Source organism: Ctenopharyngodon idella, chromosome 19 (genome assembly GCF_019924925.1).
Source record: "Ctenopharyngodon idella isolate HZGC_01 chromosome 19, HZGC01, whole genome shotgun sequence".
Taxonomy (NCBI): Eukaryota; Metazoa; Chordata; class Actinopteri; order Cypriniformes; family Xenocyprididae; genus Ctenopharyngodon; species Ctenopharyngodon idella.
Window position 1 is genome coordinate 23,321,947 of NC_067238.1, and position 288,358 is coordinate 23,610,304.

Genomic DNA, 288,358 nt, shown 5'->3' on the forward strand with positions numbered 1-288,358 from the left:
TTATCTGTTAAATATTAGTTATGCTTATGCTATATAAGCAATTTTTTCTCATACAGACTGGATATTTAAAGCAGTTAAGTCAAATGTTGTTGTATATGCTTATTTTAACAGACATTTTGGTGGAAAATGATCCTCAGACTTCACAGTCCTGAAAGAATTCCAGGACTTGCTGATAATCTAGATGATTTTAGGTAAACGCACAGACAGATAGACACCAAAACCCCTCACCCCAATCTTCCGTCCCACCCTTTAGACCCCCATAACCCCTTCGATCCATTCCACACTCACTCTTTGGCAGCTTATGCAACTCATTTCTTAGAAAAAGTGTCCGTGGGATCAGATAGCCCGAGTCCAAAATATCGTACCCCCGTTTTCATGAGCCCAGAACTAGTTGGCTGGCCTCAGATTTATTGTACCTTGTCGTTTTGGAGGAAGATCGTATGCATGTGGTCAGTAGCGAGGAGCCTGCGACCCAACCTCCCTCTCATGTTACGCCCTATATATAACATCCATTCCTCCAGCACCTCCGTTCAACCCCCCCTCCCTCGTTCCCTCGCTCCAACACCACTTCTCCAGAAGCACTGTATCCACTCGGGCCCAGACGGCTCTGTCTTTCCCTCTCCCTTTCTTTCTCTCTCTCTCCCATCTGTCACCCGAGCTTCCTCTCGCAGGCTGTGTGTGTTTACCCTCTTTTTCGGCCTGGCAACGGGGCTGCATGCTCAGGATTACCGGAGGCCTTGCCTTTCATCGCTGCCCGCTCCCTCTTCCTTTTGCCGTTGACTCCTGGACTACGGTGGCCACGGGTGCGAGGCTGTGTGTTTTTGGGGCTTTTCGGAGTTAAGTGGAAGTGTCGACACTAAGAGAACATGGATCACTCTCTGTTCGGATGCCTTCGGAGCCCACACGCCCCGTCCCAAGCCCTGCACCCGGCGTTCACCCAGTCCTCCCTGGCCCTGCACGGTCGCTCCGACCACGTCTCCTACCCTGACCTTCCAGGACCCTCGCCGCCCTGCAGCTACGCGGGGGAGGAGGGCAGCTTCGGAGGACCTCATCACAGAGTTCACCACACTCCGCAGCATCCACACCACTCGCAGCATCAGTCCTGGCACGTGCCGCAAATGCCGTCGATCGACGGCGAGCGCCACAACCTCTGCCTGCCGCACCCTGACTCTGCTGCTCCAGAACTGTGTGGTGCAGGAGGAGCGGGTTCACAGGGCCTGTGCGCGGGTAACCCAACGCTCGCTGGTAGTGACCACTCCGGGGTGTCATGTGTGCCTGGAGAATACGGGAGACAGAACATGTCACCTGTTGAGCCGGAGCGACGGAATAGCAAAGGAAAGAGTGACAGTTCAGGTACGTTTTCTTCCGTGTTCTTATGCATCCAGTAGAAAAATCGTTGAATTTTAATTCTGATTAATACTTTTTTCTTTATCTTGACTTTTTTTGAATAGTTAAATTAGAAAATATCAAATTGGATTATTACAACATGAATAATTCAAGTGCTTGTCATGACAGAAGAACTGAAGATTGTCTGTTTTATTACTCATCAGATTTTTTCAGAATAGTTTAAGTTAAAGATTTAAACTACAGGATTTCATCATATTTTATAATATATATATTTATATATTTGTATTGTCTGTTTTCTGTAAATCTGGCCTTGGAATAGAGAATTGGAATTTTTTATAAATATTAAGGGAAAATGCATCCATATACCAAATTCTAAGTTTAATATAACTTAAGAAAATCTTGTTTATTTTACAATATTTAGTGAGAATTAAAAAATTAAAAAAATGAATGTATCTTTATATTCTGTTATAAAATTATTTAAAATAGGGGGGGAAAAGACATTTAGGTAACACTTTATTGTACAGTCCCTGTACAGACTATGTACTTATTATATCTGGGTAATAACTAAGCACTAACCCTGAACCTACCCCTAAACCTAACCTTAACCCATGTAGTTACGTTATATTACTCAGTACTTTCTTAGGTAAATACACTGTAAAAGTTATTTTCATGATTTATCACAACATTTTTTCTTTTGTCAGATCAACTTTGATAATTAATGTTGTTCAGATAACATAATATTTTGAGTTTCTGTTGATTAAACCAATTGTCTTCATTGTATTAACTCAAATTTTTAATTTCAATGAACTCCAACCAGGTAACTTGCTTTTTTAAGTTAAAGCAACAATTCTTTTTTACAGTGTACACATACTGTAAAATAAAGTGAAACTGACATTTCTTTTAGAATTAAAATTTTCAAATACGATTTTTTTTTTTAATTTATACAAATTGGTCCATATCAAGACAGTGTACACAAAAGGGTGCTATATGTAGAGAATGGATTTTATTTTATTTCTGCTGTATTTAGCATGAGATAATTCAATACAACTGTCCTGTGTTAGAAAATCAAACTGAAGAGAATATCAGACTAGTACTAGAGAAAAGTCTATGTGATAATCAAACTCACAGTAGTTTTAGATAATCAAACTCACAGTATAGTTTAAGAAAAAATCAAACTTTTTACACATTTGACATTCGGATCAGATTCACACGCATAAACCGTTCTATTCCATCCACGAACCATATAGAGGAGCGTACAAGCTTTACAAATAAATCATAATGAGCAGCTGTATAAATATGGTCAAAAGCAGTTTAACATGTCAAGAGATGAGTCTAGTATTTTAGAGAGAATGCTTCTTGAAATGAGAATGATTTTGAGATAATTAAACAAAAGGGAACAGAATCCAGACCGGGATGGACACGGCACAGTAGTGTTTTAATGGAAGGGCCTGGTGCTGTGAGGCGGCCCTGTTTCTTTCTCTCATCAGTCTCAGAGGTGTAAGTCACTCTGGCATTTACCCTCAGGTCTTTAATAGACCACAGGTGAAAGCCGCTGTTAAATGCTCACACTGCCCGCAGCTGTGCTTTTGATACCCCCCAAATGCATACGCACCGTTTACGGCTGGGGAAAACCGTTAGAGCTGCAGCTGGACAGTTTTTATAAAATGTGACCCTTAAATTTCAAGAACAATAGAAAATGTCACACCTGGTGATCTAAGTGGTTTGACACTGACATATAGACTTTAAAAACAGAGGTGCAGAAAAAATTGTTGTTTTTCACGAACAGTGAGATCTTGTCGTACAGTATAAAGTGGTGACAATGTCACTGTGGTGTTTAAAATGATAGTTTAAAGATGAAAGTTTCTGAGAGTTTTTGTCACCTTTACAGGTAGTTGAACTGAATTACTCCATCTTATACTGTGCATCCAAGATTTTTTTTTGTCATGTCATGATGGGTGCCTAAATGCTGTAGCTTTTCATCCAGGTGCCTGTAATTTATGGCTTGATGGCATACTGATGGATAGGCCCAATGGTGGTAGAAATTTCCAGAAGGCTCCTGTTGGCACTTGCTGTGCCTTTATACCAAATCTAATTTCCTCCAGTCTGTTGGCAGTTATCAAAGGCAGTGTGGTTTCCATTTAAAGCCGTGTCACATGTCGAGATGTTGCAACGATAGGCTGAACAGATTATAGATTATTCGGAAAAGTGATGTTGGATATGAAATATGATTTTCAAAGCTCATAATCTTGTGTATACTGTAAAAACCTTGGATTTCTAGAGCAGTTGTATTTCTCTGACGCTTTCAAAGGAGCCAAAAATTCGACATCTAAATCATACCCGTCTTTGAATGGCAAGCTGAAAGATATTCATTGGAAACATACTGTCCTTATAAAGATTTTCTTTTTTTTTTCTTTTTTAAAAATTGATTTGTATTGGACTCTCCCAGTCTATTAACTCAGATGATTGTGTTGTGCTTTACTCTGTTAGTCACATTATTAAAAAAAAGTTTAAAAGATTTGAAGGATTTGAAAATTAGTAGAGTTTTAGATCATAAATATTTCAAAGAAAATGTACATACAATTATAAGGAATTGAATAATAATGAGAATCATATTAGATGCTTTTCACATACACTGTGGTGACTCTCTATTGTTACCTTTTAAAAGCTATTTCTACTTTATCGATCCCCTAATAATTTTTTTTTTTGAGCAATCTAATGTATTTACACTGTATTTATCACATTTTTTCTTTTGTCAAATCAACTTTAATAATTAATGTGGTTCAGATAAAATATTTTGAGTTTCTGTTGATTAAACCAATCGTCTTCATTGTATCAACTCAAATTTTTAATTTCAATGAACTCAAAATTTTAAGGCAACCAGGTAACTTTCTTTTTTTTTTTTTTAAGTTAAACCAACAATTCTTTTTTACAATGTAGGTTGATTCAGTGAGGTTAAGTAATATTTTTGATTTGAGTAAACTTAAATAATTTAGATGTTTACCACATAAAGTACTTTTTTAAGTTTAATTTTAAACAACAATTGCAGCTAATAGTTATTCTAATATAGCAAATGTAATTTTCTATTTTGCGCCGTTTGTTTTTAATTATTTTAAAATGAAACTAATAAATGAAGGGATCCAACTCTGTGATTCCAAACCCTCCTGTATATGTTCCTATTTTTTTTTTTTTTACCTCAACAATTAAGACTTTTTATAATATTATAACTATAAAATATTGTATAACAAGCTTCAATTAACACATAGACAGTTACAGTTAAATTTGCTCATTTTTGGACCAGTCAGAAATGTTTCTTGGGAAAGATTCATGTATTCTGTTAAAAGAGAAGCGTGTGGAAAATGAAGAGTAAATTGATCTGATTGTTGGAGAGTGTGAACGAAGCCCTGTTGATTCAGGCCAGATTTGAGAGCATGTGCTCCGTTCTCTTACCCTTCTCCGCCTGCTAAAAACACCAGAGCCATATCGCCATAATAAATGGTGATTGGCAGGCCAAATTGTTCCGCTTTCATTTTTATTTTTGTTCGTTTATTTTATTTCAGAGCCCTGCAGTTTATCACACCATCTTATTATTTCACCCTTTTTGCTTTCTCTTATGTTTTTTTCTTTTTCTGTGCATTTACAGCGGCTGGAAAGTGATCTGTTTTTCATTTCAGATTCCCAGGATGGGAGCTATAAGTCAGACGTGAGCAGTAAACCTAGGAAGGAGCGCACAGCGTTCACCAAGGAACAGATTCGAGAACTGGAATCAGAATTCGCTCACCACAACTATCTGACACGGCTTAGACGTTACGAAATCGCTGTCAACCTTGACCTCACAGAGAGACAAGTACGTTCAATGCTGAGCCTGTTTTCACATGTTACCAGGAGACATAACACTGGCACTTCCATTGGCTTTGAAAAAAATTCTTAGATTGATGGGTAAAAAAAACCCTTTGCATGAAGGTTGACTCCATTTAAAGTGATTAAGTCGTATAAATTGATGAATGCAATGCTAAATGTTAGTAATTCTTAACAATTAAATAGTATGCCCTCATTTACTGATATAATTCTCAAAATATTTTAGTATGAGCTCTCTAAAAAAGTTTTACGTTAGAAATTAAATGAGCAGCGTGTTTTCCAAAGGGCCCTGTGTCGAAAGGGTCCAGTTCGCTGTGATATAGCCTACTTGTTTGGCTTGAGGAAAGGATTCCCACATTTCTTTTTTTTTTTTTAAATGTGCATCGAATTCTGTGAATAACCCTAACAGTGAAGTCTGATAAACTGTCAAATGTAGCTATGATGTTAAACCTCAAGTTTCAAACTACATTGGATTTTTTATGCTTGAATGCAAGAACATATTTTTTCTAATGGCTTTTATTAGATAAGATAGAAGAGAAGCAACAGGGGTGGGACATGATCCATGCTGAACTCGAACCAGGGGACATTTTTATTGCAAAATTAATTCTAAAGCATCCAAATTTCCTATCTGCTAATTACATGCAGTGAAATAAACATTTCAAAACAGTGATATATAACTGATTAATCAAATCGATCAATCGCATCTAACATAAAAGTTTGTGTATATAAAACATAAACGTTTGTAAATATATAGTATACACACATACTATATATTTACAAACGTTTATGTTTTATATATATATATACATAGTTCTGTTATGAAACTCTAGATGGCACAGGCTGATGAGTCTTAACGCAAGCTGATGATAATTACAGCGTTAACTACTTGGCACAAGCTGATTAGTCCTTGTCACATCTGCAGCCAATGAGCTTGTTGCTCACACATTTAACTGGCTGGTTACATTCACTATAGCAGTTTGCAGCGTGCTTCAGAGTTCCTCTAAAACCCCCCACCTTCCCCAGCTCCACCTGTATAGATCTGCTATGGTTTATTGATATATGCTATTTGTGCAGCAGCACTATGCCTTTCTCGCAGCAGCGTATCGGAGTATGTATTGGCAGCAGAAACTTGTACTTGCTCTGCAGCAGCAGCAATAATCTACAACAACAGCAATTCAGCAGCAGCGTAGCAGATCTATTCCGCCAAGACCAAATACATTAACATTGTCATATCCATTACCATGCTAACAATCTTCAGTTGTCATGATATATAATAAAACATATATTTTAGTTGAGTCAAAAATATACCAACTTTGAGAAATATTCACTGGAGTAAAAACTAGCTCCGGTCTTAATCTTTAAATGTATTTAAAATTAGACAGTGGTGAAGTTCACTGTACAAATGCTTTCTTTAAAATGGTGCCACACATCCCACACACACACTCCAGAGTTTAGGATCATTCCAGCTGCGGTCTTGACCTAAAAAGAAGCCCTATGAGCAACTCACCTAGGATTTGCCTTTTTGTTTCATTCCCATTTCCCCTTCCTACTCCTCCACACAGTTGCTTCCTATCCAGTGACTCTCAGCACAGATCCAAGAAATCTGTGGACGTGGGTTGATCTCAGATCTTCAACAACAAAGTCTGAAAATCAGCCCTTTCTGTGCACTTTCGAATTCTATTGATTTATATTAACAATTTATGTGTCACATACACACACAAAAAATGCATATGTATAAAAATGCATAATAATATAAATGAAATGTGAAATATGGGAGTGCAGTTCTATAACACCTGTAGTTCAAAGAATTGTAAAAGAGTTCTCAGTTCTCAGACTTCTACTAAACGTTTTTGTCATGTAAGGAAATCTGCCGACTCATTTAAGAGCTCACTCTAAAATACCTGCGCTGCGCTTCCTAAAATAACCTTCTCAGCCTGAAATAGTCCCCTGTAAAGCCTGAGGTGGGGGGTGAGGCGCCACAACTCGGTCCAGATCTGATCGACCCGTTTTAGGCAGCAGCTTGATCATCACAGTGGAGACCCAAATACAGAGCAAAGTGTCAAGTCAGGACCTGGAACATGGGTCAACAGGCAACCAGGAGTTTTGCATCAGCACATAACTGACCAGGTGGAAATAGCCTATAGAGAGCCAATGCTAGTCCTCCAGAGAGCCAATCATATCGCTGCTCCACCAAACTTCCCAGAAGTCTGCTCCAAAAGAAAAACACAAGAGCAGATCCTCTGTGACTTTGAGGAAGCATAAAGATTAAAAGCAGATATGAAGGACCCTTCAAATCTATCCGCAAAGCACTTGAAATGAGGTGTTTTACTTGGTTTATGTATGTGGTCTATACGTGTGGGATCTGAGTGCTGTGTTGGCAGAAGTCTTTTAGAGAAAGCTTTAAATCTGTCGCTCATCCAATCTGATACACGCGCACAGTATGAAGGGGGTTCTGATACAGAGAGCATGATGGTGGTTTTAGAGTGGGAGTCTACATGCCAAAACATCTCTTTCTGGAAAGTGCCATAACACACACCCTAACACACGTTCCCACAAAGTGGCGTTGAGTTTCCCTGATGCAGATCTTGGACGCCTGCGTTTCTAAGAGACCAATAAAGCCCTATAAACATTGTGTGTAATTGACTACTGTATAATAGCTTTGCCAAAAATGTTTCCTAATTAGCAAACAACATTAATTTATTCATTTGTCTCCCTTAAAGGGTTAGTTCACCCAAAAATGAAAATTCTGTCATTAATTACTCACCCTCATGTTGTTGTAGCTACAGCTACACTACTACTATTTTGATGCTTCAAAAAGTTCATAAAGAGATCGTAAAACTAATCCGTATGAATTGAGTGGTTTAGTCCAAATTTTCTGAAGAGACTCGATCGCTTTATATGATGAACAGATTTAATTTAGGCTATTATTCACATATAAACATTGATCAGCGAACATAAACAGAAGCTCAACCGAAACTGAATGACACATGAGAACAAACTTCTTGCAGAAGCTCAAACGTGCTGCGTAACACGAGAATGAATCTCACTGGTTCTTCCGGAAGCTCAAACGTGCCGCGTAACACACAAGAATGAACCTCATTGGTTCTCCCATGTCAAGCAAACATGCTTGAGCTTCCGTTTACCACAACTGATGTGTGAGTTGATTTATTTAGTTTATTTGTGAATAAAAGTCTAAATTCAATCTATTCATCGTATAAAGCGATCATGTCTGTTCAGAAAATTTGGATTAAACATATGGATTAGTTTTACGATCTCTTTATAAACTTTTTGAAGCATCAAAGTGGTAGTTGCATAGCTGTCAATGGAGGGACAGAAATCACTCAAATTTTATTAAAAATATCTTCATTTGTGTGCTGAAGATAAATGAAAGTCTTCCGGGTTTGAAACAACATAAGGAGAAGTAAATAATGACAGAATTTTCATTTTTGGGTGAACTATCCCTTTAAATTATATTGTATACCATTTTTATCTGTTCTTAATTGTTCTTACAAGTATACTTACTATATTACAGGGTTGGTAAAATTTCGGAGTATAAAAACTTGCTCCATTGTGGTTACATCTTTCAGTGGAGTGTGAATTGGCCACAGAACGTTTTACAGAAACTTTACTGAAGTGCAATTCAAAGAAATTCACACAAATGTTTTTGCAATAAAACAAAATGACATCATTCATTTTGCCTCCTCTAAAATATGCAGAATACATTTTTTACCTAGATGTATTTCTGTAATTTTACTGCTAAAATCAAAACAGATTTTTAATTTTGTCATGCTGCATCTCATTATGTCCATCACATTGTTTTCAGATCATTTAAAATAAACAAAACAGATGTTTAATAGTATATACAAATAAATACTGACACAAAATGAACTACATAAAATTATATTAATATTATATGATTATTAAATTGTGTAACACATTGAATTAGAGCATGTGTGGATATGAAGTTCTTCCCCCACAGTCCATAAATGGATAATTTATTGAATATATTGAAATATTTATAGATTAAATACAAATTTATATAGGTATAGCATTTCAAATATTTATTCTCATAAAAATATAAAAAATGTAAACTTATTTTATTTCAGCTAGTTGCCAAAGCAACATTACTCATCAAAACTTAATAAAAAAAAAAACTATTTAGACACACACACACACACATATATATAATATATGAAAACAGAAAATGGGCAATTCATATGGAGAAATGAAATGTACTATTAAAAATTACACTAACAGCTGTTGTATGTATTTCTTTGAATTTTCATTCTAACTACTTGAATTAAAATTCTGCATGTTTGTTTTCTATATACTTAATATGACAGCATTTCTCTTTCATACAGGTAAAGGTGTGGTTCCAGAACAGAAGGATGAAATGGAAGCGGGTGAAGGGAGGTCAGCAAGGGGCCGCTGCGCGTGAGAAAGAACTGGTGAACGTAAAGAAAGGAACTCTCTTGCCCTCCGAGTTTTCCCCAATGGTCGGACTACACCATCCCATCGGTTCTCCTAGCAATGAGGACGACAGTCACGACAGTGACCAGAGCTCCGAGCACGCACATTTATGATGCCCGGACTCCACCCAGTCACAACCTGGCAATTTCCTCAGGAATCAACTATGTTGGTACTCCGAAGGCTGTTAATAACTAGTACTGGGCCATGCTTTGTTATTTCATTCTGAGCGGTTAGGGTTTGTTCTTGGTCTGTGAAACAGATGCTCACAGGGTTGCAAACCAGAGCTCAGCCCCCAATGGCACCAAACTTTGAAGATTAGTCTAAATAAACGTCTAAGGGGTTTAAAGGTGGCCACACTTTTCAAGAGACTATGCGTTCATCCACGTTTGACTCTTAAGATTGACATTGTAAATAAATGTATAAGTTTGAATGTTGTAAACATTCCACAAGAGTGCCTTGGAGAGGATTTTTGCACTGTTTTAAGTTTTGGCCTAACTGATTGCTACTGTATTTTAACAGATTTTGATAAAAAATATCATTGATTGCAAAATAGATCTACATAATCTGTGACAGCACAGAATAAGTATTATCTTAGTCCATTTGTAACAAAAGATGCCATTAATGACAAATTGCGGACTATTTGTTGATTAATTGATGAATTAGAATGAAACACAGAGTCGTTTTTAGACTGACAAATCTCCATGTTTTTTTTCCCTCACAATATGGGTACTTTTGGGTAATCAAATGGATTGAAAATGACATATGCTGCAAATTGATAAACATTTAATTTAGAAGGATAATTAAAGGATCATTTTCACTTGCCTTTCCTAAGGCTTGTGTACTTAAGGACTGCAAATAATTTTCCATGATCACTAAAAAGAGTCATTACAAAAAATACACTAGGCTACAGTTCAAAAGTTTGGGTTGGTAAGATTTTTTAAATGTTTTTGAAAGAAGTCTCTTAAGGCCTGTTCACACCAAGAAAGATAACTATAAAGATAACGATAAAGATATAGTTCTAAATATAAAAGAATATCAGAGTTTACACCACAGCTATAACGATAACGATATAGACAAACGTTGTCGTTGGGATCGCTTTCAGAATGATTTTTTTTCCAGTTGTTGAACGATGAAACACTGACAGCCAATCAGAATCCATTCTAATTTAAGGGCTCGCGCATTTAAAATGGCAGACGACATTGCGGAAAAGTTAATCGCCGAGGTCCAGAAAAAGTCACCACTTTTTGACAAGTCAAATGCCCCTTTCAAGGATACTTTAAAGAAAACGGATATATGGAGAACAATTGGTCATACCCTCGGAATAAATGGTGAGAAGTAATGAGATCATCATGCTAGGCTAGCAAACAGTGTAACATAAAAATTACCTCAGATATCCAGCGCTAGTTTCGACAACATTGTCTAGCTTCCTTTGAAGCTGCAGTGAAAAAGACTAGGCGTTGTTTTTATTCCACTATTGACTTCGTCAGCTAAATTCACTGTTAGATTACATCGATTGTTCTAGCTATTCACTCGCAACACAGCATACTGAGGACATCTGCTGGTTAAAGCCGTGTAAATGCAACAAGAACAACAAAAACATGGTGTACACACTTTGAAACTTAGAACAAACAGACCGCTATCGTTCGTTGGTGTAGACGTAAATATAGTTATCGTTATAGTTATCTATATAATTATCGTTCATGGTGGGAACGGGCCTTTATGCTCACCAAGACTGCATTTATTTGATAAAAAAATACAGTAATATTGTGAAATATTATTACAATTCAAAATAACTGTTTTCTATATTTTAAAATGTAATTTATTCCTGTGATGGCAAAGCTGTATTTTTTCAGCAGCCATTACTCCAGTCTTCAGTGTCAAGAAGCATGTGCTGCTTAATATTTTTGTGGAAACCGATAGACCCTTTTTTCTTCAGGATTCTTGGAATAGAAAGTTCAAAAGAACAGCATTTATTTGAAATAGAAATCTTTTGTAACATTATAAAAGTCTTTACTGTCATTTTTGTGATCAATTTAATAAATCACTGCATTTCTTTCAAAAAAAAAAAAAAAATTAAATGGTATGTGTTCATATTTATGAATGCAACATTACAAATGGAATTCTTTTTTTTTTTTTTTTAGGTTTACAATATAGTTCATATCTTTTATTTACCTTGTAAATACACAAATGTTAGGTATTTCAATTTCAACTTTTTTCATGAAAAACTTGCTCAATAAATTTCACAAAAAAAAAAAAAAAAAAAAAAAAAAAATTGAAAGGCATTTTCAAGGAAATCTTACCAAACGTTGAAGAGGATTATGTGATGTAAATCTTATGAAAAGCCATGTTGAAGAACTAATATTATGGTTTGGCGTTTCTGTGCAGACCACGTGAGTGAGCATTCTAATTTCTGGACTGGCACTTTATCGAGCCGGCCAACTTCTTGAACGTCGTTGCTCATATATGAGAGCAGCTGGTGATTCGATAGCTGCAGAAGTTTGGACTCGTTTGATTTGTGGCTTTGCCGTTCCCCCGACACAGGCAAAACCCAGGCTAAGTGGATTTGTTTTCAGTTGTGGTCAAAGCCAGCCATGCATTTTCTCTCTGTGGAAGACGTTTTTGATTAGCCGTCCGATTTAGATGTTTGTGTATGATATACTGTGATCAAAGTGAGACGAAGAACGATCCCCTTGGGGAAACAATTCGTGGCTTTACGAAATGAATGGGAAATATATTTATGACCCCTCAAACCCTGCCAAGCACCCAGCTGCACTGATCACAGCCGTGTCTAAACAACACATGATGAATATGGCCCGTCAGAAGCAGTCCCAAACAGACAAATCAATAAAAACACGAGCAAATAAACACAAATCAAGACAAACATGACTTAGGTATGAAAAATACACCACGGATCACAAACAAAGTTGAGCACAAACAAACGTTGGTAAACATGCAAGACTTTTTTAGGATCGTCTTTCCAAACAAACCTAACTTTTGTTGATTTGCTGTTGGTGTGATGTTTCTCTGCAAGTGCTTTAAATACTGTGTAAAGAAGTAGGATCTTAAAAGGGATAGTCCACCTAAAAATAATTACCCTCATGTTGTTCCAAACCTGTATGTCTGCTGAACACAAAAGAAGATATTTTGAAGAATGTTGGTAACCAAACAGTTTCCCATTGACTTCCATTATATTTTTTAGCATACAATGGAAGTCAATGGGAATGGAAACTGTTTTGTTATGAGTAATCTTCAAAATATCTTCTTTTGTGTTCAGAAGGACATGAGGGTGAGTAAATTGACAGAATTGTCATTTTTGGGTGGACTATCCCTTTATATTTTAATTCAGCCCAAAATATTTACTTACCCATGTGCTGTAACAAACCTGTATGTCTTTCTTTATGTGGAACACAAAAGATATTTTGAATGTTTCAGCTATTTTTTTCTCCTCATGCAATGAAAGTCAAAGGAGTCCAAAACAAACAACATCAGACAAAAAAACGAAAGAAAGAAGTTAAGGTTTGAAATGACATGAGGGTGAGTTTATTTTTGGGTGAACTATCTCTTTAATTCAGAGAGTTTAGTTTTTGTTGTTACTGACAAATGTAACCCAGGGCAATTATCTTGAAGCAATAAGCTTCAGGCACAGTTTTATTTGCACAGAGTGCAAGATAACCCCATTTCAAGTAATTATGTAGGTTTATATTGTTCTCCTGAGCATCTAGAAACTTCCCAGCCAGCATTGCATGATTTTTTTTTATAATGCAGTTGTTTTGGAATACCTCTGGCCCATGTTACTTTTTGATCCTGAGTGAACCTTCTACCTTGACCCCACAGGGAACAACTTTCCTTTAGCAGGAAGGGTAATGTTGTCATTTCTCCATGCCATGCCAAGAACAACATGGCCAACTGAAGAGTTTTCCACACAGGGTCTGAGTGTCTGCTCAGCCTCCTTCCAAAAAGTGATTTAGGATAATTTCAGTGCAACTGTAGGTGTTGATGGATGATGTTCACTGAGGTACAATACCCCATATACCATGTGACTGTTGATATTTTCCTTCTGATGGCTGAACGTACCCAATCTTTTCTTTGTCTTTCATCAAGGAACAAAAGAAACGGTTATGCAGGTAATGAAACGTTGGCATTTTTATAGAGACTGCAGCTCTCTGCGTCAGTGAAAGACATGTCTAGAGAGTAAAATGACTACGGATATGCCTGCTCTGAATTTGTCAGTTTCTACAAACCGTTTAGGTCAAGGCCAGGTCATGATGCATCTGGGACACATTAAAAAAGGACATCTGTGAAAAATCTACAACTGTTACATGTTTATTTAAGTAATTAGAAACAACTTGGAATTAAAATCACATCATGTCTTCTGTATTTGCCATTTTGAAAATATCTAGATTGCAATCGTTTAAAAACTATTCTACCCTCTTAAAAATAAAGATTCTTCACTGGTTCCAAGAAGAACATCCATGGAAGCTTTTCATTTCACAAAAAGGTTCTTTATAGTGGAAAATGTTCTTTAGATTATTCAAATGTTTTTACACTATAAGAAAAAATGGTTCTTTTGAAAACTGATCACTGAAAGGTTCTTTGGTGAACTCAGAATGGTTCACTGTGAAAACCCCCTTTTGAAACCTTTATTTTTAATAGTGTATGAACACCTTTTCTTTTACATTCTTTTATTCCATGGTATGTTTTGAACCTGTTTGAATTATGAGGATTATGCAGTGAGACAGATTTAATAATAGCAGTTCAGACCAATCCAGTGATGTGGTTTAATCATAATATCACATATTCTGTATTCGGCTGGGGCTCAGGAAACTCTTCTGAATCTTAAGAATATGGCCGGAGAGTACAGGATGACGAAATGCAGGAAACCACAAACCCTCCAATAAACTGGCAGGGGACCATGACTGACGGCTGTTTTAGCCATTTAGAATCGTATTTATTGGCACAACAGTCCCTTTTACTACAGAAGATCTGGGCCAGGAACTGAAACTATCAGTGTAAAATGTGACTTCACACCTGGAGCATTAAAACTACAAGTCACGAATATAATCCTCAGAACAGACAGGAGAAGAACTCCAATTATTGTGGAATTATGAATAAAAGAAAGAAAATATTATAATAGAAAAGTTATAGCCTTTTTTACTCTGTAACATATTACACATTAAATGACAACTAGCATTTAGGTCAAAATACTTGCATGGCTTTTTTTGATGGCAGTGTGGGGTAAAATTAAATTAACTCAAGACCAAACCACATATATTGAATTAATTTTTAATTAATTAAAATTAAGTTAAATATAACAACATTTTTGAAAAATTGATAACTAGTTAAAATGATAACTACAAGCAACATTCTTGCATGCAAAACATTAAGGCTGCATCCGAAATCTCGCACTTCCCTACTACATAGTAGGCGAAAAACAGTTAGTGACAAAAGAATGTGTCACATACTGCTCTGACAGACAGGTTGAGGATCCAAACACAGCTTTTATTGCATGGGGCAATCCAGAATCGAAATCCATAAAACAGGCGATAGGTCAAAACATAGGTCAGATAATCCAAAAAGACAACAGGGCAGAAAAACACAGGCAAACAGGGAAAACCACCAGTGTTGCCACTTGCTTTCAGCTGAAAGTAACTGGTCGCTAAATGTCGCTAGATGACGTCATACTGGCGAGTCCACTGATCTATATTAATTAAATATAGATCAGTGGGCGAGTCACGGAATCTAGGTTTGTCCAAGAAGTTGCTAGATTTGTTGCTAGGCTTTTGAAAAAAGTCTCAAAAGGGGCGGGGAAGTCGCTAAATCTACCGACAAAATCACTAAATTGGCAGCACTGAAAAACACAAAACCAGCCAGACAGAACACCCCCCAAAAAAATGAAAATAAAAAAAAAGACATGGAAAACCAGAGCGAGTGCTCAAAAATGCAGTGTGACACTTACAAGATTTCGCAAAGAATGAATAAACACACAGGGTATAAATAGGCAAACTTAAACAAGATAATGGTGGCAGTAATCAGAACATAATAAATCTAGGCAATGGGTTATGGGAAATGTAGTTCATGATGGGAAAGCAAAGGAGACATGAGGAGAGCCCTCTGGTGGAGATCATGGGCACTCCAGCTGGCGGATGTAAAGGCTGATTTATACTTCTGCGTTGGACCTACGCCGGAGCCTCTGCGCCGTAGGCTATGCGTCTGTTTTCATTTATACTTCTGTGTCGTTGTCCGCGTCGACGTGCATGCAGACCACTAGTAGGTAGCTTAGCAGACACTCGACGCAGAAGTATAAATCAGCCTTAACAGTGTGCATAAAAACAGTGTGCTTTACTATCCCATGAGGCCATGGGAGAGGATTTGTGAATGATGATGAAGCAACGCAACTAACTTTAATCATGCCAAATGTAGCATGTCTAGATTACATTCATAGTACACGCATTCATACTATATAGAACATACTTTTTTTTGCAAGTAATTAGCCTAAGTAATTCGTTCAAAATAAGTACCTACTCAAGAAAGTATGTGATTTCGGACGTAGCCTAAATGTGAGATGATGACTGAGTATTAGAAACTGCTGATCCAATGGGGTTTTCACACACAACCATATCTAGGGTTTAGAGAGAATTGTCCGGCAGTTCTGAGACTACAATTCGCACAGGCTCACCAAAATTGGACAATAGAAGATAGGAAAACTGTTCCCTGGTCTGATGAGTCTCGAATTCTGCTGCGATATAGGGTCAAAATTTGGCGTAAAAAAACATTAAAGCATGGATCATGTATCAGCGGTTCAGTCTGGTGGTGGTGGTTTAATGGTGTGGGGGATATTTGCTTGACAGACTTTGGGCCCCTTAGTACCAATTAAGCATTGTTTAAATGCCACAGCCTACCTGAGTATTGTTGCTATTTCCAGCAAGATAACATGGCATGTCACAAAGCTCAAATCTGTAGCAATTGCATGCATGATGCTTTCATGTCAATATGGGCCACAATCTCTGAGGAATGTTTCCAGCACGCCACGAAGAATTAATGCAGTTCTGAAGGCAAAAGGAGGTTCAACTCTATACTAGCAAGGTGCTAGTAGCCTAATTAAAGGATTAGGGTTAATAAAGGCCTTCTGAAGCGAAGCGATGCGTTTGTGTAAGAAAAATATCCATATTTAACAAGTTATAAAGTAAAATATTTAACTTCCCTATACCGCCTTCCGTATTCAACTTAAATGTTTTAAAATAAAGTTAATTTGCAAAGAAATATAAATTATATTTTTGATGGATGACAAATCAATAATAATAATGATAAAATGTTTTTTCTGAGGGCAGTTCAAAAATGTGCTGCTTACACAACATGCACCATACAAGAAGGGTGACTTCAACCCAAAAAAAAATTCTAAGTAATCTCTTCATTATAAATCATTTAACTTAAATGCTATCGTGTGCTTGCAAAGAAAATGGGTTTGGTACCCATAGGCGGTCACGCAATACAGTTAACACTTATTTTTCTGCTTGTAAGAGAGAACTCCTCCAAATGTAGTTTGGCATTAAAGAGCCATACTCTCTAATTTAATTAGTAACGCATTTTAGACAAAACAGAGGGGGGAATGTTGATTTAATTTAATATTTTTCACACTCAAAAAACAATTCTCACATCAAGCACAAAGTTGGCAGAAAGTTCCCTTTGACTGAAAACACAAACATATGCACCACGAATGTGATTTTCCATTCAGGACCACAATCCAAGACTTGCAAGTGAGAAGTGATAGCGCATTAGTTTAACAGTTTGGCACCAGCTGAGTGTTTAATGTTTGGGATTCAAGAGGACAGCTTATCATAATTTTATTGATTTATCTTGAGAGGACTACATCATGTATTTGTGGCAAAGCACACTCATTAATCTTTAGAAGTGGAGAAAGCAACCTCCAGAAATGTTCCTTGGCAGCAGGTTTGCAGTAGAACACTGAGCGGAGGGAAATGATTGTTATCAAGTTTGTCCAAATGGTGGCGATACACAGACTCAGGCGGATTATTTCCAGAACCTTCCACTGCCTGTTCTCACTGATTAAGCCTTAGAGCAGAATGCAAAGTGCAGCTGTTGGTTTACTGTCGGGGACTTGGTTTCCCAATTAACTGTCTGATCCAATCTCTCCTTGTATCCCAGCCCACCTGTATACACACTCCATGACATTCCAGTCATTCCAGGGCACTCCCACTCCCAAACACTCCCTGCCTCCACTGGAGGACCACCTGCACTACTCCACACTCTAGAGTCAAGCTTGGCATTCATTTAGGAATTCATTCATTTTCTACTTCATAAAAACAGATAGATACACTCAATAAATAGGCCTATTTGTTTTTAATGACCCTACAAGTTTGATTAAATCATCAAAATATATAATAATATTTATAATATTTTATATTTTTAAAATGTTTTCAATATGAGGTGTACAGACCCGATAAAATTAGACCCGAGTCTGACCCGACTGGACCCGAACATAAATGGCATTGATGTGTACACAGCCTGCAGCCCTGCAGTCAGTCAGGAAAAATCCCTGTTTCCTGCTGACTGATTTGTTAACCAGCTTGTTAGCTTGAGAATACTTGCCCTCAAAGTTGTCAACCGATTTAGAGCCCTTCTCCTTCTTACTAGAGGGTGTGAGAGATGCCACTTTGATTGAGATTGTTCACCATAATCCGCTGTGTTGGGGGAAACGCATTACAAGTTATGTAATCAGATTACTTTTTCAAGTAACTAGTAAAGTAATGCATTACTTTTACATTTACTACAAAATATCTAAGTTACTTTTTCAAATAAGTTACCCAAGTTACTTTGTTTTCCTATTTATTGACTGACAGCTCTCCTGTCCCCATGTTGAGAGAAATCGGGAGTGCAGAGGCGTTGTGTGCACTGTGTAAACATGACGGCTATTCTAGATTAGTTCTAGGCTAAATGTGAGCATACATTTACTCATTTACTTCTTCTCCTCCTATTCTTCTGTATTCCAGAATGGCAGCACAGCTAAAAGGCTTTTTTGTTTGAACTGTGCCCTCTACTGTACAGGCGTGAATTTTCATTTCCTTCAGCTTGAGGCTTATTCATTTCACTTTTGGTGTGAAAGGGCCTTTACATTTGCCAAAAATAGAACTTTTTTGTTGTTATAAAAACAAACAAACAAACAGCCCAGCCCAGATGAGAAAAAGTAACACAAAAGTAACGTAACACATTACTTTACATAAAAAGTAACCAAGTAATGCAATTAGTTACTGTTTTAGGGAGTAATGCAATATTGTAATGCATTACTTTTAAAACTTTCCACAAAGCAGCGAGTCTAAAATCAATGCTGATGACGCTCGTTGAAACAGTAGGCAAAAATGAGCAACTGAGTCTAAATGCGAAAGCAACCGTGCGTAGAGTCCATTGCACGTAGAAGTGCAGATTCAGAGAGAAGTAAGAAAAAGTGAGATAATAACCTTTTGTTTTAATTAATAACATTTTGTTGCCCGACATAGTTTAAAATAATTTGGGTCTTCTCGGGTCCATTCGGAAAAAGCACATTTATTTTAAATTACCCGAGACCGAGGCCATTAATACAGTATATATACCGAACCTGACCCGTTTCGAGGCACTTTTTGTCAAATTTTTGGACCTCAACACGCTCGGGTCTCGGGTCGGACCTCGGGTTTTCAGATTCAAGTGGACCCATGAAGACCTCTACTTGAGAGTTTCTTGTAGAGTGATGGAGCCTCCATCATCGAAGTTGGTGAATAGTTGGGACGCTGTTAACCATTTCGTTTTGTATTATTAAATTTCGTTTGTTTCATTTAGTTTCATATTTGCTTGTACCATCGTCATTCCACATGCTGATCCTGTTCAACACTGTTTAAATAAAAAGTTTGCATCGAAACGCATCATGGATTTAATATACTTGGCCTCTCAGCGGATAGGCTACTTGTGCTGCTACATGAGGGAAGGTATTTATCTGACAAAATTATTTGGCAAAAAAGGCAAACTCCAGCTACAGGATTTATTTTACTAAGCAAACTCAGGAAAAAGCATGCATTGACATACAACATAATCAGTTTTTTTGTTGGTTCTCTCGTTTTTGCATGTTTTCATAATTTCTTTGTATGCCTGTCCGCACAATTTGGCATGTTTTATTGTGTTATCACAAATAAAAAAAATGCACATGCTATCAGAAATTTCCTACTTCCCACTTCTGAAGTAGTGATTACGAGCTTATAGCATTCAAGTGCTTTGTTGTCAGAAAGAACAGGAATCATGGAGGACACAAGGTTTATTTTTTGCCTATTTATTGGGAAAATCTTATTAAAGCCAAAGTGATATTCAGCATCCCAATAAAGAATACCGGTCACAGCAGCATGTAAATTACATTAAATGATTAACTTTTTACTTATAGTATTGCAAATTAAAATGGCTTAAATGTCCTGTGAAGGACATAACTAAATTTACATGGTCACACATAACTCACAACTTCATTTTATATAGATATCCTAATCACCTATCTACATAAATATTATACATTTTATAATGTTCTATAATACTATTTATTAATCTATAAATAGTTCATGAATTAATCCCCTGGAAAAGACTGTGGCAGTCAAAACATGTTCAAAATATGACAATCTGTTTGAAACCAGTCATACTGATTATTTTGCTATTTTGTATGGTGCAGAAATTACACAACCTTAAAATGTCGAATTCCCTAAGCATTTTTCCACCACAAGTTGTAGCCTATCATCATCATTGGTGTGGAATATCATTTATAGGTGTGGAAAAATTGAATCAGCCATTTTTTTTTTTTTATCACTATCATTTTACAATTATTAAAAATAACATTTTATGTTTGACACTATGTTTCACCATTGATATGCTATAAGCATCAAACTGTTGGCAGATCTCAGTTGATTGCTTTGATTTATGATGGAGCAAAAGGTTATTTAAGGTCAATATTCAGAGTTTGGATCAGAGTGTTGAATCAGTCATCGTGTGGCAGAGATCCCACGCACAGTGATGATAGGTCGGTCCACCCTGCGTTTCCTCGCATCAAACCGGCACAGGGGAACCTGATACATCTTCACTTATTCTGAACCCTGTTCATTTAACCTGCCGTCCGTGTCCAAGTCAAACAGCTGTGGCTACTGTGAACACTACAGCAAAGATAAGTTACCACGCAATGAGAAAAAACAACAGGCCCAACTCCCATCGCTCCGCAGGCAAGGAAATTTGTGTGGATAGGGAAGATCTGGTTTAAGTTGTGCGTGGACAGTCATCAATCCAAAACACTCCCCCCTCTCCCAAAAGACAAAAACATCCACATGCTGGATGCACCGATGCAGTAATAAGACCCATGGCTGCAAATTTTCCAAATTGGAGATCAACTGGGCAATGACACTCCTTCTTGGTCCAAGAGTTAAAGGAGTGCCCAGATATTTCTATGGACCTGAATCAAGGAACATCACAGCTTATCCCATCTACTGTAGGTCTTTGTCCGGAAGGATCCATGGGTAAATACTTGGGTTCTGGGCTTTGTGCCGAGAGGAACACCTGCAGTGGAGAATTGGGAGAAATCTCGAGACTCTGGGAGAGAGCAGAGCTGTGATGTGCTGCTTAATAAGACTTTCGTGTAAGATCCATTTCCCTCCATCCTTACAAGCATCTGGCTCCAACAGTAAGAGCGAGATATATATCCTCTTTGATCTATTGTAGAGTGCGGGTCAGATATGCTCAACTGTGAGAATAAAGCACACGTACCAGACCACAGTTTTTGTGTGTGATGCATCATCCCTGCTGTGTTACAATGGAATTTAAGGCAACCTGTAAATGACCTAATATGACAGCTATGGGTGTCCTTTTTTGGACCTTGTAGACACTAGTGTCCTCTAATGACGTTCTGCAGCAGTATCTGGGAGAAACAAAGATGTTTTACTGAATAAATACACTTTTACAGGATTAGGTCGGCTAAATATGAAAATTCTGTCATCATTTACTGACCCTAATTGTTCAAAACCTGAGATTTTTTCATCTGTGGAACACAAATACATTTTGAACAGTGTACTGGATGATCTTTTCCATGCAACTACAATGAAGAGTGACTAAAAATGAACACAAAAGCAACATAAAAGTTTCACTGCAATCTAAATAAAAAGTAAATGTGTAAGTAATGATTACAAGAATGGTCATTTGTTTTAATTCTGTAAAGTTTCACTCTTAGAAGAAAAAGTTCTATATAGAATCTTAAAGGGTTCTTTCAGGAGCTTCATGCTGGATATATAACCTTCCTGGGGTTTCCATCATGTGATCATTTTATGGATTTAGTTTTAATTCATTTTTTATTTTGATTAAATTTTATGAATTAAACAGCTCATAAACACATTTTATCACTAGCAATGACTCGTTAAACTTGGGAGTATTATGCAATCATTTAAGACATTTCTCCTTATATTGAACCTTAAAACGTTCTTTAAAATTTAATCAAGAAACCTAGGGTTCTGTAAATAACTTGTTTGATTCGCAAGAACTCAAAATAAAATAAAAAATGAATTAACTTGTATGTTAATTGCTATCAAAATGTATGAGTTAACTAACTCAGTACTTCAAATTAGGAGCAATTATCATGCATGAGTACTACAAACTCAAAATTTGATAGTTCTGCTTACTTAAAATTGGGAACATCATAACTCAAAAATTTTGATGTAACTGATTACCTCAAATTTTTTCAATTAGCCCAACTTATTTGGGTTTACAGTGTATATAGAATCCCACTGAACCTTTATGTAAGAGTGATATGAGTAAAGTGATGGACACTTGAAATATTGAACATATTTATCAATATCATTGATTAAATACAATAAAATAAACCTATTATTTTACACATAGTACATTTGAACCGTGCATTTTAGATGCTGTCAGTAATGTTCATTTCACTGTCTATGAAAACATAGTCCTAACCAGATGCGATGCGATAAGATTCCAGCGACAATCAATTTGACTGCCCACACTAGACGCAACGCGACAATGAGAAGCGATAAAATCAATCAAAAACCACAGCCAATCAGAAGAGAGTGTGGGCAGGCTCTCTGCACAGCAGACACAATGAAATGGGAAAGTAGTAAAATTCATAAATATTACACCATTTAAACATTATTTAATGTACATACGGAGTGACTGAAACAATCTTTGTCATAGAATACACTTGTTTATTCGCATTGAGTTGACAGTTTGAAAGTTGTGCCCATTTATTTATTTTTAAGGTGAATTAGTCAGAATTAGTCAGTGTTGAAAAAAACAGCATATGCTGGTAAGGTAGGTTTTGAAGCTGGTATACTTGTCCTATGCTTGTCCTATGCTGGTCCATGCTGACCAGCTTAGGACCAGCATAGGACCAGCTTAGGACCAGCATAGGACCAGCACTTGACCAGCATAAACCAGCTCAAACCAGCATACCAGCTTCAAAACCTACCTTAACCAGCATATGCTGGTTTTTTAATGCTGGGAACACAGAATGATATTCAAACTCACATAATTTTAACATTAAATAAAGCACATAAACAGTACCTGATATTATCATTACCATACTTGGTGTTGCTGTTCCAGCCGCGATGTCGTGGAGAAATAGAAACCGTTTCTAAAATAGAATCGTCACCGTCGCAGCTAGTTAGGACAAAAACTAACATGGAAAAGGTACCTATCGCGTGCCGCGGCGTCGCGTCGCGTGTAGACACGGTGTAATGTATGTGTGCTAGAATTGCACTTTATGTACAAATATATGATTATTAATGATATCAACAATGAATCAGTTGTCATGTCGCTTCAGAATTGTATGGCTTGAAATATAGCACATGAATCAAATGCACAACTTTCATGGTGCTTTTTGTAATTTTGTCCTCATTCAATTTATTGTATTGATTAGAGCTGCCATGATATTCTTCTTTTATATTCCACTGAATTAAGAAGGTCTGTGGTTGTAACAACAACGACTGAGTAAATAATGAGAGAACCTACATTTTTTGGTTGAACTATCACTTTAAGTGTTGTTCAGAGACAGCACAGAAATTCCAGAGAAAGCATCTGCACAGTAAGCTACCACTTTTGAAAAAGTTTCTTAGTGTGCTCAGTATTTTATACAGTAAAACTCTATGCCAAAAGAAACACTATAGACTTCTATTAGTTTCTTGGGGGCTACAGTTTTGGACATACAGTAGAGGCCAATTTGGCTGCAAAACCCAATTTTTTCTCTCCCAAAAAAACTGAAGACATACTTCTTACAGCATGGATGAAGATAAGTTACAATAATACTCAAAGAACTGAAGTGAACTCCAAGTTATGTTTCTTCATGTTTATACAGTCTACCTTAGACCGGTCTTATTGTCAATTTGATAAGAGGACCATTACTCCTTCTTAGATTCAATTACAGTTCAATTTATTCTGCAGTGTAGAGTGATACAACTTTACCACCATCAGGGTTGTGCATCATTGCTTAGTACAAATGTAAGTCCTTTTACCTTGAGAGTGAACAAATGCTTAACAGCAGTCTAAATACAATAATGCACACAAACAGTGTACAATCAGCTGGTCATTATCGCAAAATAAACTATGATCATTATTTTTACGATAATGACCAACTTAAGGTGCGATCACATTAACGTTGCTCTGCAAAATTTTGGGGGTGAAATCCAGACATTTCAATAGGAATCAGTGCGACCAGAAGTTTAACGCCCTGTCCACATGAACACGGGTATTTTCAAAACCACAGCTTTTTCTATTTGGCTTGGCCGTTCGTCCACACACAAATGCAGTATCCGAACAGTTTTGAAAACTCCTGCCAGGGTGAAGAATTTTAGAAACTCCGGTTACAGTGTTGTCGTGTAGACAGCGAAATCTGAGATTTTAGCTTGTGACCTTTTTTTAAGGCTTCTGATTGGCTAACATGGCTTTACGGTTAGGGTTATATCGCCCCCTGTTGATTTGGCATGCTCTTGACAGCGCTTCATAGCATGTTCTTGCGTTTTCATGTGGACACGAAGGAGGAAAAACTCTGGTTATAAAAATACCCGTGTACGGTACGTGTGGATTAGGCCTAAGTTCCCCACACAGATTTCACTCACATTCATTCAAACGAGAGCTTCGTGCATAAACTACTGAAATTTGGCCTTTTTTTGTCCCTGAATTTTACTGAAATTTTGTGACCACACATTATCCATCTATTACTGTAATGTTCAGTTTGGTTTCTGTTTCTTTTTATTGGACTTCTGCTAATAATTGTTTCCTGCGTTTCCTTTTTGTTTCCATGGTTTCTAGTAAACTCATTTGTTGTCATAGCGATTCACTGTTTGATTGATTTGATCCAACTTATCTTTGTTTTGTTCATTGAGTTTGCTTGGTATATATTGCCCTCAGTTGTGTCTGTTTTTTGTCTGTTGTTGTTTGTATTAGCGCACACTGTTACGAGAGTTTGCCTTCATTGTATCTTTGTTTTGTTTAGTATATTAAAGTTGATAGTGCTGCATTAGATCCTTTGTGCCTCACCTCATCTTCTTCCTCATGTCATGACCCTGGTTCCCTCAACCAAAACCCAATAGGATTTTCTCCATTGGCTTTTGGATTACTGCAGAAAATAAGCTCTGTGTCCAACAAAAGTTTATGATTCTTACATGTTTATTCATCACGATAATCTTCACAAATGAACAACTTTTATGAATTTTGAAGCTTAAAGGATTAGTTCACTTTTAAATAAACTTTTGCTGATAATTTACTCACCCCCATGTCATCCAAGATGTCCATGTCTTTCTTTCTTCAGTCGAAAAAAAATTAAGGTTTTTGATGAAAACAATCCAGGATTTTTCTCCATATAATGGACTTAAATGGACACCAAACGGTTCGAGGTCCAAATGACAGTTTCAGTGCAGCTTCAAAGGGCTTTAAACGATACCAGACGGTGAATAAGGGTCTTATCTAGCGAAACGATCGGTCATTTTCGAAAAAAATACAACTGTATATGCTTTATATAAACAAACGTTCGCCTTCTAAGTGCCTCCGCCAAAACCGCATTTCTGTATTCTCCAAAAAGCTTACGCTGTATGTCCTACGCCTTCCCTATTCAACTTACAGAACGAACGCAGCGCCAGTTTCATTTTTTTCCTTAAGTTGAATAGGGAAGGTGTAGGACATACAGCGTAAGCTTGTTGGAGAATACAGAAATGCGGTTTTGGCGGAGGCACTTAGAAGGCGAACGTTTGTTTATATAAAGCATATACAGTTGTATTTTTTTCGAAAATGACCGATCGTTTCGCTAGATAAGACCCTTATTCATCGTCTGGTATCGTTTAAAGCCCTTTGAAGCTGCACTAAAACTGTAATTTTGACCTTCAACCGTTTGGAGACCATTGAAGTCCACTATAAGGAGAATAATCCTGGAATGTTTTCATCAAAAACCTTAATTTCTTTTCGATTGAAGAAAGAAAGACATGAACATCTTGGATGACATGGAGGTGAGTAAATTATTAGGAAAAGTTTATTTGAAAGTGGACTAATCCTTTAAATACAATTGCCAGAAGTAAAAAGCTAAATGTAGGCTATATAAGATCAACCCCACTAGGACACCAACTATGAAATTAATGCAGCATTAAATTTACTGGATATTTGATCTATAAGTCTCAGATTTTCTCTTTGAAAGCCTTCAGAAAATATGTTTGAAAAATAGACTTCAGTCTCTCTTGTGTTTAATGTGAAATGTCTTCATTTTTTTGATAAAAGGGCTTTGAGCTAAAATGATTTGCACCAAATTCTGACATAAAGTGTCATGAAAACATATCTAAATCAAATTCATGGATCCTCCAGGTTATTGCTCTCTCTTTGGCAGTCTTTGTTTCTCTTTCCAGCTCAGCTTTTCAGTCATCAATACATTATGCCCTGTTCATTTCCTTCATGCTGACTGACATTGTGTCCTTGGCCATCTGGCTTTTTCCAAGCTTTGGACTTTGACTGTACGTCAGTAAAGGTCACAAGGGCCTTTTTGTACCAGCAAATAGGAAAAGGTAACGGCTGCTCCTTGTTCTCAGGTTTCCTTTTAATAATAGTCTTTATTTAGGAATTGTGGAAATTAGGTGATTCGCCACAATCCTTCACTTACAATTTCCTCAACAGACTGAAAGCATGTACACACAAATATTACTTCAAGTACTTACTTTAAGTTACTACTACTCCAAGAAATAGATACTAGTAACGGTAATGAGACTTTTCAGGAGGTTCAGCTGAGAAATTACCAAACTCAACAATTTGGAAACAGACATTTAAACTGAAGTGGACTGATGGAAGAGTACTAGAAAGCTGGGAGGGGAAAATGGCTGACCGCAGGTGTGGTCACAAATACAATAAACAGAGGATTAGAGCAGTGGTTCTTGATCCAGATTTTAATTTGGGCTTAAGCGGTGACCCAGTACAGTAACAAAATTGTTTACTGTACAAAATTTAATTTCAATGGTTTCATGCTCTCAGTAGCCAATAATTCACCCCTCAAAACACATTGTGGTCAGCACAAACCATGTTTATCCTCAGTGCAAATTAACCCATATTTAATGCAGTCTGAGGCGTATTTTGTTTTACTTGTGTAGTTTTGTTGATGGGTTTTGAGGATGAGGGCATGTCACGCGAACTAGTTTAACTCCTGGTTGTGACCCACCAGAACTACACTCTCAGAAAAAAAAGGTACAAAAGCTGTCACTGGGGTGGTACCCTTTCAAAAGTTACTACCTTTAAGGTAGGCCTATTAATATATGCACCCTTTAGGGGTAAATAATGTACAGAGGTGTAGCATTTGAAAGGGTACTGCCCCAGTAACAGCTTTTGTACCTTTTTTCTGAGAGTGTAGGAAACTACAGTGAATTGAAGCTATAAAAAAGTCCATGGGAGATATAAAATAAGTGACCACCTCTTTCATCATGCTGTTTCACCTGCATCTCCTAATTGCCCACCAGAGAGAAAGAACGGCTGTTGGACCTCCACATTTGTCATCCATTGTGAGAAGAGCCCTTAAGGTGAAGACAATCCAGTCCTCCAGTCCAGTGTGTGTTTAAAAAGGAAAAAAAGCACTTCAACTATATATCAGTTTAATGCATTTTGTTCAGTGGATTGTGTTATTAAACTGTGTTGAGACACAAATGACCTGTAGAAAACAAGCAAACCCATGCTAGCCTCTGTCCTCTATAGAGTTCACACAAAGGTGTCTCACTTTTCCTCTCCACTGAGAACACTTGACACTTTGTCCTAGCAAAAGTGGCGATAAAGCAAGCACAAGGGAGTTTTGGCCCCATAAGTGTAAGGTCAGGCAGTGTCTCATACAGTGCTCTCATTCACTCTTGTAATAATCCTGTAACACGTCTTCCTGTGTGAAAGGACAAGTGACCCTTAACCCCATGACCTGAGGTTTGTGGAAACAAATCATACCGTCATCCGAAAAACCCTCCAAAGCATCTCAGCGTGGGCCCTCACACCTGGGCCTCCTTCAGTGTTGATCCTTTTCACTATAAATTATCACACCAATGAATACAGCTCATCCACCTTTAATGCCCGCAAAGGTGTCCACTCGCGTTATTAGATTCATGCAAAAGCTACATGTGCTAATGGCAGTTCCTCACACGCGTTTTGACCGGTCTTTCATCACCCTCGCTTCCCCCACACGTTTCTGCTGAGGTCTGGCATGTGTTAAACTGTCCGGAACGTAAGAGAAAGAAAGTGGGAGAAGGAAACTAAAGACGGGCCAGGAAGAGTGGGAGGTGAGAAGAGGGTCTGAGTGAGAAATAAGGAAACCAGCTTTACTTGCATCATCCATAACTTGAAATTGATTGGAAACAGTGTTGGGAAGTAACTAACGTTGTACATGAATCAATAAAAAAGATTACTGCTATGTACTGCATTTTAGACCTTCTTAATTAAATACATTTGAAAAAAAAAAAGGCTATTAATTTATTAATCAATCGTATATGAAAATTTGATATTTAAGAAATGAAGATCATTAAAAGACATTAAATTACAGCGAATAGACATAACAGTTAAGGGGTTTTCCCGTGACTGACAGCGCTAGTCAAAGCATTCGTCAGTTGCGTCTTGTTCTGTGTTCACAACAATTCAGTCTTTTCAATGTAAAAGTCTTCACTACTGACTGACATACTCATAAAGACAGTCTTTGCTGCCATCTAAAGGTGTAATAATGTAACTTCTGTTGCTGTTCACGGTCAGGGACAATTTTTTCCAGTGGAAGGAAGACTTTTAGTGAAAGTTTTCTTCATGAAAGTTGCATTGATACATATTTTTGGCTTTAATATTTGTATTGTGTGGTAACCATTTATTAAAGCAATAAGGTACTCGAGGCTAGTGCTGTATCGTGAATAAGTCACGGCTGAAGGGGTTGCTGGCACTCCGCTTCGTGCCGTGCCTAACAACTCCCTTCAGCCATCGATTATATCGATTAATTGCGATAAATTGCATCTAACATAAAAGTTTGTTTATATAATATATCTGTGAGTGTGTGTGTGTGTATATATATATATATATATATAATGTATATATATATATATATATATAATTACTAACCTATAGTATACAGCCCACCACAATCAGTAATAGTTATTTTTATATGTCTGCTAAGTATATGTCTGCTCTTCATTGTATTGTTTAGCTACTTTCTGTTACTAATTTTTTGTGTAACGAACAACTTTTCAAACGAGTAGCTTGATAACAGATTATCAATCTATTCATCCATCTTAAACATGCTTTTTCCTCTGTAGGGTCATAGGGTAATTGCAGTTCAAGTAGTTTAAAATATGGGAAGTTTTGGCAAGCTGCAGGTTTAAAGTAGCTTTCCCATAATTTATTGAAAAATAACAAGCGTTATCTCACCAAAGTCACATCATTCTCTATTATATGACATATTGTATAATAGATGTCTAAAAGATATTTAAGGTCCTTTCTGTCTTTTTTTATAACATGCAAAGTAATTGTCTTAAAGTTGTCTTAAAGGTGCATTCAGTAATTTTACTCTACACTTAAAGAATTAATCATTTGATTACTAGTAAATCATTTCACATGAGATGAAGACTTCAGGCATATCAGTATATTAATCACACTGTTTTATTTTACATGGAGCCCTTCAAGAGAGGTTATGTATTGATATCACATGACCAGCTGAATACTACTCATTTTATCTTAGTTACAGCCATCATTGGATACATTTACACACAGAATAAACTAATCATGGCATCAGTAACTGAAAACTTTTCTGTGATGCTGCATCCACACCACTAGGTGTCATAAGTTGAAGACATATTAGTCGTTGCAACATTACATTTATGCTTTTAACATATACGTTTATCTACAGTGACTTCCTGTGCATTCACACAATACATTTTAGGAGTTTGTGCATTCCTGGGAATCGTACCCATGACATTGGCATTGCTTGTGCCATGCTCTACTGAGCTATAGGCTGTTTAACTTCACTTTTAGACATACACTCGCAAACTTCCCTAAGCACTTCCCCTCAGGAGAATCCCAGCCACCATTTTGAAGTGCATTCAACTTCGTCAAGTGGATGAGGGAATTTTTTTTGGACAGACCCTCAACCCCTCATTTTCGACCGAGGGAGTGAATCTACTCACATGTACACTTCAGGCAGATCCATAGACCATAATGCAACACCATTGTGATGTCACAACTCCCATAGCACATTCCAAATAATCAAGGGTTTACGGCGTTCCATTTAAACGTATTGCAAGGGTATATATATATATAAACTTAAAATGTATGGTTTCTATAGATAGAATCAACAACTTTAAATGAATAGTTTTATAATTCTCCATATTTAATTTGATTATGTAATTCGCAATGCTTCATGGGGATTGTAGTTCTTTCCCTCACTAAAGCTGTTAAGTACACAGTCTTTGTCTTTTTGTCAGATTTTCAAATAGTTTTTTGATTCAAATAAAAGTTTGTAATGTTATACTTCACCTTGTAGCTGGCTGGCTTGGTTCATGACTTATATCACTTTAACAAATACTTTTTAAAATTCCAATGGGAAAAATTTATGGGAAAAATACTTCTGGATTCTGCAGAAAAAGTGGATGGGTACAAATGTACTCATTGGCTTATTTTAATCACAGTAGTCAGTCAAAAAAGAAAAAAAGACAATTGAAAAACCATTATTTGTGGTCAAGTTTACAATTATCTCAGAACATACAAGAATTTTTACTTGCCTTTTTATTTAAAATTAGATGGCAAAGATCATCCCACTTACAATAAAAATATGCAAAATAGTGAAGGTAAGAAAGAAAGAGGGAAAAGGGAAAGTGCACTGGTTTTCCCGCGCAGTTGGATGTTATTGTTTGAAGAACAAGCCTGTTGCTGCTGTAGTGGGGTGAGTCCCCAGTAGAGAAGGGCCTCATAAATCTGGACCTTGACTGGAAGTCCCTAGCTGTGCAGGTTGGATGGAGGACAAAAGTAGCCGAGTGCTCAGGATGTGGAGAGACTGCTCTACAGTCAAGCCTGAGGGGCCGTGAAATAACATCAACAGTGACCCAGACCCTGTGCACGGCATAGGATCATAGGGGTCAGCCGACGTTTGTGTATGTGTTTGTATGTGTTATAATATTTTACTGGATTTACATGGTAGAACACATTAAATCCCTATTCCAACTAAACGCATGAGTTCAGGGCGAGATCAACTGTTGAAAACAGTTACTAGTTTAGTATCACTTCTGCTGTAAAAGGACTTTCTGGAATAGTGTCACTCCATATAAAAGATTTATTATTTTAATCATAATCCTTTCATCTGATCCAGTTAAACATTTTAATGGTAGATTTGGAAAGTTCTTCAAGCTGATTAAGACAGTAGTTTAATTATTTAGATATGCCTTTATCGATTCTACAGTTTTTAAAGAAATAAAACTTTATTTAAAGACATAAAACTGCTCTGCTTGTAATAACAGATTGCAGGCTCTGGATTTGGCAAGGTGCGCTAGTTATTCTTCATGTAGTGCCTCAGTCTAACGCTCTTCCAGATCACTTATCAAAATCTCATCACTGTGGATCTGTGGGTCTCTACTGGATTTGATTCAGGACCTACATTTTACATTAGACATCAGTGGCGACCCAACACAACCAAAATGGCTTATCGTACAAAAGAAAAAGAAAAAATGTTGTTACAGTCAAACATTGACATTGAACTGCACAGGTTCAACAATATGCAAAATTATTAACAATACATAAGATAAAGGATAAAAAAAAACTGACCATTTTGTAAAAGTATAAACAACAACAGAAGTGTGATTTACAGTCTTTGGCATAAATAACAAAAATGTGGGAAGCATCCTTTTTAAAAGTTGATGAGCACATGTGATCCTGGACCACAAAACCATTCATAAGTGGCACGGGTATATTTAGCAATAGCCAACAATATGGGTCAAAATTATCGATTTTTCTTTTATGCAAAAAATCAATTGGATATTACGTAAAGATCATGTTCCATGAAGATATTTTGTAAATTTCCTACCGTAAATATATATATATAAAAAATATATTTTTGTGAGTGGATATGCATTGCTAAGGACTTAATTTGGACAACTTCAAAGGCGATTTTCTCAATATTTAGATTTTTTTGCACCCTCAGATTCCAGATTTTCAAATAGTTGTATCTCGGCCAAATATTGTCATATCAAACCATACATCAATGGAAAGCTTATTTATTGAACTTTCAGATTACGTATAAATTTCAATTTCAAAAAATTGACCCTTGTTTTGTGGTCCAGGGTCACATAGTTTGCAGTAATAACTATGCAAAATGACAGGGTTAGTTGCATTTATTATTTGATATGCATATATTATTTTTAGTATTTTTCCCTATGTACAATCTGAACAGAACTGAATCTGAACAATTTCTGGGTCACAACTTTACTGTATCAGTCCACTTGTCTGTGTTTGCTCATTATAGTCCATTTGTGCATTTCAGTATTTCAGTAACTCTTTCTGCAGGTTACATTGTTCAGTGTTACTTTAGTATTATTTATAAATAGTATTTACTAATATTTTGAAATAGTTTTTATTTTTATATTTTCAGTTTTGTTTGTTTTTGTTATTTAGCTTAAGTTTTTTTTTTTTAAGTTTTTCATCTAATATTCATGTTTTTTATTTCAGCAATTTTTGTTGGTTTTAGTTACAACACTGACAAGCGTTACCTATAGTAGGTGGAGATATATGTGTTTATGAATCATTGTGAGTCATTGTATCATTCATTTATTCATTCATTCGTTCAAAAACACTTGCTGAGTTCCACATACTAGCAATTTACTCTTGCTATTTCTGCCATAGAAAGACATAAAGGTAGTACGAGTAGTATACTAGTATGGGGTTCCGAATTCGGGAACGAAATGAGTCTTCATGAGTGAGTCAGTGAATCATTCCTTCAGGAATGATGCGCCAGTAATGTATGACACGGTGACGCAGCGTTGAATTCTGCCATGCCATGGCTCTTTGGATTTCATTCGCAGATCATAATAGGTAAGGAAACCGACAATATTTTGTCTAAAACGTACGTTACGTAATATTTACTTCTTGTTTATGTTAAAAACATTATCACATTCGCAAACATGCTTTTGGTTGTACGAAACAATAGCGTTAATTGTTAACTCCGCCGTGCTTTCGTTTGCTCTCGCTAAAACATGAATTGCTTCCTTATATCCGAATGCTGGCCTTTGTTTATTTTCAAATCTCTATATTATGAGCATCAATGTTATACGTATTAATAAAGCAAATCTCCCCTGCAACATTGTGATACAAAACACGGTTCTAAAGTGCCTTTCTAACATTCATACTTCCCTAGAAAATGCTCATTCTGAAGTTTTGGCAGTGAAGTAGTGGAGACAGCGTGAAGTATTGCGATGACAGAGAATGGTTTGTCCTGCGTCGTGGGGCTTAAACTGCTGTTTAAGTTGGCACCTAGCGTGAGGAGGCTTATGTGCCAAATACCAAAAGCCTTTACACCCCATTGATAACCTGAATGACAGGGCGTCCTGTTACTCAGCAGATTGCAAATCAATGCCTCATTTCACACCACTGGTGACTACACAGGGACTACTTTCTTTACATGCTTCAGTACTCCACCATTTCCCCTTTTTTTGGCCTGCAGTGTTGATTCAAGACACTTCTTTACGGTATTATTAGTAATTACTGATAAAACCCACTTCTTTTGACCTCTGCATTGTTTATTGTGGCCTTTGCCCAGCATCCCCGACTGGGTAATATAGATCTGCAGGCCTCAGCATACCGCATTCGGTGGGATGGTTTCTGCTGCGTTCCCCAAGATCCCTCCATGACTGCAGGCAGGAACGCTGGCCGCCAGACTATGCAGCTGCCTGCTGCGCTGGAGAGCAGGGACACGCGGTACACTGAAGCCCGGCCACTCCTACTTCCCTCCAGTGACATCTCGCATCAATCTTCCACCACATCCCCTTGCAGAGAGGAGGGGGAACGCAGTAGAGCATCAACAATAGGCTCAGCTGTCTGCCATGGATGTTTGCAGCTCAGACGCCGTGTTATTTATAAGTGCTGGCTAACTTAGGGAACTGTTTGAAAACACTGATTTCTGAGGCCCAGATGATGGATTGAGACCTTCCATGATGCCCCAATTACTAAAAAAGCGCAATAGATCAATGAGGGAATATAATAACAGCGCCTGGAGTTTTGGCCTCTGGCACTTTTCGTGCCTGCCAGCAGATGTAAACACATTGGGGGGTTGTTTATCTCTCACAACATTGATCCTTTTCATGAAATCTTCTGATATTCTTGTTTTTCCTTTCAGGTTTTTGCGAGTATGTTATTTGGCTTATGTTTTGGGGCTGGCAAAAATGATGAAATATTCTGTTTCAGAACTTAAATTACTGTTATATCCATGACATAAGCTATATATTTTATTTTGCAGAGTTTTAAGCAATGCTAAGCCTATTTAGATCACCAAAAGCAGCTGTCCATGAGCACATTTGCTTGTTTTTTTATTAAGATTACCGAGTATGGTAGTGGATGAAATTGTAGACCTGCTTCGTGGTGGCCGGTGTAGGTCAGTAGGCCACAGCTATAGGCTTAAGAAGATGGGTGGTCCTCTATTAGGTCTGCAGACCGCTGAACCTAACAGGCATGTAATTAGTCCCAAGAACATAATGAGATGCCAAGGTAATGCATCTTTCACAGCATGTGATGAGAGAGGAAGTTAGCCTCGTGCCATGGACTGTCTGTGGCCCAGCTGTAGGTGTAACGCTCGCTCTACAATAATCCCATTATTCTAAAAGGCCATAAAACTCAGTCCAAATAAGAAACAGTCTATAAAACCAGCCACTTTATACAAGCATAGCTCCACCTTCACTAGACTGTGCAAATATACATATGTTACTCACTCCTCAGCACAGCTAATGAGATGGAATAACTCAATATTGCACAAGGAGATTATGCAGAAAAAGTGGGTTGATGATAGAGAATTCAAAATAATACAGAATTCATATTTGATGTATAATAGTAGGCTAATATTAAATATGTTAAACAGGGCCTCAAAATGTTTTGTAAAAGTACATACAAAAACATTTTTAATCAGTATCTTTGTCCTGTTTTAACAGTATAATATATTGCATCATATAAATATAAAATATCTAAACACCCTATTAGGATATTAAGATTTGCTTGTTTTGAAGGTGAATGTTTTTTTCATTTTTCCCCCACCCATCAGTTTAACCAGTGGTGTGAGTTTGGGGCGGGACTATCTATTGGTTGACCAATGGCAGATGGGGGTGTGTTCAGGAATCCTATCTGGAAAAAAGTCGAGAGGTGAGTCTCATTTCACATACATCTGCACTATTCTGTGTAGTAGTGCGAGAAGTATGTTCACACTGAAAAACGCAACAAAGTAACCGGATGATGATCAAATGTGGAATGTTAGGGTTAATGTGCAACACATTAAGTGTGTTTGAAACAATATTTTCTTTAAAGTAAAAGAATAGTAAGTTTCCCATCTGAGACTATATTGCTCTAACTCATAGACTCTATGGCACAGTAATGAGCATAATGCAAATGCACAGTGTACAATATGTGCGAAGTAGACCTGCTTTGTGGTGGCCGGTGTAGGTCAGTGGGCCACAGCTATAGGCTTAAGAAGATGGGTGGTCCTCTATTAGGTCTGCAGACCGCTGAACCTAACAGGCATGTATTATTAAGGCATTATAACAGGCATGTATTATTAAAGTTTGCTTTTTCGGAAAATGTAGTGTGTTATACAGCTGATTTGAATGTAAAAGGTCTGTAAAGTTTTAAAGATCAAGGTGCCCGATAAATGGAGTTATTGTCTCCCAAAACAAAGAACCGATTTTGAACTGCCTGAAATGAATTGTCAATAATTCCAATTACTTCCTACACAAACCTAAGTAGGTTTGTAAAAAATTTGCATAATGCCAGCCTATGGTCCTCCTTGTCTGCTCTACTTTGATTCGCCCTCAAACACTGTTGTAGCTGAGGCCGGGAAGAGTTCAGTTCGTGTTGTCGACATGTAAAGTAGGCACTGTTTCCTGTGCTGCGAGAGCAAATCCACTTTGCACGCACTTCCAAAGGATGAGGACTCTGGCTTGAATTGATACGGTAAAACTGCCGCCATCGTTACTGTTCATATACATCACTGTGTATTAGAGATGCACGGATCAGCTCTAAGTTTACCCGAATCCGCTGTTAAAAATAAATCGTCCACACAACCTGCACTTGATCGTCACATGACAATTATTCTTCTCAGTGTTAAGCATGATAATATGGTAACTGAAGTAGACTGCTTTTAAATGAACATTTATTTAAAGTAACAGTTCTTCTTTGGCAAAATTATATTTCCTTAATAGCCTAAACAGAGGCTTTACTTCCTTCAAACTTAAATTGAGACTGTTTCCGTCATGGCACCATCCCGAACACACATACAAGAAATTAAAGGGGTCATATAATGCCACTTTTACAAGATGTAAAATAAGTCTCTGATGTCCCCAGAGTGCGTATGTTAAGTTTTAGCTCAAAATACCCCACAGATCATTTTTTATAGCATGTTGAATTTCACTTTTTGAGGGTGAGAAAAACATGCTGTTTTGTGTGTGTCCCTTTAAATGCAAATAAGCTGCTGCTCCCACAAGGATGGCGGAGTTTCGAGGGCTTGTTAGTAGCTCCCATTACCTCACGCAGACTTACTGACAATGTCAGAAATTGTTCAGCCTTTTATGTTCAAACCGGAGTCGGACACTGATGGAGAGACTCAAGAAGAAGTGACAACATGTAGAATGCAACAGGATGTTTCTGAATGGTTAGTTGATGAATTTATGTAGCTGATGTGGAGATAACTATCTTAAAGTCATTGATTAGCATATTCTGTCATGATAATCTATAAATCGCTCATGTGGGAACTGTTGTAAAATGCCTACAGAGCCAGAGAATATATGCTGCATGAAGATAGAACAGGTATAGTTTAGTTTAATTACGGTTATAACTTATATTGTCATCTTGCTTTCATGACATGCTATTGCATTTGTGTTATACCGTATTGCAATAACATGGCCTCACCCCTTTGTTGCATGTTCTCGGGGCGGGGTTTATGTAAATTTTAGGGTTACTGATGTCACTAACCTGGGAAGAAGCTCGTTGTAGTCTCTACCAGCCGTTTGTTGTAGTCCTTAAAAAGCGATTTCTTTAAAAGAAAATTTCTCCCTTTGCATTTAACTTTGTAGGTGTTATGTTTATGCTTAAACAAGTAGATCCCACAACCGCGTAGCATATTATCCGTAGTGTCCGCGGAGATAACTGCGATCCGCGCATCATTACTGTGTATACAAGTGCCGAGGAAGCCTCCAGAGATTAAATTCAGAACCAGTTACAACAGACTGGGCCATCTGGCCAATCAGAGCAGAGTATGATCTTGGGAAGGAGGGGTTTAGAGAGGCCAAACTTGATCGAACAGTTTCAGACACTATGAGATAAGAGGTGATGCTGAAATGCAAGTTTTTTTTTACCTTGGACTCAAGTAAACTTATTGTAGAAGACCTCCAAAGCAATATTAGGAATCTTTATCATAGCATAATGGGCACTTTAATAGTTGTAAAGACTTATATTTTCACATATGTTAGCTTTCAGTGTTCTGTTAGCCTTCAATGTTCAGTGTGAATGCATTAAAAGCAAAAACTTTACGTTATTTTTTATTTTTTTTTACAGCCATTTTTATAGTGCAGGTGTCCGTCAGCTTTGTCAGAGTGAATGCTTACACCTCTCAAACACAAAAGAATGATCTTTTTGCACCCAAATATAAAAAAAGCAAGACCCAGATGATTTGTAGTGTCAAGCGATATATTTAGAAGAGAATTATTGCTTTGGGTTGAAAATCCCTTCCAAGCCATTATAAAGCGCCTGATGTCCAGCAGACATTCTGCCCTGAGCAAGACAGGACTTAAATTTCGTAGAGAGAAGCTGAGATCCCTATTATGAGCTCTGAAGGAGTCTTAATGACCACAGGGATACAGTCAGACCTGTGTCTGCTCTTCAGACCCAGACAATAAGCCTTTATTGTTACTGGGGGTTGCATAAGTGTACTCTTTCAGTTAAAGTGGGTGTGTGTGTGTTCTAAGTGTCTGCTTTTGCCGTTTACTTCGGGGCCCAGGGAATGAGTTAAAATTTACAGCCTCAGAGTTTATCTCACAGAATATTTTTCATCAAAATAATCATAACTGCTGGAGCCAAGCAGGTTTGTTACATTTAATATATGACTTCTCGTTGGTTTGGAAGTCGAGCTGTTTAGTTGTAATGTTATCAATAAGTGTAGACCGTCCCTCTAGTTCTATGGTTTAACTGATCTCTTGAGTCTGAAGAAGTCGAACTTTTCTCACTAATATTTTAATTTGATTTTTTGCAACATTTCGCGCAGGCAACTTTTTGGAATGCCCGCAAATTAGAAATCTAAATGAAACTCTTTGGGTTTGGGTTTGAAATTCCTAATTATGGGTCATTTTGGAGCCCTTCTGTGGCTATTTTTGGTGCACTGTTGAAGTCTTGTAACAGTATGGCCCCATTGCTTTTATGCTGGATTGATGTTTTGTCCTTTAAGTTTCCTTTGTGTGGTTTCTAAGAAAAGCCACATCTTTTGTATTTTGTCATGTTGTTGATATTGCAGTGCAAGTATTACTTCTTTTCTCTTGCATCTTTTTTCTCTCTCTAAGGATTCTCTAGGTGCCTCTTGGGAGTTTAAGTTGGTGGTCTGTGGAAAATATTTGTGCGGTAGCATTGCCTATTTCCTGTCTGATTTAGAAATTCATCAATCATCGGGGCTTTCCAGTCAGAATGGATCTAGGTTTAGGATGCATGACTATTGCATATGCTTAGAGGGGTTTATGGCTTTTTGGTGGTCTTGGACATAAATTATACATTCCTAAAGTTTTGTGGCAGCATGCTATGAAAAGATACATATGTAAAGTAATTGCACCTATATTATTTACGTGACATCATAGCAGCAGTTCTCCGCTGTCACAGTATTAAGGTAATTGAAAAAGAGGCACAGCCTTCTTGAAAGAGCTGAAGTGATTTTCCAGTCTAATCCTCTTCAAATGAAACGGTCTCATATTTGGCATTGAATGATGTTTGAGCTCATTTCAACTGTCACATTTATTTTGACTAAACTTAACGAGGGATCGTTTTATTGGTCACAAACATGGCCGACAGGTATGTATTTCCTTATCCCAACACAGACATTTGTCACTAATGAAAATGGATTTGAAATGAAATGGAGAACGCGTTTGGTATGCCTAGGCCTATATGGCTGGTAGGATCCAGTGGGGGAGTACGGCAAAGCCATTTTATGTATATGTATCTGTTTTAATAATAAAATTATATTTCTGTATATGGATTCAGAGAATGGCTTAAACCAGAAGTGTATTAAATGAAAAGACCATTTACATGTAATTCTATTTCATTTATAGTATTCATAAGCAAATATGACTTGTATAATTCATAAAATGTTTTCTTTTTTTATTACAACTTTTACACTACCGTTCAAAAGTTTGCTGTCTGTAAGATTTTTTTTTCTGTAAGATGTTTTTAAAAAAAGTCTCACCAAGGCTGCATTTATTTTATACAAAATATAGTAAAATCAGTAATTTTCTACTTAAATATATTTTAAAATGCAATTTATTCCTGTGATGACAAAGCTTAATTTTCACCATCATTACTCCAGTCTTCAGTGTCACATGATTTATCAGAAACACAATTTATATATATATATATATATATAAATCTTACTGACCCCAAACTTTTGAACATTATCATATGTAAAATAACATTTGTTTCCTCAGTTTTTGTTCATGTTCTAAAACACAGATTCGTTCAATACCTCTACTGCGTACAATGTGCTTGAGACACAGAAACATGTAATATGTGGAAAGATTTAAAACATTAACATAGACATCCCGAGATGTAAAAAAAAAAAAAAAGCATCTTTGTGTAATGGTAATCCTGACAAGTTTGGATTTCTGATCCAATGTAATCTTGAAATCACCACCATGCATTTACACCCAAGTGAATATACACAAAATGCTGTGTTAAAAACAACCCAAGTTGGGTTGAAAATGGACAAACCCAGCGGTTGGGTTAAATGTTTGCCCAATGTGCTGGATAGTTTTATTTAACCCAACTATTGTTTAAAAATTACTATATGGCTGGCTTAAAATGAACCAAAATTAAAATGAACAAGCAATACAGTCATTCGTAAACAATAGTTGAGTTAAATAAGACTACCCAGCAGGTTGGGCAAATATTTAACCCAACCGCTGAGCTAAAACAACCCAATTGCTGTCCATTTTCAGCCCAACTTGGGTTGTTTTTAATCCAGCACTTTTTAGAGTGTATGTTCTATTATTCAGTAGAATTTATTATTAATTTTGAAGTTATTATTCATGCTTTTCCAAATAAGGCATTCAAGTTTAGCTACATCCCTATTAAGCAGTATTTCTTACCAGAGATAAAAGCAGAACATAGAGAAAAAAAAAAATGATAATGCAAAAGAGGGAATACTTGTGAGAGCTGTCAGCTATAGATTACTGTTTTCCATACCATTTGAGATGTCCTGCAAACTGCAAATAGCTCAGTGCATCTCGACTGAAGTCTTTAGAGGTATGAAAATGAGAGCACTCTTTCCAGACAGTAATTGGTTCTCTTGAGTCTGTGCTGACTTTTCAAAGGAGTGTGGTGTGACTTGCCTTGTGGCAAAACTAAAGAATAGAACCGCGGCAAGACAAGACACTCCTTCTCAGGGACAAAGAGGTATTTAATTTGAGGTAAATTGTGTCTTTAGTGAACCTTTTGCGCATTCATATGATGCCTCTCTGTAAAATCCACCCGAGTTTCACATGTTCCCTGCATGTGAAGTTTCCCTTCAGCTGAAGGGCCCAATTGACCATAAAATTGCAGTCCGTCACTGAGGATGTGTGGCAGCGGCGGACTAGGCGGCGAATTGCAGGCGACCCCTCATTACTCGACTTCCTCTTCTGTCAACCTGCATCTGGAATCAATTAGACATGTCTGGCGCTAACGAGAGAGAGTGTGCTGATGTGATTCACACGTGAGTCTGTGATGCGTCTTTTATTGTTATGGCCCATCTGTTGCTCGCTATGACTGAGGTGGTAAATCCCACTGGGGACTTCCTTCCTTGAGAGTTTGTGTGACAGCGATGCCCATATTTTCATTAGACTATCTTTCATTTAGACCATCAGCACAAATAAAAGTTGATAACACATTTAAGGCTAAATTTTCAGTCATTTCCTCTTGAAATTAGCTTCAGTTTGAAATAATGACTGCATAATATGTATCAATTATTCCAATCTAAGTCCCATGCACGCATATGTAAAATGCAATGGTGGCCAATATACACAAGTCCTGTATTCAGGTATAGATGAAAAGTAGGTATAAGTCAAAAAGTATTTACTTTTGAATGTACTTAATTATCAAAAGTAAAAGTTCTGATCTATAAGGAGAATATTGTTCATTATTTATTTTATTTTTTTCCCTCTTGCAGCGTGACATCCTACTGCTCAAAATACCTATTTAAGGAGAAGGGTCTAATATACACAGATACAACTGAGCTTTCACCAACTGGATCAGTCCAGTATGTGAATGAATCATTCAGTGCCATTTGTGAACAGGTTAATTAAAAAGAATCAGCTCAAAAGAATGATTGATAATGGACCAGACATCACTTCAGCAGAATTAATTATTCAAATGAATCATTCAGATTCATTCAGTTCAACAGATTCTTTGACTCATTACAAATCAGATATCACTTTATCAAAATGAATTATTCAAAGGAATCGTTCAATGTGATTTATCAACAAGTTCAACAGGTTTGTTGAAAAGCATCAAGAATGATCCATCATGAATTGGACATTACTTTAGAATGAATCATTCTATGCAATTTCAGAATGAGTTTAACAGGGTTATTGAAAAGAATCAGCTAAAAAAGTTATTCATCACATATCAAGACATTGTTATTCCTCAGACCTGATTTTGCGTTCTTCACTTGGAAAAAACAAGGAACAAAATGCTTTTATGAAACATAGTGGAGCAAAAAGAAAGATATTAATTTAAATGTATACTGTAAACCCGAATAAGTTGGCAAAAAATATGAGGCAATCAGTTGCCTCAATTTTTAAGTTAAGAAATTCAAAGTTTAAGCAGAACTGGCATTTTGTATTCATACATTTTAATTGTTAAAAGTCTAAATTAAAATTAAATTAAAAGAATTAAGTTAATAAAACTCAAAACAATGAAACAGTTCAATTTGCTTAAAATATATCAGTTCTGTGAACCTGAAAGAAAAAGAAAGTGCTAAATACTAAAAAAGTTAATCTGACTGAACTAATTTGTTTAATTTAAGTTTGTCATTCTCAAACCAATTAATTATTTTGCGCGTTAGGGTTTACAGTGGCGAAGTAAAAGTTTCCAATAATGAAAAATACTGTTCGTTACTGTCCACCACTGGTAAAACATGAAAACTTACTGTATCCAGATGGCTTTGGTATTTATTAGACATTATCCATGAGCTTCTATGAGGTAATGTTTTTATTAGTATGACTTTGTCTTTCACTGTATAGAATCTACTGCACAAAGTCGGTACATGTTACATGGACGGTCCATATGGTGTTTCTATAGTTGGGTTTAGGAAACATCATTTATGATCTCCTTCAATCTTAGAACCTAATGAGTACTTTGCCTGTTAGGTACGTCAGTGGCTTGTCTCGAACGCACCTCCTCCATGGCAGTAATGATTTTTAGTCGACAGCAGTGGGAACCCATTATTTAGACTGAAATAATATGTTAACAATATAATAGTAGGTCTCTTGATGTGAATGGCCAAGGCTCGACTCTCAAGGATTCTGTTTTGAAGTCGTGCCAGTCGATTAACTGTGGCTAAGACCAAGGACTCGGAGTGCCGGAGTGGGACAGCATTTAATTGCACTGGTTTTGAAGGAGTGTAAGTTAAAGAGTGTATGGAAATGGCAGTGTGTTAAAGCCAGACCTGTGTGATATATGACTGTGGTGTCACTATAGACAGGCTGGGGAGTTTTTTTCTTTCTAAAATACCACCAAGCCTGGACCATAAACTTATAGGTGACGGTCATCTGCTCTTTTACCTTAACATGAGCATGAGAGAGGGGGAATGCATGTCTGGATGTGTGTGTGTGTGTGTGTGTGTGTGTGTGTGTGTGTGTGTGTGTGTGTGTGTGTGTGTGTGTGTGTGTGTTTGCGCTCTAATGATGTAACACTTGGCCCTGGCTGGGTGGTTTTGAAGGCAGTTCATGGTATTTCCCTCAGTAATTACCTATTCTGCATTAGCACTGATGGAGGTTGGCCCTGACCCACCAGTGAAGTCATTTAAAGCCTTTTCAGACAAAAGCCAATAAAAACCCACCTGCCTGGCAGTCCGCAGTCTGACTGGGATACTGAACTGCTTCATAATTGTGAGGAAACTGGTTCTGATTTTCAAACCCGCCCTCTCTGGCTACAGCAGTCTGCTCTATTCACGGCAGCACAGTTTTGATCAGAGGTTGTAATTTAACTCGCTAAAACTTGAAATGGCCTCTGAGCCTGTTTGAAGATGAAGAAGTACACTTTGACAGAACTACATGTATGAAAAAAATGCTACTTTAATCATTAAGTAGGGTTTTACATTTAAATGGGTGTTTGATATGCTGATGTTTGATATGCTGTGGATAAAATGTCTGTTCTTTTTAACTAAATTTTTTTTTTTTTTTTTTTTAAAAACATTTATTTAAATTAAGCTGAAATAAAATAAAATATACATTTTAGATGATAAACCTAAACATCTTACAAATGCCTTGACAGATAACTGAAATAAATACTCATATTACTGAAACTAAGCTGCAATAGAAAAATAAAGCTAAATAAAAAATTAAACTAAAATGAAATTGAAAACTCAAAATGTAAAAATAAAAACTAAATCAAAATATTAATAAATACTATAATAGAATGTAAATAATAAACCTGAGGTGCTAAGATATATTGATCAGTGTCTTATAAGAGGGTCAGTGACAAATAGGAGGGTCCATGATAAAGAAAAAGACAAATTTAAAAAATCTAGTTTAAAATATGTGCCAAGTTCTTAAAAATGCACGCTTTGTATTTATGTTGGTTTCAGAACCTAACTGTAAAAGTGTCATGTAAACCAATTAAAAAGAAGTAACATATTATCAATGTGTTTTGGGGGAGTTACACCATGTGACATATGATACTTTAAGAGACCTTTTGACCACAAAACATGACGGTCTGCAGGGGTCCTCTCTATGATATAATGTCTTGCTTTGTTAAAAATTTTAAATTTCTAAAAATAAATAAATAAATAAAATAAGTTTATATAAAACTATTTAAGTTTTCTTTTCAAGAATTGCACTTTTAATGAAATTTGTCTTCATTATGATATCAGGACAGTTTTATTTTTAATTCAGACATCTTGACTGTATGCCCTCAGAAAATATCAAAATGAATTTTAAATTCAGAAATTAAAAACATTTATTTTTTATAGTAGAGATGTAGTCAGGAATTGCATTGTTTTCAATAAATCAGCCAATTTACACAAACAAAATATAATGTCATTGTAGATTATTAACACTTTGAACATGCACTGATCTCATTCTAAAGGCGCAGATTTGCAGTAAGTCTGTTACAGTATGCTACATTTTTAGATTTTTAGTTCATCTTAGACTATCACAATAATTTAAGGCAGGTTATGGATGTCAACAGACCTTGACATTAAAGTCACATCCCAGTGGCAATCACTAAGTTAAGTGGTCTAAATGTATTTATATATATTTATATTGTCTTTGGAAGGTGTAGGACCATAAAATGTTCATAAAATGTTCAAAATCATATCCCTCAGAAGAGATGGAAACCTGTGATGTTATGCTCACAGCGGTTCGTGACTCGTGGCTGAATTTATGCGGTTCAATGGCAACACTATCAACTCTGAAATTAATCTGCAGCAGTCAGCTGATTCAGGTCAGTGTCTTTAAGTTGTTTACGTTCATTATCATTGTAATGTTATGCATTTTAAGACATGAGGTAGTTTAACACCGTCTCTCGTGACACTTTTGTTTGCTCCCTGCTGTACGCTTTCATGTGTTTTGGAGGAGGTGTGGCTCTGAAGTGTGGGTGGGATTGTATGCTTTCAAAGCTAGCTCGCTATTGCTAGCCTCTCCGAAAATGACCTACCCTATCTTTAACATTTTTGCTCACCAGCCACTGTGGCTAGTGGTTTTCCAAAGTTACTAGTCCTTAAATTAAAGTCATGTAACACCAACAATATTCATCCGGAGCAAATGAAACGAGTAAGTAAGGGGAGGCGGGTTTGTGTGTCAACTCTCTGTTTGAAAGATGAGAGAGCGAGAAAGCGCAGCTATTGTGTATCTATTCTGTAGAAAATAAGTATTGGAAGTGTTTCAGATATTTCAGTATTGATATGTCTATATTTTTTTTGACAACACTACATTGCACTTAGCTTATTATTTCAGATATCTTTGTAAAAGACTACAATTGAAAAATGTATATATATTATATATAAAATTCAACCTGCCAAAGTGGCTAGTAGGAGTGACTGCGTTACACGTCACTGCTGAAATCCACCCGCATTTGGCGGGTTGGCGGTTGTTAATGTCAAGCCCTGGATGTCACTCACTTGACCTAACTGCCTGGAGAGTTTATTTTCCAGTTATCAAGGGCTCTTGGGTCTCAATGTGAGGGCAGTTCACCTGAGAGGATTCATGGACAGCCGAGTGTGTCCACCTCTTTAGAAGAGGTCAGAGAGTGAACAGATGATACTTCCTGTTTTGGGTCTTTCAGGTGTGAATAAAAAGTGTTTTCCACAGCCAGAATATTGTGAGCTAACAGGCCAGCCTGGATGAGCTCATGAGACACGGCATTGTCTCCTCCTGTGGATTCCCGTGAGCACGACTCAGGAGAGCATTGAGGTCTCAGAAAGTCAGGAAATGTTTATAACAGTTCGGCTTCTGATAAATTCAAACTGACATTTACTTAGAGTAGCGCTTCCGAGTCGCCGCACAGGACGTAGCAAACAAAAACAGACAGGCTGAGATTTCACAAAATGTTGGAGAGCTGACAGACAAACAGATGTAGGAGAACTTGATTGGGTTAAGCCGCGAACAGTGAGTGTGGGAAGAATGAAATGTCTGAACACGGCCGCTGAAGTGACATGTTTGATGCAGATGGGAGGATTTAGTGCAAGGGTGAGGCCTGAAGGCTTGCAAATTATGGAGTTACCTGGACTTGAATTCAGATGTTGTTTGCGTTGTAAAGCCTTAATGCTCCTTAATGAACATCTGATTTTTAAACTAAAGGTGAAAGTCTTACATTAAACAGTCAACACAATAAGAGACAGTGGATTAGTGTGTTTGTTTGGCATGTGTGTAAGTGTGAGTGTCTGTGTACCAGATGTAGTGCTCTGAGAGTCCCCGGCTCTGTAGGCGGTGGGTGTTTCTGATTGTGTCGGCAGCCATATGGAGAAAGGAGGTTTGGAAACATCCCATTACAAGTCGTACATCAGAGGCCTGACAGCCTCGTTCAGTCCTGTTTTCATTTCAGTCACGAGTGCAGCTGCTCCAAGCCTCCGGATCCCAGCCGCCTCCTTAACCCCTCACACACACACACACACACACACACATCAGAGAGCGGTGTGCCACCTTAAACACTTCATCTGATCGTTATAACGCACAGAAATGTCTGCTGTCTGCCATCTTAGAGTGTGATGAAAGCTGTTTTTTTGCTACTCCTCCTACAGAGTTGGTTCAATCTTCACCAAATTTTGCCCAGGCGATCTTCAGACTCTGCTGCACATAACCATCTGGATTTTTGATTTTCAAAACTCACTTATTAATGCGCATACATAATTGGCCATGAGGACTTGCAGTATCATGGCAATGCTTTGGAATATTGAAATCAAACTTAGTTTGTGTCATTATCAAACTGATCTGAGACTGTACATGTAGAGTTTGGTGACAGCGCCACCTATTGGTATAAAAATCCTACTAAGATGTATCAAATCCCCAATTCATTTTTTAATTGTAACAGATACAGATCTTTTTTAAACGTTTTTTTTTTTTATATTGCTGTTGTTGTGTATGTTTGACTGGATTTTGTGTGGCTAAAGATCTGGGCTGGTAAGGAAGGTTGTTGGTTTGATCATGTCAAATGTGCATCATGTCCTCTGTACATTTTTTGGGTCATGCTTAATGTGATGCGCATGCTGCCATTTCAGTGCTTGGCCACATTTTTGCTGTTGGTCTCAATACTTTCTAAACAATTTGTTCCCTTTAAATGTGTTTATTCAATGCAGAAGGTCTACGGCATTCTAAAAATATATAATTTAAAAATATTTCTAATCTTTAAATTGTCAATCTGCTGCTTTGGCATGTGCAAGTCATAGCGTGATCCAGCAGTTTGACACAAAAATATTTTTTTGAGAATGTTTATAATATAATGTTTTTATTTATTTATTAGTTTTTATTTATAACAAATAGATAAAGGGACAGTTCACCCAAAAATGAAAATTCTGTCATTAATTATTCACCCTCATGTCGTTCCAAACCGCTAAGACCTTCGTTCACCTTCGCAACACAAATTAAGATCTTTTTGATGAAATCTGAGAGATTTCTGTCTCTTCATTGACAGCTACGCTAATACCAATTTGATGCTTCAGAAAGTTCATAAAGAGATTGTAAAACTAATCCATATGAATTGAGAGGTTTAGTCCAAATTTTCTGAAGAGACACGATCACTTTATATGATGAACAGACTGATTTTAGGCTTTTATTCACATATAAACATTCATCAACTCACACATCAGTGATGGTAAACGGAAGTATGTTCGCTGATCAATGTTTATATGTGAATAAAAGCCTAAATTAAATCTGTTCATCATATAAAGTGATCAAGTCTTTTTAGAAAATTTGCATTAAACACTCAATTCATACTGAATTGTTTAATGATCTCTTTATGAACTTTTTGAAGCGTCAAATTTTAGTTGCTTAGGCTGTCTATGGAGGGACAGAAATCACTCAGATTTCATCAAAAAGATCTTCATTAGTGTTCTGAAGATGAACGAAAGTCTTACGGGTTCAGAACAACATGAGGGTGAGTAATTAAAGACAGAATTTTCATTTTTGGGTGAACTGTCCCTTTAATATCTGCTAGCACTTTATTTTAATGGTCCCCCAACAGACATTCTACTGACTATAACTTCTCAACTACATGTCAACTTATTCTACTAAGCCGAACCCTAACACCTAACCCTAATCTAACAGTCTACTATAGTTTATTAATACTCTAATAATTTTTTTTTTTTTTTTTTTTTTTTTTCAGTTACTTCCCTACACTTTATTCTGAATCACCTTACGTAGCTTAAAGGGATAGTTCACCCAAAAATGAAAATTCTGTCATCATTTACTCACCCTCAAATTGTTCCAAACCTGTATAAATTTCTTTGTTTTGCTGTACACAAAGATATTTGGAAGAATGTTTGTAACCAAGCAGATCTTGCCCCCATTGACTGCCATTGTATTTTTTTTCCCTATGAACTCTATGAACATGAGAGATAAAGTTAATTCAGCCAACCACACGGTGGTCTAATTTTTACAGTCCCTCAATTCTCCTAGAAGTAAAACAAACAATCCAGTGAAGATGACTAAAACGGTTCCTTCTCTCTATCAGCAGGGGCAGTGAGGTGAAATTCAGAAACATACTATGCATCATAAAATACGTCAAATTATTCCAAAGCTGGACACTCAGGATGAAGCTTATCTCACTTAAGGGAGCACTTGATTCTGAGCGTGACAGAGCAATCTGAACATCTGTTTCTTCAAACATACAAGATAAAAACACGTTCAGTTCTCAAAGACATCATTGCCCCACATTTGTTAATGATGAAAATGATTGTAATGCCAGAAATGGTTCTTGCTGTTCTCAAGACAAGCACAGCATCCAGAAACCTTCTCCCGTCTCTGAGCCAAATTTCCACTAGAAATCAAAAGTTGGAAGGACTTATATGTTCGGATCTTCCAGTAAATCAGGTTGATCAAATGAGTTAATGTCTGACTGGCAAGCATCATCTGTCACGCAACTCATGTTAGGACTGTGCCAAGATCCACACTCACACTGGCGACACCACTCTCTGATTGTTTACCCACAAAGAACGACAGGACTGCTTTTTTTTTAACCGGATGACCTCTTTGGAATCATGTTTCTCATTTGACTATAAAGCACTGACACATCTTCTGTCATAATGGGACAAATCACTTCAAAAACTTTATGATCACTGTATTTAAATGTACCGTGTGCATTTTAAGTGACAGTGCTTGGAAAGTTCACTGATAAAAGCCAGAGAGGAAAACTGCTCTGCCTGGGAGAGAACGGACCATGACTTCACTGACTGGTTCTCCTCAAAAGCACCTCTTTCTCTCTGTCTCTCTTTCACCCTGTCATTGATTTGTCTCTGCATTACAGAGTAGCCTGACAATGTCATGATTTGCGAGTGCACTGACAGCAATGCTTTGAGCCATGCCAAATTTTTATAAAAATTATGTTGTGATCAATCATTCAGACATTTTTAGGTGACTTTTTTCTAGACAATTTTGTTCTGAGAAAGAAAAGCACAAACCAATAATTCTATATATATATGTGTTTGTGTGTGTGTGTGTGTATACAGTCAAACCAAAATTTATTCAGACACCTTGAACATTTCATTCATTAATACAGTTTATTCACAATAGTTTTTTTTTTAAAAAAGGTAATAAAATATGACAAGATCTGTGTCAGAAAAAATTTATCTTAATTATGTCAGATAACACTTAAGCAAAACATGGTCAGGTCAAAGTGTCTGAATAATTTTTGGTCCCAAATTGTTATCAATTTTACTGGTAGTCCACTGTATGAAGAAATGTTGGGTATAATATGTCAGAGTTTATTTTATTTTGCTATTCCCACTTACATAAATGAACTATAGTGTCCTGCACCCACTAGTAAAAATATATCAAAAATGTCTGAATCATTTTTTGTTTTGACTAATATATATATTAGTTCATGCAATAATACAATTACTTCATTTTTAATGAGGGTTAAAATATTTATAAATATTATAATATAAGAGTGCGCATAACTAACTGCAAGTTTTTTATTTGTTTAATATTTTTTTTAAATTTTTTTTTTGCAATTTATTTGTTTCTTTTTCATAGTACCCATATTTATACTATTGGTTGAATTTTTTTTTTTTTTTTTTTTTTTTTTTTTGTATAAACAGTTGCCCAGGCTATGTATTTCACCTCTGGTTGGATTGTATGTTGTAGTCACGAGCTCTGTGAGTTTAGAGAGCATGAATGCGAACTTCTGAGGTTTGACTTGAATTACTAACAAAAGCTGACAGCGCCCTCATGTGGTCATGTTTGGAATATGAATAGTATATTGGGATATGCAAAGTATAAAATTATGTAAATTGTTTTCCATCACATACCTGTGGGATCATCTCATTTAACTGTAATGGCCTGATCATTTTACACAATGTTATTACTGTGGCAAACTGTTTGTCATTACAACTGACGTGCCACTAGGTGGAGATGTTGTAGTCTAAACCGTGACAGGCAAAATATAATATTCCAGTGGTTGGAAAATTAAAAAATAGACAGCTGATTCTGTATATTTCAGCTACTAAATAATTTGTCATCTCCCTATTAGGTTTCCTGCGCTGCTGTTTTCAGTAAGGTACTTTAAAAAATGTTCTGCTTTAGGCTTTTGTCTGTTCCTTTTACAAATAATTCCTCTATACAGCCCACTGTATTCACTGAATTACGCAATCAGATGTCTCTTTATTCAACTGTATAAAGCACACATGGTAATGACAAAAAAAGATGTTGATTTTGGACCTGAGAATCATGGGAAGTTAAGTGCTCTGAGTGCTGTGAGTCAGGGCTGAGAGGAAAAATAAAACAAACAGAGCCCTTTAGGTTTAAACCTGCTTCGCTGGACATGTATATCACAGCACTAAAACTGACAAAAATGTATCATCTTAGTCTCTGCAAGCCTATTATCTGACGCTACAGTACAATGAACTAGGATGAAATGGAGTTATCACCTAAGGGCTGATATGTGTGGGAGAGAAAGCAAGAGCTTTCTGGAAGGAAGGCGGGGAGGAGATGCCCTGGAAATCAGTTTGGGAACACTGGTTGCTGGAGGAGGAGGCAGTGAGTTATATTAAAGTAGAGCATACACAGATATTCTGTGCTCTATGTTAGAGGTCAAAGTTTTAAATGGATGTATTCTGTTGGATTTCCAGAGATCTGTGTGGATTTAGATACAGTTTGGAGTAAAGCTCTACAGAAGCAGTGGATTCATGAATTTAGTCATGAACTGAGTAAATAATTCAACTGTTTGGAGCACTACAGTATTGATATTTCAGGGGTTTTTTTTAAGTATCTGTTTAAACATCATGTTGAGATGATTGAGATGGATTTAGAAAATGTAAAAAAAAAAAAAAATAATTAAATCATTTTAAAAAATGTTATAGAGTAGTGAATCATGTATAGTTTAATTTAATACAGGCAGATTTATACTGAATGTTATATCAATTACCCAATATCTGAGGTCACTGTTCTTCTATTGTTTTTCCTCTCTGCAGCCTCTCTGTTCTCTCCTCTCCTACTTGAGCCACTTTGACTTATCTGGAGCATGTATGAAGGATCCCAGCAGGATGCCAGGTTTGTGTGGTAGAATGGAGGAGGTTGGGATGACATAGATATATTACGGGGAACTGGTACAAGAAGCATGAATGAGATGAGGTTACCAGGCACTTTCTATGAATAGGGTACAGTAGGGTAAGTATAATACAGCATATACATAATAGTTTATCCCCCTGTCTCTATTCCCCTGCTTAACTGTATCTAACAATTAAAATCATGCAGCATCATCATTTTGATACCATTTGTTGATATTCATGTAATAGTAGTAGCACACAAATTTTTTTTTAATTATTTAATTTTAATTATGTGATTATAGTTCACATTCATATATAACCACTGATCAATCAACCCGATTTCACGGCAATTCGTACGTATTTTACGAGGTGGCTAATTCGTATGAATTCGTACAACCTCACTCGTACGAATTTGTACCTTTTTTGCTAAATCATACGTATTTTACCACTTGCCAAATTCATATGAATTCGTATGAATGGCCTACCCCTAACCCCGCTCCCTAAACCTACCCGTCACTGGGGTTTAGACAAATCGTATGAATTCACACGAGTGACGTACGAATTCGTATGAATTAGCCACCTCGTAAAATACATACAAATTGGTCGTGAGATAGCGTTGGATCAATGCATGCACATAGAGTACATCAAATATGGTAAACGCAAGTTCAAACGTGCATGCTTGACGAGCCAGTGAACTAATAGAGTGGTGGAACTATGACGTCACTTTGTTGGCCAGTCGGCAGTCACGCTGGTTCCCCTCGACAAAAAACCAATAGGAATTTCCCATAGGCTTAGGATTATCACAAAAAATAAGCTCTGTGATCAATAAAAGTTTATGATATTTACACCTTTTGTCCATCAAGCTAATTTTCACAGATGAACACAACTTTTATGAATTTTGAAGCCTAAATGCAGTCGCCAGAAGCAAACAGCTATAAGCGAATTACACCACGGTCGCACAATTTCAGCTTCACCAACACTAGCTTAAACTCTTTCGATCTTTATCAAAAAATACTTTCCCTGAAAGTTTGAATTAGAATAGTTTGTAAGAGTGCAGTTATAAGCATAACTAGGTGCTAAAAGTAGACAGAGCTTACCTGTTCGCCATGATTACATTTAATGTCACCGACAGCCTCTGTAGTCCGATTTAGCCACTTGATTTTAAAAAGAAAAATCACAGGTAGGTTAATACCCGTGATGTATTTTATGTTGTAGAATAAAACGTAAAAGCTTGTGTTAACCATGGACCTTATTTCAGCCATTTAACGAAAAACCCATTAAAAAAACCCACTGACTTTGGGACAATGGAACCGGAAGTGCTAAAATGCTAACTTGCTTCTGGGTTTTGGCCTACAAAAATGCGTCATAGTTCCACCAATCTATGAGGTTTGTTCTCACGTGTCATGCAAGTGTGCGCACCGCTGGATTTTTGTAACCGCGTGTACTTGTAAGCACAGGTCACACATGCGCATTAATTTTTTTTGCAGTAATTAGTTTATCCACAAGGTGGCAACCATGCCCTGGGGGCGTCGATTCACATGGTAGTTAAAGAAAAACTGCATAAACAGAACAGCTACGATGGAGGACTACATAGACGAGAGATTGTGCGAAGAGGTTAGAAAGTACCCTCATTTGTACAACTCTAACATGAAAGAATACAAAGATGTTTACATTGGTTGTAACTCAACGTGTACACGGTGCTCATGTAAGACGGGATACTCGGAGGAAGAGATTGCACAGATGACTGCGAAAGCACCGCTGAAATAATCTCAGTTGACCTCAACAGTTACTTTGCCTCAACAGAAGATGTGATTGGTTAACTGGACTAACCAGTGGATCAATTTCATTGCACAACATCTCAAATGTTGATTTGGTCATTGTGAAATGCCTGAACCAAAGTCTGTCTTCAAAATGGTTGGGTATAATTACCTCCCAGAACGGTCTCACACTTACTCTGCAGTAAGAGCTGTGTATCTGTGTACATCCAGACCAAAGTGGAAAAAAATTATAGTCACGTGTGAAGTAAAAGAGATTAAGAATATTTTCCCATTATTTTTCAGCAGGAAACAGGCAGTTTTGATGTTTTCCAAAACAATATGTGTCATAAAGGCAGGAAATATCATATACGCTTCATGAAATACTCAAGAGTGTTAGAGCAGTGAAGAAGAAAACAGCGATGCAGTGAGAACAGAATAAATTCAGAGCACATCACCCCATCATGGGATCCTTCCAAGCTTCATATAGAGTCTCCAGGGCTCTCCTCATCTTCAGAGTTGAAGGAAATCCTGTGTTAAAGCTCCTCTGCACTGTGTGAATGGGACCAAACAGATAAACATCTACCCCATGCTTATGTTTTCCATTTTTGCTCCCAGTAGAAAAGAAAAACTACAACATTCCCAAAAAAGAAACACAAAACCTACACACAGCACCCAAACAAACACAGACACACCCACATCTGTCACCAAAACAGCAGCTTTGAGACATGTGGTGAAGACTCCGATGGGGGAAAAAGGCCTCTTCTTGTTTTCTACACGTCTAATCTCTGTAAGCCTCATCGCTTCCAGAGCATTTTGATGTTCAGATAAGGGCACATCTGCACCCCTGGAAACCTTAAACCCGGTTCCTCCGCAAACACACCAGGGATTGTCAGTAGCTTGCACTGAAGATTATAGAAAGATTACTGAGGGTCAGAGGTCAGATAAATGTTTCACTGCAGCTGATTGTGTTGAAAATACATTCTGACACCTTCAAAGGGGGTTAACCTTATGACTGTAAATATGCCAGGTATCTGCTGCTGTATAAACATGCAGCCATAAAACACTTTAAATGAGCTGTTTGTGTCCGAGACCGATAAATTGCAGTACGTCCTTTTCTTCTTAGAAAAAATGTTAGTGTACAAAATGTTATGCTTTATAGATCCCTTAAGAGAAAATCTCTGGAATGTCCAGAGGAATAACATCCATTTCCTATTTGTACAGCTTGTACTGTCTGAAATGTATTGCTTTTAAAGTTGAAAGCACCTTCACAGTGAGTGGGAATGTTTTTGGAATCAACTGTGATACGTCTGTTCCATTTTATTAATAAGATTTGCTTATGCTTTATTCTTTTTATATGTTACTAAAAAGCAAAAGCTGTTGTATAATAAGCGTTCCTGATGTAGAAGAAACTGTAAAGTATTTTAATAAAGTAGCTGTTGCTGAGGAATCACGATGATGTTGAGGAATAGGCTATATTTATACACAGTAAAAACAGTAAATCCATAAAGTAGGGTGAATTCAGGTTGATTGGGACAATTTTTCCCAGTCGTCATAATGGCAAAAAGTGTCCCAATCACCCTGAATTCGCCCTATATCCATTCATCCAAAAAAAAGAAAGAAATTAATATATCTATTCAGCAAGGATACATTAAATTGATCAAATATGAATTTCTGAACGATCATGTGACGCTCAGGACTGGAGTGAAAATTCAGCGTTGCCATCACAGGAATAAACATTTTATTCTGGTGTGACATTTGGCATGTCTTTGCATGCATTTATCTACAAACATGTCAGTACAAATGCATTGACTCAGATATTTCCATGGTTTTGTGTACATCTAAATGTGAATGTGACTCACATCAGTGATTCATCATGTGTTGGTGCCCAGGATGTTTTGGATGTGTATGTACCTTAAGTTTTGTGTGATAGGGGAGGTGAGTACCTCAATGTTTCCATATCAAATCTTTTATACGCTGATCACGGGCAGGGATACTGTGGGCAAATATGAGATTGTAGACTATGCAAAGCACTTCTGAACTTTGTAATGACTGTTTTGTCTCAGATTGGCACACAGATACTCATTAGACCGCTCAGATCAGACCCAGTGACTGTGGCATGTCTGTTCTTCTCTGCACTAAATCATCCAACTGTACTTGGCACTCTAATTGAAACTGACTTTATTTAATCAGGTACTGTGGAGCTGAAAGATTCATGTACAGATCAGCCCTTTAGTGGATCCCCATGAGATATCCTCTTATACTGTGAACATGCAACTAATGGAAAATGTTGTATGAGGTATGTGAAACAAAGGCCAACATGGTCTTATAAAAGAGGATGAAAACCAAAAACCACCAGGATTGATTGTAAGTAGGGATGCAACGATACCATTTTTTTAAGGACCGAGTACGAGTACCGATACTTTTTTTTCTAGTAGGCTACACGCCAATACCAATGCCTATACATTTATTAATTTATTAAATTTATTAATCTCTCTCTCTCTTTTTTTTTTTTTTTTTGGTGATGTTGCAGTTTTCCAAGTACAACACAGTGAGACTAATGACAGCTTCTTCATTATTACTCTAATGAAAAAAGTAATAATTTTTATGTGCTTGTCACAAACTTGAACAAAAATTTCACAGTGTCCAATAACCTTCAAAGGGCATAATTACCAATATATATAATTGTTATATAAAAAGAAATTTACAAACAATACAACAAATACTATAGAGATACAAATGAAATAAAAAATAAATTGTTTTTCAGATACGGTAGGTTTATATTCCATGTATACATTTATTTAACATATTTTGCTGTTTTCTTAACATTAATGACAAATATAGACTACGGTCCCTTTAAGACCGAATCCATGGATACTGACAAATATCCTGTTTTCACCCAAATGTTTATGTCCACTTAAGCCTTAACCGACTGTATTTACGTGAGATACTCCACACGATGGACATTTTGACAACTATGTGTCCATCTGGCCATTCAGGCGCGAGGAGAACTGATCGCGCGCTGTCTGAAAACTGGGATCGCGCGCAAAAAATAGAGAGAGCGCGTGCGAGAGAGAGAGCGCTTCTGGTCTGTGTCATTCAGCGCGATTCCGCCTATCCCGCCTTCACTAATCGATAACGAATTGTGATTGAAAGCATGCAGTTCGCAATGTGTGTGTTGTCATCATTAATTTGAAGTATTTCCACACCTCTGAGGCTGACATTGTTTCTGCTGCTGCCATCGGTGTCTCTGTGCACGGAAAATTCTGTCAGTTACGTCACGTGAGGTATCGGTCTTTGGTATCGGGGGTGTTTTTACGAGTACGAGCTACCGATACATCCCTAATTGTGTTTTTTGCAAGGTTTGGCTAGTTAGCATGACTATGCTAGCCCCTGCTGATACAGTATATGACATAACTAGGGTTAAAAAAAAACATTTCTTGCATATGAAAAATTTCATAAGTTGAATACGGAATGCGTAGGATGTAGCGTATGCGTTTTGAACTGCGAGAGGTGTTACACTTTCTTCGTAAGTTGAATACGGAATGCGATCTGGCGGAAGCTAGATATTTTACTTTAGAATTTGTTAAATATGGATATTTTTCTTACACAAATGCATCGCTTCGCTTCAGAAGGCCTTTATTAACCCCCCGGAGCCGTGTGAAGTATGTTAATGATGGATGGATGCACTTTCTTGAGCTTCAAACTCATTGGTTCAGCTCACTGTCATTATAAAGCTTGGATGCATCAGGATATTTATTAATATAACTCTGATTGTATTCATCAGAAAGAAGAAAGTCATATACACCTAGGATGGCTTGAGGGTGAGTAAATCTTGGGGTAATTTTCATTTGAAAAAAATTATGATCTTATTAAGAAAATATTTGATAATTTTTCAAGATTCCACAAAAAAAAAATATATACTTCAAGTGTCATTGAGTGGAAAAGGGAACAGACAGCTTTCTCCATGTATGGTAGACGTCACTGATCTAGCAATATCTGTGTGCTTGAACTTTGTACAGACAGTTTTCAGCCCATCCATGCAGTACACAAAGTTGCGAAACTGAAAGTGCTGTAATCTGTGTTTATCTAAAACACAACAGCCTGTGCTGGTAGCAAGAATCCAGCAGTTTTGTCTGACTCAAGCGTTACGTGTTGGTTCCCAGCAGATCGTGACTGCTCTTACAGTGCTGGAAATGAGACAGGGAAGCCGCAGCCAGTGTGGGTGGCCTGGCAAACAGAATATCAGCAGGCTCTTTACTTTACGCATGCTGGTGAGAGCCTGTGGTCGGGACAGAGAGCTTTTATATACGCAAAGGTGGGAAGAGGAGAGACACGTGGCTTTCATATTTTACAAGGCTATTTCTTGTGTCCTTGCTTTTAAGCAGCTGGCAATCTGTATACACTTTCAAAATGTTTTGCAGTATTTGACATTTTTGATTATGAAAGGTGCCAATGTGACAATCCAATCCAAGTGCCCTTTTGAAGTTGAAGAGATTTAACCAAAAAACTCTAATAGCCATTCACTATAACCTTGTTGAAGATTATTAGCAGATCATGATGTAATTAAAGTGGATTTTGGGTGTTAAGTGGCCTATACAAACCACAGCTTCATTACGTGAATAAGATTTGGGCCGAATTTACTACTGCAGTTTAAACTTTAGATTGCGTGTGAGAGGATTTTAAACTAACAGGGCATAAACATTACAGTCGCACATTAACATTTAACAGTGATTGTAAACAATTCTTATCATTTACAGCTGTAGGGCTCTAGAAAGACCCTGAACTGTAGCACTTTTAGCGCTAACTGTAGTTAAACTAGTGTCCTGCAGGCCAGGAATGATGGTGAATTTTTAGGTAAGAGCCAAGGTCATTCTATTCAAACCAGATATGGAATGCAAAACAGCCCAGTATCTATTTTATCCATAGGGAATTTTTGGATCTGGAGCAGTGATGGTTTCATATAAGAACAGGGCCCTGAATATGTTTTTGGTTGATTGTGGAGGTTAACTCCTTCTGAAACACTGGCGCAACTTTGATTTGATTTGATATCGACTGGACTTTACAAGTTCGACTATGAACAAAATTTTCAACCTAGGCTTATTGTAAAACTGTTCTTCACTGCCGTTTCCAGCTGAATTGAACACTAGTGGCAGTAAACACCAACAACTTGTATTCCTTTTCACACAAATTATGATTATTTTGGCAAAATATTGATTAATAATGCCTTATTTTCAAGATTTGTAAACTAATACATTTTGACATTAGTATCACATAACCAGCTCCATATATTTGGTTTTTCTGATGTAGTAAACTTGCTTAGTACAGCTTTGCACTTGTGATGAGGAGCGCTTGAGTCTCGTGAAACATGAGTCACGATAAAAGAGCTCAAAGACTTGTAGAAGCCTCTAAAATGGCATGTTTGCTTCAGAAAATGTGTTTTTATCTCACGTTTGCTTTACAAATGCTTTACAAATTTGGCACACAGATAGAGGACAGTCTGAACTGTCATCATAGCAAATTTGGAATCTCCAACTCAAACCCTCTAGCACCACCAACTGTCCAAATTTTCACTTATGTTTATGCTAATATGCTAATAATGTTTATGCAATTTTGAACCGTAAGGGCAAGAAACAAAATGTCTCTGATCCTTGGCTCAAAACGTCACTTTGCACATTGTTGCAGCTTGTCTGACACTCCCAGCCATGTTGGCATGACTTATCGTATTCTTTGTACTTGGCCCTGATAATTGCTGCTTGCATCTATATTTTTATTTTTTTTATTTTTTTAAGTATTACATTTTTATGGTTTAATTATTATCTTTTCATCAATTCACAAACCCCCCGCAGTTCCCTCATGAACCCCACTTTGGGAAACCCTGACCATCCTTTGACGGACGGTTTGGCTCAAATAGACTCAGATACAAAGAAAATGGATATTAAATCAATTGAAATTCAATCAAAAAACTTTTCAAAAAGACATTTTACTCATTTTACTCAACAGCGATTTGCCTTTGTAGTGCAGAATAAGACCAAGTAAGTGTACTTAATACAGTAAATTGATTTCATGTGGATTTTAAACTGAACATGTAGATGATCATAGTTACAGAGTGGAAATATGTCCAACCACTACAGAAATGTCAGACTCATGTGGCGATGCCTGCCTGTCTGTCTGTCGGTTTCCTGTTTGTAACAGTACATCCTAAAAAACTGAGACGCTCAGATGAAGGTTCATCAACCCCGAGTGTCCCTCCTGGTGCACAAAAAATAACAACTCTCTGGCAGAGGATCAGACACTGCCTCAAGCAAGGACTGAACTATTTCAATAAAACAAGGGCATGCTTTTACTTTGATCTCGCAAGATCTTACTGTGTGTGTATTCATTTTTTTTTTGTCTTTGCTTTGATTTGGTCTTCAGCTTCTGTCCTTGTGTTATTTATAGTCATTGGAGATTACTTTCAGTATTCCAGTTACTTTTCCTCAAATGCTTATCTTTTTTCTCTTTTACTTTCCCTTATTCTTTTGTTCATTACAGAGAGACACATTTGGTTGCTGTTGACCAGAGGTGTAAAGAGTACCTGAAAACCATACTTGAGTAAAAGTACAGTGAAAATGACTCTATTACAAGTTCCAATACGATTTGAGTAAAATAATCTTAAGTAAAATTAAATAATAGTCAAAGTCTACTTGCACTGGACGTGCTGGTTTTGGCCTCATCACTGGCTGCAGCCACATCCTCATCTCATATATGTAACACCTGCGATTCACAACTACCTGCTAATGCACTCGCATTCAGGTAAAGTATAGCCTTGTTGACAAATTTGGGTGAGTAAGGGCAAAACAAGCAAAACACACAAGACAATGCCCTGTAGATGGCGATATCACTTCTTTGTAGCAGAAATAAACTGCTGCAGAAAAAGTTAGGAGCCATGCAAAATGTAACGAGCAATTGAATTACTCATCACAAATGTATTGGAGTAAAGAGTACATATTCTTAATCAAACATGTAGTCAAGTAGAGAGTAAAAGTTGCTAATATCTACCTTGGTTCCAAATGCGGTAACTTGATTTTCACCACAAAATTTGATCCAGATACAGCGCACTTATAGAGGAACATCACTAAAAAAGAATGATCCCGCTACTTTATTTCCTTCATGAGATATTCCATTTAAAATTAGAAAGATATTTAAATTTTCCCTATTTTGCACTTTTTTTTTTTCTTTTTTTTTGCTGTTTATTTGCAGTTTCTCGGCATGAGAATGTCCAAATTTAATTTTTTTAATTAAAAAATATAAAAAGTTTCTTTTCAAATGATACCAACCTTTTGACTCTCCTTGCTATAGTTTTGGAGTTTCAAGTCTTTACTTTTTTGTGTCACTCAGAAAAAAAAAAAACTCTGAAAATACCCTCAGGAAGCAAGATGTTTATCATCATAATTAAAATATAATACAAATTTGAAAAGGAGGATCTCAGAATGGTTGTGATGGTATCTAAAACAATTTATCCTAACCAGCTGAACATGTAAAACAAGCGTCAAAGTTGGCCTATTAGACAACAGTTAGTTCTGGTCATTGAATCTGATTGGTTGATTTTCTCTGGTGTTTTTCACTGTTTGTAACACTTCGCTTGTCTGTGTTCAGTGCGTTTCAAGCTGTCAGTCTGTGTGTTGCTTGGCAACACATAATGGTTGATCATGCTTTGGGTTCTTTTGAAACTATTTTCAAAGAACAAAAATAACAAAGCTGGCCATGTTGTGCCTAAAATGCAAGTTACTCAAAAATGAAAACTCTGTCGTTATTTACTTACCCTCATGTCTTACCAAACCCTTATGATGTTACGGTTCAGGGAACACTCTAAAAAAGACAGATGACCATGATCAAAATAATCTTTATGACTTGTGGTCGACATATTGTACAATAGCTTTGTGTCACTTTCAAAGCTTTCCCTCTAGTGAGCTTAAAGCTAATGAACCACATCAATCTGATATGTGAACCAGATCCACCAGTTCATTGAAAAGAATCATCGTATAAGATCGATTTCACCCAAAAATGAAAATTCTGTCATCATTTACTCACCCTCAAGTTGTCCCAAAACCTGTATGAGTTTCTTTCTTCTGCTTTACAGAAGATGATGACTGCATGATGACTGAATTTTAATTTTTGGGTGAACTATCCCTTTAATATTTGAAGGTAATATGCAGTACAACACCACTCTTGCTCATGTGATTGTTGCTTAATTTTGTTATGATTTTATCACTATGATAGTGGAGAGAGCAGCAGTTTAAAATGATCTTTACCAAATCTTTTATTTAAATACTATATTTAAGTGAAGGAGGTGTGTGAATGTAACTTAAAATAAACTACTAAATAAAGAGTAAAGATGAAAGGATGTTCCTTTGATCACATCACTGGATCATGATTGGTCTAAATACAGCATAAGAATATACATACACAAGCCAAGGACTGGTCTACCACACTCAGGCAATAGTGTTTCCATGACAACTCAAGAGGACCATGAATGCAGAGACGAGCCAGTGCTTTCTCTGGTCATCTGTTCCTACTGTATCCAACAGACACACACATACATGAAGTCAAGGCCCATTTGTGTGCTTTCAGACGAGTTTGACATGGTGAGTTGTAAAAAGAGAAAAAGGAAGACCCAAAGATTTTCTAGCAGAAAGCAAAACAGATATCAGCTCATTACTATACACATCAATGACAGCAAGATCTCCCAGCATACCATCTGTACACTATCACTATCTCACAGCAAACAAGTAAAGCACATTACTTTTATACACGGTCTCATAATTCACTTGCTGACAGCATTTACTTGAGTATTTCCTGCTTAATTGAATGTTTGCATGTGAGTGCCTGAAAAGTTGGGATTGTCTTCTGTTATTTTGTTTAAGGCATTAAGGTGAAAAGTCCACACGCTCCACACTATTGAGCCAGTTCTGTCTGCCAGGATCAGTGTTTTCCCGCACAGATTTGACCTACTTCCAAAGCTGCGTCCCACACGTCTTTGAGAGAGAGATAAGGAAGAGGAAAGATGTGATGAGAGTGAGAGAATCATATAGCTGTCTCTCAGTGGGAGTTCTGAAGGGTTTTCTGCTTTCCTCTACCATCAGCAAATATCATCTCTCCTGTATACATTTCAAATATCAGCTATAAACATAAGAAATAGGTCAAAAAATGAGAGAAATTTTTGTCCTTTATTTATTTGAATATCATTCCAAAGCTGTATGATGTTTGTTTTCTTTTCCATAAAACACAAAAGTAGAAATTTAGCAACATAGCAAAACAAAAAAAGAACTTATTTCTGTCATGACAACTCTCGGAGTGTTTGGCATGGTAATAATTGGTATGACAATGTTGTATGTTTGGTATTGGCGGAATAGATCTGCTATGCTGCTGCTGCTGCTGCTGCTTTTATTGCTGTTGCTGCAGAGCAAGTACAAGACTTGCTACTGCCAATACATACATGACACGCTGCTGTGAGAAATTAAGAGATGCTGCTTATGTACAATATAGCGTACATGAATTACCTGTAACAGATCTATACAGGTGGAGCTGGGGAAGGTGGAGGGTTTCTGAAGTGTGCTGCACTGCTAAGGCAATGCTACCAAAGTATTTTGAAGGTTGAGCACGCAAGCTAATTGGCTACTGATACAGCAGGAACTAATCAGCTGTGCCCTATAGATAACGATGTGATTTCGAGCAGGTTGAGTTAAAGGACCTATTAGCCTGTGCCATCTAGAGATTCATGGCAGAACTTTGTATTTATAAATGATTCAATGATAGTCCATACTTATGGAAGCTTGTTTCCACCACTGAATAACAAATAAAAAAGATAATTGTGACTTTTTATCTCACAATTCTGACTTTTTTTCTCGCAATTGCAAGTTTACATCTTGCAATTCTGATTTTGCATGACATAAACGATATAGATGTAATTGCGAGTTATAGTCAGAATTGTGTGATATAACGTCGCAATTTTGTGTTATAAACTCAGTCGTTTTTTCTCAGAATTGGACTTTGTAACTCACACTTGCGAGTTTATATCTCACAATTCTGAGAAGAATTGCGAGAAATTATTTTTTATAAATTTTTATACATTTATTTTATAAATTATTTGTCCCAATTGTAAGATTTTTTTTATTCCGTGGCAGAAATAATCTTCCATACTTACTAGTCTACAAGCAGTCATTTGGAGTCATAGTTTTATGCGAGGAACTAACGCTATCTCACGACCAATTCGTACGTATTTTACGAGGTGGCTAATTCGTATGAATTCTTACGACCTCACACGAATTCGTACAATTTGTCTCAACCCCAGTGACGGGTAGGTTTAGGGGCGGGGTTTGGGGTAGGTCATTCGTATGAATTCATATGAATTTGTCAACTCGTAAAATACGTACGATTTAGCAAAAAAACGTATGAATTCGTACAAGTGAGGTCGTATGAATTCTTATGAATTAGCCACCTCGTAAAATACGTACGAATTGCCGTGAGAGCGGGCTGGAGGATCACATCAAAATTTAGGTTGTTATTCATTAAAAATATTCTCTAAAATCTCATTCATCTTCACATATTCAAATCACACCAGGTTTGACGTCAGTGGTACCAAACATCATTGTCCCATATATTGCAATTGCCAACTTTAAATATGCGCATACTCAAATAGCATTTTTTTTTTTTTTTTTTCATTTTTGAACAGGCCTTGGTCACCTTTCTCTTTTGTTATATGGAAAGAGCATTCAGAACATGCTGCCTTAACATCATCTTTTGTGTTCCATAGAAAACGAGTGATGAGGGTGAGTAAATGATCCCTTTAAATGGCAGATTTGCTTTTTTAAATCAGCTGGCATTAAAGTGCTTGGTGACTAATATGCCATAACATTAAAGCATGTTGAATAACACTGTTTTTGTAATCTTTCTGCATTTCATTACCGTTGCTCACTTTCACAGCTATGTGCGATATTTTCTTCGATTGGAGGTAATTATCTAAATGCCGAGAACTTAAATTGTTTAAGCCAATTATGCGTGAGTACTTCATCACACACTTCATTCCTCCTCTGGCAGGGGGCCACAGCAGATACACTCATACACCGAGGATGAGATCATGGATAAGTCTGTCAGTAGGCACGATTCCACAAACAGATATCTTCTCGGTTACATATAGTGTTAGGTTACAGGATTCATCCATTCTCCTTCTCTGACTTTCCCCATCCATGCCCTCAGCCTCACTTTGGCACGACGGAAATTTCCTTGGAGAGATTTTGGTAAACACACCGCAACCCAGTTAGTATGCAGCTCCACGAAACCTGCTTGCCTCACGCTGTTTGATATCAAACATTCTGTGAGTCTCAGTAGAAACACTTCATCTTTACACAGAGCTGACACAGATATCGAGAGAAGTTTGAAACTTAACTTAAGTTTTATTTTATTTTCAGTGTAGCTTCAACATAAAGGTGTCTGTTTTACAAGATGTGCTATTAAAACCTAAACTTGATTTTTTCCCCCCCCCTTTTTTTAGTGATCACATACATTAAACAAACAACAAATGCTTTAAAAGGCTTGAACTTATTGTTTGATAAGCCATATCAAATGATTTATGTTCTTTCCTTACAGAACTCTCAATTTACTATAAGTCAGATAGTTAGAGGTCTGCTATTGATGTAGCTTGCAGTTTACCTACTGCATTATGGGATGGAAGTGTGTCTGAAGCCTGTATCAGGTATCTAGGTTTACAGCACAGGGCTGAGCACTTGCTGTCATTGCTATTAATAGCCCTGCGAGAGAGCGAGATATTCAAAAGCATTCTTACCACAGGAGCCAGGGATACAGTAGAAGCTCCTCTCCGTAAAACTGCTGACAGGACAAGAACAAGAACTAAGCGCGACAAGGAAAAGCCATGACCCACTTATTGAATGTCTGTTTTAATACCAGACTTCATGAAGATAAATCTCCTTTACAGACTATAAACTACCTATAAAAACATGGTGTGTTCATTTGTTAGAAAGATAATATTAATATTTCACATTGCTACCCACTCGGTGCAGTAGAGCCCTGGCCTTTTGTAAAATCACCTGACCTTGTGAATTCAGGTTGAGTAGTTTTAATTACAGCTATATTTTAGATATATGTTTTTGTGTGAAGGATCTTGTGACACTAAAGACTGGAATAATGGCTTCTGAAAATTCAGCTTTGCCATCACAGGAATAAATTACATTTTATAATATATTAAAACAAAAAAACTGTTATTTTAAATTTTAGTAGTAAAATTTCACAACATTACTGTTTTTTACTGTATTTTTGATCAAATAAATGCAGCCTTGGTGATCATAAAAGGCTTCCTCCTGACCTCTGATATGGTGCCCATATTTAACTAATAAATAAAATACAATCATCCTCTCACATTTGGTCCCTAGCCGAGTCTGGTAGCTTCTGCCCATTGAGATTAACCTCATTTGTACCCTGCCTGTGTTTTCCAAGTAACCTTCACAAAAGGCTGTGTACTGGGATCGCAGCATGTCTGTCTGTTGGGCGTTCACTGCTCTGACATGTCTATTGTACTTACGCATACGACACACACTCATGCACATGTGCACATCATTTCAACCAGCTGCAGACACACACTTGATCTGACAGCACAGAGCAGCACAACACCCTCAGTTTCCCCTACACCACTCAGGCACACCCATATAAACATGCTCCAAACGAAAGAGAAATCCCCACATTTCCTTCTCAAAAACATCTTGTAAACAGAAACTTCGTATTTTTAGTAACATGGTGGTAACCGGTTACCTGTTGAAACGATGAGTTGAATTTAAGGACAAAGATTGTTTTCCTGTATATCTGTCACTAGGGAAGGTTTGTCAGTCTCTTACACGCACACACAAGCTAAACAAGCCCTTGGAAATGACAGGCTGGCTTTGGCCGCCGTTGATTCTGGATGGTTGTGTAACGCGAATGCACCTGCAGGGGTTTTCTGTCTGTCTGCATATGGATGCAGTGTCTCGTCTCGCAAAAATTGGATGTGAAAGTAGAAGTTTAGTGCCTGTGCGAGGGTACATTTGGGGTTAGAGAAGACCTGGACTGGACATGTTCACAACACTGTGGATCATTAAATGCAGATTATTAAATTAGTGGCTGTAAATGAAAGATGTACACTGTAAAATGAAAAGGTATTTGAGGCATCATTGGAAGAAACCTTTGGAGAATGTCTAGGTGTCCTCAAATATCCTTTATATCTTTTAGTATGTAAGGTGGAGTCCAGAAGTCTGAGACCACAAGAAAATCCAGGATTAAAATTTTATTTGACTTGTTTGATCAAAGTACAGCAAACAGCACCGTTGTCTTTTGAATATTGTCAGGGATTCTGCATTCTGGATGAAGGTGGGGAGATCATTCCACCAGCAAGGAACAGTGAACGAAAATGGAGAGTGTTTTTGTGTCTCTGTGATGGTACAACGAGCCGTCGCTCACTTACCGATCGTAGACTTCTGGTAGGGATGTATACTCATAAGAGCGAGTGGAAGTAGGAGGGTGTTGAGCCTGTGGTAGATCTATAAGCAAGCACCAATGCCTTAAACTTGATTTGAGCAGCAAGTGGTAGCCAGTGCAGAAAGATAAAGAGAGGTGTGACGTGGGCCCTCTTGGGCTTGTTGAAGACAAGATTTGCTACAGCGTTCTGAATCATTTGTAGAGGTTTGATTGCACATGATGGAAGTCCAGCCAGAAAAGCATTGCAGTAACCAAACCTAGAAATGACCAGGGCCTGGACGAGAAGTTGTGTTGCATGCTCAGTTAGGAAAGGCCTGATTTTCCTGATGTTCCTGATGTTGTGTAGCGCAAACCTGCATGACCGAGCTGTCTTTGCAATGTGGTCTTTGAAGGTCAGCTGGTCCTCAAAGATTACTCCAAGATTTTTCACCGACCCTGACGGTGTAATTGATGATGAACCTAGCTGGATGGTGAAATTGTGCTGTAGAGTCGGATTGGCAGGGAAGACGAGATTTTGCCAGGCTGAGCTGCAGGTGATGTTCTTTCATCCAGATGTCCACCAGACAGCTTGAGATTCGTGCAGCTACTGTCGAATCATCTGGTTGAAATGAAAGTTAGAGCTGTGTGTCATCAGCATAGCAATGGAATGAGAAACCATGTGCCTGTATGATGGGTCCCAGTGATGTAGTGTATATGGAGAAGAGAAGGGGTCCAAGAACTGAACCCTGAGGAACCCCCGTGATCAGTTGATGTGCTTTGGATACTTCCCCCCCTCCAGGCAACCCTGAAAGACCTACCTGTGAGATAAGATTCAAACCAGTGAAGTGGATGATGTTAGGCATCATAGGATAGCTCCAGCAGAATGAGAACTGATGATTTGGAATCAGCTTTCACAATCCTCAGGGCTTCAGTGACCGACAGTAATGCAGTCTTGGTTGAATGGCCGCTCTTGAAACCAGATTGGTTAACGTCCAGCTGGTTATTCTGTGAAAGGAAAGATGATACCTGGTTGAAAACAAGCTATGAATGGTTGGAGGTCTGTAGCTATCTACAAGTGACGTGTTTAATGTGGGTTTTTCAAGCAGTCGGGTTAAACGAGCCTGCTTGAATGCGGTGGGGAAAATGCCAGTGTGGAGAGATGTGTTGATATGTGTGAGAGCTGGTAAAAGTGTAGGAGAGATTGCTTATAGAAGGTGGGATCTACAGGGCAGGTGGTCGAATGACTGGAGAGGAGAGGTTTAGATACTTCTGCCTCAGTGAGGGGAGAGAAGGAGGAGAGATTATTTCTGGCTGTGGATGTGGTTGGTCTGAGTTCCTGTGTGTGTGTGTGGAGCTGCGAACTGACTGCTAATGGTTGTAGTTTTGTCAGTGAAGAAACTAGCAAAATCATCAGCAGTTAAAGAGATGGTGGGAGGTGGCAGAGGGGGACCGAGGAGAGAATTGAATGTTTTGAAATGTTTGTGTTTGAAACGCTGTTGATCTTGTTGTGGAAGAATGAAGATTTTGCAGCATGGACTTCAACAGAAAAGTATGAGAGCAACTGATACATACTCAGGCCAGATGGGTCTTTTGATTTGCACCATTTGCTCTCTGCTGCCCTGAGTTTGGTCCGGTGTTCACAAAGAACATCAGATAACCAGAGGTTAGAGGGAGTAGCACACGCTGGCCTGGAAGAGAGAGGAAAGATATTGTTTAGACAAGAAGTTAAAGTGGAACATAAAGTGTCCATTGCGGTATTCACATTCAGAGATGAGAATTGTGTGGGTGAGGGAAGAGAGGATGACACAACAGAGAAAAAATGGGAGGGAGAAAGTGAGCGCAGGTTTCGTCTGAAAGCAGCTTGTAGAGGGTTTGGTGTTGCACAAGTAGTAAGTTGTACCCTGTTAAAAAAAAAAAAAACATCATATACTGGTTAGGTGTGTTTTGAAGCATGGCAGCTGGTTTAAGCTGGTTCTTAGCTGGTCATGAGCTGGTTTAAACTGGTCAAATGTTGGTAAACCATTTCAAACCAGCTGCCATGCTTCAAAACATACCTAACCAGCATATGCTGTTTTTTTTTCAACTGGGTAGATTAAAAGTGATGAGAAATGATCAGAAATGTGCAGAGGTTTTACTTTAGAGTTGTTGAAGGAGTTTTTACAGCATATAGCCATATAGGTATGTGAGAGCATGTCCACACACAGCCTTTTCTTCACTCATGCACATTAATACATTTTCTCTTTTTTATCACTTTCTTTATCTTGCTCTTTCACGGTATTTTACTCTCTCTGTATTTCTGTTTCCTGTCTGTTTCTCTCACAGACAGTTTCGAGACAGGGGCCCTTGTGTGTGGAGAGGGATAATGTTGCAGTATGTTTCCTCAGGCTGTTGGGCTTCCTGTCTCCATGCCTCTTTTCCTTCCATTCAACAAGCTGTTCTTCCCCTCACCTGATAGACCATTGTGTCCCAACAGCAGTTATAAGACTTAAAACAGACTGATGCCAAACAGATGAAAACATCTACAAACTACTGTCTCTAATTGTGATGCTAATGATATATTGAGTCTAGCTGCTTGGAGATGTGAGGACATGTATTTGAAAATGTGAAAAACAAATTAAAATCTCCTTAGATATTACGGAAGCTCTATTCTCATAATAAATATATTTTTTTAGTAAAAATAAATAACTACATAGTCATTTCATAAAAGTCAATGCTTTTGGAGACCTAAATTCCACACTGCATAAATTATTGTATGTTCATATATTCATATAAGGAGATGGGAAAAGGTCTCAAGGAGAGCAGCAGCTTTTGTTTCTGCTTTGATAGCCGGTGAGTGTGTGTTAGAAACCAGGGATGGTGAGAGAACATTGTGCTTGGTATGTTTTTATCCCGTCTGGCTAGCGCGCTTGCCATAATGTTTATGCATTAAGTCAGTAGGTGGAGAGTAGGCGGTCTTTTGTGGCTGTATGAACACATTCGACCACTGCGAAAGCAATCCGGTCAAATGAGTTTTCGACTGCCTTTGTAAGTGGTTGAAAGTGGACAAGCTCAAAACGTTTTACACCCTGTTTACGCCTGTTTTTAGCGTCATCCACTTGTGATCCGATTGACCAAAATGCATCTTAATACCAGTTGTAAACAGGGCCAGAAAGTACTGGCCACAATCTCACCCATGGCTTTGTTTTCCCTCCAACACTTTTTACCCAACCCCTCACAGTGACACCTCTGATAATTCAGCATTTCACAAGTTTAAGGGTCAGGGGTCAAACAAAGGACATGGAAAACTGGGATCTCTGCTGTCATAGTGATTGGCCTTAATGTCATCACAACTGATCAGACACTGAAGATCCCAACATATCTGATGACACTTCAAGCACAATACTATAACTATCTTCAACTGTGAGAAATGTTTCATGAGCACCAAATCAGCATATTAGATTGATTACTGAAGGATCATGTGATACTGAAGACTGGAGTAATGATGCTGAAAATTCAGCTTCGCCATCATAGGAATAATTTAAATTACATTTTAAAATATATTAAAATAGAAAACGGTTATTTTAAATTGTAATAATATTTCACATTATTACTGTTTTACTGTCATTTCAATCAAATAAATGCAGCATTTGTGAACATATACCTTCTTTCAAAAACCTACCTTTGAACCGTAGTGTATATTTCAAATTTAAGAGAGCTTTAAAATGTTCTAGTAGAGCTACACAATTCTTAAAATTTATGAAATGTATAATAAAAGTTTACTCTAAAAAAAAAAAAAGGTACTTAACTACCCTTTCAAAAGTTACACCTATGTACCTTATTTACCACAAAAGGGTATCAGTATTTGAAAGGGTACCGCCCCAGCGACAGCTTTTTGTACCTTTTTTTTCTGAGAGTGTTTTTATTTATATTTTTAAATAATTGGTGTTTAGCTAACTGTGCTGGTGGTGTCAAATGACAGCTTGTGTTGCAAAGAAAATTACATTTACTCATTTAGCAGCTTTGCAAAATTCATTTTAATAAGTCAACCCCCCTGAAAGTCATTGTATTATTCACACATTGTCAAAAATATAGCTGCGTATGTGTGTCCAATTGAAGCATCACAGCTAATGAGGTTGGGAATGGAGTTTGTATGGGGTTCAATCTGCCACCCGGCGTGTAGGATTTCATTTCACTTCAAAAGGCGTTCACCTGATCCGTCTCGCTTTGTATGAGTATAAGAAAGCTGAAATGCACAAACTTCTGTTTGATCTATAAATGGGTGACTCAGGCATGGCTGTGATAACAGATAACGGGCCACGGCCTTCTTCTTTAATTAGTTTTTTCAGCACATTATCTTCAGTCATCTTCCCTTTCTTGCTCTCTGTGTTTCGCCTTCTTCGTCAAACAGTTGTGAAAATAGTGAGGTGAGAGACAGTAATCATGCTGAGATTGGCCGTGATGGAATTAACTCCGTTTGATTGTTTGTATGTTAGTTCGTATTTGCATGTGACGTGACCTAGATGAGCTAAAAAAACATTGTCATGCTGTTTGTTCCTTAGTGTGATGTCTGCTTGTGTACTTGCTTTCTGTTTGTTAAGGAATATGTGGATGTAAACAGCAAGGATGTAAGGAGATTGAATATTAGTGAGGAATACACTCTTTTATTCAAAGTTAATGAAAGAGAAGCAGAAAGACTGCAAGAAATTACAATCAAATACACTTCAGATTCTGAACTGTGTGATTCATCTAATGGGACAAATAGTGAAGAACCAGGCGACAAAATTAAAGATGAACAAAATGATGGAGTATCGTTGCTCTAAAAGTCCCTTAGAGCGACATGGGCGGAGGGGACAGAACAGGGTGATGTATTCATCTGAAGATTAACGAGCTGCTGATTTGGAGCAGGCGTGGAAGAGGAACTTAGTGCAGCAGCCCTGCCATTAATAGCCAGTAGATGAAGGATTCCTTTTTTATGTGGGATATTTATGGAGGAGCCTGTGTGCATCCAGCTCTGCTGTACCGTATACTGCTTCTGCCCTTATATGTGTGTCCGAGAGGGTCTTTAACAGGGGTTTTACCAGGCTACCTCCCTTCACTAGTGCTGAGGAACATTAAACCATCATTAAATGATTTGAATCTAATGCATATTAGAGCATTAGAAAACTTCAGGATGAAATAATAATAGGTACTGTTGGGTGAATCTCACAAAACCTGTCATAAACATGTACCTAAACATAACCATTTCAGGCCCAAATCTTGAAAAGAAATAAGAAATTACATTTTGCAAACACTGACAAGTTTTTTAAGACAAATTTTATGACATTTTGTTATTTTTTAGTTGAAAAAAAGTGGCATTATTTTTATGACATTTAAAGGATTAGTTCGCTTTAAAATGGAAATTACTTACCCTCAAGCCTTCCTAGGTGACCTATGACTTTCTTGTTTCTGATGAACACAATCGGAGTTATATTAATAATCACCCTGATGCTCCTAAGCTTTTTAATGGCAGTGCACGGAATCCACCTGCTTGATACTCAAAAAAAGTGCATCCATCCATCATAAACGTACTCCACATGGCTCCAGTGGGTTAATAAAGGCCATCTGAAGTGAAGCGATGCATATGTGTAAGAAAAATATCCCTATTTTACACGTTATAAAGTAAAATAACTAGCTTCCGCCAGACCGCCTTCCGTATTTAGCTTGGGAAGAAAGTGTAACTCCTCTCACAGTTCAAAACGCTTACGCTACATTTAACTTACGAAACAAGCGTAACTGACACGGCGTCATCAGTTCTTTTCTTTGTAAGTTGAATACAGAAGGCGGTGAACTAACCCTTTAAGGACATTCTGATAATCACAATGGAAAAAAAAATTATATATTTAAAGTGTTATATATATAAAAATTATATATATAACACTCTTACAAATATAGGTTCTTTATTGGCATTGATGGTTCCATAAAGAAATGTTAACATCCATGGAACAAAAGGCTCACAAAAGGCTCTTTATAGATGAAGTTTCTTTAAATTATGTTTTTCTCACTAAAAAAAGGTTTTCTTTAAGATTACAGTAGTAAGAATATAATGTGAACCACTATTGACAACATATTTCTTTTTTTATTTTCATTTTAGGGTGAAATGTGACTATTATTCTGTAGTAATGTTTGTTGATACGTGAAGAAGGAGGCGGGAACCGGCGAACGTTTAACACTTTAATAACACTCAAAATAAACAAATACAAAACGAAAGTAAATGCCGGCAGATGTCCACATAAACATAATAAAACATAACATAAAATCCAGGCCTGGTGCTCTCTCGTCCTTTACTGTCGTCGCTCCTCCTTTTATGCTTCCGGAGCTCCTCCGTGAGAGGTACGAGACCGGTGCAACACGCAGCTGACGCTCATTATCACTTGCGTCACCGGCCTCGCGCTGTTCCATCACGGCTCTCGCCCGCCCTGCTCATCACATATACATCTTGTTGGACTTGGTTAACACAATTTTTCTTTATTTTCCTTAAGATTTTGCAAGTGAAACTGAAGTGAATTGAATCAGAAATGGTTGCAACAGATCATGCTCTCTTTTCAGCATGTGGTGTTGTTCTTTAAATGGAAATTAGACCATGTGGATGACAGATTTGTGATTCAGATCTCAGAAAAACCTCTTTTAATGAGATGCAGCTGATAACTGTGAATGGGGTGTTCTGGGAGCGTTCTTGGAAACACTGAGGGATTTTGTGATTGCGTGGTTAAAGATAAACCCAAAAGTGCTCGATCTAAATTAAGACCATTCAGCAAGCTCTGTTTGTGGTATCATATTTTTGCTCTTCTGCTGCCAAAAATCATGTGAGAAATGTACAGAACCTGAAGAATCTGAGAAATGTATAAGCCTCAAGAATTCTGCATTTACATGTTATGAGTATCCATAAAAACACAACTTGAATTCTTGAATTCTCAGTGAATGCTAAATGTTGATTTTTCAAGAACCATAAAACTGGTTAAAAGTTAAAGGAATGTTATGCCTTGTGGGTATGTGGATCCTCCCTCACCATGGGAGTCGTTGAGGACGACACCACGATCAACTCAGACTCCCCAGGACTCTCAACATCTCCAGCAGCCAACATCTCTGCCTGCTTCAGATAAGACACATCGTCCCAGCTCGCAGTGTCCCGGATGTCAATGATATCATTCACCGCGGACCTAAGTACAATGCCTATGTCCGCCATGGACCCAGAGCCTGAGCCAGTGCCCACCACGGGCTACAGACCATGAGCCCCCTCCATCCCTGGAGACAGAGCCAGCCACAGTGTCTACTCCGTCCTTCAGATGAGACGTTAAACCGAGGTCTTGACTCTCTATGGTCATTAAAAATCCTAGGATGTCCTAAAGAGTAAAAAAGAGTAGGTGTTTAACCCTGGCATCCTGGCCAAATTTGCCAATTGGCGTCTGTCAATCATGGCCTTCTAATCATCCCCATATACTGATTGTCTCCTCTCCACCAATAAGCTGGTGTGTGGTGGGGGTTCTGGCGCAATATGGCTCTTCCCTCCTCAGCCCACCCCAATCAACATCTTGGATGACTGGGTCCCACCCAATGTCTTGCCTATCCCATTGTATCCATCCACACCGCTGGCTCCGTCTAGTCCTCTGGACTCACCTGCCCCACTAGTGCCTCATAGCTCCTTGGCTCCAGGCACTGCTGACTCCCTTCAGCTCCTCTGCTTCGCCTCAGGCCCCTTCACCACCAACGTGACACTGAGAAGCGGATCCCCTGACTTCACCTCAGGCCTCCAGGTCCATTGCTCCACCTCGGCCTGTCAGCCCTTCGACTCCACCGTGGTCCGCAATCACTAAGGCTCCACCAGGGTCCTCCTTCCCACCAGCTCCGCCTTGGTCCTCACTTCCTCCGATGTCATCCCATTCTGCCAGGTTTATATTCACAACTGATTCCGCTGCCTTCATTCTTATTCATTTTAGCATAAACGTGAGCTACTGTAAGTCCTGTAGTCCTGGTAAACCCTACATTGTGGGGACAATTTTTTGGTCCCCATGAGGAAAACAGCTTATAAATCATAATGAATGATGTTTTTTGAAAATGTAAAAATGCAGAAAGTTTTCTGTGATGGGTAGGTTTAGGGGTATGGGATAGAATATACAGTTTGTAGAGTTTAAAAATCATTATGCATATGGAAAGTCCCCATAAAACATGGACACCAATCATTGTTTGTCCATCAGTGTGCAATTTTGTGTGTTAACTCAGATCAGGTCAGACTTTCTAAAATTACCACATCATGTGAAAATTAGTATTTGTGGATTTTATTTAAGCCTGGGGTTGGAGTGTGACCCAGTAAAGAGTCTTAAGTTTCTTGTGTCTACTATGTAGCATCTGTGTGTTTTAGGCCTGAATCTTTTCCTGCTTTCACCACCTCACTGAAAACTTGTATTTAATTAACTTAAAATATATGCTTTGCATTATTTAGCCCTCTTCCTCACACACACACACAAACACACACACACAAACACACACCACGAGGTGTGAAATGCTTGCATACGATTTAAATATAGCTCTGTGTTTTTACATCTGTGGCTACATGTATTTTTACTGTGATTATTTTAGGTGCCTACTTGCATTCTTGGGATGGCTTAAAAAGGATTTACCCTGATTGAGATTTGGCTCATCAAGCGGAGGTGCCGGGTTCATGCGGTTGTGCTGGCTCCCGCTCTGGGTTTAAACAGACCCGGTTCCCCTTTAGGCAGCAGCTGCTAATCTGCACTCTGGAGCTGAAGAGCACATGTTTTTGAGAGGCGGGTTAGCATACAAAGCCAAAGACTACTCTGTTAGGTCGAGATAGGGAATGAAATGGGAAGCTTCAACTCAAAATCAGCCTTGGGAAGGTTTAGATCCAAAATGGGTGGAGCTGTAAATTGAGATGTAAGAAGGCCTTTCAGCCACAGGTCAAATCCAGAGCAGTTGCTGAAATCAACAGGTCTTTTAAGTTGATGCCTCTCAAAAAATGTGATATGCCTTTTTTTTTTTTTTTTTTTTGACTGCTTCCTTCACACTTAAATTCCAGTTCTACGTTCATGTCTTTATAAAGGTCGTAAGACTTCATTAGATCATGCAGAAAGCCTCTGCATTGCATAAATGTATGTTTGTGTGTCAAAGTCATTTGTTGCCTATATTTAGTCACCAACAGACCTTTGGTCAGGACACAGGGGGCAGCTTTGCTTTAATAAAGTCATTTTGTTAACACTGCACTGATATGGCTAGTCAGTCAGACGTCAAGCGTCTCTCCACCTGAACACATGTTACAGTACTGGAGAATGTTTAACTAGGAGACCCAGCCTAGGGTCACTTGCAGCACAATAGTTAACTTTGATTTGGTCAAACTATTTAAAGTCTTAAATATTTAAGATCTTAAGATGTGTGTTTTTTGTGTTTTCCTATCCTGGCCATTTATAATATACTTCTGAAAAGTAAAAAGCGTGCATGTGTGTGTGTGGGTGTGGGTGTGGGTGTGTGTGTGTGTGGTGGTAAACCCATGTTGTGGGGACAAAATGTCCCCACAAAGTAATATTAGTAATTTTTGACTTTTTTTTTTTTTTTTTTGGTACCCATGAGGAAAACAGCTTATAAATCATACAAAATATTTTTTTTAAATGTAAAAATGCAGAAAGTTTTCTGTGATGTGTAGGGTTAGGGGATAAAATATACAGTTTGTCTATGGAAAGTACCCATAAAACATGGAAACCCAACATGTGTTTGTGTGTGTGGTCTTGGTAAACCCTAAGTCATGGGGACAAAATGTCCCCACAAAGATGGCAATATCCGAAATCCTTGTCCTTGTGGGGGCATTTTTGGTCCCCATGAAGAAAACAGATTATAAATCATATTAAGTGATGTTTTTTGAAAATCTAAAAATGCAGAATGTTTTCTGTGATGGGTAGATTTATGGGTAGGGGGTTAGGGGACAGAATATACAGTTTGTACATTATAAAAACCCAACATGTGTGTGAATGTGTAACTTTGAGTGGTATTTCTTTGTGTTTTGTTTTTGTCTGTCTCTGTGTTTTGTTTTTGTTTTGGCTTGTTTGGTCTTTTTTGTCTGTCTCTGTATTTTGTTTTAGTCTGTCTCTGTGTTTTTTGTTTTGTTTTTGTTTGTCTCTGTGTTTTGATTTGTTTCGGTGGTCTGTCTCTGATTTGATTTTTTTGTTTTTGTGTCTGTGTTTTGTTTTTGTTCGTCACTGTGTTCTGTTTTGTTTTTGGTCAGTCTTTTTTGTTTTCTTTTGTTTGGTTTTTGCAGCCTACTCAATTGTCAGTTGTATTGAGTGAGTTTGAGGTTGTGGTCCAATCCTCTCCACAGCTTTGAGAATTGGTTGTGTGACTCTTACATAACGGTAGATTAAATCAGAACGATCCCTCACAGTATAAACTTCATATTACACAACTCTGTCTGTCTCCTTCACAAACACTCTCTGTCTCCTTCACAAACACACTCCTCTTCCTGCTTGTTCAACACACTTCTAGACCCCCTCCAGTGTTCCCAGTGCAGCTAGCGGAGGTCGTGCTGATCAGATGGGAATGACTGATGACAAACATGATCTTATCATGATGAAGAGATGGTGGTGTCTGTGCTTTCATCTAAAACTTTATTACCATGGCAATAAAACTTCTTTAATTTTGTCTAAAACAGCACGGGCTCATCTGCTATACACAACAGGAAAAATCAATGGCCAATGCAATATGGTTTCATATCATCTATTTCTGTGCACCAAATGATTTTATGTTTAGCATCAGGTTGTACTTCAGTGATGGGACTGGCATGCAGTATAATTGTTGGGCCTCAGGCAAAGGACTAAGATCAAGAGAATGCACCCCATTTATGGCAGTAAGGGATTAGGCCTGAATTTATAGCAGGACCATATGAAAATCTCATAAATATTACTGTTCACTATTTTCTTTATTGACATGCAGCAGGGCAGCTGATGTTGAAATGAAATACACAGCTATTCTGGGGTTGTGGTGGTAGTGCCGCACTTAGATCTGGGTTAGCAAGTATAACGGTCACACCACATACTCTAACAAATTTCTAACAAAATTCTGAAAATTCCAAACCTGAATTACAAACTTCTGTTTTTCTAAAGAATACAAAAAAGATTATTTTTTTATTTATTTTTTTTCACGTCCAAATAACACTGGACCCCATTGACCCTATTGTATGGACCAAAATCAAACACTTTTGGTGAACTGTCTCTTTAAACAGGAAGACATTTTTTGATTGACATGTAAAATGAGCAGCCATGCTTGTTTTGTTTTTATGTGATGTTTAGAGGTGGATTTGTCTGAAATGGACTATACAACAGGTTGGCATGAAAAAAAAGTAAATATTGCCGTGGCATTCTTTACCAATGGATGCAATATGCATCAGACATCAGTAAACAGACTGTCTGCTGTCCATGGGTCGTGCTGTCTGAGGCTGAGACTACCTGTCATCTGTCTCTTTGACACTGAGCTAGCTGCTGGGTAAAAGCATGAAATTACAACCCTTCTTCACCCTAAAAGGTGAAAATAACTGACAGATCTGAAGCTCCCTCCCTCCATCCATTTTTTCACTGTCTTTTATGCTTTTACTGGAACCACAGATGTTTGATTACACAACCACAAGTGTCTGTGGTCATCTTAGCGAAAGAGACTGTAGAAGTTCAATAGTGCACTTATCACAGCCAGAAGGAGAAGATCAGTAAGACAGGGAGCAGAGCTCAGTCTTTCAGAAGTTCTGATTAATGCTAAACAGATTTTTTGTGTGCCTGTTTCAAAGAAGCTCATCTGATCGGTCATGCTCTCCTTTTCTTCTCTCTGTTGTTTTTTATTGTGCTTTGCTCTGCCCTACGACTCATTTAAAACAGTAAAATCACTATTTGAAAAGGTTCCTAGCCTCTTTGCTAATGCAAGAGCAACAGGCTCACACTGAGCAGCCACTCTGCTGGTCATCCGTCACAAATTAAACTATTGACCGTCGGCTTTGGCACCACACAAAGTCCCCCTGGCAACATCCTCCCCCTGCGGTGTGCTTTGAACGAGGGGAAGCAAACCTTTGTCCTGCTATTGTTCCCCCTCCCTCAGGCTAATTAACTTCATATCAACAAGACTTTTAGAGGATGTAAAAAATTAAGTGAGTGAGAAAGAGGTGTGCAAAGGAAGGGATGTTAGAAAAGTGTTTAAGAAAACCCTGAGACCCTGTTTAGACCTAGTTTGAAAAGGATTGTCTACGTAAAGCTGCAGTCTGTAACTTTTTTTGGTTAAAAATGATCCAAAATCAATTTTTGAGCAAGTACATAACCAGCCAGTGTTCAAAACTATCTCCTTACCTTAGCCCCGTTCACAAGGGTAAGCTTGTAATAATGTTTTATAATAAAATCAGTACTGGTGGGTTTACGCAGGAAATTCGACCATGCAGCCATTCGTCTTTGCGTCATTACATCACGTCTGTTTACATGAAGAAGGAGTACCAGCTAGTAGGCTTTATGGCATGTAAGGATGCTGCCGGTAGCGGGTCATTTATAGCCTTTTCTCACAGCAGCTATAATAATGAAATTTATCATTTTGATGGCGGATTGTAATCCAGAAAGGTCCAAATGACAATCATCAGTGACAACTGGAGATTCACCCGTAGTCAAAACCAAAACACTTCGGACCGCGGAGTGGCTACAGAAATTGAAATCTACAGGTGACGCTAATACACACTAAATACACATAGTCACGCACTGCTGATGTTGTTAACATGATCAATTTGAGAACAAAGTATAAAAATAATAATAATTTGCACGTTTTGACGTGATCCGAGCTAAGCGATCGTTAGATTTAATCACCATTAGTGCTATTTATGCTTTTTTCTCAGTTGGTCAGAACAAAAGATTTGTTACAGTATCCACAACGATGTGACTGACAGCAAACTTTAGAATCATCCGCGCTAAAGATGATAATTTCGCAAATAACTGCAATTGCAGGTTTCAAACAGAGATGTCAAAAGATGTCAAAACCCACGGACTGCAGCTTTAAAATGAAAATTATGTAATTTACAAACATGTTTAATTTTACAAACATGTACACTACCATTCAAATGTTCTTTTTTTTTTAAAGAAATTGATATTCAGCAAAGATGCATTAAACTTATCAAAGGTGACAGTAAAGACATTTATAATGTTACAAAAGATTTCTATTTCAAATAAATGTTGTTCCTTTGAACTTTCTATTCATCAAAGTATCCTGAAAAAAATGTATAACTATTTCCACAAAAATATTAAGCGGGCACAATTGTTTTCAACATTGATGATAATCAGAAATGTTTCTTAAGCACCAAATCAGCATATTAGAATGATTTCTGAAGGATCATGTGACACCGAAGAATGGAGTAATGATGCTGAAAACTCAACTTTGCCATCACAGGAATAAATTACATTTAAAAATACATTCAAAGAGAAAACAGTTATAATGTGTAAGCTGTAATAATATTTCACAATATACTATTTTAGTGTATTTTTGATATAAAAACTGCAGCCTTGATGATCAAAAGAGACTCCTTTCAAAAACATTAAAAATTGCATCGACCCCAAACTTTTGAACGGTAGTGTATGTTGTTATTTGTTCTGTGATCAGCGATCAGATCACTCAAGATAGATTTTAATATTAGCTGTAAACAAGGTCTAAGGAAGCATGGAAAAGCACTGGACATTAATAAAGAGATGGATGTGCGCAAATGACGGCAGAGGAAAAGGTAAGAGGATGGAATATGAGCGAGCCGGAGAGATAACATTTAGCACACAGGAAAAAGAGCAAAGGATGATGGGATGAACAGCCAAAGGCTAATAGGTGCAATGACATTAAAATCAGGAAAACTTTACTCCGGTCTTTTCCCATATGGTATTGTGACGCAGAAGCAGAACTTACACATCTCAAAATAGCTCAGTTGTGAGCTGGCTTTGTTAGCGTATTCAAACAGTGTGCCAAAGTCTGACACACTTTGCATAAGCTGTTAGCCATTCAACTCGTGGTTGCATGCATGCTATTTTTAGATTTCAAACGCTCTGTGAATATATTAACACATCGGATCAGGGAAAGAGAAAAGATACCCCTCATATATTATGTGTGATTGCATGAAAAGCAGAAATTCATTAATAAATAGCCTAAGTACTAAAAACAGCCTCTGAATTTCTCTGTGTAGCTCCATCAATGTTTTATCAACCTTCCCAGAGGGAACATGGTTTATGTAATTGGGTTTATGATGTACTGTATGTAATGTTAACCACAGACTTGTCATTGTGCCCAAATCTGTGCCAGCTAGCTTCATCCCAAACATTAATGTGGGCGATGACTGTCCTCGGGGCTTAAATGCATTACTGGTGTATCTGTTCCAGCTGAACAGGGACAAAATGATCTTTGTGCCACATAACAAAACAGGTGGATATAGCTGGAGCAAAAACAAGCTTTCATAAGGAGTGCAGTACTGTGGCCACACAGAGGACAATAGAAGCTTTATGTAACCTGTGAGGAATTGATGCTTAAATGTGTCCGGCCTTGATTGTGTTATTGTTTCTGCCAAAGTCAGAGGAGCTCTTCCAGAAGGTGGGAGTTTTCCAGAACAGCTGTTGGGACTCATTTAAAAAGTTGTTGATACACCTTCAAAACACGTAATCTGCAGTTGGATAACTTTGTTTAGTCTGAAGCTTTGTTTGTGCTTGGTATTAACATGCATCTGAAATGTCTCCAAAATCTCCTTATGTATAATCTCCTGAATATATATGTAACGGACGTAGGCCGGTAAGAGCTGTGCGTGTAAACCTCACTCCCCTGATCTCAAGAGGCGCTCTAGCGACTGATGCCTCCTTGTTAGAGCGCCCAACTCCCGACGGACCCAGGTTCGAGTCGGGTGGATCTCAAGAGGTTCTCTAGTGACTGACGCTAGAGACTGCAGTTTCCTTGTTAGAGCGCCCGACACCCATGCGGCAGACCTGGGTTCAAGTCCCGCTTAGAACGGGTGGTTCGAACAGGAGGGATTCCATTGGTGCCGTGACCCAGATGGGAGTGAGGTTTAGGGGGTTGAGTGTAATGGATGTAAGCCGGTAAGAGCTGTGCGTGTAAACCTCACTCCCCTGATCTTAAGAGGTTCTCTAGTGACTGACGCTAGAGACTGCAGTCTCCTTGTTAGAGCGCCGACACCCATGCGGCGGACCTGGGTTCAAGTCCCGCTTAGAACGGGTGGTTCGAACAGGAGGGGTTAAATATATCACTTACTATATTAGTGTGTTACTGCATGCTGATTAAGTGCAGAAAGTCCAAAAAAGGAATTAAAAGAAAAAAAGTGTTAATAATAAGTGCACTGTTTTGTCCTGTATTAATTGTGTGTTGCACATGATCTGTGTAGCTGCATGTTGATATCTGTTTTTTGTTTTTTTTAATATTGGGTATTTTATATTATTATATATTTTTATATACATTGAAAAAGTTTTTAAGTGCATTAAATTGACCGTAAAGACATCTATAATGTTACAAAAGATTTCTATTTCAAATAAATTGTGTTCTTTTAAGCTTCCTGAATCCTGAAAAATATATTTCACGATTTCCACAAAAAATTTTAGCAGCACAACTGTTTTAAACATTGATAATAATAAGAAATGTTTATTGAGCACCAGATTAGCATATTATAACCGAACGATATCTGAAGGATCATGTGACACTCAAGACTGGAGTACTATTTTTACTGTATTTTTTAAATCAGACTGAATTTTTTTAATCAAATGATTGCAGCCTTGGTTAAATAAATAAAACGATTTATTTATTAAAATAAAAAAATCAGGAATAATTTATTGATTCCTCATTTTCCGATTTGAAATATGTTATGAAATGTAATTTTGACAAATTGTTACAAAATTTTCAGTCTTCTCCTATTCAAGTAGGCGTTGTACTTGCATGACTACAAATAACTGCCTGTGGTTAATAGCCACAGAGTCACATGACTTGCCTTAATTGGACTCTGCTACTGTTTACACTACAAATGCGATGTTGTCACATGCTTTTTTGATTTCATTCAATTGAGTCATCTGATCATAAAACATTTTGGACACCGTTTACACCTGTATTTAATGCTGAAACTGGATCACCCAGAACAGGCGTAAATGGAATCCAAGTGTATTTTACTGTGTAAACGAGGGTCTGCAGTCTCACAATGTCTCGTTTCCTTGTGCCATCAGCGGCAATAATGAGCCAGAGCTCAGAGACTCTCACCTGCTGAGAGGATAATCTTGTTGGTTCCCTCAAGTAAACATCCGCCATACGCCACTATCCCACTCAGACGCACCTCTTCACACATCCCTATTCCTGACAGCTGTCATTCACTCAGCGCTCTGTCTACCTCAGATCACAGTGGGAAGCGGAGCTGAGCTGATGGCTTTCAGAGAGTTGTTTACAGTGGCTCTGCAGCTGCCTGACTCTCACAGGTTCCAGCATTATCTCCACACTGTGTGTTTTCACAGAGGTCTGCTGAAGCGCTGTGCCAACAGTTGCATAACCCAAAGGCATTTTCTGCACAAATGCAGTAGTAAGGCCTGTGTTTCCTCTGGCTGTATGAGCATAACTCATGTGCACTGGAACTGAAACGTTTAATAAATTCCAGACGTGACTGTTGTTAGGCAGATCAGAGGGATTGAGGTGTTTTGGAAAAGGTTTGGCACGCAAAAGGGATAGATGAACAAGGAGAGCACAGACATTAAAAGGCTCTTAGGCGGAGTGGCTTCACGATGGAGGTGCTGAGGTGTTTATTTAAATGTCTGAATGTTTAATATAGAGGGTGACTGGGCATATGGCAGAGGCTCGCTGTACAGGGAGAGATGGAAGGGTGTAAAAAGGGTTATGTAAGTTTTAAAAGGCAGGAGAGGTACATTTCCAGGAAAGACTAGTTCAGATATAGGCTAGTTTAAAGGGTTACCATGTTAAGACTCAACAATAAGGATGGCCCAACTTGATCTCACAAGAAAACGTAACTATTTTACAAGATGGCGATTTTGAATGAATTTGTAGAATGTTATTGTATGATTTATTTTTTTTTTTTTTTAAAGTAAGCATGAAGGTCCCCCCTTAATCCCAACCCCAAACTTAACAGACACTAGCTTAAGCAGATTGTGCGAAAACATACAATCAATCATACAAATTCATATGAATTAGCCACCAATTTGCTAAAATGTAAAATTTTTCTTAAAAGTTAAGATTTGCCATGATGTTGTCTTGGGATGGCCTCATGGCCATATTGAATTGTCGCTACATCTTATATTCGTTAATATTATATGTGTATTTTCAGCGCTATCTCACGACCAATTCGTACATATTTTACGAGGTGGCTAATTAGTACAAAATCGTACGACGTCACTCGTACAATACGTACGAATTCGTACAACCTCATTTATTGTATTAATTTGTATGAATTAGCCACCTCGTAAAATACGTATGAATTGCTGTGAGATCAGGTTGGTATTTTCTATGTATTTTTTGTGATAAATAGAATATTGTTGTTGCAGATTGCTCTGAAACCTGAAATAAATAAATAAATAAATATTGCTTTTGCTGTAAGGAAAACATTTAAAATAAAATAAAATCAATTGTGGTTGGACCAGTGAAAAAAATTGAGCTATGCACGTGTTCTATTGGTCTTTTATTGTTATTTGTATAATCAAATATATAATAATGGGAACTCTTATTTGAAATTCAATGTTGTTACAGCTGACTTCAAATACAAACTGTTTCTGCAGCCAAATTGCATTTGCAATGGTTTGATTGATGAACTACTCTACACTAAATTCTTCCACCCATTTTCTTCGCCTTTCTGTTTGACTTGGTCTTATCTGAACTACCCCTGTACAGCCCTCTCAAGACCATGACAGGAAGCCCTGGCCATCCACACCCTCTGTGTTAACAAAGGCTCTCTAGACAAAACACAACAGTTGAGTTCCTGTGTCCACTGCAACTGCCCTGTCATCCTCTCCCACCCTCCTGAACAGTGCCTCCAGCCAGAGGGACCCCATCCAAAGACGAGAATTATACTTTATACAAACACCACAATTTATATTTATACTATTTATATTCATGTTTCACACTAGATCCTTCCGCCTGGAGCCACACCATATCTAACTTTATAACTTTACTTACATATTTTGTAATATTTAAACAGTGTCATAAACACATAATGATAAACAATATGAAAATATTAAACAGTATTGTTCTAATTTTTTTATTTATAGTTTGTTGGATATATTTGGATATTATTTCACTGATAATGTTTCATTTTGTATCAGTCACAGACGTAAACACATGCGAACAAAAAGGACGGTCTGTAAAAGATTACGCCAATGAATTGCACCACAGTGGGGGGTTTTCTACTTCAAAGCAAGTTGTTTAATGTGACTATAGTTTTCTTTTTGCATACATTCATTATTATGTGGTTCAGATAACCACTTAACTAAATACACTTAATGGATCAGGTCAGGTCAATCATCACCAGTCTCTGGATAAATGAATGATGGCATTTGTCAAGAATCACAGTTCATGAGAGCTCATTTGAAGGACAGTAAAAGAACACCTTCAAACTGAATACTTACACAATTCTACTGAGGTTTTGTTTTAAGTGCAGCCCGGCTTTGAACTGTCAGACATACTGAGGGATACTCGCTTACACACGTATTCTTCATTTCTCTCCTTCTCTGTTCTTTCTCTCTCTGTGTCTCTCCCTCACCTCCTCTCGTGTGCTCACAGATATGCTGAATTTTAAATCATGCTGTTATTACTTCCCTAGTATGGTTTTTATTCATTTTCATTTAACATTTTCATAATTTTGCTTTAAAGTATATAATGTTACTAATTCTTTGGCAATGTTAAGCCCTTTTGCCAAATTTTCTTGAATCTGAAGAGGAGGGGTTGGGGCAAAATGAAAGGAGTAAGAAATATGATGCAACTCTTGGCCTATCGTATAAGAATCCGTTAAATCAGCACAAGTATAAACAGTTGTTTGATGAGGTGAAATCTTGGTTCAAATGGTTTAAATCATAAACAAAGTCTTACAAAATAGCCTTATCGTGAAAACATCCTTTAAACACCCTCTCACCGGAAGGTGCCGCCATGATCACTAGGCCATGAAATTGTCTTATTAATTACATAAGGCAAATTGAGCGTCATTCAAGCCGTTTTTTTGTATACAATCCTCCCTAAAACACAGAATATAAAGAGCAGTGTTCTCACTTAAAAGTGTATGATAGTTTCTGATAGTTTTGATACTGAAAGACTCATTTATTTTTCATTTTCTTGTCTAATTTTGCAGTTTGTGAAAGCACCATAGCATTATATTTTCCAAGTGACTATATCCCATATTGCTTACAATTAAACTCAAGGAATAATTACTTCTGAACATCAATAAAGGTAAATTATACACACTGTAAAAATTCTTTTCACAACATTTTTTCTTTTGTCAAATAAACTTCAATAATTAATGTGGTTCAGATAACATAATATTTTGAGTTTCTGTTGATTAAACCAATCGCCTTTATTATATTAACTCAAATTTTTAATTTCGATGAACTCAAAATTTTAAGGCAACCAATTAACTTACTTTTTTAAGTTAAACCAACAATTCTTCTTTACAGCGCAGTAACAAGTTAACTAGAGAATGAATAAATTCAGTCAAACTGTGTCGTCATAGCTTGGCATGTGCGTTGAGAGGAGGGCGGGAGCCGTTGTGCTTCTCAGGAAAGGCAGGGAGTGGTGGAGCACTTATCTCGCTCTGCTTTCCCCTCTCACCCAGGCCTATCATCCTCCACCCGCCCGTTCACACCACACTCACCCCTGCGTTTAGACATTCACACCTCGCCCCTGCAGCCAGACATCACAGATAAATGGACTGACTTCAAACATATGTTAATCAGAATTTAAGCACTGAGAATGAGACATACTTTTATGGCCAACCATTAAAAGGCCTAAACATTAACTCTGCCAGGTATCTCTGCCATCTAAAAACAGGATCACAAATGAAAGTGTTGATTGTAGTGATGTTTGAAGGACCTCTTTGATTCTGGTATTACCATCCATTTCAGTTGATGCCCAAGACATTTTGTGATCTAATTACTCAACACACATTAGGAGGCAGTTGAAAACCCATGTGTATATTACATTTGTAAATGCTAATATCTAGGGCTACTACTCACCTGTCAATCATCCATTGCATTAAATAAAAGAGTTTTAAACTGCTGGTTGGTTTTGGCTTGAACATAATGCATTCAATTTAATCCGAGGGAAAAAAAAACGTATATACACACATAAGTCATCATATCTTTGAGATCTATTTACATGCATACATGTGTAACACATTATCAAAGTTCAGTTACAGCTCGAAATGGTACATTTAGGAGAAACAGTGCACCATTTTTTAGCGTTATCAATGTCGTGACACATTGATCAAGTAAGTTATATACACTGTCATTCAAAAGTTTGAGGTTGGAAAGATATTTGAAAGTTTTGTGAGAAGTCTTTTGTACTTACCAAGGCACCTGCATGTATTTGATCAAAAATACAGCAAAATAGTAATATTGTGGAATATTATTATAATACAAAATAACTGTTTTCTATTTCAATATATTTTAAAATGCAGTTTATTCCTGTGATGACATAGCTGAATTTTCAGTGGCCATTAGGCTACTCTAATCTTCAGTGTCACATGATCCTTCAGAAATCATTCTAAAATGCTGATATGGAACTTTTCTGATTATTATCAATGTTGAAAACAGTTGTGCTGCTTAATATTTTTGTGGAAACCGTGACACTTTTTTCAGGATTCTTTGATGAATAGAAAGTTTAAAAGAAAAGTATTTATTTGAAATAGAAGTATTTTTTTTTAACATTATGTCTTTACTGTCACTTTTGATCAATTAAATGCATCCTTAACTGCTGAATAAAAGAACAAAAAATATATATGTGACCCTGGACCACAAAACCAGTCATAAACTTTCCATTGATGTATGGTTTGTTAGGATAGGAAAATATTTGGCTGAGATACAACAATTTGAAAATCTGGAATCAGAGGGTGCAAAAAAATCAAAATATTGAGAAAATGGCCTATAAAAAGTTGTCCAAATTAAGTCCTTAGCAATGCATATCCACTCACAAAAGTACATTTTTGATATATATACGGTAGGAAATTTACAAAATATCTTCATGGAACATGATCTTTACTTAATATCCTAATGATTTTTGGCATAAATGAAAAATCGATAATTTTGACCCATACAATGTATTGTTGGCTATTGCTACAAATATACCCGTGCCACTTATGACTGGTTTTGTGGTCCGTATTACTGACTCCAAATGATTGAACGCTAATGTATCACAAAATGGGAAATTTTGCCCTCAATGAAATCCGATCACAGTTCTGCACTGTTTAATTCCTTTCAATTATACAGTTTTTTCAAATATATATTAAACATTTGCCTCATTGTTCAGAGTCATTTATGATCCATTCTGTCATGGCTCCTCATGTATAATCACCAGTTATATGTAGAGGAAATATATGAGCTTGCTCATTAGAAACATTTAGCCCCACTGCAAGACATGGGAACACCAAATTACAGTAAACATCTGCTGTACATAAAAGAGTTAGTGTTCCAGATTGATTTTACATTCCCAAATGGCCTTAATGAGTACCTTTTATCACCATGAGCAACAGTTTTACAAGTGTAAGTGGCTCTTTTATGACAAGCAGCAATGCAGGACGCTGAGTGTAGGGAGTGTACGATGCCATGTCCTGAGTCAGCGTGTTCTGGGGTGGAGCAAACAGGAAGCCTGCTCTGATTTCTGATCTCTTTTACCAACACTGGCCCTTCAGTCCCACGTCACTTACATCACAGGATCAGAAGGAAAGGGGCCGGAACTGGGTCACAGCAGCGTACAGGAAGGGTCAGGGGCGATAGGAAAGTATGGGAACTGCTAACCTCATTTTGATTCTGATAAACCGGGAGAAGACCGGGAGAACATTCATGAGAACAGCACACAAGCTTAACCTCTGCCCTGCTTAAATGATGTTTTAGTGGAACAGACCATGGGGAACTGGGCATAATGCCAACCCCCCTCACAGAACCAGCATTAGTAATACAAGTGAGCTGTATTTTCATGCAAAAACAAAAGACACGACACACCGGTTCATTAAAATTCCTAAGCTCATCTGCATGACTTGTGAAGCAGAGGTTGTCAGGTATAATTCTCAAGTGCTGTTCTCAAACAAATCAAAGCAGACAGTCGGACAGCCAGATCACACCTCTCTCCAAAGCCTCGTGACCAACCAGGCTGTATTATTGAGTGTTGATGCTGTTACCCTTCAAAATACAACACAGCCCAGCATCTTAAAAAAAAAAAAAAAAAATGTTCAAAAAAGGCCTAATTTGATGATGCTGAGTTCCAAAATATTAATAAAAACTTTCTATCACAGTTTTTTTAGTCTTTTTTTATATATATATTATGAGTTATAATGCCAGAACTGCAAGAGTTTATAACTCGCAATTATGACTTTATTTCTTGCAATTGCAAGATATAAACTCACAATTCTGAGAAAAAAGTCATAATTGCGAGTTTATAACTCGCAATTGCAAGTTTATATCATGCATTTCTGAGAAAAAAGTCAGAATTGCGAGACGTAGACATGCAATTGCGAGGAAAAAAGAATTGCGAGATAGTCGAAATTACATTTTTTATTCAGTGGCGGAAACAAGCTTCCATAAGGAGTTCAAAATGTACAAATCCTGAATTTAATGTCAAAGAACTTTAAATAAACACATTAAAAAAAAAAAAAAAGGTAAGCTTTTTTCAAAATGTGTAATTTTCTGTTGCTGTTTGGATGTCATAAAACACCCATACACTATTAAAAAAAAAAAAAAAAAAGTTTTCTTAACTTAAAAAAGTAAGTGTTCGCTCTGCCCTAAAATTTTAAGTTTAGTCAACTTGAAATGTGAAGTTGTACTATGTTACAACTTGGATAATTGATTTGACTAAACTTAAAATTTTAAGGCAGCACGAATATTTACTTTTTACGTTTTTTTTTTTTTTTTTTTTTTTTTTTGCAGTGAGATGTATCAGAAAAGATTTTTGGGTCATGTTTGCATTTTCTTCTACCACTGGCCATAATTCTAACCTTGAAATCAGGACTAGGCATAAAATAATTTCATACATGTGAAAATCAGCTGAGAATTGAACAAATAGTTCTAATCTGGCTCAGAGGAAGATAGGAATCATGTCTTTGTGGCAATTGGTGATAAAGGAATAAATACAAGACTTCTTCACCTTACAAAGGGTTGTCTAAAGCAAAAATGCTTTGAAATGCACATCAAAGTGTGATGTGTTAGAGCAAAAAAGACACTATTTTTGGAATCAGCACCCTAAAATTAGTAAGCATTCAGCAAATATGATGCAGGACGGTGTTGTAATATATAAAAGCGTGCAATTATGTTTTGAGATGCTAAAATGTGAATTCTCTTTAACAGTCTCCTTATACGAGCACCAAAACAGAAGGTTTTCCACTGAGCGTGATGCTGTGGCTTCTGTGGAGGATACACGTTTGCATTTTTTATGATTTGAGACCCAATTAGAAGCCAATCCCACCTCTATTATCTCTGAAGCCAGTATCACATGATCTGCGTCTGTCATCCAGCTGCCTCCAGAATGCTGAACAGACCAACGTCCAACGAAGGATTCCTGTTTGAACTGGTCAGCTGGTGTACAGGCCCCTCTCCCTGCCTTAAAGCCTCATTGTTCACAGGGAAAGTGTTCTTGTGCTAGAACCGGCTGTGCTAGATGCTCTCCAAACACAACATGCGACTCTGTGGGGCTCCGGGCAAAACCAACTGTGTTGGAAATCTGAGCGGTTACATATCGCAGTTTATAAAAGAACAAATTCTATTTGTGAAGTCTTATTTGACTAAGTGTGAACTCTGTTGGTTTGGCTTGTTATACAAGAACCATTTCTTAATAAAGAATAATATCCCAAAATCAAGTTTTAAAGTTCTTAGAAATGTATTCTTTGATTTTTTTGTAACTAGTCTAAAATGTTATGTGGTATACACATCAAGTAAAAATCACATTTTCCTTACACCTTGGTTTCAGGTTTCATCTTTTTTTCCCCAACAAAAAAGTTTTTTTTTTTTTTTTTAAATTAAAACATTTTTGTTGTTGAATTTCATTCTTTTAATTCTTTTTTTCTTCATTATGATATCAGAACAGTTGTATCATCCTGACATTTTTGGCTATGACAAAACGTAATTCAGAAATTAAATTCATTACAATTTTAAATTGTAAAATTTAAAATAAATAGTTGCAAAGAAAAAAAATAAGCATTGCGTCATTTACCCTAAAACATGAATGACTTTGAGACACATAGCAATACATCACAAATGCAATGTAAAAAAACCAAAATGCACATTAAAAATTCAATCATTTAAATTTAAAACATTTATATAGGTGATCGACAACAGACAGTACATCCTGTCCGGTCACATGCCTAGAACGGGACACATACAGTTCATGTCACCTCTTTTGCATGTCCCAATGACTATAAAAGGTACAACCCTCAGTGACTCATATGTAAAGTGCGTCAAACGATTATCTGACTAAAAATGCAATCAGAAACATTGTCAAGTCATAAACTTTGATAATTAGCATGAGTTCATCATGCAACAGGTATTAATGAGGACTCAAAACATGATAAAGTTTAGTGTAGTTGTGGATTTATTCAAAGTGTACAAACTCTGACACATAAATATGAACATCCCCCAACACACAAGCACTGAGTGACAAACTTACACTTTGAACGTGGAACAGTGGATAGTTAAAAAAAACAAAACAAAACAAAAAAAAAAACGCTTCATTCGAAGCAATACATTACTTCTTTTTTTTGTAACATGATAAACTCTTTACAAAAAAAAATCAGATGCTGCAAGTTCATAGATTAGAAAAGGGAATTTCTAAAGTGCATTTAAACATCTCTTGTCATTTAGGGAATCGCACAATGTGGGTACAGCTAGAAATGACACAAGCAGTCCTCAAGCTTGGGTGAAGCTCAACATGTGTCAGTCAACAGAACTACTTAAGAAGGATAGTACACCTTTAACAAATCTTGACAACTACCACATTCGCCTGTTGACCTACTTTAGTGGTTGACGAAATGCCCTTCTCTGTGATTCCGATCTGATTTAAACATTTGTGCATTCCCAAACAAGTGATCCATAAAGCTTATTCTGGTTCCCCGACCACCAAGACAGCAAACACTCAGAGAAAATGACGAGTGGCCATTCTGGATAAAAACCAATGGGGGAAACATCACCTGAATGTATACATTGGATTTTTCATTATGTCCATGGCAGCTTTGGTAATCAATCCTTCCATTTCAAGACAATACATGAATGCTAGGATACGTGTAACACTTCAGATGCAAAGACAAAGACCAACTCTTCTGCGACCAGTCTTTGTCATTTACAAGTTCATGTCCAGTGTTGTCCTTCATGAGGACTCGATGTACCACAGACCCCATGACGTTGCGTAACACTGTGTTGATGTAAAAGTTCCATGTGATTGTCCCACGGCTGCTACAATCCAACAACCAAAGTGGTAAATCAATATTGTCCTCCTGCGTCTGTATTTATCCAGAACCACCTGGCTGATAAAACTCAACCCGCCGAAACAATAATTCCAGGAGCGCAGGGTGACAAAGGCCCACGGCACGTCACCAGCGGAGCCATCACAGAGGCCTACAACCACATCCAGCTCACATTCCCATCACCAAACAGTCATCTTTTCCTCTTCTGCTGCCTCATCATCTTTCTCCGCTTGATGATCATGGAGTGGAGACGTTCCAGGCCTTCTTGTAGACCTTCTCCGATGATGGCACAGGCCGGTTGGAGGTGCCAGGGCGTGTGAGAGCCGAGCTCGTTCAGCGCCAACATCTGCTCGACCTCACATAGAGGCAGCGCGCTGCGCAGGTCCTGCTTGTTAGCCACCACCAACACGGGCACCCCCTGGTTCTCCTGTAGCCGCGTGATCTTATGCAGCTCCGTTTTGGCCTCCTCCATGCGTTCAGCATCTACCGAGTCCACTACGAACACCAGGCCGTCAGCACACCGTGTATAGGAGCGCCAAAGCGGCCGGAGCTTTTCCTGACCTCCAACATCCCAGAAATGAAAGGTCGCAGTCCGGCCTTTCCCACCGAGAGTCACCTTGATCTTCTCAGTGTTGAAGCCCTTGGTGGGAACAGTGTTCACAAACTCATTGAAGCGTAGCCGGTACAACACCGTGGTCTTACCAGCACAGTCCAAGCCGAGAATAACAATGTGTAGGGCCTGAAAGGACGGCAGGCAGGGAAAGATGGCATGGGGCTCTGATAATCCATTCCCCATCTTGTTCTGCCACTCTGATGAGGATGAAAGCGAACGCGGAGACTCAGGAGACCAGGTGTCGCTGCTGCTACCGCTTCACCAAATATTCACAAGGCTTCTCTCGTTCCCCTGAGAAGCTGCTGCTATAACCTGAAACCAAATGAAAAAGGAGATGATGCAATGAGACCAGCAGTGGAGCACCGTGACACACAGTTTTACAGCTCTCCTTTACTTGGCTGTTCATTTTAAGTAAGCATTGTCATTCTAAAAGCCACACAGATTCAACCTAGCTGGATGTCATTCAGTGCCAGTTGAATGAGGGATGAAACAGCAGGCAGCCCATTTGCACATGTAGCGCCACAGGGGCACCAGAATTACGCATCGGTAAAAATCCTAGAGCGCAAAGGCTCCTGTTCATCTATTCATGCCATTTTATTGTTCAACAGTAGTTGCAGGTTGCAAATATAGGAAAAAGCACCGGTTGGCCTATGTAAACGTGGAAAACACGAGTCTGTCGCAGATCTCTATGGCCATCTGTAGAAGAGCTTTAGGAGGGGCACATCTCCACACATAAAGACATGAATTTTCTTCATTATTTTCTCCCAACAAGTGATTCAACATGAGAGGCATTATAATTTTGTGCGCTGAAAATGTTTAACATGCCCCAGGAGGCTAGAGCTTCGTTACCAAAATAATAAGTTACTCTAAATTATATTATTTAATAGACTGTTATTTTTCTTTCATTTAAGCTTTGCAAGCACCCGCGTATGGAAATAAAATCTCATTCGGTACCCACCTTATTTAGTGCGATCCTTGCGTTACACGTTAGCTCGGTAGATGAAAATGTTTGGTACTATTTCCAAAATATTGTTGCCATTCAGATCAGCTGAGCCGACAAGTGTATCCACTCCCTGTAACAGCGCCTGTTTCACTGACTCTACAGCGAGAAGCATTCCACTTCATTCTAGCAGGGTTGGCTCCGCCCACTCTGTGGAACAACGCGCTGATTGGTTCAATTTAGTGAGCGCGTGTTATTTTCTTTGGAGTTTGATTGGTGAAAAGTCAAGCCTGTCGTCTTTTGGCACACACCTCCTCACCACCTGTTAACGTCGCTCAAGGCGTTTAAAGTTTGAGAGACGCGCTTTCAGGTGAGCGTTATAAAGCTTTAGCTGGAAAACCAAAGTTTGGGTGTGCTTTTTTGTTTAAATGTACAGTATTATTGGTAATAACCACTTCATCCAGCGTTTTGCCCCCTGTGTTCTAATATATTTCGTTATATGTGCGTAGGCTTATGTTTTATTGAGTGAGACACTGCTTAAAACAGTGTGAGAATGAGCTATCTGATTAATTTAGACTAAATCAAGAAACGATTCAGTCCGTTTGGTAACGCTTTGAGCAATTAATTCGAAAGAACCGACTCGGGTTATTCATTGAGTTCGATTCTAACATATTATTAAACAAAAATAAAGGGGTTTATGTATGTTAACGTAACTTAACATAACTTATTTAAAACAAAACTGTGTCCCAGTAAAAGAGTCTTGCCCCTGAACTTTAACCTTAAAAGAAGTGAAGGCAGGTCAACAACATGTAGGCCTATGAAAACTAATTAAATTACTATGTAGTGGAAAGCAAAATAGAATAAACATAAGTGAGCCAGTCCTGTCAAAGAAAGGAGGCGTATCAAAGTGTCAGAACAATTAGCAGTGCTTTCAATAGACAATTACCCCGTGATGGACGTGCTGTCACGTACACCACACATCTATTCATACACCGGAGATCTAACTACTGAATACCCTAGACTGGCTTGATTGCTCGTTCTCAAACAATCGTTCGTCTGAGCTTGTTAATAAACTAGTTAATTCATTCAGTACTGGTTAGTTAGTCTGTCACTTAAAAAGACGACATGACTTTACAATCACATTCGCATGTCCAGTGAAATATGCATATTCAACAAAGTGTACAAAATACGTTACAAAAATAACGCATGGAAACTAATGGACGTTTTAAGGGTTGATTACTTACCGATTAATCAAGCCGTTTGGGGTAACAATTTTGCTGATTTTAAAACCTACAGTTATTATTGGTTATATAAAATGATTTTTATAAAAAAAAAAAATAATAAAATAAAGCAGTTTTAGCAGCACTCAGTATGTGTAAACCTATGTTTGGATGAAGAAAGTGTTAGGCCTATCATGTTATTCCTAATGCATTTTGTCCGTAAACTTTTTGTTTTACTTGTGCGCCATCTTGTGGTCTTGGAAGGAAATACCACATGGGCTGTTATTGTTCACCCTTGATACGTTAAATTGCTTAACACGTTTACTCCAGAATCATGGGATAAGTGAGCATATTTATTCTATTCGTTGGATATCCCATGAAACAAACTCCAGTTTTTTGTTTGTTTGTTTGTTTTTTTACGTTTTACAGTTGAACTTTATTCCTGTTCACAACTGAAACAGTAGGAAACTAGTAAAAAATAGCTCAAAATAACAGTAACATTTTTTTTTTTTTTTTTTTTTTTTTTACAGTTGTGGGGGAAATGGAATGATAAACCAAGTATTTCGTTCTTTCTTTCTTTTTTCTTTTTTACTTTGTTTCTTTGTCACAAATGGGGCCACTGGCATGTTTACAGCAAGTTTTTTGACCATGGTGTATATATAAGGCAGAGCAATCTTTTGTGTACAGGTTTGGCTATACAGTCATGTGAAAAAGTTATTGAATTCCATGATTTTCCATATCAGGACATAATAAGAAATCATCTTTTCCTTGGCAGGTCTTAAAATTTGGAAAATAAAACCTTAGATGAACAACAACACACGACATATTACACCGTGTCATTATTTATTTAACAAAAACTAGGGCAAAATGGAAAAGGGTGACAAACTAAGGACACCCTTACTGCTAATATAGGAATTAAGAGGGTAAGTAACAGTCAGGCACTGCTAATCAAATACCTTTGATTAATTGATCACCAGCAAGTGTGTTCACCTCTATAAAAGCTGAAGTTTTGGCAGTTTGCTGGTCTGGAGCCTTCAGATGTGTGTTAACACAATGCCAAGGAGGAAAGACATCAGCAATGATCTTAGGGAAGCAATTTTTGCTGCCATTAATCTTAGAAGAATTATAAGGCCATTTCCAAACAATTTGAAGTCCTTCCTTCTACAGTAAAGAAGATTATTCACAAGTGGAAAACATTCAAAACAGACACCAATCTTCCCAAAAGTGGCAAATTCACCCCAAGATCAGACTGTGTGATGCTCAGAGAAATTTCAGACAACCCAAGAACTACACCTCAGACTCTACAGGCCTCAGTTAACATGTTAAATGATAAAGTTCATGACAGTACAATTAGAAAAAGATGGGACAATGGCATGTTTAGAAGGGTTTCCAGGAGAAAGCTCTTCTCTCAAAAAAACATGGCAGCACGATTTGCAAAGTTGTATCTGAGCAAACCACAAGACTTCTGGAACAAAGACAAGACCATAGTGGAGATGTTTGGCATTAATTCACAGCACCAAGTTTGGTGAAAACTAAACACAGCATATCAGCACAAACACCTCACACCAAAAGTCAAGCATGCGGGTATAGGGCTGATGATTTTGGGCTTGTTTTGTAGCCACAGGACCTGGGAACCTCACAGTCATTGAGTTGACCATGAACTCCTCCATATACCAAAGTATTCTAGAGTCAAATGTGAGGCCATCCGTCTGACAGCTAAAGCTTGGCCAAAATTGGGTCATGCAACTGGACAATGATCTGAAGATCACCAGCAGCATGACTGAAAAAGAAAAGAATCAAAGTGTTGCAATGGCCCAGTCAAGTCCAGACCTCAAAAGCTGTGGCGAGAGTTGTGCAGAGACAAATGCCCACAAACCTCAATAAACTGGAGCAACGTTGTAAAGAAGAATGGGCCAAAATTCCTCCAGAATGACGTGAGAGACTGATAATACAGAAAATGATTATTGTAAGTTATTGATGCTAAAAGTAGATATATAAGCAATTGAATCATAGGGTGTCCTTAGTTTGTCTCCCATGGCTTTTCCATCTTGGTTTTATTTTTTTTTTAAATAAATAATGATACAGTCATGTGTTTACAAAGATATGTCATGTGCTGTTGTTCATTTGAGGTAATATTTTCCAAATTTTAAGACCTGCCAAGGACCAGATGATTCTTTATTATGTCCTGATATGGAAAACCATGGAATTCAATAGGGTGTCCTAACTTTTTCACATGACTGTACATGTGAGGTCCAAATTATTCTCACTTTTCAAAATTTTATATATAGCACCAACTAGTGAGCCACCCTTATGAAAAAGAAGTATACTTCAAGTTTTTTTCAAGTATATTTAAGTAATATTCAAGTATAAGTATACTTTATGTAGTAAGTATACTAGTATCAATGCTCTAGTAGTAAACTTGTAAGTGTACTATTTCAATAACGCTTGGGACTAAATTGGCCCAATTGAAGTATACGTTTAAGTGTACTATAAGTGTAACAGTAGTAACTAGTTCACAGCTACGTTTCTCATTTGTACTGCATCTGTCCTACAAGTAAACTTATAAGTATACTAGTAGTTTACTATTTTAATACTATAGTACATTTTTAGTATATGAAAGTACACTTTGAAATATACTCTCAGTAAACTACTAGTTTAGTGCAAGTATACTTGTAAGTTTTCTTTAAGTGAGCATAACATCACACTTATAGTTTACTTTTTATATATTATTTTTGCACTTAAAGTATACTACTATGTTCCAATTCAGGTATTATTCTTTTATACCTTGTAATAACTCTTTCCATTTAAAAAACATTTTATTCCAGCTTCATGAATCCTTTTTTATCAACACTTAAATATGGGTAAGTTTCATTTAAAAAAAAAAAAAAAAAAAAAAGAAAAGAAAAAAAAGGGGGGGGAAACATTTTAAACAAAAAGCTGAGAAAATTGCATTTTTTTCAAAGACTATGTCCGGATGGGATTCAGAACGATGATCAAACACAGGTGGAGTAGATCGAGTCCATAAACACCCCCAAAGCTTCATAGTCCTCATTCAGTAACGTTATGCAGTTTTGATTTATATGCTGTTTAATGTTTAATGATCGCTTTATTTTACATTTGTGTGACTAATCTTCTATCTCTTGTTTCAGCTTCATCTCCTGCATTTTGATCCGGAGATTCTGTAACAGCGCCCCCTACCGTATAGCCTGAAAATTCAGTCAATGGCGAGGAAAGAGTGAAGTAGATTTGAAGTAAATTCCTACACTACCAGTAGACTAGCCTACACACAAAATTCAGATACTCAGAATTAGGAATATATCTGTTTTCTTTATAAATAAATATTTTCAAACTATGTACTTTTATACTATTCTTTTATAAATATACTTTTAAGTATATCTTGATCAAAAGACTGAGTCCAAGTATAGGTCAAATATACTTAGACTTTTCTGTCAGTATAAGTCATGTATACTTAAGTGCACTTTTAAGTATATTTCTCAGAAGTACATAAAGTATATTTCTGAGAAGTATATAAAAAGTAGACTGAAAGTATACTTTCTTATTTTCAATTTAAAAGAAGTATACTAAAAGCACACTTGAATAAACTTCTTTTTCGTGAGGGCAGACCTTGCTAGTTAAAAATGCTCATAATGTTCCAGAAGATGTTAGTCTGTAAATCTAATGATGTGCACAGGTGAGGGTGAGGGTTAGTTTTAGGGATAGGGTTTGGATTAGGACATAGAGGCTTACAGGGCTTAGATTAAGCCAGGGCCTTAGTTCAATTAGGATATTTAAGTAGCTTTTATAAACATGCCTTTAAAAAAAAAAAAAAAAAAACATTACTGGTGTGCATCTTGAAATAAAACAATGGCACTGACATATTTTACATATTTTAAGTGCAAATTGCTTTTAGTTAAAACAGCTCAAACATGGGACTAGGCTTAAACCTTGTGAAACTGAGGGAGAAAGTATCATTATACCGATATAATAAAAACAGTTTAAGTCTATGAGATGTTCTCACTAACATAGTTAATTAAGTGAAACATTATAATTCCCCCTTTCTTTAATCATGAGTGTATCATGCATTTGACCAAACCATTTGGCTGTCCATGCACAATGCATCATCACTACCAGCCCTTAACACTCATTTCACCATTTCACCAATATTAAAGATTCCTGTCAGCCTGCCCAGACTGGTTTAAAAAAATAATTTGTATCCTACTAAGATCAAATACTTACAGTTTGTATGTACCAAATAAAGTAAATATTATTTACAATAAAGATAGTCCATTGGGTGTGATGAACTTTAACCCTTACCTTTACAAAATATGTATTTCTTAAATTTGTGTGTAATATGTAGCCTACATGTATCATAGTAGTGCCATGACGATGCTGTAAGTACTTTAGAGTACTATGGAAATTCATTTGGTACATAAATTTTAGTATCATGGTGTTTTTCAAAGTACCATGTTATTATTTTCCTATACCATCACTTGGCCATAGTACTTTCACAGTATTTTTGTGTGCATTGGCGGTCTTTTGTCTTTAGGGGGCTCTTGTGAGCTGCATTGACTAAGAAAAGACATTTTTCAAAAATGTATTGATTCTTTATTTGTACAATTTCAAATCATGCTTACAGAAACCCAGAGCAGAAATATAAATCTGTGCAAACAATTCTAAGAGAAATACACTTTATGTTCTGAAGAGTGTTGAGTACCTTAATATGTTGGACATGTGGCATATTTTTAGTAGGATATTAAAGGAACAGTCCAATATAATTCACTCATCATGCCTCAGTAAACAATCTGTTTTATCTTTCTGTTGAGTTCAGGATTGGAATGAACTGCAGTCCTCAGTTAACCTGCAGTGATTTCACTGCTCTTGCCATGAGGTCACTGTCCCATCGCGAGGCGTCCCACCCCAGGAACCAGCCGGTGAAAGTGGGCGGTTCATGCCCCTGCTTTACCACCACCACAGATGTCTCCTTGTCCCGTCCCGATGGGTCTGTCTCAATGTATGTTTTTGCTGCAAAGGTACAAAATACTTATTGAAAATATTGAATTACCATATTTATTAGTTTACAAAGACAGGATGTAATCAAAATATTGATTTTACATGATTTTTGGATTTTATATTTTATGTTTAAGCTGTATCGTGTGAATCATGTCATCTGTTCAGGTAAGTATGCTGTTCAACTTGTTGAAACCCTAAAGGGGTTTCAGTTTTGTATTCAAATTATGTAGAAAAATGTTTTAAGGAATGTGCGCCTGCTGAATCTCACCAGATTTGACAGACTCAGTCCTCTCCACCTCGTTGGCATCCTTTCCAATCCACACAAACACCTGAGAGATGAAATCAGGGGTCAGAGACACGTACCACACGCTAACCCATAAAAGTCAGGAGATATTTTTGAATATTAAAGATTGTCAGAGACAACTGCTTTGACTCTTAGAGATAATCTTGAAGAAAGTCATAAAAAGAGATAACTCTCTAACCTGATCCCAGGTATCCAGTAACATGACATCATCCTCTGCCAGGTCATCTTGGTTAAACTCACCAGGTACTTCTTCAATCTGTAGTTGTAAAAATGCATAGTTAGTGTCCAAACAATATTTTGCCTATATGTAGTGGTATCAGAAAGTCAAGGCATGTTTTACATTTTCTGCAATGTCTTCCATGCAAAATTACTACTCAAATCAATAGTCTAAAGTGAAACTGAACTGGACTTTGGTTCTCTCTTATCAGGTCTAGGATACTCACGATGAACCTTCCGCTTTTGTTGGAGCAGGCGAACAGTCTGGGAGGATGTGTTATCGTTTTACTCTCCAACATCTCAGATTTCTGATACTCTGTCTTTCCACCCAGAGCCTTCCAGAAGTCCTCTTTAAATGGAAAATGAGCAATAAGTATATAAATAAATGTAGAACTTCATTCCACTCACAATGTGTGAGTAAAGAGTATGAAGAGTGTGAATTGAATCTATTACATATAGGCCATACCAGGCTCATTTCCTTCAGTAACTGCCTTGGTTTTGCACTTCAGCTTCTCACTCATGTACTTTGCCCCTCGTTCCTCTTCCTCGGTCGCCCCCTTCCCCTTCCATATGTATCCATCCCCTTGAGGTAACTTCAGCAGGTAGGCATCATTGGTGTTCAAACTTGATGCTTTAGCATCTACCTGTTAGACCACAAACCAGCAAACTCAAAGTACATATCTAAATTAAAAATAGGTCATTCTAACCAAAGATGGTCAAAACTGTTTTGGAAAATCAAGCAGATCTCCACCATCTTGGCCTAGAAGATCTGCCAATGCTAACCAGAGTGACCTAGATAGTCTAGCATGTCAATTTCAGCTCCACCACATGGCGGTCTACTGAATCAACCACCTAAACCAACTTGGATCATCTACTAACTATAAATAATCAGGTTAGACATGGAAACCATGCACAAGAAACTTGGTTTAGCTGGATCTTCCTTTTCCTGATAATTTCATATGACCAAATTCATGGTTCTGGACATTGTGCTTCACCAGAGACCAGGACTCACCTCACAAATTCGAGTAATGGTGCCCAGGTTCTTGCGCACTTGAAAGAGGCGGGTTGGAGGTGCGGGTGCCTGTCCTCCCTTTCTAGAAGTCCCATTCTTATACACGATCAGAGGCTTGTCTTTGAAGAGACTCAGCAAATGAGGTGGTTCCTTTCCTTGAGTCACTCGCACCTGGATGAACATGGAATGGAGCCATTATAAGATAACAACACTGGGCTGGTCATGTTTAGTCAGGGCTGTAAAACCCCTGGATGTACATCATTGTGGCCCCAGTCATCAAGTCCATAATTCAGCCCTAATTACAGTCAATAAATGAGTAGATAAAATTCAAATTCCCCTTACCTGAACGGCATTTCCTCCCAGCGAACGGTCCAGCTCAACCGTGAGAAAGGCTGAAGCTGTCAGTTCATCTATTGTGCTGCTGGAACCTTGCCTGAGGGTGAAAGCATAGAGTGATAAGCCTTATTTGATTCTTTTTGTGCATGATTTGACTCCCCCTCCAGAAACTATCCACTTCTACAGGGCTTACCAAGTATAAATGATTTCTCCCTTGGTGTAAGTATATAAAATGATATAGCAGTCCCCTCCATAGAATTGGCCGTATGTCTCTGGGTCTACAGGAACCTTGGTATCACCTGCGCTTTTACCACACTCCACTCTCCAAATCTGTGAAACAACACAAGATTAAGAATATCTATCAAATATATTCACATTTTAGAGGGGCTGGATTTTATCAGATGATTTTCTTTGATAATAGAGAACAATCTGTGATTGTTGTGCAATTAAGTCTTCTTAAGATGCGCTCAAATTAGGGAAATTTGTGTACAAAAAGGTCTATTGTCAGTAGTGTAGCAATGTATAAAGCACAGCTCACATAGAAGTCACTTTCAAACCAAGCAGCTTTCTGCTGGTCAACACAACAAATCAGCATGAACCCGTTACGAAATTTGGGTGGGAAAATCTTTGGCTCTCACGCAAAATTCCAGATCGCATGGATTCCTATTAACATCTCGCCTGTGAACATTAGCTAAAAAGCGATAAGTGTAGCTGCACCTTTTGAATGCAAAAGTTCTTCAGCACCATATCATAATTTTAGCTTCAAGTTTCATTTTGAGTGTCATTTTGACAGTAAGGTGCTTATCTGCAAGCAACACAAGCACAATTTCACTTATACAATCTCTGATCTCTTGTATGCAAATAGTGACCTGGGTTTTTCCAGTGCCGTCATCAACCATGTTGTACTGAGCAGCCATTTGATGAGACTCATGCAGCTTGGAAGCATCAAACTTGGATTGTTGAATCTTGGCGATCCGCTCAGTGACAAAGACTCTGCCTAGACCCTCAGCCTGGTCCTTCTCTTTCCAGGTTTTGAAGAACTGCTTAAAGATGGGTGTCTCTCCACCCTCTGGAAGGACCTGGATCTGCGTACAAGGAAGAAAAGACCTGGATGACTCGAAGATTAATTTACTGTTTCCCTGTCTGAAGAAAACAAAATGTACAAAAATTGAACCTAGAGGCATACAACGGTTTGTCACTGGGGCAATACCCTAAAGGGTTAGTTCACCCAAAAATGAAAATGATGTCATTTATTACTCACCCTCATGTTGTTCTACACCCGTAAGACCTTCGTTCATCTTCGGAACACAAAATAAGATATTTTTTATGAAATCCGATGGCTCAGTGAGGCCTCTATTGCCAGCAATGTCGCCGAACTTCTCCAGATCCAGAAAGGTACTCAAAACATATCTAAAACAGTTCATGTGACTACAGTGGTTCTACCATAATATTATAAAACGACGAGAATACTTTTTGTGCACCAAAAAAACAAAATAACATCTTTTCAACAATATCTAGTGATGGCCGATTTCAAAACACTGCTTCGAAGATTTACGAATCTTTTGTTTCAAATCAGTTGTTCGGAGTGCCAAAGCCACGTGATTTCAGCAGTTTGGCAGTTTGATACGCGCTTTGAACCACTGATTCAAAACAAAAGATTGGTAAAGCTTCAAAGCTTCATGAAGCAGTGTTTTGAAATCGCCCATCACTAGATACTGTTGAAAAGTCGTTATTTTGGTTTTTTGGCGCACAAAAAGTCTTCTCGTCGCTTTATGATATTAAGGTAGAACCACTGTAGTCACATGAACTGTTTTAAATATGTTTTGAGTACCTTTCTGGATCTTGAGAGGTTCGGTGACATTGCTGGCAAATAGAGGCCTCACTGAGCCATCGGATTTCATCAAAAATATCTTAATTTGTGTTCCGAAGATAAACAAAGGTCTTACGGGTGTAGAACGACATGAGGGTGAGTAATAAATGACAGAATTTTCATTTTTGGGTGAACTAACCCTTTAAAGGGGCAACTTTGTACATTATTAAACCCCTAAACAGTTAATATTAGTACCTTAGAGTAGACTCTAAAAAATGCTAGGTTGTTTCAACCCAAATTTGTGTCAAATATGGACAAAACCAGATGTTGGGTTAAATTTTTAAATTACATTTTTAACCCAAAGGTTAGGTTTGTTCATATTTGACCCAAATTTGGGTTGAAACAACCCAGCATTTTTAGAGTGTAGTAATGTGTACTCTTAAGGTACTTCTATAAACATTTTAGCAGTAAATAAGGTACAAAGATGTCCCATTGAGGGTATTGCCCCGGCGAGAAGCTGTTGTACCCCTAAAAGTACAATATTTTTTTTCAGTGTTGCTACATCGATGAGTGATTCACTCATTCAAGTTAATAAATGATAATGCAGCAAAACATAAACACATATTTAATGTTTCTAAACCTGGGTGTTTTCAGGATATCCCATCTGCTTAATGAAACCCTCAGCTGTTTTCATGGCTTCCTTCCTCTCACTTGGATTTGCGTTGCGGCCTAGATCATCAAAAATAAGGTCAGGTACCTCTTTAAATAGTGAATGTCACACAACTCCTTTGTTTAATTGCTTCAGTTTACAGATACCTTTCCACACAAAGATCATTTTGCTTTTTCCATGGTCCAGAATGAAGCATTCCTCAGACAACAGGTCACTTTGGTTAAACGGATTCTCTTCTGACACAAGTGTCACTTGCATTTTTCCTGTTGCATCTGATACCTGTAAAGCGCAATGGTATTTAAGTAATAACCTGTTACAGTTCCCGTGTATTGAATTTGCATATAGATGAAATTAACTTATTGACTTGTTTACCATGTAAAGTTTGGCCATTTTCCTGTTTGACATGTCAGCAACTGCATCCTCATTATCGTCACCTTCAGGGATTTCAGGCTTCGCACCGAGAACCTGTGATGTGCAAAGCCAAGGTATAAAATGTCAAACTTTCCAGCTAAACCAGATATCATACTTCCTATAGCAAACATCGGTTTAACTGTTAAATTCGTGGTAAAAAAAATAAGCAAGTTCTACCGAATGCTTAAGATTCTGTTGCATGCAAAATCAGACAAACTTAAGATGTTTGATTTGACACTTTTATTTGATACCTTTGTCATTTCTGCAGGCTCCTGTCCTTCCTCTACAACCACCAGCTGGGCCCGTCCATTCCTTTCATTGTCTCGGATGCCAGTAGCCACCTGTGCAGCTTTGAGGCGCTCAAACTTGTTGCACTTAGATCCACACCATTGGTAGATTACCTAGTTTCAGAAATCTGTTCAATTTTTGGGGATCTTGTTACACATAAAGACAAATCACTGGCAGACTTCCAAGGAAGACATCAATCTCAAAAATCTATTTCTTTCTTGATAATTTTGTCAGTGACACATGAGCTTTCTTAGGAAATAATATTTTCGGGTTGCCTCTATACCTTTGAAAATATCACCATATAGTTGTTTACACTGTCATTGTGGAATGGCATCAGTCAGGATTTGTCTGTGCTGTTTATTTGTGACTGGTCTTTAATTTCCATTAGAGATTTGAGAGAGTGGAACACTAAGTGTGCTTTCAAATCATTCAGTCAAATGGTATTATCACATTTAATCTTCCTGTAAACTATATTCCATGCAATGCATGGTCAGCAAGAGCCTGTTAGATGCTTAATGGATGCATCTGTTGTTTGGAGTGAGGCATGGTTCATCCCCTTGTGCGCTCATAACATTTGTTCTACACAGTATGTTGACAGTCAAAGTAATTTGACAGCAATCCAATTATATAACCCACCCAAAGTGCATACAGAGAGGATATTAAATACACACTGCACAAGTGAACCAGCCAGTTATTGTCTATGAAAAAAGAAAGTGTAATACATGCCATTTCTGTAGGTATTCTATCTGGGATATCCTAACTCAGGGTAAGCAGCAGTTCTTTTGCTGTTTATTGAAAACACAGTGTGGACATTTTTGCTAAATAATTCCATAGGTATTTCAATGAAAAAGAGAGTCGGACTAGAGAGTTGAACTTGTAAGCCAAAAGTCGTGGGTTCGAGTTTCACTACTGGCAGGAAATCAGTAAATGAACAGCACTCTCTTTCACTGTCATTACCCATACTTGGCTACACTTCACTTTCTTTCTTAATTTTTTAAAAATATCTATCTAATGCAGCTATTCGTATGTTTGTTGATGCAACAGGTCTTACCGCTCCCAGATCAGCTATGAAGCAGTCGCCATTGTTGAAGCTGGCCCAGGCGAGAGGCACTTCTGTGGCCCGGACTGTGCGCCTGCCCTTGATGTGGAAGAGCCGACGGGCAGTAAGATCATTGATGACCACGTGTTGAAATCCTGATGCCACACCTCCGGCCTGAGGAGGTAAGAAAATATTTTTCTCATTTTTCCTCAGCTCCTTCTTCTTGTTTTTCCATTTTTAAACACTTTCCGTTTTTAAACCCATTAATTATTTTCAGTCTGAGGCCAAATGCAACACTGAGGGGTTGAGTGTCCCCAAACACATGCTATAACACAACATCCCCTCAGACCATCATGGAAGTTTGGGCTTTTGAAAAACAGAAGGTCCTAAGTGGGAAGGTATTTGAGGAGTAGATTTTACCTCACCCAAATTGTAAACAAAATGACTAATGCTAGATTTGCACTGTGAAGTCTAGGAAACATTTTCTCAATTTGCAAATAAATACTGCAGCAACTGTCAGCCTTTCCATCAGTTTAAACAGCAGCTTTGTGTTTAACATAAGGCAGACTTGAAGTAAAATGAAGAATAGTACACTGTTAGGAGTCACAAAAACTAAAAGAAAAGTGTTGTGAGAGCAGGAACAGAAGGGACATAAACTGTCTCAAACCTTATATGTGATCCCGCCTTTAAAGTAGCTGGTAAAGTGGTTGGACTCAAAACCCTGGAGTTCACGGTACTGGACTGGTTTGCCTCCCAGGTGATCATCCATCTGAATGGTAAAGATGGCTGCTGCTGTGCTTTCATCTTGGGTGCATTCTTTACCTAGAGAGAGAGAGAAAGTATAGAGGGACTTCATCCACACCTACTTCTGTGGACTATTATTTTTATTCAGGTTAATATTTAAGTGATAGTTTTTCTTTTATTCTTTTACACTTTCAGCTCCTCAAAGGCTTGAGCATCGCATTGCTAAACCAGAAAGAGCTGTTTGTTTTCACACTTGACGACAACTAATACCCACTAACACCCAAACAGTGTTTGTTCAATTTTTACACTTTAAAGCCTTCTGTATTAAGTGTTGCTTGTGACCACAGATGTGTTGTGGGAGGTAAAAGGCCTTTCTATGCGATGCTGCCCATTTGCGGCAAGCTTTTTTTAGGGTAAATGACTTGGCAACAAAGACATGATGGGCAGAAACATCATTAAGGAATCCATTTACATTGGAATTGGTTAATGACTCATAATGGAGGCTGTTTTGTGTGTGTGTGGTTACGATCACATACACTCAAGGCCAAAACATCACAGCGATATTGACATCTCTGAAACATCTAATGGAGTAAAGAAAGTGCTTACACTTAGCAGAGGAAGGAAGCTGTATTAAGCGCACATGGTTTCTGGCAACTAAATGGCTTCTTATATTTCTGTGATCTTCTTTGAGAAAACTGGTGACATTAAAGGGTTAGTTCACCCAAAAATGAAAATGTATCTGTCATTTATTACTCACCCTCATGTCGTTCCACACCCGTAAGACCTTCGTTCATCCTCGGAACACAAATTAAGATATTTTTGATGAAATCTGATGGCTCAGTGAGGCCTCCATTGACAGCAAGTGAATTTACACTTTAAAACGCCCAGAAAGGTACTAAAGATATATTTTAAACAGTTAATGTGACTACAGTGGTTCAACCTTAATGTTATGAAGCGATGAGAATACTTTTTGTGCGGCAAAAAAACAAAATAAAGACTTTATTCAACAATATCTAGTTTCAAAACTCTGCTTCATGAAGCTTTAAAGCTTTACGAATCTTTTGTTTTGAACTGCCAAAGTCATGTGAACCATTGAAATTTCGAAACACTTATGACGAAGCCTCGTTTACTGAAATTATGTGACTTTCACGCTCTGAACCAATGATTCGAAACAAAAGATTCATAAAGCTTCAAACCTTCATGAAGCATTGTATTGAAATCGCCAATCAGATATTGTTAAATAAAGTTATTTTGTTTTTTTTTTGGCACACAAAAAGTATTCTCATTGCTTCATAACATTAAGGTTGAACCACTGTAGTCACATAAACTGTTTTAAATATATGTTTAGTACCTTTCTGGGCGTTTGAAAGTGTAAATTAACTTGCTGTCAATGGAGGCCTCACTGAGCCATCAGATTTCATCAAAAATATCTTAATTTGTTTTCCAAAGATGAACGAAGGTCTTGCGGGTGTGGAACGACATCAGGGTGAGTAATTAATGACAGAATTTTCATTTTTGGGTGAACTAACCCTTTAACAGAACTTTAATATTATAATTCTTTTGTAGACTCTGCCAGAGTAAAATACATAAACTCTGCTCATTATTTCATTTTCTACATGTTCTTCCTGTGTTTTCTACTCGTTTGCAACTTGACCACAAAAGTTTATTTTTTGAAATGGCAGTGACACAGCTTTTTGAAGCAATCGGAGCGTGCATATCTATGCCTGAGGCTTCACCACAACACATATCATGAATTAAATATCAAGTTTTTAGGAAGTCGCATCACATGACATTTTGATCTTGTCATAAAAAGTAAAATTATAAAACATTTTTAGAGATTTATTCACCTTCACCTATGACATCTTGACATAAAGGACTGCGGGGGTCCTCTTTATGACATATTTTTTTCCCCTGCATGTTTGTGCATGTTGCCTGGACCACATGATTTTAAATATTAATAAGCAGTAAATAAATCAATAAATCGTAAAAATTAATATTTAAAGATTATGCCAAACTACTTAAAAATTCTGTGAATGAGGCTTCTTTCTGTTGTATCACCGAGACATTTTTGACTTCAAAATATCAAATTGAATTTTAATACATAAATTAAAATATGCTCTTCATAGAGTAGGTGCATAGATGAAAGTCCAATATTAAAACCAGGAGACCCAGTACCGGCTTCTGAGAATGAACTTTACAACCTTCATATTACTAAAGCGTCCTTTTTATAGGGGCCATATACTTTGCTCAGGCTATCTGTTGGTGTATTTACAATATGCTCATTTGAGTATCATTTCAGGTGATTTGCTGTCGTCTTTCCTCAACCTTTTATGTAGTGACTGAGATTTTGCAGTTTCTTTTTTCTCAAATAATCATCATTCATACAGATCTGGACAAAAGTTTGCGAATATAACTTTGACCTGATACCCTCTTGAACGTTTAAGGTACTAGATTAGTAAAGGTACTGAGGTAGTTAAGGTGCTGAGATTAGACATTTTACTGTTTAATTGCATTCACATGCACTTTTGAGTAAAGAATATATAATATAATATAATATAATATAATATAATATAATATAATATAATATTTGTGTTAAGAGTTGATTCAAAACATTTAAGCTCTTCTCTAAAGTACAGAACAACTACTGCTTACCCAGCCAGAAATGCAGATCATAGAAACACGAGTTCTTCTGTTTGACAGTGTGGAGCACCAGGTAGGCATCACCTATGTAGAAGTTCCCATGTAAGTTGTCAGGCACAGGGACCAGTTCCATCTTTTCAATTCTCCATATCTGGAGACCGGCGTTTTGGCCAGCCCGCTCGAACTCTTTGTGGTGAAGCCCCATGTCTGAGAGAGGTGTGCGCAGATGAGCTGAGAGGCAGACAGTGTACTTCTGTGGCCTGACAGCACTGAATCAATAACAGCAGTGTGCAGATGTCTTCACTGACACATTTAAGTGGGTGTGTTCAGAAACATGAAGTAGTTAAACACTCAGAGAGAGAGAGAGAGAGAGAGAGAGAGAGAGAGAGAGAGAGAGAGAGAGAGAGAGAGAGAGAGAGAGAAGTGCCATGTAAAAAAAGATCTTTTTTTTCTTCTTCTTTTGCTCATGTTATAAAGCCACGTCAGTCAACTTTAAATGAAAACAGGCAAAAAATAGTCAAAACTACATTTATTTATTTACATTCACAGCACATTTATTTCTACATTTCTGACTTAAGTATCTACTGTTTGGAATAGCAAATATTGCAAAGGACTTCCAAGATAATGGACACCCTCCAAAGGTTTGATATAAAGAGCCTGTTTAGTGTCTGATCAAGATATGCATTGGGAGACTGACAGCTAAAACCTAAATACATCAGCTTTTGAGGTTCTGTCACTGTTGCACTACAAGGATCACACATTTTACATATTGCAATTTATACACCATCATATTACCTTGTTTGTTTGTTTTTTATTCATACACATTTTAAGCGAATTTCTGCCAACCACAATTAGTCTCATGACTAATGCTGTGCACATATGTACATTTCTACAGAATTATTACTATGAGTCACAGTGCAACTTATCTTGCATGGTTTAATTAGGTTAGGTAGAAGATGTATAAAAACCACTGGAAAAAAAAAACAGCAATTTAGAGGATAGTAATCTGATATGAAAGATTTCACTATAGATAAGAAAAAACACAGAAACCATGACACCATGTGACTAAAAAGGAAACTAATTTATTTGGTAGTTCAACATCTCTCAAGAAGTCAAGGGTGTAGCTGTTATATACAGTCGCTGAGTTACCTTCTAGTCCCTGGCAAGGAATAGCTTAAACATGTGCCAGCGAAACAACCACAACTATCTATTTAAATCCAGAGTAAACAGACTTGTCATGTCAACCTACATTATGCACAGAGAAGTGAATATGAGATGTAAAAAGAAGAAACCCTTTGTAGACCAAACCTATCAGAGCAAACCATCAGAAGTTTGCTAGTTGAACTCCTCATAATTTGGAGGAACAGGATCATTTTGTTAGAAAAGTCTTTTTTTAATGTTGACATTTTTTACAAACATCCACTTTTCAGTGATCATGTTTGCTATGCAAATTAATGGCAAAGGGATTGACAATTTATAATTTTTTTTTTTTTAATTTATGGAATAGTTTATTACTTTAAAAGAGGAAAACATGATGGTAACAAAGTTAACACTCAACCCGAGTGCACAGCTTAAAGCATTTTTAATAATACATTTGAAAAAAAAAAAAAAAAAAAAACATAAATAGAATGAAAAAAGACTAAATATACTTTTTTAATATTTAAGATACAAATTTATGGCAAAGGGGTGGACAATTTATTTTTTTTATTTTTTTTTTATTTTGGAATTGGATTACTTTAAAAGGGGAAACCATACTTTTTTATTTTAGTAATAGATAAAATAAAATAAAATAAAATAAAATAAATTCACTAAAGGGGAAATAAAAGTAATAAATAAATAATAACAAAAAGTGTGTTGTTTCCTGTATATCAGCTTTTATAAAATGGTTAGTTCCTGTACTTGATTCTGATTGGTCAATAGCTGTGTTTTATTCACAATAAAACACGGCTATGACCGCTTCACCCAACGGTTCTGTGTATCACTACAAAACACCCTTAGCAACCACTTTTAGCAACGTAAACTGTATGTTCTCAATTGATATTGTTCATTGAAGCTTACTGTATTATGTAGAAGAGTATTGTGAGAAAGAGATCGAGTGAGCGAGTTTATTACCTGCATTCAGATTTAGCATTTTCCTTCAGGTCAGTCCTATGTTCATAATAAAAATCTGTTTAAATGTCCGATGTATTATCTTGTCCTTTTAACAGTTAAGGGGTTTTCCCATGACTGACACCGCTAGTCAAAGCATTTGTCAGTTGCGTCTTGTTCCGTGTTCACAATAATTCAGTCTTTTAAATGTAAAAGTCTTCACTACTGACTGACACACTCATAAAGACAGTCTTTACCGCCATCTAATGGTGTAATAATGTAACTTCTGTTGCTGTTCACGGTCAGGGACTATTTTTTCTGGCAGAAGGAAGGCTTTTAGTGAAAGTTTACTTTATGAAAGTTGCATTGTTACATATTTTTGGCTTTAATATTTGTATTGTGTGGTAACCGTTTTATAAAAGCAATAAGGTACTCAAGGCTAGTGCTGTATCATGAATAAGTCTCGTATCTTATTGCTTACATATACACAAAAATGTCACAAGGCCACAATGTCAGTGCATTACCCATAAAAACATTTTTCTCACAGAAATAGGATTTGTATGCATTATATATTGCATTGTCATGTGCCAAAGATTTCTAAGAGTATTGTGGTTCTTGTGTCTTTAAGAACCAAATTTCTCACCTTTAACAGTGACAGTTGCATTCACACTTACAGCAAAAAAAAACTAAATGTAATCAGCTTTTGCTTCTTCACACATTACAGAATCTTCGTTTCTCTCTTGCAGCGTTGCACACAGTGAATTAAAAAAAACTGAATGCTGAATGCAGTGTCACAGTGATGTTATATTTCCTCCAGAGCATGTATTCAGCTCTCTGTGTATCTCACACTGCAGTAAATCAGAGATGCATATGCCTCTAAGAACCCTTCAAACCAGGGTTCAAAACAGTCATGCTCATAGCTTGACATTAACAACCGCCAACCCGCCAAATGCGGGTAGATTTCAGCTGTGGCGGCTAAGACAGCCACTCCCACTTGCCACTTTGGCGGGTTGAATATAATTTCAGCCTACAGTCTAATGAAAGGTAGGCTAGCTAAGCTCGTTGTAGCACAAAATTACAATCGGATCACAGTTCGTTATCGATTAACTTGCAGTTAGTGAAGGCGGGATCGGCGGAATCGCGCTGAATGACACACAACAGAAGCGCTCTCTCGCGTGCGCGCTCTTTCTCTCTCTCTGTCGCGCGCACCCGATCAGATCTCCTTGCGCCTGAATAGTCAAATACACGCACACACAGATGTCAAAATGTCCATCGTGTGGAGTATTTCGCGTGAATACAGTCGGTCAGTGGTGTAGTATACGTGATACGCAGGTATACGCCGTATACCCACTAGGAATGTTCAAGGATTTCCGTATACCCACTTAAAAAAGCGCGAGGATACATAACCATCCAATAAATCACAAAATATGATTTGTGGTTTGTTGCTTTTGACATGAAACAAAGTCTCATATGTCTCAAAGTCTCAAGTTTCATATTTTGCCCATTTTACTTCGGAATAAATAAAAAAAACATAAATACCGTTTTGGCGCTCTTTAATGTGATCGTGACAGATCGCAGTAGCAGTTCAAGAGAAGCGGCAGCCTGACGCGCACGTGAACTGATCTCCGCTTTAAGTTACCAGTTACAGCGCGAAATAAACATGAATGAACATCTCAAGGTATGATAAAAGATACACTACAACTTAACGAAATCCATATCATGTCTCGTATAATCGCTTAATCAGTGTTTCAACCGCGGAAACACGTTAATAACAGCTTGTATGTCACGTAACGTCACATTTACCTCAGAACAAACATATTCAGTGACCATGAACTCGTTAGTCAGCTAGAAAAATGAACTCCAGAGAGTAGCATTTTGCTAAATATATACACCATATTACATATTAACTATAATTTTTAATGTTCTTCACTAGCCTATATTATGAATGTTTGAATAAGTCCGTCAAGTTGACAGCCACCATTTAAATGTTTATATTTCAAAAAACGAATTGGAGTAGAAATAAATTTAAAGTTAGTAGGCCTATTATAACTTTATTATTATAAAAATTCCCTTAAGTGTAATTTAAGTTTGTATACAAATCAGTTCATTTTAACTTTCAATAACCAACTGATTCCATGTATATTTTACAGCATTAGTTGAGATTTTTTTTCTTGAGAAAATTTGCCATGTACTGTACCTGATATACAGTATATCCAAAATAACTGATATTGACTCGAATTGCAAGTTAGTGAATTGAAATGCATAACTATGATGACAGACTGGCAGGAAATGGTGCAAAAGAGAAAACAAAGTCCAAACAGGGTGATATTGTGATATACTGATAAGCTTCATCTTTCCATTATTGTCGCACTCTAAAAAATGCTGGGTTAAAGTTGGGTTGAAAATGGACAAACCCAGTGATTGGGTTGTTTTAACCCAGCAGTTTAACCCAGGTTAAATGTTTGCCCAACCTGCTGGGTAGTTTTATTTAACCCAACTATTGTTTAAAAATGACTATATGGCTGGCTTAAAATGAACCCATAGGTTGGAAATTGAAAATCAGACACATAATTATAGAGGCAACAATAATAATAAAAAGGTGAACATTTATTAATAAATGATTTAATAAGTGTTTATTGTTTGACTATTATGTTTAATATTAATAAATGTTAATTTCCAACATATTTTGGGTTCATTTTAAGCAAGCAATACAGCAATTTTTACACAATAGTTGGGTTAAATAAAACTACGCAGCAGGTTGGGCAAACATTTAACCCAACCACTGGGTTTGTCCATTTTCAACCCAACTTGGGTTGTTTTTAACCAAACATTTTTTAGAGTGTAATAATAGTTGCAACTTGCACTCTTAAATCTGCATTGAAACTTGCCAGCTGATAAAATATGCTCCAGGGACCATATGCATATAACATCTCAGGCTATCTTAAGTGGCTGAGTTAAATGGTGATTGACACTAAACAGTAGAAAATCAGTCCAGAGTCTCTACAGCTATAAATGCCATTGGCTGGTAAAGTCTTTTGTTGATTATAATAAATTGACATGTTGATAAAACACACATAAGCAGTCTTTCAGAATGCTTTCAATTACATATAGCCTAGATCAGATGCATACTACATGCGGTGCTTATGGGGTGTCGCTCTGGGACAGGTATAGGCCTAAGTATGAGGCTGGGAGGGAAAAATCACAGTATACTCACCACAAAAAACTAGACTACACCACTGCAGTCGGTTATGGCTTAAGTGGACGTAAACAGGTGGGTAATAACTGGATATGTGTCAGTAGCCTATATTACGTAGGCCTACATGCATTCAGCAGCCCAATTAAATACCTGCCTGTCATTAATGTTAATCAAACAACAGAAGATGTTAAATAAATGTTAAATAAACCTACTGTATCTAAAAAAAGAGTTTAGGCTATTGTATTTGTAATTTACTAATTTGCTTCTTAGTTCTTTTTATATAGGCCTAGCCTAACAAAAATAACTTATACAATTATAAAATTTATCATATCATGGTCATATTACCCACCCCTTGCCCACTCGTACATACCAGCTGATATAGATACTGATTTGGGTGGTCAGTCTGCATTTGAAAGTTTGAAAGGGTTTTAAATGTAGCTAATCAAGTAAAATGACTCAATATCAAGTAATTTTAGCATGTCGAAGTCAACTTTAATCATATAAAATGTAATTTCCCAACAGCAAAATTGTGGCCGGTGAAAATGCTGAGTGGCTAGTAACTTTGGAAAACCACTAGCCACAGTGGCTGGTGAGCAGAAAAGTTAATGTCAAGCCCTGGTCATGCTGGATGATCAATCCAAACAAGTGCAAAATATTATTTAAAAAATGGGTTACACTTTATTTCGATAGTCCACTTTACACATTTTACTAAGTAACTTTGCGACTACATGTCAAGTATCTCTCATTAGAGTATTAGTAGACTTTATAGGTTTAGGGTTAGGGTTCAGGTTAAGTAGAATAAGTTGACATGTAGTTTCAAGGTTAGGCTACTTATAGGCCTAGTCACTAGAATGTCTGTGGGGGGACTATCAAAATAAAGTGTTAAGGCCCGGTCACACTCAGAACGATAACTATAAATATAACTATAACAATAACTATATTTGTGTCCACATCAACGAACGATAACGGTCTGTTTATTCTAAGCTCACGCGCTGCAGTTTCAAAGTGTGTACAACGTTTTTGCTGTTTTTGTTGCATTTACACGGCTTTAACCAGCAGATGTCCTCAATATGCTATGTTTCGAGTGAATAGCTAGTGCGTAATCGATCTAATCTAACAGTGAATTAAGCTGACAAAGTCAATATAGTGGAATAAAAACAACGCCTAGTCTTTTTCACTGCAGCTTCAAAGGAAGCAAGACAATGTTGTCGAAACTAGCTGAGGTAGGGTATGTTTATTTTACACTGTTTGCTAGCTTGGCTAGCTCGTTAATACCTCTAACCATTTATTCCGATTATATGACCGGTTGTTTTCCATATATCCATTTTCTTTAAAGTATCTTTGAAAAGTTGGTTTAACTTGTCAAACAGTAGTAGCTTTTTCTGGACCTCGGCGATTAACTTCTCCGCAATGTCGTCTAAATTAGAATGGATTCTGATTGGCTGTCAGTGTTTTATCGTTCAACAACTGGGGGAAAAAATCGTTCTGAAAGTAATCCCAACGATATCGTTTCTCTATATCGTTATCATTATAGCTGTGGTGTGGACAGTGCAATTATTTTACATTTAGGGTGCATTCACACTTTTCGGTTCGTTTGGTTTATTTGGTCCGGACCAAAAAAGAAAAAAAGAAAAAACATTTAGTCCTGGTCCGATTAGCGTTCATATTGGCAATTTTATCACCGAACCTAAAGGCATAGGGATACATTCACAACCTGATTGGTCGGATTTTATGACGTATTGCCTATTTTGAGACGGAACTTACCGAACACCCAAAACAACGCTGTGTACTGAGGTAAATGGGCTCGTAGTGTGTGCGTAGCCCGCATATGATGGTATTTTGGCCAGCTGGGAACTCGTAAAGCGCTTATAAAATGTGTAAAGGAGTCAAAACAGCGGCGGGAATCCATCCGTCACACACACAAACGATCTGCTGCGTGGAGACGCGCGTCTGATGCCTGTGATGGGCAAACTCGCGACTATGACGAGGAAAAAACGATATGCGTGAGGACTCTGTCCTTTTTAGGGTCTCATCTTCCTGTTTTTGGTTCGTTTACATGTCTTTGGTCCGTGTTGCGTAACGATTTTTAGAACTATATCTTTATAGTTATCTTTATAGTTATCGTTCTTGGTGTGAACAGGCCCTTTAGCATGTATTAGCAGACAGTCTACTAATACTCTAATGAGAGTTAGTTGACATGTAGTTGTAAAGTTACTTGTAGTTAGTAGAATGTCTAAAGTGGACAATCGAAATAAAGGGGCATCATAAAATGTTCCAAATGACAATTATTTTTGATCTAAAGACTTATGATTCATGCATTTTTTGAAATATAATTGCTTCTATGTATGAATTTCTTTGTAAAACACACACACACACACACACACACACACACACATATATATACGATTTTATGAGAGGTTGTCCATCATGAGAGTGTGCATACAGAGTTTGGATCTAGACAAAGAGTTAAGAATTTGAAGAAGCTCAAATATTCAGTTGTTAACTTTGTTTGTTTGTTTGTTTTTTGGTTACTAAATGATTCCCACCATACTTCCATTTGTGTCATATTTGACATATGACATTTTAATGAAGGTACTATTATTTAAAAATGTTAAAACTCCAAGTAAGTAGATGTGTCTAAACGTTTCACTGGTATATCTTCACAGGAACAATAGAATCAATTGCCACTGAGGATCATGTGTCATTTTAACTGAATGTGAAACTAGACTTACTCTGTGTTCAAAGGAATTTTCCATAACACCTAATTACTTTACTGAACCTTAAGTTCAATCAGTAGTATTTGTGGAATGAGTGGCACGAGTACAGAAAAACTGTTTGTGCATTTCCAAGGTAATTCCAGTGGGTGAAGTTCATTCCAAGTAATGCTTTTATGTGTAATTATTTAACGTTCCTGGTATCCTTGCATAAGTATTATGCAAAAGTTAACAGTTTGACATGATCATGAGTAGAAATATTAAATATAGCATTGCTTAGACAAGGCTAGTGAGTGATCACACAAAATCTAAAGCTGTATACAGTTGCATGAAAAAGTATGGAAACCACTTGCAGAATCTGTAAAAATGTGAATAATTTTAACAAAATAAGAGAGATCATACAAAATATATGTTATTTTTTATTTAGTACTGTCCTGAGTAAGATATTTAGCATAAAAGATGTTTATATATAGTCCACAAGTCAAAAAAATAGCTGAATTTATTTAAATAACCCCATTCAAAAGTTTGTGAACCATTGATTCTTAATACTGTGTGTGGTTACCTGGATGATGTACGACTGTTTTTTTGTTGTGTGATGGTTGTTCATGAGTCCCTTGTTTGTTCTGAACAGTTAAACTGAGCTCTGGTCTTTTAGAAAAATCCTCCAGGTCCTGCAGATTCTTCAGTTTTCAAGGATTTTTTTGCATATTTGAACCCTTTCTAGGAGTGACTGTATGATTTTGAGATCCATTTTTTCACACTGAGGACAACTGAGGGACTCAAACACAACTATTAAAAAAGGTTCAAACATTCACTGATGCTCCAGAAGGAAACACGATGCATGAAGGGGGGTGAAAACTTTTTGAATTCGAAGATCAAGGTAAATTGTTCTTACTTTGTCTTCCGGGAAATGTGCAAGTATCTTCTGTTGCTTCTAAAGGTTAGTACTAAATGAAAAAAAAAAAAAGATATTACAACAAAATAAGAAAAATTTGGACATCTTCATCCTGTTCAAAAGTTTTCACCCCCCGGCTCTTAATGCATCGTGTTTTCTTCTGGAGCATCAGTGAATGTTTGAACCTTTTTTATTAGTTGTGTTTGAGTCCCTCAGTTGTCCTCAGTGTAAAAGGACGATCTCAAAATCATACAGTCACTGCTGGAAAGGGTTCAAATATGCAAAAAATCCTTGAAAGCTGAAGAATCTGCAGAACCTGGAGGATTTTTCTGAAGAACAGAGCTCAGTTTAACTGCTCAGAACAAACAAGAGACTCATGAACAACCATCACACAACAAAAAAAAACAGTTGTAGATCATCCAGGTAACCACACACAGTATTAAGAACCAATGGTTCACAAACTTTTGAATGGGGTTATTTAAATAAATTCAGCTATTTTTTGTCTTGTGGACTATATGAAAACATATTTTAAGTAAAATATCTTACTCAGAACAGTACTAAATAAAAAATAACATGCATTTTGTATGATCTCACTTATTTTGTTAAAATTATTCACATTTTCACAGATTCTGCAAGTGGTTTCCATACTTTTTCATGCAACTGTAGTTCATAAAACACATAGTTATGGCTATACGTTTTTCAAAACAGTATGATAATTATATGTATACAGTACTCTGGTGTGGCACACTTGAACCATAGACTTCAATTGTCTCACTTGCAGTTCTGTCTCCATGACAACCACCATTTGAGGGATCTGTGATCTTGGTCTCGGTGGATCTGTGATTGATAAAGAAAGTCTTCGTTCCTCAGCCGAAAATTTAATTGTCTCTTATGAACTCAGCAGTGCATTATGCAAATCCTTAAATAATGAAAAAACATCACTCAAGGAACCTGGGATGGTAATTGTAGCTCTCTTGTGACAAAACAGACAAACTGATTAAATGCGGGGATCACTGCAGGCCACGGAGAACGAATATGAATATGAAGTCCTGTTCTTCAGTCTTAACATATATCATTTGCATTTTGCAAATGTATAGACACTGTAATCTCTAAAGTTTTACCAGTTCTGGTTTGAAAAACCTTTATTTAAAAAGACAAGTGATTGCAACATAATTACAGCGAGTAACTGAATAGAAATTACGCCTCTTATTGGCAGTTCTTTCTCCTTGACAGCCATTGTGTAATTTGTCTATGCCCTGGATACATTGTTGCCAGCTAATAAAACCATGCTCCCTGTTTGAATTGCCATTGTGTAAGCTCTAAATAAGGGTTGCGGTCAGTGTCGGGGTTATGAAATAACATTCATTAGACTGTTACAATACCCAATTGTACATGATTATTGCTTTGTTGTCCTGGAGAAGCATGGAAATGAAAATCTCCTAATTGCACACTTCAGTATGATGCTTTAAGGAGTTATTTGCGCACTTCAATATGATGTGTTAACATTAATTGCTGAGAAGATGCAGTTTTTAATGAGCAACCCCAGTCATTCACCTTCAAGTCTTTCAATCAATAACTTTAAACTTACCATGAACCGGAAGTTACTATAGTCTTTTCTTCCCTATTGTGATGTATATTTTAGTGAAATGGCTTCTCAAATAAGAAAAAACATAGGGCGGGACTTGATTTTGTCCATCGAGAATCGATTGGATGAATTTTAAATATTTTCTTTTTATTATTTATAATAAATACTGCAATATTCCATAAAAAATAAGAAATGTCAATTTTGATTTCATGGTGACATTTCTATATATACTATATACATTTATTTACAAAAAATAAAAGAAATGTGACATTTAAGAAAATATTTATGATTACTGATGTACAGCGGAGTAATGATATCGGAGTAAGACCGTAACAACGTAACATTAGAATTATGTTAGAATAACATAGGGGAACATTAGAATAATGTTAGAATAACGTTAGGGGAATGTTAGAATAACATTAGGAGAACGTTAAAATAATGTTAGGATAAAGTTAGGGGAATGGTAGAATAATGTTAGGGAAACGTTTAAATAACGTTACGAGAATGTTAAAATAACAAAAGGAGAACATCAGAGTAACGTTAGAATAATGTTAGGGGAACGTTAGAATAACATTATAGGAACGTTAAAACAACGTTACAAGAACGTTAAAATAACGTAAGGAGAATATCAGAGTAACATTAGGAGAACGTTAGAATAATGTTAGGGGAACAGTAGAATAATGTTAGAGGAACGGTAGAATAATGTTAGGGGAATGTTAAAATAACATTACGAGAACGTTAAAGTGTGGTGGCCGAGAGAGCTCAACATAGAGGTCTGCGCTGGACTGTTTTTTTCGTCCTGCTCCCGCAATAGTTCTATTCCGCACGCACCCGCTCCCACCTAAAATTCACTCTGTGTTCACCCGCTATCCGCATATAGTGATTTTCTTCCCGACCTGACGGGTCCCGCTAAAGATCGTTTCCAGAATCTCGCGTTTAAACTTCCCCTAAAGAAAGAGAGTGATTGGGGATAACAAATATAAATTTTTGCTTATACAAGATTTGTATTTGTTATCTTAAATAAGTTGCTGTCAACACCCTAAAAAATGTCAGAGAAAAAATGTCACAAAGAATAATAGGCTAAATATCACAGAGAAAAATAGGCTAAATTAAATAGCCTACAACATGTCCCTCAAAACTATAGGCTATGCCAAAATTACATAAATGAAAACTGTTGGCTTAGCTAGCCTACTGCAAAATCAAATCTTTTTTAACATACACGCAAGAACAGAATGATGCTGACTGACGACCATTTCAGAACGTCTCTCCTTCAAAATCCGATCACAAAGGTTGAATGTTCTCTGAAGGTGCACTCACGCAGACCTCTAATGCAAATAACATATCTTGCCAGGTTTCTCAGGACAGGGAACTGGGGACTGTGTGAACACCACCACTGCAGAAAGTTTTGTTCACTTCAAGTTCAAGCACAGATGCGCTGATGCCAAAGCATCTCGGGAGCGACTGGGTTATTGTCAGACCGCCTGCTCCCGCCTAAAGTACACTAAAGTTACCGACCGCAATCCGCCTTTCATTCAAAATTTAATCCCGCGCAGCAAGAAATCTTATCGGGTCCCGCGGAAGAGCCGCGGGAATGCAGACCTCTAGCTCAACGCGCTGCAACTGAAGAAAACACATGCAAATTGAAAAAACACCAGCAAATAAAGGAAACATCTTCATCAGTTTGACAACACGTGCTGCAAAAGTTCACAACACATGCAAATACAAAAACGCGCTGCAAGTTCACAACACATGCAAATACAGAAACGCGCTGCAAAAGTTCACAACACATGCAAATACACGCACTGCAAATACTCACAACACAAGCAAATACAGAAACGCGCTGCAAATAGCACATACCAGGCCAAGCGATCTCAAGCCCCCCTCTGCGATGATCTGAATGATGATGATGATGATAATGAGGCTACTTTTAGAATTAAATTAATATTTTAATTTGCCCCGCAATAATTTATAGCGTATCACGCATAACTCCTCATTTAAAAAAACAGCTTGTTTAATACCTACATCTCTTCTCATTTTTTTCACTACGTATGGGCCACAAGAGAAATATTAAGAAATAAATTAAGGTTAAATAGTGTTATCAGAACATATTGAAGTAGAGCTCTCATTGCTCAGTTTTTAGTTTCACTTTCTGCAGTGAATAATTGAATGGGATTTGAGACATAAAATCAAGTAAATTATTAAAAAAAAGATAATTTATTATTAGTAATTTATTAATAATATTTTTTAACGCAAAATAATACCCCCCCAAATCTTTTGTCCTGGCACCAGGACTGGCACAGACCACATCAACAAGTGACATACCTGGCTGGGACCTCTTATTGTTCAATGTTTACTCTTCAGTGGTGTGCACCTGAAAGGTGAGTTTTGTTTATCTTAACATTCTGATCGTATGTGCATTGTGAGCAGGCCTATTTGCAGCGCGTTTTTGTATTTGCTTGTGTTGTGAACTTTTGCAGCGCGTTTCTGTATTTGCATGTGTTGTGAACTTTTGCAGCACGTGTTGTCAAACTGATGAAGATGTTTTCTTTATTTGCTGATGTTTTTCTATTTGCATGTGTTTTCTTCATTTGCAGCACGTTGAGCTCTCTCGGCCACCGCATTTAAGTAATCTAAGGAGAACATCAGAGTAATGTTAGAATAACGTTAGGGGAACGTTAAAATAACGTTAGGAAAATGTTAGAGGAACGGTAGTATAACGTTGGGATAACGTTACGTTATTAGGGGAATGTTAAAATAACATTATAGAAACGTTAAAATAACGTTACAAGATCATTAAAATAATGTTACAAGAACATCAGCGTAACGTTAGAATAACATTAGGAGAACGTTAGAATAACATTAGGGGAACAGTAGAATAACATTAGAGGAACGGTAGAATAATGTTAGGGAAATGTTAAAATAACGTTACAAGAACATCAGAGTAACGTTAGGGGAACGTTAAAATAACATTATAGGAACATTAAAATAATATTACGAGAACGTTAAAATAACAAGGAGAACATCAGAGTAACGTTAGAATAACGTTAGGAGAACGTTAAAATAACGTTACAAGAAAGTTAAAATAACTTTACAAGAACATCAGAGTAATGTTAGAATAACGTTAGCAGAATGGTAGAATAATGTTAGGGGAATGTTAAAATAACGTTACGAGAACATCAGAGTAACGTTAGAATAACGTTAGGGGAACGTTAAAATAACATTATAGGAACATTAAAATAATATTACGAGAACGTTAAAATAACATAAGGAGAACATCAGAGTAACGTTAGAATAACGTTAGGGGAACGTTAGAATAATGTTACGACAAAGTTAAAATAACTTTACAAGAACATCAGAGTAATGTTAGAATAACGTTAGCAGAATGGTAGAATAATGTTAGGGGAATGTTAAAATAACGTTACGAGAACATCAGAGTAACGTTAGAATAACATTAGGAGAATGCTAAAATAACAGTAGGAGAATGTTAGAATAACGTCAGAGGAATGTTAAAAGAAAACGTTCTTGGCTAACCAAAAAAAAACTTAAAAAAAGAATGTTCTGGGAACCAAATTACTGTTTATACTATACTGGGTCGCAGGTGTGCTGGATGATTACTGATGTACAGTGGGGTAATGATATTGGAATAAAGAGGTTAGGGGAACATTCTGGAAACATTAGAATAAGTTCTATTTCCGTTAAGAAAACTTTCCTGGCTAACCAAAAACAAACCTTAAATTAAAGCTGCAAGCAGATGAAAGGGCCCTCGCACCTGGGCTCACCGCCACCCGTTGGCCTTAGGAAAACAGTGAACAGTGGGCGACATGCATGTAAGCAAGTAAATACAGAAGTATGGCAAAGTCATTTCAAAGTGCCATTTTGTGGCGTTATTCACATACATTAGCACTTAGCCAAGTATTGCATGATTTAATGTGTTTCTAACATGTTTGGTACTTCATGGCATATTTAAACATATATCTGGGAGTGAATTACAGTGTAAAGCGTGCCATTTCCTGTTGCCAGCAGGTGGCACTATGACTGTAACTGAACATTGGCATGTAGATGTCTTCAGGCCTGGACTCTAATAAAACATGTGAAGTTTGGGGCAGATCTGACATTGTATACCCGAGTTACAACAACTTCCTGTTTCATGGCAAAACATTGAACTTTGTCAGGCTGCCACAGACACACCCTTCAGTGAAAACTCAAGATCTTCGCAATTTAACGTCACAAAGGCCTTAAGATTAGACTGACAACATATGATGTTGATCTAATTAAAGCTCTAGGAGGAGTTCCTTAAAGTACAATGTCTGGAAATGGCAAAAACTGCAAAAATTTTGCAGAGAAAGTTCAAAACATCTCACTTCCTGTTGGGTTTTCAGATTTTGCTTCCAGGGACTTTTTTGTAGGTATTGGGCTGTTAGATGTGTCTACCGAATTTCATACCTGTACGTGAAACGTAGAGCAAAGACTTAAATATGCTTACCGCATCATGCTTTCGTCTCTCATCAATGGGTGGTAGATCATTCAGTGCTATGGCACCGAAATCTTTTTTCAAAATACTTCACCTCCATTTAGTGTTTTACTGTTTAGTTTTTGTGTGTATATGTATGTATGTATTGTATGCATGCTTACTTCATTATCTCCCTCAACAGCGACCCAGAGCTTGGGAAAGGCACTTTATAAATAAAACATATTATTATTGTTATTAAAGTACAGGTCCAGTAAAGAGATGATGTTAAATGTGTTTGCACATTTATTCATGAAACAGATAACCACAAAGGAATTCAATCCTGTGCACATAAAGTAAGTACTGAGTGCTTTAATATAGAATTAATGTACCTGAAACATAAAATAACTTTATTACAGCAATTTTAAAGTAAAGAAAATGCATTTACACACCCTCAAACATAATAAACATATTCTTTTCCTCACATAAATTAATAGAAACAAAGGACAAGTGACTCAAAACATGTTTATTTCATGGAAACTAGTAGGGGTCATGTTATTTCAGTGTATTTCTTAAGCAGTCCAAACGACTTTTTTCAAAAATGAGAAGTGCTACATACAAACATGTACATCAAGCAGTCAGTAGTTATGAAATGCATAAATGCTAAGTCATGTTAGCAGCCACTTCTGTTACAGATGCAAAAGATTATCTTTAAGCATATAATCTTTTAAGCTTTTTTACAAACATGATTAAAATGTTTACAAATGTAAATTTCTATATAGTCCATTTTGTTAAAAATGTTATCAAACTTCTCTCAGTCTAAACATAATATCTAGTTTTAATGAGCAAACTTCTACACTTCTATATGAAATGCCTTTAAATACTAAACAATAAGAAATCTGAGGGAATGATCATCTCCTGATATCCTCCATTATGTAAGCAGCCAGATGCTCTCAGGTCCCAGTGATTGTTGTTCTACATAATTAGTGCTTTATCAACTTGCATTTGGAGGCAATTTCTCATGGAGATTGACAGCTTATAAACTGTGACAATGAGAAACTTTGCTATCAAAGAGCAAACAAAATAAATAGATTGAAGCATTTTACTTTCACCAACTTTTGTGCTATCTACAATGACATTCCCTCAGTGGTCACATGATCCTTTTGTATGAAACACAGTAGCTGAAAGCAATCTCAAATATGCACCCCCCCACTCCCCCTCAGAAAACAGCATCATGTAATGCCGTCTGTGAGCATGAACCAACTCTGTGGAACTGGAACGAGGTATTAGTGTTTTTGGGTTAAGATTGATCTCGTCATTGGAACTGTAATGAATATCAGGTTCAAAGCGATAAAAATAATAACCCAAAATACCATCAAGTCACTTTAGAGGGCTTTTAAATAGGTAGTGCTTGAAAACAAGGGAACTTTGTCAAAAGGTAACTCGTACCTCCACACTAATGAACTACTCTGTTTGGCAAAGTGAACTGGAATGAGAACTACGCAGACTTCGCAATGTTCATATTGCTTGGATAAATTAAAAATAAAGTGCATTATTCGTGAATTGCATACACCCTGACATCTGGTGGTTAACTGGCAGAAGTGCAGTCATCCCTCAACCAGATTTGCCAAAACAATGACACATGGAATGGAATGGAGAGGTGAGGGACAGGGTTATGTATTACACTATCAGGATCAGCTCTAGCCTGCCCAAGGAGTATTCAGACTATATTCATGCAGAGCCGTAGTGTTTCCTCCGCAATCCACATACTGGTACATCTCCTGAGACACCTGCTCAGCATGGCCAAAATACACTGTAGTGACGGTTATCCTGCAAACCAACAAGCAAAGTTAATAACAAATAAACCAAGCAAATGTACCTGACTGCACTACAATTACCTCAAACCTGCTTTACCTGCGTGGCTGCTGAACATGTAGCAATGTGTGCTAAGTGCTTCACCACAACTCCAAAGTTTTTTTTTAATTTAAATAAGTGTTTGACATGCTGTATACTTTACTAATTTACTTAGACCAATTGGGCGGCACAGTGGCTTTCTGTGCGGAGTTTGCATGTTCTCCCTGCGTCGGCGTGGGTTTCGTGGGTAGTGAGTGATTTGTAAACTTATTTAAACTTATAAACAAGAGATACATACTGCTATGTATCTTAATCTTCATTTCTCATTTGTCTGTATTACTAATGTCAAATAAAATTCTGAAGAAAAAAGTATTTCGAAAAAAATGCAAAATTTTGCTGCAGCCTTGGATCCGGAAGTATTTTTTTTCCAATTCATTTTTCCCACAGGCATTTTTAAAATGTTTTGATTAAAGCGTTATAAGCTTTGAAGCAAACCAACCAGCTATAATGTGAATCACAACATTACAAACTTTGATTTGAATCAAAAACATATTTGGAAATCAAACAAAAAGAAAAAGGTACAAGACTATGTACTTAACAGTTTTAATGTGGTAAAGAACCACGATCCCATGAAGAATTGCAAATAAAATGTTTATTGTGTACATAGATAAAACATTTTACCTTTATTGCAAAATATGCATATCTATGTAGTTTGAGTGCATAGGGATACTATCACATCATTCGCAGTGCTTCATGGGAATTGGTGGATGCTAAAGGGTTCTTTTGGTGTGATTTGCTAGTTTTGATTCTCTGATTTGTGGAGATTTCTTTGCAGAATCATGGGTAATGTAGTTTTCACCAGAAATTCCGCTGTTAAATTCTATTATTTAAAAAATAAGTTGAAATAATGCAGATTGGTGGCTTCAACAAAAGCATGTATCGTCAAACACACAGTAGGTCTGTCTTTAAAGGTTTATAAATTATCGTTAAAAATCTATCAAAACAATATACGTGTTTTGCACAATACTTACTGCATCATAACCACAATGTTGTGCACCTTGATGCTCTGCAGAGTACAGTAGTCACTGTAAAACAGATGAAGTTGAAAAGGTCTGTTAGGAAAAATAAAAACTCAGCAAAAAAGTAACGTCTTTTTTGCCTTGAAAGTGAGAGTATATACATTTACTATGTGTTAAGTTTTCATGTATGAAAAGTGTGTATACTTACTACATATAGCTCATTTCATCTGCTATGGTGGTGGGCACCATGTAATCAATCTGACAAGAAAAAAAAAGTATAATAAAAATATGATCAAAGTTAATATATGCTGAAGCATACCTACTTTAACAGCTATTTAAAGTAAAGCTCTACCTGCTTCATATCCAGGGGGCCAATAGTGGTTATGTTGCTAACGCGAGTCTTTCCAATCACAGTCTTGGAAAACTGCACCTGGGCTGTGATGTTGGTCACGTCCACCGAGTAATAGTTGTTGTTAGTAATATTCAAAGAGTTCTTTAAATGGAAATAAAGACAATTAAATGGGATGAACAGGCATCTAAAAAAAAATCTGTCTTCAAACCTGCATCAACCTGCTAAGCATCTGTCTGTTAAAAAAAATGATACAGGTTTAGATTGAAACATATTTGGGATTGATTGGATTGATCCCATATTTGGGATCTCTTAAAGGATTAGTTCACTTTAAAATGAAAATTACCCCAAGCTTTACTCACCCTCAAGCCATCCTAGGTGTATATGACTTTCTTCTTTCTGATGAACACATTCGGAGTTATATTAATAAATATCCTGACGCATCACAGCTTTATAATGGCAGTGAACAGGACCAACGAGTATGAAGCTCAAGAAAGTGCAACCATCCATTATAAAAGTACTCCACACGGCTCCGGTGGGTTAACAAAGGCCTTCTGAAGCGAAGCGATGCGTTTGTGTAAGAAAAATATCCATATATATCTAGCTTCCGCCAGACCGCCTTCCGTATTAAACTTACAAAAAAAGTAAGGTTTTTCGTAAGTTGAATACGAAAGGCGTAGGATGTAGCGTAAGCGTTTTGAACTGCGAGAGACGTTACACTTTCTTCATAAGTTGAATACGGAAGGTGGTCTGGTGGAAGCTAGGTATTTTACTTTATAACTTGTTAAATATGGATATTTTTCCTTACACAAACGCTTCGCTTCAGAAGGACTTTCTTGAGCTTACCCCCTGACTCGTTGCCCCCGTTCACTGCCAAATGTGTAAAATGCGTCAGGGTATTTATTAATATAACTCCGATTGTGTTCATCAGAAAGAAGTCATATACACCTAGGATGGCTTGGGGGGGGTTTCATTTTAAAGAGAACTAATCCTTTAAATTTATTCCTGAAGCAGATACACCATTGAACACTTTTAAGCTCACTTGTGTAGAGTGATAACTGTTCTGGAGGAACTTACAGTGACATTAAGATAGACAATGCGTTTGCTCTGATCATAGGACACGTAGACAGACTTCACTCCCACATAGTTCACATCAATGGAACGTGGGAAAAGGAAGAAAACAGCCAGGCTGGAGAGCAGCAGGCACACAGTGACTGAAGCAGTCACATACAGCTTGCTGAAAGACATACATAACAGATTTAGAGCTAAATCAGTAAAACAAACACAACATAAATATCTTCATAAATACAACATAATCAAGATTTTTTTAAAGAACAAAATATAAAAAAAATCTACAGTATATTCTAATATTAATACTAGACTAAACATGTATAATAATACTTATACAGTTTTATTTAGGGATACAAATAGTAATAAAACAAGAGGAATATATTTCTATTTTAATTCACTTTTATGCGTTAGACCGATTTTACAATTTCAAAAGCAACGAACGAAAATTAAATCTAAATCTTTACTGCTCTGTCAGTTTGGTTGTATTTTAAAGACATTTTTATTGTTAATTAAGCCCTATTTTTACATGAAGACATTTTAGGGATCCGCAGACACCCTGATTTCTAAAATTCTCTTACGTTCTCCTTGGTCTCAGCCTCTGGTCACTGTATGGGATCAGGGCCACCAGCTGATTTTCTTGGCCTGCATAAACATGTCACAGTGTGTCACATGATGTACATTTTTAGTGAGAGATGGCATTTCAGATAGGGTTCCTTTAAAAACATTTCAATCAACATGAACTTTCTAGATGAAGTGTTCTAAACTGAGTTTAGAAATGTACCTCGCGGGATCCTTCCAGTGCCTTGGCATGTGGGGCAGGTGACGCTGTCTCGGCCAGTGAACTCCACGTAAGGGAACTGAGACACGTCTCCCCCGCTCTTACTGTCCTCCGTCTGCATGGCGCTGTACCCGGGGGACGTGGTTAGGCTGTCCTGACAGTCATCATGACAGGTATGCTTAGGCAGGTGGGAAAGAGCCTTCCCCATTTTGTACACCTGTGATAAAAGCAAAGATTTCACTTTTGCTTCAATGTTCTGTTATTATATACCAATGTTTCTATTTATTTTACTTCCTGATTTTTTTGGACACATCTACATTGTCAGTAAATGACACCAGTTTTTACGGAACAGCGCCTATAATAACGTTGTAATAAATGGCTATAATTTGCTTAGGGATTGTTACATGTAGACAAAATCTGGAAGTCTAAAACATCCAAGTATAACTTTCTAAAGGAAAAAAATCTAAACTTTAAGAGGTTCTGTTTGAGTTCACAGTTAAAAAAAACAACAACATTTTGCTGGCGTTTTTCTAAATTCTGAAAAATTCATCCGCCCTCAGTCTCAGACCAAAATGTAAAATTGGGAATTTAAATGAGCTAGATTGAAACTTCAAGTTCTCCTGTTTATGGTCACTCTGTGACCTCTAGAATGGGTTAGAAAAATGAAGAAAAGTACAGGCGAGTCAGGTGCCCCAAAAATATTCTAGGTCTTTAAGGGTTAATATGGGTGAAATAACACAAATTATACTATAAAACTAAGGTTAAAAACAAAACCGAACATCACTAGCATGTCTAGAAAAAAATTGCATATCAAAGACCACCAAAACCATTTAGAACAGAATATTTATGGACAATCAAAAAGAATATACTAAGAATATACTCTATAAGAATAAACTGAGAATGTAACATAACAGAATTATGACTAGAGAATCTTTACTAATAGAAACTTTAATAAAGGATCAAATAGAATAGAACTAAATACACAGAAACTTTAACAGAGAACTGAACAGAATAAAATAGAACCTTCAATAAGTAATTGAACAGAATATAAATAAATTGAACAGAATCTTTAATAGAGAATCAAATAGAATTAGTAGACAATCAAATATAAATCAAATATCTTGAATAGAGAATCAGAATTAAATATCTAATAGATAAACGAATGTAACAGAATCTTTATTAGAGATTCATATACAAAAGAACTTTTAACGGAGAACTGAACAAAATAAAACAGAACCTTCAATAATTAAACAGAACAAAATCTTAAATAAAGAATCAGAATAGAATCTTTAACAATCACATAAATAGAACAGAATCTTTAACTGAGAACCGAAAAATATAATAGTGAATCAAATAGAATGGAATTTTTTTAACAGGGAATCAAATACAATAGAATCTTGAATAGAAAAAGAGAACGGAATCGCACTGAGAATAAAATACAACAGAGCATTTAACGGAGAATTAGTAAAAGAGAATCAATTAGAACCTTCAACAAGTAATCTAACAGAATAACACATTAAATAGAGAATTAGAATATAATCTTCAAAAGAGAAGTCAATAGAACAGAATCTTTAAGTGAGAACAGAACAGATCAAAATATTTAATAGAGAATCAAATAGGACATATCGGTCTACGGATTACAGTATCTTATATAACACTGACTTGAGAGTCATGCTGACAAGAAAGTGTATACAATGTCATCAATTCCCTGACCAGACATCCATATCCAGCATTTTATTTGCCGAAACAACAACCGATTAGAGATCAATGATAGCTGATGAAACTAAAGTCATGCATCGTGTTTATGTTTTAGAAGTGCGAAGTAAAAATGATACAAGGCCATGTGTAGGCCTTGACACATCAGATCGTACATGAGCATCGCTACTGACTGGTTGGCTAAAATCAAAGCTAAGTTAAAAACGTAGCGGGATAGTTTGCTCTGAACCAGTTGCTAAATACAGCGCCCTTAGATTAACATAGGCTTTTCACATTTCAAATATGAATATTTACGTAAAAGATGTTGTTCTTACCTAAATTAATCGGTTTAGGTGAGCGCTTCAGTAGACATGCAGTTGTCGTTTATCTTTTGTACTGACATGCGCAGTGCGTCGTTTCTCAGAATAGGCACAAAATACTTCAGCTCATTAATATTAATTAACCTTCATGGAGCATCCAATCACGAAATACATTAATATGTCATCAGCTCATCGGACTGAAGGGCGGAGATACTATTGGGCAGGTCGAGTAACGTAATTAATATTAATGAGCAAATCCTTCACCTTGGCCAAAGAGTATAGAAGTCAATACAAGTTCTTTGAAATTAAGTAAAATGACTGGTCATCATTGATCGATGATGCTTGAAATAAAAAAAAAAAAAAAAAAATTAATGTTAGTTTAAAACCAATGGCTTTGCAAACTAGCAAACCCACAACAACATATGTAAAATACATTGAAATGATATAAAGACCTATTATCATATGACAGGCTTAAATGCAGGCCTCATATATATATATATATATATATATATATATATATATATATATATATATATATATATATATTTATTTAAGGAAAGATTTATCAAATTAGATTTTATTGCATTATGTTCTGGACCTAGTTATTGGTTTTGTACTATTCACACTAGTGCCTATGCAGACACCTAGTGACCTGGCTGTAGCTGTTCAGATTAGTTCTTAAAGGGATAGTTCACCCAAAAATGAAAACTATCCCATGATTTAGCCATCCTCAAGCCATCCTAGGTGTATATGACTATCTTCGTTCAGACGAACACAATCAGAGATATATTTAAAAATATCCTTAGTCCTCCAAGGTTTATAATGGTTGTGAATGGGGGGCTGCATTTTGAAGTAAAAAATAATGCATCCATCCATAAAAAAAGTAATACGTATAGCTCCAGTGGGTTAATAAAGGCCTTCTGGAGCGAAGCGATGCATTTTTGTAAGAAAAATTTCCATATTTAAAACTTTATAAATTCAAACAACTACCTTCCGGTGGAGGACTGTACACAGAATGTGTAAGTCGATTTGTGGCGGAAGAGTATCCTCTGACCTGACGCACAACATAATGACGAACGCGGAGGCACAGAGGATAGAGCAAAACAAATTACCTGTCACAGATTTTAAGTCTAAAACGATAATTTTTAAAGAGAAATTTCGGAGGATTTCAATATAAGAGAAGAGGAGCTTAAATTTGTTGCACAGCCCTATTTGTTTAAACCGCGAGAGGTGTCTAAGCTTACAATACTCCTACATCCTGCGTCATACGTCACGTCATTTGGCGCAAGTCGACTTGCACATTCTGCGTACGGTCGTCCGGCAGAAGCTAGTTATGTGAATTTATAAAGTTTAAATATGGATATTTTTCTCACAAAAACACATTGCTTCGCTTCAGAATGTCTTTATTAACCCCCTGGAGTCGTATGGATTACTTTTTTTATGGATGGATGCATTATTTTTGACTTCAAAACGCAGCCCCTCATTCACAACCTTTATAAACCTTAGAGGACTAAGTATACTCTGATTGTGTTCGTCTGAAGGAAGATAGTCATATACACCTAGGATGGCTTGAGGGTGAGTAAATCATGGGATAATTTTCATTTTTGGGTGAACTATCCCTTTAAATGATGTGAACTAGAACTAGATCAGCTCTGGAATTACTGAACATAAACACTCCCTGGATGGACAATACTACTTTTCCTCCTTTGCTGGCTTCTGTCCAGTATGACCGATAAAGGAGTGTGTTTTAGGACAGAAAACAAATATTTCCTCTTGATGATGAGCAAATACATCTTGCAAGGTCAAATGAATAGACTCGGTAAAGACTAGCGCGCAATATTGACAGCGTATACAGGAGGAGGGGAGAACCCCCGTCTGTCCAGCAGTGATTTCTCATCCTCCCTGCTTACGTCTTTGACTCCGCCTCTCCACTGTCCCTGCCTCGCGCTCATAGTCTCACTGCCCCTCTCCAGAGCAGCGGACGGAGCCCACCACCATTCGTCGCTGCTGCTGCTGCTGTTGTTTTTCTGTGCTGATCTACTGATATAATGGCTTCCGATGGTATGGATGAACGATCCCCATTGTTGTCAGCACCGAACTCGGGGAATGTCACACCCACCGCACCCCCGTACCTGCAGGACCCGAACCAGAGAGGTAAATGTGGGTTGTGATTGACGTAGGAGTGCTGAATCATTTAGGGCGGATAGTAGCGAGCGGTGATATGTAGCAGACTGCAGCCCATTTAATGTGATACATTGTCAGTAGACGACAAGGAATAACAGCTCAGAGGTTCGTGCCAGAAGAACGGGCCTCAATCTTACAGATATTGCCATCGCAGCCTCATGTGATGGGTACAAAATGTTGCATTCCTGGAAAGGGGCACATTTTGTCGAATTTTAAGCTAGTTAGTAAACAAACGGCTTTATAGGTTATTAATCTATAAACATTTGTCGGTCGACTGATACCGGTTCAGCCGGCTGCACATTTGTATGTTTCGAGGTCGCTGCATTTAAGATGAGGCAATTGACATTTAGCTTGCAGGAGATGTTTTGCTTCATTCATAGACCTCTATCATTACCAGTTCTCAATGTCTTATAGGCCCAGACCAAATTATATGTGGTCTATAAGCATATTAAACATTATAAGTGATCAAAATACTTCTTTACTCTCTATCCATAATACACAATGCTAAAAGTAAACAAAGATAGACGAGGAAAGATGTCAATTCACAATAATGTGACGATTTGGTTTGCAGATAGACTGTAAAGAGAGTGCTGTTTTTGTTTTTGAACTGATGTTTTTATATACATTCTTCCAGTAATGTTGGTAACACTTCATTGTACAATGTCCTTCTTACACACGTGTATTTACTACAGTAAATTATACATAATTGCAGGCAATCCTAAACTTAACCCTAAACATACACCTTTAAAAATAAAGGTTCCTAAAGGAGGTTTTTGCAATGATGCCATTGAAGAACCATTTTGTTTCCCCAAAGAACCTTTCAGTGAACATTTCTTGTGTATATTAAGTACATGTTGTTAATTAATATTACTCAGTACTTATTTGTCTAATTGTACTGTAACAAGGCCACCTTAAAAAATGTAACCGCAATGCTTTGTTGTATAGACATGCAGGCAGGTCCGCCCAAGTGTGGGGTTTCCAATAATTGATATTCCTATAGACTTTTACCTTTGCTTCCTCTGATGATGAATAATTGGTTATGTATATTATTGTGAGGCTGTAATGAAAAATCAAATCGAAGTTGAACAGACAGGTCCACCTTTTGCAAGTCTGAATAATCTTTTAGGAAGCTAAGCACATGTGATGGTATATTTTACATACTATAAACATTTCTTTAAATATTTAATAGTAAAACAAGTTTTGTGAGGTGGGCTGAAAAAATGAGGGCGCTGTGAACAGAAGTTCTCTCTGGTTTTCTAAACAACTGATAAATTAGTCCCCAAAGACTGTTTAGAACACATTCATGAGGAAATAAGGGTTTCAGATTTCCAAATTGACCCCTTAAAAAGAATTTTACATGATTATGTGATTTTTCATTAACCGGTAACTTGAAGATACTAACTATCAAAACTAGCTGATGCTAACTAACAAAACTAGCTGATATAATGCTGACATATAGGCCTAGCCTATGTGTTATAAGCAAACATAAATTACTTGTAGCAATTCTTCTGAGATGTAAATTAAATACGCTTTTTTTGTTGGCGTGATTATTGGCTCATTACTCATGATCTCAAAATGACCGAATGCCTCACTACTAAACAGTCAAGTCTGTCAACCTTGATCTTTTGTAAATCTACCCATACTGCACTTCCTGATTAGCAGAAAAAGATTTACATTTTTACTGTAATGATCCTCTTACACTTCGTCTCATTATTCATAATGCCTTTATTACCGTACCATGATCAGGTGGTGTGGAGGGCATAAACTATGCGTGCTAATGTACTCTAGCATTATTATCTGCCCTAGTATTTCAGACCACTGGATTACAGTTTCTTTCACTGTTTTTGACCACAAGCCATTCACTCAAGGAGTCTATGAGAGGGATTAACTTGGCCTGTTGAGGGAGGGACTGCTGAGTCTGTGCACAACATTGCTTAGTGTGCTGAGATTGTTGTTTATTCTGCAGTTGCATTCGGAAGCTAAGCCAAAGCTACGTTTATTGGAAACAAACACCTGTGTGCATCAAACCCTCAAAGTGTAGAACTGTGAAAGTTACAGTCTGCAAGCTCTTTAAAGGGTTAGTTCACCCAAAAATGAAAATTTTGTCATTAATTACTCACCCTCATGTCGTTCCACACCCGTAAGACCTTCGTTCATCTTCATAACACAAATTAAGATATTTTTGATAAAATCCGATGGCTCAGTGAGGCCTCCATAACACTTTCACATGCCCAGAAAGCTACTAAAGATATATTTAAAACAGTTCAAGTGACTACAGTGGTTCAACAAGTGTATCAAACTGCCAAAGTCATGTGATTTCAGTAAAACGTCATAAGTGTTTTTAAATTTCAATGGTTCACCACTGGGGGGTATGACTTTGGCAGTTCGATACACGCTCCGAACCACTGATTCGAAACAAAAGATTCGTAAAGCTTCGAAGCTTCATGAAGCAGTGTTTTGAAATCGCCCATCACTAGATATTGTTGAATAAAGTTGCTATTTTGTTTTGTTTTTTTGGCACACAAAAAAGTGTTCTCGTTGCTTCATAACATTAAGGTTGAACCACTGTAGTCACATGAACTGTTTTAAATACATCTTTAGTAGCTTTCTGGACATTGAAAGTGTTAATTGTCTTGCTGGCAATGCAGGCCTCACTGAGCCATCGGATTTTATCAAAAATATCTTAATTTGTCTTCTGAAGATGAACGAAGGTCTTACGGGTGTGGAACGACATGAGGGTGAGTAATAAATGACAGGATTTTCATTTTTGGGTGAACTAACCCTTTAATAATGATCTATGTTCTTAGACATCTGAGTAAGGGTAGAACAAAGGATAAGAAAGAGCGCTGACCTTGTCTGCATGACATTCACTGAATGAGTTTTGTTTTAGTGATGTGTGATCAGTCCTCTGAGGCGAAAACCAGACCAATTATTGCTATCGGCTCTAGTAGTGATGTCATGTCATTTCTTCTAGGACCTCGCAAGATAAGCAAAAATTAGCTAATTGAAACTCTTGAAGGTCTAGGGATGGGCTGGAGGAGAGTTTTTGGAGTCTGATTTGAGATGGACCCGCCTCTAAACGTCAAATTCTTTCTCTGATTGGTTACGTTACCTGTCAATCAGATTGTGTTATTTTGTAAGTGGGTGATTGCTAAAATTTTATTGTCAGTTATCATTTTGGCTTTCAACATTTATCAAGATAATTCTAAAATAATTCCGCATTCCTTTTCACAATGATGCTCTCAGTTTGTTATAAATTCAGTACACCCCTTTCCTTTACAACAGTGTACTTGTTCCTCCCTAAAAGCACAAGCTCACTCCCTGCCCTGCCAAGTTCAACAAATGTGCATAATGTTTCCAGAGCCAGTCATGTTAAACAACTGTGATCTCCAAAGACATTCTCTATCCGTTGCTAACGTTGGCAAGGAAGACCATTATGATTAAATTGGTTGGCATTGGATTTACAAACTTATATCTTTAGCAAAAATTTGATTCTATCTCTAACTCAAGCTATTTAATAACATGTGGAAAGAAACTTTGAAGTCTCTTGGGATTAGTGAAGATCTCAGCTCGTACCCTAATGTGACGACTGGAAGATAAAATCACACACCCCTTCTTATTTGAATATATGTGTTAGTTATTGTATATATATGTATGATATAGTGTTATAATTAACACAAAACAAATTTGTGATCTTAATATTGACCAAAATAATCATGATTACAATTTTTTTTTGCCATAATCGAGCAATGTTACTTGGCCTAATCGATTAGTAAGTTTTTCTGAATGTTTGTCTGTTTAATTTTGTAATACCTTTATCAGTGATCCTTTAAAGAAGATGAATTAATGATGCAGCTCTGGACAGAATTGGAGTGTACTGTTCTTAAAGTCACAATGAAATCAAAATTGACCATTATTGTTTTTTTAATAGAATATTGCATTATTTAATATAAATGATTTATCTGTGCACATCATTATATATATATTTTTTTAAATATGCCCTCGTAATCTTTAATCAAAATAACTTCCCCTTCCCACTCCCTCTTGCAGCGACATCTCTTCTCTGATGATGTGTTTACTGGCGTGAGGGCGGGACAACCTGTCACTCACATGACATCACAGCAATAGCAAACCACAACCATCCAATCGATTCCTGATGGACAAAATCAAGCCCCGCCCTGCATTTTTTCTTGTTTGAGAAGCCGTTTCACTTGGATATACATCACAATATAGAAGAAAAGACTAAACTTAAGTTCCTTTTCATGCTGACTTGAAGCATACTAAATGTTTTACCGATATTTGAGATTTTTTAATGTATCAGTCTTTATTGGATATTTAATTGTTCATGTTGATTTTTTTCTGTTTTTATATTTTGTTTTTAGAATTTACCATTATTTAACATTCACTTAAAGTTAATTTTTAAAATCACTAATAATTTAATAACACTGTTAAATGTAATCTTTAGCAAATCCCAAAATAAATATCAATTTTTCATAACTGTACACTGTAATGTTGTGATGACTAAATTCACTTTTAAATACACATTTAAAATGATTGGTTGTAGTTTTTAGTGTTTTATTTTTAATTTATTCAAACAATAGTTCAGTACAGAATAGTACAGAAGTTTAAAATCGGCCATTTATCAGTATCGGGCAGAATTGTGATATCAGTGCATCCCTAAAATAATGTAGTTTTGCTCATTATTAATACAGCCACGTGTTTTGAGATAATGGATTTATTTTAGAGTAAAAACTAGGAACAAGTTTACTTGCTTATGGATTTTCACTTTCAGTTAACATATTCACTATTGTCAATGCATGCTAATCTACCCTACACATGGGACGCTCAACGTCTCTCTGATTTTTTTTACATGATAGTAAGACAGACAGAGAGGGAGCTGCAACAACAGCTGGCCGCAGGCTTTAGGGTTGGGAAAAGGCCTCTCAGTTTACAAACAGTACAGGCTGGTGTCAGAGAAATGAGACCTGTGCCTCTATCTGCCCCTGGAGAGATGGTATATGCTATATTAGTGTGAGGATATGTGCTAAAGGACATGTGCTAAAAGTCACCTTGAAATCAAAATTGACAATTCTTGTTTTTAATGAAATATTGCAGTATTTATTATAAGTGATTTATCCATGCACAGCATTTTTTTTAAATTCATGTGCCCTCGTAAAACTTTAACTCTTTCCCCGCCATTGATTTTTCCGTCTGTGTTTTCACTGTTATACGGTACAGGTGCTGTTACAGATATTTTGAAATAGTACAGCATTCGGATTCAAAAACAAGTGAAGAAGAAGATTTGCGTAAACCACAAGGAGTGGATAGAAGTTGTTTATGCATAAGTAAGCTAACTTGATCACCAAACATTCAACAGCATATAAATCAAAACTGCCTAACATTACTGAGAACTTACTATTATTATGGAGAACCTATTTTTATTCAAAAGCAGAGGTTCCAACGCTATCGCACGACCAATTTGTGCGTATTTTACGAGGTGGCTAATTCGCACAAATTAGTCTAAATTCATGCGATTTGTCTAAACCCCAGTGGCGGGTAGGTTTAGGGGCGGGGTTAGGGGTAGGTCATTTGCACGAATTTATACAAATTTGGCAATTCCTAAAATGCGTACGATTTAGCAAAAAACTTACAAATTCGTACGAGTGAGGTCGTGAAAGTTTTGGCGGGCCTAAAAATGTAAACTTTTAAAAATGGGATTCAAATTGCAGGTTTTTGAAAACAATACCATTATTGTCTCTGTGTAAAGTACAGAAACACGAATTTGTAAAAAACGGTGACATCATGTGCCTGCGTATGTTCAGTTTATAGGCGCAAAGTATTTCTTTACAAAGTGACATCGCCAACTACTGGCCTGGCATGCATAAAACAGCGTTTTTAGTCGTTTTGACAATGTTGTCGTCTGTATGCGAAAAACCAAAGGAAAAACGTTTCTGTTTTTAGTACATCGTTGTCGTGATTTCTAAAGCATCATGTGACACTGAGATGAGAACTAGTAATAATATTACATAATATTACTGTTTTTAGTGTATTTTTGATCAAACAAATGTCGCCTTTTTCCAAAAACATTAAATTTAAATCTTCGCAACAATTTACAAAATTGCAATTTAAAACAGAATGAATAACTTTTTGATTTTTCTACTCAATTAATGATATTTGGAATAATATCATATAATAATAATAATACAACCTAAACTGATTAGGACAACATTTTAACTTTTTACATATGATAAGATCACACTTCTCGGACACACTATGTGTTTTTGGTATTCTGTAGCAGCACATAAAGAGATGGATGATCCCCGACAGCTGAGTGAGGTCATGGGGCCAGAGCTGCTGTCAGTTGTTTTTGCTGTGGTGTCACATGTTCAATATGGCTGCAGTATGACTGTGTTGTTGCCAGTGTGATCTCAGAATGACAAATGACAGCAGGACGAACTTGTCTTAATTTCACCCAGAATAAGCAGCAGGGAATGTTGTGGCTGGGCCCTGGATTTCAATAATACAAAGGTAGACTGAGTGCAGGGTTTGGCAGATCGCCCATTGTACAATGGATGTAAGAGAGTAATTGAAAGTGTGAGTAGGATGCACTTATTGCTGAACACAATGAATCTGCATTTTTGTGTCCTTTAGATGGGATTTCAAGTGAGACATATTTATAATAGAAATATTACAGATTCTATTTCAGCGCTGAGCAGAAAGACAAGAATGCCTGTCCATTGATTCATTTTTAAGGTTCTGTTATTCAGCAAAATAATTTTCACTGCTTATTACACTGGAATACTTGATTCTGATAATACATGGAATAATGGAACTGAGCTGGTCATTATGGCAAAATAAGTAAACCTCTTAAGGGTGATGCAAAACCTGATCACCCTGTCTGGGTTTATTTTGCAATAATGACTGGCTGACTGTATATTACCAAACCGATAATACAGCATTTAGTCTTTGCGGTATCTAGCACTGCTCAAGTTAAAAACTGTCGAAAGTTGGTAGGGTCAGTTATGCAGACTAACTGTGTGACTAAGTGAACCAACTGATTTAACATACAGTACCATCAACATAGTAGTCATGCACACTGAGCGACTGGTTTTAAAGACTGCATGCTGCTTTATCTCCCTCTGCAGCCGAATTACCTCCACCCTACACAGCCATTGCCAGTCCAGATGCAGGGGGAGTGCCTGTCATTAATTGTCGAGTGTGCCAGTCTCTTATCACTCTGGATGGCAAACTCCATCAGCATGTGGTGAAGTGTACCGTCTGCAATGAAGCCACGGTAAGAGACTGCCAAATGCAGCTTGAGCTTAGTCATGCACAGCTTTAGTCCTTTGTACTTTTTTTTAAGCTATACTAGGGGTGGGCAGTGTGATTAAAAGCCTGTATCTCAAGTTAATTTTTATGGTAACATTTTATGGTATCATAGTATATACTGGAAATTCAATGAAGAAAAATGACATGTATATTAAAGAATCAGGTGGTAGTGCCTATTTCTGAATAATCCAGTAAATTAAATATTTTACTAATGGAATGTATGTCAGGGTTATGCTTTGGTTTTGTTTAGTTTTAGTGTGTTTTGGTTTTGTTTGGTTCCTGCTCATTAGTTTCAGTAGTTTCTAATTAATCCCGCACCTGTTTCTGTTTTAGTTCATTAGCTTTCCCTGGTATTTAAGCCCTTAGTTTCCTCCATTCTTTGTTCAGTCTTGTGTATGTTAATGTATATTTGCTGTATCTTTCTCCTAGCTTATTCTCTTTGTTTAATAAATAGTATTTTTATTTATCTTTGATTTGTGCGTGTATATACACATTACAATGTACTCTGCTGTTCAAAGGTTTGGGGTCAGTAATTTTTTTTTTTAAAGAAATGAATACTTTTATTTTTCAAGAATGCATTAAATGATTTCTATTTCAAATATATTCTGTTCTTTTGAACTTCCTATTCTTCAAAGAATCCTGAAAAAAAAAATCACCACAATATATTAAGCAGCATTGATAATAATAAATTATTTTTGAGCAGCAAATCAGCATATTAGAATGATTTCTGAAGGATCATGTGACACTGAAGACTGGAGTAATGATGCTGAAAATTCAGCTTTGCCATCACAGGAAAAAATTACACTTTAAAATATATTAAAAAAGAAAACAGTTTTTTTGAATTTGCAATAATATTTCACAATATTACTGTTTTACTGTATTTTTTGGTGATCAAAAGAATAAATCTTACAGACTCCAAACTTTTGAATGGTAGTGTATTGATAGATGTAAAATGACAATTGAATGTTAATATCACATTATAATACACCTAATTTAAAAACAAAAGACTCGAAACAGATATTCTAAAATGGATTGTCTTAGCACAAGCCACATTCATAGCTGTAAATAGCTGATTTATGCACATATGTGACCACACATCAGTTAATTATGGCATAATTTGACAGACACAAACAACTAACCTCTGATTCCTGTTATACCTATCAACCATAATAAGTTCTTTCTCATCTTGACTTGTTTTTGACATGTCCCTGATGTCAGGGCTGCTTTCATATCCAGATTCAAAAAGGTTACAGTTTTGGTAGTATTTTTGCCACTGTTTGTGTTGATAAAATAAGTTTGGAGTCTGGGCATGAATGCAGACTAGACACAAGCTTTAGTGGAGGTGAAGTTTATTAGTGAATTATTAATTACATTTCAGCATGTTCCTTACACAAAGTAGTTATCACTATCCTTTTGACTGCTCATCCAACCGAAGTCAATATCAGATACACAATATAGTCCTCACTCACAGAGCTTAAGGTAATTGTATTTGGATGAAGGATCCACGTTCATATCCATAAGAGTCTTGTGTGCTCAAGAGGGCTGAATTGCAGTGTAATTGAATTGTCTGCATGAGAAACACTTTGCCGTGGATGCTTAATCTGAACTGCAGAGTCACATGATTAACATGTTTTACATGTTTTAAGGCCTGTTCTCACCAGGAACGACAACTATAAAGATAATGATAGTAACAATAGCTATTAGTGTCCACACCAGCGGATGATATCTCTGTTTATTATAAGTGAGTGCTGAAAGTTTTGTCATCTGCCACTTTAGGGGGCGGTGCTACATATTAAAGAGCTGTAATTCCTAAACCCTTCCTAAAATTTGGATGTGAGAATACCCTCAAATTAAAGCTGAGAGTGTGCACTTTAAGCCCATATTCATTATATAACTGTCACTTAAAAATGTTTTGGTAAACAGCTAAAATAACAAAAATTGTGCCTGTATCCAAATATATATGGACCTAATTGTACATGTTGCATTACATTAAACCTTTAGCTTGTTTGGTTCAGAATCTGATGTTACATAAATTCCTATGCAGACCTGACCTTAATAAGAGGTATAAGTAAAAGGTTACTTTGTCTAGATTCATTAGGGCAGCCTTTGGCTAGTAGTCCCTGTAATAATAGAATTATTCAATATAAAAAGACTTGGTTTCTTACAAAACATGCTTAAACAAGGGGTATGTAAGGTAAAATGCAGGTTTTAGCAAGGCGTAATGCTTATTCACAAACTTAAATTCAAAATCATAAGGGAGATTTATTATAGTAAAGCATTATATTAGAATTATATTACATTTTATTGTTATCTTGCATATTGCGTGATCCCTTTTGAAACATGATGTATCTGTTTTTTAACAGCCTATAAAAAATCCACCAACAGGAAAGAAGTATGTTAGATGTCCTTGCAACTGCCTGCTAATCTGTAAAGACACGTCTAGGAGGATAGGATGCCCTCGGCCCAACTGGTAAGTGTTAAAGACACACTTCAGAGGGTTGTTTAGTAGGTATGTGTTATGGGATCTGCAACAGTATATTACCGCAACCAGTGCTTGTTTTGAGTTTGAATGGCTAGGGGATTTTACTTGGTAATGTCAAAACATTTCTCATGCTTTTCCAAATCGGTCTGAACATTTATAGAATTATTGTAGTGAAAGCCAGACATATTAAATAATAGATTTTTTTTAATTATTTTTTTTTTTTAAAGAAACTGTTTAACCTTTAGACAATATATAAAAGATATGTTTTTTGCTGAGTATCATATTTGATAATCAAATTTTAGCACAATTTTTCTAGAGTTTTTCATTTCTCTAGTGAACTAACATGCTGTGGACACTAAATGACTTGCCTGAGGTAAATGTAATGCTATGTGTGATATTATTCTCAAGCTGTTTTATTCACGTCTTTCTGCGGTTGAAACATTGGTTGGGAGATTACACGTAATTATATCTATGCATAGATCGTCTTCTTCTGCTCTTTTTCCTGTTGTGGCGGTTAGCAAACAGCATTGCATTACCGCGCACTCCCCTTTGGGATTGGAGTGTGGATCGCCTGTGACCGTCTATATTTGTCATCTGACTGCATGCACCGAACCGTAACGTCCATACCGTGACGGTTCGGGACGAATACATGTACGAATATGTTACACCCCTACTAAATAGCTTTTTACTTGCTAAAAAAAGTATAAACTATCGATCAGACAACAGAAAGCATGTACAACAGGTTTTTCAGTTTTGATCATGTTGATCGTTTAGAGGCCTTAAAGGAACACTCCACTTTTTTTGAAAATAGGTTCATTTTCCAACTCCCCTAGAATTAAACAGTTGAGTTTTACCATTTTCGAATCCATTCAGCTGATCTCTGGGTCTGGCGGTACCACTTTTAGCATACCTTAGCATAGTTCATTGAATCTGATTGGACCGGTAGCAAAAATGACCAAAGAGTTTCGATATTTTTCCTATTTAAAACTTGACTCTTCTGTAGTTACATCGTGTACTAAGACCGACGGAAAATGAAAAAAAAATTTCTAGGCCGATATGGCTAGGAACTATATTCTCATTCCGGCGTAATAATCAAGGAACTTTGCTGCCGTACCATGGGTGCAGCAGGCGCAATGATATTAGGCAGCGCCTGTGACCCCCTGCTTGCACAGGGAGCGTGCCTTGCAACCATGGAGACATTTGTGAGAGACGCTGCGCAATATCATTGCGCCTGCTGCACCCATGGTACGGCAGCAAATTTTTTTTGATTATTACGCCGGAATGAGAGTATAGTTCCTAGCCATATCGGCCTAGAAAATCGCAACTTTTCATTTTCCGTCGGTCTTAGTATACATGATGTAACTACAGAAGAGTCAAGTTTTAAATAGGAAAAATATCGAAACTCTTTGGTCATTTTTGAGCAAGATGCTAACGGTCTAATCAGATTCAATGAACTATGCTAAGCTATGCTAAAAGTGGTACCGCCAGACCCGGAGATTGGCTGAATGGATTCGAAAACGGTAAAACTCAACTGTTTAACTCTAGGGGAGTTGGAAAATGAGCCTATTTTCAAAAAAAGTGGAGTGTTCCTTTAAAATGTGCATATCATATATGATACAGTAGGCTTTATAGGGTTAATATTAACTCACACTTCTTTACAAATATGTAGAAAGTAAAAAACTGACATTGTTTTTGTGGGCCCCCAGCAGACGGATCATCAACCTGAGCCCTGTGATGGTGATCCCAGAGGAGCAGCCCGCCCAGCCAGCTCTACCAGTCCAGCCTGAGGGCATGCGTGTGGTCTGCGGCCACTGCGGCAACACATTCCTTGTACGGTCTCACATCTTTTTATTAATATTTCATCTCTGAACTACAATAATGTTTCTTGAAAGCAGAGAAGATCTGTGAATGCATTTATTCTACCATTCAAAAGTTTGGGGTCAGTAAGATTTTTTTACGTTTTTGAAAGAAGAGTCTTATGTTCACCGCTGCATTTATACAGTACAAAATCCATGATAAAACATTGACATTGTAAAATATTACTGCTATTTAAAAAAGTTGTTTTCTATTTTAATATATTTTCAGCAGCCATTACTCTAGTCTTCAGTGTCACATGATCCTTCAGAAATCATTTTAATATGCTGATTTGTTTAATATATTTTGCTTAATATTTTTGTGGAAACTGTGATACATTTTTTTCAGGATTCTTTGATGAATAAAATTTTTTTTTAATGTCATTTTCAATTTATTGCATCCTTGCTGAATACAAGTATTAATTTCTTTCAAAAAAATTGTACTGACCCCAAACTTTTGAATGGTAGTGTATATGTAGAGTTTTTCTAGTGCACATGTTCTTAGTGTCCTGTGATGCCCCTGCTGTATAGGGAAGCGATGATGAGTGGTCCCAGTCTGCCTCAGGCCTGGCTATTCGCGGCCCCTCTGATCTTTTCAAGGTCCTAATACACTGCCACCTTCTTAGTCGGTGGAACCGACAAAATGACAAACTGATTAGAAATAATAATAATAAAAATTCACATGGTTCCAGGGCTCCAGACTGAGATTAAAATGTTTGCAAATGTGACTAAAAATTGAACTGTAATTTATAATTAATTTTTTTATGCAACAATAAATAAAAAAATAGGAAAACTTCATCCATATGCAGTTTTGTCAGCTATTATCGCGTTAGAGTCAACCCAATAAAAAGCACAGTGCAAGACATGATGTTTATGTACAAATTAATCATTCCTATGACCTTTGCTATTTAAACTAATTCACAATCGTATCAGATTGGAATAAATTATACTAAATACAACACCTCATTTACCTAACTTAAAGGGATAGTTCACCCAAAAATGAAAATTCTGTCATCATTTACTCACCATCAAGTTGTTCCAAACCTGTATAAATTTCTTTCTTCTGCTGAACACAAAATAATATATTTTGGAGAATGTCGGTAACCAAACATTTGATGGGCCCCATTAACTTCCGTAGTATTTTTTTTTTCCATACTATGGAAGTCAATGGTGCCCATGAACTGTTTGGTTACCCATATACTTCAAAATGTCTTCTTTTGTGTTCAGCAGAAGAAAGAAATTCATACAGGTCTGGAACAACTTGAGGGTGAGTAAATGATGACAGAATTTTCATTTTTGGGTGAACTATACCGTTAAAGGATTAGTTCACTTTCAAATGAAAATTAGCCCAAGCTTTACTCACCCTCAAGCCATCCTAGGTGTATATGACTGTCTTCTCAACGTATTCAACATACGAAGAAAGTGTAAAACTCTTGCAGTTCACAAAGCTTACGCTACGTCCTACACCTTCCCTATTCAACGTACAGAAAAAGTGTAACTGACGCGACGCCAGTTTTCACTTTCTTCGTAACTTGAATACGGAAGGCGGTCTGGCGGAAGCTAGGTATTTTACTTCATAACTTGTTAAATATGGTTTTATTTTTTTACACAAATGCATCGCTTCAGAAGGCCTTTATTAACCCCCCGGAGCCATGTGGAGTATACGTTTATGATGGATGGATGTGGATGGATGCACTTTCTTCAGCTTCATACTCGTTGATCCCACTCACTGCCATTATAAAGCTCGGATGCGTCAGGATATTTATTAATATTTCTCCGATTATGTTCATCAGAAAGAAGAAAGTCATATACACCTAGGATGGCTTGAGGGTGAGAAAAGCTTGGGCTGATTTTCATTTGAAAGTGAACTAATCCTTTAAATAGTCATAGTCTATACTGAATCTTCCTTTCATCCACTGATTGTTAAAAACTGAAGTAAGAATCTATGTACTCAATGATCTACTTCTAACTTCTGATTAAATTAAATTCTGTAATTTGTCAACTAAAAAAAAGTCATTGGGTGCTAAAAGTTTCATTTTAGTCATTTTTTGTCTGGAGCTTTGTGACTCAACTGAACATAACTCCTTGTGGCCTATAGAGGCAAGATGCAGGAGCTGAAACATTAGCTTTTTTTGTGAGATCTGTTATAATCTTAAAGAATTCTTGCTTTTTTCAGGATTCAACTGCGTTTTGCCTTTGTACAGGGTTAAATCCACTAATTCTCCTAATTAATTCCAGTATACACATAAATTTATTCATTGAAATCATCTCCAAAAGATTTTCTAGTTATTTGAATCATTTATCAGTAGCCATTTGAACTAATATTTGAATATCATGCACTGACCCCTTGAATCAAGTTTGGTGAAGATTATAAAATGAATTGATTTGTGCTGCTTTGCCATGCTGTGTTTGCTTACTTCAGAAATAACTTTTTTCTTATCTTCTTATTTTTGCAGTGGATGGAGCTCCGATTCAATACACTGGCCAAGTGCCCACATTGCAAAAAAATGTGAGTTGCCATCATTTGTCATATTCTTTGTACGTCAAAAATGCAATGTCTGTGGCAAAACTCCACCGATGATGTGCCGTTCTCAGGAGAAATGTCATAAATCTCAATATGCGATGTGTGTTACTTGCCGGAGGTCAGGATTGAGTTTGTACGGGGCAGTTTGTAGAAACTGAAAGTAAATAAACCCTGGTGAGTTCCAGTTAGAGAGGGAGGCGATGTGATGCCAGTCTGCCAGTCACTTGAGAGAGCGAGAGCATCATGCTGACATACTGAAACATGAGCCCTGCACGCTAGCGACGCTGCGAGGGAGAGTTATGACAACAGATGTTGTGGCACACATGAATGGAGCCATGTCCACAGTCTCTCAAAGCAAATCACAGATTTCCACTCGAATGCAGAGCATTTCAAGAGGCAGAGAAGGAGATACGAGCAGCAGAAGGAGAGAAATTAAGTACCTTGAGCTATCTGATTCGTTGTGATTCCAGAAGAATGTTTGAAAATCCAATCACATGAGAGGCATGTGAAGGGTCATGGTAAGACTTAATGGGAGTCAACAGGAAAAAGAGCAGACCATGTGACTCAGTGACGCAGTTCTTTTTTGACTACACGCGTTTGTTGGGCTGCTTAACCAAGTGAGATCGATCTGACATCTGAAAGGCCTTGTATGCTGTAGACCAACTAATTTGTCATAGCCTAATTTATCAGTTTTTCTCAAATTATATTTATGGTTTGGTTCAACCCTCAATTTATTATTAATTAAAACATTTATTTTCCCAAAGACAAAACATTTATACAAAGTAAGAAGATTATTTATTATAAAGACCATATCATATTTACATATTCTTTCTTTAGATATAAGCCAAAATTTTACTCAATGTAGGTCAGTATATAATTTTTTGGTAACACTTTAGCTTAGTTCCAATTCTCACTATTAACTAGTTGCTTATTAGCATGCATATTACTAGGATATTGGCTGTGACCTTATTCTACATCCCTTAATCCCACCCCATACCTAAACTTAACAACTACCTTACTAACTATTAATAAGCAGTAATTAGGAGTTTGAGGCAAAAGTCGTAGTTAATAGTTAATAGTGGGAATTGCACCTTAATTTCACAAAAACTAAATTAGCTATAATATGAAAGTAGAATTTTCACTTAAGATAAAACTAAAGCATTTTGTTATTCAGTGTTTAATTTAGTTTGCTTCCTATTAGGGATGCACCGATACCATTTTTTAAGGACCGAGTACGAGTAATGATACTTTTTTTCTAGTACTCGCCGATACCGATACCGATGCCTATGTCCACGATGGACATTTTGACAACTGTGTGTGCATTTGACCATTCAGGCGCGAGGATCGCGCGCAAGAAAGAAAGAGAGAGAGAGAGAGAGAGCGCGAGAGGGAGCGCTTCTGGTCTGTGTCATTCAGCGCGATTCCGCCTATCCCGCCTTCACTAATCGATAATGAATTGTGATTGAAAGCATGCAGTTCGCAATGTGTGTGTTGTCATCATTAATTTGAAGTATTTCCACACCTCTGAGGCTGACATTGTTTCTGCTGCTGCCGTCGGTGTCTCTGTGCACGGAAAATTCTGTCGGTTACGTCACGTGAGGTATTGGTCTTTGGTATCGGGGGTATTTTTACGAAGTACATGAGCTTGGTACTGGTATCGGTGCATCCCTACTTTCTATAAATAAAGACAACTTAACCTTAAAGGGTTAGTTCACCCAAAAATGAAAATTCTGTCATTAAGTACTTACCCTCACCAGTGTTGCCAAGTCCGCGGTTTTCCCGCGTTATTGGGCTACTTTTACACTGTTGCCGCGGGTTGAAGCGACCCCAAATAACATGATATTTAGCCCCTGGAATGTGAACCCCACCAAAAACGCGGATTTTACCCCGCGGAACCCGATTTCTTACAGTGGTACAAAACGTGATTGGGCTAGTTTTGGGCTAGTTTTAAGTAGCAATTGGGTGGATTTTGTTGTGAAAACCTGGCAACCCTGATCCTCATGTCTCTCCAAACCCGTAAGACCTTCCTTCGTCTTCTGAACACAAATAAGTCAGGTGGACTATTTTAACGATGTCTTTAGTACCTTTCTGGGCCTTGAAAGTGTTGGTTAAATTGCTGCCTATGGAGTCAGAGAGCTCTCGGATTTCATCAAAAATATCTTAATTTGTGTTCCGAAGATGAACGAAGGTCTTACGGGTGTGGAACGACATGAGGGTGAGTAATTAATGACAGAATTTTCATTTTTGGGTGAACTAACCGTTCCATGTTATTGACAACTTGACTATAATGTTTGTTGTGATGTCTTTTTAGAATATACATCATATTTTTCATCATATATTTTCTATTATGTACTAACAAAAAATTAATAAAACCCACAGTTATTTCTGCAGTCAGTAAAAGTCAGTATGTGTCATAGACTTTAAATAAATGACTTTTTTCAGTGTAATTTCAGACTAGTTTGGATGTTGACCTTCCTGTGTAGTAGCCATTGAATACATCCTTTCATCTGTCTGTTTTCCAAACTGCTTTTCCTATGCAGGGTTGCAGGCATTGAATAATTCCTGTGTACTAGTAGGAGCCTGATACAGCCCAATTAAAACAGCTGCTTTAGGTTTGTGGTCTGTTTAAAGCAGCACTGGTACTAAGCATGTGTGCTATCTTTGTCTTTAGCTCTTCTGTAGGCAGTGCTCTACCCAGAAGGCGCTGCTGTGCCTACATTACAGTAGGAATGATCTGCATTTTCATTGGTATCGGTTTAACGGTGAGTATTGTACATTTTGTTTTTGTTGCTTTCAATTCTAATGCATTCTCTATTGTTCGAAGGTTTGGGGTCAGTATGTTTTTTTAAATAAATGAATACCTTTATTCAGCAAGGATGCATTAAATTGATCAAAAGTGACAGTAAAGATTTTTATGTAACAAAATATTTCTATTTCGGACAAATGCTGTTCTTTTGAACTTTCTATTCATTAATGAAAAAATGTATTATAGTGTCCACAAAAATATTAAGCAAATGTTTTCAGCATTGATAACAGGAACAAATGTCATTGTAAAATATAATAAAATAGAAAACAGTTATTTTACATTGTAATTATATTCCACAATATTACTATTTTTACTGTATTTTTTATCAAATAAATGTAGCTTTTCAAAAACAATAAAAAATCTTGATAGATAGATATAGATAGATAGATAGATAGATAGATCTTTTTCTTTTTCATTTCAACTTAGCTCTTCCATCCATATTTTAATGATACACAAATTATATAAAAAGAAAAATATTATGAAGAAAAAAAAAAATGAAAACATAATAAAACACATTTGGATGCAAAAATATGCAATATATTTGTTTTATAATGTCAAAGAATATAAATATTTTATTTATATTAGCACACTGCATTATACACATATAATAAACTGCACCTGTCATGTGACCCAAAAAATGTGTTTTGGTGGTTTAATGTGAGGAGTTCTCCACTGGAGTTTCATCACATGACAGTATAATAATAAATACAAAATAATAGTAAAATCTTCCTGGATACACTTACTTCCACTCAGTCCATTTTCCACGTACGTTTTCTTTAGTAACAGTTTTATTTAAATCACACTTGTAAATTACATCATGGTCAGATGATCATTCTCACAGTTTGATTTAAACCCACATATTATATTGCAGTTCCTAAAAGAAGTTACCAGCCACTTGAATTAGCACCTGGCAAGTGTCCATTTTAGACTCTGGATATGAACTATTAAACTATGTTTGTTAGCTCATCACAAATTCCTGGTGTTTTTCCTCTCAGGTGGGCACTCAGGACTTCGCCAGGCGTTACCACGCTACTTACGTGTCCTGGGCCTTCGCATATCTCCTGGGTCTCATCTGTCTGGTACGAGCCTGCTATTGGGGAGTGATTAAAGTCAGCTATCCAGAGAACACCTTTGCATAGACAAGACAAAGCGTCCATCCTTCAAGTCCTTTAGTGTTTGTTTTTCTCTTGATCTGAACAGGTTAACCGTTGGATGCTTAGTCCTGTTACAAGAGTTTAAGAATCCAGGGGATTTAGGTACCTTCAAATGTTTTCAGATTGAGTTATTGATTAGCTCTTATATTTCTCTTACTGATTTGAACCCGCAATATGATTACTTGAGGAATTAAAGTGAAATCAGTGATTCTAAAACTAGAAAAATAATACGAATAATCCATTTGTGGTACGCCTCTTGGATTTGTCATGGTGAGTGGATATCGAACATATTTTACGTACTGCATTTTGTTACCAACTTGACCAAAAGAGATGATCTTCTATGAACAATTTGCCCATTGCACTACAATTTTATGCAATTCTTCTGTTGTGTTGCTGCTAGTTACCACACCTGTTGTGAGCTGAGAGATGTTATGTTTAGAAAGCCTGCCAGCACCCACGGTGGCACTATCCGTTATTTGAAAAGTTCAGATATATTTAACTGTTCTTAAAATCCTGTGCCAACATTTTTTGTTGTTTAGTATCCGTTAGGGGATCTCCCTCTGATGAAATTTTGCAGTATTTCCAAACTCATTTTGGCCGCTCAAACTCACTGTGAGCAATAGTCATGCATTTTTTGTGGCTTTAAAAGAAGAACAGCATGTACACAGTTACTGGACCTCTAAAACGAATATTCCAGGTTCAATACATGTTAAGCTTATTCAGCAACACTTATGGCATAAGATTGATTGATTAGCAGTGTTGGGGAAGGTTACTTTTAAAAGTAATGCGTTACAATATTGTGTTACTTCCTAAAAAAGTAACTAACTGCGTTACTTAGTTACTTTTTATGGAAAGTAATGTGTTGCATTACTTTCGCATTACTGATTCTCATCTGGGCTGGGCTGTTTGTTTGTTTGTTTCTCTCAGCATGTGGACAGGAGAGCTGTCAGTCAATAAATGGGAGAACAAAGGAATTTGCGTTATTTATTTGAAAAAGTAACAGATATTTTGTTGTAAATTTAAAAGCAATGTGTTACTTTACTAGTTACTTGAAAAAAGTAATCTGATTACGTAACTTGCGTTACTTATGTTACTAAGCCATAATTATGAGGTCAAAAGTCAAAATTATGACATACCAAGTCATTATGAGATAAAAAAAAATTAAATTGACATACCAAGTCATAATCATGAGATATAAAGTTAAAATTATGACATACTAAGCCATAATTATGAGATCAAAAGTCAAAATTATGATATACCAAGTCATTATGAGATAAAAAAAAAAAATTAAATTGACATACCAAGTCATAATCATGAGATATAAAGTTAAAAATGACATTCTAAGCCATAATTATGAAAAATGTCAAGATAAAAAGTTAAAATTGACATACTGAATCATAATGATTAAGTCATAATTATGACTTTTTATGTCATAATTTTGACTTGGTTTGTGATCATTTCAACTTGGGGTATCATAATTTTTACTTTTTATGCCAAAATTATGACTTTCAAGTTCAAAAGAACAGCATGTATTTAAAAGTTTTTTTGTTTTTGTTTTTTGTAATAATGTAAAAGACTATACTGTCACTATTGGTCAATTTAATACATCCTTGCTAAATAAAAATATTTAAAAAATCTAAATGACCCCAAACTTTTGAACGGTACTGTACTACTCTTTCTGTGTTCAATTTTACAGCTTCATTGCCATGATAATGTAACACCTAAAACTCTTTAAAACACTTTAAAAATGATTTAAAAAGCTCAAATAATACACAATTTTTAACATAAAAAAATTGACATTCACTTCCATTATAAGTGCCTCACTATAACCTTGATTTTTGCTGTTTTTTAAAGAAAACGAGGGAAGAGTCAAAAATATATATTTCTGTGGTAATCAACATTATGCCACAAATGCTGTGGATTGACCTTAACTTGTATTGAACCCAGAATATTCCTTTAATTTCACTCATTGATCGGAATAATGACACTTGGTGAATGGGAAATGACATGCATGATTTAATTTGATTCTTTTGTACTCGGAAGCAGTGTTTTAATAGTCTGTTACTGACGGGCACAGTGGAAGTGTTACGCCATGTGTCTAGTGCTCTTTCCTGTGTGTAGAATGTAAACGCCCCACTGCTACCCGCCTAATTCCACAACTCACTACAACCTTGCTAGTATTGCTGTAGCTTACATTTACAGTAGTTCTGTATTTTGTCAAGACAAATGGAGATAACTATACTATCTAAACTTGTTCTGAATGTGACAAGCCAGTGAAGTCCTTGTACATAGGAAACTGAGCACATAAAGTCTGTAGTTCAAGTTGGAATATGGCTTGGGTCTTTTTAAAACAATAATTTCTCAATAAAACAGAAAAATATAACGGTGTGATGCTTTGTACCAGCTTGATTTAAATTGTAATTTTATTTTTGGTGTATAATCTCAAAGTATGATATTTTTTTCATTTCACAATAGCCTTCTGATTTCTATGGAAGCCACAAGAAAAAAAATCATGCTTTGGTAAATCATAATTATGATATAAAAAGTCATACTAAGTCAAAGTTATGAAATAAAAAGTCTTAATTTATGACACGTCATTATGAGATTTAAAAAAGTTGAAATTGATATATGAAGTCATAATTATGAGATAAAAAGTTAAAATTATGACATTCTAAGCCAATTAGTAGATAAAAATGTATATTATGACATACTAAGCCATAATTATGAGATAAAAAAGTTGAAATTGACATACCAAGTCATAATCATGAGATATAAAGTTAAAATTATGACATACTAAGCCATAATTATGAGATCAAAAGTCAAAATTATGATATACCAAGTCATTATGAGATAAAAAAAAAAGTCTCATAATGAGACACAGTCATAATTATGAGATAAGTTAAAAATGGCATTCTAAGCCATAATTATGACACAAAATGTCAAAATAATGACATACCATGTCATTATGAGATAAAAAGTTGAAATTGACATACTAAATCAGATTTTTATGTAATAATTTTGACTTAGCATGTGATTATTTCGACTTAGGGTATCATAAATTTTACTTTTTATGCCAAAATTATGACTTTCTCATAATTAGTTAAAAAGTAATAAAAGTTAAAAATATGACATTCTAAGCCATAATTATGAGACAAAAAGTCAAAATTATGACATACCATCATGAGATAAAAAGTTGAAATTGACATACTAAATCATATTGATTAAGTCATAATTATGACTTTTTATGTCATAATTTTAACTTAGTATGTGATAATTTTGACTTAAGTGTCATCATTTTTTACTTTTTATGCCAAAATTATGACTTTCTCATAATTATGACACTTAGTATGTCATAATTGTGATTTTTACCCCTGGTTTCACAGACACGGCTTAAGCTAGTCCTAGACTAAAATGCATGTTTGAGCTGTTTTAAATGAAAGCAACTTGCACCGACATATCATAAAATATGTCACTGTCATTGTTTTGTCTCGAGATGCACACCAGTAATGTTTTTTTCTACAGTACGTTTATAAAAGCTGCTTAAATGTCGTAATTGAACTAAGGCCTAATCCTGGCTTAATCTAAACCCTGTCTGTGAAACCGGGCCTTCATCTCATAATTATGACTTAGTATATCAAACTTTCAACTTTTATGTCATCATTTCAACTTTTTATGTCATGATTATGATTTACAAAAGCATGATTTCTTTTCTTATGTGGCAGTAATGACCTTCCTTAGATTTCCTTTCATTCAGCACAACGTGTCATTTGGACAAACAAGGCACTCTTTGCTTTGTAACAACTGGCATCATTAATATTTTTGATAAGAGAATTCTTGTCTCCACTGTCACACAGGCTTGTTAATTAAAGATCTGGGTGTGTACTGTGTGTCTATATAACACAGGCACATGACATAATTCAGTAAGCACACTGTCTCTCAAAGGTCAGGCTGTCATTAGAGTGAACAATGTCTCCTATAGCAGCGGACAAACGGGGCCGCAAGTCGTCTTGTTATTCAAACATGCACTGATTGGACTCTCTGTTCTGGTGAATCACATTTCACCCCAAAATAAGACATTTACAAGAACAAGGAGCTTGTTTCAAGATGATTTTGACATTGTGTCATTATTTTCAGGACAATTAAGCTCAATTCCCTCCATATTCTCATAAATGTAATGCGAAAAAACAACATTTTTATTACTGTAAAACAGTAATTGAAATTTTTAATGAAAATTACAATAAATTTAATTCAGAACAAATATTTTGACAATGTATGAATACTTAATTTAAATAGCCTTTTGTTTTCTACACTACAGTTATAAGAATTGGCATGCAAATAATGTCAATGCAATTAATATTAATGGACCTGATTTTCTGTCTATAATTGTAACATTTAGTTAAATTATAATATTTATTATTTTTCTTTTAGGTTTAGGGCAGTGATATTTTAGTATAATATGCTGTTATCGTTTTTATTAATATTTTGTATTAGATTTTATTTTACATATTTTCTGTTTTCATTTAAATTTTAGTCAAAGTTTTAGTAATTGTTTTTGTCATTTTTATTAGTTTTTTAAAAAATATGTCTATACATTTTTTATAAAGTTTTAGCTTTTAGTTTATTTAGTTTTAGTTATTTTAGTACTTCAACAAACTAACTTCAACTTAACTAAAATTATAATAAGTTAAATACTTGGCAAGTAATAACTTCTTGTCAATAAAATGTCATATATATATATATATATATATATATATATGACATTTATTTATATATATATATATATATATATATATATATATATTAGTATTTTAGTTAATGGTTTTTTTTTTTTTGTGGTTATTTTTAGTTAATGGTGTGCAAAATAAATTTTAGTATGGTATGCAAAATAAAAAATTAAAATAGATAATAAAGTTTGACAATTTTTTAAATAACAATAACAACAACACAATTAGTAGTATGTCAAATGTAAAATTTAGCAACTAAAATTAGCAAATTTGACCATGTGAACTCCTTTGAACAAAATGACCAATTTTGGAGCATGCGCTCATGAAACCTTGACCCTTTCCATCCACTGGATGGCAGTGTTGATTCTTGAGAGATGGATGCAATGAGTCATTAAAGGACTCAGTGAGTCATCTGGCTCTGGGAAATAGTCTAGCACAATCAGTGCTCTCTCTCAGTGGACCAAAAAGAGCTTTCATATGCTGTCGCCATCTCAAAACTCCATATGATTACATGTAAAAAAATCCCAATAAAGATTAAATAAAATACAAGCCAGTACATCAACTTTATTAACCACTTAAAACTACCTTCACTTGGCAAAATTTAAGACGAAAACTGTGGTTGGTCACATTGATTTCATATTTTTATTCAGAGCTGACAAACTACATAAGGAACGGTAGTGTCAGGGAACAGTGTTGTGTTCGGGAACAATGACATCACAAGAACTGCTACGTGAGGAGACGGACTGACAGCACACATCACTGTACTGTCACGTCACAGATGGACACATAGCTTATGCAACTCTGATGGGATTGGAGTGCTATCATCAGTACAAAGGTCTCATTGCTTTATATGATATTGTCTACAGTTTACAGTACACTACTCATATAGAGCTAATAATGTAACAACATGAAAAGCAAGTGCTAGTCACTATGACTATACAGCAAATATGAACTCAAGTGCTCACTTCCTGATGACAGGGATCCAGATGTCAGTCTTTGTGGCTTGTGAGGTCCTCATTATGTCTGGTGTCACCTAACGGGAGTCGACAAATCTTAGTTGTTGTTGAGGACCCACCATGATGCTGTAGAAAAAAAACACATTATTATATTATATTATATTATATTATTTTATTATACTATGAGAGATAATTTATATGTAATTCACCTGGAACCAGCATAGTCGTCATAATCTCTGGTGTCTCTAAGAAATCCACATTTCCTCTCTGGAAGGTTTTGCTGTAATTGGTTTGCAGATGACTATAAATAGAAAACAAACACACTTTTCAGGCAGTTATATTACAATTTGAATATTTTTTTTTTTTTTTTTTACTATTGATTGCAATAAGAAGTGGTTTGAATCAATGAAAATGAGGGAGTGACTTACTTCTTCCACACGTTGCTTTGCTCCCAGAACTCGTACAGTATGAAGCGGGATTCATTGGCAAGCCGCTGAACTGCAACGCTGCCGAGAGAGCAGAGCCAGTGCAGGATTACTATCAAACTGGTTCTTCTGAATTTGAAATGGCTCTTATGAGAGCATTTACATGTGGGTGAAGCTCTAATTCTGTGTAATGTTTAAAGGGATTCAAAAATTGAAGAAATAGTTTACCTAAAAATTAAAATGTTCTATATGACTTTCTTTGTTTTTCTAGAAAACAAATGTATGTATGCGAGTGTGAATGAGATTTGAAAGCTCGTAGAGGATTTGCAGCACATAATGATTAAATGAAAATGTATTAGTTTAAATATTAAATGCAAATAGCTGAACTTTGGAGTTTTTTTGACCCACTTAAAGGGATAGTTCACCCAAAAATGAAAATTACCCCATGATTTACTCACCCTCAAGCCATCCTAGGTGTATATGACTTTCTTCTTTCAGACAAGCATAATCGGAGTTATAGTAAATAATGTCCTGGCTCTTCCAAGGTTTATAATGGCAGTGAATAGAGGATGAGATTTTGAAGCTCGAAAATATGCAACCATCCATCATAAAAGATATCCTCAAAGCTCCAGTGGGTTAATAAAGGCCTTCTGAAGCGAAGCGAACAATAAGTATTCTTGTTGCTTCGTTAAATTAAGGTTGAACCACTGCAGTCACGTGGACTTATTTAACAATGTCTTTAGTACCTTTCTGGACCTTGAAAGTGGTGGTTAAATTGTAGAAGTCATATACCTCTCGGATTTCATCAAAAATATCTTAATTTGTGTTCTGAAGATGAACGAAGGTCTTACGAATGTGTGGAACGACATGAGGGTGAGTAATTAATGACAGAATTTTCATTTTTGGGTGAACTAACCCTTTAAAAACCCATATTTACTTTCACTGAAGCAGCTTGAACATTCTACAAAATATCTCATTTTGTGTTCCACAGAAGGAAAAAGGTCATACGGGTTTGGAACAAAATGAGATAACATAATTATTATGACAGAATTATATTTTTTGGATGAACCGTTCCCTTCATTAAAAATAATGAGAATATTGGTAACTCATCAAATCCTTCATTCAATGTTCTTGGCGTGAAAGGTTGTCAGTGAGTCATTTGAACTGATGAGCTTGAAGCAAGTCAATTATCTAATAAGCTAAAGTAGAACTCTTCATCTAAGCTATTCCCACTGTTAATTAGCCAATTAGTAAAAAGCTCATGATTAAACCAGACAAGGGGTTCACCTTTATTGGACAATGTTCCAGAGAAATCTACTGCTACCTCATGTGATCACTGACATTTTTGTTATGTCTCAGTTAAAAGTCAAACCTGGACTGAGGGCTTATAAACACACGGCTACATGCTCACAGCATGCTGAAATTTATTCACGGACTGTAAGCTTGCTGACGTTAACACAGGCTATACCACGTGTGCAACTGGATGTTGTAGCTTAAATATTTCAAGGTTTAACTGGATTTTAATGGAAATAAATACATAGTTCAGTCATAAAACTCTTCCGAGCAGTAGACTGGTTGTCCTAAAGCCGGCTGCATGGACAGTCGATCTTTTTGTACAATCTACATTATGTCCAGACCTGGCTCAACTAGGTGCAGCGCACCATAGGAATTTTCCTAGCCCTTCTCCTTCCCTAGCACCACCTGCCTAGATCTTCTAGGGGGTTCTCCCTACTGTCCTTGCAGTAGCTTCTTTCCTATTCCCTGTATTTATGTGCATGTTACAGCAACAGCCATCACTCATGCCAGCAGCAGCAGCGTAGAAGATGTAGTCTACCAAAACAAAGCCTATGTACATTATTATCAATAAAATGTTTAAGTCTATTCTGAGAGTTGTCATGATTGAATTACAAGTATCACGGTTTTCCTAGAAACCCATCATGGAGAAAACAGCTAGATCCACAGATCCAAACCCAGAAAAAATGTGCCTCTAAATGTGAACTGAAACATTTGATTCATTGAATTTAAACACGTGAATATCAATACCAATTACTTGATTTGCCTAATGTGGAGAGCTAGCCTAGACTGACTCACAAATAAAGCTGTATAAATGCAACAGACATTAACCCAGATGCAGTGGCAGTGTGAACTCACTGGAGGCAGCCGGTCTGGGTGTTGGCACAGTCAATGTACTGCCTGAGAGCCAGACGAAACTCCTCCACTTCCTCCTCCAGCACGGACAGCTGCCTCTGCACGATCAGGATGTGCTGGGAGGGAGGTCACAGAAGAGAGCAGCCCATCAGAGAACAGCAGTCAGAAAAGATGCCTCATATAAGATTCAGACCATGAGTTATTTATAAAAGTGTGCAAAACTGTTCCTGGATCAGTTTTCTCTTGCAGTACATGAAGACCTGATTTAAGATGTTATTTTGACATTATGTCTGATTATTTATGACATATTCCTTTTTAAAGATAGAGATAATATAAAAGCTACAAATGAGTCCAAAAAGAGAAGGTGAGAGGGTTGAGAAGCACTGGAAGAGAAATAAATTATCAGTAATGCTGCATTCACACGTGGCGTCGGCGTCAACGCTTGACAGAGGGCGTGTCTGAAGCTTGTGTTGATGCGACCGTTATAATGATAACAGCCAATCACACTACTTTCCGGTTTTGCATGAACACAATTGGCTAGCGTCTGCTCTAGGGAATTTGCATAAGGCAATCTGATTGGCTGACGCCTGTGCTGGCGCTTGAAAAGAGAAATCTTCAACTTCTGCCGCAAGCAACACGAGTGAAGCAACACGCCGGAACCCACAATTCAGTTCGGCAACGCGTGATGTCACCCATTCAAAGCAAATGAGAAGCGTTGTGAATGCAGCGTAAGGATTGTAAGATTTTTAGTGTTTTTGAAAGAAGTCTTTTATGCTCAGCTGCATTTACCTGATTAAAAACAATATAAACAGTAATATTGTGAAATATTATTACAGTTTAAAATAATGTTTTCTAAAATAATGTATATTCCTGTGATGGCAAAGCTGAATTTTCAGCATTATTACTCCAGTCTTCAGTGTCACATGATCCTTCAGAAATCATTCTAATATGCTGCTTTGCTGCTTAATAAACATTTATTATTATTATTAATGTTGAAAATAGTTTTTTTGTTTGTTTGTTTGTTTGTGGAAATCATGATATACATGGCTTTCTGAGCCCCAGATCAACAATAGCTGCTTTTTCCACCAAAATTACCTGGAACAATTTGTCCCACAGGAACTTTTTTTTTCCCCCCAGACATGTTGCTGTCTGCAGCTGCATCTTATTTTGAAGGCTGTGTCCTCCGGAGGTCACATTTGAAGGCTGCATCCGTCATTGAGGCGGTCTCATTTAAGAAAAGTAACCGTTAGATTGCAAAGTAAGAAATAAATTATAGTATTTTACACCTCACGAGGAATAACAGTCCATTTTATTACGGTTACTTTTCTTATCCTTGACGACTTAAGCAGCCTTCAAGTACAACCTCTGAAGGACTCAACCTCTGAAATGAGACGTAGCATGCACTTTCATCGCGGTCTAAAATACCGTGAAAATTAAGTCTGGTGACGTAGGACTGTGCGCAACTTTCCAGTTCCCGCTGGATTTCGTCCTCCACATATAAGGTTAATAAAGCCTGAACCTCATCGTCGGTCTATCTGTCGAATTTTTTAAACTCCATTGTTGAATCGAATAGCAAACAACTCTTCCTACATGCACCGCAACAAACTTTTAAAAATGGTGGTTGAAAACTCAACCAATCAGCATGTTCAGCGCCCAAGTCCCAGCCCGGAAATTTCCTGAACTTTGAAAAAGTACTACCTTGCGAGCAGGGACTTTCTGAGGGGGAAATTTTTTCCTGGAACTTCATTTAGACCCTGGTTTCTACGGTTGAAACACACCGAGTACCACTCCAAAGTCCCTAGTTCCTGGGGAAAGTTCCTGCGGTGGAAACACGGCTTATATTCCAGAATTAAGGGGGTCCCAAAAACTTAATCCAGGAAGATCAAACAAGGGGGAAGAAGTTAGGTTGATCTGGCCAAACTAAAACCTAAAATTTCCATATGGTGCTGTAACTCAGACCAGTGTTCGTTTGGTGGCCAGAGGAGAACTGGCCCTGCTTTCTCCTAAGGTTTTTTTCTCCATTCTGACACCTGATGGAGTTTGGGGTGCCTTGCCACTGTCGCTTCTGGCTTGCTTAGTTGGGGACACTTAATATTCAACAATTTTATTGATCTGACTGTACTGACACTGTTGTATGAGAACTAAACTGAGCTGGACGATGATATATTTTTTAATTTTATTTTTTATCCTTCATCCTTTATAGATGAAGTGAACTATTTTAATAATTGATGATCTTAACAACAAAACTCAATCAACACTGAAATGACTTCAGCTGAACAATAGCCCAAACGTGTTATTTTCCTGTTAACACTGTAAAATAATCTTTATTGTATAAAGCACTATATAAATAAAGTTGATTTGACTTAAAGAGAGACCCCTCAGGTCTCGAGCGTCAGGTAAATCCATGAAATCGTGCATCATAATAGCTGCTTTTTATAAAATAGGTTGTTGACAGGTGGCTGAAGGGAACATTAAGTGAGAGTTCACACCCTGCAGCAAATGGTGACCTCTTCACAGGCTCTGTGCTATTGCCATTTCCCATCTTTCACAAACTATCTTTATCTACTAATCAACACAATTATGAGAAACTATAGTCAGTTTTGTGCAATGTGTCCCAAACTATTATATAATGAACTATTCCCATATTACATATTTCAAGTACAAAGAGTGTCCTTTATACGTATCCTCAAATCAAGGAGATCTTTGACATAATCAGTCATACGAACATAAAAATCCACTGAAGCAAGACTTGAATGCTAAATGATCATGAACAAAGCGATGAAATGATACAGATGCATTAGCAATGCTGAAATTGTTATTCCATGCATACGGTTTGTGCTAGTGAATGTCACAGCCTGTTTAGATGACTGACAAATGATAAATTGATGAGAGACTATTTAACTTCAACCATGAAATAGAGTTTCATGGACCATAGAGAGATAAATGATTTCCCATTTGGATGTGTGAGAACGTGCATACATACAAATGCAATGAATCAGACTTGAAGTATCGCTCATTATAAACCAACTGCTTTCAGTCCCAGAAAGATCACCCATTTGCTTGTTCAAAGGATGTCTGCAAGTTGCTCTTAAAAGACATATGAAATAGGAAGGGAGTGTTATTTGCAAAAGGAACTGCTCATTTGTGTGTAATTTTATGCTTCAGCATGTCCAATATAATGTTGTATTGTGCCTCTATCGGCAGTCACGCATTACTGTGTTTACAGCCAGTCTCCACAGGGGTCCGGGTGCCACTCTTTTCACAAGCACAGAATCACAGACACACAAACCACCTATTTAATGTCAACAACATCTTGTGAGCCTGAGAGAAAAGCTCTCTGATAGTACTGTGCAAAAGATGACAGAGCCAAATGAGAGAGGAAGAGTGTTAGACGGGAAAAAAAAAGGAAATAAAAAAGGAGTAACTTGTAACTAGTTTTCAGATCCCCACTGTTTCCTAGACGACAGATGTCTGTGGTCGGTCACTGTGTGAATGATTTTCTGAGAATACGGTGATAGATAGGGTGACCGTAAATTACTTACTGATTTGGTGGTGCTTTCCAACACCTCTTCTTCTACAGGCTCCAAACGCAAATCCTGTGAAAGAAACACAAGCTAGTTTTGAATGAATCATGTTAAGATGGCATTTCACCCTAAAGTCAAAAAAATTATAGTAATTATATTTTGCATTTAAAAAATGAAAGATTTTTTTTGCATGACAATTAGGGAAATTTTCCGCCCCAAAATTCTTGTTATTGTAATTCAAAAAAGTGTGATACAAAAGTGTGTAATACAAAAAAAGCTGTTCTCAATGCAAAACAAAATCTCATTTTCATTACCATAATGCATGGGTATTTTAATTTAATTTAATTTTATTTTATTTTTGCAATTCCCATTATTCTCAATTGTTAGATTTTCATTACTGTAATGCAGTACTTTTTGTTATATTTAAAACAGCATGAATTAAAGACAGTAAATATTACCAAGATGTATTATAGTCTATATCATATATATGCTGATATATGTAAGCAATAAGATACTCGAGGCTGTGCTGTATCATGAATAAGTCATGGCTGAAGATACAGATACATGATACAGCACTAGCCTCGAGTACCTTATTGCTTTTATAAAACGGTTACCCCACAATACAAATATTAAAGCCAAAAATATGTATCAATGCAACTTTCATGAAGTATTCTTTCACTAAAAGCCTTCCAAAAATAGTCCCTGACCGTGAACAGCAACAGAAGTTACATTATTACGTCATTAGATGGCGGCAAAGACTGTCTTTATGAGAGAGTCACTCAGTAGCGAAGACTTTTACATTGAAAAGACTGAACTGTTGTGAACACGGACGCAACTGACAAATGCTTTGACTAGCATTGTCAGTCATGGGAAAACCTTTTAATTGTTAAAAGGACAAGATAATACATCAGACATTTTTTATTATGAACATAGGACTGACCTGAAGGAAAATGCTAAATCTGAATGCAGGTAATAAACTCGCTCACTCGATCTCTTTCTCACAATACTCTTCTACATAATACAGTATAAAAATTGAGAACAAACAGTTTACGCTGCTAAGAGTGGTTGCTAAGGGTGTTTTGTAGTGATACACAGAACCGTTGGTTAAAGCGGTCATAGCCGTGTTTTATCGTGAATAGAATCAAGAATCAAGGACAGGAACTAACTGTTTTATAAATATTAATTATGCTTCTCATAGTCCTTATAGCAATGCTTTCTCTTGAATTTTGGGTGAAATATGACTGAGACATGTTATTGACAGGTTTTGAGAGATCAAATTAAATTTTGATGTTGGAAGAAAGAATGATGACAGACAGGAGAGAAAGCATTATAATGAGAGATCATGTGTGTAGCCTGTTGCCTTTTTCTCGAGACGGTCGATCAGTTTTTGCAGTCTGTTGATCTGAGTCATCCACTGATTGTCCTCTTCATACAGACCTGCACAAACACACATTTTTAAGCACACAAATACAGCAGCTCTCTCTCTTGCTTTTGCTTTTTTCACTGCCATATGTCTCTAGGAGGCATTTGCTCTGATTGAATGTAATTGAACTAGAATCAAATTAACTTATTGGAATCAAATATCTCCTTATTAAAAATTTCTATCAGAATTGAGCACAATCAAAGGTGCTATCACCTGATAAATAATCTTTTAAGTTGTGTATTTGATCTGTCAAAATTAAAACTAGACATAAGACCTACCAAATAAATGGGGGGAAGAAATCCATAAAATATTCATATATTACTATAAAAATGTAATAATTTACTTTCCAATAAAAGGTCCTAGACGGTCTCCCAACTACATATATTCTTTCTCTTGGGTCTCACGGATAGTCTTTCCTCACACTCCCTCCTACATAAACTTCCTTCCAGATCAGCTCTCAGCTGTAAGCCTGCTGGGTGTGCGTATGTGCCCTTTTCTTCCTCCAGAGCACTGAGGCTGAGAATAATCACCTGAATTGACAAGGTTCAGAAGTGGGTTATTTGGAGACAAGCTGTTATTCCTTTGAAGTCTTCGATTAGATCTCCTTCCTGACCACTGAATGGGCAGAACCTCTGGCTTCACGGGCCCCTGTCTGTGATCGAGACGACACACACAGGCACACAATGAATTTGTGTAACTTTTTTTTCTCACTTGCCCATCTCATTTTTAGCTTCTGATCATTCTGCCCAGGAGCATGGGAGGTCAAAAATAACATCAATATCACATATAGCCAACCAACACAATCTCATGAGAAAACGTAACTATTTTACGATGTGGCCATTTCGTATGAATTTGTATGATGTAAATCATACTTGTCTCGTACCCAAACATACTTGTCTCTGGGGCATATGCAGATTGTATGAAAACATATGAATTTGTACGGATTAGCCACCAATTTGCCGAAGTGGTTACAAATTGCCGTGAGATTGTGTTGGGCTGACTGATAAATATCCTTCGGGATTTTAACACCCCTCAGAAACAGTCATTTTCAACGCAGCGGGCACTGAGTCTGAGGAGTGAATTTCGAGGGGGGACGGGGTTCTAATTCAAATTCTGAACAGAAACTGCTACTTTAACAGATCCCATAACAGAAACGTTGAAATGGATAAAGCTGCATGTATGTATGTAAAATGGTTAAGGTGCTAAGGGGCAACTGCTACCTTCCCCTCATGCTTTGTTTAACATCGTACTGTGACAACACCTCTAATGACCACTGAATGCCTATAGAAGTACAATATAGCCTCCTTAGTTAGACTTAATGACTGCAACCTCAAACAGCACGTTCCCAATAAAGAATCCTGCTGAAGAGTGAGACTCCTGGTCTTCACTTCAGACTTTTTCAATCGTTTCGGTGCCATGACCCGGATAGAACTTCTCATTTAACATCACTTGAACCTTTTCAGCGAAACTACGTATTTAACAAAGTATGTCTACAGACTAGCAGGGCTGTAGCTGGGGTATCGAGGACCCCAGTGCAGGTTGTCCCCTTCGGTTGAAATCGCAGGGCCCCTAAGGCCTTTTTAGTAAGTTTCTATGTGGTTCCTCGGGTGTTTTGGATGGTTACCAGGGCATTGCTAGGCGGTTGCTATGGTTTTCTGAGTGTATGCTTAATAGTCCAAAGATGGTTTGCGTCCCTCCATAATAGTAAGTCTATGGGTTTATTTCACTGTTTTATTGTCCCTAATAGCACACCTCCCTTCAGCAAGCTGCATGATTTGAGGTATCATTCATGTCCATAGTATAAATGGTGCAGGATGAGTTACATGCCTAAATGTAATATACTTAATGTTATGAGTTCCTTGAAATCCCTAACCAGTCAGCAATAATAATAGTGATTCTTGCCTTTAAAAATTGTTATAATCCTAAATTATCTAGAGCTTTTCACTGCAGGAAAAGCTAAATGCCTATGCTAATATCATTCATACATTGCATCTAACTGAATTACATTAGCAGAAACACAGTGTATTCACATGCAAATGATGCTTCAACATTTTCATCCATCATCAAAATGCAGTTCTTGAGCATTACGAATACACTGATGCCTCTTTGATTGCACAAGACCTTTCTGCCCTGCTCCTCATGCTACCAATTAAAATGTACAAAATAAGTCAGTGGGATTCTTCCATGCTTGCTTCCAGAACAGGAAAGGGCTGCTTTGTGGATGGTTTATGCTCATAGTATTTTCAGTATTTCATTTCTTTTCAGTAATGGTTGTTAAATGTTTTTCTGTATTACAAGGGTCTCTGGACTAAATAATTTATGAGGCGTTTGTATAACGAACAATAAAGTGTACACTTGACGTCTATCCATGGCAGCTTGTCCAATGCTACTTTCACATCTCTCATATCAACACAAGTTAAGCCCTAAGAACTATAATTGCAGCATTTTGTGACTTCTTGCAAGCATAAATAGACTTCATTACTAATTTTATGGTGAGCATAAACCTTTCGTTAGATGGTTAGTAGCTAAAAAAAAGCCCATTTAAAGCAAGAAAACATTGCTCCGAAAAACAAGGATCCGTAAGAGACACTACAAAGAGTAAGAGACACTCAAACAATTTGATAAATATTTTAGCTAACTAGTGCATAGAAAAGAAAAAACATTTATCTATCCATTCATCCATCCATCCATAAGTATGGTGGAATGAGTAGTCAAAATAAACCCTTTTGGCTGATACAAGACTTGACACTGACAATCTGGTTAAGGTTTATTTTGCAATAATGACCACCTGATTGTACATTACCCCTTACTTTTATGATAAAGTAATCGTGTGCCATCAACCGCTCAAAAAGACTGTATGTTTTGTAACAATGCCATTTTACTCAGTTGTGAGAGTGAAAAATTATAATACAGAATCTAATTATATCTATTGTTCAGCTGTTCTTGAGCAGCAGAGGAATGCTGTGCCTATTTTAACTGTGAGACAATGAAATAAATAGAGGCAGGCAGGTGTCAAAATTAAGGCTCGGTTGGTTGCTCATTATCCCTAAAGACACTGTTGCACAACGCACATCCTGAGGGGCGCTTACCCTCCGTGGTTAAAAATGGCTCATAACTGCATCAGCACACCAAAATCAGCAGCAAATGAATCAGAGCCACACAGGTGATTAAACTCAGCTGGAGTCACATCCACAGACCTGCATGAACCAACTGAAAAATGCAAGGAATCGTTCTCTAGAGATCAGTCACATCTTATACACTCATGCATATATGCATACACTCTTAAAAAATATTTCTTAAATAATAAGTTCTTTACTGGCATCTATGATTCCATAGAGAACCTTTAACATCCATGGAACCTTTCCACTGCATAATGGAAAAAGGTTCTTCAGATTATTAAAATGTTCTTTGCACTAAGAAAACTAAGAACTGTTCACTAAAATGCTCTTTGGGGAACCAAATATGTTTTTTCATTGCTTTGAAACCCCCTTTTGGATTTTTTTTTAAAAGCGTAATATGAAATGATGCCCTGTGAAAAACAAAAATGAAGCTATATCAGCAGTAGTGCTGCTTCCCTAATAGCTGGTAATGGTATTCTTTGCACAAAGATGAAACCAGTGCTGTGAATGTGGTGAGCTCTCCTGTGAGGTCTGGATTCATATTTGAGCTCATCTCCCTCGTTTCATCCCTGTGTGCGGTGCTGCTCCTCAGAGAGGAGTGCGCTCTGACTCGACGCTTCAGACAGAATAGAGAATGGACCACGCTATTTCAATTTGTTATGGCCACCAGCCACTAACGCAGTGGGAATCAATCTCCCCTGACCAGCACACAATGAGTTGGTCGTGTAACACTAGGAAGCCTTTAGGCTCAAAATGTCTATACACTTCATAAAAAACTCTAATGTTATGAAACTCAACACTGTCATCTGTGACACAAAAGCATGGTGACATAAGAGATTACACGTGTGTAGCCATGTGATGACATGCACAGGTTTGCTCTGTCCTTGGAAAAATGATCAAGAAGCCCCTTAAAGGGGTAGTTCACTCAAAAATTGAAGTTTTGTCATCATTTATTCACCCTCATATCATTCCCAACCTGTATATAAAAGGAGAATCCCGACGCTTCTCTTTTCCATATAATGAAAGTAAATGATGATGACCATAGACTGATATTCCCTTATGAGTGCTTAATTGTTTTGCGAAATTATGGGAGGTGTTGTCTTCACGTCTACAGCCGGTGGAAAAGAATCGGGACTCGGCAGAAATCATGTTCATGGATGAGGTTATTAACGTTACTGTAGTATGAAGCAGAGCAGGGCCAAGTGCTGTGCGAGCAGAAACGAGGCCGCTGGAGTGACTGTTAATGAGAGACAAGCGCGACACACGACTCAAGAGCATCTGAACTTTTATTATGCCGCAGTCGCCCCTTCCGCTTCTTCCGGTCATGGGTATGTGGGGTAAAGCATCTCTGTTTTATCATATTAGATACATTTGTGTGTTGAAAGTTGTGCTACTCTGTGCGTTGGCTCGGGGGCTGCTATGAGACACTTGTTGCACACTGCAGTAAGCTAGATCGATATTAGGCATGGAAAAACATGGTACTCTCTGTAAATCAAGAAAATGAGATTTAAACAAGACTTACTGTGTTGAGCTATATAACATGATTAGTTTTCTGTCGATAAATGTATCCATCCAAACAGTTGCTCACCTGTCTAATAAAACACATAATAGCGTCTTTGGTGTTTCCGTGGGTATGATGTCACTGATAGGCCATGCACGAACACGGTCTGTGTCCTGGTTAAAATTGCTTGTTTCTCTGGATTTAAACATTGGAAACATTTGGGATAATGTAAGTACACAAGTCAACAAAATATTTAACATTGCTCTAGTGGGTTTTCGATATTTTAATCCAAAAATCTTACATATTGTGCCTTTAAGTGGGTCAAAAAAAAATATTTCTGTAATGTAAAATGTATTTCTGTAATACGGTCAAAAGTATGCTAAAGTGTACTTCTTTTTCACAAGGTTTATGGTGTCTTTTTGGATCTTGCCAGCCCCTGGTCACTTTCATTGTATGGTAAAGAGCAGCGTGAACATTCTGCCTAACATCTCCTTTTGTGTTCTAAGGAAGAAAGATAAAAATGATTTGTGATGACATGAGGGTGAGTTAATGATGACAGTTTTCATTTCGGGTGAATTATCCCTTTAATTGCCTAAATATGGGCTCTGTCAAAAATCATCCAGCCAAAAGAAAGTTCAGAGGGGACTTGGTATGGCAGTGGAGCGGAGATATTTTGGGTTTGCCCATGGGATTGTGAGTAAGGCTCTAGACTTTGTACAGCTGTAGTAGCATCGTCAAGATCTGTGATAGGTTGACTGAAAATGACTGAGAGATGGAGAGATCCAACCAAAGAGAGTTGTTCTTTAGCTCTGAGATTGGCAATGCCAATGCCATATTACAAAGACAGTGTTTCCAAAGTGAAATAATTGACCATTAAATTGTCATTTTACTAAAGTCAAAGTAGAGTAAATGTATTTTAGAGTTGTTGTAGTAGAGTGTTGTTGCCATGCCGTCATTTTACGCCAGACTGCTTCACAAACGAGGGTCAATTCAACGCTGGATTTGCACAAAAGATTAACATGACGGCACATGCTAGTCGATGAGTTGACATAATATTATCCACTAACCATTCAGAAACGTCCAGTTGCATTCTAAAACTTCTTCCTGAGTTGTGAGTGAGGCTTTAGACTTTGTACAGTTACCATGAAGAACAATTAAAAATGAAATAAATAAATAAGATTTATAAATAAAATTTGTATAGAAGCTAAAATTAAACAAAGGACCCCTAAACAAGGTCTATAATTGTTTTACTAATAACTGCAATAAAATCTGTATATTTCAGTGGCGCATAGTTATTAAATAGTCACACTGTATCGCCTGCAGAGGCGATAATGAGGTAATTTAAATTTACCAATTAATTAGGATGCAACTGGCTATATCAGACCCAGTGTGTTTTTAAGAACAGACAGAAAAAGAAAAGCAAGCACTTCCTTTTAAAAGCCAACCTCAGGATTCATCATTTCTTTATGCCAGCTGCTCCAGCTAATTTTCTTGAGATCGTAAGGTGAGTGGAACAACACAGCTGCTGCACACTAAGAGGGAGGAGAGATAGTGGGCACGTTGTGACACACACACAGTCTCAGGCACGCGGCTCTGTAGCATGCAATCATCCAGGTGCTGGAACAAAACAGCTCATTTTGCATTCTAAATTCTGCGCTCTATAAGGAGCTGACCCCTACGGTGGGCCATACAGCAGACCCTCCTCTGCAGTGAGTCAGAGACGCTGTAAGCTTAAAATGAGCTGCTAATCAACCGCAACACACATGCACACACACATAAAGGTTCTGTTGTTTCAATGACGGTTTAAACTGGAATTCCTCCCCTTTCTGCACAAAAACAAAGGCCTGGGTCACTGGTCTGCTGCTCACCTGGTCTATTAACAATTAATGCCGTTGATGCGCTATATAAATATTCAGTACCAAGGATGGCTGTGAACAGAATCCTTTCAGCTTGAGTCAGTGCACAAGGGCTGTCTACATGCATGTTGAAAAGTGAAATGGTGTTTAGATCTGAGGGGACTCTGCATGTCCAGTGGTGCAGAAGAAATCCACTCAATACCACTAAAAATGCTAGGGTCTGATGATTTGGGAGTGTGTGATTGCTTTCAGTATGGTCAATAAAGTCATCATACATACATATATTACAGTTGTAAAAATGCATGTGTACTTTAATAATCTTTCATTAATTCACAGTCACAGTTTAGCCACAAAAAAACACTCATATTGCATTTAAAATCTGAATAAAATACTGTAATATGTGATTAGCGTAAATTTGAACATTTCTCAGTGAATTAATGCTTGTTCCACTCTGCTGTCACAGACAATCCCCTATGCAAGCCTGATGTTCAGCTTCCAAAGAATGATTGAAAATATCCACTCGACTCCTTCTCACTCCACATGTTTGGTAGATATTGTGTTTAACAAAATGTAAAAGTGTATTCTGTGTCACTTGCCTCTCCTGCCGGGTCTGCTCAGCTGTGGTCTCCATGGCACACTCCAGAGAGCTCTGGAGAGACTGCAACTGACTGGTGGTCTCCTTTAACAGGAAACGTGTCACAAACTGCTCCAGATGCGTGGCTTCCTGGTAGTCCTGCAGATTAAAGACAGAGTTTCCATTGTCATTGCTGCTGTAGAATGGGCTTTGAAGATACACTGGCCTAAATTTTATATATATTTTATATTATATTTATAAATATTTATTAAAATATCATATATTAATTATAATAATAACAACATAAATTAATAATGTATAATTAATATACTTCATATTAATTATATTATATACTTAATATAAATTTATATTAATTAATTATAATATTTACTTTAATATACATTCAAAAAAGTAAGATTTTTTACTGTTACTGTGTGTAACGCTTATGTTCACCTGCATTTATTTATAAAAATACAAAACAGTGATATTCTGAAATATTATTACAATTTCAAACAAGTGTTGTGTATTTTAATATATTTTAAACGGTGAATTTTAAGCATCATTACTCCAGTCTTCAGTGTCACATGATCCTTCAGAAATCATTCTAATATGCTGATTTGCTGCTCAAGAAACATTATCAATGCTGACAGTTGTGCTGCTTAATATTTTTGTGGAAACCATGATATGTAAATAAAACAACATTTATTTGAAATAGAATTTTTTTGTAACATTGTAAATAGCTTTACTGTCACTTCTGATCAATTGAATGCATCCTTGCTGACAAAAAGTATTATCTTTGAACGAATATAATGCATAATTCATATATAAATTTTATTATCACATTAATTTAGAGTGGCAGTCCCAAAGAAATTAAAAAGGATAAAACCAAAAAGCTCAGTGTAGGATTTTGCATCCAGACAGCTGAATGAATTCATATGAGCCAAGCGGATACAACTACCTAAACCAGAACATTTCACTCTATGTTAAGTTCTTTGCTGATACTTGTAATCAGGTACATGAATGAAACAGTTCATGCATCATCTTTCAATTTAAAGGTACACTATGTAACTATGTTTTTGTCTTACCATGATTCACAATGGTAAGCCTATTATAAGTGTTTATATTTTAGATCTGTCAGGATGGTTTTCGCAGGAAATTGTGTACATACCTCACTAGCCCATGCGTGTCTCATCATATAAAGCATTATCTTTTGTGAAGGGTCATATTCATCCGCACAATCACTCAGAGCCTAAGCACAACCAACCAAAACAATGTTCTTCCGCAAAATGCATGCAATTTTGTTTTTTAACCGCTAGAGTGCCAAAAGTTACATAGTGTACCTTTATAAATATAACTATCTCTCAAACCGAAGTGCCAGAAAGCCTCTTTATGTTTTTGGATGTGATTTTGTGTCTCAAAGGCAGTGCTGCATGGGTATGTTATTTGCGGGTGGTACATCAGTTATTCAAAGTTAGGAATCAACAGCCGCCTGTATAATTATGTTGCACGCCAAAGCAACCGTGTTCTGTCACTATAAGAAAAGCCATTATTAAAGCTGAGAACATCCCTCAGCTAACAGGACACATAATTCTTCTGAGTATCCAGTAATGAAACAGGTGCTGCACGTCTAATATGAACATGAAGACGTTGACATTCACAAGATAGGGAAATCCAACACATCCACCACCAACGCACATGTATTTACAAAGCGGGTTAAATGGACAGACCTTCACAATAACCCTCAGCATGAGTCACAGCAACTAAGACCTCTATAACCTGTAGATGTTTAACAAACAGCACATAACGAATCTTTCCTTCCAGTACCAGTGGCCAACATTTTCACCCTTAGTCCAATAACTAAAGTAAGCAAACCATGTTAAAAAATGTCATCCTTATGAAAACGTCATCTGGTAATAAAATCATAAATATAAAAACAATATATTTTATATTTGCGCTATTAATCTGTCATAACTCTACCTGAAAACTGAAGGCAAGAGAACGAGCACCAGTATGACATTCAGAAGTGCGGTTGCTGTTTATAGAGGCGGCCTGAGGGCAGAGACAACACGCATCACAGCAGCTGGTTTGCGCACCCACTCACGGCCCTATGCAATAAACACAACACTATCTGTTGCCATATACAACATAACTATCTGTTGTTGGATGTGACTAATGGAGCTCATGCAATTGCGATGTACACATTATCAAGTGGTCTGAAGAGAAAGATCAAAGAAATGTGGCTCCTGATGGTTTATTATTATTACATAATTTTGCTCAGTCCTTTGTTAATGGCTTGTTGTTGTTTTTTTCTTTCTATAACCACAAGTTAGAGTTACTGTAATGATTTGACCACTTGAAATGTTGTCAGCCTTTGCAACCATAATCATCCAAGAGAAAATTCAGGGGAGAACAGCTTGCCCTAACTATTTGTTTCTCTGAGGTATATATATATAGATAAACATATATTATTATATATATTATATATTATTTTATAATATATATACACACTGAACAAAATTATAAACGCAACACTTTTGTTTTTGCCCCCATTTTTCATGTGCTGAACTCAAAGATCTAAAACTTTTTCTATGTACACAAAAGGCCTATTTCTCTCAAATATTGTTCACAAATCTGTGTAAATCTGTGTTAGTGAGCACTTCTCCTTTGCTGAGATAATCCATCCACCTCACATGATTATTGCACAGGTGTGCCTTAGGCTGGCCACAATAAAAGGCCACTCTAAAATGTGCAGTTTTACTGTATTGGGGGGGTTCGGGGGGGTCCAGTGCAACATATCTCCTTTGATCAGGTTGTTGATTGTGGCCTGTGGAATGCTGGTCCACTCCTCTTCAATGGATGTGCGAAGTTGCTGGATATTGGCAGGAACTGGAACACGCTGTCGTATACGCCGATCCAGAGCATCCCAAACATGCTCAATGGGTGACATGTCCGGTGAGTATGCTGGCCATGCAAGAACTGGGATGTTTTCAGCTTCCAGGAATTGTGTACAGATCCTTGCAACATGGGGCCGTGCATTATCATGCTGCAACATGAGGTGATGGTCATGGATGAATGGCACAACAATGGGCCTCAGGATCTTGTCACGGTATCTCTGTGCATTCAAAATGCCATCAGTAAAATGCATACCATACCATAACCCCACCGCCACCATGGGCCACTCGATCCACAATGTTGATATCAGCAAACCGCTCACCCACACGACGCCATACACGCTGTCTGCCATCTGACCTGTACAGTGAAAACCGGGATTCATCCGTGAAGAGAACACCTCTCCAAAGTGCCAGACGCCATCGAATGTGAGCATTTGCCCACTCAAGTCGGCTATGATGACGAACTGCAGTCAGGTCAAGACCCCGATGAGGACGACGAGCATGCAGATGATCTTCCCTGAGATGGTTTCTAACAGTTTGTGCAGAAATTCTTTGATTATGCAAACCGATTATTGCAGCAGCTGTCCAGGTGGCTGGTCTCAGACAATCTTGTAGGTGAAGATGCTGGATGTGGAGGTCCTGGGCTGGTGTGGTTACACGTGGTCTGCGGTTGTGAGGCCAGTTGGATGTACTGCCAAATTCTCTGAAGCGCCTTTGGAGACGGCTTATGGTAGAGAAATGAACATTCAATTCACGGGCAACAGCTCCTGCAATCAGCATGCCAATTGCACGCTCCCTCAAAACTTGCGACATCTGTGGCTTTGTGCTGAGATAAAACTGCACATTTTAGAGTAGCCTTTTATTGTGGCCAGCCTAAGGCACACCTGTGCAATAATCATGCTGTCTAAGCAGCATCTTGATATGCCACACCTGTGAGGTGGATGGATTATCTCGCCAAAGGAGAAGTGCTCACTAACACAGATTTAGACAGATTTGTGAACAATATTTGAGAGAAATAGGCCTTTTGTGTACATAGAAAAAGTCTTAGATCTTTGAGCTCACGAAAAATGGGGGCAAAAACAAAAGTGTTGCGTTTATAATTTTGTTCAGTATATATATATATATATATATATATATATATATATATATATATATATATTATTTTGGTCCATTTTCCCAAAAGAGAGAACCTGGGGGGTGGTTGTGTAAGATTTTTTTAAAAAGAAATTGATACTTTTATTCAGCAATTATGTATTTAACTGATCAAAAGTGACAGTGAATTCAGTTTTGCCATCACAAGAATGAATTAGCGTTTTGGAGACGTTGCTGCAGTTTTTCTGGATTTAGTCTGTCTCAGTTTTTTCTGTTTCTTCATGTAATCACAGATGGACTCGATGATGGTGAGATCAGATCTCAGTGTGGAACATACCGGCTGTTGTCAGACTGCTCGTGCATACAAAAATCTCACTGGATTAATACAATTAATGGCAAAAGGAATGTTTGGAAATGTAAACTGATATTTCCTACTGACACACTCCAGCAAAATATATAAATAACTGGCTTAAACCAAATTTTTGGGTTGAAAATACTAACATGCCTAACACTTTTGCACAGTACTGTATATTTTGTAAAAATCTTAGCTTCTAAGCTATTAGACACAAACTTTTGATTTAACGGGATCTTCAAGTGTTTTTATTCTTCATATAATGTTAGCATCTCGTATATCACTGAACTGTAGTTCCTTACATCATTCATTAACACTGTTTTCCTTAGTTGTGTTTTTCCAGTAGTTGAAGATATTTTTCTTATACATTTATTTTGTGTTTTAATGCCCAGAAATGCATTTTTGTTCAAGTACACAACTGTTTAAATATTTTAAGCACAGCAAGCGGAGACATTCAAATGATCTTCTCTCACTATTTGTTTCTCTGAGGTTTAATACTGGGAATTCGGCTTTTGCCTCCAAATGAGAAGTGTGTTATTTCTCATGCTTTTTGAACATTGCAAAACATCATCAAATCGAAATGAAATTCTGGCTGCACAAAGCAGCACCTGTCAACGTACCTAAACCTTTAAACCATGCAGTGAAAAAACAATCAATCAGTCTCAATTTGCACCTCTCTCTGATCATCTTCAGCAGACAGCCACTTCTCATTGTGAGAATTTGTTTTTACTGCTCTTTTGCTCAGACAAATGATGGTTTAAAGATGTACAACAAAACATTGAAGCAAATGCCAGTAGTCTTTCACAAAAAAGTCCTATTGAACTCATTAATCGTGTTTCACTTCTTCTGTCTGCCTCACTAATCAAGGGGGCATAATGAAATGACACAGCACTGCCCTTCATGCCGACGACTCAATTTCTGAGACGCTCACATGCATTAAGTGGCATGTCTGCTGGGCCTGGAGTCAGTGCTTGGCTAATTCATTATCTGTAGAAGCCAAGGCAGCAGACAGTCTCTGTTAAATGGCTCAGCGGCAACTGAAGCACAAAGCTCATACCTGCGCATTCCTCTAACGGTCAGTGTGGACTGTGCTGATTACTAACATCAGACGCTAAGGAAGATAAACACTGCTGTTCAGACCAGATAACCACCGACAATACTAAACATCTATATGAGCAAGACAGCAGCCAATAACTCAATCAAATCATCTGTGAGCGGACCATCATGCATGTCACATGAGAGATGCAGAGTTCAGCTAAGTATAATGTACAAACTGTTTTGAAGGTAGTAATTACTGTGGTGCAATAACCAAGCTCATTATTAGGGCTGGGACAATACATCGATTCTCGATTTGCGATACAATGATAATTCTGATATTTTCTCCCTCGAATCGAATCGATTCTGAGCTTAGTTTTAACACTCTATGCTATTTTTTAACCGCACACTCAAATGCTCATGAAGAAGAGTGCTGGACAGCGATCGTGTGTCATGTAGGTGGTTAAATGTACTTGCACCTCGGCTCAGAATGCTTTTATGACGCAAGATTAAAGGGTTAGTTCACCCAAAAATGAAAATTCTGTCATTTATTACTCACGCTCATGCCGTTCCAGACCCGTAAGACCGTCGTTAATCTTCGGAACGCAAATTGAGATATTTTTGTTTAAATCCGATGGCTCCGTGAGGCCTACATAGGGAGCAATGACATTTCCTCTCTCAAGATCCATAAAGGTACTAAAAACATATTTAAATCAGTTCATGTGAGTACAGTGGTTCAATATTAATATTATAAAGCGACGAGAATATTTTTGGTGCGCCAAAAAAAAACAAAATAACGAATTATTTAGCGATGGCCTATTTCAAAACACTGCTTCAGGAAGCTTCGGAGCATAATGAATCAGCGTGTCAAATCCGCAGTTCGGAGCGCCAAAGTCACGTGATTTCAGCAGTTTGACGGTTTGACACGCGATCCGAATCATGATTCGACACGCTGATTCATTGTGCTCCGATGCTTCCTGAAGCAGTGTTTTGAAATCGGCCATCACTAAATAAGTTGTTATTTTGTTTTTTTTGGCGCACCAAAAATATTCTCTTAAATATACAAGAACTTTAATAAATCTTTGTTTATGAACATTTGATAGAAATTGAGGCCAGTGTTGGAAAGTTACAACCCTAAACTATTGACATTACTAACTTAACTACATTTTTCAGTATTTCACAGCAATGTAGTGTGATAAAAAAAAATTCACTTTGTATCCACCGTAGTTTTAGATGTGGAAGCAAGCTATTTCCTATGAATGTACAAGACTTCCGATTCAATAGCCGCTATAGGTAAATAACTAGAAGAATAACAAAGTGCAGTAAACTATTGCACTACAAACCAGTGTGTTTATGATAATGATAATAAATTAAAATATGGTAACAAATACCAGTTTGCAACATCAAGCAGCATAACATTATTTTTTCATAAATAGTTAATAGCTGTTAATGATTATTTTAATTTTTGGTTGTTTTTTATTATTTTAGTTTTAGTTGCAATAATCCTAATTAAAGTCTTTGTTGTTTTTGTTCCAAATAAATGTAAAGATGTTCAAATGTTTGCAAACAGCATACCGTTGCTCAGCTATTTCAAACTTCTTTGTACCCCTGAGAACAAAGACCTTCACCATGGGTACTATTTTATAAGAACAGACACATAATTGTTTGATTTTGAGATTTTAGTCAGATTTTTGATAAGATTTATTAAATATTATCTTGACAAATAAGACTCAATTTAGTTGGTATATCTACTGTATTTAAAACCGGAAATTAATAACGAAAAATTAATAAAGCACTTTATCTTATTGAGATCAAACACTATCTCTCCTGCATCAGGTTGTTTGTGTCAGACAGATGTGAGTCTGAGCTAGTGCGGATCCATCTTCATCCACTCTAAGAGTTCCCAGAGCTTTATTACGACTCAGAGAAAATTACACATCTAACGGTCGCATTAGGGGCCAGGGAACATGCTGTGAGTTATTAAGATAAGACACTGAAAGCCTCCAGGATTCAGAATACTAATCTTAGTGCTTACAGGTATCGCGTCTATCTGCTGTACTTCTCACAAACACTGAGGGATAAATCAAGTGACAGCACCCACATAAATACACAAAGGCTATGTTCAAGTACACTTAACTAACATCATTTTCAATCAGAGGAAGGTAATAGAAGTAGTTTCAGTCAACTATGTAACTGAGATCATGTCCATTTGTTGAATATATACAAAGGAGGTAAGGCAACCCACCTTCTTGGTTTTGTCCATGGCTTTCAGTATGGATACGTTCAGGTCTTCCAAGGCAGCAAGGACATTTTCATATTCCCCAAGATGCTGAGAGAAGTATTCTAAGAGAAAAGTAAACAATTTAAAATATTAAAATACATATGACAACGGTTTTATAAAAGCATCCGCAAAAACATCCACAAATTTCAGAAAACCATTTGATATAATGTCATATTTTGCTATTGTGTGTAATTACATTTATGCATTAGCAGGGAATTTGAATTTCTCTAGAAAATATTCTCACTGTTCAAAGCAAATTAGCATTTGAGACCTACTAATATTTGTGTATGCATTGCATATACCTAATGCAAAATGTACATATAAAGCTAATGTTTACACATGGTAATACTTTACTTTATTAGTTACTTTCTTCCCTACGCTTAATTTTACAAATTTATTATACACTACCATTCAAAAGTTTGGGGATAGATGATTGAAAGAAGTCTAAATATCAGAGTCATGTTGAGTTTCATTGACTTTAAGTCCACATGTCTGTGTTCCTTGTGTTTCCTGCCAGTTTACTCTTGTTAAATCCCTTCTTAGTTTCCTTGGTTTCTTAGTTAAATGTGTGTCTCAACATTTCTTAGTATTATCAATGTTGAAAAACAATTGTGCTGCTTAATATTTTGTGGTAACCATGATTTTTTTCAGGATTCTTTGATAAATAGAAATGTTAAAAGAACAGCATTCACTTGAAATTAAAATCTTTTGTAACATTACAAATGTCATTACTGTCACTTTTGATCAATTTAATACCTTGCAGAATAAAAGTACTAATTTCAAGAAAAAAAAAAAAAAAAAAAAACTTACTGACCCCAAACTTTTTATATATGGTTGAACTTTTTTTTATAGTATGTGCACTTATGTGTACTTACAGTGTACTTACCTAAGAAAGTACTGGGTTTTAAGGTAACTACATGGATTAAGGTTAGGTTTAGGGTAGGTTCAGGGTTAGTACCCAGTTATTACCCAGTTATTTGTAATTACTATAATAAGTACATAGCATGTACATGGGGAACAGGACTGTAAAATAAAGTGATTATATACAATTGATATTAGACATATTTATATAAAACAGTGTATTACTTTACAAGCCAAACATAATTTTAATAGAAAAAGAAAAGATACTTGAGGCAGAACCCTCCGGATAGGCAGTCCATAAATGTGCCTCAAATATCCTATTGTCTAACAGGGTTACTGAAAGAACTGTTTACAGTCTTTAGAGTTCTTGCAGGATCTTGTGGGTTCCTCAGTGAACTGCAGTTTTTGAACATGTGTCTTAGGAACCCTAAATGGTGCCTCAAGTATCTTTTCATCACAGTGAGCATAATACCTCAGAGTAATATTGTCAATAAAAAGTGTTAACTCTTACCACACAGCTCATCCGTCTCCACATTCCTGTAAGCAGACCATAAACAGACATGTTAATTGCATTTCCTGTTAAAAGACATGTGAGTTGCATCTAAATGTGATCTAATATTCTGTGCTGATTTCAATCTATGCAGACAGCATCTTTCTCAAAAGAAGGTCCTTTGGGAGCGCGATGTTTGCCTAATGAGAGCGGGTCATCTTAAGACAACTAGACTCTAACCCTGCATAACACCCACCAGGCAAACAATGAGTCCCCTGACAACTCCATGTCTCAACCCTGCTCTGATTAGAGGCTCAATGCCATGAGGTAAAGTCATCATCTTACAGGCTGCTGAGAATATAAAAAGTCAGAATGTAATGTGTCCCAATGCATAGAATGAACTTTCCAACAGTGATTTTTCAGTCTCTGAAGCCAGTAAGGGTCACTCACACTAAACAGTGCATGTATATATAAATAACATTTTTATATATTTTTATATCAGTATTTTTATTTTTGTAAAAAAAAAAAAAAAAAAAAAAAAAATCACTATGTTTTTTTAAGAATCTTAAATATGGGTAGCCAAAATGTAGTGATGAATGGGAACATGCAAATTGGCTGAAAGCTAAAATTCCTGTTTTATTTTACTTTCGCACTAAACCTCAAAAAGCATATTTATCAAGAGAAATATGCCAAATTTAACAGCAATTTCCATTAGCTTCACAGAGTGACAGTGATTAGAGTTTTTAATCCTTTTTCCAGCACAGAGGGTGGAAGATTTTCAGCATTTGGCAGTTGTAGAAGCAATGACTAGATTTTTTGAGTTTCTACTATGGTTTCTACCAAGCGTGCCACACGAGTCCTGAAAAGTGAAGCCAAAGCGTCTCGATCGCCCCCAGGTGGCTGGATGCAGTATAGGTCATAACCCCCGCCCTCTCAATGTAATGCAATGGACGTGAGACAAACTAAACAGTCAAATTACACGTCAAATATTTTTTCTTCAAAAGATGGTTTCTGTCATTTAGGCAGTTTTTATCACGCTGATGTTAGTTAAAGTGTTCGTTCTTTAAATAAGTTTGTTTTAAGTTACTTATTTGATGCTATAAAAACGCGGGTTTTGACGTCATGATTGACAGCTTAGATTACAGCTTCTCTGAGCGAAGTCGTCACTGAAGCACCAACGGACTTTTCTCTGGATCTTCGGGAGGAAATTGGAGCTTTAACTTTAATTTGTACATTTCCAGAACTGTTTTCTTTCACATCGACATAATGTGTTGTTCTCCGATTTTGCGGGAGTGTGGGCGGGACCTTGATATCACGGCTCCATTTCGCGCTCACTACCGCGCAGACTCGCTTCAGTTACTACAATGGAAGGGAGTGAAGGTGCATCGTCCATATTTTTTTTTACAGTCTGTGGACAGACCCCTATTTTAACAATCAAAATTCTTAAAACTGCTCTAGAGGATGCAAACAACAACTTTTTCTAGACTTGCTGGATAAAACACAGACGGCTTGGCATCACAGCTGAACTGTTAACTGACTGAGCTAGACCTCATAGCGGGAGGTAAAGCCTTCGATAAACATACATAGACAACACATCAATAAGGCCTTAAGTACCACAGGCTGTACACTGTCAATAATTTTCATATCTCATCTCATATCTATTCTCTCCCTGAGACGTTATACCAAAAGACAGACAGTAAAAAGCATTATTGGCTACAGGGATTAAAATTGACCCTTCGCCGGGAGTTTGATTGACAAGCGATCTAACCAATCATAATGCAGAATCCGCCATTTTGTCCGACAAAGCAGTCAAGAGTTAGAAGATTAACCTCTGTGGACTTGAACTTGAAAAATGGTGTGTACTGACGTCTTTCCGCATTTGAAACAACATTCTTTCTCATGTTCATTCATGTTTATTTGATGGTATAAATTAACTAGTAGGAAGAGATGATCGGTTCACAGGCCGCTTGAGGTGAGGCGCTACAGCAATCTGTCACGACACATTAAAGAGCCACAAAACGGTTTATATTGTTCGAATTTCTTTAAAAAATTACACAATTTGAAAGCTGGGACTTTGTTTCATATCATAAGTAACCTGCTCTGTCAACGTGTGTCCTCTTTGCTCCGCGATGTATTTTTCACTCTGTGTGGCGTGACAGCGCCATGGCTTGTCGGACAAAGCAACAGTAACTAAGGGGGGGCGGGTCTTTGCGAAGGGGAATAAAATCACTATCATTCAGTTTTAATGGGGTTGAAATTTTTAGTGTAGACATAAAAACCTTGAGCTCTTCTCATACTCGATACTGAATAATAATGAATTCTGCTGAGAAAATGTTTTCAAGGTATTCTCCTTCTAGGTTTCTCTGACTATGACCAATGAATTGCAATAATCCATATCCATGAGAGTATAAATGCAGGACCCCTAATCTTACAAGATTGCTTGTCACTTTCCTGAGAAATCAGGTTTATACTATAATGAATAATTGATGCCTGACCAAAAACAATTGTGCTAAGGGGAAGAGCTAACCATTATGTTGGCACAGGAAAGTGATTTTTCCTTTGAAATACTACATCAAACCAAATCTGCCCCGGCCACAAAATGAATGGAAAATAAAATCAGAAGCACATTCTCATCAAACACCTACTACAAAGGGAGTATGTACCAGCCAGGAGAGCTGCTGCTATGGAAACCAAGATGACTTTAAGTGACATGGAATCATTCCGTGAGGAGGTGAAAGCATGATAAAAATCTGCTCCTTATAACATATGCTACACAGACGTGCTATATTAATCACTACATACACATATCTCTATACAATTTTTATTTTGGGGTGAACTATTCCTTTAAATGTAGATTTTTTTATTTCACCTCCCCTTGAAATTTTTCCTTCAACAAGTCATGCATTATTTATGCACAATTTAAAACCCTTTTATTTTCATCCAAGAAAAAGAGGAAACCAAATTGCTTTATCTCTCTCACACAAACACACACATCAACATGGACCATTGACATGGCTGTGTCTAACAAGCCAGAAGCATGATAAGCATCAGTTTGACAAGAGTCTGTCGTGTTTGAGAGACAGCGCACCCTCACCCTCAGTGAATGTTACAGACGCTGTAATGACGTCATCATGACTATGGTTGGAGGTCTATGGCTCTTGTATGGTTGCAAATGTATAGTCACAACTGTTTTTTGTTACAAAATCATACAGCAAGAAAAATGGCAAGAACATTGTAAAAATTAAACGATACTTGAAGCACCATGTAGAGCTCTAATCTCTATAGTATTTGCGGTTATTCATATGCATAGCTGGGAGTTGATTCCAAAAAGAATCAATTCTTTGACTCAAAGGCATCAAATAGACTCTGATGCTTCGAATCAGTTTCTTTCAGGTAAAACTGACCCATTCGAAGGGCATTCAACCTGACTGTGTCCATTACTCTGATTATAAAATAACTGATGAGCCATGAGGCTTAGAAACTACTAGCTAACTAAGCTAGCTTGGTTGCACCATTAGTTCTTAAGGCATAGTGTATCTAGTAGTTGCATAATATGACATTTACCTTCAATAATCCAAAAGCAGCCTTCAAATTCATGAGCAGAAGATATGTAGAAACAGCATGAATTTGTAACGTCCGAACAGGCAAGAAGATGAGGTGAGGCAAAGTGGATCTATATGCAGCCTTTTACTTTAATAAATAAATCAAAGCAAAAATACAACAAGGTGATAATCCATTGAATTTGAAAAACATGTAACAGTGTGCGTTGATCACAAGCAACAGTGAACAAAGAACAGAATAAACTGAGGGCAATATATACAGCGAAACTGATAATCTAAACAAGTAGCAGGTGCTACAAACAATGAGTAACTATGACAACAAACAAAACCATAACAGTAAGAGTCCCTAGAGCGACCCAGATAGGAGCCAGGAGGAGGATGACCCATGGCGGAACCAATGGAGAGAGAAGCCAGGGCAATGCCCGGAGTCCACCTGACAGAAGTGAAGCTGGGAGTGGTGGAGACCCAGGTGAAGTCCAAGGGATGGAGAGACCAGGCAACACCGGAGGACAAGGAGGCCACGGCGGAGCGAGTGGCCAAGGTGGAACCAGGATGCCGGAGAACTGAGGAGGAGCCAGAGGGCAGGAAAAGTCTGACCGGAGGGACGAGACGTCCGTGGCAGAGGCAGAGCGATGACTGACAAAGGCAGAGGGAGTGATGAGCCAAGGTGGAACCTGGGCTGAACCAGCAGAGATGAAGGCGACTTGAGATTGGGCTAAACCATGGAGCGATTTGGGTCTGGGCTGAACCAGCGGAGACAAAGGCGACTTGGGACTGGGCTGAACCCACGCTAAACCAGTGGAGTGATTTGGAAGTGGGCTAAACTAGCTGAGACGAAGGCAACTTGGGACTGGACTGAACCAGCGGAGACAAAGGCAACTTGGGACTGGGCTAAGCCAGCAAAGACAAAGGCGATTTGGGTCTGGGCTGAACCAGCAGAGACAAAGGCAACTTGGGACTGGGCTAAGCCAGCAAAGACAAAGGCGACTTGGGACTGGGCTGAACCAGCGCTAAACCAGTGGAGTGATTTGGAAGTGGGCTGAACCAGCTGAGACGAAGGCAACTTGGGACTGGGCTGAACCAGCAGAGACAAAGGCAACTTGGGACTGGGCTAAGCCAGCAAAGACGAAGGCGATTTGGGTCTGGGCTGAACCAGCAGAGACGAAGGCAACTTGGGTCTGGGCTGAACCAGCAGAGACGAAGGCAACTTGGGACTGGGCTGAGCCAGCGGAGACAAAGGTGACTTGGGACTGGGCTGAACCAGCGGAGACGGAGGCAACTTGGGACTGGGATAAACCAGTGGAGTGATTTGGATGTGGGCTGAATTAGCGGAGACGAAGGCAACTTGGGACTGGGCTGAACCAGCAGAGACGAAGGCAACTTGGGACTGGGCTGAGCCAGAGGAGCCAGAGGCGACTTGGGACTGGGCTGAACCAGTGGAGCGATTTGGGAGCGGGCTGAACCAGCGGAGACAAAGGCGACTTGGCACTAAATCATCACACGTCTAAAGAATTGACGTTTATAAAACAAGAGCTTATTGATGCAATTCACGCAATCTACTGTTTTATTCCAAATATGATTCCTGGTCAGAGGCATCTTTAAACATTTAGTTTACACGTAGAGTTACATTTCAACTAAGTTTAATAGCGTAACACAAACATTTAGTAGTGCATAAGTTTTAACTTGGTAAACCAGCCCCACGTCTTTGCCTGGACTCAGACTCAAATGATCTGGTCTCAACTACATCACCGGTCCTAGCACATATGTATTTTGATAGTCAAAACAATTAGATTCCTGCTATATGATTGTGTCTGACACATGTCGCAGTACCCTCACAACGGTTCCAGCAATTTGATTTCTTGTCAATAGTATGTGTATGTGAAAGATAAACAGCAATACTTACTCTGTGTTATGAGTGTCAATTGTATGGAAAAGCTCCTTTAATTCATCTCCTGACAGAACACCATCTGAGAAATAAGCCTTGAACTCATCAAAGGACAGCTTCCCATCATCTTTTGAGAGGAAAATGTGGTTAAAAATGCGCCTTGAAAAACAAAATTGAACTCATAAAAGTATTTCAACTTTAATAAAGACAGTGTTGAATCTATAAATGAGAAAGAAAGTAAAGTTCATCATCCTTCAGACTATGACAATTCAGCTCATGCACATCAGATCATCAGATCTCAGGTGTTTGGGAAAAACATGCACACAGACACCACAAGATAATATTTGCGACAGAGCTGAGGGCTCGTGTTAGTTGGTGCAGACACGCAGAGGTTTTTAAACAAACAGTGACAGGTGAGTCACGCCAAGCTATACTCAAAATAGAATAAATGTACTGCTGCACATGCAGAGTGCTATACACCTATATACAATATGAAATAAAATGCAGTAAAGGAACCTCAAAATGAACACAATATGAGGAAGAGGGAAAGAGATCTACAAAAATCCTTGTGACTGACATTATAAGCCTATATTGCACATTAATGTTGCATTGACTGACATGATTGAATCCAATTATATGTTGTTAGAGCCCGAACTCATACATTCTTCAAAATTTAGTGTTTACATACTGTATATATGTTAATCAATAATAATAATTTTATAATTTAAATTTTGTGTTTAAATTATAATTAAATTATAACTTACAATTCTCACCATTCGGGTACATGAATAATGTTTTCTTTTAAGAACATCATTTTAATCTTATGCAATTATCTTTAAATGAACAAAATATTAGTTTGATCACCAAAGTGTCTATCTTTGTGTTTCAATGAACTGAAAAGCCAACCAGGTTACTTAAGTTAAACCAGCAAATATTTTTTTACAGTGTATGCTAAAGCAAGGTAACTGAGTTTGAATTCTGATGCCTAAAATTAACTTCTAAATCAATGGTATTTGTAAAATTCTGAACTATACGAGGGGATGTTGGGGAGGAGCACAGTGACATTTGTTTGGTATCACTCTAATAAAATATTGACTATCATTAGGAAACGTATGGACAGTCTAGTGTTTCCATGACAACAGAGCAACAGCATAGGCTGGGAATGGACAACCATTCAAACATATGGAGGCATCGAGTAATGTGTACTAGTCTATAACAAACAGTTTATTATGCAGGTGAACAAGTGCACTTTAAAAGACAGAAAGGCAATGCCTTACCATTTTTGTCAGCTCTTCTCAGAATCTGAAAGCAAACAGGACAACATCAGTTCATAGCCAGGAGAAATCATGCTGCGTTGATCATGTAAAGGGACTCTAGCACTGTAAATTATTTAGATTGAGTCCTAAAAAGAGCAGAGATGAAAGAAAAAGTGATGATGGCTATGTTGACTTTGAACACCCAGGCGCACTGTAGCAGTCTGTTAAATAAAGTCCCAATTCACAGCAAGAATATTCACACTCTAAATATGGTCCTCTGCTATAGGCATGCCAAGACTATGCTGAATTTAGCTTCCTCCTTGGAGGAGTGAAAAAACTATGCCACCAATCTGTCAGGGCCCGGTGCTTCCTTATTCCAGTGTGATAATTAACAATACACACCTCACGTCCTGGGGGAAGCTCTTTAGACAGCATACTACAATTTAATTAGCAATTCAAACTGCACTGCATGTCTTTGTGGTTAAAGAAGATATATTATAGAGAAGAAAAGAGACTAATAACTAAATGTTCATGTGAATAAACTAATTAACAGTATGCATAATAACTGCAAATATAAAAATGCAACGAGTAATAATGAATGCTCTGAGCACAGTGCATTACATAAGCCTATGAATATCAATGAAGGATGCCAGTCTCACATGACCTGAACACTTCAAGATCAAGTCCTGAGATCAGTATACTAACTAAATGCCGACATCCCAAAGGTGCTCTATTGGATTGAGATCTGGTGACGATGGAGGCCATTTGAGTATAGTGAGCTTATTGTCATGTTCAAGAAACCAGTTTGAGATGATTTGAGCTTTGTGACATTGTGCGTCATCCTGCTGGAAGTAGCTATCAGAAGATGAGTACACTGTGGTCATAAAGGGATGGACACATGGTCAGCAACAATACTCAGGTAGGCTGTGGCGTATAAAGAATACTCAATTGGTACTAAAGTGCCCAAAGTGTGCCAAGAAAATATCCCCCACACCATTACACCACCACCACCAGCCTGAACCATTGATACAAGGAAGGATGGATCCATGCTTTCATGTTGTTTACACCAAATTCTGACCCTACCATCTGATTGTTGCAGCAGAAATCAAGACTCAACAAACCAGGCAAATTTTTTCCAATCTTCTGTTGTCCAATTTTGGTGAGCCCATGTGAATTGTAGCCTCAGTTTCCTGTTCTTAGCTAAAAGGAGTGCTGTAGCCCATCTGCTTCAAGGTTCAATGTGTTGTGCATTCAGAGATGCTCTTCTGCATACCTCAGTTGTAACGAGTGGTTATTTGAGTTACTGTTTCCTTTCTATCAGCTCGAACCAGTCTGGCCATTCTTTCCTGACCTCTGGCATAAACAAGGCATTTTCGCCCATAGAACTGCCGCTCACTGGATATTTTCTCTTTTTCGGACCATTTTCTCTAAACCCTGTGGTTGTGCATGAAAATCCCTGTATCCCTGTATTTCTGAAATACTCAGACCAGCCCGTCTGGCACCAACAACCATGCCACGTTCAAAGTCATTTAAATCACCTTTCTTCCCCATTTCGATTCTCTTCAGCATATCGTCTTGTCTAATGCTGCCTTCGTGTGCTATCGGAAACTTGATAATTCGAAATTTGAAGGCGTTCATGTGCAATTTTTACCTAGGAAACTCATATTTACTATAATTCCGAGGAGCACGTGAAGGCAGCATAAATGCATCGAGTTGCTGACATGTGATTGGCTGATTAGATATATAGACCAGACAAAACGGAAAAATTTAGGCACGGAAGAAAATGTAACTGCTTCCATGTAACTCGAAAAAAACAATAAATTAATACGCTAAATGTTAATAACTATTAAGCACATTAACAAAACTTGGGGAACCTTGAGTTAAATTAAGTCTACTAAAATGAAAGGTCAATCAATCTGCAAGTGGACTCAATACAAACCCGTATACAGCACTGTGGATCCATCAACAGGTTCCTTTACGTTTCCATTTTCCCTTTTATCGTTCAGCACATTAATTCAGTATTACAATCAGACAAGATTTTTTTAAAATACTCACATCCAAAAATATTGACATTCCTTTCTTTAACTCGATAGGAGTGCTGGCTTCATCTGAAAGTGAATGCACCTCTTCAGAGCAATCCATAGTGATTCCTCGTGATAAATAATTATCTAACTTTCCTTTCAGCTGTAACAACGCTTAATTCATCCACACAAGTGCGCGTGCAGAGAGAACGAGTGCGCGTTCTGCAGTATGTAGCTGTAATGCGCGTGAAAGGAATCTCCCGCTGTACTCCAGTGATGAGCCACAGGTCTCCTGATGCTGCGCAGCGCACCAATGACATTCGCTTTGTGATGTGCTATCACGCTAGTTATTACTCCCTACCTGTCTCAGCAGGGATATTTTGTTACTCTCTCACCATGAAGATAGTTTTTACGATGCGTTTCTTAATGTTTGTTATGATGCAAATGACAGAATAATGGAAAACTATATACGCCATTAAGTTCATATAGTGTTACGGGAGAATTAAATTTAAAGGCATTGTTCTTACTCCAACAATGAAAATTTTGTCATAATTCCAAATCTGTATGAGCTTTTCTTTCCTCTGGAATGCAAATGGAGAAGAATGTCCTAGTTGTTCTTTTCCATGGAAAGAAAATGACTAGTGCAGGAAGATTTCAGCACAAAAATGTAATAAAAGTAAGAAACTTTATTACTCAACTGTATGGAACAACATGAGGAGTACATAATGATATAATAAGGATCATACACACACACACACACACACACACACATTTACTTTTTACATTTACACATTTACTATTTACTTTTAATCACGTAAAAACGAAAAAACGACTTCTGTGAGATTATAAAAGTAACTGTAAAAATCACTTTTAGCCTATGACAGATGGCAATTCCTTGCCATGAAGCACAAACATCTTTTAGTGCATTGAAGGTGAAACAGCAGCGACATCTTGTGGTAAAACATGCCAACATCAAAAACATCATATTAAAAGAAGTTTAACCTAAGTATTTAAAGAAAAATAAACCGATTCTTGAGACACTGGACACTTCAACATGTTGCACGCTTCAGCCAGAGATTTTTTTTTTTAAATAGCAACATTTTAATTTTCAAAAGAATCAGAGATGATCACTGATTACACTCTTAAAAATAAAAGGTCCCAAGCTTTGCTGTAGAAGAACCATTTTTTCTTAGTGTAAAGAACATTTAAAAAAAAAAAAAAACAACAACCTTATTCACAACGGTAAGCTTGTAATAATGTTTTATAATAAAATTGGTACTGGTAGGTTTCACCCGTAGTCAAAAGCAAAGTCTTTTGTAGCCAAAAGACTTCGGACTGCGGAGTGGCTACAGAAATTTAAATCTACAGGTGACGCTAATACACACTAAATACACATAGTCACGCAATGCTGATGTTGTTAACATTAACAATTTGAGCACAAAGTATAACAATAATAATTTGCACAGTTTGACGTGATCCGAGCTAAGCGATCATTAGATTTAATCACCATTGGTAGTTTGATTTATTGTAATGCTTTTTTTCTCAGTTGGTCAGAACAAAAGGGGCAGACATGTTACTTACTTGTTCAGAGGACATTTTCCGGTGAAAATTCTTATTTTGGTCATACTTCCAAGACATAGAATCTGTGATTCCGAAGTACAGTATCCACTTCGATCCAGTAACTGACAGCAAACATTAGATTCATCCGCGCTGAGGAGCTGTGCGAATGCAAAACACACGTAAAGATGATAATTCTACAAATAACTGCAATTGCAGGTTTGAAACAGAGATGGCGACAAAGAGGCAAAACTTATGGACTGCAGCTTTAAGAGTGCATTAAAAAATACAGTAGGCCTAAATTGAAGGCCTAAATGTTAAGTTACATTTTAGCAATTACTAGTTGAAGCTCACTAATGGGACAGCTGCTAAATCCCACAAAAACACACCCACAAAAAATAACACAGAATTAAATAAACAACTCCATGCAGCCACATTAAAATACTATGTGGTTTATGACTAAGCTGCCATTCAGAAACCCCTTGACAAAGGTCAAGGCACCCATGATCTTTTGTAAAGAGAACAAAAACATTACCCTTGAGCAGAGAGTATGTAGTGTGGTCGGATAAGTCAGTTTTACAACATTTATCTGCACTGTAAAAAGGAATTGTTGGTTTAATTAAAAAAAGTAAGTTACCTGGTTGCCTTAAAATTTTGAGTTCATTGAAATAAAAAATTTGAGTTAATACAATGAAAGCAATTGGTTTAATCAACAGAAACTCAAAATATTATGTTATCTGAACCACATTAATTATCTAAGTTGATTTGACAAAAGAAAAAATGCTGTGATAACAAATCATGAAAATAATTTTTACAGTGTGTTTAATTATGGACAAAGCCAAATGTTGCCTTCAGCCTTCAATGTCTAAAATCAAAGATGATCCATAATGACATGACAAACAGGTAAAATGATTGCTCAATGTGGTATTACCTAAATGAATGGCTATGATGCAAAGCCGGTACTCTCAAGTCATTCCCATATTCCAGATAATATTCCCATAAATACTGATAAAATAGTTGTGATTTCATGAAAACCAGTGTAAAGTCCAATGCCACCATAACCTTCCACTCACAAAATCTATTAGTCTTTGAACTATGATGGTTCATTCTGGTATGCAGAGTACAAAATAGACACCACCTACATCTGGCAAAGAACCAGATGCTTATCGTCATCTGTAATTGTGAAATATACAAACTACTATAGTTAAGGGCTTGTGTGACAGAATTACAAGAAGAAGAGGATCTGTTCTAAAGGTGAAGGGTGTCAAATATCAAAATGATCAGCAATGCTAAGAGTGGAGGCTTTTGACTAGCCATTATAGGGGCAAATATTACTTTTTACTTTTATCTTTTAAATAAAACCCCTGTTTTTGTTAAAGCAGTTTTATTGTCTTGCTATTTGAACTAAGTGCATTTGCATGAATGCCTATTTGAAACACAATGAGAGGACTTCAAAAAAACACACACACACACACACACACACACACAAAACAAAAACAATGGAAGAATTGAGATTTGTCAACCTATCAGTGTGCTTCAAACTAGATTTGTATTTGCTAAAGGAAAAGTAGTGATTGCTAGGCAGCATTGAAGTTTAAAGAAGGCTTTGACTTTGATTCTATACAAATGAAATTCTATATCAGAGCTGCTTTGCTGTTGTCATGAGAATCATCATTGTGCACGAGAATCATCACGTATTGTGGCTTTTTGAAAGCTGAATATTCCATCAATGAAAGTCAACGGGAGATTCTCAAACTTTAATTTCTTATAAAAACTGGAAATTAATTATGCCAACATACCAAAACAAATGCTGACATTATCTGCAAAATAAAGTTTGAGTCTATACATTAAGCCGGTTTGGACCGAATTAATTGGACTGAACCTGTGTTTTAACTATGATATGATCAAATTAATTAATAAATAAAATGGTATATTATCTAACCTCTTAAAAATGATCAGTGAAATATTTCTCTTAGTAAATGTACTTTCTTAAAGTATATAAATATATATAGAGAGAGAGAGAGATGTATGTTATGTGTCAATTACATGACAGGTAATTTTTTTGTCCAAAGGCCTTAATAATAATAAACAACAAAGATATGACATCCAAAGTATGTAAGGTAGTACAACTATCTATTTATTGAATCCAAAAGGTTTTAATTATATTTTGCTACATATAAAGGTATTTTAAAGATTCTGAAGTGTCAAAAGGTCATTCGGTTTAACCGTCCAAAGGCCAATACAGCCATTTCATTTGTGATTAAAATATCTTAAAATGTATATATTTTTTATATGGCATGATTTTATAACATCATATATCAACATAGTGCAAAACGGTATTAAAATTACGTGTAGAAGTCATTGTTTTGATATGAGAAAGAATGTCCGGAAAAATGAATTTCATTGATGTAATTCGGAGTAACCAATATAAAGGGACCATTTTGGATCAAGTCATGCGGTCAATATCATGTGACAGGATATGACATCACTCAGACATCTGGGACACGTTTAAGCTCAAACCGGTGCGCAACGTTTTGCTACGGTTTCCGAGTTGAATGACATGTTTCCTGGAAACGGTGTGCAACGGGGTTTGAGATACGTTTTCTCTTGTTTGGTGGGTGTGTCATGTATATAAACCACACGGTATTAAAGAGACAGCTCACACAATGGGTCCAAGTAAAGTCGTTTACAAATGTGTCTGCTGCAGCTCGGTATATGCAACATTGAAAATATTAGAAGACATGTTTGTCGTAAGAGTTTTATAGTAAAAATATAGCATATCAACATGATGATGTAGTTGTTTATATTTTTAGCTTCAATGCAAGGCAAGTTTATTTATATACCAAATTTCATTCACAATGGTAATTAAGTGCTTTACATAAAAATGAGAAAGAAAATACAATGTGCCGATTTCATCAGGCTCCGAAAATTCTTCAAAAAGAACACAAAGAATGGCCTTCTCAGCTGCCATAGTTGCAACTCTTGCGTCATCAGAACAGGGTGTTCAGCGCACCACCATTTCCGTTTGAAAAATCAGGTCATTCGGTACAACTGCTATAAAACATGGAAAATGTTGTAATATTTTAAAAACTTGGTGACAATTTTTGTCCATCTTGTAAAAAATGATAAAAGCAGTGTTAATTGATTATAAAAAACCACATAATCTCATTGTTAACACTTAATAAAACTTCAAAATTAATTCTATCTCCATTGTTTTTTTACACTTTTAAAAACCTTATTTGTCAATGACCTATATCTATATATATATTGTTGGCATCAATTATCAATTATGACATACAAAGTCGTACTTTGAGATGAAAAGTCAAAATTATAACATAAGTCATCATTTTGAGATAAAAACGAAAGTCGAAATTAGATAACACAGTGTCACAGTGTTTTTTTTTTACATTTTATGTCATAATTACAATTTTATTTAATAATTATGTCTTTTTTTTATCTCATATTTATCATTTACCAAAGCATTTTTTTCTTATGTGGCAGAAATGGACTTCCACACAGGTGGGAGGAGGACCCATCCATAAAACAAACATTTGTCTGGGGCTCTGAGAACAATAATATCATACAACAGAATAGTTATTAAAAACAGAGGAAAAACAAAGACAGAACAGAACAGAAACTGTTCAATATGTGTTTTTACTCATCAACATCCAAAAGCAGTGCTTTTACTAGACTAGTACATTTATATTTATGTAGGCTATATTGGATTTAACTATCATCTGTAAATGTACTTTACACCACTCTCTGATTTTCAGGGCAATCAGATATCTGATGTGTGTTATCGCGATACTCACAGTGACGGCCAGATGAGATCACGTGATGACTTCGCACAGAATACTGGGAAACAAACAGTGGTATGAATAACGCTCAGCGTAAACATCCCTTGCTGAGGTGGGCAAGAGCTCGCGGAGCACGAGTAAACAACTCGTCCAGCAAACGCAACGACCGTCTATCCGCGACTTTTATAATCGGTGTTATTTCGGCCAAGAGATGTGACATGTTGAGTTGGGTGAGAGACGGGACTTTGGACCGGAGCCTGGATGGGAGTACTGCAGTGAGCTGTGCCTGGAGTCGGGAAAGTTGAGCGTATGTGTGATTTATCCGTCAGACGCAATGACAGCAGCGATATGAACACGCCTGGAGGGAAGGAGAGTATGGCTTTCATAAGTGAACGACAGCTGACACGGTTGCATCTTGAGTCCTTGAAGTGGTACGACTCCACATCCGTTTTTCCGAGATAAATTACTAGATTATACATTACTGGACTGTTCGGGACAATTCCTCACTTTCCAGGGAATTGGTTGCTGGTCCCTTTGTCAGAGGACCCCGGGTTTGGCAACGTGTAAATTCAAGGGTCAACATTTTGGACTGGACGTCCAATCAATCAATCTAGTGAAGTCATATGAAGAAGGGATGAATATGTGGAGCTCAGGGTCAGTGCAGGGTGTGCTGAAAGCCCTGAAGCACGCTGCGGGTAAAGGACACATCCAGCTCAGCCGCTGGCTGCAACGGACCCCTGACTCACTGGACTGCGACAAGATCGACATCTTGATCTGTAACGTCTTTGACGAGAGAGCTAACGGCGGGAAATCGGAGGAAGAGCCCGCGGGTCTGACCGAGACCGGCACGTCCTTCACCCCCGAATTTAGGCATCCGTGTTGCATTACAACCTGTTGCTTTAAAAGTGCCCTGTTGGCGTGCATCCTGACAGCCGTGTGCTTCTCATCGGTGGCTCTCGTGCGCCAGTACCTGAAGGATGTCTTGCTGTGGGTGGAAAGTTTGGACAGTTTTGTTGGAGCCTTGCTTTTTATAGTCGGCTTGATCACGGTGTCTTTCCCTTGCGGCTGGGGTTATATCGTTCTGAACGTGGCCGCAGGGTATTTATATGGGTTTGTGTTGGGCATGGGACTGGTGATGGTTGGGGTTTTGATTGGGACTTTCATAGCTCATGTGGTGTGCAAGCGGTTACTGACGAACTGGGTTCTGAGTAAGATCGGGAGCAGTGAACAGTTGAGTGCTGTTATTCGGGTGGTGGAGGGTGGAAGTGGACTCAAAGTTGTGGCCTTAGCGAGACTCACTCCGATCCCGTTCGGTCTCCAGAACGCGGTCTTCTCGGTAAGTCTGTTTTTGCAATTCATGCTAATAATGTTTTTATGCTAGTTTTTAACAAGGCATTAACAATGTTTTCATGTGAGCAATATCTCACCAGTGTAATTTATTTTAGTATCAGTGATATTCTATTATAGTAATTTTAAAGTCTTAGTAATTTTGTTGGGTGTTTGTCATTTTTATTAGTTTTATGTCTGTATAGTTTTTATTATTTTTGTTTATTAGTTGTAACGTTAGTTATTTTAGTACAAGTTAATCTAAATGAAATGAGATGTTGCCTGGGTAACTAGCTGGAATAAAATAAGTTTAAAGGGTTAGTTCACCCAAAAATAAATTCTGTCATTAATTACTCACCCTCATGTCGTTCCACACCCGTAAGACCTTCGTTCATCTTCGGAACACAAATTAAGATATTTTGATGAAATCCGAGAGCTCTCGGACTCTTCCATAGACAGCAATTTAATTACCACTGTCAAGGTCTAGAAAGTCATTTTATGTAGTGACAAGAATACTTTTTGTGCGCAAAAACAAAAATAATGATTTTATTCAACAGTCTCTTCCCTGTCATTCTCCTTAGGCAGTTAGCACAGTGCAGGCTTCCATGTTTACGACCGAACGGCGGCTCGTTATTGGCCAAAGCTGCACACGTTAGCAGCATGACGCACGCGTGTGATGCTGACGCAGGAGTCCGCGTTCTGACGTAGAACATGGAAGCCTTAACTGTGCTAACTGCGTCAACTGCGCAAAGAGAATGTTGAATAAAAGTCGTTATTTATGTTTTGTTTTGCGCACACAAAGTATTCTCGTCATGTTGGAACGATATGAGGGTGAGTAATTAATGACAGAGTTTTCATTTTTGGGTGAACTAACCCTTTAAGTTTTCGTGCTTTATTTCAGTTAATATTTATTTTGTTTCAAGTAAAAAATTATGGTTTTAGTTAACGATAATAACCCTGTATCGCACAAGTGCATGAGGATGCAGGTAATTATAGTCCTGCTGAATTGCAAGTGTGATATTGTTTTTATACAGTTCAATAAACAGATAATTATATATATTTATTCTCTGCCATCAGTAATGGTTAACTCAAGCAAAATGGTCTTGCTTTATCTAAAAAAAAAAAAAAAAAAGTGATATAAAAAAAAAAAACCTGGTTTTCATTAAAAAGCTGGTCTGTATCAGCGTATATGAGTGGAGTGTGATAGATTTCCCCTCTCCACTCAAAGAATTTCATAATCATTCCGCTTCAAATCCATTCCTGGTTTTACATTTCTTCACTGGTGAGAGAAACCCTGCTTTGAGCGAACATGATGCAAAAAAGCTGAAAACACAGGCCTTCACAAAACCACTTTTCGCTGAAGCAAAACACCACTTTCTCAACAGCAGTGCACACAGACAAGACAAAACATACAAAGAGTGAAATTATATTCATATTCTCTGAATGGTCAATCAATATTGAGGACAGAACTGTTGTATACATTTGTTATAGTAATTATCAATTTTATTGTGTTATGATGAGGTTTTTATTTGTAAAGGAATTTATAGCACATAGAGGTCTCTGATTAATTGCATTGAGGTGGCTGTTAATCTTTAAGGGGCATCCAGGTGGCTTTATCCAGCTTTGCTGGAATGAAACAATTAAGATCTCCTGCTCAGAGCCAGATTAAATTAAACATAACTGCTCTTCACGCAGGATCAAGAGTTAAAACAGGTCTCTGTGTACATTGAAATATATTAGCCTACCTTTAGATGCTCTGCACTACCAGTATAATACATTTTAATTATCTTACATGAGGAGAAAGAAACTGCAACCTTTAACAATGACGGAAGACGGTAAAGAACAGTGATGTATAACTTCTGCAGTGTCTAGCATAATTTTTAAGCCTTACTCAGATTTGAATTATTACTAACCCAGTTTCTTTAACTTTTTTTTTTCTTGATAAATGCATAATGATACACAAATATACTCTCATGAGTCAGCATTTAAATAAATAATTTACAAAAAATAAAATTACACTGGCTCCTAAATGTGATTTTAATGACAGTTGTGTTTTATGTAAGGTATTTAAATCCTATTTAGTGTAGTTGCTTAAAACATGCTCATGCTTGTTGGACTTTTCAAAGAGCTATATCTTATTCTGTGTCCAGAAGTTTCATTTTAATACAAACAAAGATTACATTTGCTCATATTAAATTAGATTTGAGATGTACTTAGACTTTCTCCGGTGTTAAGGCCGGTTTGGTTTATGATATGAACGTGGACCTGCTGCCATTGTGGAACATATTTGACTATTTGTACTATTTGCATCATTTATTCACTGAATGATTCATAGGTTAATGTATTGGTCCTTTGAAGGTTTTATTATGATTATGAGCAGATGTCTTTATACAAGTTTGATTTGCACCACTTCCACTTAAAAGAGTGTTAGTTTGACTGACAGTGATTGACTGATTATATGTGGGTTTCTGGAGCACTGGAAATGAACATAGAACACTTGCTTACAGTTTGAGTTTGCATCATTTACTGGGAAAACAAGCAGATTTAATGTTAAACAGAGCACTTTTTTTCTTATTTCATTTACAAGTAGGGCTGCACAATTAATTGAAAATCAAAATTACATACATTTACAGCTGCTGTGATTAAATGTAAATATTGTCGGTTATAATATTCAATTTACGTCTGCTCTTTTTTTGCAGCAGCAGCTGCAGTTGAACATTTATAACATTTTGTGTATGAATGCAGCAACGAATTAGTGTTTTAACATTTGTATATTAGACCTATTAATAAAGACAACTGATAAAAATTGGATGAAGACAACATCGCCTGGCAAAGACAAAAAATAAATGTTAAAGCCAAAGTAGAAACCTTTGTATTTTGTATTCACTAAATGTTGCTCTGCTCACAGTTTAGATTGTGAAACACCCAATATACACTGTAAACACTCCCATTATAATCAGCAAGCTGTAAACCTTCTATAATAAAAGATTTGTTCTGTTACGTAGCTTCAGAGTCCAAAGCTATGTGTGCTAACATTCTGGACTCAAACTGTTATGTGAAATTATGTAAACTAACAATGGACAGGAATGGAAGTGCTCTAGTATTGTGTTGTTCCCTTACTGTGTATATTTAATTACATGTTTGAATAAGTTTTGTTTTCATGCAGCTACACTCTTAAGGCCATTTCACACCACGGCGACAGTCACCAGATTACAGCACGTCACTTCTCAGACATTCTAACGCCTATTCAGTATGTTCAAGCGCTAAATTGGTGAATTGAGGCTTTAATCCGACAGATCCAATTCTCTGAACTGCGGTGGCAGCACCCATCGCATGTTATAGATCAACTGACGTGATTTAAACGACAAAACGCATTCAAATATTTGACAGTAGGGCTGATTTATGTTTCTGACGGTTGGTGCTCACACTCCATAACTGAGCGCGCACACATGATATCTGAGCCAGAGTAGAGCCATGGGGACACTATTATGAGGACAATATCTCATGTTTTTCCGTGGGTGCTCAGCGACTATATAGCCTATAGTTCGTGATGGGCTATAGTTAACAAATTTATGAATATTTTGAATAAAAAAGGAAAAACAAAATAAAAGTGATACATCTGTCATACAGCGCTATTGTGCCTGCGTGACGCGTCGCCCCCCACATTAATAATAAATGTGCACATATTGTGAATTAATTTAATAAACTTAACCTGGTAGCCTTCAGTAAATTTAACTTCTCTAAGAAAATTATTCATAAAACATAAGTTGATCATATGTTTACATTCAATTTCATGTTTCCATATTGATATATATAGATATAGTTCACCTAAAAATTAAAATTCAGTCATTTACTTAACCTCATGGTCCAAAAGTTTGTGTAAAAAATTCTTTCTTGAATCAAATAAAATATTTCTTTCTGAATCTACTTTTTGAAATGTCTATTTGATGCTTTACACAATAATTACTTCAAATTATCTTTTGGAGATAATTTCTTAGCCAAAATTGATGTACGATAAATTAAACTTAAACATATTTTATTTCAGCTAGTTGCAACATTTCTCATTTTTAAATGGGAAAATTCAAAATATTAATACAAACTATAAAAGTTTCAATGATATTAAAATAGCTTTGTTGTAGAAGCATACATAGAGAATATAACATGCAGTTGCCATGCATAAAATGAAAAAGGAAGAAAAAAAGATGTCATAATCGTGCAGCCTTTTTTAGACATTACGTTTGAGTCTAAAGTAACCTTACACTAGTACAGTGTCATTGCTCTTGAAGCAAACATAAGTCTCTGTTCTTTTTGAAGGACGCTGTGGTGATCAAGCACTAGGGCATCTCAATAGCTGTTCAGTTCTGGGTTTGCTTTTACCTGGGATTGAACCTGATACCATGAGTCAGTACTCTTGCTCCATAGTCAGATAATATTCAGTTTGCAGCAGTCTTTTACAGTTAGAAAGTGAGTGAACATCAGGCTCTCTATAAGTACCAGTGACTCTAATTGTGTTAGGCTAATTGGTTTTATTTTGCCTTTCTTTTTTACTTACATTGAGCTGTGATCCCTCGGTTATGTCGGCACTAAACGGGTCACACTGGAATTATGTTTCACAAACCCTCAGTAAGCACGTCCTATAGAAGGGGCTGTATTTCAGTGTGCGTGCGTTTTCTGCTGAAGCAGAATGTAATGTGTTATGTAGGTAACCCAACACAATGCATGCGTCTGCATAGTGGATACTTAAAATATTGCTTCACGGCCATTTATAATGAAGTCACTTCTAAGAACAAGAATGCATCATTTTACCTCATTCGTAAATATTTATAGGTTGACGCAAATCCAAATCCAACAATGCTTACATCTTCTGCAGTCTATTAATGAACAAAAAATGGATGGGTTTGACATCATGTTTTATAGTTTAGCACTTTGAGAACTCGCACACGAAGGTGATAAACTTTAATGTGTTTACATAGAGACTATCAGACTTGGAACAGGACAGAAGTGATAAAGCTTTAGAGCAATGTAGTACAACCAGTAAAACATCCTACTTGTGTTGCTGTGGAAATCTGTGCATTCCATTGTTTACACAGAAGATATTGAGTTTAAAAGGGATGTAAAATGAATTAAGTGTTTAAAAAGTTTAAAATTGAATGAATAATTGCTAGCACATCAACATATGATTATATAGAAAACAATATTTATTTTTAAAAAGTGATCTAGGAAGCATTAGATATTGCTGAAAAAGTCCAGTTAACATGTGAAGGACAGTGATGGGGCTAAATGAGGCTGATGACACATTCTTGCAGGCAGCGAAAACACTGTGATTAATCTTGACCAACACTATGACCAAACATAGTTGTCGCTCTTTTTGACAGATCACAGATGTGTCCTTGCCAAATTATTTAGTGGCTTCCTCAGTGGGACTTCTCCCAACACAACTCCTTAACTCCTATCTGGGTACCACCCTGCGCACAATGGAGGATGTGATCGCAGAACAGAGCGTCAGTGGATACTTTGTGTTCAGCCTACAGGTAAGCCTACAAAAACAGCAGTTTGAAATGAAATCAGCAAGAACCCTGTATATACAGTTGGGCTCATAAGTTTATATACTCCTTGCAGAATATTCAGCATATTATTAAAGGTTATATTTATTAAAAGAAGAAAAAAATATATATATTTTTTTTTGTAATGCCCCGATGGGTTCCACATGACAAAACAGTAACCGAATCATTTTTGTTAAACGATTTATTCAGAATGTCATGACCCCCATGTCGTCTTTCTTTCTTCGGTTGAAAAGAAATTAAGGTTTTTGAGGAAAACATTCCAGGATTTTTCTCTGTATAGTCAACAGGTTGAAGGTCCGAATTGCAGCTTCAAAGGGCTCTACACGATCCCAGCCAAGGAATAAGGGTCTTATCTAGCGAAACGATCAGTCATTTTCTAAAAAAAAAATTCTTTAATTTTTAACTGCAAATGCTCGTCTTGCGCTGCGCCACGCATTACGTAATCACATTGAAAAGACCACACCTGATGAAGGTGGAAGTACCAAGCAAGTGTTTACAAAGCGAACATGCAAAGACTAATGCCCAGTTCAGACTACACGATTTTAGCCCGATTTTGCCACAAACTGCTTGACGTAGTGTTGTGGGGATTCGTATACGACAATGGCCGTCAGGACACAAGATTCGATCATTTCAGCTTGTGTAGTTGTTTTTTTTTTTTTTTTCGTCGTCCACGACAAGTTCCGTCATGTGTGACACTGGCCAATAAAAGCACAGAACTGCCTTTGCTAGCCATTGTTTACGCTTACGACATCTTCTCGATGACAGCAAGTACGTGGTTAAAGACAGCATGTGATGAATGGTCGGGTAGTCTGACATGTTTCTTGTCAACAACACGAGAAGATTTTAGGAGTCAAAATCGTATAATCTGACACAGTGACTATCGTGACTGACAAAAATATTGTGTAGTCTGAACCCGGCATAAGTCAAACGGCCTTTACAAATAAAAGGTAAAACAATGATATCGGATGATTTTGAAGTTGGAGGAGAAAATGAGATGGAGTGTTTCGCCCTACTGCGGTACTTCCGCCTACGTCACGCATCACCTTTCCAACGTGACTACGTAATGCATGGCGCATCGCAGAGCTAGTGCAAGAAATTTAATTTTTTTTTGAAAATGACAGATTGTTTCACTAGACATGTCCCTTATTCCTTGTCTGGGATTGTGTAGAGCCCTTTGAAACTGCAGTTTGGACCTTCAAACCGTTGGTAGCCGTTGAAGTCCACTATATGGAGAAAAATCCTGGAATGTTTTCCTCAAAAACCATAATTTCTTTTCAACTGAAAAAAGAAAGACATAAACGTCTTGGATGACATGGGGGTGAGTAAATCACTTTCAGAATTAGGAAATTAATTCTGAAGTGAACTAATCCTTTAATTATTTTAGCACATATTATCCATTTCAAAAGTTGACATAGCCTTACACTGTCTGCACTGGACGTGAGCAGCGTGGCGCAACACTGCAGAAGATAATAGAATCCATTATAGTGATTCTGTCAATGCTGGATGCAGATTCTAATTTACATTTATTTATTTTAGCAGGCACTTTTATCCAAATAAGCTTGCAAATGAAGAGCATCAGAAGCGATTTGTCAGTCACGTTTATTTTTTTAAGTCACATTTATTTATATAGCACTTAAAATACAGATTGCGACACTGACATTCTTCCTGTTTATTACTGTAAAAGAGTCAACAAGATCCATAGTACGCAGCAATATATGTTGCCTCCTCGAAGCGGCCCATGTTTTGTAAAGTTCTTTAGTTTCCCATTATGCTTTGCATATTGTAAATCTCAGAATTTCTTGGAATGATCAGTGGTTTAGTTTCAGATTTGCCCTCAGTTGAGGGACTAATAGACAACTATCACAAAAGACTACAGTCATTGATGCTTGAGAGTGTGACACAATATTAGGATTCAAGGGTGTACACATACTTTTAAACCAGATCATTTGTATCATTTCAGTAATTTTTGTTATAGAACATACTTGTTGTCTATGTCTTCTCCTAAACTAAAAAAAAAATATATTATATATATATATATATATATATTTTTTTTTAATATTTGAATACATTTAATTTTTTTTTTAAATGTTAACTTTTTACAGATTCTGCAATGGATATGTAAACTTGTAAGCAAATGAAATATTTATGTCTAGTCTAGATTGTAGGGATCATTCTTGTGGATCCTGTAGTAAACCATAATTATAGATGGTCGTTGGCAGAGCTTTAGCCAAAAATGTGTTCACTTTTTTTTTTTTTGCATTTGCTCTTGTGTGTAGTAAAGTTAGATGCCAGTAATGGATTCTTGACTAAAACCGGTTGTTCCGATATATATCAGCCAAGGACATTTTGCTTAAACTTACAACCGCATTGAATAAGTCACATCATCTGGACCTTTGTATCAACCATCGTCCAGCTCAGTCAGCAGATCCGCCCGGTGACTCACTCTCTCTTTTCCTCTCATCAGATCTTCATCAGCATAGGCCTGATGTTTTACGTTGTACATCGAGCACAAGTGGAACTGAACGCTGCCATTGCTGCCTGCCAGATGGAGCTGAAGACGTCGTACATGAATGGCGGAGCGGCCAACCACAGTGGCTCGACCTACTGCAGCAAAAGGGCTGTGGCGGGAGGGGGGATCAACGTGGTCTGATAAACGTTTTTTCTTGATGATGAACATATTTCAACCCTCCATCCAGTTGCACTGTCCTGACTGGACGGGAGGAGATCTTTCAGAGGGGAATGCCTTGGCTGCGCCAGGGAGTCTTGGGAGCTGCTACAGCCCCAGGGGGCTGTTCTAGTTATGATGGAGGTCTGACTGCGGAGCGGCATTGGACTATCAAAGCTGAAGAGCCGCCCATCAGACTTGATGGAAATGTTGCCCAAAGATTGGGACCCTGGGCCAGTATTATATGAGATTGACTTGAGATATGTTTTTGAGGTACGTTTTTCTTTTTAAAGTTCTTTTTTTTATGACACTAATATAAATTATAACTTTATAGGAGGTCTAAAGCATGAAATGGTTAAATTAATTAAAGAGAATGTTATAGAATTGTAGTTAGATATTACAGAGGGCCCAACTAATATATCAGGTTAATATGCTTCAGATGTTTGCTTTTTTTGTTATATAAATATATACTGTTTTTTGGGAAAAATGAAGAATTGTTCAATTTTTTTTATATACTTTTCTGAATTCATCTAAAGGTATTGCTTAATGGATTGTTTCTTTTCATGTTATGTCTAGAGTAAGAAAAAAAAAATAGTCTGTTAGTACCACCTGGATAAAATTGTGGCTTTTGCCAAACTGGGAACACTTTTGCTACTCGGCAGTTTTGTAAGGAACAGATGGAAGGGAAGGAAATTTTCTTAGCTGGATATTTAAGGCTGTCCTGCCAAGAACCTTTAGTACAGCATGATTAGCTCAGCAGTATGTGTTCGATTTCTCATTCTCATATTGAGAGGACTGGAATTCTTTGCCTTCTTTCTTGTATGATTTAACCAAATGCTTTATTATAGGGCTGTTAGCATTTTATGACATCACTTTTGTTAATTTATTCATTGTTAGAATCATACAATTCCGAAAGTTTGCACATATGGGACTGAATATGTAAGATAAAGACAAAATGCTGAAAAGCATATATATATATATATTCTTTATATTGAATATATATGTATTTGTTTAATTATATAAATGTTTTTATATATTTATATAATTATTTCCCCAAATTAGGATATAGATATATATAAAGGGACGCATTTTCATGTTAGTGCATTATTATTATTATTATTATTATTATTGTGTAATGAATGCTGTAGTTCAACATGGGTCAGATTGCTCTAATGGGTTTTTGGCACTGTGCTAAAATGGCTCACAGTTGCCTACAATGCATGTTTTCGCTGTTTTTCTTGTTTCTCAAAAACGCACACTAGTGAAAATTCAGCTCAAACCCTCTGTGGCACAGTTACTCATTGTGAGTGCAAGGTAAACGGCTACAAATATAATTGACAAAAATTGCAAACTACAACCAAAATGTTATTACGTGACTCCAGTCATGGTAATGTCTGTCGTTCCCTCCTTAGAGATTCACCTAATTAGAAACACAAGCCTCCTGAGCATTGACTGACGTATTTGGGTCCCGGCTATATAATTTAGCACAGGCTTCTGTTAACGAGCTCAGTGAACTCGCAGCTTCCACACCGGGAACATGAAATCCCTCAATGCAGGGAATTTCACGGAATCCTGGTGCTTAGTTTGTTTTTGTTTTCTCCTCACTACTACATTCGCCCGTACTCGATGGTCTGCAATGCTGTGTAAAATGAAATTATACTGTAAATACAGTCATTCATGCTGTAAACCAGTATAGAAATGGAAAAACTGCTTGATTTTGTCATTGTGAGCTTTTATTTGTGTTGAAGGAAGCATGCTCTCAATGATGGATTTCTTAGTAACTGACATGTACACTCAGTTGGTAGTGACTTCTTTCTCAGTGTCATTTGAGACTCGCCGTTTGGTTTACAGCATCAACACTAGAGCGTCACCATAATCTGACAATCAGTGGAACACTGGCGCGCCGCTCATTCTGAAGGCTGATCTCATCTTGTTACTCTGTATTTATGTCTCCAGTCATAGTTTTGCTGCTACTTAGACTGTAGGGTCTGAGTGAAATGCTGACAAGGGCTCGAATTAATATCGCAATTTTATTACAATGTGATCAACAACATCTTGGTTTTTTCTTACATAGAGAGTGTGCAAATGAATAGATTTTCTAAGAAGTTGTTACATTTATTTTGAAAAGTGCAGGTATAATGATGCACAAATGGACACATTCCTTAACTTAAAAATGGGTTGAATGGGTTTTTTTTTATTTGTTTTGAGGAAACTGAATAGCCCCTCTGTTTTCTGAAATTAGCAATAAATAAAAACTGAACATGCTGACTCACCATCTGAGTTACATTGTAGAGATCCAACAATCCTGGTCTTGTGTTACGATGTCAACCTGCCTTGTACCTCTTGCTGCCTAAGACATTGAAACAGGACACTTGCCTGCAGTGATTTCAGACTCTAATTCGAGCGGGCATGGGATTGCGATAACTCAAACTGAAGACCCTTGGTATGTCAAATGCAAAAATGTAAAGAATTTGAAATTGTTGCAGAAAAATCCAACAAACAACAAAAATAAATGACAATTTGAGGATACGTATCAGTGCTTTGTCTTATTTTTTCCAGTTCAAATGACAGAATGGGATATGCAACATCGCGTATAATAGTGAAGGGGTCTTGTGTGGTTCTTGGCAAACTTTAATCTGAGATTACAGCACATTTTAAAAAAGGTACAAATGTAATTTCAGATTAGGGCACATCAGGTACTATATTGAAACCTCTTGACCCCTTTGACAAGTGCATTTTACATACTGTATTTTGTAATACAGAGAATTTTGCAATGTAAATGGATATTTATCGCTGTACCATGCTTGTTCAGTGTTATTTATGAAATAAAACTGTTGAAAAATCACACAAGCGTGTTTGTTTGTGCTGTGCAGTCTGTATAAGTACCCTATTGTTTCTTCATTCAATTCAGTGTATCAGTGTAAGAGATACGTCTTGGGATGGATTCCTAACAGAAGACAGTTTGTTTGCTGATAATTCAATTTAGTTACAGATTGACAGTGCTGTATTGTAAGATTTTGTCCCTCACATGGTTCCCTCCTCTTTCATTATCAGTTATCTTTGAGTTGCAGTGACATGGTACAAATTACACCATTATCTAGCCTAAAGTGTAGGATATGATTTTTAGTGAAGTAGTAACCATAAACCTTAAACATAAGCAAGCCAATCTCACCGGAAAGCGTAACTATTTTATGAGTTGGTGATTTCGTATGAATTTGTATGAAGCGAACTGGATAAAAACGTAGGCTATGATTTTTAGTAAAGTAGTAACCATAAACCTTAAACAACAAACCCAATCTCACGGCGGGAAAACGTAACTATTTTACGAAGTGGCGATTTCGTATTAATTTGTATGATGTCATTTCATACAAAAAGTATGATTTTTAGAAAAAAGTAAACAAGACGGCCCACCCCTAAACATAACCAACCCAGCTAACACACAGCGTACCAGTTATGTAAGTTACTGGCACTTTTTGGTGATTTCATGACAACGTAGCCTAACGACATGTTGCATGCCCGTAATTTCATTACTATCAAATAACCAACTCACAACGTCAGATATCATAAGGTTATAAAATAACCAAGAACGTTCCTTTTGCGTAATATATTCGTAATAATTTAATTTCATGACTTTGGCAACGTAACTGCAACGTTTATAGGTGGGGATTACTGGAATTCGGTGCTTTTTGTGTCCCCAGTAATCATGATCTTACTGCCCTAAAATAAATGTTAATATCAATTTTAAAGCTGTCTTAGTCATAAATAACATCGTTTATCAGACCACTTAGTCATAAATAATAATTTTCCTATATGTTCTCAGTCTTGTGAATCCCATTTTCATTACAAATACAACACTTAGTTGGGTGTATATATATATATATATATATATATATATTGAGTAGGCTATATAAGTAATGATTCTCTCTGTTTAATGTTTTTTCAATTATTAAATTTATTTTAACAATTTTAATAAAGGTTTTTGGCTTTCCCCTCAATTTATTGTTCACTCTGTTATTTTTGACTACTTTCCCTTCTAATGAAAGTTGGACATTTTAAATGACATCATATTAGCAGTCATCCCTTCTTAGAAGGGAAAAAACTTATTAGTACTGACTGTATAGTCTATTTTTTTTTTTTTTTTACAAATTTTATCTTTCAAATTTGATGTGGTCAACTAATTTGTTTAAAGTTGAAGTAGTTGTGTATTTAAAATTCTTAGGAAACAATATGTAAAACATTACCAATCAAAATCCAGTTCAAACAAAAGTACAATATTGTAACTGGCTGTATGTGGGAGATAGTAAATCATCCATCCATCGTTTATACCACTTGTCCACCCTGTTATTATTTTGTCCCACTGTTATTACTTTGTCCACCATGTTAAGCACATTTTTTTTATAATAATTCCATAAAATCAGCAATGATATAATCCAGTGACAATGGAATTGTATTGGAGTATCAATAATGTAGTAGGCCTACTTTAAAATGTTAACAATAACGCTGTCAAGGCATTTGTATCTGAAAATGAAAAATGTTAAATGATGTGATTGTGAGAAGTACAATTCATACATTATATTTAAACATATATTTATATTCTGATAATTTATCTGTCTCTAAACATAACCGCCAATGGGGCATAAGCAGGTCATATAAAAAGAAATCACCATCATCAATTCGGCAAAATGTAAAATAGCTATGAATTGCTTCTAGATGGTGTGGGAAGATCCCTGCTGGAGTTGTTCCGTGGCTATAACCTTCACTGTGTCCTTGATAAGGGAAAAACCTCCTGGAAAAGTGCTGACCAAACAAACACATTGTGTTCTCCTTATTACGTTACCAATGATTGCATGTGGTGTGGTATACTGACATTTCTGTCTTTAACGGTTGGAGTAGGACTGATCTGAAAGTCCCACTATTCCCCCTTCACTGAAATAGCATGTGCTCCTGGCCATGTGTCAAAACAATTCAATGTGCTACAGTGATGCCTATTGAGGGGACTAGCATTGAGATTCACTAATATGTGTCATTTGAGGAGATAGGAGGACAGAGCAATCACTAAAACTATCCCTTCCTGTTCTTTTGTCGGCTATAAGTAAGCATAAGCTAAGCTGAATGTTCAAACAAAACCAATTACAGGACTGGCCCTTTAAGTGGCAGTGGATGTTATCCCGGTGAGAGGGCCAAGGAGAGTGTGTTTGTGCTCCAAGCAAACTTCTGTAAGCCAGTCATACAGACCCAGAGGGCAGATCCGTAGCAGTCTGACCTGTTTTAGATTTAATATTTACTCATCTGACCAAGCAAAAGGTTTATTAGCCTTGGCAGTGGGGTGTCTTTCAAGGTTGTCTGGAGTCACGTGTCCTCCCTGCTTGAGACAGCTGCTGCCTTGACACTTGCTTTCCGCTAATTTAGGACAGTAATGAAGAGAACTCACACTTTTCTCTCAAACCGCAACAGGAATAAAAAGCATTGCTCTAAACCTTTTTTTTTTTTTCCCCAGAGGCATTTATCCAGACTCTGACCCTGATAGTTTAAGCATCAGAACATGAATTTGTTTATTAGCATTCTGTAATGGAAATGACATTTTTGGAACAAAATGGCAGACTCCTTTGTCTTGCTTGCCAATTTCATGTATTCAAAATACACAATAGTATTTTCACACTTTTTGCACAAAATTACAGTTTGATTGGTAATAATGCTCAATAACAATATTGTTTGCAAGTGATATTTACCTATTATATTTATATATATATATATATATATATATATATATATATATATATATATGTGTGTGTGTGTGTGTGTATATATAATTTTGTGAAATATATTTTATAATATAATTTAAATAATATTTTCTATTTTAATATACTTTAAAATATAGTTTATTTCTGTAATGATGTCACATGATCCTTACAGAAATTATTTTAATATGCTGCTTTGATATTTGAGAGTTATTATCAATGTTGGAAACAGTTGTGCTGCTTTTTTTTTGTTTTGTTTTTTGGAAACTGTGATACTTTGTTCAGGATTCATTGATGAATAAAAGTTTAAAAAAAAGAACATTTTAAATAAATGAATGCACATATATATATACACACACACTGTAGTTTCAATAAGTAATAGTACACTGTGCCTCTGTTCTAATGACTTTCAAAAGCTTATTTATGCAAAGGCCCATAATGTTTAGGAAATACTGACCACTTGTGGTAATATATAGGATGCACAACATATACCACAATTACCAAAATAAATCAAGGTCTTATTTATTTAAATAAAATCATTTAAATTCAGTCAACACTTTCACATTTTAAGAATTCCCAGAAAACATTAACACATAAACTGGATTTATATCACAAGGATATTGGAGAGCAGAGATTGGCTGAAATCATGGTTTGTGATAAAAGATTTTGTGCGACAAATACAAAAAAAAAAAAAGTGTAGTAATGAGCACTGAGATTTAAAAACAAACCATTTTATTCAAACCCTTTCCTCAATAATGTCTGTTTTTGCAGTATTTTATATCTAGCTATGCATCCTATTATCTATGTTTGTTTCTTACACTGATCTGCAGTCTAAAATCGTAAACACTCTTCATCAAAACATTCTTTAGTTTTATTACAAACGCTCTTTAAAACCAAACATCTTCTATATGGAAGACATCTGGTCATTTTGGTATTTAATGATCATGTGTTGAAAGTGCAGTAAATTCCCCAGTGATCACTTGTATAACGGCCACAGTCTAGTTTCTCCATTCCAACCAAGACCATGTGGTCAGGAGTGACTCCTGGGCCAGTTTTAGCAGACCTAAGGAAGATGCGGTCAAAGCGACATCTGCTGATGTAAGGCACAGTCTTATTGCTGTTTGCTTTGGTGTCCCAAGTGTATCGGCAGTGTTCCTGTTTGCCCAGCTGTTCCCACACGTCGCACACACCTGGTGGCAAACCTCCAACCTTTACCACCTACACGGACAGAAACATTCTTCAGAAATGCTGCGTCGCACTAGTGACTTTCACTAAACTTTCATTCCTCCATCATATTTGGAGCTACAGTGATTGCCCAGTGTTTGCCAAACCTTTTCTCCTATAAAATGTAAAACTCAAGTGACTTCCATCAACACCAAAGCAAAAAAAATGGGTTAATTTTGACTTGTATTATTAAAGGGATAGTTCACCCAAAAATGAAAATTATCCCATGATTTACTCACCCTCAAGCCATCCTAGGTGTATATGACTATCTTCTTTCAGATGAACACAATCTGAGATATATTTAAAAATATCCTGGCTCTTTCAAGCTTTACAATGGTAGTGAAATGGGGGTGAGATTTTGAAATTCAAAAAAAATGCATCCATCCATCATAAAAATAATCCATACAGCTCCAGGGATTAAAAGGTTAGTTCACCTAAAGATGAAAATAATGTCATTAATTACTCGCCCTCATGCTGTTCCACACCCATAAGACCTTCGTTCATCTTCAGAACACAAATTAAGATATTTTTGTTGAAATCCGATGGCTCAGCGAGGCCTGAATAGCCAGTAATGACATTTCCTCTCTCAAGATCCATTAATGTACTAAAAACATATTTAAATCAGTTCATGTGAGTACAGTGGTTCAATATTAATATTATAAAGTGACGAGAATATTTTTGGTGCGCCAAAAAAACAAAATAACGACTTATATAGTGACAGCCGATTTCAAAACACTGCTTCATTAAGCTTCGGCGCGTTATGAATCTTTTGTGTCGAATCATGATTCGGATCGCGTGTCAAGCCGCCAAACTGCTGATTCGACACAAAAGATTCATAACGCTCCAAAGCTTCATGAAGCAGTGTTTTGGAATCGGCCATCACTATATGTCGTTATTTTGTTTTTTTGGCGCACCAAAAATATTCTCGTCTCTTTATAATTATTAATATTGAACCACTGTACTCACGTGAACTGATTTAAATATTTTTTAGTACATTAATGGATCTTGAGAGAAGAAATGTCATTGCTGGCGGTGCAGGCCTCACTGAGCCATCGGATTTCAACAAAAATATCTTAATTTGAGTTCCGAAGATTAACGAAGGTCTTACGGGTGTGGAACGACATGAGGGTGAGTAATAAATTACGTTATTTTCATATTTGGGTGAACTAACCCTTTAATAAAAGGCCTTCTGAAGCGAAGCGATTGGTTTTTGTAAGAAAAATATCCATATTTAAAACGTTATTAACTATATAACTATATTTACAAGTTTCCGGCTCACATCAGCACACATAAGTGCTTAACGGCTGTACACATCGATTTCCGACGGAAGAGTGACCCCTGAACCAACGCATGACGTAATGACGAATGTGGAAGCGCAGAGAATAGAGAAAACAAAACACCAGTCACGAATTAGAAGTCAAAAACAAGAAATTTTAAAGAGAAATGTCATAGGATTTTCAATTATAAGAGAAGAGGACCTTGAATTTGTTGCACAGCCCTATTTGCTTAAACTGTGAAAGGCGTCTAATACTCCTACATCCTGCGTCATACATCGCTTCTCGGGTTACTCTTGTGAGTATGGTCGTCTGATGGAAGTTAGTTATTTTAGATTATAAAGTTTTAAATATGGATATTTTTTCTGACAAAAACCCATCGCTTCACTACAGAAGGCCTTTATTAACCCACTGGAGACTGATGGATTATTTTTATGATGGATGCATTTTTTGGGGCCTCAATCACTAGATATTGTTGAAAAGTCGTTATTTTGTTTTTTTGGCGCACAAAAAGTATTCTCGTCGCTTTATAATATTAAGGTAGAACCACTGAACTCACATGAACCGTTTTAAATATTTTTTAGTACCTTTATGGATCTTGAGAGGTTCAGAGACTTTGCTCTCAATAGAGGCCTCACTGAGCCATTGGATTTTATCAAAAATATCTTAATTTGTGTTCTGAAGATGAACAAAGGTCTTGCGGGTGTAGAACAACATGAGGGTGAGTAATAAATGACATTATTTTTGGGTGAAGTAACCCTTTATATGTACAGGTTTTTATAGGTTTAACCAAGCAAATTCAAAATCTATCAAAGTATACTAAAATGAAATCAATTTATGAACAGCCCTCAAAGTTAAATTTATATTTTCTATAGGTTAAACAAACTCTGTGTACCTCTGGTTGGGAATGACTGATCTAGTCCACGTGGTGAATTTTAAAGACTTTAATTTACCTCAGTGTCTCTGAGATTGGTGTCTCCAGCAAAAATGACAGTGGCATCTTCTGGTGCTTCCTTCATCTTTTGAAGTATGACCCGCAGTTGTTTCATTCTCTCCTCTGATTGGTTCTTACAGCTCTCTAAATGTGATGTCATCAAGTACAGCTTTTGACCTGAGAAAGTCACCTTAATAAGAAACAACAAAGTCAAAAAAATAAAAATAATAATAAATGAAATAATAAAAGAAATGAATGTGTGTATAAATGATGAGAAGCAAATTCATTATAAAAGACACTACAACCTTGAAAAGTAAATATTAATGTAGACATACACTACCGTTCAAAATTTTGGGGCAGTTTTTTAAAGAAATTAATACTTTTATTTAGCAAGGATGCATTAAATCAATCAAAAGTGACTTGTAATTGTAATACCATTTCACAATACTACAGTCAATATTTTTGATCAAATGAATGCAGCCTTGGTGAGCATAAAACATTATAAAATCTTACCAACCCCTTTTTTTTTTTTTTTTTTTTTAAATGGGAGAGTATCTCTGATTCCAACAAGAAATATACCTGTGCCATTATTATACCCCCCAAAAAACAATCATTATAAACCACAAACTCACCTGAGCAACTAACAGATTTCTCAACATTTGTGTTGTAGGATAACAGATGATCTCACTTTCCAAAAGTTTTACTCTTGATTTCTTCAACATTATTGCCGTGAAGTAACCATCATCGCTCCCTTTAATGACAGGAGAACTTCATGAATCAGCAAATAACCCATAAATAACTTTACTGAGTTCATTCTCTTACCTTCAACAAACAGGTAGCTGACAGCACGTTTCTTAAGATACTGAATATAAGTTGGAATGAGTTCTTGAAGAAAAACCACATCTGGTGTATATCTACAAAAGAACAACAGATAAAAGGAAACTAAGAGTAAAACAAATCTCCCTTATTATCACTTAATACATGAAATCAAGGACATCAGGAGTCTCTAAACAACTCACAGAACTAGATATGAGCACAAGCCCCGGGCACGCTCTGCAAGACTTAATGTGTCCAAACCATCCACATTCCAGCTGATGATTGAGAGCTTGCTGTCCTCAGCATCAGATTCGTTTACGGCACTTTCAGCCTGACTTTTATTCACATTCACAGTCACACTGCTGGAGCAAGTGGGTTCCTCTGCTGTCAAGTCAATGCTGCACAAAAAACAATTTGAGAGGAAAAAAGAGACTAAGTCAGCATGAAACAGAAGTTGTGAGAGTGTTTTCTTCCCCATTGTGATGTATAACCAAGTGAAAAAATTAAAAATTGTGAAAATGTTGATTTCATGGTGACTTTGTTTGGAATATTGTTAATTAAAGGTTTAGAGTAAATTAAGTTTTCAGTTTCTAATAAATAGTATACAGAAGAGAACATTACCAATCCACCTTGTCCGTCTTAAATTTCTTCTTTGTTCCTGAAGTATCAGCAGTGTCAGAAGAGCTCACCCCCTTTCTCTTAGTCCCAGACACATCTTTAGTTTCCTCTGCGTCTTCAACATCAAAGACTGAATCCATATGAGCTTCAAAGAAAGAGTTCAATGCTCTCTGGAAGAAACAAATAAATAATAAAAATGCAGCTTTTTACAAGGACGGCAATAATTTTAAAATAATGGAAACTAAACATATCTCAATAAAATGTATTCGATCGAAACTTGTTAATAAGGTGCAGTAATAGTGACATACCTCCATATCCCATTCATTTTCTGCTAAATAACACTGGGCCACGGCACTATCCGATCCAGAGATAGAGGCAAACTCATCGCAAAGACTCGTCCTCGTTTCCTCTAAAGCAGACATTTGTTGATCTTTGTGGTTACCTGACATTACAGTGCTGGACATGTTCGCAGTTGAATATAACGGCGGGACATGAATGTGTACAGCTACAAAAACATTCCGGGTGGAACCCGCGAAAATACGGAGAATATATCAATATTAACATATGCTTCTGGTCGCTGGACCTACTTCATAAACTCTATACTATAAATCACGACCTCAAAGTATTATAAATTTAAATTTAACAGTAAACGTTGCACCAGTTTAACTGAAGAATTTGTAGTGTTCAAATAGAGAGTTTCCGGAAGAATTTAACGGTAGTACTGAAAGAATCGATTCTTTCGAACAGGTTTTTTTTTTTTTTTTCAAAACGATTCAGCAATTCTGTTAACCTTCCATGCAGGAATAATGTATATTAATCAAATATGTAGGCACGTGTATGCAAGTATAGTTTGTTGCAGCCATGACCCAGGGCATAAAACACATAGAAGCCAAATATAATTAGCAATGACATTAAACAATACTAAAATGAATTATGTTGCCTGAAAAGTTGAATGTTTTGTAAACAGTTTCAGCAGATTCATTGAAAAGACTCGATCCATTATTTCATAATAAAAGTCCTCACAGCCGACTGGTCTTGTCTTAGCTTCTAAAAGTATTCATTGATTAAATAGTTAAGTTTTGTTTACATATTTAGAAGAATGTAGTGCGCATTTTTATTAGTTATCTACAGTTCTTCTCGCCAGTAGCGAGAGGCATTTTTAGATGAAGGACTCCAAAAATGTATTTACCTATTAAAATAATAATACTCTTATTTTGTATAACATTTATAGCCAACCTTTCAAAGACTCTTAAGTGAACTTGTCCTTTACTGTGTTTTGGTATTTGCAGTAGCAGCAATGGTTTCGTTGTCGCTAAATTCACTAAAACAGATCATGAGAGCGATGGTGGATAGTCCTGGATTTGATCGGGTTTTAAGTAAGGTAGGTGTCTTTTGTTAAATTCAGCGTTTCTCCTTGACGAACCACACATTGATATGCAAACCAGCCAGACCACTTCACTCTGAAGTAAAACATAATGAGCCGTTCATATTGTGATCAGGTAGAAATACTGTCTGCAACCCCTGGGAAAGTGGTGTGTGAGATGAAGGTGGAGGAGGAACACACTAACAGAGGAGGCACTCTTCACGGAGGACTGACAGCCACGCTGGTGGATATGATCTCCACTACTGCCATTATGTACAGTGAGAGAGGAGCTCCTGGAGTCAGCGTGGACATGAACATAACGTGAGCTCTTGGGTGTATGTTTGTCACTGTATGTGCTACTGTGTCATGTATAGGGAAGACCGGTGCTATATCTCAGCAGTGCCTGGTATTGTTAACCAAAACTAATTGTTTTTGGTAATTGAGATAAATCTAATAAATAAATATTTATTTAAAAAATAAAATATAAATATTAGATGGAAAATAATAATGTTGCCTTTGGCAGTTTAAGTACTGACATTACTAAAACTGAAATAAAGCTACATTTAAATATAAACAAACAACCAATAAAAATTACAAAAGCACATACATTTATTAAAACTTAAATTCAAATTTAATTGAAAAATGGAAATCTAAAAATAAAAGAATTTAAAACATGAATAAATATTATAACAGTATGTTATAGTCTAGTTACATAAATGTAGTGGTTTGAATGTTGGGTTCAGATACCTAGCTCAAAACGATCTTTAAATTATAATTATTTTTTTAAATTCTGTTCCCCAAACTATAATTTCAGTATCATAATTTTGTAACAACTGTTGGATGAACAAGTGAACACAATAAAACCACAATGGCATACTATCAGACAATACTCAACTGTGTAATGCAAATGTACATTTTAGCTGAAATGTTTAACTATTTGCTCTGGACATGGGTATTTTTTGGCCAAAAGAGTGGTTTGATAAACTGTTCAAATTCAGCTAAAAAAAAATTCTTATATTAGGTTTTTAAATGGCAGGTTCCCACTGTGACATTTATAGGGGCTTGTTGTCACAAAAGGTCAACATGTATTTTATTCCCTTGCTAATAATTGTGTAGCCAATGCTTTAAAGGTATTAAAGGGTTAGTTCACCCAGAAATTAAAATTCTGTCATTTATTACTCACCCTCATGTCGTTCCATACCCGTAAGACCTTCGTTCATCTTCGGAACACAAATTAAGATATTTTTGATGAAATCCAAGGTTTCTGACTCGTCCATAGACAGCAATATAATCGACACTTTCAAGGTCTAGAAAGGTACTAAAGACATAGTTAAAAAAGTCAACGTGACTGCAGTGGTTCAATCTTAATTTTATGAAGTGACGAATACTTTCTGTGGGCAAAAACAAAACAAAAATAATGACTTTATTCAACAATATCCTCTGGTTCTATGTCAGAACGCCGACTCATTATTGGCCGGCTCCTGCGTCAGCATCACACGCATGCGTCATGCTGCTCACGTGAACAGCATAAGAGAATGACACAGAAGAGAGGATATTGTTGAATAAAGTTGTTATTTTTGTTTTAGCGCACAAAAAGTACTCTCGTCGCTTCATAAAATTAAGGTTGAACCACTGCAGTTACATGGACTATTTTAACGATGTCTTAAGTACCTTTCTGAACCTTGAAAGTGGTGGTTAAACTGCTGTCTATGGTGAGTCAGTTACCTCTTGGATTTAATCGAAAATGTCTTAATTTGTGTTCCAAAGATGAACAAAGGGCTTACAAGTGTGAAATGACATGAGGGTGAGAAATTAATGATAAAATTTTAATTTTTGGGTGAACTAACCCTTTAACTTGGAGTAAAAGTGAAATAGAAAAATGGGATAAAAAGTGTGACAAGTAGCCCGTCTCCATTAAAATTTAAATAACTTCCATTCATCATCTAGGACAGACTCTTAACACTTACATTTGTTTGCGTTCTAATTAACAGATACATGAATGCAGCTAAAATTGGAGAAGACATCCTGATCACTGCGCAGGTTTTAAAACAAGGAAGGACTTTGGCATTTGCAACAGTGGATCTCACCAACAAGGCGAACGGAAAACTCATTGCTCAAGGAAGACACACTAAACACCTTGGTAGCTAATTATGTACATGCTCTGTAAATTGTGTAGTTCTTTATGATATATAATAAAAGTCCAGCATAAGAATATTTTGCACTGTGTTAAGATATGTTCAACAGTGTTTATTTCAACAGAATTATTCAAACAATGGGTACATCAAAATAAAGACAAAGACCCACCTTCCCCTTAAACGTCGTGAACTTAATTTCAAAAGGGAGAAAAAGTAATTTTATGCCATATGAACTGACAAAGATGGCTTACAGATACCAAGTCCCAAGCACTGCAATATTTAGCACTCTAAGAACAGGGTGGTCTATGAAAGAAAAACAAATCCATAATGATCAATTTCAAGTTACTCCACGAAATTTCTCATTAGGTACATAAGCTTGAACATTGGTCTCCCATCACATTTCCACCACCAATGATTACATCTGGTATCAGTAGCTTGTATGTATATAGTGCAGGAATTGCTTGATTGGTGACAATTATCATCCCAAGAAAAAAAAAAAAAAAAAAACAATCAGAATTCCTCCAACAGACAGTTTATGTCAACCATCTTAAATATACATTACACACCGCACCTCCGTCCCCATCAGGCACCACTCCTCCAGAAATGATAAAAACAAACAAGGTTTGTCATAGTATAGGCAAGGAATGACACTCAAATTAAAATGTCCAGCAAAAACTAAGGCAGTAACTGAATGAGAAGCAATCCCTACACCAAATGAATTAAGTATTGTTCACCTTGTAATAGAAGCCTTTTGAGGAAGACTACCCAGGCTCTTTTGTCCTCTGTCACTGATTGTCGTTACTCATGAAATCCCTACTCGATATAACAGACATGTTAACTATCCCTCATGACACTGATGTTAAGCCAGTCCAACACTAGATCATCACATGTGAGAGACCTCTGTCATTGGTTTCCTTTTTTTTTTTCTCTCTCATTTTTTTTTTGTTTTTGTTTTGTTGCCTTAACGTAAAGAGTTCCTTCGGTGACTGGTACTGTTGACGGTGCAGCTCCAAGAGAACAACCACTCAAAATCAATGTTCATGCAGGTTCAAATAAAAACTGATCACAGAGAGGGGAGATGGGATGAACCAAACCAAGATTGGTCGAGGGAGGGATTAAACAAAAAAAGGAGCTAAATTAATCTCAAGATGAAAATGAGTGGTTAACAAAAAGGAGAGTTCCAAGCACAAGTTCAATTCTATTCAACTGAGGGATGTGTAGATAAGGACAACTTGCTTCGAGGCCTTGATGGGTGTCTTCCGTGCTTTTCTCCTAGTCAGGCATGTATGGACGGAGGTGGTCCTCGATGTCTCCAACCCCCCAACAGGTAAGCTGATCCTGTGGCAGGTAGAGACAGAGGCTGCACAACTTGAAAACTGTGAGCTTGGCTTTTGGAGTCTGTGAAGGAAAGAACAGAAACAAATTAGGTTATTAATAAATATGGTAACACTTTACAACAAGATTCATTAGTTAAACATTAATGTATTTATTAACATAAACTAACAATGAGCAATACATTTGTTACTGTATTTACTAATCTTCATTAATGTTAGTTAATGAAAATACAGTTGTTCATTGTTCATGTTAATTCACAGTGCATTAGCTAATGTTAACAAGATTTTAATGTATTAGTAAGTGTTGAAATTAACATTAACACAGATTAATAAATGCTGTAGAAGTGCAGTTCATTCTTAATTCATTTTAACTAATGTAGTTAACTAATGAACGTCATTGTAAAGTGTTTCTGAAAGTGTTACCATAAATACTGTATTATGCAGTAAATATTAGAGTATAATAATATGGGATTCAGCAATATTCTGGCCAATACTGATAAACCAATAAATTATGTTTTTTTTAAAATATATTATACAGTAAATATTAGGTTGTTATAAGGTGTATAATTATTAGGGATTACAATTCTGGCCAATACTGACAAGTCAAATTATTTTATGTTATAGCCAATAACCAATATATAACTGATGTTAAAATGATAAAAAAAAAAAAAAGTAGGTTATTAAATATTATACAGTAAATATTAGACTATTATAAGGTGTGTAATTATTAAGGATTCACTGATATTAAAACTCTGACCAACATTTATAACCAAGAAATTACTTTATATTATTGTCTATAACCAATAAAATGACAAATATTACACAGTAAATATTAGTTTATTACAAAGTGTATAATTATTAGGGATTTAATGGGCGATGTTAAAATTCTATAATAGTTTGTCTATTTTTTTTCTTCTTTCCTTCAACGCCATACCAGCTTCTATGGCTATGTTCATGGCAAGAGCCAGGTTTAGTTATTCAAAAATAAAACAAAAGATGTTTAAGACTAAATTTGGATTTACTTGGTTAAAAACCTTTTTAAAAGTATCAACAGAATAAAACAAGTCTCTCAAAGGGGTAGAAGTCCAGCAAAACATGTTTAAAGAACAGTGGATTTTGACAAGATGAACACTGATGGATTTTCTCTTAATAGTAAAAAATTGTGAATCTTGAGCATTCTATCCAGCATCGTTGCATTATATTGTCTATTAAAAAAAATAAATAAAAACAATCAAACATTTTAAATGCTACAAGCAAATTTAGGCAACACAATATTTTGAAATAGTATGAAAATGCATTTTCATATTGAGACTTGCTAAATATTACATTTAACAGTGTTACTAAAGTTAATCTTTAAAATCTCTACACAAGCTGACGGCACAGGTAATCTAAATGTAAAAAGAGGAAATCATCATGTACAACTAAATATACAATATTAATTAAAACAACCAATAAGCTACCAATATTCCCAAACATTATCCATGGACCTTTATACTAAATGTTTTATTGAACCAACCTGTAAGTGCTGTCTGTCCATGAAGAGAAAGACAGACTGATTGGGGTTGTTCATAACCATCCCAGCCTTGTCCTTCCGACCAACAGCATGCAAAAACTGCTTTTCATAGTCTCCATGATGAAACTCGAACTTGGCCTGTGAATGATCAAATGTAAATGTAACTACAAAGAGTCTGACTTACGTTAAATTTACAGCAATACATTTATAAATGGATTTTACATATTTCCATAACAAGACTCAAGGTTTTATGTACCAATAATGTCCATAGTGCAAATGGCTCATGTGCTAAAATTGGATACTTGGTGTCAAGGGTTTGAACAAGCATCTAACCCCAAGTACGAGCAATAATAAGCAAGCTCCAGGAAAGAAAGAGTTCTACCTGAACAGGCCTGAATGGTTCATGTTCAGCCCCTTTCCATCTGGAGAACAGGAGACAGACAATCTTCTCAATATCATTGCGGGGCCAAAGGATAAAGTCCATCTCCTGGGTACAACCTATCACATCCTGTACAGATTTAGAAACATCAGTGAGTTGCAAAACAAAGTGACCTAGAATGACATGACATGGCTTTTTAGACAAGACAGACCATTACGATTGCAATGCAGCTGACAGCAACAGAATCTTCAACGGTCACTGTCGAAAAAGCACCATGTTGTGTGTCAATACTTACTCTACGCATCGACTGGTAGCGAGGCGCGTGTAACTGCACCACATCTTTCTGGAGAAGTTCTAAAGAACTCTCTAAGGAGTAGCTCGAATCCTTCACGCCTTTAAGTATATTTTCCTCATAGTTGTTGGTCATCACAGGTACCACCTCAGCTACTTCGAAGAGTGCGGACTTCTTTTTCTGTAAAAGTGGCATAAGGGCATATTAGAACAATCGCAGTCCATTCCCAAATCATTTCTCGATTTCATACAGAATCAGTCAACTTACCTTTTCCTTAAATACAAAGGCAATGTAGATCTTGAAGTCGAACTGATCGGCCAGAGATTCTCGTTTCTTCCGTAGCTGGGCACGGAGTCGGTTTCTAGTTTGATTCCGGCGAGAATTTGGGTCTCCCATTGTTACGGACAGTACGATTTTCCTAACGCAGACTTTTTCGCTTTTTATATTCTTGACTGTAGCCTATGTGGTTTTCAAACCCTTTTAAAAACTAAAGAAGCTATAACCAAGCACTACCTGCAGTACATACTCATTTTAATTAAATAAAGTTAGTGAAATCAAATCAAGTCATTTTTAATCAATATGGGTAGTGCACTTGGGCCAAGCAAGTTTACACTTGTCTAAGTTTTGATGAGTTACACCATTTTTAAAACAAACAATCAAGCCAAGGCTAAGTGTAAACTAAAAGAAACCACTCATATAATACGACCTGATCAATTAGTTGTTGTTTTTTTTTGTTTGTTTGTGAGAAACTGTTGTATTACTGAATAAAGGACAGAAAACACAAATGCCTGCTACACTGAAAACCCATACCGACAGTTTTGTGTGTCCGTGTGTGAGGGGACAGATCCCTGGCTTTAGATAAATAAACCTTGCTTAAAGTTATCTAAAAAGCTGACCAAGAGATTTGACTTTGGAAAGTCTCTTCCTGGATTGACTCTTGCTTGTATCCATGTCTTTGTATAAACGGTCTCATAAAAGCACACTTGAATGACAGGTGAGAAAGACAACCATGGCAGAGAAATACAGATGCCATGAGATCTTGGCACAGAGTAAGAACACAGAGTTTGCTAGACATCTTGGGGTTTAAGGGCATAAAATGGGCCCACGAGCTCTCCTGCCACGGTTGAGTTTCATTGTGAGGCTTTTATTTTGTGGCTGGCTAGCAAACTAATGCTAGCTAAGCTGAATACACGCACGCCACCAACTGATAACCTGGTTGAAGGGAGCTACATTTCTTTTATAACCAGTATGAGATCTACGAGAGCATTCAAAGCTAGTAATCATCAATAAATCGACTGTTACATTTTGTGTTTGCCTGTTTTTTTTTTTTGTTATCGCGATGCTAGCAGAGACTGGCTTCGATGCGTGGCTGGCTAACTGGCTAACTATTGTTTCTCGTCATTTTTTTTTTCTCGAGTTGTCTTTCAAGCTCGTTTTGATTCGAGCAAGTACTGCAAAAAATCCTAACACGTCTTAATACACCGATCTCAGTACAAAAGCCCGCCCCGGATGGATCGATCCTCGGCGGAGGTTTAGCTTGATGGTCTCCGTTTGTTTTCGAGCTTTTCCACAGTCGTCACACACGCGTATATGCCATGTCAAGATAAACTGACAAACCGACCGAAATCCTCCGTTCTCTCAGGTAACAGACGGCGAGATCTGCATCGCGGTGGACCCATAATGATGGAAGGGAAGGGTGAAATGTCTTTCGAGCGATTCTTTCGACTGTTTCGGCCCTTTGATCTGCGTTTGTCTGGAAAATAACAAGCGATCCTCGCTGAACAAACAACTCAAAATGGCCGATGCGCGTCACGCAGCTGTGCACATGTGACAGAGGAGGAGCGCGCTCTTGTCAGCTGGACTTATGTAGACGAGTGTTGTAACACACACACGCACAAAGTGTTGTAACACGTTTTGTATAAACGTGTCACGAAAGTGTATTTCAGTGTTTTTTTGCGCAATATGTCTCAAACTTCTATATAATACTCCATTATTTGTCTGTTACAAATCAGTTATAACTTACCATTAATACTGCAAATATTGGTGCTGTTACAACCTACAAACTACTTGAGTGACAACAGTAGGTGGGGTCCTAACATGGAATAAATGATTAAAATGGTTAAAACGTGGAGGATAGATAAGTTAGTTGAATGTAAATATGGACATAATAATGAATTCAATAAATCATCTATTGTAATTGTCATTTAGACCATATTGTAATAAAGAGTTACTATATATACAACTGTGAATAGTACTAATTTCAATTCCGAGAAATGGATAGTAATTATAACATTGTGTTATTGAACGTAAATATCCCTTGAATCTGTTTACGTCTCTCTATCCGCGCGAAATTCTGGTGTCACGTGACGGTACAAAGGCAGTACTTAAGGCAGTGGCGCGCTCTTCACACACAAGCTGCTGTGAAGGCGTGTACTCTTGGTAGCATTACGTGGTTTTCGTGCGATTTCAGTGAGTATTCTTCTTTAGTTAGAGTGATTTATGTTGGCTTTTGATCAGTTAAGTTATTTAAGGTTTTAAATTGATTTTAAGAAATGTCGGTGTGCGTTTAAGTGTTACATCTGTACGAGTGTGGCTCGGTTTCATTCAGCGTGTTTGGGCAGACAGAAGCCCGCTCATCTTTTTATAGGCTTGTGATTTTTACATATTCATTCATCTATATAACCTTGAAAGACGATTTAAAAACGCCAGATTTGTTAATCTATAATTGGATTTTTAGTTCATTAAAACACATGGTCATAATTAGTCTTATTAGCTGTTTCACTAGTAATACTCGATTATTAGGCCTAATATGAAGTTTTATATGAACCACTATTGTTTGAAGTTTAAGCTGTTAACGTGCTGTAATTCATCTAAAGTTTCCTGGTAATCTAAAGTGTAGTCAGTTTAATGAATTAAGAGTTAACTAAGTTATATCTGTACTCTTTATCAATATACATTTTCTCTTAATTTGTTTTTATTTTGTTCACTTTTACTTTTATTTATGGGCTTGTCAACTACATATCACCATGTTTTTAAACTGATGAATTTGTCATGGGATTCCTGAACTGGTTTTTTTTTAGGTGAAAACATGAGCTCCATCAGAAGACCCAAACATGCTGAGAATCCCTCTGAAAACATAAAGGTATTTGTGAACCTCTCACTAAGCTCAATAGATATGAATTTAACTCATTTACTATAAGATAAGTGCCTGATGACTGATCCACTGTTCTGTTAAGTGATTTAATTAGCCTAGTTGATGTTTTAAAGAATCTTGCAAAGTTGCCATAAGTTAGTTAATGGCCCCTTAAGTTGGCATGAAATGGAAGTTGTGATATTTTCTTCCCTATGGTGATGTTCAGTTGAAACCGCTTCTTGAACAAGATAAAATGTAGGGTGGGACTTGACTTTGCCTTTTGAGAATTGAGTAGATTTGTGATTTGCTATTGCTGTGATCTAATGTGAGTGACCGGTTGTCCTGCCCTCACGTCATCAGAAAAGAGATGTCACTGCAAGAGGGAGGAAAAGAGATTCTATTAAACTTCAAGGGCTCATGAACTTTAAAATAAAATGTGCATGTGACTAAATTTATAATAATTACTGTAATATTCCTTAAAAACAAGAATTGTCGATTGACTTCATGGTGGTATTTGGATAGGGTTTATTGTGGCCATGAAATGGTGACCTCTAATTATTGCTTTTGGTTTAAAAATGGTCAGGTCAGTTTTGTAAAAGGGGAAAGAATGATGTAAACTCAACTTGATCAAGTTAGGACAAACTGAACTGAGACCTTGCTCTGTCTCTGAATTAATCATTGTCAGTGTGTTGAGATCCAGTAACTGTGCATCCGTCTGCCACTGTATTGCTAAAGTGAAAACATTAACCAACTCCAAACTTGCAGTTGATCATAAGGAGACTTCTGTGGTGAGTTCCCACGGTAATTACAGGTTAAAGAATGTTGCAGTAAGATAATAATGCAGCGGTCCAATAGCTGCCCGTGGGAATTGGAGGTGTCTACGGCATGCAGCTGATGTGTGGCCTGCCCCTTTCCCACGCTTGTTAGAACGGCCGATATGTGGCGTTGCTCCGATAACTTGCTTGTTAAGCTGTCAGTACAAGATGGCAACAAGTGTAAGAGGAGAAGAATGACTGTTGAGGCAGGTGAATGGAGCCTGTTACTGAGTGCATGGATAGAGTTGCTTAGCTTTCCTTCTCACCAAAATGAGCCTTTATTCTCAGATTCTTGTCTTATTACTGATGACACCTGAGGACCCTGAGATTTAAATCTTTAATTTTATTTTCTCAGAAATTCTTTGTAGCGCCAACATCTGGAGCGGGATCAGGAAGGAGGACGCTCCAGGTCCTTCAGCCGTCTGCTGTAAATAAGAACCTTGGTCGTATAATTGAGGTATGTGCCATTTTGGACTCTATAAAGTTTAATCTCTTTAGTTGGAGCAAAACTGTCCATGTTAAAGCCAATCTCATCATGTTTAGAATGGCAAATCGGTTCCTAAAAGGAAGATGTGGAGCGCGGAGCAGGTGAAAGGCTCAAAGAGGGTGAAAGCAGAGGTGGCTGTAAAATCCACAAGTCCAGAAAGTGAGAACCAGCCTGAGGGGGTCACGCAAGAGGCCTATGAGCTCATGATCAAAGGTAAATTATCACACTGTTGGTTCAGAGACGTTGATTGGATTATTTACATTCTTGCCAAAGCTTTTCCTGGTAATGTTGCCATAAAGAGACTAGTTGCTTAAAGGTGAAGTATGTAAGATTTGATACATTCTCTTAACCCAGGTTATAGTTCATTGACTTATTAAAGTGGAAATGAAGCAGTCAGTCAAGTTAACATAAGTAAATGGATTTCCACTCTAATCACATTGTATAACAAACTTGATAAATGTACTTATTTTAAAAGAATGAGTTTTGTTGTAGCGCTGCCATCTTGCAGTACTACAACCTGTGACCTCACTGGGTTTGTCTTGCCTGAGTTAAACGGATACAATGGTAGAGGGACAGTTTAAAAACTGACGGACAGATGGTGAAAGATATAAGCTGGAATGCCACAGGGCACCAGAAGACAAAACGAAGGCTGCCATTACATTGCTCTTGGAGGTAAAAATTTTACAGTTGTTGAAGCAAAGGACAAAGCCCTCTATTGGTCAACTACTTGGTGACCGATATTGTAAGTTTATCTATTAATAGTAACGATTTCCGCAACCAAGCGTTTAATTTGACTAGAGTGGGAGTCCGTTTACTAAATGTTGACCTGACTGCTTGCCGTGTTTCATCAAGTCTCCACAGCATCATGCACCATTCTGAAAAGACAAAAGTTTGTTTACTTTGTGTCCAGTGTAGACCACCTCAAACAGTTGTGACTTGTCATGTCAAATGTGCCCAGTGCAGATAGGTGAGATGCTCTCTCTAGTACGTGTTTGTGTACTCCAGTGGTTCCCAAACTGGGGTCTGCGTATCCCTGGGGCTACGTGACGTGACAGGGGGGGTACACGAACAAAATGCTGAGTTTCATCGTTCATTTAATTCTTCCCCATCTTAAAAAACATTAAAACCGAGCATGTATTTCATGGCACAATGCCGTAAATACCACATCTTTTGCGGTTAAACTGACTAAATCCATTTCCATATAAGCAGCGTGCATATGGGTGCTGATAGGTTACGAGTCTGCTGAGTTTGCTGCCTTAACAGATCGTGCTACATTACTGCCGTTCTCGACAATGTACCTGTAGATTTAGCACTTACTAGCATGGAAAACAAATAGCCTGGCACAGAAGGATCATAGAGATCAGTTTAAGATTCAAACTCTTGATACAAAACATACCTTTTGTGAGTTCTTGTTAATGTTGATTATTTTATACGAGCAAGAATGCAAATCCAAATATCCACACATTTGCAAATGTGACATCGATTTTTAAAGAACAGTTAAACAAAAAAACAGGTAATATTAAGTGATGTTCTTCACAGTATTGTCAGTATTTACTCTATTTTGCAACGAAAAACTTCAATAGATACAGTGGTGTTTCGTAAACAAATCTGTGACTCTGAATCGATGAACGAACTGTTCGTGAAAGTCAATGATTTTATAAATACAGCCACTTGCTTTGTTACTGAATGGATGAATGACTTGGTTACTCACGCATTAAGACTTGCGTTATCATCATTGCATATTTTACTATTGTGTGTGTTTTGTGGTGTTTTTTTTTTTTTTTTTTTTTTTTTTTTTTTTTTTTCCCCAAAACATTAATGTTGTAAAGGTATTTATAAAGAGAAATGCACTGGAAAGTCAATTTAGGGGCAAATATTGTCCCTTAATGGAAAAGGTGCAGTCTAAGTGGAAGAGAGGGGGTACTTCACTCCAAGTTTGGGAACCACTGGTCTACTCAATTGCTTATGACACATGGCAACACCGTTAACTGTTCCTAATGTTGAACCTTTTATTGAAAGTACCATACTTTTACTTGAGACATGCCTTCAAGCACCCATAAAAGCTGTTTGAGTTGGGGGAGGGGGATTTGCAAGGATTTTGAAAATATTCTTGACTTTTGTAATTCCGTTAGATGCCTCTAGTATCGCAGAAACTACGTACTTCACCTTTTAAGTTGATATTTGGTGTTGATAGAATATTCCTGTAACTAGGGCTGCATCCGAAATCGCATACTCTCTTGAGGTACTTATTTTGAACTAACGACCACTAAAAGTTCTATATAGTATGAATGTAATCCAGATCTATTACAATCGCCATGCTGTCATTCTCATTTGACTTGCCAGTGTCAGTTGTGTTGCTTCACTGACATTCACAAATCCTCTCCTTTGGCCTCATGGGATGAAGTGTGCATTGTATGGACACTTCAGAAGTAGTAGGTCATCTGGGTGCTTCTTGCCTACTCTTGAGTACTGCTAATTTGGACATACTACATTTGTCGCCAATTGTATAGTAGGGAAGTGTGAGATTTCGGATGCAGTCATGATATTTGTTTGTCTCTAGAAACTCCTGGGTCTTCCTACTGGAAGGAGGTGGCAGAAGAGAGGCGGAAAGCCCTATTCAGTGTTCTCCAAGAAAACGAAAAAGTGAGTTAATTGTTGAAAGGTGACTTGCTAATGTTTAGCCACCGTGCTCCATTTCTCTTTATAGGGCTGCTGAATCAGTTATTCATGACACTTGTTTAGAGTGACCATAGGTAGCTGTAATTAGTACATTACCTGGATAGGGAAAGTCTCTTAAGACTTACATAGCCTCCCTTGAAGGTTGTAGTAATCTTAATTGTTTGATAGAAATGTTATGCCTGTTCATTTTGTTCCTTAATTTTGTTTCAAAACTAGTTGCATAAAGACATTGAAGCCAAAGATGAACAGATTGCTCAACTGAAGAGTGAGAACGAAGAGTTACAGGAGCTGGCACAGCATGTACAGCACATGGCTGACATGATTGAAGTGAGTGCTCCGTTCTGTATGGTGTTTAATAGTGGTGTCAGCCAAGAACCAAGTATTTAGTCACCCTTATGGTGGGACCAAAGAATAAAGTAATTTGGGGGGGGGACCCATCCAATGTTTCTGATAATGCCCTTGTTAACTTTTTGCTTTCACTTTTCAATCAGAGATTAACCGGCAGAAGTCCAGACAATCTAGAGGAGCTGCGTGAGATAGCCTTTGATGCTGAAGATGATGATGAGAAGGAAGACAACGAGGATCAAGAAGAACAACATGAAGATAAGAGTGATTTTGATGAAAGCCAGACCAGTGTTGAACCAGACACAGAACCGTCACATGACTGTGATGTGCCACATAAGGATGATTCCACAACAGAAGAATGCTGAAATCATGCTCTTGGGAAAAACATTGAACTGAAAAGAACTGATGGACCTGTTGTTTGGTCTTAAGTGAACGTTTTTTTGCCTTTCAGAAAAAATGTGCACCTTTTTGTTTTAATACTTTTATCTTTGCTGTAAATGAGCCTTTATTTTCAATAACTAGTTAATGTGCATGTTCACTGCCAGTGTACATATGTAAACTTGAATGCAAACAATGGAAATAAACTCATATTTTGTACACAGTGCTTTTTCTCATTAATGTGTCTCTTTACTTTCTTGTAAGTGCAACCATACAGCTCGTCTTCCTTGAGCAGAGCATTATTCAAGCTCTGTTGGAATCCTATAAGCTTGAGGAGCTCCTGAGGGTAGTTTAAAGGCCAGCTGTCCATGCAAACTTGCCAGTTTTTCCAGACTGGACTGCAGAGTCTTGGAGTTCTTGAAGTGGAGGATGATTGCATGGATAGCAGCTCCAGTGCTGTAGTGGAGAGTTTGCTGGTTGGAGAAATGAGCTTTAGTAGGGTGTTGTAGAGCCCAAATTCTTGACATCAATTTAGTGCCTTTTCAAAAGTAAAGCAGAAAGCTTTTCTACAGCCTCTCCTAGTTCTATACATGTCTGAACACTAATTCACACAATGTTGAAGTTCATTTGCTTCAGACACATTTGTCCTTTTTGTAAAGTGATTTTTACTGCTTGGTCAAATTGTGAAACTAAAGGTACACATGCAACTTTTGGTGCTCTAGCGGTTCATAATACTGAGTGCATCTTGAACATTGTAGCTGGAGCTGCAAGTCACTCCAGTACTGGGATGCTCTGCAGTGGTTGTCATCCTGCTGGGCCTAGTGTGAATATAAATGCTTATTTTAAGTGTAGCAAACATAGTTTGGAAAATGTATTCATGATATATTCGCTCATTTTGTAAGTTTTGAACAAAAGTTATAGTGTAAAGCAACAGTTATTGAACATTTTGTCATTACACAATTTTGTTACTTTACAAAAAAAAAAAAAAATGGACATTCTAATTCCCAGCATGCTTTACATGGGACTGGATCATCTAAAATGTTGAAATTAAGTATTATTTTTGTTATAAGCAACATGTATATATGTATATTTTTGTGTTAATCTTGGTGTGACCGTACATAATTGTACTGTATTTTCTGTCTAATTCAAAGTAATAATGCTTTTGTCTGATCTGTGTTAATATCAAAACAAATGCTGATTTCATCTTTTCCCCTTTTTTCTTTTGAAAAGCATTAAAAAGTTAAACTACAAATACTGTAAAAACCGCAATACTGTAAAATATTACAATTTTAAATAACCATTTTCTATATATTTAAGTGACTATTTTAAAAAAAAAAGTAATTTTAAGCATAATGCCAGTCTTCAGTGTCACATGATCATTCAGAAATCATTCTAATATGCTGATTTGCTTATATTATAATCAATGTTAAAAACAAGGTTCTTCAATAAATGGAAAGTTCAAAAGAACAGAATTTATTTGAAATAGACATGTAATTGCATTATGTAACAAAGTAGTTTCACCTTTTTGATCAATTTAATGCATCCCTCACTGAATTATTTCTTTCAAAACTTTGGAGTGGTAGTATATGATTTAAAAAAAAAGCACAATGTCATTAATAATTATGCAAAAATAAATTTTATTGCCACTTTCAGCAGAGGAAATACAGTAAACTCAAAAAACAATGAAACAATGAGGGAACATTAGCATTGTGACATCAAGTGAAATCTGCTTTCATTCAAACAGTAGTAGCTAAAGCTATTGTAACGGCAAGCTGTGCGCTCAAGCCCTCGACACGTACAGTCACACGCTCACAAAACCATGACAACTACAGCTTTCCTATCAAGAAGGACACAAATTTAATGAGGTTTGAACAATAAAATGCAGTTCACTGAGCTTCTGTCTGAGATGAATACAAGGCAATAAAAGTTCATCCAACCTTTTCACTTGAAATCTCTGTGCAAAGAAAGAAATTCTCAAGGAGTGATCACCAATGCCCAGGGTCAAATACTGTAATGGTGGTCATTATTCGCAAAGCAAGAGGAAAACAGCCATTAATTTCTGTGACTGAATACAGAAAACAGGAAAAACAAAAGTATAATTGTTATAATCTGTTATAGATAATTCCGATAAATAGAAACCACAAAACGGCCTTAAATATATTGTCTACTGTATCATTATGGCTTTAGGAGATTGTGCAGTAGATGCCAAATAACATGTTAAGAAACAATCTTACAGAAACATTTCAGTTGTGCTTTTGAGGCATATACTTACAGTAACCTTTCCGTACTCAGTACATTCCTCGAAATGTGCTCTTTTGATGGATTTAAGCCCCTACTTTCATACAATTCTCAATGTCATAGAAAAATTTGTAAAAATGGGTAGGGTGATCTACAAAACTGTGTTTTAATTGCCGCCATAAGCGTAAATTCACATTTGGGTGTGATAACGTCACAAAGCGAGGCAAGCGTTCGGTTAGCAAAGAGCGTTTTTTCAGGTCATGTGCATAAGCATACTGAAAAGACGTTCAGGAAATGTTCCCTTGAGCACAAATACTGTATATAACTCAGCGAATACACTGTTAAAAGATGGTGCTGATCAATATAACATCTTTCTATATGTAAAATGACAACTATATATATATATATATATAAAAAATTATTTCATAGTGTATAGCCCCTCAATAATACCGAATCCTGACTGTACCTAATCATATTGTGAACAGATGTTTAGTACAATGTTAATCCAATCTGTTCTCAGTATTTTTATTTTTATTTTTTTTAAAGACGGTAAAATCTTACCATTTATAGTGAAGAGAAATTAAAAAATAAATACAATGATATTACAGTCACATGACTCAGTAGTACAGTAACAATAGGCACAGAAGCAAGTTCGGATCACAGAGCAAATCAACTTCCAGTTTTCATTTATGCATAAACCAAAATTCACAGTAATGCATCACGTTTCTCTGACTGAATAAAAGTGCATTTTCAGATACTCCGATGGGCTCCAAACAGCCCTTGTTGCAAGATCCCATGTGCCCAGACATTAGTACCGTGTTAATGCAATTGTTCACTACAGGCTCCGTCCAAAGAAATATTTACTCCTGACCAGTGAAGGCAAGTGAGCCATCTGTAAATCAGCAGGCCATCGTCCACGCCTGTTTTTTTTAGTAGTCCATATGCCCGGCTTGGTTGGAACAACCTTTCCCAGCGGTTATAGAAATTTCACTTTGTCCAGGTCAAAAAAACCCTCAAACTTGAGCATATAAAGCCCCTTGTAATCCCTGAAACGGAACGGCACGTACAGAGATAAAAAAAATTCCCAGGACAAAATTAAAATAAGATTCGCTGTGCTATTTACACGCCTCCGACAGTGCAAATAACTAACTGCCAATAATAAATACTCTTATCGTTCAATCAGCAACAATGACTCATGACCACTGCGACACGAGTAGTTTAAATGAAAACATCTTGTAGAAAAGGAGACCTCGTGATGAAGGTCTCAAGATTTGGGCCTGAATCGAAGGGGAAGCCTCACTTGTTCTACTTGCAAGCAGGTTGTGAGTATTTCCCGTCAGGAGTGTGCAGGGTCACGAGGATGACAACAAGATGATTTTTCTAAAATGAAGTGGTAACAGCATTACCACGGCGAGTCCCCAGCCGCACAATCTCCCTCGGCACTGTGTCCAACTGCTCGTATGCCAGACGCCCATCTTCACCTGAGAACAGAAACACACACAAACTCTGTAAGACACAAGAAGCTGAGACCATGTTTGTGCTACAGAGTATCTGCAAAGACTTTAAGACTTTTAAAGGCATAATTTACCCAAAAATGAAAATTCTGTCATCATTTACTCACCCTCAAGTTGTTTCAAACCTGTATGAATTTCTTTCTTCTGCTGAACAAGAATGTCAGTAATCAAACAGATCTCGCCCCCCATTGACTATCATAGTATTTATTTTTCCTACTATGGTAGTCAATGGGGGGCGAGATCTGTTTGGTTACTGACATTCTTCCAAATATCTTCTCTTTGTGTTCAGCAGAACAAAGAAACTCATACAGGTTTGGAAGAACTTGAGGGAGTAAATGATGACAGAATTTTCATTTTTGGGTGAACTATCCCTTTAAGGAAGATAAATTATGCACTTGTACAACCATCTACAACATATTACAATTTAAACACCACAAAGTAAACATTGTCATAATTAACATGAGCAATCGTTTAACATAAATATGCGAAACTCATCTATCACAGATTTCTCTGAAACTGCAAGCCTGTAGAACACACAACAGCACCGCTTTTTGACTTTGAACGTGCAGTACTCATATTTATTTAATTAAATCATTGCATTTTGAAGTTTATGGATCCACAGGGACTCTGGTGGTAGCATATTCCCAAAAGTTGATCTTACAGTATTTCTTTTATGAGAAAACAGACCAAAAATACACATTTTTGTCTAATAAAATGCTGTCTAGAATGGGTCAGTCAGATGTACACTCATTTGCAGAAAGAGCGTAAAGGACAAGTATCATTGAATTGACTAATTGTGCAGCCAGTGTGTCATTTGTATGACTGGATTTTTTACCAAAAGTGAGGAGGGTTTCTATGGCAATCTGGCGGAGATCTTCGTCCGCTGAGTCACACAGTAACACCACAGCGTCAATGCTCTCCACAGCCTGAAAATAACCCGAGAAGGACAGAGAGGCTTTAAGTCAGTCTAGTAACCAATCACAGACATGATTTGTGATTCAATCAAACAGTCAAACTGACCTGCAGGCAGCTCAGAGCGGCACATGCAGCTCTTGGTGTGTGTAACCCTACTTCTGATAAGGCTTGTGTGTAACAATCAACAGCCTGTTGAAGACAAACACACATCGACAAGATGAAATACTTGATAACCTCCTGATGTCCTCAAACAGTTGTACATTCATTTTGTGCTGCCTGCTGCTACAGTAGCATGATTACTCAAATTTGCACATTTCATTTATGAATATTTATCATCTTATCATATTTATCTTATCGAGGATCATGTGACATTGAAGACTGAAGTAATGATGCTGAAAATTCAGCTTTGTCATCACAGGAATAAATTACATTTTAAAATATATTCAAATAGAAAACAAGTTGTAATAACACTTCACAATATTACTGTCATTACTGTATTTTTGATAATATAAATGCAGTCTTGCTAGACATAAGAGAAAGCATTACAAAAATTTTACCGACCCCAAACTTTCGAATGTTAATGTCAATATACACCTGGATATAAACTTAACAATTAATCAACTACATCAATAGCCAAACAAGGTAAACGACTGACCTTTGACCTGAAGGGCTTGTGTGAGGCAGCAGAGGAGAGGAAAGCTGTTGCGGCCTTCATCACATCAGGGTCATCAGAGGTCAGCAGCCTTGCCATGGCCCACAGGGTTTGAGGGCGGGGCTGAAGACACATGACGGACACTTCCTGTAGTTCCTTCAGAGAACGTTCTGTGTCCCCACAGCTCAGGGCTTCTTCAAGCATGACTGGTTTGGACACAAAGAGAAAAATTACACTATGCTAATAATCTATTAAAGCTATTCAAAAAATTATTCAACAAAAATATTCTTACCCTCTTTGGCTAAATCCAGCAGGTGTCGCTCCATGTCCATGACATCGTGTTCAACAGAGTAGTGGTGAAACTGAAACACGGTGAGGACATCCTGTGCCAGGGAAGACGGCGACGGACATGAAGATGAGGCCAGATCGCTCCTGTCCACCATTTCATTCACCACCATCCTGATCACTGGAACACAGGCAGATGAACGCTGATGTTACATTCATAATAATTCAGCTGATGTCTCCTTCTGCAGATTATTATTGTGCCGTTACTGTCTCTACCTGAGTCAGGAGAGTGAGGTAGAATCTGTTGCAGTGGCAAGGCAAAGCTGAGATGCATGTGCTTTAACACTCGGTCCAGTGTAGTATGGAACAGACCACCACTGCAGTCGGACCACAGAGACATTAGTGTCGGCCGCTCCACCAGCCCAGGCAGCACTGTTTAGGAAACAAAGAGAGGGGAGTGAGTTAACAGCAAGGTTCAAACTCAGCTTTTCGCCACACCTGCCAATGATGGTTGAATTAAAAAAAACAACTATTTCTTAGGTGCCATGACATTCTGAATTATTTTTATTATATACACACACAGACTTTAATTTAATTTATTTAAAAAAATAAATGTTGGTTGCTGCAGGGATGCCATATAACAACCATTCCTTAAAGAGTTAGTTCACCCAAAAATGAAAATTCTGTCATTAATTACTTGCCCTCATTTTGTTCCAAACCTGTAAGGAACACAAATTAAGATATTTTTGATGAAATCCAAGCTTGCTGATCCCCCATAGACAGCAACACAATTACCACTTTAAGGCCCAAAAAGGAAGTAAAGACATCATTAAAATAGTCCATGTGAATACAGTGGTTCAACCTTAATTTTATGAAGTGATGAGAATACTTTTTATGTGCAAAAAACCCAAAAATAACGATTTTATTCAACAATTTCTTCTCTTCCGTGTCAGTCTCTGATGCTGCTCATGTGAGCACCACGACGCATGCGACTTAGCCAACGTTCTGACGTAGAACCTGGAAGCGCTGCACTGTGTTTACAATGTGAAAAGCATCGGGGACTGACACGGAAGAGAAGAAATTATTGAATAAAGTTGTTATTTTTGTTTTTGCTCACAAAAAGTATTCTCGTCGCTTCATAAAATTAAGTAGTCATATGCACTATTTTAATGTCTTTACTACTTTTCTGGGCCTTGAAAGTGGTAATTGCATTGCTTTCTATGGGGGATCAGATGGGCTTTCGATGGGGGATCGGAAAGCTCTCGGATTTCATCAAAAATATCTTAATTTGTGTTCCGAAGATGAACGAAGGTCTTACGGGTGTGGAACGACATGAAGGTGAGTAATAAATGACATAATTTTCATTTTTGGGTGAACTAACTTTTTAAAGAACCTTTATTTTTTAGAGTGGATGAGAAGTCAAAATGGACAATGCTGTTGAATGATAACATCAAAATTTTCCCACAAGGAACAAACACTTTACATAAAAAAACATTTAAGATATATTCACCATCTGACACTGAAGTGCAGCTGCCCGGTCTGTCAAAGTTTTTCTCACTGAGCTCCTCCAACAGGAGAGTTTGAGTTGCTAGTTTGTGCAGGTATGTCTTGTGTTGCGAATGGCTTCCTCCTGAGTTCAACAACTACATCCCATACATAGAGAAACAGCATTTTAGATCAACAAAACACCTTGATATGCTTTAATCTGTTCTGTTCGGGTGCTGTTGAGTGACTATGTTCGGTATAACAATCAAAGAAAATCACACTATTGTACTGAGTTGGAGAATGAGGAAAGTTGTAAAGATGGAAACACAGAATCACCTGAATGAGATGATTGCAGTATTGTAGATGAATAACGATGGCCACGTCTAGATTCTCATTTCCCGTGGTGAGAGGCAACGGGCTGCCGGCCACGCTGTTCCCTACACCAGTGTCCTCTGTGAGGGCTTCACTCAGGTGTCCTCTTGCTTCTGGATGTTGGCTTGACCTGTTGGACGTGTAAAACATACTGTCACCACAAGAAGGCGCTGCATAATCACTACTGAGGCCATGTAGTCAAGTTACTGAGAGAAACCAGGTCACCAAAGAATGTGATGTCAAACTCACCCGATTCTCTCGGACTCCATGTCAATGAAGACAGAGCGTGACAGGGTGCCCGCATCATCTCCTGTGTCATCGTCATCGAAGTCTGAGGTGTTGAGAAAGTCGAAGCTTTCCAGAGCGCTCTCCACAGTCAAACTAAGGCTTGATGAGCGGCTCCTATGGGCAGGTACCCGGCACTGAGGAGAGACAACACCCTTCACAGACTGTTCATCAAAAACATCTAAAGTGAAACCAAAGATTACAAACAGAGAACTCATTCACCTTGAGCAGGTCTTCAAGTCTCATGACCTCCTGCTCCAAGTCCTGCAGCTCCCCGCAGCGCTGGCCTAAGCTCTCCAGCCGCAGGAGCAGAGACTGAATGGCCTCCTCCAGGCTGCTCTCCAGGAAAGTCCTGCTACCCTCTCCAGACCAGCTCAGAGAGCTGGCCTCTGGCAGCATGTCAGAGGAGGTGAGCCTCCTCACCAGCTGCCTGGTCAAACTGCCTTCCTCCCCGTCCAGTTCTACTGGCTTCAGCTCCAGGGCTTCATCAGGTATGTTGGACTCCAGGAACACCACATCCTCCGGTCCCACCGCAGACAGCTGACTCTCGGAGCACAGTGAGAGGGCAGCGGAGCCTGTGCCGGGCCCCTGGCTCTCAACCTGGTCCCACTCCAGGTCTGGATCGCTGGCGCTGACACTGCCGCAGTCTTCCTCAACGCACTCCTCCTCAACTGGCCTGTCCTCCTCAGGGATGGGAGCTGGTTCAGAGGAAGGGTCCGTCTCAGGGGGCGTGACGGTGATCTCAGGGTTTGACTGGATGGGGGCAGAGCTTGAGGTTGACATGTCAGAAAAGGTGAAGGACAGACGCTTGCATTCGGCCACACCACAACCTCCATTCTCAAAGACGTCATCTGGTAAAGTGGACTGTGTGATGGAAAAAGAAAGAAAATATGGTAAATATGGCTCGCTTATGCTATTTAGTCTTTTTAGTACTATCTATGTAGTTTTAGTGATCTAAAGATGCGAACAATAATTCTGGTCCATAAGTTCCAACACACTAAAGAGCAGTAGAAGAATTAAAGACCCCTATGAAATGGTTTAACACAGGAATTGTCAAAGCAACTAATCCTACAGAAACAAGAAGCCGGGTGGGACATTCTTTTCTTATTTTTATTTAATTAAATAAGCAACCAAACCATGATTAGCCACTTGTTATTGCTAGTCAGAGGCTAGTGTCAAACAGCACGAAGACCGCCCCCAGTTTGTTTGTTTGTTGACCATCTGATACATACTTCAAACCAAACTGGAAAGCAATTGTGATTACTGCAATTACCTGTGTTTAAAATGTACTAAGTTGATATTTTGTGTACTTGTGATTTGTCAAAATTTACATGTTTGAGTGGCTTAAAAGTATAAATTCACATGTCAGTAAGATTAACTATAGCAGCATTTCCAGCGCAGGAACTTTCCCCAGGAACTAGGTACTTTGGGGTGGTACTCGGTGTGTTTCGACAGCAGGAACCAGGGTCTAAATGAAGTTCCGGGTAAAAATTTCCCCCTCAGAAAGTCCCTGCTCGTGAGGTAGTACTTTGTCAAAGTTCAGGAACTTTCAGGGGGTGGGAATTCAGTGCTGAACATGCTGATTGGTTGACTCCACGCAGCATTTTATTTCAACCACCATTTTTAAAAGTCTGTTGTGGTGTGTGCAGTGAGAGTTGTTTGCTTTTCAAATCAACAATGGAGTTACAACCGATGGACTGACGATGAGATTCAGGCTTTATTAAGCTTATGTGCGGAGGACGAAATCCAGCAGGAACTGGAAAGTTGCGAGCAGGTCTACGTCACTGGATTAATCTACTTTAGACTGCGATGGTAACGTAGACAGCAACAGGTCTGGGGGGAAAAAGTTCCTGGGACAAATTGTTCCAGGTAATTTCAATGGAAACAGGGCTTTTTTTAGTTTAAGTGGGTGATTCATGGTCAGATTGTAATTTAATTGAACAAAAGTTCTGTATGACCCTGTGGATAAGATTTGACAATATTTTAGGTCCATCTTCCTGGAATTTAGAGATTTAAAATATGAATGCATCTGCTAAATGTTTGTTTTGTGAAATGTGCATACAAGAGGCCTCAAAGCTAAGAGACATGAACTAAAAGCCACAATTTTGTTTTCCTGGGGTCTTTGAACAGTAATATTATAGTTTAGAAAAGTGTATATGTGAATGTGAGTGTGAAGAAACGCGTGTATAGGAAATGTGACAAAAGTTAAAGCAGAAAATGCAAGCAAAGAAAAGAGACACATGCAGAAGTTCACTCAGAACGGCAGGGCACACAGTGACCTGACTCACGTAGACTTCCAGACTGGACCTTGAGCGAGGTCTCAGTGCGGTCAGATCGCCAAAAGAGCGACTGCGTCTGAGTTTCTCTAAGAGCGTCTCTCTGAGCGTGTGCAAGAACGAAAGACGCTGACCCTCCCACCGCCGGGGCTGCCACTTCTTTGCCATCGACATACAAGTATAGACAAAACAGCCACGATGCACACGGTGCCACAGGGTAGATACAATTCATTAAACACAACATCGCAGACTACACAAGAAGAACATTCACATACAAGTTGCAAGTGCTGTCATATTTAATAATACACACAAAATAATAAAAACTGAACCCAGAACAGCTAGATTGGAATCAGTAGCATTAATATTTAGGTTAGTACTGGGGTGTTAAGGCAAGAAAGGTGACAGTGTGATCTAACACCTGATTTCAAAACCTCAATATCCTGTATGAAATGTGCACCCTTATGAAAAAGAAGTGCACTTAATTGTATTGAATGTGCAATTGTAGTGTACTTCAAATCTCAAAAGTATTTTTTTTTAAACTGTACTTGCAAATAATATAACATCAATTAAACAAAAGGCCACTTAAGTCTAAAGGGAGTACACTTTCATGACTGTTTCTTAACAAAACAAAGTACATTATGCTGTTATGTCTTTTGTCATGCTTTAATGTACACTTATATTGAGGTGTTTACTAACATACTAAAGCACATGTAAAGTACTTGATTATTTTAACTTTAGTATGTTATTTGATTTAAAGTTTAAAGTTTGTATATTTTAAATGTACTAAATTGCAAATTCATCATAACAAATGTGTAATTAAAATGTGTAATCAAATATATTTAAATATATGACAGTTTCAATAGAAGTTTCAATAGAAATGACATTAATGTATTTTTTAGTTTACCATAAATGCTTGTCAGTACATTTTACAGTACATTTTAACCCTATTTTTTAAAGACAATAGAAGTAATTATGAAATTACATATAAATATGTACTTAAGTAAGTATAATCTTTTAAAGTATACTATTTCTTTCTTTTTAAAGGAATACTAAAGTGTACTTGTTTTTCATGGTGATAGAAGCAGACTTTAAAAAGAACTGAGAAGAGTTTCACAAGTGCACTCACAAAAAAAGACGTGTCCTGGAAAGTGGGCGTCTCGGGTGTGCCTTGGCTGTACACTGAAACTCGTCTCTGAAGGGCGGTGGCTTTACTCACGTTTCCTGAGGACAGGGTCAGATCCTCTACGTCAAACGGACTGTAAAAACAAGCCAGATATACGTTCATGTACATGTTCAACAATCTAATATCATACAAAAGTAATAAAAGAAAGGAAACACCAAAATGACAGAAGCATAAATGTATGTAAGTCCCATTAATAGTTAAGCAGAATTAATTCAGTGGCACTTCCATGACTGTCCTGAAGAGGGCAGTGTGCATCAACACTTTCATCTACTGAGGCTAAATGGACTGAAACACCACACTTCTTATCTTGTTTTATTAGATAACGTCACTTACAACCAGGCAACCTCCAGGTTAAGTTTAATGGTTCCCAGGTCGTTGACGTCTACAGCTACCACCTGAGGCATAGCGGTGAACAGGTCCTTGGTTTCACAGATCACGCTACCCACTAAGATGTGAGTAGCCAACCCCTTTAACTCTGTCACCTAGTAGAAAAAAGGTCATGCATTGAGAAACGTCAGCAATGTTTAATTCTAGAAAAACTCACAGCTTTCTTCATAGGAATACATTTTGTTGCAATCAAGGATGTAACCAAATGTTCAAGACTGAGGGGATGAAATGTAAAATTTTAGCAATCAGTCATTGAAAAACAAATATTGAGGGGATGTGTTCTCTTGAATGTTAATGGTGGTTACAGCCCAGTTTGTCAATAGCCCCTTTCACACATACAGTCTTTACTGGTCAATTACCAGTAAATTACCGTCAAGAGATCATGTGTGAACAGGACCTTTTCAAAAATACCAGTAAATCGGTATGAGAAGTTGTAACATTACCAGTAAATTACTGGTATGATGCTGTGTGTTAACAAAGAATGAAGATTACCGGCATGACCACGTATGAGGTCTGAATGTGCTGACGTAAGTAGTCTTCTTTGGGCCAATCATTAAGTTTGTATGCACATGACGCGATTACTCTGCTGCTTTATAATAGTATTTTTATGCAAATATGTGCTAGATGGACATATTTGACCGTTGCGCCACGTCTCACAGATTTTCAGCCTGTCGCGCTCGAGACCCTGCCTTCTTTTCCATTCATGCAGTTGGATACTATTATGTGCGTCTTGTGTTTTTAAAAGCAAAAATGTATCCTGTGTGATCCTCCCCTTATACCTGTCACTCAGAAGTCAAAAAAATGTTGTCAAATTGAACAGATAGTGAAACTACAGTGCGAATGAAGACAGCAGTGCAGCATTTAAAGATAATTTCCATCACAGAATTTACCAGTATTTTGGTGCTGATGTGTGAATGGTCTCTTAATGGTAAAAAGCCAGAATGGCATTGCTTATGTGAACGGCATATTTGTGTATTTACCGGTAAAGTATTTCTGGTAATTTTATGGTAATTTACTGGGATTACTGTGTGAAAGAGGTCATTGTCAAAATGAGTCACATTGGGACTCTTTCATGGAAGACCGTGTGGATTGCAGCCCACCTTGATGTTGATGAGGTCTGTAATGAGGGGCATGAAGATCATCTCCTCTCCATCCCAACTCTGCTTGGAGTTTGCTTCGATCTTCCCCTTCAGTTTCCACCTCTGACGGCCGTATCTCATGAAAATCTGCCAGGAAGAGATAGAGAGAGGCAAAAAGAAATGAAAAATGGCAAAAGTAGGAAAAAGATACCAACTCAAGTTCACTTAATCGTTAATAGAGCAATAAAGCAAAGGGAGTTTTCAGTATTTAGTTTTATACAGCCTTAAAAAATCTAATTGGGTTTAGTGGGTGTACTTGTGGATCAGAAGAGAAAACGTTGCTAGGAGAGCTGTGATTAAAAATGAACTGGATGTACTTGGCAGAACAGCAGGCAATTACTACAAGCGTTTAGTAATTTGATAGAAGACAGATGCATCTGGCTTTATTACAGAAAAACGGCATGACACTCAGTATGTTCTGAAAGAATTTCGTTTTTCCGATTTTCCAAGCTACTCACCTCATACTGATCGCCCGGACAAAGCCTGGCAAAACCGGCCAATCCTGAGACAGGAGGCAAAGGAGTTGAAAAGTTTGTTATTGATATCCAACAAAAAATGTACATATACAACAAAATATTCGTCCTTTTTCTGGTCCTGTACCTTTCATTTTGATATGAAACTCCCCCAACAGGTTCTCCAGCTCGCCCTCAAAAGTGCACATATTCTGAAAAGAAGGAAATTTTATTGAGAAATTCTATTGGCCATAAATATTTCTTACTTTAACTATTCTTACTAAAAAGTCTTCTGCATTATTGTTATTAAATAAATGAAAAAGTATACAGTATATTATATATTTATTACTTTTAGTGCTGTCAATCAAAAAAGCAACTAGTTAAAATTTGTAATAACATTAAAATGTGTAATATATTTTTATATTGTAATACATAATTTCACATTGAATCTCCAAATGTAATGTAGAAACATCACAAAGATGGTTTATTGTAAATATTTGTTTAATGGCATCTTTTTACTAAGTACTATGAATGAAGGTCAGTAACAGACAGCAATACTGCTACTAACTCTCTATTAAATCTATTTTTTTCTGAAAGTCTCTCTGAAAGGTTGTGTCTATAATTAGTATCCCCTTTAAAGCACCATCAAAACATATACACATCTCATATAATAATTTTTGACCGCTTCATTTCTAAGACGCTGTCAAAAATAGTTCTTGTAAAAGTGTGTCTCGAGACTCATGTGTCTTATGAAAATGTCCTCTCAGAGACATCTGACTGGGATCAGGTGAACCCAAAACCAGTGTAATTATACGGACCGATTAGTCGATTAGTCATTCAGGCAACCCACAGACTAGTCGATTTTGAAAAAAACATGCTGTGTGAACATAGCGAGAAAAATGGCCAAATGGTCAGAGAAATAAGCAAACATTTATAATGTACCTCTGTATATTCTTTGTATCTGCGGTTGACCTCAGCCAGGCTCTCACGTGTGCCTTTAGTGGAGGGTGAAGCAGTAAAGGCCTGTTTCATCTTACTGGCGCCATCACGCAACCTTCTCTGAATACAAAAGCCCTCGTACAGCTCATCGACCTGTAAAAACACACACACAGCATTGGTGCACGGAATTATATTACACAAAAGCAGCACTGCACACGCTCGCACATGGCAACCCTCACTAAAGATTGCGTAAACACAAGCTTTGATGTCTAAATCGCTAGCATACATCATTACAGAGCCCTGGGGGTCCCCATTCAGCATAGAAACGTGGCTTTTACAATCTACTGTAACGTTCTGTTAGCACAATGGAGCGGCGTACTGTACTGAGCGCTGAAAAATGAATTTGAACACTTCAAAAGCAAACACAAAATGATGCGGCGCAACAGCCCTCGGGACAACAGTAATGCCATACTTCCGTGACAGACGAGCAGCTCGGAGCCACAGCCTATATCATGGAAATGCACATTTAGCACATTCACAACTCAGTGAACACTGGCCGGCTCAAATTAGCTATGCTAATCCTACCAATGCTGAAGATAGAGTGATTGAGGGGGATGGAGAGAGAGCAAGAGGGGCGAATGAGAGTGAGGAGATGGACCGCAAGTGACAGAAACAAGTGAGCCGAAAGGGGCAGCAGGAACAGAGAATGATGCGAGAGAGAAAATAGAGTAGGCAGGAAGAGGGATGGATGGACACTGCAGCTGAACGAGAGGTCCAGTAGTGACTTCGAGTGATGCAGTGTTTCCTGCACCGCTGTTTAGGAACGATGATCCGCTGCTGCTGAATCTGCAGTGCCAAGGCAAAATTATACATATGTCAGGGCTGTTTATGTATGCAGTTCATTAAATGTGTTTTTTACGCTGTTAAAGCTGACTGGAACTGATTGTCCCTAGTGTAGTAAATTAGGCCCCTTTTTAATGTTAATTTATTTATGAATAAAATTTAAAAGAATTGTTTTCCATTTTAAAATATAATTAATTCCTGTGATGGCAAAACTGAATTTTCAGCATCATTACTCCAGTCTTTAGTGTCACATTATCCTTCAGAAATCATTCTACTATGTTGATTTGCTGCTTTAAAAAACATTATCAATGTTGAAAACAGTTGTGTTGCTTAATATTGTTGTGGAAACTGTGATACATTTTTTAGGATTCTGTAATTAATAGAAAGTTCAAAAGAAAAGCATTTATTTAAAATAAAAATCTTTTGCAACACTATATAAGGCTTTACTGTCACCTTTGATTAATTGAATACATCCTTGTAGAATATAAGTATATATATATATATATATAAATGGTAAAAAATATGACAAGATCTCAGAGTTAAACTGTCAGAAAAAATGAATCTTAATTATGTCGGATAACACTTAAGCAAAACATGGTCAGGTCAAAGTGTCTGAATAATTTTTGGTTCCAAATTGTTATCAATTTTACTGGTAGTCCACTGTATGAAGAATTTTTGGGTATAATATGTCACAGTTTACTTTATTTTGCTATCCTCACTTACATAAATGAACTATAGTGTCCTGCACTCACTAGTAAAAATATAGCAAAAATATAAAAAATGTCTGAATAATTTTTGGTTTGAATGTACTGTATACCCCCACACACACACACACATTATATATATATATATATATATATATATATATATATATATATATATATATATATATATGTCAATTGTACTTTTTTGATGGCAGCTGCCATTTATAGAAATTGTATCTGTTACTGTGCTGATGCATTCTTCACTGACCTGAAAACTGGAGTCCAAAAAAAAACAACAAAAAAACAAACAAACAATGCAATGTGCTATCCAATTCGCTAACTTATTGCTTGCTTGGCAAATCAGATTCAGTCAGAGGAGTCATTCAATCTGACGTCTGAATCGGCTCTTATGACTCGCTCGGTCACTAAAAGACATTACTACTGATGTCTGACTCAACACAAGCAGAGAACAGTTACAGTGTTATTAAGAGCAATGTTCAACATAAGTACACTGTAAGGTTAGTGAAACTTAAATTAGTTTATAATAAGCAAATTTAACAGTGTAGCAGAGTTTTGTTATAATGGTATTTTAATCAAAAACAATTATATGTTGGAAAAAATAGAATTGTTAAAGTTTAGCAAGATGTTGGAACCGGTTTCGGGTTTGAGGAGGTTTGCCCCCCACTGAAAAAACAAAATCTGGTAGGAAACCCTGCTGTGTTGCCACGGATGTGCCCTACTGAGCTCCGCGATGCGAGGAAATCTGTATGAAGATTTCCTCCATAACGTACAGAAAACAAAACCTGTCAAGACACTAAATCAAAAAGAAATATTCAAACACATGCAGTGAAGGGATGTGAAATGCAGGGCTTTTTGATGTCTCTCATTAGGGGGAGAGGGTGAGAAACGAGACAATCTAACCCAATTTGTGTGTGTGGATGGGGTACATTAACTGTGTATGATGGATGTGCATGTGTGTGCTATGATGTGTGGGGGTTGTTCATGATAAACGACATACGTTAGAAAAACAGTTAGCTGTGTGCAAGTGGGGATAGAGTGTCTGGACGGTGGTCCTGTGGGTTTAATTACAGTGGGAGGAAAGACCCCACCCAAGTCTGGAGAACTGCACCACGTATTATAATCCCCCTGTACCACACACATACACGCGTGTACTGTCGCCAATCACAGCCCTGCTGTGGCACACAGCTGCCTGTTTATTTGGCTCCATAAAATACCCTTGTCTGACTCCTCTCATCTGCCATAGCAGCATGGGAAATGAATCACCATAACCGCCCCCAGCCCGGTCCGTTATGTCTGACGGGTGGGGTCTGATGGGTGAATTTTTATGAGCTGCATTTTTACAATAAACAAGGCTATGGAAAAACAGTTTCCTTAACTCTAGCTATCAGCCCATTGTCTAATTTGAAGAAAATTTCCATACAGTGAAAACATACTTCAACCAATGACTCTGAAGCTCCAACAAAAACATAAAGCACTATAAAAGTACCATAAAATAGTCCATACAACTCATTTTATACATTGTGGCAGGTTAAAAAACTTTCTCCCAAAATTTAAAGGCATAGTTCACCCAAAAATGAAAATTCTGTCATCATTTACTCACCCTCATGTCATTCCACAGCATAAAACTTCTGTTCATCTTCGAAACACAAATAAAGATTTTTCTTTTTTTTTATGAAGCCTGAGATTTTTGTTTCTGCACTGAAAGTCCATTCCACCAAAACTTTTATGCTTCAAAAAATTCATAAAGACATCATAAAAGTAATCCATTTAAATCAAGCAATTTAAATCCAGAAAAGATTTAGATTTTATTTACATATAAACATTGATCAATGCACATAAACACATCAAATATAGTAAACAGAAGATCGAACATGCTTGCTTGATGCATGAGAACCAATGAGATTGTTCTCAAACATCAAGTCAGTATGTTGAGCTTCCGTTTACCATGTTTTATGAGCTCTATGAATGTTTTTATGAACTTTTTGAAGCCTGAAAGTTTTGGTGGAATGGGCATACAATAGACGGACAGAAATCTCTTAGATTACATTTAGGATCTTAATTTGTGTTCTGTAGATGAACGAAGGTTTGGTACAACATGAGTGTGATTTAATGATCATAGAATTTTTGTTTTTGGGTGAACCTACCATTTTTTACTAAAAACTTTTCTCTCCTTATCAAATCTCATTTGCACTTCAGCATATTCAATCATGCCGCAACACAAATGCTCATGTGACAACATTCAAGCAAGAAGAACCAATCTCATTATTGTCATAATGAGTGCATATTTAAAGACACCTTGCAAATATGCAAACGCAAATGAGATTTGAGAGCTCAAGTGTTATGTGATCCACAAGACACACACAACAATATCATCCGACGAATCCTAAACAGCTTACCAAATTTACCAAAGGCATCAGTGGAATGGGTCTAAACAAGAGTGACTCGTGACTAACAGGATGGTGTGCTGCTCAGGTTAGCTGTTAGTGTCAGCAGAGGGTTTGGCAGAGCTTTGTGTTTGTTTGATACGGACACAGCAGAAAAGAAGCACTGAGCCATTGCAATCAGCTGATACTCTGCCAGATTGATATTGTCTCAGTTAAATATTCATGATCACTCAATGACCGCTTTCTATCTCATTTGCTGTGCCCACAGCATTTGTTCTCACAGGCAGAGCCCGCAGCGACACAAACAGACAGCTCTGCGGTGACTGCCGCAGTATGACCACTTCGTCTGAGCACGTGTCTGAACATTGCCCAAGATACAGTGGCCTCAAAGATTATTTGAACACTTACGCCACACTTAAAAATGTATGAATTTCACGATATAGGTCAGTGACAAAAAAAAAAAAGAGCGTCCACAGTAAAGAAAAGAAATCTTTTAAAAATCTAGTTTAAAACGTGCCAACATTTAATTAATGTCAAATTAAAAGTTCCAATTCAAATTACTTTAAAGTATGTTTTAATAATCTTTTGTTATGCTTTAAAATACATTTATTTAGTTAAAGTCTCCCTGTAGTCAATAATTTTATCCCTTAAACTCATCTTTAATCACCAAATTGACATATTTAAATGTTTTTTTTTCCTGTGAATTCCTTAAAATAGTTTGAATGTAATTTTTTTGACAGGAACTTTCATTAATAAGCCTTTATCTGACCGAGTTCTGCTGTGCTCTAAATCACTCACAAATCTTATGATAATTTGATAATCTCCATTCAGTTTTCACACAATGTTAGTTGTTTTCATGCCTTTTGCACAACATTGGACCATTTCATGCTATTCATCTTCAGAAAGATCTTTCTTCCTCCCCATATTGCATGAGAACTGTGACTTCCTTAATAATGTGGAACAACCTCTAAGTAGGGTTTCCATAGACCTGGCAAATTATTTTGTCTGAGATTGATACCAGTTATCTAAAAAGAAATGGATAAATAAACAAACAAACATTTTCTTAGAAAAACTAAAATCTGAATGTTTATTCTACTGAAATCTTACTGATGTCACTTGCATTATAATTTGGAACGTGGTGTATATGTTTGAACCAGAAACTGATTCAGAAGAAGTGGACGTTGACAAACTTATTTGTGATGTAAAGAACAAGGGGGATTTCAAACCGCGTTTTTGAGACTGTCTCTGGTTCACTGCAGTTTTAAGGATAAAAAAATTAGCAATGGTGTTGACTGATGAATTTGCACATGGCTTGTCTTAAAGAATATTAAAAACACCACGTAGACATATAAACAACATTAAAAACTTAATTTTCACCACAGGGGGTCTTTAACTGACATACTAAAGCTTACATTTAGTTTACCATAAATGCTTATTACATTTGGCATAACTATATTTCAAAGACAATAGAAGTGATTGTGATACGTAGAAATATTTACTTAAGTCCTGCTCAAAGTCAAAAGCACTCTCAAGGTCAACAAACTGCATTTAATATCAATTTAAACTATAATACATATTCATTTAATTCCAATTAACATGCAGTTAATTGTCTGAAAACATACACTGAGTTTACACATAAGTATATTCTTTTAAAGGTGCAATGTGTAATATTTGGGAGGATCTATTGACAGAAATGCAATATAATATACATAACTGTGTTTTCAGTGGTACATAAAGACCTTACATAATGAACCATTATGTTTTTATTACCTTAGAATGAGCCATTTCTATCTCATACACTGCGGGTAACCCCTCCATGTCAAGTCGCCATCATGCGCCGGCATGTTTCTACAGCAGCCCTAAACGGACAAACACTACAGAGCGCGTTTAGTCACTATGTTGTTGTTCTTCTAAATCGTTGGTGTTTTTAGAGGCAGCTTGCATCGTCAATACGTTGAATAGGCTATGCACGAAGTAGTAGTAGTAGTAGTAGAAGTCGTCTGGTTTATTAGAAGCAGAGACCGTTCTTTGTTAGAAGTAAGAAAAAACTAAAAAGCTACTCTGTGCTCTCTCAGACGAAGACATGTCGGCCAGACGGCCACCATAGCTTCTCCGTAAGGGAGAGGTGCGAGGGGTGTGCGCCGTTAGTTGCAGTTCGCAACCTCACCGCTAGATGGCGCTAAAATTTACACATTGCACCTTTAAACTATATTATTTCCATATTAAGTACTCTTTTTTTAAAGTATGCTAAAGTGTACTTCTTTTACACAAGAGTACACAGGACAAGCATTTTGGAAAACAGATAAAATATAATGTAATATAATGTAATGTATATAATATAATATAATACAATGTGTCACAGTATTAGTTATGCTGTGTGTAGGAGTGTTTTGGTGTGTGGAAGATGATGCATCTAGGGCAAACTGAGTGACACACACCCAGATATGCATTTCTGCAAACAGTCGTTCCCACTGGGAGCGCTTTTGATCTACTTGTGCACGACTTCTTTTTGGTTGAAAGGCAGAGGTCCAAGGCGCGACTCAACCCAGCCATGCATGCTTGTAAGCAGCTGTTTGTCAGTCCTCTGTCCATCGCAAGTGTGGGGCTTTGGATTAGGCCTACTGAGTCAAATAACAAGCCAAGAGTACACAGCTGGTCCACACACACCACAAAAACAACAGAAGGAACAAGACCAAGAGTGCACACTTACAAGGCATATTAATATGCATTACTGTACAAAGAGGAAATGGAGGAAGCAGAAAAATCCTCTTAAGTTACTAGCATCTATCGGCTGTGATCAGAGGATTTAGACTGTCTACTCAGGGGGGATGCCAGCCCGATTAAACAGATTAAACCTACAATAAATTCACCCGCATCAAACATCTTTGGGGTTCAAAGCCAGATCATAAAGCACCTCCAGCACTGATATCTGACTGCAAGCTGAGGCCTTTTGAAACTTCCTGTTGATGTTGCTTAACTTCCCATGGGCAAATGGGACGACTGTAGTTATGATGAGGATGATTTTTAAAAGCACAAAGCACTGCTGAGAGTCTGAGGCTGAGTTATCAATGTCCTTTCTGTAAGTGACACACATCTAGTGATAAAAATGATATAATTATAGACATTAGTTTTCCTATAGACATCACTGGCCTCTTTTCTCTTTTCAGCACTCACAGATCAGTGTGCTGGATATGATTCTGCTGATATCTTTCAACAGAGGCTATGGAACTTAAACAACAGTATTAGGGTGTCACAGCCATTAGCTGCTTTAAAGGGTAAGGAATAAAAGTTAACCTATTAGAAACTGACTTCTTAGAAATGGTTTCTGTGCTCCAGCATGCTAAGAGACTAAAAGTAATTGTTGACTGTCAGCACATTTAAACCCTTGCTAAAAAGCTGGGCATCTGAATTCATCCCCCTTAATGCGCCGCCTCTACAGGCATCAAAGCCCTGTCTCTGTTACAAATCCTCCTCCTTCAACAACAAATAACAAGACTATTACTGCCAGACCTTAAATTAATGTGGATAGAAACATGGCCTTGATAATTTGGTCTCAGAAGAATTTGATGAAAAATTTTCAATGAGAAATTGAAAGTTCATATTGAAATCGCTTAATTCTGATTGCAGTTATCTTGTAGTGATGGGATTCTTGTAGTGATACTGTAAAATAAAATGGTGATTTAACCAGTTCACTAAAAAAAATGATTTGTTTAAAAGAATGATTCGTTCACGAGCCGGACATCTCTAGTACCTTGGCGAATCTGAGAACAGAGCAAGACGTTGTTGATATCTCTTCTGAAAATTCAAAGAAGACACATTTGAGATTACATAGAGATCTCATTTGTGATTTTCTTTTCTATGGGGTGTCAAGACTGATGATCCAAGTGATATAAATAGGGCAGCACAGATCCAATCAGATTTGAACATAAACTTGAAATTAAAAAGAAACAGCATCTCCCTCTATTTAGACTTGCACACGCTCATTAACACCCTGGATTGAGCCATCAGAGGTTTGTTCATCACTCAAGGGAATTGCTTTGACCTAGATCCAGTGCCAACCATAAACAGCATAAAACACAGGGGAAAACAAAACACTTCTGCAAATTAACAAACAAAATTTTCTCTTTATAGGGCCGAAAACATAAAAATAATGATTGAATTGTTTCTCTGAGATCTGTATACTACTGCACGGTTCAGAATGTTCCTGTGGGCTAGCTGAATGCGAGGCTAATTTCAAGTGTGTAGGGCTAATTTGAGCTATGAATTGCTCTTCAACAGCCTCAAAGCTCCCACTGTCAGGTTGCCATGGCTACTTCGGGACTAGACGTGCTGCTGAGTTGCCAATCAGCACTGTAGTTTACTGCAGACACCCACCTGTAATGTCACTAAAACACACTGCAAGAGGAAGGGGACACAGCAGGACTCCTGACACTAGAGAATGCCAAACCAGGGGACTCAAAATGAGTCAGGACATTTATTGGAAACACGAAGCACTTCTAGAAAAACTGATTTTCACTTGTTGTACTGACTTCACCTTTTCTAATCTATAAAACAGCCAACGAAAGCACACATACGTATATAAAAAAAATATGTGAACTTTACCTTACTCATGTGGAACTCCAGTCGTCGCATGTATCGCTCTATGGTCTTGATTTGCTGGGAAGCAATAAAATAAAAGTTACTCACTGAAAAAGAAAATGCAAAAGAAAAGATTTTTTTTTCACAGAGATCAATCTAAGTTCAAAGTCCCTAATTTTAAACACAACTGACACCTTAGGCGATTAGAGTGTCGCAATAACGAATCACTGCTGCAAGAATGCAGCACATCATATATGCAAAGCTGCTTATTTTTCCTGCTGCATGTTTCCAGCTTCAAACTTCTTAAAAAGGTTAACACAGGTCAACTTAGAGAGGTTAAGAAGCATTAGTGTGTTTAGGGACCCTACCTTATCCAGATCATACAGCACACCCTGAGGAAGAAAAAAAGATATGTATCAGTGGAAATAATGGAAAAATCAACCTATTATAACAAAACCGTGATCCATATATATACAATTTTAGGATAGTTGCCTATTGAAATCAATAGATTAGCAGCAGCATTCTGATTCAGCATAAACTATAGTGTGTAGGAACCCTGATAATGTCATATCCTGTCTCACCAGTCTGGAGTTCCTCTTCATGTCTTTCATGAGGGAAGTGAGTTTATCCAGCTCTGTTTGGTGCACCTCTAGATATTCACTGACAGAAAGAGAAAATAACAAAGGCTTCAGTACTCTGTAGAACTGCATGAACAATGACTGTACACTGTACAAAGATTTCATCACAGCCATTCTGAGCAGCAGTGATTCATGCAGTCAGTGTGCATACTGTATGACTGTAGAGAGCTGAGAGAGAAGATCTACAGTATGTGACAGGACATATGTGAGTCAGAGGAGACATCTGAGCAGCACTCACTCCAGGCCTTGTTTGAGGGCTCCGTAAACTTCTTCCACTCTTTTGGGCTGCGGCTCTCGTGAGCTGCTGCTGCTGCTGGACTTGTGCCCGGACAGATGGGGCTTCCTGGGCTTTGAGATGGGCTTCTTCTGCACTGCTGAGTTCCCCATGAAAGAGTTACACCTGAAAACACAAAAACAGATGTGGATGAATCTCAAGAAACCTGTCAAGAACATGTGGTGGTCATTTTCAAAGAAATAAGAAGTTATATTTTTCTTAAAGTAAATGAAGCCTTATTTTAGGACAACTACAATCAAGGAAAATCACTTTAGGTTACCAAGTCTCTGTGTTGTTAGTTGCTTGTCAAGACATATTAATTTGTATAGCACATCATTCCAAAGCAGCTTTACATAAAGTCATACTAATGACCTAGCGCTTTGCCATAGAAGAGTTTTAAAAGGGACCTATTGTGCCCTTGATTTTGTTTTTGGGGTCTACAAGAATAGGGTTTGCATGCTTGAATGTTGAAAAAACAATATTTTCCACATATTTTACATTGTCGCAGCACCTCTCTTCCCAGTCTGCCAGTAACGCTCTGTTTAGTTCCGAAGGGTGCCAGAGGACTGAAGTGCAGGTGGTGGGACTGAGGACCAAGGCGGAGCCGGAGGGAAGGCGGAGCCCAACGGAGCCGAAGGGGTGGAGGGGCAAAGTGAGGCTAAAGGCCCAAAAGTCTATGGTACAGACAGAGTGACCAAGGCAGAGCCGGAGGGACAATGGAGCCCAGTGGAGCCATAAGGATGATTTTGAGGGAGGGAGGCGCCAAGGCGGAGCCGACTGGTCAATGGGCCAAGGTGGAGTAACAGGGTCAGGTGATCCTTGTGCCAAGGCGGAGCTGGAGACTTGAAGACTCGAGGTGGATCCAAGTTGCTGATTGGAGCCAGTTGATGAGGAGCCGAGGGACTGAAGGGAACTCTCCCACTTCCTCTCCCACTTCCTCTGCCCTCTCCCACTTCCTCTGTCCTCTCCCACTTCCTCTGCCAAAGCAAGCCAGTCCTCTGGCTGGGTGGATCATCAGAAACGCAGGAGACTTGGAGCTGGGCAGGACCAGCAGAGACACAGGAGACTTGGAGCTGGGCCGGACCACTGGAGACAGGAGACTAGGAAACTTGAAGCTGGGCAGAACCAGCGGCGACAGGAGACTTCATTCAAATCCTCATAATATTCCCCAGAGGCCAGATGCAGCTCACCCTCAGTGGTGGGAATGTGGGCGGGACTCCATTCCATTCCCTCGAACTCTACGAGCACGCCCGCCGGGACAGACGGTGTTACCGGCTCACGCATTTGTTCAAACTCTTCGTTGGGCGCGGGCTCCGGGGCGATGTTGTGCTCAGGCATCAGCTCTGACACTAGCATCATAGTGGGCTCGGGCTCTGTGTCTGCGGTAGGCTCAGGCATCTTATCCTTGGGGAGCTTGGTTGATAGCTGGCTGGACTCTGGATCCGGAGATGGGCTGGTGACGTCTTCATCTACAGTGCAGAGAGTGAATGAAGATCCACAAGTCACCAGGACCCACTCCACATAGGTGGTGAAATTCCTCCAAGGACCATCCATAGGCAGGCATAATTAAAATAAATAATTTCTTATTCTTTATTCTTTGAGGTGAAACATGATCTGGAAATGTATTTGTGAGATTCACCCATGTAATTTCTTCACTTTAAAAGAGAATCCTACATCCTTGGGATATCTATGAAACTTTTTCTGCTGCAGCGAATGTAAACACCAGTGAGTTTAGTGCAGGCTTGGAGTCTGTAGTCTAGTGTTGGCATTTTAGCATACTTCACACTCATCTGTGCAATATCCTTGCAAATAACCACCCTCTTCTCTTTTCAGCGGTTTCAAGGACTCATGTCATAACGTCAGTTAAACTCCAAAAAGTCACGAGGATAAGCTTGCAGTGCTGTACATCTAATGCCACTCTTCCTCAATGCTTCCTGACATTTAAGACTTCTGTCAAAAGGCAGGGTGCTTATTAGCCTACTTCTGATGTCACAGTCCCCCACATCTAATAATATTCATGCTTCATAATAACACAATGGCAGTTGGTTGTTTGACATGTCTGAACGTGTCACGCATACACAGTCAAAAAGAGCACTAGAAGTAGTGCTACAGTAAATCTAGGCCATTGTGTAGAATGAGCACATGCTGTTGCCTAAGGGGTCATCCACTCACGATTCACTCCGTCATACTAAGATAAGCCAGCATGCACAGTACGAACACACTTTTTTATTGTGGTTACTGCATAAATTGTTTCAGATAAAAATAATTTGCAGTTCTTTTGCAATTTTTGTTTTTATAGTGGAAAGTCTTCCTCGAAAAGTGGAAACTATTATTGCAGAAATTGATGGAATTCATGATTTTGCAAAAATTAGTGTGGTGTTGGGGTGTCAACATGCACTTTTTGTCATGCACTTTAGCTCTTTATAGAAACTCCCTTAAAAACCTATGTGAGGGATAATAAGATGTGAGATAATAAGAAGTTTTGCCAAATGCCCACTTGTCACTAAAGTTGTCAGGTGCAAATTTTGAGTAAACATCCAGAAATGGCACATGGCATGAATTAAACACTATTACATGATATATTTTCCAACAATTTGTCAAAAGCTCTTCCTATACTTTGTCTACCTGTACGTCAGTATATATATACAATTTTAAAATATCTGCCTGCAAATGCTTTAAGAAATATGTTTAACAGTCTTACATAAAGTGTTAAATCTAGAGAGGGGTGAGTGTTTAAGCTTCTGACAAGGCAGATGACCTCACCGTGAGCGTCTCTCCTGTAGGGTGCTGAAGCCGGCGAACGATTGGCTCCTGATGATGCCATTGGGCCCTCCAGGAGAGTGAGTGCCAGCAGCCATGATGTCTGGGAAGCGGGAAGACACTCCTGCAAGGGGGCAGAGAGAATTCTGGGTAAGAGAGAAGTCAGTGGTACAGATGGGGGAAGGGTTGCGTGTGTAGGATGATGGTGCCGGGAACAACCAAATGCAAATTTTAAACCAGTAGTCAATTTTAATGACAAAGGAAATCATTTTAAATAAATAAATCAATAGTGGTTACATTAATGCACTTACAAGATCATGCATTTAGGGTTTAACTGCAGAAATGTACAGTTAGTCGTTTTTTAAAACAACATGAAATTTGTATTATATGTATGTGTATTATTTGAACTGTAAATATATTTTAAATGGCCAGTTTCGACTGTTCTAGGCAGTCATTTGTCAGATTTTTTGGTGTAAACTCCAGATGTGTTAAAAAAACAGGTACAAATCAAAATGATTTCATGTGGTTATTGATATTATGGCACAAATGCTGTTTATTAACTTGTACTAAACCTGACACATTCTGTTCTGTTGACCAGGGTAGGGCTGCACTACCTGTTCATATGTTTTTACTTAAATTTATACTTGAGGATTAGTAACTAACTCTGTACTTAATTTGGTAGCAGAATTTTTTTCTTAAAGCAGAACATAGATAGCATAAGTAGGATGATCAACTGGTTATTGCTCTATTGCATGTGTGAAAGAGATGAATAAATATTGATTTACATTAGTTGGAAAGCCTATTTGCAAATACGTTGGATGATAACATGTTTTAAATTGCCAATAAGCTTTGTTAATTGTGACCAGCTCTGTGACTGACTGGCACTCAATTTTCCCAGGTTCAAGTGATATAATGTAATTTACTCTACAGGACCCATTCAGTCTGCTAAATATAATGAACTGAGTAACAGACTAGAAGATAAAAATCACATTTTATACTAAAATAGTATGTGTCTAGATGAAGTCCTGGCTGATATAGCTGTTTATAATGACTTTTGATTTAATCAGCGATAAAATCCCTGTCTACGATTGCACTGGTTGATTATTTTCCCTGGTCTAGCTAGAAAATGACGGCTGCACACATGGATTTTTAAACGCTAGTCACATTTTTTATTATCAGTCGTAAGCTTTCTGTAAAGTAATGTGTTGTTGCATATCAATAATTCAATAGCAGGCTTCAAATTTGTGAGCAGAAGTTGCTAAAACACGATACTTAATCATCAAGTGTTTTATATAAATAACATTCAGAAACTGTATTTGAAATTAATAGCAATAAATAAATAGGCCTACTACAAAAACTAAAAAACATGAAATTACATTTATTTATGATTGATTTTATTTGACATGTACATGGAGGATACATGCAGAGGTGCGCTGTTTAGATTGGGCTCATGTTGAAGAGACACAAACAAGTCATTTTTTCACATAATGTCAATTAGAATGTATACAAGTGTCATATATGTCTACAGAATAGATGTTTGTAAAACAAGAGCTTATTTATGCAATTCATTCAATCTGCTACTTTATTTCAGCCGTTACTCCTGGTCAGAGGCTTCCATAAATATCTAGCTTATACGTACAAAGTTACGTTTCAACTAAGATTAATGGTGCAATGCAAAAATATTTAGTAGTGCGTAAATTGCAACTTAGAGCCCCTTTAACTTGCTGGCTTACTGGCTCTCTAATGAAAAGATTTCCTGACAACCTTGACTGTGAATGAAAATACATAAAGCCAGCTGAAAATCACACAGGAAAGCAAGCAATGAGTCATTTAATCTCCTGTGTATATGGTTACTGAAAATAGCACTGCAGGGTGAGAAGACCCCATACGGTGCACATTCAGAGGTTTTTATAAACCGCTCGAAGCCACCTGAGCCCACCGCAGATGAAGACGCAGAAAAGGCACTTCGAAACAGGAGGTGGCCTAATGGAGCCTTGAAAGACCAACGTCATCACTCATTTCTATCAAATGCAATGATCCAGGGAGGGTGTAGAAATCTCCCGCCTACAAAAAAGCCTTTAAGATCATCTCTGATCTCCTTATAGCTCATCTCCAACCTCCCATAGCTCATTTCCAACCTCCCATATTTCATCAGAGCAAAGCGGGATGATGACAGCAGCGGCAAACTCCCGATTTGAGGGTAATGAGGCTATGAGGTCTGTGATTATCGATGAGAGAGAACTCATTACTGACCTAAAATGACCCTAAATTAGCACGTAGCCCTCATAACCCTGCTGGGCACTGACATCTACACTAAAAAGAGGGGAAAATCTGGGTTTTGCGGCTGAGATTCTCCCCATAGTTGAGGTTACATATTATGTCCAGGGGCCGTGTGTTGGAGGTAATTATACACCTGTGGGTTTATGCCCAGTGCAATAGATACAGCATTGCTTAGATGGAGCTAAACAAAAGCAATACGGCTCTGGGATAGATGTTGTTTTGCACAGGAAAAACAAAAGAGCCTTGTATAACGTGTGCCAGGCTATTTTTAGGCACTGTAGAACATGAACTTATGTACTGTGTATTTTGATCATGTGCCAATCACATAATTCGGATAAAAGGCAGAAATAATAATTCTTGCAGCCTAAAATAACACGTCCAATCAGAGAAAAATAATGCTGTACAAAATATTAAATCTCCATACTTTTCAAAATGTGCTCCTATATATGTATATGTATTTTATTTTATTTTTAATTTTTTTTATTATTTATATTATGTTATTAATTTACTAAATTATTTTTAATTAAATATAAATTGTGTAACACAACTTGAGCAAAACTTTGGCAAAAGTTGACCCTGCTCCTGTATTATTTCAATCATTTTTGGCATGTCATATATTTTATATCAACTTAATAATTCATGCATGAAGGGGTTCATGTTGAAATCTAACAAAATGCAAAACGAACACAATCTATACAACCAACAGCTTATTTCAACAAACAAAGGTTCCACTTCAGTTTTAAAAAACACAAAGCGACACTGTGCCACCCAGTGCATGCTGGGACTGTTCCACTCATTCTATTCAGGCCTAGCCGTCTCGGTTCACAGGCACTTGTGAAGCGCTGTTGATGTGGGCTACGTCATCCCCGTCCCTCCGGGCACGACTGCTCATAAGTATTCTGAGTACAGCTGCCTGGCACCCAATTCTGAACTCTTCACTGTGAGAGACGGATGACGAGGACAAAAGAACCAAGGAGGGGGGCTTCATTAATTTGTCACCTCCAGCAGGGACCATGTTTATCTGGCCCGTTGAGAGTGTGAGGGGGTCTTGAAGCTGGGCAGGAGAAGTACTGAATGAGAAGTGTATGCGTGTGTGTGTGAGGCGGAGGATGTCCCTCGTTTCCTCCCAAAAGCCCACATTATAAATTCTAACTAGTGTTTTTTTTTGTTGTTGTTTTAAGCATAAATCTGAACAAGTAAAAATTGCCAGTGGGTTAAGAAAAATAAACAAGTCAAGCTGTATTCTCTGAGAACAAGTAGTGATCTTACACTCAATAAAAATCTTGTTTTTAATAAGGATGCATAATATATTAGTACCATCTGTTGGGTTAACGGTATCGGTAGATATTGGATATTTAATTATTCATGCTCATTTCTCCAATTTTTATATTTAGATTACCTTTGTTTGCTGTCATCTTTACAAACACTTAGAATTTAACAACACTGTTAAATGTAATCTTTAGCAAATCTCAAAATACATTTTTCATACTGTACATTATAATTGTATGATGGCTAAATTCACTTGTATCATTTAAAAAGACTGATTTTATTTATTTATTTTGCATTTTACTTAATTTATTTAGATAAATCACCAATTTAGCGGTTATAACCATAACATGAAAATAATTATCAGCAGTTTTAACATTGATACATCACTAGTTTCAAGGATATCACATATAGGATAAGGTATTTTTACTGAAAAACAAGAAAATGGGTGTGATTGTCAATTTTGTAGAATACTTTTTTTCTGCACTTCAGCCACTAGAAAAGTCATTTTATTTCCCATGAAAGCACATGTGCATAGCCGCATACACACACACACACGCACAAGCAGACACTAGGTACACATGTGAATATCATCAAACTCAACCCACACTGCAACTTAACAGCAGCACAATTCCTAACGCCTGTATAAATTATAGTTTCTATAGTAACAGCAGACAATACACAATGTGTCCAGCAAAAGAACAATGCTATCATGGATCCCCCGCAGCAGGCCTCCTCCTGTCCTTCTGCTCTGAGGATCCGTTGTCTTCCTCTGTGTGGTCTTTTGCTCTAAGGTAGGAGTTCATCCCGCCCAGTTTCAGTCCCAGCAGCTGTGATGCTCAGCTGGTCTTGTTCCACACTGACACTCCGCCTTGGAATAGCAATGACCTCACTTCAAACATCCATGCCAGGTCAGAAATCTAATGTCAGCCATGTGGCAGTGACCGACTGACCCTGTTCTACCCATGCTCCAGTAGTAATGTGTGCTTTTTGGCAGCGTTTCCAGTTGGGCCAGGAGAATAGAGACAGTGGATGTGAGGTTGTGAAAAACCACATACTCTCAAAATGAACTAGTCAGTATACTGTCTGAACGACCAAATACTGTATTTCTTAAGGATGACCTATTATGCTTTTTTTACATTTTCAACTTTCTTTAGTGTGTAATGTTGCTGTTTGAGCATAAAAAATGTCTGCAAAGTTAAAAAAGCAAAAAGTCCACTCCAAAGGGAGTTATTCTCTATATCAGTAAGCACCGTTTCTGAACTGAAACGCCTTGATTGCAATCTTGAGCTTCTTTCCGGGAAAGAGTACCCCTCATTTAAATAATTCCCGCCCGAGGCATTTGCAAAAAAGGGGCGAGGCCTGGTTGTGTTAATAGTGTTGAACGTGCTGTGACATTTCCGAAAAACACTCAAAGAATTTGACCAATCACAACCCACTAGTTCAGCTGACCAATCAGAGAACATTGTGCTTTTCGGAAGGAGGGGCTTCATAGAGACAGGAACTAAACAGAGCGTTACTGAGAGACTGGGAAGAGAGGTGCTACAACAAAGTTTTTTGAACATTCAAGCATGAAAACCTATTCTAGTAGACCCAAAAACAAAATCAAGACTTTGTAGAAGGGCATAATAGGTCCTCTTTAAGAGACCTGACTTGCATCCCTGCACAGGAAAGGACTCTTTATCGTGAGCACAAAGATTATAAACACAGTGAAACATGATTCTAAAGCAGGCACATCAAGACTGAATGGATGCTCTTGTGTTGTGACCGAAAGATCATGTGTTCATGACAGTGGCTGCTATTGTTTATCAAGGTCCAAAAAAATGTAACATTTTTTCTTGAAACTAGGAGGCATTTTAAGTCTATCAATGGAAGAACATCCATTTGGGTGCCTTAATAGTAGGTATTATATTGAAATAAAGGGATGCAAGCATAAAAAATTCAGTTATTTAAAAAAAAATAAGGGTTAGCTGTAACCGCACCCACTGATTATATCTCCGAAATGTAAATAAAGGATAAAATTTTTTTGACAAGAGCAAGAACAAACAAGTACAACATCCTCTGTGTCAAAATGACTTTATAATCAAATGTGTTTGATACAAGGAAATATAAAAACTCAACTCTCACTTGGGTCAGTAATGTTTTGTTCCATTACACTCCAAGTCAGAAACGTCCAACTTAGAAGAACATCTCTTCTAACTTTGTAACTCTCGATTGTTCTAAAAATTGTACATATTATTTGATGGTAACTTTAGTCAACCTAAAAAAATAATAGTGTAATGAACGAAAAGTTAACAGAGACCCAAACTGGAGTGGATAAAAAAGGAATCCAAGTTCACATTTTGTGCATACACACCAATTAAAGAAGTCTTTGCACAATGAATTGCTGAAGCCTTGGAAAAAAATTAATTGGTCGGAATGTTTGCCACAATTTAAAAAGATTTTAGTTAAACTTATATAAATATATATACTTGTGTTTGAGTGTCATGCCTCATATTTCCTTCCTTTCTTTCTTCTTAAAGGTCAAAAGTCTGTGTAGTTTGTCAAATGTAAAGGGTGGAGGTTTCAAAAGATGGTGATAGATGAAGCTGACACTTTAACACATCAAGTAGAGGTGTTAGGCTATAAATTCAATATCCCCTAAAACTAATATGTAGAGCTGTGGTAGAACAGAAACAGTGACATATGCATCTTAAATCATTTTGATCCTTCTGATGGTCGAAGACAAATGCTTATATTTAAGTCATGGACATGAATCTCATTAGAAACATTTCAGTTAATTTATTACTAAAAGGGTCAATATTTGAACAAGAATCTGTGTTCAGCAGGGTTCATTTGGTTTAACTTTGGCATTAATGGATGATTTATTTCATATTTAATCCATAGACTTCAGAATGCTGGTACTTGAATGTTATCTAAGAGAAAATACTAAAATGTCAAGCTATTTTCATCTTCATTGACTGAAGACAGAAAGAAACTATGTCAGGAGGCCTGAATTACACTTGACCACTGATAACCTCTTAACGGCACATGAGGGATTTTTAATCTCAAACTCATACCCAGGATGCTGGAAATGTCATTGTGTGAAATGTCTGTTCATTATTGAACTGCTATTAAATAAAAATGATAATAACTGTTCTTTCAGAAAACACTCACTCTTGTACTCTAGTTCACAGCAGTGGAGAAAGATAAAATAGAGAATATACTTATTTGTAGCTTTACATGCACAGGGTTTTGCAAAATGTAGATTTAAGACTCTGCTTTTATATATTATCTGAAAAAATTAGCCTCTTTCTCACTCTGAAAATGTGTTTATTCTGAATAAGAAATGACAATCAGGCTTTATTATTTATTATTTATATTAGTTTAATTGGGTTAACACATTTACATGACACTTTCATAATTGTGATATTAATCAAATTTTTACATGTGCATGTAAACTCACTTCACAGACAGCGCAGAGACTGGTTTAATCCAGCTTAAAGACAGCTACAAGGAAAATGCACATAAGTCTGAGAAAGAACAAGTTTAGAAATGGGCTAGACTAGAGGGCCAATTCTGAGTGATATATGGATGTTTTGCACTAGACACTGAGCCATATTTATAAAGCACAGAGCAAAGAGAGGACAGAGACAAAGCTAGAGACAGAACGAAGAACATCCTTATATGTGGAGACAGAAGCTTGGGAAAAAACCTGTGTGAGCGTATCTGGGGATAACAGAGCACAGCTGGATAAAAACCAACTCAAATAAATGTCAAATGTGATATGATGTGAAGTAAAAATAATAAATAAAGTCTCTTCCTCTTCCCTGTGCCAGATCAGCTTAAAAATGCAATACCTTTCAGTTCCTTTTAATGGAAAAGAGGACACATTTACTTAGTGGCTTTCAAATGCAGGAAACTTGTTAAGGGAGGGGCATTGTATAATATTTTGCTGTCATACTTCTAAGGAAGACAATACTTCACACAACATCATGTCGTTTCTTCAGTGGAAGTCCAAAAAAAGGACGTTTTGGAAAATGTATTGGAAATTTAACTATTTTATAGTCATGGGCTTTGGCAATTCCATATGAATTTGTACAGTTTGATTCATAAAATGCATAAAATTTTTAGGTAAAAACTACCCTTAACAGTGAGGTAAAAGCAGAGTGTGCGAAAATGTCCATGAATTAGGGCTGTGCGATATTCAATAAAGTCGGCTTCCAAACAAATTAGTATAATGAGACAAAAATATTAGACGATATTTGCAGGCACCATATCTTTGCAGAAATTATACGTGATGGCGTCGGTTATTTCTTTATGCCTTTTTAAACTCTTTTTGTATGTTGTGCACAGTTTGCAAATGCATGTATTATCCATTTTTTCACATCGTGATTTTAATACGATTTAATTTCGATTAATTGCACAGCCCTAGTATGAATTAGCATGAATTTGCCACCAATTCTCCAAAACGTAAAATATTGTGTTGTGATTCACACTGGCAGACTCAAAAAATGGCACGAGGGTGAATAAATGACAGATTTTTCATTTTTAGGTGAAATATCCCTTTAAGCAACTGTGCTCCAAGGAACAGCTGTTCTAAAATCATGTGCATATTTCTAACTTCACCACTAAATGTGGATTGTCACTGAGGGGCTATGCCAGTCCCGGACATTTGTTAAGCCACTGAACTAAGTTTCACTTCATTTGGTCTCTCTTTATTCAGACAGTGCTGACCAGTGTCACACAAATAAGACATGGCCATAGCTCAAGCTGAAAGCAATGCTTTTAGCTTTGGAGAATGGGAACTGAACTGAATTAATTATGCCAGCAACGACACATGCTAGCACGTCACCGGGTGCAGACACTTGCAGGTGAATCTCTAGAATGATTCAGCATTTCTGCCACAGACCATTGTGAAAGACAAGAACAGAGAAAGACAGTTGCCTCTTCATTTCTGTCTCTCCTGCGCTCTGCCAACTGGACATAACTAGAACACTTCTAAACAAAAAAGAGAGAGAGATGCCAACACTGTGACTTTTGTGAGGCAGCCACACGCAGATTAAACATTAAAAGAGGTTTTTTATTGTTGTTTTTTTGTTGTTGTTTTTTTGAAGACTGAAAAGACATTTTAAATTAAAGATAACTTGTCACTTTCAGCTTCAAAGCATCTAAGAAAGAAAACACACACTCTTGATGCACAACCCTTAAAGACTGAAGTTGAAACAGTGTTCTAAAAATACAAAAACAAAAAAATTACACGATGAAAAAATATGACAAAAAGAGGTTTGATGTAGTGAATTTAGGTCAGGCGATAGGCCAAATCCCGAATTAGTGGAGCTCGCCAAGCCAAGTATGACAATATACAAACTTAGCATAAAGAAACTAACTCCTAACCCTAAGTATTAGCCTAAACTTAAGCAAACTATTTAACAAACTCATTAATTTGTGCGACCAGGGCTGCATTTCTCAAAGTAGCCTAAGTAGATCGTAGAACCACTGCCGCCAATGGTCTCTACGACCAACTTAGCTCACAATGCTTTTGGGAAACGCAGCCCTGAACATCAGAGAAACTTGTAGGTAGGCTCTTTCTACTTGGACCAGTAAACATTCACCTATTAACTGCATAGCAACATGCTAATAAACACACAGAACACCCTGGCAACCACCCAGAACTCTAAGATTGTGGCGGCAGGTTTCAGAGGCATTTTCAATTATAAAATGTAAAAAAAAAAAAAAAAAAAAAATAGGTGGTTTTTGAAAACAGTTGTAGTTTATGAGGGTGCTTTCCTATTATCTGCATTGCTTCTGGGTTTGACAAGAGGGAGTTGACTTCATTTTCTGCTAAAGCACAGCTGTATGTCAGGACAGACCCCAAGGAGGACAGCACCCTTTAAAAGGCATAAGGATTTGGCTTTTCAAAGCAGATTATATGTCAGAGCTGACAAAATGTAAAAAACAACCATCATCTGAGGGAGAATATGACATACATAACATGACAAGGACCTCAATTCAATCAGCCAATGACATTTCAGACAGAATCCACCACAACCAATCATATTCCACACACCTTCTAACTGCTATGCAAACAGACAAGGAAAAACAAAAACATTCAGTTCATCAGCTTATGTTTGAAGGATAAACCACCATAATACTAATCACAGGGCTGAGAGATTGTGATTTTGTTGCTATGCAATAACTGACCTGCAAAATGGATGTATGAGGGGTGTCAGTGCAGTTGATTTTAAATAGACTGTTAATCAGGGGGATTATGGGATAGCACCCCCACAGATGAGCGCTAAAAGCACATGTCATCTGTTCAGGAAGAGAGAGAGTGAACAAGAGAAAGATTCCCCACACAAGTTGCCAAGTCATTCACTTCAGCTTGCCAGAAAATGAACAAAACCCAAGCTCTGTTCCAAAACATAGTCAGATGCCTACCTAGACAGCATTTTTAAAGCAGCAAAGAAAAACCCCTGATGGAAAAGGTAAGCTGCAAAACTACACTGCCTTTAAAATATCTCATTTTGGACAAAGGTAGCATTACATGTATCATTTGTGAACAATCCAGAATGCATGGCATCCAAGATGGAGGACGAGTCAAGAGAAATACTGATTACAACATAAGATTCGATCAGTAGGCCCTACCGAACAGTTCTAATTAAAAAACACAATTTACCTCAATTTTGTTTGCGCTGCAAATATGGGCTGCATGATTTCTCACAATATCGCAAATTGCGATACACATATCGAAACAGCTTGCATTAATTGATTTCAAAAAAGACATTATCATATCACATGTAGCAAGTTATCGCATATTGTTTTTTTCTTCAATATTGTGTAGTCTTGCTGCATATTTTATGCTTATTATGTCATTAGCTTAGCCTTAGCAACATGCGAACATCAAAAAAACATGCTATATCACACCAGGAGCGCTATTTGCTTAGTATTGCTACCTGAACGTTCCAAATAAGTCAGTTTAGAAGGCAGCTGCCTATGTAGGCGATAAAAGCAAGACAGTTCACTAGAATTTGGAACAGATAAACTACAGTCGTGCAGGATCACGCTTTACATCATCAGGAAAGTCAGGCCCTTCCTGTCAGAGCAATGCAACTTCTTGTCCAAACTTATTACACTTAACTACAAATTAAGATCTTTTTGATGAAATCTGAGAGATTTCTGTCCCTCCATTGACAGCTACACAACTACCACTTTGAAGGTTCAAAAAGTTCATAAAGAGATCTTAATACGAATCCATATGAATTGAACGGTTTAGTCAAACTTTTCTTAAGAGACACAATCCCTTTATATTAGAGCTGCACGATTAATTGTAAAAAGATCACGATCTCGATTCAAGCACCCACGTGATCCTACTTTATTAATGACAACGATTCTCCCGCGTCTATTAAACCTTTGACAAAATCATACCGGTACATTCAAATCTGTGTTCGTGCTGCCAGAGCCAGAGAGAGCCGTTTTGAATCACACATTAGTTATTTCTGTGTTACAAATATTCACATTAGGCTATCACAGAAGTACTGAGATAAAAGTTTTAAGTTAGTATTTAAACACCGATGTCTACGATAGCGATCAAAATAGAGCAAACTACCTTTTGAAATGAACTTGGCACGCCAAATAACGTTTGTATCAATTACATCTAATTCCACTAGGTGGCGACAACTGACTGTTAAAAAATGTATTTGTCATTGAATCGTTCATTCAAAAGATTCGTTCAAAAACACTGATTCATCCAGCAATGAAACAAGTATTTATTAATGAGTCATTGAATTCATTCAAAACCATTTTTTAAATAATTCATTCAAACATTTTCCAGCAATTAGTGTCAGCAATTTATATTTTGTCAGAACCTCTAGTAAATTACATGTTATTTTGTTTGGTTGTATATTCAGAATCGTGGGAGAATCGTGATCTCTATTTGAAACCAAAAAATCGTGATTCTCATTTTATCCAGAATCGTGCAGCTCTACTTTACATGATGAACAGATTGAATTTATGCTTTTATTCACATATAAACATTCATCAACTCACACATCAGTTGCGGTAAACGGAAGCTCAAGCATGTTCGCTTGACATGTGTGAGAACACACAAGGTTCATTCTTGTGTGTTATGCAGCATGTTTGAGCTTCAGCAAGAAGTTTGATCTCACGCGTCAAGCAGGTTCGTTGAGCTTCTGTTTATGTTCCCTGATCAATGTTTATATGTGTATAAAAGCCTAAATTAAATCTATCCATCATATAAAGCGGTCGTGTCCCTTCAGAAAATTTGCTAAACAGCTCAATTCATTTGGATTCGTATTACGATCTCTTTATGAAGTTTTTGAAGCGTCAAAGTGGTAGTTGAGTAGCTGTCTATGGAGGGACAGAAAACTCTCAGATTTCATCAAAAAGATCTTAATTTGTGTTCTGAAGATGAACGAAAGTCTTACGGGTTTAGAACAAAATGAGGGTGAGTAATTTATGAGAGAATTTTTGGGTGAACTAACCCTTTAAGGTTTTGACGCTGGCTTTCAGAGCAGCACACTCCCTACCTCAATTCACTCCTATAAGTGTACACTTGTCCTGCTAGCTAAGCTCACTGAATTAGTGATGCCCTGTTGTTTCTTCACAACGAGGCAAAAAGTCACTCTCCAAAACTTTTCACTTTCATTTCTGTTCCTCTCTAGTGGAATGAGCTGCCAACCTCCACCCGAACTGCTGAGACCATCACATCTTTCAAGAAACAGCTCTTCTGCAAGCACTCCACACCCATGAACCAATGCACTTACACAAGAAACATTTTCTTCTCTGCATTTCTCCTCTTCTCTAGCTTGCTACCTAACTTAGTTGTCAAATAAACCTTACATTGTATATTAGGAATATTGTTGGCTTCTTTACGAATTGCTTTTGGTCCTCTCTTGTAAGTCGCTTTGCATAAACATGTCTGCATAAATGTAAATGTACCCACTCAGAACATCCGAAACATAAATCAATATCAATAATAAAAAAAAATATTAAAAGTAAAGATATTGTACACTATTTATAAACCTGATTATCAACCTCAGGTAAATTCAAATGCAGTATCAGCAACACAAACCTACTTTCCCCTTGATTCACTTCTCTTAGCCACATGTACTCGTTAATGTCAGATGAAGCATTCAGTTGTAATGTATTCATTGAGAGTACTGTTGTTGGATGGAGTTAGCTGACAACAGAGAGCATATCTCAGTGGAGACTGATTCTATAGTAACACTGACACTCTGGCGGCCTTTTGCTGACCGCACTGATTTGATTTAGCTCTTTTTACGGCCGTGACGTAAGCCAAAACCTCTCACTGCCCCTTGTCATAAGAACAGAGTGACAGCAGATAAAACCCAGACTGCTTTCATCCCGCTTTCTCCACCAACTAAAAAGATTCTAAGATAGGCTATATCCGTCTCTCTTTCATCAACAACTTCTTTTCTACCTCCTCTATTTCTTAAAATACCCCTCCACAGACCCTAGGGGTCAGACTATATGATAGGGATTTGTCTGTACATGATCACTGGAAAGAGTGCGCCTTTCAAACACACATAAAACTCATAAGCTCGATCATATATCTCTGTCAGGAGATATGTCAATGATGTGCATCTCAATATGCTTCAAGGTACATCTCCATGAAGTCAAATGAAATATATATATAAAAATAGATATAATACAGATTTCAGCAAAGCCAGTAGACATCTATTACAAAAATCAAGTTGGCTCCTGAGACGACAGGCCTTCTGAGTAGGATTATACACTGATGACCACCAAGAGAGGGGCATTCAATGATTATCAGCTGTGAAAACGCAAACCACTAAAGCCTAAGGAAAAACAGTAGGGGTAAACATTACTGTAAACAGCTTAACATCAACTCACAAAGCTGATGTGCTCATCGCCTTTCCAGAGAACTAGGATTGGATGTTTTTGAAGAGCCTGCAGTAAAGCGGCCTCATCTTACTGAAAGCCTGCCAAATTTCACTGAGCTTTTCCTTATCCAGCGAAATTCACGAATAAGAAATAACATGCACTGCTGAAGACATACACTTTGCTCTGAAGTACACTCAAAATCCAAACATCCCCTTTCTTTGCTATAGAAAATAGATAATGAATTAATGTAAAGAACATCAACAATCATTATTCTCATTGTTGAGAGTTTAGACAGACCTCAAGGACTGTCTGGATTGCCATAATGGTCCATTGTATCAAATAATAAGCCATAATGTATTGAATTCAAACAAACAATGTTCAAATAATTGGCTCAGCAGACCAAGATAAAACTGATTAACCACTGAATCTTTGCTTTGACATGTCAAACAAAAAACAGAGAGCAGAATGTGATCTAAAATGCACTACATGACATTTTTGAGAGGCTGAGATTAAAGAGATAAGAGTGTGATAAAAGGGGAATGGGTAGGAGCTTGAGTTAGAAGGAAGGGAAAGGTGGGTTTTAATCAGAGAAAGATCTTCAGATATGAAGTTCTGAGAAATGCTCATTTGTCATCGGTTTGGCAGCTCTCGACACTGGAAGCCCCCTCCAATAGAGCGTAACAGTGACCACCCACTTTTTCGGAAGTATTTTTCTCATTCATTTTCTCTGGAGGAATATCAATGACAACCAATGGCGAGATAAATCACAACATACCAAAAAAAAAAAAAATTATATGAAAATTAAAAAAAAGATACAAGATACATGAAAGCATTTTATGTAATCAATATATTTTAGGTTTATCGCAAAATATTCAGATATAAACAAATATCTTAAATCATGTCATGTTTGCTTTTATATAGAAAGTAGCCTAACCTCCAAGAGAAGTATTTCACTTTCTGGAAGTAAACATATGCCACTGTGTCATGCATATAAGCTCATAAAATACTGAACTGACAGCTGCCAAAGTATAGTACAACTACAGCAGGTTCAAACAGATATCATTTGCTGTTCTGTTGACAGTTTGCATTATCTCATCACACAATCATTTAAATCACACCCGCACAAGTGCAGCTTCTTGAAGCCTGACTACTGAACGAAACGTTCGGATCGGTTTTGTAAACCGGTTCACCCGATTCATTTAAAAGATCCGACTCAAAAGAACGATTCGTTCGAGAAGCGAACTGAAGTCCATTCAGTTAAGAGCGGGGGATATTACATTGAGTTTATTAAATTAAACAGAAGGAAAATCGCTTTTTAAAACACTGGCCAGCGTCTGCAAATATCAGTTACGTGCTTCTCGCGTAGTACTACAAATGTACAAAACTTCAGTTTGTTTATATAATGAATTTATCTAAACTGAATATCACAGGAGGATATAAATCTTTGACTCGGATGCTGAGTTAAAAACGGTAGTTATTAGTTCATCACATGCACAATGCATCAAAACAAAAGGCAACTGATAGTCAACCACAATTATTCCTTAATATTGTCATTTGAGAAATAACTCTAGCAAACCCACGCTGCAAAATTCACATGTCGCTACAGTGAGCAAAAATATCAAGATTAAAATGCGTTGTAGTGTCAAGTATACAGACCGTACTCACCGCACGAGAGAGAAAACTTATTCCCAGTGAATGTTATTTACTCGAGTTGGGCACTTCCATCCATGAAAGCAAAATATCACTTCTCCTTTCTGCAGCTCGTGTGCTGATGTGTGCTAAATAAAACTAGTACAGCAAAACGTGCAGACTTTGCTGAGAGAAACCATCCGGAACGACAGCAACGGATCAAAAATCATATGTAGTACACTCGTACAGATTTGTAGCTCTCCCTCACAGCCGCCAAAGACCAATCAGCAGGCAGCGCTGTGGAAGTGGGCGGGGTCTTCTCGTTTTGTCACTACAGTACATATTCACCACCCTTGACTGACTCAAGGCTTCAGGCTTGTCTAAAAACACATTGTAGTGCACAGGGGCTGGCATTAATAGTGTATGTGCTCAGCTGTCAGGGTGAATTTTAAACTGCTTAAACTATGTGTCTGTAGGTGTTTTGCATATTTAAAATAGATCAGTGCGCCTGTAAGCTACATGAAACCTGCACACTATAGAAAATAGTACAAGCTGCAGACTACTGACCTGTGTATATGCTGGAATACCAATGTTAAAGTCTTATCAACAGAACTGGATATCCGTGTTAAAGGGATAGTTCACCCAAAAATTTAATTTCTGTCATTATTACTCACCCTCATATCGTTCCAAACCTGTAAGACCTTTGTTCATCTTCGGGAACACAAATTAAGATATTTTTGATGAAATCCGAGAGGTTTTTTATCTCCCATATAAGAATACTTTTTGTACGCAAAAACAAAACAAAAATTATGACTTTATTCAACAATTTCTTCTCTACCCTGTCATTCTCCTACACAGTTTACATTTAAGAAACATTGCTGAGCTTCCAGTCGTTGCTTTTGCACACAAAAAAGTATTCTCGTCGCTTCCTAACATTAAGGTTGAACCTCTGTAGTCACGTTGACTATTTTAACAATGTCTTTACTACTTTTATGGACCTTTTATGTTGTAATTTCGTTGCTTTCGATAGGAGATAATAAAGAAAACCTCTCGGATTTCATCAAAAATATCTTAATTTGTGTTCCGAAGATGAACGAAGGTCTTACAGGTGTGGAACGACATGAGGGTGAGTACTTAATGACAGAAATTTAATTTTTGGTTGAACTAACCCTTTAAGCTGAGCTTCGCTGAACGTTGGGTTCATTAAATGGACAGCGACTATTATTATGAATGATTATGTTCATAATGTGCCATATCCAATTTTGCTTTCTGTTTTAATGTTAGTGATAATTATGATAGGCGTATATGTACTACTACCATTTTTTTTTTAAATAAACAACATATCTTAAAACAATTTCAAGAACAGATACAAGGAATTACCCAAAAATATGGCACAACAACATTTAAGAGACAAAAAACAAACAAAACTTTTCTGCAAGTTGAATGGAAACAATACAAATGGGACTATACTGAGTCACTGTATTAGTATGTTATTTTTTTAGACAATGTGGGCAGATAAGAGATCAATTAGAAGGATTAATTATACGTGAAATCTATCTTTTCATCCGCAAAACACACACATTTATTCATCATTCATCAAGTCTTTGCTGTAGGTGGAAGAAATGTACCTCGCAGGCACTGCACTTTATAGCAGAATCAGCATGACCACATTAAAGTCTGAGCACCTGATTTAGGTACAGTTACTGTAAAAGCTACTTTACATCATGTCTCACTCTTTAAGTCCCAGTCTTCCTGCTGAGCTCATTGTGGTTAAACCTGACCTTGGTGGTTCATCACTCCTGTGCCTTGCAATGTATTGTATAATAGTCGGAGAGACTGAGTGCATCCAGACAGGCTTGGACAGTGTATAGCACAGACACCTCCACATGCATCCTCTCTCTCTCAGCTGCTGCTCGCCTCATCCTGTAATTATGGCTGTCATCAGCAGCCCCCGATGAGAAGCTATATTTACTGGAGCCCTGTACAAACAGTTCTTAAAGGAGCCTGATACAAAAGCAAAAGCTCTCTCCATTCACTTACAACTGGTCTTAAACAGGTTAGCCGGTGAAATGCAAATGAAAACAGCAGGTTCTATGAGTTGAATCAATAAGCAATGAAGGAATGTGACAACACTCACATACAAAGACATCATTTATAGAGGCTGGACATGCACTTATACAAGTTAAAATCTAAAAACACTGATCATGTCCAATCAATCTGTCTTAATATTTTATGCTGCCATCTTCCCGTGCATTGTAGATATAAACTGAGTAGGAACCATCCACACACGTTTGTACAATTCTGTTTAACAAATATGTCTCATCTCAGGAATTTCCGAACACTTCCATTCAGAGAGACAAACAGAAATAGATTATAGCATGCCACTGAGGTCAAAAGGTTACAAAAAGCAGCCAGATGAGCGCAGCTGAAGATCAGTATGTGTGAAGCTGTCGACAGAATGATCACTTTAACAAGATGGAAATATTCAATTACTACCTCTGTAAATGAGAATTTATCAAAAAATTGCAACCTTTGCCTAGATTATAGCAACCAGTACTAAAAATTGTCTGAGGGGTCCTTATTATGATATAATTTATTTTTATTTTATTATTATTATTTTTTTTTTTACATTTCTCCATGTTGGTCACACAACATGACTTGATTTGGTTAAAATATTAATCTTAATATTTACATATTTTTAACAAAATTGCCTTAATGCCCTTTTTTCTAAGAAATAAAAATGAAATATTATACCAATCTACCAAACAAGGTTTTCTTTTCAAGAAGGTTTTTTTTTATTAAAGGGTTAGTTCACCCAAAAATGAAGATTCTGTCATTAATTACTCACCCTCACGTCGTTCCACACCCGTAGGACCTTCATTCATCTTCAGAACACAAATTAAGATATTTTTGATAAAATCCAATGGCTCAGTGAGGCCTGCATTGCCAGCAAGATAATTAACACTTTCAGATGTCCAGAAAGCTACTAAGGCTTCATTACATTATAAGTGTTTGGAAATTTCAATGGTTCACGTGACTTTGGCAGTACTAACTTAGTAACCACTGATTCGAAACAAAAGATTCGTAAAGCTTCGAAGCTTCATGATGCAGTGTTTTGAGATGGGCCATCACTAGATATTGTTGAATAAAGTCATTTTTGTGTGCCAAAAAAAACAAAATAAGTATTCTTGTCGCTTCATAACATTAAGGTTGAACAACTGTAGTCACATGAACTTTTTTAAATATGTCTTTATTAGCTTTCTGGGCATCTGAAAGTGTTAATTATCTTGCTGGCAATGCAGGCCTCACTGAGCCATCGGATTTTATCAAAAATATCTTAATTTGTGTTCCAAAGATGAACGAAAGTCTTACGGGTGTGGAACGACATGAGGGTGAGAAATTAATGACTGAAATTTCATTTTTGGGTGAACGAATATCATTTGTATCACACTCATGTTTAACTTTATGCCCCCCAAAATATCAAAATGATTTGTAATTCAAATAAAACTCTATATAAAAACATAGATTTAATTAATTAAATTAACTTAATTTGTGTTCTTAAGATGAACAAAGCTCTTATGGGTGTGGAACGACATGAGGGTGAGTAATAAATGACAGAATTTCCCTTTTTGGGTGACCTAACCCTTTAATTATCATTTATCACACTCATGTTTAACTTTATGTCCCCAAAAATATCAAAATGATTTGTAATTCAAATAAAACACTATATAAAAACATAGAAGAAGTTTATTCAAGTAATTGTATGCAGTTTTACATTTATTTATGTGTACATTTATTCATTTAGCATAGTGGTTCTCAACCAGAGGACTGGAGCTCAGCTCAGCAAACTTCCAAGGGGGCCTCAAGATGATTTAAAATTATTTAAAATAATAATTTTAAAAAAACTATTAAAGGGAACCTATAATGCCCCTTTTACAAGATGTAATATAAGTCTCTGGTGTCCCCAGAGTGTGTCTGTGAAGTTTCAGCTCAAAATTCCCCACATATAATTTATTATATCTTGTCAAATTTGCCCCTATTTGGGTGTGAGAAAAAACATGCAGTTTTTGTGTGTGTCCCTTTAAATGCAAATGAGCTGCTGCTCACGTTCCAAAACAACAACAAAGCCGGAGAATCGCACGCAGCCAAAATGATGATTGTCAGTAACGGTGTTCAGCCTTACATTGTTCAAACCAGAGTCGGACACTGATGGAGAGACTCAGGAAGAACAACAACAACTTTTAGAATGCATCTGGACGTTTCTGAATGGTTAATGGATAAATTTATGTAGTTGCTGTGGAGTTGATTCAACTCATCGACTAGCATGTGCCGTCATGTTAATCTTTTGTGCAAATCCAGCGTTGAATTGACCCTCGTTTGTGAAGCAGTCTGGCGTAAAATGACGGCATGGCAAGCACTCTAATACAACAACTCTTCCTCTTCTCTAAAGCAGCCCAACATGGCCTCACCCAGGGTTTATGTAAATTTTAGTGTTAGTGTTGTCACTAACCCGGGAAGAAGCTTGTTCCTTAAACAGTGAATTCTTTAAAAGAAAATATCGTAGTGTCGTAACTTTTCAGATGTTGTTTATACAACATTACACACTAACTAAAGTTAAAAAAGTGAAATTATAATCAACCACTTTAAAAATCAGGGTTTTTCTTATTTTAAGTATCCCCCACACTTTTTCTTGAAAAAAGAAAATCCTGGAAAAATGAGGTAGCTTAATTTTAAAAGTGTGATTTCTAGACCTGGAAATGTCATGTAAATTAATACAATCTCAAAACTCCTTGGGCATTTTTATAATGAATATACATTTTTCTAGTCATACCAAGCTCTAAGCATTTTATCAGGTAGAAATTGTGAGTTAAAAAAAAATATTTTTTAATCCTTATCCAGTAAATCACAAACAACTTGAAAAGTCATGGAAATTCATTGGTTAAAAAGAGTGCGAGTTCTGAAATCTTGAAACTGAATTTACAGAAACTAGAAATGTCGGTCCTTTGAATATTGTTGGAGTCACAAAGGTTGCGAACTGTGCACTGGTTTAGCAGAAAGCACCTTATTGTGAGTTTTGCATGGAGTAGGAACCCCTCACATTTCCTTGTAAAATGTATAAATCTAGCTCTAAGTAAATTGTCAGGTGGCCATAAATTTTCCCTTGAACCCTTTAAAACTGCAGCACCGCAAAACTGTGTATATTTCATGGTGTTTGAAGGCAGTCAGTAAGCCTGAGTTTTTAGATTATAGGCTGCCATGCCCTGTGGCTGATCTCCTGCCTTTGGTCCTAATGACAGGCTCTGAGCAGGTAGCAACCCACGGTGCCAACCCACACAGCTGTCTGTGGACAGCCGGCTTCCAGGTGTTCAGTACACTATCAGTATAATAGGTTTATGGTAAGATTGAGATCAGTTATGACATTGTAAATGACATAAAAATAAAGAATCAGCCGGGGAATGCTGGCTCCAGATCAGTGGATCATGTTTTCCAACTGAATGGTGGATCAGCGCAAACCGGGAAGTGTCTCTGCTCATCTGTCAATGGCCTCATCAGTGTTTCACCTCTCCACATTGTGCGTTTTCACCCACCGTGCACACAAGAATACAGTCATAGTAGCCTCGTGTTTGTAGAAGCTCTGCTTGTTTGGTTTAAAGTAGGTCAATGTAGGCCTCTGTAATGTGGTGGTGAGGAAAAACAACATCGTAACACACAACCCCCCACACAGCAATCATTGAGCACGTGACACCTGAAACTCTTGTCTTTTAAAAAACACCACTCTGGCTGCTTAAAGAAAGAGAACAGTAATCCCATGTTCTTTTCCTCTCACACTGAGGGTGCACAGTTTGTTCTGTGTGCTCAAGGGCATGTGTCCTGAGTCGCTATGACCAGGTCATGGCTGCTTCCTTCTGACACACTTGCCCAGAGCATCACACGCTACTATGGATGGATAAACCTCACGCACGCAAGCTGCAGTGAGAGGGACTAAAGCCTTCAGTCGGCATAAGCCTGAAACTACCAACAAGCAAAAGATGACATACTTATGAAAGTATGGCTGTAGATCTGAGAATTTTTTTTTTTTTGGAGATCCAGTTTAGTGGCGAGTGCATGGTGTCAGTGTGTTCACGCAATGCCTTACATCCCACTCCCGCTTTCACTCTCCAATAATTTCAAGTTACTTCTCCTCTATTTCAATCAATAAAAGTGGCAAAATCCCAAAAATAAAATTAAAAAGAAAAGATACACTGCAAAAAATGATGTTCTTATAGTCTTATAATTCAGTACATCCTTAAAAAAATAAGATATTAATCATCCCAAATTGTTATTTTTCTCATCATTTTTGAAGCACAATCTAACAAAAGCAGATGAGTTTTGATACACAGAGCGTGCATCAAACTGCCAAAGTCACATGAACCATTGAAACAAAAGATTCGTAAAGCTTCGAAGCTTCATGAAGCAATGTTTTCAAATCGCCCATCACTAGATTGTTGAATAAAGTTTTTTTGGCGCACAAAAAGTATTCTCGTCGCTTCATAACATTAAGGTTGAACCACTGTAGTCACATGAACTGTTTTAAATATGTCTTTAGTAGCTTTCTGGCCATTTGAAAGTGTTAATTGTCTTGCTGGCAATGGAGGCCTCACTGAGCCATCGGATTTCATCAAAAATATTTTAATTTGTGTTCCGAAGATGAACAAAGGTAACCCTTTAAAGGGATAGTTCACCCAAAAATAAAAATTCTGTCATAATTTACTCACCCTCAAGTTGTTCCAAACCTGTATGAATTTCTTTCTTCCGCTGAACACAAAATAAGATATTCTAAAAAAATTTGGTTAACCAAACAGTTGATGGACCCCATTGATTTCCATAGGATGGTTAAAAAAATACTATGGAAGTCAATTGGGTCTACTGTTTGGTTTCCAACATTTTTCAAAATATTCAATTCTTTTGTGTTCATCAGTAAAAAGAAATGTATACAGGTTTGGAACAACTTGAGGGTAAGTAAATGATGACAGAATTTTCATTTTTGGGTGAACTATCTCTTTAAGAGGCTTACTGCTTTTATAAAATGATAGCAAAAGAAATATTATAAAAGACCTGCAATATTTTATATTATTATTATTAATACACAAATTCTTCTTAGCTGTAGGTGATTTGTAGCTGTACAGAAGTAGCACATTTATATGGAACTCAATACAACTTTGAACAAGGCTCATCAAGTCAGATTTCAGACAAAACAGTCTTATAATCAGTCTTATAATCAGTTTTGTAATCTGTGGTAACTACTTTGATCTTGTTACCTTTAAAAGTGTTTGTTGTGGAGAATCAAACAGCTGTGTGAAATGATCAGTGCTACATCTCTGACTCCTACACTAAATCAGCTTCTGATAACAATGAGCCATAGGCTGATGGGTGCACGTCATACAGCCATTTAGAGCTACAATACAATTGTCCTGCTTTGCTGACATAGACACTGACATCATTCACTGGCAGCCTTAGACATGTGTTGCACAGTGATGATGAGTGAGCACATTGTATAGTGCAAGTTCTGATCCACAGGCCTACAGATAACATCTCAGTTAAAGCCAGACTACACCCGTAAATCTCTCCTAGCGGCACCACCATCCTGCAGGAATCAATACATGGAGCAGCTCAGCGTTGAAATCTAATGCCACCACAGTAAGCTTTGCTGAAGCCCCTGAGGGGATACAGTTTCCCTGGCCTGAGTGCGATAGATCAGGGGGTGTACAAATGGCTTGAAATTCGACACTGATTTTTGCATGGGCACTTGATTTGATTGACAGAAATCATCATTAAATCCAGCTTAAATGCTGTTAGTAATACAGCAGCTTTTTGCCACCTCACAGACTCACTGCAGCAATATCATATGAGGACTCACCCAATCAAAAGTTGCAAAGACCTTTAAATTAAAATACATAAACATGTCACAAAGTCTCAACTAATTAATTTTATGCTGTGCAAACAATTTTGGAGAAAATTTAATTTAATACTGCAAAATCAATAGTTGTAATACCAACTCTAATTGTATATATTGATGAAAACAAGGATGAAATATTATAAAACAGCCTGGCTCATGAATATTGATTAGGTAATATTATAGTCGCCATGAAACGTCTTTTTTTCCCTTTTCTTCTCAAACAAGAAAAAAATTTAGGATGGGACTTGATTTTGTCCAGTCGGAATTGATTGGATGATTGGATCGATTGGATGATTGGATCGATTGGATGGTTTGCTATAGAGTAGTGCAGAACCCGGAAGTCTGGTACCTTCGAGATTTTCCTATATGGGCTTTTATAGTGGGGTTTTTCTATTTATAAGCAAAATAAAGCCTGTGGTAAACATAACTTGACGATACTTTAATGTTTTGTTCTATACTGCACACACTCACACCCCAAGCTGTCTTATCTAGTTGCATATTAAAAACGTACGTTTTCAAAAATGAACATAACTGCTTTAAAATTCGCATTTTCGCTATGTGTAATTTACGTTGTAGAACAAAACGTCAAAGTATAGTCAAGTTTTGTTTACCACAGGCTTTATTTTACACATAAATCGAAAAACCCCATTATAAAACCCCATAGGAAAATCTCAAAGGAACCAGCGGCGAATTAGTCTTCCTGGTTCTGACGTCACCTTATTGCTGTGATCTCATGTGAGTGACAGGTTGCCCCGCCCTCTCACCAGTAAACGCATCATCAAGAGATTTCGCTGCAAGAGGGAGGGGAAGTAATTTTGATTAAAGACTATGAGGCCACATGAATTAAAACATAAATAAATAAATAATGATGTGCAGGGATAAATAATTTATAATAAAATAGAAATTGTCAATTTTGATATCATGGTGACTTTAATAAGTATGTGCCCAGTACTTGTACTGTAACTGCTTGTTTAAGTAGCACTCATTTTGATTAGTCATTATGGCTGACATGGTATATATTGGGGACTAACATAAATTAATTTTGTTTACCAAGACTCTAATAGTCACCATGACCCAGGTCTTCTTAGTTTATTCTCAGCAGTGCTCATACATTGCTTCAGGACCAGAGAACAGGCTTCACTCTCTACCCAAGGAGCTGCAGGCGGCCACATGAAAACCCTCTTTGAATAACTCATGAAGCACATGCAAAAAACACAAGTATGTGTTTTGTTTCCATAAAGTTGCCCTTACTTAAACACTTTTTTCGATTGAATTAGGTTAAAGAAGAAAAAAAATAAAGTTTTCAGGGAAAGTTTAAACTAGGTTGCAAGCTAGATGGCCTTAGTGCAGCATACTGAAAAAGATATGAGCGACTCTCATGAGTTGGCTTTATTGGATGGAAATTAAATATTGGAAGAACAATGTGCTCCCTCATATTTTTGAGCCTTGGATTTTGAACTTCCAAAAGAAAAAATACAGAAGTTGCATGATTATTGAAAAAAACTCAGCCCGATCAAGTCACAGCTTTCCCATAATGCCGTCTTTATCATACAAAAGGAGATAAGTGACCCTGGACCACAAAACCAGTCATAAGGGTCAATTTTTTTATTTATATATCTGAAAGCTGAATAAATAAGCTTTCCATTGATGTATGGTTTGTTAGGATAGGACAATATTTGGCTGAGATACAACTATTGAAAATCTGGAATCTGAGGGTGTAAAAAAATCTAAATATTAAGAAAATCGCCTTTAAAGTTGTCCAAATTAAGTTCTTAGCTATGCATATCCACTCACAAAAATACATTTTTTATATATTTACAGTAAGAAATTTACAAAATATCTTCATGGAACATGATCTTTACTTAATACCCTAATGATTTTTGGCATAAAATAAAAATCTATAATTTTGACCCATACAATGTATTGTTGGCTATTGCTACAAATATACCCGTGCCACTTATGACTGGTTTTGTGGTCCAGGGTCACATATTATAAAGATGTCAAACACAATAATGCACAATGGTGATACCATAGTAGCATATATCTATGTACTGTATATTATCTATACTGTATATCTCTAACTATTCCTTATTTCTTATTCCTATAATCTATCACATGCTTCTGCATTTGATAAACACTCATCTCTACGTATGTGAAAGAGATAGGTAATGTCCAACACATTCACATAATCACAGTCTATAAATAGATACATAGCAACATTTCCACTTAATCCAAACTCAGCCATGCTGTTTCTACAGTTCAAACACTTCAGGGAAAAGATAAAGACCTAATCGTAACTTACAGTCAGAGATTGAGTGAAATAAACCACTTTCATGCTATATTCTTTCTCTCTCTATTCTCATGCAGCCGTTCCTGCTCTTTCTCATACTGAGGCAGCAGGGTTTCTGCAGAAACAGCAGTTAAATCTGATCATTCAGTTCTTCTGAACTTAGATGGAGATGACAACATTTCTAAGACAGCATATCACAGACAAAGCACTATAGACATCTTCTGCTAGAAACAGGCTTTAAAAGGACAACTTTACCAGTGAAGTCATGTTTATATGGGATGTTCAATGAGGTAACAAGTTAGATATTTCACAGCCATTGATGCCAATGTAAACACTTCATACACAGAATAAGCAACAAAACTTGAATGATCTTGGGAATGATGTATTATGTTTATTCCTCAAAAGGTGCCTTAAGTGTCCATAATGAACTTTTAAAAAATACATCTGGAGAGTGAATAATTTAGTCCACTAATGGTGTCCCAAAACCCAAATTATTTAAGTTCTCCCACTACACAATACCTTTCAAAAGTTTGGGATCAGTAAGATTAAATAATAAAGGATGCATTAAACTGATTAAAAGTGACAGTAAAAGCATTTATGAAAGATTTACAAAAGATTTATATTTTAAATAAATGCTGTTCTTTTGAATTTCTATTTGTCAGAGAATGTATCACGATTTCCACAAAAATATTAAGGAGCACAACTGTTTTCAGCATTGATAATAAGAAATGTTTCTTGAGCAGCAAATCAGCATATTAGACTTCATAGACTTCCGTGAACGAGCGCCATATGTAGAATTTGAAACCTACAAGTAAGTGTATTTTTTATGATAGCAGTAACTAATATATATATATATATATATATATATATATATATACACACACACTTCTGCTTTAAAATGCATTATTTTTATTTTTGGATTGTAATGTTTGTTACAATGTTAGAATGTAAAGTAACTTTTTTTTTTGCACATACTGTAGGCCTATTAGTGTGCCAGACTACATTCACTATATTTGTATTAATAGCTTTCAATATAAACACTGTTTGTAGGACAACATTAGGCAGGATGTTAAATTAAGATTTTTAAAAAGTAAATACAGATTTTTTTTTTCTAAATCCAAATAGAAAAACGCAGAAAATACTTAGATATATACCATCGCCATTTAGCCAAAAAATACAGAGATATGACTTTTTGGCCATATCGCCCAGCCCTACCATCACATGATAAAATTACATTTCAAAATATATCTCAAAAACATTAAATTCTTACCAACCCCAAACGTTTGTGTGTGTGCAGCATGTGGAGCTTTTCTTGCTTGAACACAAATCATAGTAGTTGTACTGCTTTTTAGCAATATTTCTAATGCTCGAGCACTATAGAGAAATTCACATTATATTCATCTGCTTGAAATGCCATTAACAGAAAAACAGAAGTCATTACATTCTCATATCATTACATTTTGTTTGTGCTGCTCCAAAAGTCATCTACACGTAACCATACAGTAAATTCTCTTCAGAATGTTTTTAAAATTCTTACAGTATGTTAATTTATGCAAATTTCATAAACAGGGGAAATGTATGCCTTCCAGAACATCGACCAGCATCCTGTTCCTCCGCTCAAACAGCAGATATCACTCACATGTACATATTTGATCATGCACTACCTTCTAAAATGCCAAACGGCTGCAATGTTTCGGTTTTACAGGCGCAGCTGTACAGTGACATGCTCAATGTATCTGAGTTATCAAACAGATCTACTAATGTACTTCAACACAACCAGGAGTTATACAAGAACGCCCACTCCACACATTCTGTATTATGTCGAGATATGACACATAAAAACTACATCTCCACAAGATTCACTCACAACCACGGTATAAACTTCCCACCCCGTCCCAGCATGACCCTACCGTTATCATCAAAGATGTCCTCTGCCTCCTCAAGCATCACTTCTTTTATGTCATTCTCCGTGATGTCAGGAAAGGCCATTCCGTCTTATCCTCTCTTGCTCTTCTCTTTCGCTTACGCGTCTGAGCAGTAACTATACTGTAAAATTAAATCAACGTTCCGACTGTTTTCCCCTCAGGCGAATGTAAAGCCCACTGTCAGCTTGAGCCTGAGCAGAGAGGCGAGAGGCAGTGGACCGCTCTGAGCATCTACTCACTGCACCAAGTCGAGTGTGAGTGTGTGTGGGAGCCCACACCATCCAGGCCAAGTTTCATCAACAGGATGATTTCATAATCTCCTGTGTGAGTGTCAGAATGTGTGGTAAATATTGTGTTTCGAGTGACGGTCAGGCTGAAGCATCTTGAGACCCAAACCATGGCGATTTAAGAGATAAATTGGCAATATGTAACACAGGGTTGTATTCACAGGTTTCAGCCTCAACATACAGCCATTAAAGGTCAAGAAAAAGTTGACCTTTTAAAAAAAAAAAAAAAAAAAAATGGAACATTTTATTGAACTTTTAGGGCGTGCATATGTGTTTTTGTAGAGTATCATATCTGATACATCAGGCATTTATTGTATAGTATGATATAGGAAAATAAGGAGCTTATATCGGAGGAACAAATTTTATTCAGAGGCCCAAAATGAGCAAAAATTTTGGCATTTTAATTGCTAGAAAAGTATAAGCTATCAATCAGACTACAGTAGATTGTGTACAACAGGTTTTTCAGAAAAGTTTTGATAATGTTACTCAGTTAAAGGCGATTTGTGTATCAAATATGATAAAACTAGGGCAAAAGTGCATAAGGTGAATTACCTTATTTAGTAACACATAAAGACTTCTAACTACACAATTTGTTGTGTGTTCGAAAGTACCTATCATGTTCTTCACATCTAAAGCCTTTCTGAAATAGTAACTAGGCTGCAGTGAATCTAAGTCTTTCTCTTTAATTTTTGCATGCCTCCTATGAAAGCTCTGTGGAATAGACCTAATGACAATCTCATTAACGGAGGGGTCAGCTCACACACTCACAGTCATATAACAGCAATTATTCACTTCTGGATTCTTTTAAAAACATGTCCTATATAGAGGAACCAAAATAGATCCACCCACACTCGTCACGTTTCCAGGAAACATTTTGATGTGATTGCTTCATCCTTTAACATTTAGTGGTGTTTGCTTAAGCAAGAATCACTATTATTATTGCTTAAATGCAGAGTGTGGAATTTAAACAGCATTAAACTGCGACATGTAACTCACCCCTGAACAGTTTATGCAATGGACACGAAGGATACCTCAAATTATGCTTTTCCAAACAACCAGACTTATGATTCTCCAGCTAACAAGGAACGTTCTCAGAGCTTTAGTTAACATTCTGGCAACGTTCTCTCAAAGTTATGAACTTGAGTTCATCCAATAATATTAATAGAACATTCTTTCAGAGTTATCTGGTCTTTAATAATGTTCTCAAAATGTTAGCACAAAAACATTCGCAATCATGGAACATTTTATTTCCGAAACGTTTTAGTTGGACCCTTGGACGTTCTTCTAGCGTTTTTTTTAAATGTTACTACTTGTTTCAGAAGATTAACAAGAAATTCAAAAAGTAACATTTCCATGATGTTTGCAAAATGATAAAATGTAATGTTTTGGTACACATGTACCAAAACACAATGGGCCTTTTGCTGCCTTCCCGTGCTCTCGGAATTATCGTAAATACGAGTTTCCTAGGTAAAAATTGCACATGAATGCCATCCCATTTCGAAACTTGAATGCGATAAGCTTGTAATCACAACTTAAGAAGTGCACTGTAAAAAAAAATTCCATAGTTTTTACAAAATAATTTTGGCAGTTGTGGTTGCCAGAATAATTTTGTAAAAAATAAAGAAAAACACATTTACAGAACAAACTGTAAATTTTACAGTATAAAACTGTAATTTACAAACAAGAAAATTTGAATGTAAACCAATAAATTCAACAATGCACACTACTACTAAAATCTGTTTTGTACCTTTAACATATACTGACAACCACCATAATAATGCAGGTGGTAAAAGAGAAAGCCACATGAAGAATCAGAGTTCATCACGAGTAGCTTTTCCACGAGCTGAAGTATATACTAATATAAAGAAGGTGCACAGAGTCATTCACGCAAACGCAAAACACCATCATGGTAACCCACAACACTTACACAATGCAATAAACATTCATCAAACAACAGAAGATGTAACATAAAACCCTAATGTACATAACATGATTATTTAAACAAAATACTTTTTACTGTAAATTATACATTGATTGTCTTTTTTGCTTCTAAATTTTAAAATTTACTGTAAAAATTACATAAAATGTCTGGTAAGAGCTTTTACAGTTTTTCCCTGTATATAATACGGGAACTTACTGTTAACCTATTTACAATTTTTTTCCATAGCGTTTTTACAATATTTTACCGTTAAAATCACATTCATTTTTTACAGTGTGGGAATTATTAAATTTCTGATAGCACATGAAGGAAGCGTTATTTATTAATAAATTTGTACAATTTGCGCATTTACATGCGTGAAAAATGTTCTTACGCATCTGATTATCCACAGGTATGCAGGCCTACGCCACTGATCTATAGCCTAATAAAAATCAGTGGAGTACCTACGTACATACTGTAAATTTGTTCTTACCTTCGTTGTAATGTTGATGAATCCAAATTATAAGTCCTTGCTCATTCTCCTGCTCTTTAATGCTTTCATCGTGATTCCTGATTTTACGCACAAAATACGTGCATATGGGCTATTTTTATGGAAGCTCCACCACGGAATAAAAAAGGTAATTGCGAATTTTTATCTTACAATTTGACTTTTTTCCCTCACAATCACGAGTCGATATCTCGCATTCTTACTTTAATTCTTGCAGTTCCGATTTTATAACTAGCCATTCTGACATTTGAGATAAAAAGTCGCAATTACCTTTTTTATTTATTCCGTGGCATTAACAACCTTTCATAGATTAGTAAATGAGACCTATTGTTCGGTAAAACGCTTCAAAGAAAGCACTATATGTCTCCTGTAAAGATATGGTTCTTATAATAATGATTCTTAATAAGATGGGTCAGTTCTAGTTTTCTTCATATTGTAAGCGTGTTCTTGTAAACAGGTTAAAACCTGGGGCTAGTTGAACACTAGCAACTGATAATCCCACAAGTCTCTCTGATTCTACAGCTATGCCAGCAAAATTCACAAGATGTGAGTATTGTGTTTGGTTTGTGATGGATTGACTCGCCCCTGGCCTACAGTCTCCTGGTGGTGCATTTCAGGTCTGTACGCATGAATAATGAAGGGCAAGAGAGTAATAAGACCCCTGAGGTAGCCAGGAGGAACCGTTTTCTAGAACAGAGAACATCCACAATATAAACCTGGCTATAATGTTAGTGTGAACCTTAAATCTAAAGCCTTCTTAGGTCATTTAGCATTGGAATACAAGTATTGGATAGTAACATAAAACAAGTCTTTTGTTATAAGAATAAACATGCTTTTTAAATCAGTTGAGCAGTGATTATTGGTGGTCTTTTAAACCTTTAAAGCATATCACAGCTACTGTACATAATATACAATTCACAATAAAACCGTTACGGCCTTGTATTTGATTTGCTTGTCTGTGTTATAGATATAAAAATTCTTTTACGGCAATACAGGCTCGTCAACAGTCTGTCCTGTAATTATGTTAGCTGTTAGTCATGCCACTGAAAATGAGCAGCTATCATACCGACACACACACACACACACACACACACACACACACACACACACACACACACCTGCTGTTATCAGCACATCCCACGCACCACAGGCTGCCCTAGGTAAAAACAAGAAACACACTGTATGAAAAATATCAAACAAAAGCATTTGGGAATTTAGGACACTAATCTGCACAATATCTCCACAAATATTGATAGTTTGTTA

At 37.1% G+C, this 288,358-nt stretch overlaps 12 protein-coding genes and 1 long non-coding RNA gene across 20 annotated transcripts in view; 6 read left to right on the forward strand and 7 right to left on the reverse strand.

Annotated features, from left to right (window-relative positions):
- The first annotated feature begins 273 nt into the window (after positions 1–273).
- On the forward strand, positions 274–11,739 carry meox2b (mesenchyme homeobox 2b). The gene is made up of 3 exons (XM_051872907.1): positions 274–1,353; positions 5,019–5,191; positions 9,564–11,739. Exons 1-3 carry the CDS (start codon positions 867–869, stop codon positions 9,783–9,785), a joined length of 882 nt encoding a protein of 293 aa, XP_051728867.1. The 5' UTR covers positions 274–866; the 3' UTR covers positions 9,786–11,739.
- Positions 11,740–32,690: 20,951 nt separating this feature from the next.
- Positions 32,691–91,806, forward strand: LOC127501401 (uncharacterized). Its single transcript, XR_007926595.1, has 3 exons — positions 32,691–33,237; positions 35,453–35,550; positions 90,822–91,806. It is a non-coding gene; the product is annotated as an uncharacterized LOC127501401 (long non-coding RNA).
- Positions 91,807–92,038: 232 nt separating this feature from the next.
- arl4ab (ADP-ribosylation factor-like 4ab) lies at positions 92,039–94,699 on the reverse strand. Its single transcript, XM_051873362.1, has 2 exons — positions 94,501–94,699; positions 92,039–93,854 (listed from the first exon to the last, which is right to left on the reverse strand). The coding sequence occupies exon 2, from the start codon at positions 93,723–93,725 to the stop codon at positions 93,120–93,122; it is 606 nt and encodes a 201-aa protein (XP_051729322.1). The 5' UTR covers positions 93,726–93,854; positions 94,501–94,699; the 3' UTR covers positions 92,039–93,119.
- A 5,585-nt stretch (positions 94,700–100,284) lies between these two features.
- Positions 100,285–110,466, reverse strand: scin (scinderin). The gene is made up of 16 exons (XM_051873564.1): positions 110,195–110,466; positions 107,466–107,620; positions 106,811–106,972; positions 105,723–105,872; positions 105,433–105,525; positions 105,207–105,339; positions 105,031–105,119; positions 103,450–103,665; positions 102,774–102,910; positions 102,587–102,677; positions 102,245–102,415; positions 101,699–101,876; positions 101,460–101,581; positions 101,195–101,272; positions 100,981–101,041; positions 100,285–100,724 (listed from the first exon to the last, which is right to left on the reverse strand). Exons 1-16 carry the CDS (start codon positions 110,385–110,387, stop codon positions 100,552–100,554), a joined length of 2,202 nt encoding a protein of 733 aa, XP_051729524.1. The 5' UTR covers positions 110,388–110,466; the 3' UTR covers positions 100,285–100,551.
- A 15,152-nt stretch (positions 110,467–125,618) lies between these two features.
- On the reverse strand, positions 125,619–132,374 carry tmem106bb (transmembrane protein 106Bb). The gene is made up of 8 exons (XM_051873466.1): positions 132,209–132,374; positions 130,182–130,395; positions 129,979–130,042; positions 129,407–129,566; positions 128,333–128,473; positions 128,189–128,238; positions 127,993–128,046; positions 125,619–126,937 (listed from the first exon to the last, which is right to left on the reverse strand). Exons 2-8 carry the CDS (start codon positions 130,384–130,386, stop codon positions 126,808–126,810), a joined length of 804 nt encoding a protein of 267 aa, XP_051729426.1. The 5' UTR covers positions 130,387–130,395; positions 132,209–132,374; the 3' UTR covers positions 125,619–126,807.
- Positions 132,375–134,110: 1,736 nt separating this feature from the next.
- On the forward strand, positions 134,111–154,908 carry pip4p2 (phosphatidylinositol-4,5-bisphosphate 4-phosphatase 2). 2 transcript variants are annotated; one of them, XM_051873424.1, is made up of 8 exons: positions 134,111–134,347; positions 141,523–141,671; positions 144,070–144,176; positions 145,895–146,018; positions 146,573–146,641; positions 148,498–148,550; positions 151,237–151,327; positions 152,367–154,908. In XM_051873424.1, the coding sequence occupies exons 1-8, from the start codon at positions 134,242–134,244 to the stop codon at positions 152,508–152,510; spliced, it is 843 nt and encodes a 280-aa protein (XP_051729384.1). In that variant the 5' UTR covers positions 134,111–134,241; the 3' UTR covers positions 152,511–154,908. The 2 variants fall into 2 exon arrangements, with proteins under 2 accessions (XP_051729384.1, XP_051729385.1); XM_051873425.1 differs by lacking the exon at positions 146,573–146,641 and having other exon boundaries at positions 134,112–134,347.
- A 2,964-nt stretch (positions 154,909–157,872) lies between these two features.
- necab1 (N-terminal EF-hand calcium binding protein 1) lies at positions 157,873–196,008 on the reverse strand. 4 transcript variants are annotated; one of them, XM_051871574.1, is made up of 14 exons: positions 195,869–196,008; positions 192,081–192,217; positions 188,500–188,524; positions 187,241–187,349; positions 181,799–181,824; positions 180,391–180,488; positions 172,798–172,934; positions 166,256–166,377; positions 165,663–165,739; positions 164,321–164,374; positions 160,782–160,894; positions 158,634–158,711; positions 158,415–158,506; positions 157,873–158,331 (listed from the first exon to the last, which is right to left on the reverse strand). In XM_051871574.1, the coding sequence occupies exons 2-14, from the start codon at positions 192,135–192,137 to the stop codon at positions 158,303–158,305; spliced, it is 1,017 nt and encodes a 338-aa protein (XP_051727534.1). In that variant the 5' UTR covers positions 192,138–192,217; positions 195,869–196,008; the 3' UTR covers positions 157,873–158,302. The 4 variants fall into 4 exon arrangements, with proteins under 4 accessions (XP_051727534.1, XP_051727533.1, XP_051727530.1 ...); XM_051871573.1 differs by lacking the exon at positions 195,869–196,008 and adding an exon at positions 192,988–193,137; XM_051871570.1 differs by lacking the exons at positions 192,081–192,217; positions 195,869–196,008 and adding an exon at positions 190,534–190,821 and having other exon boundaries at positions 166,256–166,373; positions 172,794–172,934.
- A 479-nt stretch (positions 196,009–196,487) lies between these two features.
- On the forward strand, positions 196,488–208,263 carry tmem64 (transmembrane protein 64). Its single transcript, XM_051871575.1, has 3 exons — positions 196,488–197,189; positions 202,555–202,710; positions 205,208–208,263. The coding sequence occupies exons 1-3, from the start codon at positions 196,488–196,490 to the stop codon at positions 205,391–205,393; spliced, it is 1,044 nt and encodes a 347-aa protein (XP_051727535.1). The 3' UTR covers positions 205,394–208,263.
- Positions 208,264–211,643: 3,380 nt separating this feature from the next.
- tdp2b (tyrosyl-DNA phosphodiesterase 2b) lies at positions 211,644–216,668 on the reverse strand. The gene is made up of 7 exons (XM_051871569.1): positions 216,321–216,668; positions 216,016–216,182; positions 215,598–215,792; positions 215,401–215,492; positions 215,211–215,329; positions 214,598–214,768; positions 211,644–212,364 (listed from the first exon to the last, which is right to left on the reverse strand). The coding sequence occupies exons 1-7, from the start codon at positions 216,474–216,476 to the stop codon at positions 212,089–212,091; spliced, it is 1,176 nt and encodes a 391-aa protein (XP_051727529.1). The 5' UTR covers positions 216,477–216,668; the 3' UTR covers positions 211,644–212,088.
- Positions 216,669–217,223: 555 nt separating this feature from the next.
- Positions 217,224–220,020, forward strand: acot13 (acyl-CoA thioesterase 13). The gene is made up of 3 exons (XM_051871578.1): positions 217,224–217,393; positions 217,512–217,696; positions 219,367–220,020. The coding sequence occupies exons 1-3, from the start codon at positions 217,310–217,312 to the stop codon at positions 219,521–219,523; spliced, it is 426 nt and encodes a 141-aa protein (XP_051727538.1). The 5' UTR covers positions 217,224–217,309; the 3' UTR covers positions 219,524–220,020.
- Positions 219,602–224,861, reverse strand: c19h6orf62 (chromosome 19 C6orf62 homolog). Its single transcript, XM_051871577.1, has 5 exons — positions 223,296–224,861; positions 223,032–223,208; positions 222,740–222,865; positions 222,361–222,495; positions 219,602–220,908 (listed from the first exon to the last, which is right to left on the reverse strand). The coding sequence occupies exons 1-5, from the start codon at positions 223,422–223,424 to the stop codon at positions 220,783–220,785; spliced, it is 693 nt and encodes a 230-aa protein (XP_051727537.1). The 5' UTR covers positions 223,425–224,861; the 3' UTR covers positions 219,602–220,782.
- Positions 224,862–225,392: 531 nt separating this feature from the next.
- Positions 225,393–231,086, forward strand: gmnn (geminin DNA replication inhibitor). Its single transcript, XM_051871576.1, has 7 exons — positions 225,393–225,497; positions 226,109–226,170; positions 227,332–227,433; positions 227,520–227,676; positions 230,024–230,106; positions 230,359–230,469; positions 230,634–231,086. The coding sequence occupies exons 2-7, from the start codon at positions 226,117–226,119 to the stop codon at positions 230,850–230,852; spliced, it is 726 nt and encodes a 241-aa protein (XP_051727536.1). The 5' UTR covers positions 225,393–225,497; positions 226,109–226,116; the 3' UTR covers positions 230,853–231,086.
- A 1,396-nt stretch (positions 231,087–232,482) lies between these two features.
- Positions 232,483–288,358, reverse strand: part of ripor2 (RHO family interacting cell polarization regulator 2) — a 72,577-nt gene continuing 16,701 nt past the window's right edge. Inside the window, exons 1-23 of one of the 4 annotated variants that reach the window (XM_051872698.1) lie at positions 284,368–284,643; positions 257,193–257,313; positions 254,394–254,555; positions 254,099–254,177; positions 253,886–253,909; positions 253,542–253,595; positions 244,991–245,140; positions 244,197–244,260; positions 244,055–244,098; positions 243,558–243,683; positions 242,404–242,552; positions 242,014–242,143; positions 240,900–241,046; positions 238,834–239,475; positions 238,576–238,748; positions 238,291–238,456; positions 237,980–238,112; positions 236,746–236,901; positions 236,477–236,650; positions 236,188–236,390; positions 235,638–235,721; positions 235,453–235,543; positions 232,483–234,584 (exon numbers count right to left, since the gene is read on the reverse strand). In XM_051872698.1, coding sequence (XP_051728658.1) covers positions 234,484–234,584; positions 235,453–235,543; positions 235,638–235,721; positions 236,188–236,390; positions 236,477–236,650; positions 236,746–236,901; positions 237,980–238,112; positions 238,291–238,456; positions 238,576–238,748; positions 238,834–239,475; positions 240,900–241,046; positions 242,014–242,143; positions 242,404–242,552; positions 243,558–243,683; positions 244,055–244,098; positions 244,197–244,260; positions 244,991–245,140; positions 253,542–253,595; positions 253,886–253,909; positions 254,099–254,177; positions 254,394–254,555; positions 257,193–257,313; positions 284,368–284,446 — 3,252 coding nt within the window. In that variant the 5' untranslated portion in view covers positions 284,447–284,643 and the 3' untranslated portion in view covers positions 232,483–234,483. Of the gene's footprint in view, positions 234,585–235,452; positions 235,544–235,637; positions 235,722–236,187; positions 236,391–236,476; positions 236,651–236,745; positions 236,902–237,979; positions 238,113–238,290; positions 238,457–238,575; positions 238,749–238,833; positions 239,476–240,899; positions 241,047–242,013; positions 242,144–242,403; positions 242,553–243,557; positions 243,684–244,054; positions 244,099–244,196; positions 244,261–244,990; positions 245,141–253,541; positions 253,596–253,885; positions 253,910–254,098; positions 254,178–254,393; positions 254,556–257,192; positions 257,314–272,267; positions 272,477–284,367; positions 284,644–288,358 lie in introns of those variants that run through there. The other 3 variants (XM_051872700.1, XM_051872699.1, XM_051872701.1) reach the window with 3 other exon arrangements.

Bases quoted from the DNA above. Each gene is read 5' to 3' on its own strand.
- meox2b (XM_051872907.1), top strand. From the start codon at position 867: ATGGATCACTCTCTGTTCGGATGCCTTCGGAGCCCACACGCCCCGTCC. The intron at 1,354-5,018 runs GTACGTTTTCTT...TTTTCATTTCAG, and splicing joins AGGAAAGAGTGACAGTTCAG to ATTCCCAGGATGGGAGCTAT. The intron at 5,192-9,563 runs GTACGTTCAATG...TCTTTCATACAG, and splicing joins TTGACCTCACAGAGAGACAA to GTAAAGGTGTGGTTCCAGAA.
- necab1 (XM_051871570.1), bottom strand. From the start codon at position 190,620: ATGGATTGCTCTGAAGAGGTGCATTCACTTTCAGATGAAGCCAGCACT. The intron at 166,374-172,793 runs GTGACACAGAAT...GATCACAGACAG, and splicing joins AGACCCGGCAGGAGAGGCAA to GGGCCCGTGAAGCCAGAGGT. The intron at 158,332-158,414 runs GTGAATTACATA...TTTTTTCTACAG, and splicing joins GACGACTATGCTGGTTCCAG to CATCATGGTGGGTCCTCAAC.
- tdp2b (XM_051871569.1), bottom strand. From the start codon at position 216,476: ATGTCCAGCACTGTAATGTCAGGTAACCACAAAGATCAACAAATGTCT. The intron at 215,793-216,015 runs GTAATGTTCTCT...TTTTTTGTGCAG, and splicing joins AAGACGGACAAGGTGGATTG to CATTGACTTGACAGCAGAGG. The intron at 214,769-215,210 runs GTGAGTTTGTGG...TTTCTTATTAAG, and splicing joins GAAATCTGTTAGTTGCTCAG to GTGACTTTCTCAGGTCAAAA.
- tmem106bb (XM_051873466.1), bottom strand. From the start codon at position 130,386: ATGGGGAAGGCTCTTTCCCACCTGCCTAAGCATACCTGTCATGATGAC. The intron at 129,567-129,978 runs GTAAGAGAATTT...TATGTCTTTCAG, and splicing joins AGGCTGAGACCAAGGAGAAC to CAAGCTGTATGTGACTGCTT. The intron at 128,239-128,332 runs GTAGAGCTTTAC...TTTTCTTGTCAG, and splicing joins GCCCCCTGGATATGAAGCAG to ATTGATTACATGGTGCCCAC.
- acot13 (XM_051871578.1), top strand. From the start codon at position 217,310: ATGGTTTCGTTGTCGCTAAATTCACTAAAACAGATCATGAGAGCGATG. The intron at 217,394-217,511 runs GTAGGTGTCTTT...TATTGTGATCAG, and splicing joins TTGATCGGGTTTTAAGTAAG to GTAGAAATACTGTCTGCAAC. The intron at 217,697-219,366 runs GTGAGCTCTTGG...TCTAATTAACAG, and splicing joins AGCGTGGACATGAACATAAC to ATACATGAATGCAGCTAAAA.
- scin (XM_051873564.1), bottom strand. From the start codon at position 110,387: ATGGGGCTTCACCACAAAGAGTTCGAGCGGGCTGGCCAAAACGCCGGT. The intron at 105,340-105,432 runs GTAAACAAGTCA...TGCGCTTTACAG, and splicing joins AAATGGCCAAACTTTACATG to GTATCAGATGCAACAGGAAA. The intron at 100,725-100,980 runs GTGAGATTCAGC...GTACCTTTGCAG, and splicing joins GACTGAGTCTGTCAAATCTG to CAAAAACATACATTGAGACA.
- arl4ab (XM_051873362.1), bottom strand. From the start codon at position 93,725: ATGGGGAATGGATTATCAGAGCCCCATGCCATCTTTCCCTGCCTGCCG.
- c19h6orf62 (XM_051871577.1), bottom strand. From the start codon at position 223,424: ATGGGAGACCCAAATTCTCGCCGGAATCAAACTAGAAACCGACTCCGT. The intron at 222,496-222,739 runs GTAGAACTCTTT...GATCATTCACAG, and splicing joins AACCATTCAGGCCTGTTCAG to GCCAAGTTCGAGTTTCATCA. The intron at 220,909-222,360 runs GTTGGTTCAATA...TTTCCTTCACAG, and splicing joins TGGACAGACAGCACTTACAG to ACTCCAAAAGCCAAGCTCAC.
- tmem64 (XM_051871575.1), top strand. From the start codon at position 196,488: ATGAATATGTGGAGCTCAGGGTCAGTGCAGGGTGTGCTGAAAGCCCTG. The intron at 197,190-202,554 runs GTAAGTCTGTTT...TCTTTTTGACAG, and splicing joins TCCAGAACGCGGTCTTCTCG to ATCACAGATGTGTCCTTGCC. The intron at 202,711-205,207 runs GTAAGCCTACAA...TCCTCTCATCAG, and splicing joins ACTTTGTGTTCAGCCTACAG to ATCTTCATCAGCATAGGCCT.
- gmnn (XM_051871576.1), top strand. From the start codon at position 226,117: ATGAGCTCCATCAGAAGACCCAAACATGCTGAGAATCCCTCTGAAAAC. The intron at 226,171-227,331 runs GTATTTGTGAAC...TTATTTTCTCAG, and splicing joins ATCCCTCTGAAAACATAAAG to AAATTCTTTGTAGCGCCAAC. The intron at 227,434-227,519 runs GTATGTGCCATT...CATCATGTTTAG, and splicing joins ACCTTGGTCGTATAATTGAG to AATGGCAAATCGGTTCCTAA.
- pip4p2 (XM_051873424.1), top strand. From the start codon at position 134,242: ATGGCTTCCGATGGTATGGATGAACGATCCCCATTGTTGTCAGCACCG. The intron at 146,642-148,497 runs GTCCTAATACAC...TTATTTTTGCAG, and splicing joins GCCCCTCTGATCTTTTCAAG to TGGATGGAGCTCCGATTCAA. The intron at 148,551-151,236 runs GTGAGTTGCCAT...CTTTGTCTTTAG, and splicing joins TGCCCACATTGCAAAAAAAT to CTCTTCTGTAGGCAGTGCTC.